Genomic DNA, 243,793 nt, shown 5'->3' on the forward strand with positions numbered 1-243,793 from the left:
GCATCCAGATTCATAAAGCAAGTCCTTAGAGACCTGCAAAGAGAGACTCCCACACAATAATAATGGGAGACTTTAACACCCCACTGTCAACATTAGACAGATCATTGAGACAAAAAGTTAACAAGGATATCCAGGAATTGAACTCAGCTCTGCACCAAGTGGACCTAATAGACAGCTACAAAACTCTCCACCCCAAATCAACAGAATATACATTCTTCTCAGCACCACATCACACTAATTCCAAAATTGACCACATAGTTGGAGGTAATGCACTCCTCAGCAAATGTACAAGAACAGAAATTATAACAAACTGTCTCTCAGACCACAGTGCAATCAAACTAGAACTCAGGATTAAGAAACTCAAAACTACACAACTACATGGAAACTGAACAACCTGCTCCTGAATGACTACTGGGTACATAATGAAATGAAGGCAGAAATAAAGATGTTCTTTGAAACCAATGAGAACAAAGACACAACATACCAGAATCTCTGGAACACATTTAAAGCAGTTAGTGTAGAGGGAAATTTATAGCTAACTTAAATTAGCTATAAATTAATGCCCACAAGAGAAAGCAGGAAAGATCTAAAATTGACACCCTAACATCAGAATTAAAAGAACTAGAGAAGCAAGAGCAAATACATTCAAAAGCTAGCAGAAGGCAAGAAATAACTAAGATCAGAGCAGAACTGAAGGAGATAGAGACACAAAAAATCCCTTCAAAAAATCAATGAATCCAGGAGCTGGTTTTTTTTTCAAAAGAGCAACAAAATTGATAGACCGCTAGCAAGACTAATAAAGAAGAAAAGAGAGAAGAATCAAATAGACGCAATAAAAAATGATAAAGGGGATATCACCACCGACCCCACAGAAATACAAACTACCATCAGAGAATACTATAAACACCTCTACTCAAATAAACTAGAAAATCTAGAAGAAATGGATAAATTCCTGGACACTTACACTCTTCCAAGACTACACCAGGAAGAAGTTGAATCCCTGAATACACCAATAACAGGTTCTGAAATTGAGGCAAGAATTAATAGCCTAACAACCAAAAAAAGTCCAGGACCAGACAGATTCACAGCTGAATTCTACCAGAGGTACAAGAGGAGGTGGTACTATTCCTTCTGAAACTATTCCAATCAACAGAAAAAGAGGGATTTCTCCCTAATTCATTTTATGAGGCCAACATCATCCTGATACCAAAGCCTGGCAGAGACACACACACAAAAAAGAGAATTTTAGACCAGTATTCCTGATGAACATCAATGCAAAAATCTTCAATAAAACACTGGCAAACCGAATCCAGCAGCACATCAAAAAGTTTATTCACCATGATCAAGTTGGCTTCATACCTGGGATGCAAGGTTGGTTCAACATTTGTAAATCAATCAAAGTAATCCATCATATAAACAGAACCAAAGACAAAAAACACATGATTATCTCAATAGATGAAGAAAAGGCCTTCAACAAAATTCAATAGCCCTTCATGCTAAAAAATCTCAATAAACTAAGTATTGATTGAACATATCTCAAAATAATAAGAGCTATTTATGACAAACCCACAGCCAATATCATACTGAATGGGCAAAAACTGGAAGCATTACCTTTGAAAACTGGCACAAGACAGGGATGCCCTCTCTCACCACTCCTACTCAACATAGTGTTGGAAGTTCTGGCCAGGGCAATCAGGCAAGAGAAAGAAATAGAGTATTCAATTAGGAAAAGAGGAAGTCAAATTGTCCCTGTTTGCAGATGACATGATTGTATATTTAGAAAACCCCATCATCTCAGCCCAAAATCTCCTTAAGCTGATAAACAACTTCAGCAAAATCTCAGGATACAAAATCAATGTGCAAAAATTACAAGCATTCCTATACACCAGTAACAGCCAAACAGCCAAATCATGGGTGAATTCCCATTCACAATTGCTTCAAAGAGAATAAAATACCTAGCAATCCAACTTACAAGGGATGTGAAGGACCTCTTCAAGGAGAACTACAAACCACTGCTCAATGAAATAAAAGAGGACACAAACAAATGGAAGAATATTCCATGCTCATGGACAGAAAGAATATCGTGAAAATGGCCATACTGCCCAAGGTAATTTATAGATTCAATGCCATCTGCATCAAACTACCAATGACTTTCTTCACAGAATTGGAAAAAACTACTTTAAAGGTCATATGGAACCAAAAAAGAGCCTGCATTGCCAAGACAATCCTAAGCCAAAAGAACAAAGCTGGAGACATCATACTACCTGACTTCAAACTATACTACAAGGCTACAGTAACCAAAAAAGCATGGTACTGGTACCAAAACAGAAATATAGACCAATGGAACAGAATAGAGCCCCCTGAAATAATATCGCATACTACAACCATCTGATCTTTGACAAACCTGACAAAAACAAGAAATGGGAAAAGGATTCCCTGTTTAATAAATGGTGCTGGGAAAACTGGCTAGCCATATCTAGAAAGCTGAAACTGGATCCCTTCCTTACATCTTATACAAAAATTAATTCAAGATGCATTAAATACTTACATGTTAGACCTAAAACCATTAAAACCCTAGAAGAAAACCTAGGCAATACCATTCAGAACATAGGCATGCACAAGGACTTCATGACTAAAATACCAACAGCAATGGCAACAAAAGCCAAAATTGACAAATGGGATCTAATTAAACTAAAGAGCTTCTGCACAGCAAAAGAAACTACCATCAGAGTGAACAGGCAACCTACAAAATGAGAGAAAATTTTTGCAATCTATCCATCTGACAAAGGGCTGATATCCAGAATCTACAAAGAACTTAAACAAATTTACAAGAAAAAATCAAACAACCCCATCAAAAAGTGGGCAAAGGGTATGAACAGACACTTCTCAAAAGAAGACATTTATGTGGCCAAGAAACTTGAAAAAAGCTCATCATCACTGGTAATTAGAGAAATGCAAATCAAAACCACAATGAGATACCATCTCACACCAGTTAGAATGGCGATCATTAAAAAGTCAGGAAACAACAGATGCTGGAGAGGATGTGGAGAAATAAGAATGCTTTTACACTGTTGGTGGGATTGTAAACTAGTTCAACCATTGTGGAAGAGAGTGTGGTGATTCCTCAAGGGTCTAGAACTAAAAATACCATTTGACCCAGCCATCCTGTTACTGGGCATATACCCAAAGGATTATAAATCATGCTGCTATAAAGACACAAAGACACATGCACATGTATGTTTATTGTGGCACTATTCACAATAGCAAAGACTGAATCAACCCAAATGTCCATCAATGATAGACTGGATTAAGAAAATGTGGCACATAGGGGGCGGAGCAAGATGGCCGAATAGGAACAGCTCCAGTCTCCAACTCCCAGTGTGAGCCACACAGAAGACCGGTGATTTCTGCATTTTCAACTGAGGTACTGGGTTCATCTCACTGGGGAGTGCCGGACGATCGGTGCTGGTCAGCTGCTGCAGCCCGACCAGCGAGAGCTGAAGCAGGGCGAGGCATTGCCTCCCCTGGGAAGCGCAAGGGGGAAGGGAATCCCTTTTCCTAGCCAGGGGAACTGAGACACACAACACCTGGAAAAGCGGGTAACTCCCACCCCAATACAGCGCTTTAAGCAAACAGGCACACCAGGAGATCATATCCCACACCTGGCCGGGAGGGTCCCACGCCCACGGAGCCTCCCTCATCGCTAGCACAGCAGTCTGTGATCTACCGGCAAGGCAGCAGCGAGGCTGGGGGAGGGGCGCCCGCCATTGCTGAGGCTTAAGTAGGTAAACAAAGCCGCTGGGAAGCTCGAACTGGGTGGAGCTCACAGCAGCTCAAGGAAGCCTGCCTGTCTCTGTAGACTCCACCTCTGGGGACAGGGCACAGTAAACAATAACAAACACAGCAGAAGCCTCTGAAGACGCAAACGACTCTGTCTGACAGCTTTGAAGAGAGCAGTGGATCTCCCAACACGGAGGTTGAGATCTGAGAAGGGACAGACTCCCTGTTCAAGTGGGTCCCTGACCCCTGAGTAGCCTAACTGGGAGACATCCCCCACTAGGGGCAGTCTGACACCCCACACCTCACAGGGTGGAGTACACCCCTGAGAGGAAGCTTCCAAAGCAAGAATCAGACAGGTACACTCGCTGTTCAGAAATATTCTATCTTCTGCATCCTCTGCTGCTGATACCCAGGCAAACAGGGTCTGGAGTGGACCTCAAGCAATCTCCAGCAGACCTACAGCTGAGGGTCCTGACTGTTGGAAGGAAAACTATCAAACAGGAAGGACACCTATACCAAAACCCCATCAGTACATCACCATCATCAAAGACCAGAGGCAGATAAAACCACAAAGATGGGGAAAAAGCAGGGCAGAAAAGCTGGAAATTCAAAAAATAAGAGCGCATCTCCCCCGGCAAAGGAGCGCAGCTCATCGCCAGCAACGGATCAAAGCTTGACGGAGAATGACTTTGACGAGATGAGAGAAGAAGGCTTCAGTCCATCAAATTTCTCAGAGCTAAAGGAGGAATTACGTACCCAGCGTAAAGAAACTAAAAATCTTGAAAAAAAAGTGGAAGAATTGATGGCTAGAGTAATTAATGCAGAGAAGGTCCTAAACGAAATGAAAGAGATGAAAACCATGACACGAGAAATACGTGACAAATGCACAAGCTTCAGTAACCGACTCGATCAACTGGAAGAAAGAGTATCAGCGATTGAGGATCAAATGAATGAAATGAAGCGAGAAGAGAAACCAAAAGAAAAAAGAAGAAAAAGAAATGAACAAAGCCTGCAAGAAGTATGGGATTATGTAAAAAGACCAAATCTACGTCTGATTGGGGTGCCTGAAAGTGAGGGGGAAAATGGAACCAAGTTGGAAAACACTCTTCAGGATATCATCCAGGAGAACTTCCCCAACCTAGTAGGGCAGGCCAACATTCAAATCCAGGAAATACAGAGAACGCCACAAAGATACTCCTCGAGAAGAGCAACTCCAAGACACATAATTGCCAGATTCACCAAAGTTGAAATGAAGGAAAAAATCTTAAGGGCAGCCAGAGAGAAAGGTCCGGTTACCCACAAAGGGAAGCCCATCAGACTAACAGCAGATCTCTCAGCAGAAACTCTCCAAGCCAGAAGAGAGTGGGGGCCAATATTCAACATTCTTAAAGAAAAGAATTTTAAACCCAGAATTTCATATCCAGCCAAACTAAGTTTCATAAGTGAAGGAGAAATAAAATCCTTTACAGATAAGCAAATGCTTAGAGATTTTGTCACCACTAGGCCTGCCTTACAAGAGACCCTGAAGGAAGCACTAAACATGGAAAGGAACAACCGGTACCAGCCATTGCAAAAGCATGCCAAAATGTAAAGACCATCGAGGCTAGGAAGAAACTGCATCAACTAACGAGCAAAATAACCAGTTAATATAATGGCAGGATCAAGTTCACACATAACAATCTTAACCTTAAATGTAAATGGACTAAATGCTCCAATTAAAAGACACAGACTGGCAAACTGGATAAAGAGTCAAGACCCATCAGTCTGCTGTATTCAGGAGACCCATCTCACACGCAGAGACATACATAGGCTCAAAATAAAGGGATGGAGGAAGATTTACCAAGCAAATGGAGAACAAAAAAAAGCGGGGGTTGCAATACTAGTCTCTGATAAAACAGACTTTAAACCATCAAAGATCAAAAGAGACAAAGAAGGCCATTACATAATGGTAAAGGGATCAATTCAACAGGAAGAGCTAACTATCCTAAATATATATGCACCCAATACAGGAGCACCCAGATTCATCAAGCAAGTCCTTAGAGACTTACAAAGAGACTTAGACTCCCATACAATAATAATGGGAGACTTCAACACTCCACTGTCAACATTAGACAGATCAACGAGACAGAAAGTTAACAAGGATATTCAGGAATTGAACTCATCTCTGCAGCAAGCAGACCTAATAGACATCTATAGAACTCTCCACCCCAAATCAACAGAATATACATTCTTCTCAGCACCACATCGTACTTACTCCAAAATTGACCACGTAATTGGAAGTAAAGCACTCCTCAGCAAATGTACAAGAACAGAAATTATAACAAACTGTCTCTCAGACCACAGTGCAATCAAACTAGAACTCAGGACTAAGAAACTCAATCAAAACCGCTCAACTACATGGAAACTGAACAACCTGCTCCTGAATGACTACTGGGTACATAATGAAATGAAGGCAGAAATAAAGATGTTCTTTGAAACCAATGAGAACAAAGATACAACATACCAGAATCTCTGGGACACATTTAAAGCAGTTAGTGTAGAGGGAAATTTATAGCACTAAATGCCCACAAGAGAAAGCAGGAAAGATCTAAAATTGACACTCTAACATCGCAATTAAAAGAACTAGAGAAGCAAGAGCAATCACATTCGAAAGCTAGCAGAAGGCAAGAAATAACTAAGATCAGAGCAGAACTGAAGGAGATAGAGACACAAAAAACTCTCCAAAAAATCAATGAATCCAGGAGTTGGTTTTTTGAAAAGATCAACAAAATTGACAGACCACTAGCAAGACTAATAAAGAAGAAAAGAGAGAAGAATCAAATAGACGCAATTAAAAATGATAAAAGGGATATCACCACCGACCCCACAGAAATACAAACTACCATCAGAGAATACTATAAACACCTCTACGCAAATAAACTGGAAAATCTAGAAGAAATGGATAATTTCCTGGACACTTACACTCTTCCAAGACTACACCAGGAAGAAGTTGAATCCCTGAATAGACCAATAGCAGGCTCTGAAATTGAGGCAATAATTAATAGCCTACCAACCAAAAAAAGTCCAGGACCAGATGGATTCACAGCTGAATTCTACCAGAGGTACAAGGAGGAGTTGGTACCATTCCTTCTGAAACTATTCCAATCAATAGAAAAAGAGGGAATCCTCCCTAACTCATTTTATGAGGCCAACATCATCCTGATACCAAAGCCTGGCAGAGACACAACAAAAAAAGAGAATTTTAGACCAATATCCCTGATGAACATCGATGCAAAAATCCTCAATAAAATACTGGCAAACCGGATTCAGCAACACATCAAAAAGCTTATCCACCATGATCAAGTGGGCTTCATCCCTGGGATGCAAGGCTGGTTCAACATTCGCAAATCAATAAACATAATCCAGCATATAAACAGAACCAAAGACAAGAACCACATGATTATCTCAATAGATGCAGAAAAGGCTTTTGACAAAATTCAACAGCCCTTCATGCTAAAAACACTCAATAAATTTGGTATTGATGGAACGTACCTCAAAATAATAAGAGCTATTTATGACAAACCCACAGCCAATATCATACTGAATGGGCAAAAACTGGAAACATTCCCTTTGAAAACTGGCACAAGACAGGGATGCCCTCTCTCACCACTCCTATTCAACATAGTGTTGGAAGTTCTGGCTAGGGCAATTAGGCAAGAGAAAGAAATCAAGGGTATTCAGTTAGGAAAAGAAGAAGTCAAATTGTCCCTGTTTGCAGATGACATGATTGTATATTTAGAAAACCCCATTGTCTCAGCCCAAAATCTCCTTAAGCTGATAAGCAACTTCAGCAAAGTCTCAGGATACAAAATTAATGTGCAAAAATCACAAGCATTCTTATACACCAGTAACAGACAAACAGAGAGCCAAATCAGGAATGAACTTCCATTCACAATTGCTTCAAAGAGAATAAAATACCTAGGAATCCAACTTACAAGGGATGTAAAGGACCTCTTCCAGGAGAACTACAAACCACTGCTCAGTGAAATCAAAGAGGACACAAACAAATGGAAGAACATACCATGCTCATGGATAGGAAGAATCAATATCGTGAAAATGGCCATACTGCCCAAGGTAATTTATAGATTCAATGCCATCCCCATCAAACTACCAATGAGTTTCTTCACAGAATTGGAAAAAACTGCTTTAAAGTTCATATGGAACCAAAAAAGAGCCCGCATCTCCAAGACAATCCTAAGTCAAAAGAACAAAGCTGGAGGCATCACGCTTCCTGACTTCAAACTATACTACAAGGCTACAGTAACCAAAACAGCATGGTACTGGTACCAAAACAGAGATATAGACCAATGGAACAGAACAGAGTCCTCAGAAATAATACCACACATCTACAGCCATCTGATCTTTGACAAACCTGAGAGAAACAAGAAATGGGGAAAGGATTCCCTATTTAATAAATGGTGCTGGGAAAATTGGCTAGCCATAAGTAGAAAGCTGAAACTGGATCCTTTCCTTACTCCTTATATAAAAATTAATTCAAGATGGATTAGAGACTTAAATGTTAGACCTAATACCATAAAAATCCTAGAGGAAAACCTAGGTAGTACCATTCAGGACATAGGCATGGGCAAAGACTTCATGTCTAAAACACCAAAAGCAACAGCAGCAAAAGCCAAAATTGACAAATGGGATCTCATTAAACTAAAGAGCTTCTGCACAGCAAAAGAAACTACCATCAGAGTGAACAGGCAACCTACAGAATGGGAGAAAATTTTTGCAATCTACACATCTGACAAAGGGCTAATATCCAGAACCTACAAAGAACTCAAACAAATTTACAAGAAAAAAACAAACAACCCCATCAAAAAGTGGGCAAAGGATATGAACAGACATTTCTCAAAAGAAGACATTCATACAGCCAACAGACACATGAAAAAATGCTCATCATCACTGGCCATCAGAGAAATGCAAATCAAAACCACAATGAGATACCATCTCACACCAGTTAGAATGGCGATCATTAAAAAGTCAGGAAACAACAGGTGCTGGAGAGGATGTGGAGAAATAGGAACGCTTTTACACTGTTGGTGGGATTGTAAACTAGTTCAACCATTATGGAAAACAGTATGGTGATTCCTCAAGGATCTAGAACTAGATGTACCATATGACCCAGCCATCCCATTACTGGGTATATACCCAAAGGATTATAAATTATGTTGCTATAAAGACACATGCACATGTATGTTTATTGCAGCACTATTCACAATAGCAAAGACTTGGAATCAACCCAAATGTCCATCAGTGACAGATTGGATTAAGAAAATGTGGCACATATACACCATGGAATACTATGCAGCCATCAAAAAGGATGAGTTTTTGTCCTTTGTAGGGACATGGATGCAGCTGGAAACCATCATTCTTAGCAAACTATCACAAGAACAGAAAACCAAACACCGCATGTTCTCACTCATAGGTGGGAACTGAACAATGAGATCGCTTGGACTCAGGAAGGGGAACATCACACACTGGGGTCTATCATGGGGAGGGGGGAGGGGGGAGGGATTGCATTGGGAGTTATACCTGATGTAAATGACGAGTTGATGGGTGCAGCACACCAACATGGCACAAGTATACATATGTAACAAACCTGCACGTTATGCACATGTACCCTACAACTTAAAGTATAATAATAATAAATAAATTTAAAAAAAAAAGAAAAATGGATGACTTGGCATATTTATTTTATAATTAATTACCTTAATGAACTCTTTTACTATATCTAATAATTTTTTGTTATTGCTTTCTTGGGTTATCAAGGTAAATAGCCATAGTCTTATAAAATGACAATCTTGCCTTCTTGGATTTCATAATTGTATTCCTTACTTATTTTTCTTGCCTTATTACACTGGCACACTTATTAAAATGCAAATAATGATGGCCATCATTGTTTTGTTATTTACTTTACTAGCAACGATCATTGTTTAGGCATTAAGCAACCTCCGTTAAGAATTAGTTTGGCTATTGCTTAAGCACAGCCAGATAAAGAGTTATACAGGCTTTATGTATGTAAAATTTTGATGCTGTCATCCAAGATGCAATCCCAAACAGAAACAGTATTACATTGTAAAATACTGTCAAGAAATTCAACAGTTCTGTTTTCCCAAGATGACTATTTCAGTGACTATTTTGCAAATACCAAGTATCAAATTATTTTGTTTTCTATATACATATTTAGTTGGCCTATTAGAAAATTCTGCACTGAACTTGAGATAATATTCTTTGTCATGTTAATAAAGAATCCTCCTATTTTAAAATAACTAAATGCTTTTGTTCAGAAATTGATGTTGAATCTTTTCAAATGCCTCTCCAGCATCTATCAAGTTTATCTTTTTTGTCTCTGATTATTGAGTTAATGAATTGTTAGTATATTTCACCAATGTTTCTATAAGCATTATTGTTTCCTCAATAAACAATATATAAGCATTTAAATGGAATAAATATTTAAATCAAGATATAAATTTAAAATATATCTTTATATATGTTCACTTAAAATATTCTGTAACTTATTTAAAAATTTTAAATCTATATTGCTAAAATAAATGACTTTGTTGGTTTATTGGGGGCCCCATTTCTGCAATCTTGTTTTAGTTTTGGTACAAATAGTGCAGGAGATATTTAAAATGATCTGAGAAGCTTTTCATTATGTTCTGTTTTCTTGAAACATTTATATAATAAGTGAATTATTGTTGATTTTCTAAAATAACTAATTATATAATTTATGACCTTTCATTAAAGGTGAATTTTTTTCTAATTCTATTGCAATAGTAATCTTCTTGACTTTTTAGATTCCTTTTAAATCAATTTAAGCATTTTATAGTTTACTCAAAAAACATGTTTCATTGATATTTCTGTTGTGCTATTATCAAATACTTTTATTATTTTTCTATATTAGGGCTTAATAAGTATAGCCTTATTTTAGTTTTAGCAGGCCATATTATAAATGTATTAATTTGAACAACTTGTGGTTTAAATTTATTAACTTTTATATTTATTTATTTTTCAGTGCTTCTTAAATTGAACACTCTTCTTAAATGTGTTCTTAAGTGTCTAACTTAAGAAGCATCTTTAGAAAGTTAAGATGCTTCGTAAGTTTCTAAACCATCTGGAAGAGCATTGCTCTGAGATGTTTATATATATACTATGAAAAAAATCATATTCCCTCTTACGGCTTCACAATGCTCATTATGTTACAAACCCTGAGGAGTTCTCAATATCTTAGCTTTTTTAACACAGCATTTTCAAATAATTTTTACCCCAGGAACACTTTCTATGGCATAACATTAACATTTCGTGGCATGAAGTCATACCGGGCGCCAGTTTAGGAAATTCTGGCCTCAAGTCATTTGTATTCTTTTTTGTTTGTTTACTAACGATTTCAATGAAAAGAGTCAAACTCTGTAAAATATTTGAAGAGATTAATTCTGAGACAAATATGAGTGACCCTGGCCAGTGACACAGCCCTCAGGAGGTTCTGAGAACAGCTGCCCAAGGTGGTTGGGGTGCAGCTTGGTTTTATACATTTTAGGGAGGCATGAGATGTCAATCAAATACATTTAAGAAATACATTGGTTTGGTCCAGAAAGGTGGGACTATTCCAAGTGGGGTGTGGTGGGGTGATTCCAGGCTATAGGTAAATTTAAACATTTTCTGGTTGACATTTGGTTGTGTTTGTCTAAAGACCTACGATCCACAGAAAGGAAATGTCTGGGTTAAGATAAGAGATTGTGGAGAACAAAGTTTTGTCATGCAGATGAAGCCTCCAGGTAGCAGGCTTTAGAGAGAATAGGCTGTAAAATGTTTCTTATCAGACTTAAAAGTCTGTGTTGATGTTAAGTTAATACCGGAAAGATATAATGAGGCATGTTCGACCCCCACTTCCCATTATGGCCTAAAACAGTCTCTCTGATTAAATTTTAAGAGCACTGGCTGAGGAGGAAGAGCATTCAGATGGTTGTGTTACAGGAAAGGGGTCCCCATCCAGACCTCAAGAGACAGTTCTTGGATCTCACACAAGAAAGAATTCAGGTGAGTCCACAGTGAAATCAAGTTTATTAAGAAAGTAAAGGAATAAAATGGCTACTCCATAGACCGAGCAGCCCCAAGGGCTGCTGGTTGCCCATTTTTATGGTTATTTCTTGATAATATGCCAAACATGGGGTAGATTATTCATGCCTCCCCTTTTCAGACCATATAGGGTAACTTCCTGACATTGCCATGGTATTTGTAAACTGTCATGGCACTGGTGGCAGTGTAGCAGTGAGGATGACCAGAGGTCGTTCTCGTCACTATTTTGGTTTTGGTGGGTTTTGGCTGGTTCCTTTACTTCAACCTGTTTTATTAGCAAGGTCTTTATGACCTGTATTTTGTGCTGACCTCCTCTCATCCTGTGACTTAGGATGCCGTAACCGTCCAGGAATGCAGCCCAGTAGGTTTCAGCCTCATTTTCAAGATGGAGTTGTTCTAGTTCACACGCCTCTGACAGTTGCAGGGGCCTCAGAATATTATTCTTGGTTTACAATCAAGGCATTTAATGATATGAATTTGTCTCTGTGTACTTCTATGACTGCAGCCTATATGTTTTAATATGTAATGCTTTCCATTGTCAGCTTATTGAATTCTTTCATTAAAGAATTATATAAGAGAATTTTTAATGTTCATACAGTTGTCTTATTTTATGCTTTTGTTATTAATAAATAATTTTACTGTGTATATATTCTATATAACTTCTGCTTTGGAGAACTTATTGTGATTTTTTGTGACCTAATAGGTGATCAGTTTTTCTAACATTCACAGATTCTGGGGGAAATGTATTTACGAAGAGAAAATACACAGCCTGATTTGGTGCAAGTTTCTGGTATAATGTACACAGATTGTATACTTTATACACGTGTGTATCAATAAGTCAACATTATTAATTGCACATTATTAAAATTCTCTATATTACTTTTTATATTCACTTGTTTGATTTGTCAAAGAATGAGTGAAATATATTTAAAAATATAATAGAACTGTATTTCTGATTATTTCTCCTTATTTTTCTATCAGTGGCTTTTAAAATATATTTAAATACCTTATAGTTTAGGCAAAGTAGTTATTTAATCTTATCAAGTTTGCTTTATGACCTGACAATAATTTGTGATTAAGCCTAAAGAGCCTAACCCAGACCTGGCATACAGAAGGCACTCTTCAAGATACTGTATTGCCTGACTTTCTAGAATCTTTGAAAAGCTGAAGAATTAAATTGTTAAAATTTTGTGTCAATTTTACATTTTGTGAAACTGAGTTTTCCCTGAAATTTGTGATCTAGCAAAACTCCAATCTTGCTTTACAGCAGGATGATTAACCATCAGGCTTTATTAGAAGCTTGTGCCAAATCAGGCTATCAAAGCCAAATGGAGCCATGATGAGGCATTTCCATACCCCATGCCACTCTTCTCTTGACATCGTGTCAATATAAACCTTCCTGTATTCTTTCCTTAACTCAGTGAGGCCCTGGGTTGACATTAGCATAATTGACCTGAAAATTATAGCTAATAGCAACAAGAAGAAGTTTTAACAGTCTGGACAGCATTATTTAGTCTTTTACCAGAATGTCCTTTTCATTACCATTTTGTCACTCTCCTTATTCTATTTACCACCCATTGTCAAAGCACTGAAGCATGTAAGATGCTATGAAGCTCCCTTTCCCCCAAAAGACAAGACTTCTTGTCTTGTCAATGTCATCACTGCTTACAATAATCTTCAAGGCCAGTTACTTAATGGCTGTATGTTCCAGGGGGAAATGGAGACTCTGCGTAAGTGCCCTTCCCAGGACAAATCAGATAAATGCTAGAGTCAGAACTCCTGAACTTTTGGCTCCCAGTTTATTCGACTGGAAAGTAGTGCATCATCCCGCTTTTAATTGCGGCCAGGACCATTCAGAAGGTAAAATGTAGTGTTGTGTTTGTGGGCCTGTTTTCAACTTTAATAAATGGGCATGCTTATCATATATAGGTGGCCCGTCACTGGGCTTTGGTCTTTCAACTTAGCTACACACTGAAGTTTACATCTGGAGAGGGTCCAGGGCACTCCATGAGATTACAATAATTAGAGGCTTTTTGTCTGGAAGCTTTAAAAATCAGCAATAATGTGAAAAATGCAAAAAGTACACTTCTTGTCATATGTGGAGCAGAATAACCTGGTTAGTGAACATGTAGCCTGTCCCACTGGCACGTAAGCACCTTTGGCCATAGTCCCAGCACATCTTAGTGACTATCCAAGGTCAAGTTTTGTCAACACTTGGGTGGAAATCATCCAGAGAAAACCCTAGGTGTGGCAAGAGATATGTTGATGATTCATTAGTTGGCATTCCCCTTTCTGAGTCAATGATTAACCCCAGCATGCTATTATTGGCATTCTGAAGGCTGTGTACTTTTTATGGCTTTAAAACTAGACTTAGTCTAAAGAACTGGTCATAAAGATAGTAAAGAGAAAACAACGAATCTGGTTGGAATACAGTCCAGAACTAATTGGCTACATAACTTCTCTGAAGTTCTTTAGGATTCTCTATAGAGAACTTGTTTTCCTTAATTTCTCTATAAAATTATAATTTCCTTGGAAAAATTAGTGTGGACATTACAGCTGTGAAGCAACATCTTGACAGTGTTGTGAGACTATTATTCTCATGCTGGAGAATTGCATGAGTTTACGCCAAGAAAGCAAGCCACAAGTGAGTTGTTTGCAATAGGGCAGTGAGGTGCACACACCTCAGACTCTTGAGTGGCTACAGAGACCCTTCTCCATAAGGAAAGGCATATTTCTGAAGAAATAGTAGCTGCAAATATGTATACCTTTTACAACAACCTTTTTAGTGCATGCTCAGTATATTGCTGCTTACGTTTCTTAATTGTACCTTCCTTTTATTGAACCATGAATTCCTGAAGCTTAGGACAATGTGTTCAGCGCTCTGCCTCTACAAAGGTTGAACGGGGCAGCCATATTGAGTAACAACAGGAAGAACAGCCTGGTTTTCTTTCTGGTTCAGTGTCCAGATGATACCTGTTTGGTTAACATGGTCATGATGGTAAAATTCCAAGCAATTGAAGAAAGTCACATTCAATAAAGTTTTGTGAGGAAAAGAGATAATTAGATAATCTGAAGGAAGCATGAGGTGGGTATAACTGATCCAGACATATTGGTCTGTTAAGTAATATATTTTGATGGAAGGCCACTGTGATTTGGCAGAGCTTGGAAACTGCTAAATTAAAAGACCACTCAAAAGCCAAAATGGCAAATACATAAATATTTAAACGACTCTTATAAGCTCAAAAATTTTTTTAAAAATACTAATTTCAGAGCTGAAAGAGGCTTTAGAAATTACCAAGTTCAGACAACTGGGAGGTAAGCTACGAGGATGTAAAAACATACAGAGTGATACAATAGCACTGGGGACTCCACGGGGCGAGGTTGGGAGAGGGATGAAGAATAAAAGACAACATACTAGGTACAGTGTACACTGCTTGGGTGACAGGTGCGCTAAAATCTCAGAATTCACCACTAAAGAACTCATCCATGTAACAAAAAAACACCTGTACCCCAAAAACTATTGAAATAAAAAAGAAAAAAACATAAATAGATGAAGCAAAATAAGTAAATAAAAGGAATTGTCAAGTTCACACTTGAAGTTTAAAGTAGGAAAATTGAAAGTTTACGTGATTGCTCTTTCCTCAGAGATATTCCCTGGGAAACTATGAAAAGGAAATGAGGAGGGTGTATATTCCTGAGGACTCTAAGAACAATGGGCAGTGAAAGAGATTTGCTCATAGATCATAGCCAGCCATGTGGTAGTCAGGCCCTTCCACTGTGATGTCCTTCCCAGATCAGGCTTACCTGGATATTTCATGACCTACCTCCCTTGAAATATGCCTTCTTCACCTCCCCTCTCCCTCAGTACTGAGTAGTAGACTGACTAATAGATTCTTTTTTGGGAAATTCTTTTAATCGTTAATAATAACGTAATATGTTATTTCCTTAATGTTCTATTTTAACAATTGTAGTCTGTGTTTAGACTCAATGCTTTTTAAATTAACTTCCTTAAATGAAAAAAAAGATAAAGAAAAAAAAGAATTAAAAAAAGATGTTTACCTGACTCATATTACCTTTCCCTCAACACTATGTAATAGACAAGAAAAAGTTTGAGCACAGAGCTACAATTTACATTTTAAAAAATTCCAGGTTGCTGATTTTCTATCTTAACTGGAGCCATTTTTTATAATTCTCTAAATAACAGTAATCTTTTCTTAAATTATGTATATGACACTCTCTTGCTTTTCTAATTCTTCTAGGTTATCTGTAGTTTCATTTGATTTCATATTTATAATGCTATTTCCTTGTGTTAACTGTCCCTTTTTTCTTGATTTGAATTACCAAGGGTTTATCCTTCTATTCACTTCATTCCATAAATATTTTGGAACCTATTTTACTCTAAGTGGTTGATCCTACACTTTTGTCTGTTTTCTAATTTAATGTCTGCCTTTACCTTTATTAGTTCTACTTGCTGTTTTCCTTGAACTTGGTGTTTTATTGATGAATTTTGGTTTATATATTGTTTTGTTTCATTGTCAATCTTTTTACCTCTCTAATGAAAATGTTTAGTTCATATATTTCCTCTTTTTAAAACAATAACAGCATTTAACTTTATAAATTGATTTCTGACTCCAGCTCCATGCTGTACATTCAGGTATGTAATGGACATATTGGTCACTTGTCTCATCCTGTACATTCCCCTTTTCTGCTAGTGTGCCTGCACAGCCTCTAATAAGCAGGGATTTGTGAAACTACACTCCCATGATTGATCACATGGGATCCAATTAGTCCTAACTGCTTAGACTGGGCTGGGCATCTGATTCAACTGGACCAATCAGATTTTCCTCTACTTGAAGGCCAGACTTAGAAAACAGTGACTCCAGTTGGTGTCCACTGAACTCCAAATGAGATATAAGAAAAAGTCAGAATTTGAGCAGCCATGTTCAAACCAAGATAAACGGAAATGAAAAAAAAAAAAACAAAAAAAAAACCAGCCTATAGATAAACTTATGTATGAAAAGAGGAAAAACCAAGAGACTGTGCAAAGAGAGACAGAAAGACAGAAAAGGTAGTCACCTTGATTTTTGCAAGATTTCCTGTTCTTTCTGCAGTTTGGCTTTCTCTAACCTCTGGTTTCCATTTTACTTAAACTAGCCAGAGTTACTTGTCTCACAACAAAATGATTTCTGACACAGTTATTTTATTTCATTTAAAAAATTTTAAATAGCATTTTTGACATTATTTTAAACTTAGTGGATTTTTAAAGTTTGTAAATAGTGAGTTTAGTACATATGCTAGCCTGTGGGAAAACTAGCCAGTTGGTTCATAAACCTGCATCACAGTTTATCTGTAACAGCAACTTGAATTTTTAGTATGGTTCCTGGATTTCTCTGCTGCTTTCAATAACTTCCGTGATTCTTTTCAAGAAAGGAAGTAAGTTGTGTAAATGGAAATAGCATGTATTAGTTTCCTATTGCTGCTATAACAAATTAACATGAACCTGGTGGCTAGAAACAGCACAAATGTATTATCTTGTATTTCTGGTAGTCAGAAATTTGAAATAAGATTTATGGACTAAAATCAAAATGTTGGCAGGGCTTTGTTCCTTCTGGAGGCTTTTGGGAAGAATCTGATTCTTGGCCTTTTCTAGCTTCTCAAGGCTACTTGTATTCCTTGGCCGTGGCCCCTTTCTCATCCTCAAAGCACATCACTGAGCTCTGTTTCCATCATCACATCTTCTCTCTGCTCTGACCCTTCTGCCTTTCTCTTATCAAGATCCTTTTAATTATAAACTATCTTGAACTGAATCACACTTGCAAAGTCCCTTTTACCATTAAAGGTAACATATTCACACATACTCAATTCACATTCTGGAATGACAATGTAGACATCTTTGAGTTGGCGTTGTTCAGCCGGCCATAGAGCATTAGATTAAGGGCTGTTTATTCACATGCTAGTTCTGTAATCAATAGATCTTAAATAAGTCACTTAAATTCTCCACACCTCAGTTTCCAAAACTGTGAAGTGAGGGGCTCGTATTAAATGAACTTTAAAAAAAATCTCTTCCTAGGCCAAAATTCTATGTTTCTAGGTTACCATAAATCACACATAAAATAACACCAAATTGTCAGCATAATTTTGGAAGTGGTTATTTTTTTCTGAAGAATATTTTACTAATTTTAACTACTAGATCTCATAGTTTCACACAAGTATTTAAATATTCCCTCTCATTTGACAAGACCAGCATTCTGCTTCCCACTACATATAATTATTTTGTCCTTTCTTAATGGCATTGTTACTCCTTCTTATCCAATACTTCCTTTCCTTTCTAATGCTTCTCCACACTCCTTCCCACTCATACTAACTGACTTCCTAATCTCTTGTTAAAAAAAAAAAAAAAAAAAAAAGAACTTTTAAGACTTACTAATATGCTGTGACTTTTAAGGAAGCTTATTTTAAATGAATACTCCTTTTTTTCCATTCATTTTTCAAAAAATATAAAAGTAAAATATGAAGCCTATTATCTATACCCTCTTCACCCACTCCCATCCCACAAAATAAAAAAGCTCTATTTAGTCAATAATTTAAGCCTTTTAGTAAAATGCTGTTTCATAAAATAACAACTGTGGGAAATGTTAGGATTCCATCTACATTTTTCCTTTCCTTGAAGTTACTGCTCATCTGAAATCAGATGTGGTTCTCTGGTATCTCCACAACAGTGAAGATTGGACTGGAGAGAACCCCTTGATCAAACGGAAGAAAGCTGAAGGAAGGCCTGGCACAGTGGCTCATGCCTGTAATCCCAGCACTTTGGGAGGTCAAGGCAGGCAGATCACTTGAGGTCAGGAGTTGGAGACCAGCCTGGCCAACATGGTGAAACCCTGTCTCTACCAAAAATACAAAAATTAGCTGGGCATGGTGGCATGCACCTGTAATCCCAGCTACTCAGGAGGCTGAGGCAGGAGAATTGCTTGAATCCAGGAGGTGGAGGTTGCAATGAGCCGAGACTGCTGTACTGCACTACGGCCTGGGCAACAGAGCTAGACTCCATCTCAAAAAGACAAAAAAAAAAAAAAAACTGAAGGAAATTCATCTGGTTACAAGACTAACCTTTGCAAAGCCAATTAGGAAGGCAAGCGCCCAGTGCCCAAAGGAACTGAGTGAGTCCCCTGGGTGGAGCCTGCTATCCAGCTGCTGGATAGCAGGCAGAAGGTGAGGTCAGGCACAAGGCACACGCTGTCCTCGCATGTCATGCATGGTGAAAAGTATACAGGCAGGGCATAGTATCCAGGTGGTAGATTGCAGGCAAGGCACAAGGTCGCTACTGCCCTGTGCTGTCCATTCCTAGCAATAATCACACCTGTGTGTGGAGTAAAGCAAATAAGATCTAGCTCTTTTGTTCTCTCCTCACATTGACCCTCACATTGAAACTACTTATGTATTTCCCACTTTTCAGGATTGATTTTGGAAGTGAAAGGAGACAACAGGAAAGCAAAGACTGACTTTCAGGACTAGCCCTTCTTTTCGGAAACTGAGCTCCTACCTTCTCAGATATTCCTTTTAATTCCAAACCCCAAACACCACAATATCTGGAGAAACCAAGAATACTTAGAGGAATTGTCAGAGATTAAATAAAGGATTTTAGTGACAATCTCATGCAGGAAAGAGAATACGCTTAAGTGAATATTTTATACAATTCGGTTCATTGTTGTAGCCCCGCTGTTGTTAATACCACTCCCATCAACAGAAATTAATACAACTATGTATTTCAAAATTAACAAGAGCCAAGATGAGCAACTTTCTCTTTCTTCAGTACCTATTTTCGATACTTTCATTATCCTAACTCTGAATTTGCCCTGAAAGTGCATTCCAATTAATGTCTAACACCAGGCAGCTTATGATGTGGTTATTGACTCCTTAGGGAACAGAATTAAACCATTAAATCCATTTTCTAAATCTAGGGTGAAAGGTTAATGGATTGACTAAAATGCTAAACAAATTCAAAGTAATATCCCTTGGAGGAAGAGATGAGGAAAAATGTAAAATGCTTGTCTTGCCAAATTTTTCCTCTATTCTTAAATGCTCTAAATAATGTCAAAAGAACTGCAGAAAAACTATGGAGGCTAAAAAATTAAATAATGATGCATCCTTTGTAACTGCGTTCCACCAAGCAATTTGTAGCAAATTTGAGTTTTTACCTTATTTCCTGGAAGACACAGAATAGTAGGTCAACAGAAAATGTTATTTACATTTAGCAGTTGGCAGAGATTAAACTGCAAGAAAAATTGATATGTGCAGCTTCTCACATCAACGACAAGAAAGAGAATAATATTCAGAACCTGTGAATCCAGCTACATTACTTATTACCTGGATTATCCTTCCTTTCTGAAAATTAAAAATATAATATTGCAGTTGAATATATAAAAATTATTTTCCTTCTGAAAATCTAAGCTCAACTATAAATGATACGGCAGACTATATGAATGCTTAAAATTATTTTCTTCCTCCCTACCTCCATAGAAAGAGCGATGTACTCTGTCTTTAGACTTTGGACTTGCCACCGCAACTTGCTTTGACCAATGGCCTGTTGAAAGACATGACATCAGCAGGAGCTTGAAATGTGCTCACATAGTTGTCTTCTTGTGCCTCTGGCATTGCCATGAAAAAAGATTCCTCTGCATACCTATTTGCCCCAGGATGAAGACCAGAGCCAAACCTGTAGCTCAAAGTTGAGTTACTTGGCTGAGTCTAGTCCAGGTGAGCTAATTCCTGCCAACCAGCAACTCACGAAAAATTAAAAAAAAAAAAAAAGAAAGAAAGAAAAGAAAAAGAAGCACTGATTATTGAATGGCACTGAGACATTATGGTTGTGCAGTAACAACTGACCAAACGGATGAGAGTTCTGTGGTCTACAGTCTATGGTCTGAAAGTAGTTGATTTCCCTTTAGGTCTGTTTCTGAGCTGCTTTTCCTATTTTGAACTCCTGAGCCCTAATTCTCCCAGGCTGAGGTGATTTGCTCCAGCTCCCAGCCATTATTATAATTTTGCAACTAAATTCTGTTTAGTTTTCTTTGCTACTGCTGCAATATTTACAACTTAAATTACCATAAACTTTGTGTACCATGTTGCTTGGCTTTTTATGTTGAAGGAGTTCAGGAAATGCCCCCCTGAAATATGCCATTTTGGACCTCAAACTGAGGGCGCTTGGGGAACAGCAAATGTAGGGAAAGGTTTTCTCTGAACTACCCTTATCTACCTAAAGAGAAATCCTCCATATGAAATGCAATTGTCATGAATCCCCTCCCCAGAAATCTCATCAACCAGAGAAGCTGAAACTTGAGTTGCAGATGAGAAAACTGGATAATCCCACGGCCAGAGAGACAGACTGTTGTTACCTTTTCTTCTGAGGACCTATTTATCTTGTCCCCAAAGCATTTACTGTCTCCTAAGTTGTCTACATCCCCCCTCCCCTTTTTCCAATGAAGAGAGTACATAAGCTTCTCTATAAGGTTTTTTTGGAGTATTTACTTTTCCTTCGTGTGACGCCCCCATGCATGTAATAAATTTGAATACCTCTTCTCCTGCTAATCTGGCTACTGTCAGTTTATTTTATAGACTCAATTATCAAACCCTCAGAGAGTAAAGGGAAAGTCTTTCCTCTTCTATGCTGCGATTGCCCAGGGCAATCTGTGGAATCTGGAGGAATGTAAATGGGCTTAAGGTATTTACAGATTTGGTTTCTGCATATTTTTGCTCTTTTACTGTATTTGGAGGAAGACAGCTCTGAGGTTGCTATTTCTTTGGTATAGATTTTATTACTGTAAAAATCTTATTTGCATGTAACATTCAGAGAATAACATTTCCTATCATTAGTTTGGAAATGCAGAGTGTATACCAATGTGAACATATGATTGTCACTCCTATTTCATGGAATTGTTTCCTAGGGTGGCTACAGAACCTTGGTCTATCAGTGCCAAATCAGATGAATGTCTACCAGACTCTGAAATTTGAATAGGGATAATGTACATGGAAATGTTAGAACTGCAGGGGTCAGATTGATTGATTGATTGATTGATTGATTGATTTTTATTATACTTTAAGTTCTAGAGTACACGTGCACAAAGTGCAGGTTTGTTACATATGTATACATTGCCATTTTGGTGTGCTATACACATTAACTCGCCATTTACATTAGGTATATCTCCTAATGCTATCTCTCCTCCCTCCCCCCACCCCACGACAGGCCCCAGTTTCTGATGTTCCCCACCATGTGTCCAAGTGTTCTCATTGTTCAATTCCCACCTATGAGTGAGAACATGCGGCATTTGTTTTTCTGTCCTTGTGACAGTTTGCTCAGAATGATGGCTTCCAGCTTCATCCATGTCCCTACAAAGGACATGAACTCATCCTTTTTTATGGCTGCATAGTATTCCATGGTGTATATGTGCCATATTTTCTTAATCCAGTCTATCATTGATGGACATTTGGGTTGGTTCCAAGTCTTTGCTATTGTGAATAGTGCCGCAATAAACATACGTGTGCATGCGTCTTTATAGCAGCATGATTTATACTCGTTTGGGTATATGCCCAGTAATGGGATGGCTGGGTCAAAAGGTATTTCTAGTTCTAGAACCTTGAGGAATCGCCACACTCTCTTCCACAGTGGTTGAACTAATTTACACTCCCACCAATGGTGTAAAAGTGTTCCTATTTTTCCACATCCTCTCCAGCACCTGTTGTTTCCTGACTTTTAGGGGTCAGAATTTTATCCAGTCTCATGTAGACAGTAAAGATGATCAAAGAGAATCTAAACATCATTAGCTATCTTCACTCAAGGAAGAGACAACTTCCCCAACCTGCAGTAGAATGACCCAAGTGAACTGATATAATGAACACCCTCTCCTGGAAAGGCAGTAAAAAATAACTTTAGGTACATTTTTAAGTTATTATAAAATAAGGGAAGTCTTCATTGTTCAAAAGAATAAAAGCCCAGTAATCCAAAGAGATAGGTGAAGTTGGTGAGTGTTTTGAAGATTTAATCAACCTTAAGTTTTATTTATTTATTTTCGTTAGCTGTTTCTTCTTTTAATTTTTAAAGAAATTTTTAATTTTTAATTGATACACTATATTTGTACATATTTATGTAGTACATGTGATAGTTTCTTAAATGTAGAGAATGTGCAATGATCAAGTCAGTGTATTTAGGATAATCATCACCATAAGCATTTATCATTTCTATATATTGACGACATTTAAAGTCTTCACTTCTGGCTATTTGAAATGTACAATACATTGTTGATAACTTTAGTCACCCTAATCTACCATTGAACATTAGAATTTATTTCTTCTAATTATACGCCATTAAGCAATCTCTCTTCATCTCCCCCTCCACACACACTCACATCCTTCCCAGCCTCTGGTAACTGTCATTCTACTGTGTCTCCATGAGATCAAGTTTTTTAGCTTCCACAGTGAGTGGGAATGCATCTTTCCAATGATAGAATTTGGGTAGAATTCTGTAAGAAATAAAGCTGATGGGATCGATATAAAATTGCTGTATTATATTATAAGTCCACTTTTATAGGTATCTATTGACAAAATGCACATAGTGGGATGTGGTTCAGGCTCTCAGGTTCCAGGGTTCTCAGTCTTGGCACTGTTGACATTTTGAACCAAACAATTTTTTTTTTTTAAGAGAGTCTTGCTCTGTCACCCAGGCTGGAGTGCAATGGCGTGATCTCCCTGTAACCTGTACCTCCCAGGTTCAAGCTATCCTCCTGCCTCAGCCTCTCAAGTAGCTGGGAACACAGGCACACACCACTACGCCCAGTTAATTTTTATATTTTTAGTAGATACAAGGTTTCACCATGTTGGCCAGGCTGGTCTCCAACTCTTGACCTCAGGTGATCCACCCACCTCAGCCTCCCAAAGTGCTGAGATTACAGGTGTACACCACTGTGCCCGGCCAAAACAATTCTTTTTGTGGGGACTGTCCTGTGCATTGTAGGATGTCTGGCAGCATCTCTGGCCTCTACTCGACAGAGGCCAGTAGCATCACAGTTGTGACAATGAAAAATATCTCTAGATATTTCCAAATGAGACAAAAGTCATCCAGTTGAGAGCCACTGAGTTAGAGGATATTGTATTCTAATTTATCAACTAAAGATACCACTTTCCCTTTTCTTCTCCTCCATGATTTTGCTAATCCACCTGATCCTCATCCTCTCTCTCCTCTCCCTACAAAGGTAGTCATTCTTCATGCAAACCTCTCACACTTTATAGAAATGTCCCGTTGCGTTAAAGTTCAGCTATAATGCAATGGTAAATGTCAAAGCAACATTTATGGACACAAACTCCTAAATAGACAGGGACTGGTGAACATAGCATCAATTATGCTTTTTGGTTCCAATAGTGTATATTGAAACTAGTCTGTACCTGCACTAGTTTATTACATAGATCTAGACATCATAATGGTATTCATTAAAGAGATATTTCACCTGTATCTCATTATTCTCAATTGTATAGTCAAGAGTAGAACATTTTTCTACTGATCTGAAGAAACTTTGTATGCCAACAGCTACAACTAGTCTGATTCTTATAATTAGACAGTATAAGATTTCTTGCATGCAAACACCATAATCATATTTTGTTTTCAACAAAGAACCATCTGTTTTCTAAAGGATGTGCTCCCAGGCATGCAATATTTCATTTAGATATTATGGAGCTGCTGCTATATTATCCTTGCTATGTGAGCCATATCATTGCAAGTGTGAAGTCCACAAGCCATGTGTTGCAATAAGGTTATCTCCTTTTCTACTCTTAGTTTTGAGGCAGCGTGTCAATAGTTTATGCACACAGTGACACAGAAAAATCTGGGGAGTAACTAAGATAGTTCATAGTAAAGCTAACTACACTGGCAGATGGTGAATGCCCTTCCACAGTGTTCAAGCACAGGCTACAAAGTAAGGGCTGCTTGCTTGGAGTGGGCAATTGGCCTATCTAGTGTGCATGTTCCCTCCAACTCTAATATTTTATTATTCTTATTTTTTAAACTTCAATTTCAATCAATCAATTAACCCTTGAACTGTTTTCAGAAAGTAAATGCTATGAGCAGTAATGCCTAAATCCTATAAAATGGAGATTGTTATCTCCATTTTACAGATGGGGAAAATAAGTCTTAAAAAGATAAAAGTACCCCCTTCTAACTCCATGTCAAAGCAGAGATTTAAGCCCAGGTCCAGCTGACTACAGTGACTATCCTGAAGTAGCGGACTAGGTAGGAGTCAGAGCATATGATGAGTTTTTAGCCGAGACATAATACACAAGCCAGAGATTTTTGCCACACACACACAAAAAAAATTCTTCATCTTTTAAAAAATTCTATGCCTTGTATCACTTATGATGAGATCCTACATTAAGCAAAAAACTAATTAGTCAGTGAAGAAAAACCCTGTTAATAAAAGTGTTCTGCTACAAGTGACACTTTGTTCTCTAGTTAAGTAACTGTATTGGTTCAAAATACAATTGAATTTTCTACACACAAATAAAAACTCAGTTGAAAATGAAGCATAAATCCATATCACTTTAATTCTGTTATCTCTTTTAAAACTGCATATACCAATTTAGTGAAATGGTTTATGTGTGTGTGTGTCTGCGTGTGTACAATTTGTAAGAAGTGGCTTTAAGTCCTGGGTTTCATATTTGCACCACTTTCCCCCAGACCTTAAAAAAGATTTGTAGAGAAACACAATTGAAAATAGATCAAGAATTTTATTTATGGTACAACTATTTTCCTGATGGAAGTCAGAAAATTATAAAACAAGATGGTTTTCAGTATATTTGAGAACAAGATGAAGAAACAAAATGCTAAAAACCTGTACTTGAAATCTATTTCTGTATAAAAATAATGAAATGTCAGGATCAAGAGGAATCCCATAAATCACGTTATTAGCTTCTGTTTTAGTTTATTACATGCAGCTATGGATCTGAGACCTTTTCTCTTATTAAATCTACAATTGGCTAAATTGACACAATTTCACTCTCTTATAAAAAAAGAGAATCCTATCTAAATTACATGATTTAGTTTTACCCATTATTTGACCTTTCCTTTGCTTATATTTCCTATTTACAGTTTCAAGCTTTTGAAAGCTGGCTTGACATACAAAGTATTTTTCTGTGGCAAACAAAATAAATCAGTCCCTTCAGAACGCTTTACTGTATTTATATCCCATCTTGTTCCAAAAGATAGAGAGGATTTACAAAATCGTGTATAATAAAATGACAATATTTAATAAGATAAAAAGTTAGAAATGAAGAAAATAATGCGGGAAAGCTTTATAATGTTATTTACTTTAAAAGTAAAGTTGATTAAGCACTTAGTTGCTACTGCTCAAGATTATAAACAAAATAACCAATACCAGACAAACATGCTCTATTAGTTTTACTGTACTAGGCCATTTCTCTGTGCTTATAGCCCACTCGTACTTGTTTCATGTAAAGTCTTTCCGGAAGAACACCAGGTTAGCATAGTATTAAAATGAGAGTGGATACCATTTGTTGAGCATCTCCTCTGAACCACCCAAATAATTATTCATTCAGTTTGGTCACATTCTAAGCTAAATTCAACTCAACCAGCAGACATTTGTGCCTTGTTATTTCATGTTTTCCCACACATGTATTTTTTAGGTGCCCTCTGAGTATAAGCTCCTCAAGGGCAAAAACAAGGTGTTTCACCCCTTTATACTGCTCACAATCCCAATTCCACCATACTCCTCCCACCATGAAAAAGTTTTATTGCAAAAGCAGTCTATGGGAAGAGTGATCTTTGCCCATCCTGCCTCTGTGTGTGTGTGTGTGTGTGTGTGTGTGTGTGTGTGTATCATAGTCTAAACTACTTACTACAGATTCTGAATCCCAATCCCAAATAAAATGTGGTTTTGCAGCTTTGCAGACACCGCCGCCGAGGAAAACCCTGTACTATTAGCCATGGTCAACCCAACCGTGTTCTTCAACATTGCCATCGACAGCCAGCCCTTGGGCCGTGTCTCCTTCGAGCTGTTTGCAGACAAGTTTCCAAAGACAGCAGAAAATTTTCGTGCTCTGAGCACTGGAGAGAAAGGATTTGGTTATAAGGCTTCCTGCTTTCACAGAATTATTCCAGGGTGGTGACTTCACATGCCATAATGGCATTGGTGGCAAGTCCATCTATGGGGAGAAATTTGAAGATGAGAACTTCATCCTAAAGCATACAGGTCCTGGCATCTTGTTCATGGCAAATGCCGGACCCAACACAAATGGTTCCCAGTTTTTCATCTGCACTGCCAAGACTGAGTGGTTGGATGGAAAGCATGTGGTCTTTGGCAAAGTGAAAGAAGGCATGAATATTGTGGAGGCCATGGAGCGCTTTGGGTCCAGGAATGGCAAGACCAGCAAGAAGATCACCATTGCTGACTGTGGACAACTCAAATAAGTTTGACTTGTGTTTCATCTTAACCACCAGACCATTCCTTCTGCAGCTCAGGAAGCACCCCTCCACCCCATTTGCTCGCAGTATCCTAGAATCTTTGTGCTCTCGCTGCAGTTCCCTTTGGGTTCCATGTTTTCCTTGTTCCCTCCCATGCCTAGCTGGATTGCAGAGTTGAGTTAAGTTTATGATTATGAAATAAAAACTAAATAACAAAAAAACAAAAAAAATGTGGCTTTGCAAAGAGACTCGAAAGAGGTTCTTATGAGTTCAAGCATGTCCCTTCCAAAATTCACATGTTGAAGTCCTAATCCCCATTACATCAGACCTTATTTAGAGGTAGGATATTAACAGAGGTGATCTAGGTAAAAATGAAGTCATTCAGGTGCATCCTAATCTAATATGACCAGTGTCCTTATAAGAAGAGGATATTAGGATTCAAACTGGTATAGAAGGAAGACAATGTGAAGATACAGGTAGAAGACAGCCATATGCAAGCCAAAGGGAGATCTAGAACAGGTGTCTCCCTCATGGCCTTCAGAAAGAACATATTCTGCTGACACCTTGATCTCAAACTTCTGGCCTCCAGAATTGGGAGAAAATTAAATTCTGTTGTTTACGCTACTCCGTTTATAAGTACTTTTTGACAGTAACACCAGGAAACTAACACAGAAGGTTTTTTTGGGTTTTTTTGTTTGTGTTTTTTAACTTGCAGCATCTAGATATTATTTGAGACTGTCTGAACTCATTGAGATAAGAATCATACACATTTTACTCTTTGTTTTTATATATAGCAAACTACTAAGACTATATACACAGTAGGGTCGTATATCAATATTTAGTTCTACTCATTAATTAACGATGGTAACCTTTCACCAGTTTTGCAAGAGAATAGTGTGCGTTCTGGTCCAGTCTGAATGATAACATTTATAGTATCCTCATAATCAACAACATCTTATTGAGGTTATACCCTGTGCCTATTACTGTTATGGGCACTTCATTCACGTTAAATCTCTTAATCCTGACAAGAGGAAGGAAATGCTATTATTATCTCTGTAGCTTGCTGTTTTGCATACTATCTCTTCTTTCTTCAGGCCTTTACTACTAACCACAGAAAGTTCAAGTCTTATCTATTTGCTTAAAGAATATCCTTTATGAACTAATGTTTGATAGCTCCTTTTCTCAGGAGTCGTTCATTCTATTAATTTGTTCTGCAAGATGTTAGATATTAACAGTATGTTAACGAACGTTTTGCATGATAATGCAGCTCTCTGTCATCTTGTAGCTCACCTGTTTCAGAATCATCTTGACTACTTGTTTGAAATTCTCATTCCAAGGTCCAATGTCAGACCTAATGAATTAGTTTCTAAGGGTGGGGCCCTGACAACTATATTTGTAAATAAACTTTTTGGACGATTCCTCTGCACATTCAAATTTGAGAACCATGGACTATTTTGAAAATGCCATCTGTGTTTTCACTAAATATTAGTTCAATTGATTTCTTAACTAATTAATGGAGACCTTACCTACTAATCATATGGGAAGAAACTTTACAAATTATAAAAGGTTAAATATAAAATTATAATAAAAAAATCAATGCAGTTTTAAAGCAGATTACATTCACACTGTTAGGAAGACAAGGAAAGCAAGAATTAATACTCAACAAATGAGCCTGAAAACATCACTAATCCATCTGCTTTACATTAAATGTCTCATTAAGAAGGACAATTTTAGTGTATGATTACTGACCTTGGTGGATTTCACCAATTATTTCATAATACTGTAATCCAAGTTACAAGTTCCAGCGCATGTATTGACAATGAAGTCTAATGGACTGGAAAGAAGAAAAGAATTCATTATAAAAAATATATTAGTCTCATTATTTCCAAAAGTCTTCCATCAATTTGATTTGCCAGAAGTCAATAGTTTTATAGAAAAGCCTAAATATTTCTAAGTTCCTGATTGGTAACAGGAAGAAGCATGTTGTGTAGCCAGCCTCCAAGATGGCACCCAGTGATCCTGACCTCCTGGTTTTCATACCCTTGTGTAGTCCTCTCCCATATTGAATAGACCTGACTAAACTCATTGAGATAAGAATCATATATATTTTACTCTTTGTTTTTATATATAGCAAACTACTAAGACTATATACACAGTGGGGTCAGATATCAACATCTAGTTCTACCCCTTAATTAATGATGGTAACCTTTGACCAGTTTTGCAAGAGAATAGTATGTGTTCTGGTCCAGTATGGATGATAAAATTTATAGTATCCTCAAAATGAACAACATTTCATTGAGGTTATACCCTGTGCTTATCCATCCAGTAGGATATTGCAAAAATGATGGGAGTGGGACTTCTGAGGCTAGGTCATAAAAGATACTATCGCTTTTCTCCTGGTTTCTCTCTCCTGTTACTCTGAAAGACTCCTGCTGTCATGCTGCACGGACACTTAAGTAGCCTATGGAAGGACACATATGAAGAGAAACTGCTTTCTGCCAACAGCTGACACGAACTTTCTACACATGTAGAGTGAGTCATCTTAGAAGCAAAACCTTCAGCCCTGGACAGTCCTTCAAATAACTGCAGCTTCAGCCGCCATCTTGATTGCAAACTCACCAGATACCCTAAACCAAAATCATGCAACTAAGCCACTCCTGAATTCCTAATCCACAGAAACTGCGTGATATGGCAAATGTGTATTTTTGCTTTTAAATATTTTGTTATGTATCAATAGATATAAATTAATACAGATATAAATGCAATAATTCCAAGGATGCTTACATGCTGGAATAGCACTTGATATTATTAACCTACCTCTCCGCAGCCCTTCAAATCCAGGTTTTATTTTCACTTTTCCACCATCTTTTCAGAGAGCTCTTTCTCAATCCCTTCTGCTTTCTTTCTCCTTTTATCTCTTATGATTGGTCCCTTCCAAGAGATCTACTTTTTATTCTCTTGGTTCATTCATCCCATATCAACTCATCTTCTCTATGAGGATGGTTTTCAAATCTTTTTTTTTCCAGCCCTGAATGTCTCTCCTAAGGTACAATATACAAATGGCACTTGAGCGTTTCCACATGGGTGCTCAAAGTCAACATAGCTGCAACTGGATTTGTCTTCTTGTCTTTAAAATTGATTGTCCTCTTCTGACTTCATATCTATTAGTGGGACTCTTCTTCTCCCCAGCAATAAACCATCAAACTAATTCTCCAACTCTTCACTTATTTTCCATTGGCTTCTTATTGTTAAATTCTGTGAATTTATGCTTCACAATGTCTTTAAAATCTTCTATTTCTGTTCATTTCTATTACCTGATTCACAACCACTTGCTTGTGAAGTGATCATTACAATAACCCCCTGAGGTGATAATAATAGTAACCACTACATTTATTCTTCTTGACCTCCAACACTAATAAAATAATATTAGTTCATGACCTTCCATCTGTCATTGCACACAACTGTCAAATTTATCCTTCTAGACATTACATTCTTCTTCCTTCACTGAGAAATTTTCAATGGCAATTCTTTATCCTTAATTTTACCTTTCCCAAACCCTTCTCCAACTACAGCATTATTTTAATCCTTGTGAACTAAGCTGAAATTTTACTGCCATCCTAGCATGTCAATCATAGTTCCACCTCCATACTTCTTGTCCAGTTCACTCTCCACTTGTTAATGACCTCCTTAGTCTCTCTACATATTCACAATATTTAAATCTTTGCCATGTTTCACAACCCAACTCAAGTCTCACCTCTCTAATAGATTTTCTTTGTTCTCTCTGGTTCACAAAATATTGCCAGTATATGTATTCAAAAGTATAATAAATGGACAAGAAATATTAATATGAAATTAAGATATTATCTATACAAGTTATCTAAACCACTATTATACTTGCTTCTTGTTGCATTCATTTAGCAGTAAATAGTGTATGTCTTTGTGCTTTCAACGAATGAAGACCTAGCTCAACATGAATCAGCTGAAATAGAATGACATTTCTGCAAGTCTCTAGAAATCTCATAATTCCATCTGGAATTATGAATGCCTGTTGGTCATTAATAAGCCAGCTCTACCCAAATAGTGCCTACATGATTAGGTCAGCATAAATCTGTTGTGATTTAGAATAGAAAGTGGCACCGCCTGCATTGTTTCCTTTGCCATTGTTCCATATTGTGATCATGCTTAACTGATTAAATGATACTTTCTATACAACATTTTATTAGTAAGAGTGGAAATTACTGTATTTCTCTTAAAACTGAACTTGTTTTATATGTCCCAGAAATTTCTTAAATGCTAGTCCTAAGGGCCTAGCCCACAATGGTACTTCTCTAACAGCAACAACATAGCATATCTGCCCAAAGAGCACTACATCTAGCCATTATGATTTATCCAACTCTAAAATACTGACAATAACATTATGGATTTTTTTTCATTTGTATGAGTGTCTCCTCCCTCCATAAATTGCACACTACTGGAAGTCAGAAACGAAGTTCAATAATTCATTCAAAAATGTTTTCTGAATATTAGTTCGGGAAGGATCCATTAAAAATTTTGAAGAAAGAATGTATGAGGCAGAGTTCTGAGTTGCAAGTAGCAGAAATACTCTGGTCAAATTAAGAAGAAAAGGAAAACAATATATTGAAAAGCTATTGGGTGGAACACAGATTCATCTACAAGTCAGAGAACCGGGCTCAGAAAATAGCCAGGAACAAAAGGCAGCTGGATCATGACGCAAAACTGGTTGGGCAAGAGACTGAAGCTCTACATCTGACCTCTGGACACTGGAACTACCACCAGTGCTGCCTCCAGCACTAGACTCTGGAGGCCACTCCTGACACTATTACCTTGAAGACTGGATATTGCTGCCACTTTTTGCTTTGGATTCTAAATCTATAGCAGGCATGTCTGATTGGGCTAGCACGTGTTATGCACCTCAGCTGCAAGAGACTGAAAAAACAGTGACAATTCTTTTTACCTTCAAAAACAAGAGGCAAAATAAGTCAACCAGGGAATGAGGTTCAGATGCTAGACAACAAAAATAATTTTCTAAAAAAAAAGGTATGTTTTCACTACAATGTATTATGATCATTTTGCCCTTTAGAACGATCACTGTAACACCAATATTGAGAATAATTACAGAGGCCAAATTGGAGTTTTAGTTTGAAGCTGCATGCAAGACATTATGAAGGTAAGGGGATGGAGAGGAAACAACAGATTCAAGAGAACATATAATGACAGAATTGACAGAATCTGGAGACCAATTTCACTTGGTAAGTAAAGGAGGGTTGTCAATAATTGCTGTTGGATTTCTGGCTGGGGAGACCATGTGAATTTAAACAGAAAATTTAGCAAATCAGTTAGGGGCATTTTGAGTATAAAGTGTCTGTGGCAATTTAAACGTGGCCATAAAATCTTTGCAGTTTTTCTTTGCAAAACTGCAAAAAAAAAAAAAAAAAAAAAAAAGATTCTTGGTATATTTTGGATATTTATCCCTGCCCAAATCCAGTGTTGGAGGTGGGACCTAGTGGGAAGCATTTAGGTCTTAAGGGAAGAACCCCTATGGCTTGGTGCTGTTCTCACAGTGTTGAGTGGATTTTCATGAGATTTGGTTGTTTAAAAGTGTCACCTCCCACTCCCTCTCGCTCCTGCTCTGGCCATATGACATGCCTGCTTCCACTTTACACTCCACCATGAATTAAAGCTCCCCAAGGCCTTCCCAGAAGCTGAGCAGATGCTGGCACCACGCTTGTACAGCCTGAAAAACCATGAACCAAAAAAACTTCTTTACTTTATAAATTACTCAGCCTCAGGCATTCCTTTATAGCAATGAAAGAATGGCCTAGAACAGAAAATTGGTACTGGGAGAGGCATCACTTTAAAGATACCTGAAAATGTGGAAGCAGCTTTGGAACTGGTAACAGGGAGAGGTTGAAAGAGTTTGGAAGACTCAGAAGAAAAGAAGGTGAGGGCAAGTTTGGAATTTCTTAGAGACTGGTTAAATGGTTATGACCAAAATGCTGATAGTGCCATAGACAGTGAAGGCCAGGCTGCCAAGGCCTCAGATGGAAAAGAGGAATTTACTGAGAACAGGAGCAAAGATCACCCATGCTATGCATTAGCAAAGAGATTGGCTGTATTCTGCCCATGTACAAGAGATCTGTGGAAGTTTAAACTTAAGAGTGATGACTTAGGGTACCTGATGGAAACAGTTTCTAAGCAGAAGTGTTCAAGATGTGGCCTGGGTGCTTCTAACAACCTATGCTCAAATGTGGGAGCAAAGAAATGACTTACAGTTGGAATTTATATTTAAACAGGAAACAGAGCACAAAAGTTTGGAAAATCTGTAGCCTGGCTATGTAACAGAGAAAGAAAATTCTTTTTCATGAGAGGAATTCAAGCAGGCTGTGGAGCAACCACTTGCTAGAGAGCTTTGCCTAACTAAGAAGGAGCTAAGTGCTGACAGCCAAGACAATGTGGAAAAGGCCTCGAAGGTGTTTCATAGATCTCTGAAGCAGCCCCTCCCATCACAGGCTTTGAGGCCTAGGAGGACTGAGTTGTTTTGTGGGCCAGGTCCATGCCCTGTTTCCTTGTTCAGCCTCAAGATACTACTCCCCACATCCTGGCTGCTCTGGCTCCAGTCTTGGCTCAAAGGGGCACAGATATAGCTGGGGCTGCTGCTTCAGAGGGTGCAAGCCATAAGCCTTGGTGGCTTCCACATGATGTTAAACCTGTAAGTGCACAAAGTGCAAGAGTAAAGGAAGCATTGTAGCCTCCATCTAGATTTAAGAGGATGTATGAAGAAGCCTGGGTGCCCAGGCAGAAGCCTGCTGTGGGACAGAGACCTCACAAAGAACATTTACTAGGGCAGTGTAGAGGGGAAATGTGGAGTTGGAGGCCCTGCACAGAGTCCCCATGGGGCACTACCTAGTGGAGCTGGTGGAAGGAGGCCACCGTCCTCCAGACCCCAGAATGGTAGATCCATGGCATCTGGCACCTTGCACCTGAAAAAGCCACAGGCACTCAACTCCAACATATGACAGCAGCCAAGGGGGCTGCACCCAACAAAGTCACTGAGGCAGACCGCCCAAGGCCTTGGCAGCCGACCCTTTGCACCAGTGTGTCCTGGATTTGGTACATGGAGTCAAAGGAGATTATTTGGAGCTGTAAGATTTTGACTGCCCTGCTGCGTTTTGAACTTGCATGGAGCCTATAGCCCCTTTCTTTTAGTTGATTTCTCTATTTTGGGGTGAGGAATGCTTATCTAATACCTATACTCCCATTGTATCTTAGAAGTAAATAATTTGATTTGTATTTTACAGGCTCATGGGTGGAAGGGGCTTGCTTTGTCTCAGGTGAGACTTTGGGCTTTTTGGCGTTTTGAGTTAATATTGGAATGAATTAAGACTTTGGGGGATTATTGGGAAGGCATGACTGCATTTTGCAATGTGAGAAGGACATGAGATTTGTGGGGGCCAGGAGAGGAACTATACGGTTTGGATATCCGTCCCTCCCCAAATCTCAAGTTGAGATGTAATCTCCAATGTTGGGGTGGGACTTGGTAGGAGGTGTTTAGGTCTTGGCAGAGGATTCTTCATGGCTTGGAGCTGTCTTTGCGATAGTGAATGAGTTCTCATGGGATCTGCTTGTTTAAAAGTGTGTCACCTCCCCACCCCCTTGCTCCTGCTCTGGCCATGTCATATGCCTACATGCCTGCTCCTGCTTCACCTTCTGCCGTGAGTAAAAGCTCCCTGAAGCCTCCCCAGAAGCTGAGCAGATGCCAGCTTCATGCTTGTACAGCCTGCAAAACCATGAGCCAATTAAACCTCTTTTCTTTATAAATTACCCAGTCTCAGGTATCCCTTTATAGCAAAGCAAGAATGGCCTAACACAAGTCTGCTTCCCCACTCTATGAAATATAGCAGGTCTCATGGTAGAAGTGATATGTGACTGGCAAGTCTCAGTCACAAGTGGTCTTGCAGTTTTCACTCTCATCCTCTTTGAACATTGTGACCACCAAATGAAGAATTCCAAGTTAGCCTGGACAAGACGCCACCTAGACAAAAAGAGGCTCAGCCATTCCAGCCTTCTGAGCTGAGGACTGAGATATGAAACACACTAATTTCCTATAGCCACCTGAGGAAATACAAGAAGAAGAACCACCCAACCAAATTGCAGAATCATGAGCAAGGAAATAATTGTTTAAGATACTGCATTTTGAAATTGCTTATTGTGCAGCAATATAGAAATCATATATTGCTGATAGAATGTCCTGGAGGAGATGTCTATTTAAGAGTTAGAAATGAGTCTGGAGCAAATGAGAGATAATATGACCATCACAATGTTATGCACTGCATATCCCATATAAGGTCATATTGTTGTAGTCATAGGCAAAGGTGATAATTTAAACCAACACCTAAGACATTAATAGAAAAAAAGAAATTAGTGAAGGACATTGTAAAGGAGCTTCCAGTGATGAATCAAGCAAATCTATTAAACAACTAGGAAGTCATGGATGACCTTGGTCAAAGCTTATTGTTCTTTGGAGAACTGGTGTAAATGCCAGATAATATGAATTGAGATGGGTTTAGAAAGTAAAGAAAATGAAACAGTAAGTCATGATATCTTTGAAAATATTTTTAGATGACTAAAAGTAAAAGATAGGGTAGAAGTTGGAGGGGTATTTTTCAAAAGATGAAAAACATATCAGCATGTTTACAAAGTGGCGTAGAACTTAAAAGAGATGATGTAAGGTCTCTGAAGAAACAGTAGGGGAAGAAATTAGCCATGAGGGTAAAGGGATCAGCATTTTTCAGGAAGAAGAGCTGCACCTTTACTGACCCTGGAATAAACAATAGAAGGACAAGTACCAGAATAGCTGATTTGGTGGGGATGGGTCAATATTTGGGAATGGGAAGGCTCCATCTACCATAAACTAGTTGCCAGATGGGAGTAGGAGAGGGAAGTAATTTTTGCCTAAGCTCATCCATTTTCTCTGTAAAGTTAGAGACCATTTATCTTCTAAATGTAGGAATATATGAAAAGCTAGGAGATCTGAGCAGAGTGGCAAATATTTGAACAGAGAATAGGATAGAGTGTCTGTAATAGTTAGAATATGGCCACAAATTCTGTATCAGGCTAGTTTCAATTTTTCTTGTGATTCAGTACAATGAGTTCTTATTTCTCCCCAGGTTGTGGAAATAGGCAGTCATTGGTTTTTTGTGTTTTGTTGCTGTTGTTGTTGTTTTAAAAATATAAAGCCTTTCTTTTCTTCCACTGCCAAAGAAATTGACCACTTCCTGCAAAGATGGCTAGTCTGTGTGATTCCCCATTTAATTCCACCTTCTCTTCTTTTGTATTGACTCTCCCTCTTCTGTTTTCCTTTTTCAAAAAGGGAATAGATCCTTCATCCTCATTTTCTAGGTCACACTTTCCAATAAAGTACTTGCACAAAAAACCTTTATTGCAGGTCTAGCAACCTCATGTTATTATTTGGTTACCCCATTTTCATTATGGCCGAGTTTAGGTTTGGTATCTCAATATTCCCCCATCTTTGAGTAATTTGTTTTGCTGTCCGAGATCTGCCACTATTGAGATCTTTCTGCACAGTATTACATACATGCCTCTTCCTCTAATCTCTGTGCTTTTGGTGGTTTTCTATAGAGTCTGGAGTTTTAGCTGTCTCCTAGTTTCACTAAAAATGGCACCAGAAATAGAGTTTGAGGTGTTTTGTGTTTTCTTTCCCTTCATACTGCTTGCTTGCTTTTTCAATAATTTCCAAAAAGAGAAGAGAAAAAAATGTTCATTTAATGTCACTGTCTTCCAAATGGAAATCTTAAGTTTTTCTGTAAGCAATGGTGAATCTCCTCATTAATGCCATCAATACATACATACATACATAACATATATACATGCATTATATATATATTCAACTTTTATCTATATCTATCATCTAACTATATATAGAGATATATAGATGTTTTCATTTTAGGTTCAGGAGGTACGTGTACAGGTTTGTTACAGTGGTATATTGCATGATGCTGAGGTTTGGGGTAGGATTGATCCCATCACCCAGGTACTGAGCACGGTATCCAATAGGTACCAGTAGGTAGCTATCCAACAGGTAGAATTGCCCCCTTCCAATTCTCCCGTCTCTAATAGTCCCCGGTGTCTATTGTTCCCATCTTTCTGTCCATGTGTACCAAATGCTTAGCTCCCACTTATCAGTGAGTACATATATTTGGTTTTCTGTTCCTGTGTTAATTCACTTAGGATAATGACCTCAAGCTGCATCCATGTTACTGCAAAGGACGTGATTTCATTCTTTTTTGCTGCTTTTTAGTATTCCATGTGGTATAAATGTGGTACATTTTCTTTATCCAATCCACCATTGATGGACATCCAGGTTGATTCCATGTCTTTGCTATTGTGAATAATGCTGCGATGAACGTATGAATGCATGTCTTTTTGGTAGATTGATTTATTTTCCTTTGGGTGTATACCCAGTAATGGGAATGCTGGGTAGAATGGTATTTCTATTTTAAGTTATTTGAGAAACCTCCAAACTGCTTTCCACAGTGGCTGAACTAATTTACATTCCCAGCAACAGTGTCTACGCATTCCCTTTTCTCTGCAGCCTTGCCAACATTGTTTTTTTTGACTTTTTCTTTCTTTTTTTTTTTTTTTTTTTGACTTTTTTTTTTCCTTTTTGAGGCAAGGTCTCATTCCAACGCCCAGGCTGGAGTACAGTAGCACAATCACAGCTCACTGCAGCTTGACTTCCTGGGCTGAGGTGATTCTCCCACCACAGCCTCCCAAGCAGCTGAAACTGCAGGCCCATGCCACCACACCCAGCTAATTTTTTGTTGTTGTTTGTTTGTTTTTGTAGAGATGGGGGTTTCATCATGTTGCCCCTGCTGGTCTCAAATTTCTGGGCTCAAGTGATCATCTTGCCTGGGCCTCCCAAAGTGCTAGGGTTACAGTTTTGAGCCTGGCTGACTTCTAAATAATAGCCACTATGACTGGTACGAGATGGTATTGATGGCAGCGGCCCCGTCTGGAGTGGCTGCTGTGTAGACACCAGCTGCAGCAGGGGAGGTGCGGCCAGAACTGTGGGTTCCATGCAGCCAGCAGCAGCTGGGCACAAGCAGGAGCTCTGCCCCCTTCTGAGTTGGCAGGTGGGAGCCCTGTGCTCCCAGGCACAGCTGCAGCCACCCAGCTGCGGCTCCGAACCCAGGCATCCGTGTGCTCTCGGGGGCCCAGGAAAACCCCGACCCCCACAGGCTCATGCCTGCTCCTGTCCCTGGTCTCTCTCCTCCCAGCACCCACTCTGATTTAGGAGCAGAGTTGAGGCTAGGCCGGGTGCTGTCGTGACCCAGCTCAGTGTGTGCATGCTTGGGGTGGTGCAACATGCCAGCCCCCTACTGCCTTGGCCCCCTCCAGACTTTGGGCACCTAGGAGCACGGGAGGGAGGCCAAGGGGGGCGCTGAGGGGGACTTCTCGCAGGCCTGCAGGCACCCCTTGGCACAAACAGCCTAGGTGCCATGGAGGGCATGATTGATGGCGGCAGGAGACAGACAAGCCCCTAGGTGGAAAGGAGTGGGTCCCTGGTAAAGCCCCACCTTCAAGTCAGGATGCCCTGAAACCTGGGGGTCTGGCTGTCAGTTCATGGTGGAATCCACAGCCACAGTGAAAACACATGGCGCTTTTTCTGGGCCCGCCCATGGCCGCCCATGGCCACCCATGAACCAATCAGCATGCAGTTTCTCTCTTATGAGCCCATAAAACCCCCCCACCCCCACTCAGCTAGACTCATCTACTGATTTGAGGTGACATCTTTCCTATATACTAAATTCCCTTTTTTATGTTAGACCTATTTCTGAATTTCCTTTTTAATTCCATTGATGTCTTTTTATTCAGGTGCTACATTATTCTTATTTATTATATTTATTCGTTTATTTATTTTTTTATTTATTATACTTTAAGTTCTGGGATACATGTGCAGAACGTGCAGGTTTGTTACATACGTATACATGTGCCATGGTGGTTTGCTGCACCCAACAACCTATCATCTACATTAGATATTTCTTCTAATGCTATCCCTCCCCTTGCCCCCCACTCCCTGACAGGCCCTAGTGTGTGATGTTCCCTTCCCTGTGTCCATGTGTTCCCATTGTTTAACTCCCACCTATGAGTGAGAACATGTGGTGTTTGGTTTTCTGTTCCTGTGTTAGTTTGCTGAGAATGATAGTTTCCAGCTCCATCCATCTCCCTACAAAGGACATGAACTCATTCTTTTTTACGGCTGCATAGTATTCCATGGTGAATATGTGCCACATTTTCTTTATCCAGTCTATCATTGATGGGCATTTGAGTTGGTTCCAAGTCTTTGCTATTGTAAATAATGCTGCAATAAACATACATGTGCGTGTGTCTTTATAGTAGAACAATTTATAATCCTTTGGGTATATACCCCGTAATGGGATTGCTGGGTAAAATGGTATTTCTGGTTCTAGATCCTTGAGGAATCTCCACACTGTCTTCCACAATCGTTGAAGTAATTTACACTCCCACCAATAGTGCAGAAGCATTCCTATTTCTCCACATCCTCTCCAGCACCTGTTGTTTCCTGACTTTTAAATGACCACCATTCTAACTGGCGTGAGATGGTATCCCATTGTGGTTTTGATTTGCATTTCTCTAATGACCAGTGATGATGAGCTTTTTTCATGTTTCTTGGCCACATATATGTTTTCTTTTGAGAAGTGTCTGTTCATATCCTTTGCCCACTTTTTGATGGGGTTGTTCGTTTTTTTCTTGTAAATTTGTTCAAGTTCCCTGTAGATTCTGGGTATTAGCCCTTTGTCAGATGGATAGATTGCAAAAATTTTCTCCCAATCTGTAGGTTGCCTGTTTGCTCTGATGATAGTTTCTTTGCTATGCAGAAACTCTTCAGTTTATTTAGATCCCATTTGTCAATTTTGACTTTTGTTGCAATTGCTTTTGGTGTTTTAGTCATGAAGTCTTTGCTCATGCCTATGTCCTGAATGGTATTGCCTAGGTTTTCTTCTAGGGTTTTTATGGTTTTAGGTCTTATGTCTAAGTCTTCAATCCATCTTGAGTTAATTTTTGTATAAGGTGTGAAGAAGGGGTCCAGTTTCAGTTTTCTGCATATGGCTAGCCAGTTTTCCCAACACCATTTATTAAATAGGGAATCTTTTCTCCATTGCTTGTTTTTGTCAGGTTTGTCAAAGATCACATGGTTGTAGATGTGTGGTGTTATTTCTGAGGCCTCTGTTCTGTTCCATTGGTCTGTATGTCTGTTTTGGTATCAGTACTATGCTGTTTTGGTTACTGTAGGCTTGTAGTATAGTTTGAAGTCAGGTAGCGTGATGCCTCCAGCTTTGTTGTTTTTGCTTAGGATTTTATTGGCTATACAGGCTGTTTTTTTGGTTCCATATAAAATTTAAAGTTGTTTTTTCTAATTCTATGAAGAAACTCAATGGTAGCTTGGTGGGAATAGCATTTAATGTATAAATTACTTTAGGCAGTATGACCATCTTCACAATATTGATTCTTCCTATCCATTAGCATGGAATGTATTTCCATTTGCTTGTGTTCTCTCTTATTTTCTTGAGCAGTGGTTTATAGTTCTCCTCGAAAAGGCCCTTCACATCCCTTGTAAGTTGGATTCCTAGGCATTTTATTGTCTTTGTAGCAATTGTGAATGGGAATTCACTCATGATTTAGCTCTTTGTTTTTCTGTTATTGGTATACAGGAATGCTTGTGATTTTTGCACATTGATTTTGTATCCTGAGACTTCACTGAAGTTGCTTACCAGCTTAAGAAGTTTTTGGACTGAGACAATGTGATTTTCTAAATATACAATCATGTCATCTGCAAACAGAGACAATCTGACTTCCTCTCTTCCTATCTGAACACTCTTTATTTCTTTCTCTTGGCTGATTGCCCTGGCCAGAACTTCCAGTACTATGTTGAATAGGAGAGGTGAGAGAGGGCATCCTTGTCTTGTGCCGGTTTTCAAAGGGAATGCTTCCAGCTTTTGCATATTCAGTATGATATTGGCTGTCGGTTTGTCATAAATAGCTCTTATTATTTTGAGATATATTCCATTAATAACTAGTTTATTGAGTGTTTTTAGCATAAAGAGGTGTTGAATTTTATTGAAGGATTTTCAGCATCTATTGAGATAATTATGTGGTTTTTTTCATTGGTTCTGTTTATGTGATGGATTACATTTTTTGATTTGCATATGTTGAACCAGCCTTGCATCCCAGGGATGAAGCCAGCTTGATTGTGGTTGATAAGCTTTTTGATGTGCTACTGGATTCAGTTTGCCAGTATTTTATTGAGAATTTTCACATTGATGTTCATGAGGCATATTAGCCTACATTTTTTGTTTTTTTTTTTACGGAGTCTTGCTCTGTCACCCAGACTAGAGTGCAGTGGTGCAATCTCAGCTCATTGCAACCTCTGCCTCCCGGGTTCAAGTGATTCTCCTGCCTCAGCCTCCTGAGTAGCTGGTACTACAGGTGTGTGCCACCACAGCTGGCCAATTTTTGGTATTTTTAGTAGAGACAGGGTTTCACCATGTTAGCCAGGATGGTCTTGATCTCCTGACCTCTTGATCTGCCCACCTTGGTCTAAAATTTCCTTTTTTTGTTGTGTCTCTGCCAGGCTTTGGTATCAGGATGATGCTGGCCGCATAAAATGAGTTGGGGAGGAGTCCCTCTTTTTCTATTGCTTGGAATCGTTTCAGAAGGAATGGTACCATCTCCTCTTTGTACCTCTGGTGGAATTTGACTGTGAATCTGTCTGGTCCTGAGCTTTTTTTTGGTTGGTAATCTATTAATTACTACCTCAATTTCAGAACTTATTATTGGTCTATTTAGGGATTAAACTTCTTCCTGGTTAATCTTGGGAGGGTGTACGCATCTAGGAATTTATCCATTTCTTCTAGATTTTCTAGTTTATTGGCGTGGAGGTGTTAATATAGTATTCGCTGATGGTAATTTGTATTTCTGTGGAATCAGTGGTGATATCCCCTTTATCATTTGTTATTGTGTCTATTTGATTCTTCTCTCTTTTCTTCTTTATTAGTCTGGCTAGCCATCTATCTATTTTGTTAATTTTTTCAAAAAACCAGCTCCTGGATTCATTAATTTTTTGAAGGGTTTTTTGTGTCTCTATCTCCTTCAGTTCTGCTCTGATCTTGTCTTAGTTATTATTTGTTGTCTTCTGCTAGCTTTTGAATTTGTTTGCTCTTGCTTCTCTAGTTCTTCTAATTGCGATGTTAGTGTGTTGATTTTAGATCTTTCCCACTTTCTCATGTGGGCATTTAGTGCTATAAATCTCCCTCTAAACACTGCTTTAGCTGTTTCCCAGAGATTCTGGTACATTGTGTCTTTGTTATCATTGGTTTCAAAGAACTTATTAATATTTTTTGTGTGTAAATTTGATCCTGTCATGATGCTAGCTGGTTATGGTTATTTTGCACATTAGTTTATGCAGTTTCTTCATGGTGTCAGTGGTCTTTGCATTTTGGTGTGTTTTTGCGGTGGCTGGTAACAGTTTTTCCTTTCCATATTTGGTACTTCCTTCAGGAGCTCTTGTAAGGCAAGCCTGGTGGTGACAAAATCTCTCAGCATTTGCTTGTCTATAAAGGATTTTATTTCTCCTTTGCTTATGAAGCTTAGTTTGGCTGGATATGAAATTCTGGGTTGAAAATTATTTACTTTAAGAATGTTAAATATTTGCCTGGCCCCCACTGTCTTCTGGCTTGTAGGGTTTCTGCATAGAGATCTGCCATTAGTCGATGGGCTTCCATTTGTGGTTTACCATACCTTTCTCTCTGGCTGCCCTTAACATTTTTTTCCTTCATTGAAAGGTTGAAACCTTGGTGAATCTGATGATTATGTGTCTTGGGGTTTCTCTTCTCGAGGAGTATCTTTGTGGTGTTCTCTGTATTTCCTGAATTTGAATGTTGGCCTGTCTTGCTAGGTTGAGGAAGTTCCCCTGCATAATATTCTGAAGTATGTTTTCCAACCTGGCTCTATTCTCTCCATCACTTTCAGGTACACCAATCAAACATAGGTTTGGTCTTTTCACATCGTCCCATATTTCTGGAGGCTTTGTTCATTCCATTTTATTCTTTTTTCTCTAATCTTGTCTTCATGCTTTATTTCATTAATTTGATCTTCAATCTCTAATATCCTTTCTTCTGCTTGATCAATTCAGATACTGATACTTGTGTATTCTTCATGAAGTTCTCATGCTGTGTTTTTCAGCTCCATCAGGTCATTTATGTTCTTCTCTAAACTGGCTATTCTACTTAGCTGTTCCTGTAACTCTTGATCAAGGTTCTTAGCTTCCTTGCATTGGGTTAGAACATGCTCCTTTAGCTCAGAGGAGTTTGTTATTACACACCTTCTGAAGCCTACTTCTGTCAATTCATCAAACTCATTCTTCATCCAGTTTTGTTCCCTTGCTGGCGAGGAGTTGTGATCCTTTGAAGAGGCATTCTGGTTTATGGAACTTTTTGCGTTGGTTTTTCTTCATCTTCGTGGATTTATCTACCTTTGATCTTTGATGCTGATGAACTTTGGATGGGGTTTTTGCATGGGCATCCTTTTTGTTGATGTTGATGCTATTGCTTTCTGTTTGTTAGTTTTCCTTCTAACAGTCAGGCCCTCTTCTGCAGGTCTGCTGGAGTTTGCTGGAGGTCCACTCCAAATGCTGTTTGCCTGGGTATCACCAGCAGAAGGTTTAGAACAGGAAAGATTGCTGCTTGTTCCTTCCTCTGGAAGCTTTGTCCCAGAGGGGCAACTGCCAGATGCCAGTCAGAGCTCTCCTGTATGAGGTGTCTGTCGACCCCTGCTGGGAGGTGTCTCCCAGTCAGGAGGCATGGGGTTCAGGGACCCACTTGAGGAGGCAGTCTGTCCCTTAGCAGAGCTCAAGCGCTGTGCTAGGAGATCGGCTGCTCTCTTCAGAGCCTGCAGGTAGGAACGTTTAAGTCTGCTGAAGCTCTGCCCACAGCCGCCACTTCCCCCAGGTACCCTCTCCCAGGGAGATGGGAGTTTTATCTATAAGCCCCTGACTGGGGCTGCCACCTTTCTTTCAGAGATGCCCTTCCCAGAGAGGAGGAATCTAGAGAAGTGGTCTGACTACAGTGGCTTTGCTGCACTGCGATGGGTTTCACCCGCTTTGAACTTCCCTGTGGCTTTTCTTACACCGTGAGGGGAAAATCGCCTATTCAAGTCCCAGTAATGGCAGATGCCCCTCCCCCAAGCAAGCTGGACCATCCCAGGTCAACTTCAGACTGCTGTGTTGGCAGCGAGAATTTCACGTCAGTGAATCTTAGCTTGCTGGGCTCCTTGGGTGTGGGATCTGTTAAGCAAGACCACTTGGCTCCCTGGCTTCAGCCCCCTTTCCAGGGGAGTGAATGGTTCTCTCCATTCTGGTTTTGGTTGGTGTTCCAGGCTCCTGCAGCTGGCTCAATGTCTGCCCAAATAGCCGCCCAGTTTTGTGCTTGAAACCCAGGACCCTGGTGGTGTAGGCAGCCAAGGGAATCTCCTGGTCTGTGGGTTGCGAAGACCGTGGGAAAAGCATAGTATCTGAGCTGATTGCACTGTCCCTCAAGGCACATTCCCTCACTGCTTCCCTTGGCTAGGGGAGGGAGTTCCCCGACCTCTTGTGCTTCCTGGGTGAGGTGACCACCCCCGCCCCGCACCACCCGACCCGCTTTGGCTCACCCTCCATGGGCCGCACCCACTGTCTAACAGTCCCAATGAGACGAGCCAGGTACCTCAGTTGTAAATGCAGAAATCACCCACTTTCTGTGTTCTTTCTGGGAGCTGCAGACCAGAGCTGTTCCTGTTCGGCCATCTTGCCAGATCTTCCACATTATTTTTATTATTGAAGATTTATAATGTGTTTAAATGTGTAAAAGAACTAGTTCTCTTTATGATCGCTTTTCCAGATTTTTCTTGACTATTTTTGTTTTTTTTTTATTTGAACTTTAGTATTAGCTTGTCTCTGATTACAAAATAAAAATGCTGTTGCTATTTTTATTGAATTCAATCTTTGTGATGTTGACTTTTCCTGTCTAAGAAATTATATACTTTCCCATTTATTCATTTTCTTTTGTGTTTTTTGGTAGCATCTTAAAATGTTCTTTATATAAATCATAAATCATGCCCATCTCTCATACTTATTCCTAAGCATTTTATCTTCCTTGTTGAATTGTAAATAGAGTCGTTTCTTCTCTTTTATCTTATATATATAATTGACTTCTGTAGATCGCATACCCACAAACTTACTAAGTTCTCTGGTTTTGGTTGATTTCTTTGATTTTTTGTCATGAAATCGGACCTACATCTATACTGAATCTTAGCTTTGCTAGATTTAATAAGCCTTGAAGTCAAGAGCTACAATAATCCTTTGCATTTGATAAATGATGCTATTTGAGCTCAGGTCACATCTTCTATGAAAGCATTATTTCATCCTGGTTTTGGCATATGAAGCAATGTTATGGTTGATATTGATTTGTTTGCTTTTCTTCAATATTTAAAACAATATCCAGCTGTTAGTTTTTTATTATTGTCAAGTAATCCATGAATATCTTGGAAGAATATTTACTGTAATTTTGCACTTTATCCAAAGAGGAAATATGTGGCTTTTATTGTTCAAACAAATAAGTTTCAACTGGGCACGGCGGCTCACACCTGTAATCCCAGCACTTTGGGAGGCTGAGGCAGGTGGATCACCTGAGGTTGGGAGATCGAGATCAGCCTGACCAACATGGAGAAACCCCGTCTCAACTAAAAATACAAAATTAGCTTGGCATGGTGGTGCATGCCTGTAATACTAGCTACTCAGGAGGCTGAGATAGGAGAATCACTTGAACCCAGGAGGCAAAAGTTGTGGTGAGCCAAGATCGTGCCATTGCACTCCAGCCTGGGCAACAAGAACGAAACTGTGTCAAAAAGAAAAGGAGAAGGAAAGAAAGAAAGGTAAGAAAGAAAGAAAGAAGGAAAGAAAGAAAGAAAGAAAGAAAGAAAGAAAGAAAGAAAGAAAGAAAGAAAGAAAGAAAGAAAGAAAGAGAAACAAAGAAAGAAGGGAAGGAGGGAGGGAGGAAGGAGAGAAAGAGAGAGAGAAAGAGAAAGAAAGAAAGAAGGAAAGAAGGACAGACGTTTCAATTATTCCGGGATATGTCTATTCTCTTACCATGAATCATCCAACTGATTACCTACATGGGCCTCACACTAGACCAAGTACTTCTTGAGCAGCATAGTATCAGAAGTACCAGCTATTGTGAGCCAAGAATGTGAATACTGAAGAAAAGCTGGAAAGATCAAGCACTATCAATGATCAAAGCTAAGGCAGGTAGGCAAATTGATGTTAGCATGCGTCTACAAATCACAATAGTCAGAAGCCAAGCAAGTAGACAATAATTGGTGAGTGAAGTTGGGAGTGGGGAGGTGATATTTAACAGAGCATGAGAAAAATCAGTGGCAAAAAGACCAGATAGAAATATTATATGTAACTCATGAAAGACCGAACACAAATTGTCCAACAATAAAGGAAAAAGCTACAGTAAATATGCTAGACTATATGCAGCTATTAAAATTATAACTCTGATCATTAGCTAGAAACATTGAAAAGTATTTACAAAATGATTCTAAGTGAATAAAAAGTCATAATAACTACATATTCAGTATTTATTATTTCTAATTTAAAAATAAAGGCAAAACAATGGAGACAGCAAAAATATCAGTTGTTGCCAGAGGTCAGAAGGGAGTGAAGCACAGAGAATTTTAAGAGCAGAGAAACTACTCTGTATGATGTAGCCATGCATCACTTAACAACAGGGAAACATTCTGAGCAATGTGCCATTAGGCAATTTCATTGCTGTGCGAACATCACAGAATGTACTTCTACCAATCTGGATGCTGTAGCCTACACATACAGCCTATTGCTCCTAGTCTACAAACCTAGGCAGCGTGTTACTACATTGAATATTGTAGGCAATTGTAACACAATGGTAAGTATATGTGTATCTGAACGTATCTAAACACTGAAAAGATACAGTAAAGTTACAGTATTATAATCTTATGGGACCATCCTTGTATATGCAGTCCATGGTTGACTGAGATGTTGTTATGCAACAAATGACTGTACCATAATGTTGGATATATGTCATTATACATTTATCCAAACCCATAAAATGTGCAACACCAAGGGCGAACCCTAACGTAAACTGTGGACTTCGGGTGATAATGATGTGTCAATGTAGGTTCATTAGTTGTAAAGGATGTAGCATTCTAGAGGGGAATGTTGATCATGGGGGAGGCTATACATGTCTCAGGGCAGGGGGCATATGGGAAATCTCTATACCTTCCACTCAATTTTTCTGTGATCTTAAATCTGCTCTAAAAAATAAAGATTTTATTTTTAAAAACTTAACTACATGTGGACAAAACTTGTGAAATAATATGAAGAAATAACTATTAGAGAGTTGGGATTATGTCATGATTTAGAAAATAGACTTTTTGTTGATTTAGCGAAAAGAAAACATTTAATTCTACTGTCAAGATAGGAGCTTAAGAGAATGGGCAAAGTGATGACAAAAAGAAAACCTGATAACTAAGTCTGGCATTCGCTTCAATCAAGAAATTTTATATGTCTCCCATTGTTATCATTAATAAGAGCTAATACTAATATATTATTTCCCGTATGCTGAGTCCTTAAAACAAAAATTAGACCTCACCTATGATTAAAATCCACTTTGCATGTATCTTTTCTTTCCTTCCTGTCAGAAATGGATAAAATGAGAGTATGCCAGTGCGTATGGAGAAAACAAGAGACATAGCAAAATAAAGGTATTTTTCTGCTTTCACTGTGTAAGGATACAAGAGAAATATATAAGATGACTCCCGCCCTCAAGGCCCTTAGAACTTAGCTGGGGAAACTGTACCTGAAATAATTGGCAGTAAAAGATATTATTTCCTGTTGCCTCAAAGTGCAATAAAATATTTTTAAAAGAGAACAAATACATGAAAACAACTTTACCAGTGTTCCTCAACAGAAGTGTTGTTAGAATTAGTGACAGAACATTTCTTTCATTGTGCGGAACTCTCTCATGCATTGTAAGATTGCTTACATCCCTGACCCCTGTCCTTTAAATGCCAGGTGTTCCCAGTCATTGTGTCAAACAAAAATAAATTTAATTTCAAATGCCTCTCACGTTTATTTACAAATTAAGACTCTTTAGACCAAATATTTGCAAACTCTAGTGTTCGAAAGAATCTTAGGTGCTTTGGTGCATCCTGTTCAACTTATCAATATTGAAAACCCTAGTAAAAATAATAATGATAACCTATGTATCCAAAACCCTTAGACGTCTTTGATTCCTCTCTTCTCTCATCTTCCACATTAGATCAAGCAACACTGCTCTGTCTGCTCTACCTTTAAAACCCCATTCACAGTCCAACCACTTCTGTCTACCATACCACGTTGTCCAAGCTCCCATCATCCCTCACCTGGATTATTGCAGTAGCTTCTTGTTGTGGACTGAATGTCTATTTCTCCCCAAAATTCATACATGAAGCCCTAACCTGCAATGTGCTGGTATTTGGAGATGGGGCCTTTGGGAGGTGATTAGAGTTAGATGAGGTCATGAGGGTAGAGCCCTGGTACAATGGATCAGTGTCCTTATTAGAAGACTCACAAGAGAGCGCTCTCTCTTTCTTCCTCTCTCCCTCTCCCTCTCCTCATTACTTCCCCAACCCATGCATACCCATCAGGGGAAGGCCATATGAGCACAAGGTAAGATGGTGGCTATGTTTAAGCTAACAGAAGAGGCCTCCCAATGAAACTTACCTTGCTGGTACTTTGATTTTGTACTTCACGGCCTCCAAAACCATGAGAAATAAATGTCTGTTGTTTAAGACACCCAGCCTGTGCTATTTTGTTTTGGCAGCCTGAGCCAACTAGTACCCTTCCCGACTAGTTGCTTGGTGTCCCCTTTGCCTTGTTCAGCCCATTCTCAGAATCGTGCTGAGAGTGATCCTGGTGAAAATGCAAGTCAGATTACATCATGTCCTCCTCAGAACACACCCATGACTTCTTCTTTTCTCATGAACAGTACAGAAAATTTTTTACATAACCCTTATGACTTGGGCCATGTGAACTTTTTGGCATGGTCTTTTAATACCCTTCCCGGCCTCCTCACCCAGAACACAGGCTTGCTGGTCCTCTGGTGTGCCAGGTCTGCTCTCTCTGCAGGATCTTTGTACAGTCTGTTCTGTCTCTGGAGAGCTCCTCGCCTGCTCCCTCGACCATGGAATTCTTTACTCAGATTTCCATGGTCACCTTAGCTAGTGCCAATGCCCTTTCTCTCACACATCCACTTCCTATCTCCTTCCTTTAATTTACTTTTCTCCTTGTCCTGTGCTGCTTTTTTTCTTTCCATAGCACATCATACATTTTACTTATTTATCTTGTTTATTGTTAGCTCATCCTCCCCATGAGAAAATCAGCTCCATCAGGACAGGGGTTTTCTTTTCCATGTTGTTCATTGCTGTTTTCCCATATCTGAAAAAGTGTTTCTCAATATTTTTTCCATTATTGCTCCCCTAGGACTTTTTCAGGCATCTTTTTTCCTAATCATCCCCAGATGAAATTTTAATACCACAGATAGGCTGTATACATGGTTATGTTTGGGGGGCCACAAACCATTTCAACATCTAACATTTTTCACCTACAATAACTAGTATTTTCTCCCTTGGCATATTATCACCAAATTGAGGGTAGAAGATTGAGAATAAGACCTTGGATGTAGCACATGGTAAATAACTATATGTTGAATAAATGAATGATTTAAATAATAGGTATACATCAAATTTATCACTGAATACCATAAACATGTTAACTTATGCAATATAAAATAACTTTATGCAAATTTCAGAAAGTTTTTCCTCTGGCTTCTGTTTAATAGAAAATTCTGAGATTGAGGCCCAGCGCGGTGGCTCATGCCTGTAATCCCAGCACTTCGGGAGGCCTAGGCGGGTAGATCACCTGAGGTCAGGAATTCAAGACCAGCCTAGCCAACATGGTAAAACCCCGTCTCTACAAAAATACAAAAATTAGCCAGGCGTGGCGGCAGTGGCGCGTGCCTGTAATCCCAGCTACTCAGGAGGCTGAGGTGAAAGAATTGCTTGAACCCAGGAGGCGGAGGTTGCAGTGAGCTGAAATCCAACCTGGGTGACAGAGCAAGACTCTGTTTCAAAAAAAAAAAAAAAAAAAAGAAAGAAAAAAAATTCTGAGATTGAAAGGTGAGCTGCTAAAAATTGTTAATATTTACAACTATTTGACTATATGAATCATAGTCTATTTTATTTATTTATTTTTTTGAGAAAGAATCTGGCTCTGTCGCCCAGACTGGAGTGCAGTGGCACGATCTCAGCTCACTGCAACCTCTGCCTTGTGGGTTCAAGCAATTCTCCTGCCTCAGCCTCCTCAGTAGCTGGGATTACAGGCATTGAAAAGATATAGCAAAGTTACAGTATTATACTTTTATGGGACCATCCTTGTATATGGAGTCCATGGTTGACTGAGATGTTAGGCAACAAATGATTGTACCATAATGTTGGATATATGGTGCCGCCACCATGTCTACCCAGCTAATTTTTATATTTTTAGTAGAGACGGGGTTTCGCCATGTTAGTCAGGCTGGTCTCGAACTGCTGACCTCGTGATCTGCCCACCTCAGCATCCCAAAGTGCTGGCATTACAGGCGTGAGCCACTGCGCCCGATGAATCATAGTCTTTTAAAATATTAAGTAACCATAATAAAATATGACATAAATTTCATTTTGAGGCTAAATATAAGACCACTATACTTACCTATATACCTTGATTTCAAACTTTTTATTAACTGCAACATTAAGTCTCACTAGCTTGGTAATTAAACTCTATAAATTCAAATTTGTATCTATAAGATTTTGCATGACCACATTACTTAAAACTTTAAAAAGCATTGCATTCAACTGCTTGCTCCCAGAGGCAAGAGGGACTGTGATTATCTGTCTTCATAGTTCCACTGCCTTGTTGAGTACCTGGCACATAATGTGCACCTAATGAAGACTGTTTAAATGGATGTAGGCTGACTCTATTCAGGAGAAGTTTATGAATAAAGGTAGAACTTGAATAGAGACTAAAAGCTATACTGAATTTACATAGAGGAAACATTTCTTACTTGAGAGAACATCAGGAGGAAGGACTGTCAATTGTACATTTGGGAACACAGAGAAATCATCTTAGGTGTATAAAAGAAATTCAATTATGAAAAGCCTTAAAAACATATCTGAGGAGTTTGGACTAAAAGCAAAAATAAACGATTATAGGAATTTTTGAAGTAGAATGACATCATGAAAGTTGTCTTTTAGGAAAAGTCACCTGGCAACAGTATGAAAGGTGAATTAGAAGGAGGAGAGAATGAGAGGATGTAGATTAGTTAAGAAAACATCAGTTATTGGATGTGAATTAAAGAGATGAGTGTTGTAATAGGGAAGGGTGGAACGACTGAGGCAACTTTCAGAAAACAAGGTAGAGCCATTTTCTCATTAAGAGCCTTTGGCTGCAAGTAACAGAAATGAGATTAAACAACAAGAAAAAATACTGGGTCCCACTGCTGGATATCCAAAGGTAGTGCCCTTTCAGAGACAGGCTTACTCCGGTTTTCTTCTAGCTCCATTTTTCCAAGATTCATTTGACTCAGTGCTTCTCTATTTGTCAGCCTCATGCTCTAGGTAGCATGAACCTAGTGACCTCAGTTCCATCACATCCACACATGAACATATCCTGAGAAAAAGCAAGAAAAAGCATAGAGAGAGAATTACTCCTGAAATCTCTTTCAGAAGAGCAATAAAGAATTTCCCTAGACTCACTAACAAATCTTTTCTTGCATCTCAAGGACATAAACTGGTTTGCATGCCAATTGCTAAAGCAATGTGGCACGAGGAAAGAGGATTCTCCTTGGACCGTTCTAGTGACTTCTTGGGCTTGGGAGAAAGTTTGACCTCTAAGTCACATGGGCTGCCTAGGGGAGGATTTGGATACTGTACCAAGATTGGAGTTTAAGAGATGAGGAACGTGGTAAGAGATGCTGGGTGTGCAGCCAACAATGCAATGAAGAAGAGAACAGAATTTAAGATGATTCCTCGTTTCTAATTATTCAGTGGTATGACACGTAAGAGAGACCAGTTTGAGGGTCAGAGATGAATTTAACTCCATTTTTAGAGAGATAGTATTAAACTGCAAAATGCTACTCAAAGATACTGTGGCTTCCTTATTAGTAGTTGGATAGGCAGTGAAGAATGACCCTGAGCCCTAAGGGATATCTCAGAGCTGGAAACAGAAATTTAGATGTCATCCATATGGAAGTGAATGAGCTCCCCAGAGAGTGGTTATAGAAAAAGGACCCATGATGAGTCCTAGCCTCAGATGGGAGGAAGGAGGAAAATCAGATGTTAGGAGATTAAAGAAAACAAAGAGCTGTCAGAGAGAGATCGAAGGACTAGTAAATGTGATATAATCACAGAAGTTGAAAGGAAAAAAAAAATTCATGATGAAGATATCAAATGTTACCTAAAGATTATGAAGAAAGAGAGCTGACAAAGCCAAGTTTGGGGCTTTAAGGGAACAAGATGTATATAAGGAAGTTATTAAAAGATTCATGAAAGATTTCCAAAGAGCAGCAAAGACTGAATTGAAATTCTCAGCATAAATCTGCAATAGGCCAGGTCAACTGAGTCCCTTTCACAATCCAGTATGGCTCCTGCATAAGAAAATAAAAAAAGAATGATTTGATCATTAAAGATGTATAATTGGGTTTGGAAAAAGATAAAGAGGTGAGAGAATTTAGAGTCCTGATAAAGCAATATGAAATCATTAAGTATGGAACTTACACTGTAGAGGGAATCCTCAGCCAAAGGATGAGAATGGACTGAAACTCATCTTTTGGTTCTGTTTCATTGGATTTGCAATATGATATAGCAGACTTACTAGCTTAAGGTCTTGGTTTGAGTTCCCTTGAAAGCACAGCTTAAAATAAAGACTTGGGTACAGGTAGTTTATTAGGGAGGCAAGGCTAGGAAAAAGAATATGAGGAGTAAGACAAGGAAGTGATAAAAACTGATAAAGTGTGTTATTGATTTCAGCCAGCTGTTGCAGACAGTTCAAAGTCTGCAGTGTAGTTACCAGAATCCCACCTCAAGCTCATGTGATGATGTCTCCGTTTCTCTGCCACAAAGCTTTCTTTAAAGCTCAGTAACAACACAGCCTGAAATTGCAGAGGTGTTAACAACTCTAGGCAACCCTCAAGCAGTGGGAGAAGGCAGGGTGAATAAGGGTCTGCTGTACCAGCCAGTTACCATTGTAGGCAACTGAGACTCAGTCTCTCTTGGGACACACAGAGGAATTGTGAAGAATGCCCTCGGAATGGTCCCATCCAATAACAGGGAGGTTGAACCCTGGTTGAAGGTTCCCCCCAGGTGATAACAATGGCACAATCCCAACTTACACCTGCACAGGTGTTTCAGAGAAAGCCCCAAGGCAAAAAGCAAAGAGCAACTACCACATGTATTGGGAGTGAGACACTAGTAATTGCATGCCACTGTCACCACAGCTGTCCATCACAGCTGCCCAAAACAGCTGCTCAGAAATCAGTAGCCCAAGAAGCTGTGACATGGGCATCACACACAGCTGCTACACCAAGGTTTCTCCACCACAACACTACTGGCATTTTGGACTAGATAATTATTTGTCATGGGGGCTAGCATGTGTCTTGTAGGATGTTAACCAGCACCCCTGGACTTTCCCGACTAAATGCCAGCTGCCCCCTGTCCAGTTGTGACAAGAAAAAATGTCTCTAGACATGGCCAAGTGTCCCTAGGGAGGCAAAAATCACACCAAGTTGAGAACCGCTGCGCAACGCTGTGTAACCATGAGCAAGTTGCTTTACTTCTCTAAATCTGTTTCTTTTTTTCTTTTCTTTTCTTTTTTTTTTTTTTTTTTGAGACGTAGTCTTGCTCTTTTGCCCAGGCTGGAGTGCAGTGGTGCCATCTCGGCTCACTGCAACCTCTGCTTCCCGGGTTCAAGCTATTCTCCTGCCTCAGCCTCCCAAGTAGCTGGGATGACAGATGTGCACCACCACACCTGGCTAATTTTTGTATTTTTAGTAGAAACAGGGTTTCACCAGTTGGTCTTGAACTCCTGACCTCAGGTGATCCGCCCACCTCGGCCTCTCAAAGTGCTGGGATTACAGGTGTGAGCCGCTGTGCCTGGCCCTCTAAATCTTTTTCTTATCTATAAAATGAGGATAATAATAATACTGACCTCATAGGCTTTGGAAGATGACTAAATGAATTGGTGAACATTAAGCAGTTATCAGAGTAAATGGACACTTAGCACATAGTATGTGTGTAATAATAAGGTAATAATAATAATGGCAGTACTGTAAAAAAAAACTCTGATTTTATAGTGATATATTTTTATGGCTAGAATTCAAGGTTTAATTTCCTCTTCCTTGATTAAAATAATAAAATAAGGTACTCATTAGTAATAAAAATAAGGTACATATTCCTAATATCTATTTCAGCAAATGAATCAAAGGCTGAATCTCAATGTGAATAAATCAAAGTGAAAGTTTGACATCAGTCACTTTTGATCTTCTTTCATTACCAAACACCAGTTAATGCACTTAAGTTAAACAGGACCACGTGTCATTTTGTTGTAGCTAAGTGAATTCTCAGTGTGAAGGAGATAAAAAGAACTCTGCTTAAAAAGTAAATAGAACATTTGAATGCTGTGTATTTCAGAATAATCTTGCAGAGTTTACACCTCAGTATTTTATAAAATGCAAATTTAAAATGTACATTTAGTAAAACAAATTTTTTAGCAGCATAGTCTGCAATCTCAGACTTAAAGACATGAATATTTTAGGTTTATTAGCATAAATTGAATACCAGCATGCAAACACTGAAATGAATTTAAGGAAATTGTTAATGATTCATTACATAGAGTAATTAGATTTTTGTATGATTGGAGTAAATGCATTAGCAAAAACAATTACGCACTGATACAGTGAAAAACCACTCTCAGGAAAGAAGTCAGTGGTGTAATAAAAAGGACATTTTTGCAGGGCTCCTCCTGCACTTTCTTGACTGAATCACAAACAGCTGTTGCCATCTGCCAGGGTGAGCCCTTGGCAGAAAGGCATGACAAACCTCTGCCAAACCCTGGTCTGTTGAAAGTGTCTACCCCAGAACTCTCAGAAACTGAGTATCCTTAAGAGATAGTGAATGAATCTCCAGTGAAACTGGCTTATGTCATTTTTAAGGGATTGTAGGGGAAAAGCTAACGAGATAAGCAGAAGAAGTACATTCGTGGAGAATTGCCGGTGTGGCTCTGCTTCTATTACTTTAAATCTTTTAGAGGGTATATGCTTTTGCCTACAATGGAATCATTGTTCAAACTTATTGTATGGTGTTGTAACTACTTCTTAATGTGTATTAAACTGCTAGTACAAGTGCCAAGACATTGTCATCTTTGTGTCTCCAAGACCTAGCACAGAAGAGGCACTCAGTGAGTAAATGAATGAATAAAAGTATTGGTCCAGGCCAGGTGCGGTGGCTAACACCTGTTAATCCCAACACTTTTGGGGGCCAAGGCAGGTGGATCACCTGGGGTCAGGAGTTCGAGACCAGCCTGGCCAACATGGTGAAACCCTGTCTCTACTAAAAATACAAAAACTAGCCTGGTGCGGTGGCTCACGCCTGTAATCCCAGCTACTTGTGAGGCTGAGGCAAGGGAATTGCTTGAACCCAGAGGCAGAGGTTGCAGTGGGCTGAGATTGTGCCACTGCACTCCAGCCTGGGCAACAGAAGGAGACTCTGTCTCAAAAAAAAAAAAAAAAAAACAAAAAACTATATATATATCCAGCTTACCACGACTGCTGCACCAGACTCCACGATCAGTTGTGAATTTCAAATACCAATCTCAGCCTTCACAGGGTTATCTTAAGTACTGTACCTCAGAACCACTGAATCTTCTCATCATGTGTCAGCCTTCCTAGAATAGACACAGTCTGAAGCAGCAGGAAATGAGGCAATGAGAGCCATGTGACATAGGCCACATCTACACCCCTGAAGAAAAGAAGTTAGGCAATCTTCTAGATCATTGAGACAGAAAGAGATGTTTGCCAGGAAATGCCAGATAACTCAGGCAAAGTGCTTTTTTTCCTGCTTGAATTAATAGTATAATTGCCTCAGTTCTCCATTTGTCTATTTTTGTTCAGACATAGCTTCAGATCAAATCATTTGCAGCAAAGAGTCCTAGGGGAATAAAAGAAAAGGAGCCCAGAGACAAAGGAGGAACCTTCCAAACTAGTTCAACTGTGTCACAGAACAGCCTGAATGCATCCAGGTGGCAGTATGGAAATTAGGAAGCGAAACTGGATCTATGCAAATGATGAGGAAATGCTTATTTGAATTTCACAAATAAGAGCATTAGCTATTTTCACAATGTGAAGCATTTGATTTTACCTTAATGTATCAATGTTTCAAAGGCAGGTCCTTGTAGATCAATTGCTTCTATTTCTTTTCTGTGGATGTTGACTGCAAAGAGGCTTTTCTGTAAGAATTCAATTTAAAAAAGCTTAAAAGCAATAGTGGTGGAGACGAAACGGTTTTAAAAACTAAACTTAAATAATAATACTGTCTCCTAGGAAGTGATTTTGAATAACAATTTAAAAAATCAAATTAAGTCCAGTAGCGTCTCACATTGATGTTATCTCTGAAGCCCCAGCTCTGAGATCATGCTAGAGATGGAATCATGTATGAACAAGCATCTTCTGGGGCTGTCTTTATCATTCTCTGTTATATTTTATTCAAGGCAATGTATCTGCTATTGCCCTAGCCATCTTTATAGCTTCAAGTTTCAGATTATGAGTGATCACAACAGAGTTCTAAAATCTGACAGAAAAGTAAGCAGACACCATATAAATTAAAATGCAATTAGATGTAAGAAAGTTTTGTAAACTGCAACACACCATGCAAATCTGTTATTATGGTACAGAAGGCTCATTGAAGCCTGCTTTTCTTTTTTTCCTTTTAATAAAATGATGTGACTAATTATGAAGATAAAACCTCATTAAATCTTTTAACCTGATTTTCCTTTCTGATTATTGGAAGCTTATATATTGTCTGCGAGTAAATTTCTTTTCTGAAACTAAAACTAGCCTCTCCCAGCTTTGATTGGATTTCACAGGGCCCACTGTGATACATCACCTCTGGAACTGTTTGACTCAAAGGAAGATAGGATTAGTCTACCTGTATTACAGGAATTCACCATGGAAACCACAGAACAGGCACAAAAAATTAGTAAAAGAAAAGCAAATCAAAATCACCATGACTATTGAACACAGGTAGTTAAAATTACAGTAAGAGTTCCCACTACGTAGTTGGGATTCTATTCCTGAGCCTTTAAAAGAACTCACAGACTTTCTTTGAGTAAGACTTGGGGCATACAATGAAATGACTTTTATCTTAAGCTAAATGACCTGCATGATAATTTTATTTTCCTTTAGAATTAATTTTTTTTTTTTTACAGGCTTAACAGTTTAAAGGCAATTTGAAAAATTGATATAAACCTAAACATAAAATGGTAAATGCTCACACATGAAAAAAATTAGCTCCAGAAGTCGTATCAATAAGACCATTGTGAATGACATTGTACACCAAATTGTCAATGATATTCTTTGTTTCAAGTTTCTTTTTCATTCTTTAGGACTTTTTTTGTTTTTCCTTCAACGTTTGCTGCATTGGGAGAGGCAAAGGTGTGCTTTTAGACACCGTTATTAAAGGTTAAATAACTTTAATTTTAAACTTTTTGAACGACTGATCTCCAAACTTTTCATTGTGTCTCCCTTTATTTTAAAAAGAGAGATCCCTGATAGATCTATATCCACACATTTTAAAACAGATATTTTAAAGATGTTTTACAAAAAGTATTAATCCTAAGATCATCAATCCCATGTCTCGGATATTTTTCATAATTACCTTTGATGGGCTTAACAACAACACGTGCTATGCAGCCATTGCTTTGTTATTTGTTTTCTTTTACTTCGCCATGCCCTGGGGCTTTAATCACCTCTTAAATTGCTTCTAGATGCCTGTGTTGCCATCCTGAGTCCCACCTGGGAGATTCTCATACTTCGAACACACAATGATTCCGTTGGCAGCAATTTGGTCTCAGTAGAAGTCAGTTTTCCTAAGTAAGATCTAGTCAAATTCCATTTGAACAAAACTTAGTGGATTAATCAAATCCTCTTGACTATAATTTTATAGAATTTAGTGTTTTATAAAATGAGTGGCCTATTATTACATACTTAAATTTCTTTATACAGAAATTCAATATTGCTCTAGTAATGTGTACTTGATAATATCTATATCATTCTTACCAGTTTCTTTTTTTTTTTATTAATAAACAAAAAAGATCAAAGAACCCACCATTGTATTGATACTGGTGCCACAGTTCTAGACAAAGAAAATATTCTTAAATGTTTCTAAAAGAAAACACTTTTAAGATGGGTATTAAGGAGGACCAGAATCGAAACATTATCTTCTTTGCAATGGTTGTTGCTATTAGTTGAAACACTTTAAACCACACTTAATAAAATAAATTCATTGTTCACCATTATACAATGTTACATGTCATTACCATAGGAAATAGTATGGGGAAATTATATTTCAAAATGATTCCAAGTGATCTCCCTCTCTCTTTTTCTCTCTCTCTCTCACACATACACACACACTCACATAGACACACTGTTCATGACTTTTTCCCAGAGCCAAGCTAAGAGGCTATAGTAGGCTGGTGGTCCTACAATTAAAAGTTATCTTAGTAAGTGAAAAGGACTGGAATGAGAACTTTCATTCACGTCTGACTCAACCTCTAATTCCTGCTGTGAAAATGTATATAATGTATTTTTTTATCCAATAAAAATTTTTAGAATCATGCAAATATTACAATATTAGCTATATCTTACCTCCCTTTCCTTTCTGTGGATAACCAAGAGTTGGAAAGTATATGCTATTTTTTACCATATTTCTGATTAAGTTTAGTTGGTCATATTAGCCAACAATTCAACTAATACTTTTCGATACTTAGTCCTTTAATTTAGTGAATTATTTTCCCTTTAAAGTTTTAGTAACAACTGAATGAGGTGGGTGTAGCAGGGGGGCTTAGATGTCACTCTTATAATGAAAGCAAGATCATTCTTTCAAATGTTCAAATGTGCCTATTCTTAGGTTTTATTCTAACTAATTTAATAACATTAAAAATTAATCTACTCTTTAGAAAAGTGAAAATTTTAGACAAGTGATTGGAGAAAAGATTTATGTGCATATTTAATTATTTAATTATTTATGTCGGTCACTGCCACTAAAGCTGCAAATCAGAGAAGATGAGGTTTGGTGCCTAGTGACAGTGATGAGGCATTTGCAAATCTGTAATGAGTGCTGTAAAACACAGGTATTACCCAACATCTTAATCATAAGCAATTTCCTAGGGCAAAGGGAAGCCATCTTGATAAGGGTACATGGTGTATTTCACAGGCCTTTTGCCACAGCCTGTTTCATAATTTATTACACCAGCTTTGTTAATAACATACCAAATATTTCCCTCCCTCCTTGCTAATCAACTTCTGCTGACTTATGAAGAAATAATCAAGGGAGATATCTCATTTCTTCAATTTCATCTGCTCCTCACCTTCCTCCTCCTCCAGTTTACCACCTCTTCCAAGATCCTGCTGATACCTAACTACTGGCCTCCTAGTCAAACTCAGAAAGCTGTCCTTGAGGTACAGTTAATTGTTCCATTGGGTGGCCTACCCAAGTCCAAAAACACCCTCGTCTACACAGCGGTCATACCTGAAATTCCAGAATGATCTTTCGTAGCACTTTCTCCCTCCAAAAACCTTTTGGAGACTTTAGCAAATTTCTTAGAGGGAAGAAATCTAGATTGGAGTAACCAACCAGGGATTAAAAGGCAGAAGTAGAAAATCTGGATTAGAAAGATTATAGTTGCTGACTGCCACATGACTGAATTCTCAGCTGTTCCTAAGTAAATGGTGATAAGAATGGTCATAAAGATGAATCATTTCTGACCATGAAGTGGGTGCTGTCTTTATTGGCAGCCAGACACTTGTATAATTCTTTCCCTCCTCCCTTCCTCCACATTCCTATTTAAGAAAGAAAACATCTGAGAGGATGGACTGGGGGAGGGGCAGAGATGGGACTAGGTATGAAAAAGCTGTAAACTTCACGTTCTCATTCCAGCTGTCAGTTTTCTGTGTTTCTGTCGTCTTGCCCCAAACACTTCTCTATTTAACTGTAAGGTCAAATGAACTGGAACATCCTCTGGAGGATCTTACCTGCATCACAGGACCTCTCTAATAATAGAAAACTACTTCATTATCATGCAAAATAAGAAGCAGTAAAAAAATAGTCAGCCTATACACCTTTAACTTAAACTTTGTCACTTTTAGGGGCTTTGCAACACCTCCTCCAGCTGCCTGCTAGATTTCGTCTGATTGTTGTAGTAGTAGTTGTTCATCAAAACAGAGGAAGATCATACTCCATATTCATTATTCATAGAAAACAATCATGGGGTGGTCTATTTAGAGCTCAAAATTGTCGCTCTGTGGAATAGGGAAGAGGGATCACCTCACACCAAGATCCTGAATCCAAGCAAGAGATGATGGTGTGCCCAGTAATTCCAAGGACGGCATGATGGGCTGCATGACTCTGTCTCTAATTATCCCAATTCATTTTGGCTGTTCATTCTGTCAGGAATTTTTGACAGAAAACCAACGCATCAGAGATAAGACTGAACGAATTAATTCTGGTCCTTTAAGCCTAAAATATTAACATAGCAACCAATCTGATGGAGAGGACGCAGTGGAGGGGGAGGGGATGATATCACAGCTGCACAATTGCATGTTGTAATCACTGCTGTTATCTTCTGTGCTTTATATTCAATAGTTCTCTGATAGTTCTCTGTGCTGAGCACTGCATATTGATTTGGAGAAAAGTAAATGAGGTTCTGAATACATAAAGCCTTTCTGATATGCTTAGAACAATTCATTCCCCTTTTTATTCTTCTCTGATTTATTTTCTAACTTCAAAGTTCATGTGAATCCCTTATTTTTAACTTTTTTTTTTTTACATAATTTGTTAGGCAGGATAATTGTTTGATGGAGTAAACATGCCAAAAAAATTAAAATTAAATTAGAAATGAATTTCTTCCTAACAAGAATCCAGTTCAAACAGATTTAAAGGTTCTAACATGGTGTGCGAAATATTTATGAAGATCTTCCTACTTAGACATCTAGAAGGTACAAGAGGGAAGTGATTATGTTAAAAAGGGAGCGTTCTGATACCAACACAAGTCCCTTCAGTTGCAATAAACCTCAATGTTCTCTGATAAGAGATTTCAGGTGTGTATATGCCTGGAGACAGTGAGGGTTCTTACCGGCTGCTTACTCACGCTCCCTGACAATTCTGCTCCGGTGCCAGACAAGAGGCTGGGTGGTAGGGATTATTTGTCTTACTGAGGTATTGGGTGCACTAGCTCTCCATAAAGAGGGCTACAGACCAGGAGCACCTGTCTTGGGGAGTTCCTCTTGTGCTCAGCCCTTCCAATCTGGGAGGATACGATGAGTGACTGAATGTGCCCGAGCTTAAAAAGAGCAACTAAAGGGCTAAGTGCTCTCCTCTGAGATGCCAGGCATGACATAAGAAGCTCATTCAATCCTTTAGCAAGTCGTTGAGGCCCATTGTATGATTATTCTCATTTTTAGAGATCAGGATACTGAGGCTTGGGAAGGTGAGGTCACTGGCCCAAGCTCCCATGGCTGGAAAGAAGTAATGTTCTAACTCATGCTCTTCCCTAGGCGTAACCACTGCTGCTCTTGACTGCTCACCAGGCTGCGTCCAAGCGTGCTGTCGTGTGCTGAGAAGGCAAACCGTATCTCGTGGGATGACCCCAGCATTTGTGGTCAAAGGCCTTCCTTGGCCACTTTCAGGTATGTGATCAGTATGTCAAACTGTTCCTTCACCCCCTGCTGGCAAAATGGGGAAAATTAGACTTATTGGGAAGGACCAATATAAGAGTTAAATCTGTTTTCCAAGCAGATTACTTGGTATAGAATCAGTGCTCAGTGTTTGTTGCATCTAATTCTTGTATAATAAATACATGTATATTTGATAACAAAAATATATGTATATTTTATATAGCTTCATATTAAATAGCAACTTGATAACATCTCATTTCATCTTTAACAGCAACTTGATAAAATTCAGGGTTGAATTTGAGAGTTTAATTCTTCATTTTATCTTATCTTATACATAGATACCCATGCATCTGCTTCCAAATTTAGAGCTCAGATTCTCAGCTTTAACATCCACGCATACGTTGAGGAAGATACGAGCACCTGGCTCGGAGCCCCCACAGCAGGAAACTGGTGGACAGGTGGTTGAACTGAATCTCGGGCTTGGCAGTGAACTATGCTACACCCATTTCCTGCTATGACATCTTGTCCACACATGGTTCCTGCTCTTAACTGTTGGGGGTTCCTCCCACTTACAGCCCACAGCACTTTACCATACTCACCTGAAGATGGAGAAAGTGCTACTGTCTGTGTAGCTGGATAGGAAGATAAATTGTATAGGGCAACAGGAAAAAAAAGAGGCAAGAGTTGAGGAGAGAGAAGAGGTGCAGCGTGGGCCAGAGACAACCTTGGCTTCCCAGATGTAGTGTGTGCCTTTGGATACATAGGGTGAGGTATGCTTGTGTGATGCGAGACAGGGGACCTTGAGAATATCGCCAGCCTTGGTGACACTAGAAAAAGCTGCACACAACAGCAGATCTCAAGACCTTTGCACATGCTCTGCCTGAGATGCTCTTGCTCGAGGCTACTCAACTGGTGTCTCCTCCTTGAGAGTCTTTTCTGACTTTTCTACTTAAAATAGTCACCGTCATTCCCATGATATTGTGTCATCTTCATAGCACCTATTATGATCTGAAATTAAATTATATATTGAGTTACTTGTTTTCTGGTTTATCTTCCCCTTCTAAAATGTAAGCTCCTGACTACCATCCCCGCAATGCCCAGAATAATGACTGACTGAATACATATTTATCAAAAGAATGAATATTACCAGTGACATTTCACCCCCTTTCAGGCTGTTAATTTCCTCCTTATTCTAGATCTCCACTCAGGTATCCCATTTTTATTCAAAGTCAAGCCTCAAAGATTGGGCTGAAAGTCTTCTATTCGGTTCCCCAAAAGCCAAAATATTTTCTGTCTTGTGCTTTTGCATGCTGTTCTCTCTGCCTGGAACATCAACTACTTCCACACTCTCCTCTCCTTGTCAAATTCTCTGCTCTTAGGATGTTCGGTTGCTTCTCATCCAAATTCAATGTCATTCCCCAGAAAGGATGTCCCTGATTAGCAGTCATCTCTGCAATTTAATTTAAATTTAATTTTATTTATTTATTTATTTTTTGAGACGGATTCTCACTCTGTCTCCAGGCTGGAGTGCAGCGGCAGGATCTTGGCTTACTGCAACCTCCACCTTCCACGTTCAAGAGATTCTCCTGCCTCAGCCTTTCGAGTAGCTGGGATTACAGGCGCCTGCCCCAACGCCTGGCTAATTTTTTGTATTTTTAGTAGAGATGGGGTTTCACTATGTTGGCCAGGTTGGTCTCAAACTCCTGACCTCAGGCGATCTGCCCATCACAGCCTCCCAAAGTATTGGAATTACAGGCATGAGCCACTGCACCCAGCTTCTGCAATATTTTCTATTAGAGCAACCTAGGTTTCCTTTTTGGTTGTGATTTTGGTTTTAAATTCAAATTCAGTTACTTACCTATTTATTTGTTTCTAGTCTGTCTTCCCTACTAGACTATAAGCTTCACGAGGGCAGAGACTGTGTATATTTTATTGTACAATCCATGCTCAGGGTGTGGCACAATGCCTAGAACAGACTGGGTACTAAATGAATTGTCGAATAAATAAATGAATCAATTGTTTAAAGTCATTCTGTCCACATTTGGGTTAGGAGGCAAATCTAACTTACAAACTTTTTAATAGTTGTAACTCTTCCCTCCTTTAGTTTTTATATAGACTATCTTTCTGTTGAACAAAAAGTTAAAATTACACTTTGCCCATGAGGCTTCTCTAACCATTGCAGCCACAGTAACCTTTCCCTTCACTAGGCCCTTAATCATTTCATTCACACGTGTTCCTAGCACTTTCTAGTGCTAAGATGCATTGATATGGTCCCTGACCTCAAGGAGGTTTGGATATCTATCACACATTTTCAGACTTGACTATAACTCAAATGTGTCAAATGAATAAATGAACGCATTTAATTATAGCTTTGTTGACATCTCAACTCCTTCTGCTTATTTTTCATGATATTAAACACAAATGCGTAGCGTCTTCCCATAATACTCCTGGGGCGGCTCAAGAAAGGTCATCCTTCCAGAAGAATCAAAAGAAAGTGATCTATTCCTGGTACAGACTGGATGATGAGAAATGAAGTCGCTTCCCAGCATCTTTAAGTCTGACTCTACTAATTCATTATAGTTAAATGGATTTCCCAAAACGCCACACCCTCTTGTATTTAATGTAAACATGAAAACATTTTCTAAACCAAAGGTCCAAGGATTTTAATTAGCCATCTTTCTTTCATTGGCTCAGATAACTCTACAGTGGGTATCTATGGGGGATTGATTGCAGGACCCTCCTCAGATACCACAATTCTGGGATGCTGCAGTCCTTTATGTAAAATGACATAGAATTTGCATATAACCTACACACATCCTCCTATATATTTTACATCACCTCTAGATTACTTATAATACCTAATGCGATGTAAATGTTATATAAATAGTTATTATCCTGCATTGTTTTTTACTTGTATTATTGCGTTGTTATTTTTGTTGCTTGGGTTTTTTTTCCAAATATTTTTTATATGAGGTTGGTTGAATCCAGGAATGTGGAACCCAAAGATATGGAGGGTCAACTGTCTTCATCTCTTTTTCTTTTTCTCTCTTTGGTTTTCCAGGATCATATCTGGCAGCACTGTAGTGCGGCCTCACTAATTTGAAAACAAATTTGAAATCAAATTCAGGTTTTTTTCCTTTGCCTCATCCTTTACAACCAATCCTTTAAAAAAAAAAAAAAAAGTATTGTGTATGTAGTATAAAAACAAGTAGCTAAAACGTGGGAAATTGTGGGAAAATGTTGGCTGTGATATTTGCACGATGCTCCACTTAGGTTCAATGATTTTTCTCTGCATTTGATAAATGGAGCTGGTTTTTTGGCAGTATCTTGGCACAATCAGTATGCTACCAATTTCCTGTAACATTTCTAAGCTTTATTCTTTCCAAAGCTATTTTTTTTTCACTCTCAACTGCAGGCTACTAGCACTGTCTTTTTCTCCTCCATTCTGCCCTGCCTGCCTCATCAATGATCAAATACCAGTGCCTTTTTTACTGGTAATCTCTAGATCAGTCCTCTTCACTATCTCATTGACTCAGACTTCTAAAGAACAGACTTTGGGAAGCTCATCACCCTTTCTCATGTCTTATAACATTCTAGTTATTTTTCTACGTAACTAATGCAAATCTGTTCATATTTTCTGCTCAACTAAAGCAAATCACCTTCTGCTACTGACTCACCAGCTGGATTGTTCAATTTCCTCATTATCTATCATTAAGACCTATAAGTTCTACCTGCCTAATATATCTGAACTCCAAGCACTTCTTGCCATCCTCATTGCTACAACCTTAGCCTCATCTAAGACTGTATTTTTTCTATGCCTCTATAATAGACTCCTCAAAGAGGCCTCTCTGACTCTTTTCCATAGACCACCTTCTGCACATTAACTGCAAGCAAGTGTGCAAAGCACCTTCTAAAACATAAATCAGATCATGTCACTTCTCTGCTTAAAATATTCTAGTGGCTTCCCTTTGGGACCACAATAAAATCCAAGGTCCCTACCTTGTCCTGCAAGGCCCTATGTGATATGACACCTCCCACCTTTTCACTTCTTGCTCCACCCATTCATTCGAGGCACACAGCCTTCTTTGGCAAAACACCAAGCTCTGAGGGCCTGAGTCTCAGTTCGTTTGTGCCACTATCATAAAATACCTGAGACTGGATTATTCATAATAATAAAGAACAAAAATTTATCTCTTACAGTTCTGGAAACCGGTCGGTCCAAGACTAAGGTGCTGGCAGGTCTGGTGTCTGGTGAGGGCTGCTCTCTGCTTCCAAGATGGTGCGTCGTTGCTGCATCCCCCAGAGGATGAGGAACACTGGGTCTTCACATGGTGAAAGGGGGAAGGACAAGAAAGCCAAATCCTTCATAATGCCTCTTTTATAAGGGCTTTGATCTCATTTACAAGGAGAGGAGCCCTCACAACCCAATCACTTCTGAAACGCTCCACCTCTTACTATTATCACATTGGCTCTTAAGTTTTAACACTTGAATTTTGAAGGAGATACATTTAAACCATAATAGCCCATGACTGGCTCCTTCTTTCTCTGTCTCTTCACATGGCTTCCTCCTTCTCACGACCTCAGTTTCAATTCAAATGTCACTTTCTCAGAGAGGCCTTTCCTGGCTCCCTTGTTAAGCAACATCGCTCTTCACTCTATATGACTTACGCACAGTGGTTATGTTCTTAGCACTCATCAGTGTGTGAAACCTTCACATTTACTTGTATATTGAATATTATCTATCTCTCCCCTTAGAACATAAGCTGCTTAAGGTCGGGGTTACTGTGGGTATTATTCACCATTGTATCTCCAGCATCTCATGCAGTCTAACATGTATTCCTTTCATTCATTCCACAGATACTTAATTAGCAACTACTCTATGTCAACCATTGTCTTGGGCACTAGGATATAAGCTGTGAATAGAATTGAAAAGACGTCTGTAATTCCAACACTTTGGGAGGCCAAGGCAGGAGGATTGTTTGAGCCCAGTAGTTCAAGGCCAGCCTGGGCAACATAGTGAGACCCTGTCTCTACAAAAAAATTTAAAAAAATAAAAATTAGCCGGATGTGGTGGCACATGCCTATAGTTCCAGCTACTCGGAAGGCTGAGGCAGAAGTATTGTTTGAGCCTGGGAGGTTGAGGCTGTAGTAAGCCCTGATTATGACACTGCACTTCAGCCTGGGGACGACAGAGCAAGACTTTTTCTGGAAGAAAAGAAGGAAGGAAGGAAGGAAGGAAGGAAGGAAGGAAGGAAGGAAGGAAGGAAGGAAGGAAGGAAGGAAGGAAGGAAGGAAGGAAGGAAGGAGAAAAGAAAAAAGAAAGAAGAAAAGTTCCTGTTTTTACAGGGTCTATAAGAAAGAAAGAAAGAAAGAAAGAAAGAGGCAAAGAAGAAAGAAAAGTTCCTGTTTTTACAGGTTCTGTATCATATTTGGGCAGGGCAGTGCATACTGCAAAAAAAACAAATTGTCAATAAACAACTAAATATATACCATATCAAGAGATAATGGTTGCTCTAAAAGATATAGCAGGAAAGAGGAATAGGGGATGCTAGCGGGCACATTCCCCCCACTCTCCAATAATAAACATGGTGAATTACTTGCCTTTGTTTCCATAGCACTTTAGATACACTTTTAAAATATCACATTTATCACATTTTATCATAGTGACTTGAAGAAAGTGAATTCATTTGGCTCTGAGTTCTATGCTAGTGATGATGTTATACGCATCAGTCTTTGCACCAGACATATAGGAAGACTCAATAAGTGCAAGGAAATGAAAGAACATGTGAATTAGCAAATGTTCCTATTTCTATTCTTACCCTCTTGAATTTCTTCCTTGTAAAACTTCATGAAAGAGCATTCATAAGAGACCTGCAGAAATATTTGGTCATTTAACCCTTCCTATATGCAGTCTGTGCTGCATTTGGTGTCTCTGAGCATCAGTAAACAGGACCATCCCATAACTGATGTGTATTTTTAATTTGTGAAGTGATTCTCTGAACCTGGTTAGACTAAGATCTGCCTTCCTTTTCTTCAGCCCACAACACTAGGGCTTGTGCTCAGTGGCCTTTCGTGTGTCATACACTATATTTATCCACATAAAGCAGATACATGATACACATTGTCACTAATTTGGTTCCTCTGTAACGTACATAGAAAACAGTTACAGAGAAGATATTGTGTATTTTGTACTTTTAATCTGGGTCCTTGGCACCAAGCCACTCATCAAGGAGAAATCCAGTTTTCCTGCAGAAATACTGTGATACATTTGAAGTTATTCTCTGCAATGACATAACACTACTCCCCTAGATAGGCAAACATCTTTTTTCAGTACTTCTAGTGTATTTCAATATCAGAAGCAGTAAAGTATATAGGCTCATTTTTATTTGTAAAGAATTGGTTCCCAGTTTGCATCTATGACATGGCTAAGGAAACTCTAGATAAATAATTTAATGAAATCTGATACTATATCCATATGAGGAATATTAAAAGGAGAAATAAGTTTTTCTCAGACTTTAATTGCTGGAAAAGTAAATGAAGAGTACAAATAACTTCAGTATCAGCTAACCAGTCCATTTCCTTATAAAGGATACCTCATGTGCCCCTACATGCAAAAGAAAAACAAAAAGCCTATTTCTCTACTAAAAGAATACACTAACTAATGTCAGAGGTGAAAGAAGAAGAAGAAGAGATAATTGTGTTGCATACTATTCAGGATTACAGGATTTCAAAATGCATGTGGTTTCCTGCCAGAAACTTAATTTCCAGTCTTGCTTTCCAAACTATGTAGGCCGGGCTGTCATTGACTTCCTGTGTCCTTCTCTGATAGTATAAGTATAAAAATAGAAAGCAGGAAGAAAACACTTATCAGCCAAACTATATCATTTGTGTTTCAGTATCAACTAACAGAAAAAAAAAAAACCCAAAAAACTACATCATTAATTAAATCTCTATAACGTGGAGGTTTCCGGGTTTTTTTTGTTTTGTTTTTTTTTTTGTTTGTTTGTTTGTTTTTGAGACAGAGTCTTGCTCAGTCGCCCAGGCTGGAGTGCAGTGGGGCGATCTCGGCTCAGTACAAGCTCCGCCTCCTGGGTTCCCACCATTCTCCTGCCTCAGCCTCCCGAGTAGCTGGGACTACAGGCGCCCGCCACCACGCCCAGCTAAGTTTTTGTATTTTTAGTAGAGACGGGGTTTCACCATGTTAGCCAGGATGGTCTCGATCTCCTGACCTCGTGATACACCTGCTTCGGCCTCCCAAAGTGCTGGGATTGCAGGTGTGAACCACCGCTCCCGGCCAATTTCAGTTTTTACGTCCCTCAGGATGTCGCTCTAATCGCTATTGGTGCAGGGTGCTGGAGGCCATTTGGATTGAGCACCAGTTTGGTGAGTATAATCCAAATACCTGAAGAAGCTCTACGTGTTGCAAAACAATCAGAGAAAAATCAATGCAAGCATGTCATCGACATAGGAAGTGGTATGGAATCATTTTTGTTTGGGGCACTAAAAGGGCTACCATTTCATAAGGCCTGGAAATGTGGGTCTTTCATGCCAGTCTGACACTGGTGTGGGAACCACTGATGGATCCAATGAATCATGTTTTAGCTGGCTCATAAATGGGATCCTTTGGAATGCACAGCAAATAAAGCTTCCATTATTTATCCATCTTTGACTAGTCATTGTACACAGTCCACATCTTGCTTGCTGTGCCTATGAAAGGAGGTTCTTAATGATGAACACTATCGTCAATAATTTTTCATGTATTTGCAGTTTTAATTAGTACAGGTGTTTGGAGAAAAAACTTCTCAGATGTAGGCAATTATTTCTGCTATTCTATAGGTTAGATACAGATGCACACATGCAGAATGAAATTGCATCCAATCAGATTGGAATGTTTTGACAGCAAGACACAGCAAATGATTAGGCTGGTATTATAAAGCAGGAGCGATTAACAAGTGATTTACGAATGGCAGCAGAGGCACAACCTTGAATTACAATGAACAGAGAGAGCTGAAATGTAGTAGTTAACAAAACTGCATTTGATTAGATGAAGATTTGGGGGATTATTTCTAATGGGTCATAGATAATAGTTCTAATACAAGTGATTTTTAAAATTTTGATTTATAACACTCACTCATTGACAAGCCCTCCAGGCATATGTATAGTAGCCCAACGGAATTCAAACCGGTAAAATTGTCAAGAGAGCCCATGTCCATTTACGTTAGGAAAATCTTGATTTAACAGATGTGCTTTATGTAATACCCTGAGGAACAACAGGTTTAGATTTTTCTGAATCAAAAGAAAAAAATTCCAGAGCTTTGCATTTCCTTATTAAACTCTCCTACTCTCAGTCCTTAACTAAAAAGACAATTCGGATAATACTGAGTCTTAACTTGAGAATAAGACATCCTTCCTTAACCCTTTAAGATGGTTGAATAGCAATCTGAGAAAATGGCAGACATGTGCTGTTTTCACTGTTTTTAAAATGAGGTGTTTTTAGAGGGATGAGAAAGAGTGCGGGTGGATTTGAAATGTGTTAGACCAGATCTGAGAGGATGTCATTGATAAAAGAAAATGAAAGTAATTATCATGATACAGAGTAATGATGTTTTCAAAGTATTTTCTCTTTTTTTTTTTTTCTTTTTAACATTCAAGGTATCTTTCAAAAGAAAAGGAAGTTTTATACCCACTTTACAAATTGAAAATCAGATATTTAGAAGTGAAAAGAAACTTTATAATAAGTGAGTATAACGATCAAGGATCAGAAGCAGTGCTTTCAAAAATGCTTTTGTTACCATTCAAGCATTGGCATTTCCTTCCAATAACCTCGATCATGAAATATTTCTGGGTCAGCTATAGAAACAGTCAAAGTGCTGTCCCAATGTCCCATTCACTCTGTCCCAACCCTCCCTTCAATCTCATTCATTCTTTCCCTGCCACTCTCTATCCCTACTTCTCATATTAGGAATTATGCACATATGTAAAATTACAGAAACACAGAAAACAGTATAATGGTTAAGAGAAAAATATATTTATATTAATATATTTAAGAAACATATTTATGTTAATGTCAATAAAAGATGAGAAAAAGCTTCACCTTCAGTAATAACTCAAAAAAAATGCAAAACAAATGAGATACCACTTCCCCACTATCAGAATAACCAAAAAATTTTAAATTAAAAACTAATTTCCACAATGATGTGAGTAAAAAGGAGCCCTCATATCATACCCTCACATAAGTATAAATTGGTGCAGCCCTTTATTGTCAAAATTTTGTCTCTCTATATACATACATATATATGTAAATATAGATTTTTTCAGCACTATTTTCTATGGAAGAAAAATGCAGAAATATGAAAAGATCATTTTCTTGAAAGACTGTTATATTTTTAATATAAAAAGTTGTAGAAAACAAACAGCTACATGTATATGTAGTTGTGTACACATACCATACACATTATATATGTATGTACATATATAAACATATATATACACACACATACTAAAGTGGTAACAGCAGTTACCTTTGGAGATGGAGGTTGCTGAAGGATTGCATGATATTTATTTTTCTGTGGTAGAATTAAGGTTAATTTCAACTTCCGTGTATGTTCATATTTTTCAAATTAAAAATACAAGCACACAAACCATATTATGTCTTTAAGAAGTATATATATCATAAATTTGGGGGTCAGACAGACATAACTTGGGTACTGGCTTCACCATTTAATCATCTTAGATTCCCTAAACTTTTGTTTTCTCCAACATTAAAATAAGATAAGAACCTAAAATAAGTTTTTATCTTATGAAGTTGTAAGGATTAAGGAGATAATGCAGGATAATTTGTGAAAATGATTACTATAGTAACTGGTGCATTAAAAGTTTAATAAATATTAGATATTATTGTTATTATTGCATTCAAACTCCAAATTCATCTGACCTATCAGATAAATGTTAATCCCGACCTGTTCCTAAACTAGGTAAGGTCCTTGTCTCCTTGTTCCTTTAGAAGTTTGCATTTGCTCTTACATTCCATCTAGTTCTCCCCCGAAAAAGCTGCACTTTGCTTTGCTTTGCCTCTCTGCTGGAAGGCTCTTGCCTGGGTCCCTATTTTCCTACATTTGTTCAGGTAGAGCCATGCCCTCTATCAGCCTCTACTCGCCCACTTCAGCTTATCTCACTGGAATTCCATCTAGGCCAGAACTCTACACCATTCCACCCCTACTGCCTCTGTCCTTTGCCTCCTAACTGAATTCCAAGTCTTGCTTGTTTTTTATTTTAATTTCTGGGATACATGTGCAGGATGTGCAGGTTTGCTACAAAGGCAAATGTGTGCCATGGTGGTTTGCTGCGCTTATCAACCCATCACATGCCTATTAAACCCTATTAATAGCATATATTAGCTATTTCTCCTGATGCTCTCCCTTGCCCCGGGGCCCCCGTCCCCACCAGCAGGCCACAGTGTGTGTTGTTCCCCTCCCTGTGTCCATGTGGTCTCATTATTCAGCTCCCACTAATAAGTGAGAACGTGTGGTGTTTGCTTTTCTGTTCCTATGTTAGTCTGCTCAGGATAATGGCTTCCAACTCCACCAATGTCCCTGCAAAGGACATGATCACTTTCCTTTTTGTGGCTGCTGAAGTATTGCTTTTTTAATGGAGATGGGCCCAGGCATCCCAGCATTTCCAAGAACAACTTTTTCCTATGATGGCTATAACATGGAAAAAATTATTACTTTTCAAAAATTGTGCAGGGAGCCTCAATGTCACCATAGAAATATTATGATCAGGCCCCATGATGGACACATCAGCTATATTTAAAGGACAAATGAAGAGATGGTTCTATTTTAGAAAATATTTTCATACTTTGGGTGTGTTTCTTAACATATTTAATGGGGCAGTTTCACTGGTAACTAGAACATAAAACTGAAGTCTCCCAATCCTTGCTGTCCATAGCAACTTAGGTGATCACAGGAACTGCCGCTCTTTCCCACACCGCATGTAGACATTCTGTTCTCACAGGGGAAGAGCCAAGGATGGATGTCAGGAAGAAGTGCTTTTTTAAAATCAGCAGAATTTTAATATTCTTGTTCTTCTGGACAAAGAATATTCTCTACAACTAATGATTTATCCAACATTTATCTCAGGAACACACGAGTTTTGTTAATTTTCTTAGAGCTAGTAACTGGGCGATGTATAGACAAACATGTTTGCCTCCCGACTGTAGCAGAGAATAATCTCTTGATAGGAAACAAAAAGCAACTTTTTACAGCAACAAAAAGCAAGACAAGCAGGGCAAAAAAATGATGCTGTTAGTAGTTTCTGTCCCTTAGGACCTTAAAAGGTAATAATCATTCTGCCTTCCATTTCCATAGCGCCTAACGGTTTGCAAAGTACTTTCACATACGTTATCTCGCTCAAGGAAAAGAAATGCATATTCTATAAGGGCCATTCCTGAGAGAAAATAAAATGTCAAGCAAGTGAAAACTATGCCTAGGTTGAATAATTCAGGGAGATGCTCTATCAAAATAGCGAACCACTTCATGAGAAACAGAGGAGACAAAAAATAAAATCAAATCACCATCACTGGCATAAATATGAAGTATATGCGGTCGACTAACTTTTTTTCATTATGTTCATGATTCAGTCAGGGACTATAATTTGTTTCATATTTGTCAAAATTGGAAATAAGATGATAAATAGATATCCTGGCTCTTAGACACCCTGTGGAATTTCAATGCCTTGCCACCTAGGGCAAAATACACACACACACACACACACACACACGCACACACAATTTGGCAGTGTAATGACTTTCTTTTGCCCTCTGATTCCATACAAATTTCACGCCCTATCATGACAACTGCCCCACCATTATTGTTGTGTACCTTTTGCTCCAGCCAGGCCAGGGTCCTCCTTTGACAAAAATGTGCACATTGGTGCCTCTAAGCCTCTGTTCTCCACACCATTCTTCATAGCTAAAATAATATTTCTTCCTCCAAGCACTTTGCCCAACTACTCTGAGCTACCATCTCCATTCTTTGTCTCTAATAATTCCTGTTTTTAATCCATTCATCCAATAACTATTTGATGAGAGCTGCCTATGCACAAGACATCATGCTAGGTACTAGGAATAGAGCAATGAAAAAGAGAAACGAGATCTCTCTTCTTAAGGAGCTAGGGACATTCTGGGATGCGGGGACGGACAATAAATGCATTTTACACATTTTCGATGCTGCTAAGTACTATGAAGCTCTATAACAAGGTGATACAAGAAAGTGGCTGGAGAGGGGACTGATAGCTTAGGTTGCGGGGGTAGTCAGGGAAAGCTTCACTGAGAAGGTAACATCTGAGCTGAGACCTGAATGACAAGAAGGAGCCAGCCCTGCAAAGATAGGGGGAACAGGAAGAAGGGTGGTGTGGCAGGAGGAGAGTAAGCATAGGGAAGCATGCTGAGAGGCATGAAGAGAGGAGCTGAGAGGCAGGCAAGAGTTAGATCCCACATGGGCTTTGCCTTTTACTCCAAGTGCACCCAGACGCATGAGAGGGTTTTCTGCAGGAGAGTGGCAAGACAGGATTTGTGTTTTTTGAAAGATCTCTCTGACTACTGGTCAGAGAATGGACCATGAAGGTACAAAGTTAGAATGAGGCAGACCAGTTAAGAGGTTGCTGCAGGTCTAGGGGAGACAAAAGAGGTGGAGAGGGGGAACATGGAGAAAAGTTGACAGATTTGGGGTCTGTTTTGTACATTAAGCCATTCAGACTCATGGGTAAGTTAAATGTAGCAGGGGAAAGAAACTCGATGTCATATTCTACTGTGTCATAATTAAACAATCTCATGTGTGTTTGTACACGTATTTCAACTAAACTATAATTACTTTGCAATCAGACATTAGTCATATTCTTCTACTTTTTTTTTTTAACTCAGCTACAGAAATGAGGATGGCTCATTGTACAAATGAGCACACAATAAAGACTGGCTAACTTGAATCCAATTAATATTTCTGCTTCTATTGTGGGTCAAAAGTAGTCTAGTCCAACTGATCATGGCACAGCCAAGGGTCTCCCTTCCATTTTCTTTGCCACATCCTGCCATCTGTGCTTTCACCTCCTGCTACTTTTCAGTCACTGTAATTCTCCCTGCGATTCCTTGGCAGTCACCCTCTGAGTATCAGATGTCTGCTTCCTCGCTCACTGCACATCGCAGTTAGTTCTGTGCAGCTTGCTCCACCATTTACTCTGCATCCCTGTCAGGCCCTCAGCTGGGTGATGGGGACCCAAAGGTAAACACCAGCAGACATGAGAAACTTCACAGTTTAATCTTCACACAAGAACTAGGAGGGAGAATCCTGGACCACCCAGATACACAAAAGAAAGAAAGGGAAGAATCACACAGGAAAACACAGATTTGATTCTCTCCTTTAGACCTGGGCTCTCGAAGAGTTCCATAAAAGGGAAGACATCTTTTCTTCCCTGCCCCTTATCTCTCAAGCCTTCTGGACAATCTGTTTCAAGTTCCAGGAAAGGGAATCTTCAGTCTCTCCTTGAGAAGCAAAGAGAATTCAGTGACCATGTGCACAGAAATGTCTCTGAGTTTCCTTAGGTGATTCCATCTGTCTTCTTGTAACTTGCCTCCTCACAAAAAAATGTCCTCTCCTGCATTTGGGTTAATTTATTTTCAGTAAACACTCATCAGATGACCACCACTAAGCACAAGACCTGGCCGGGTCCTACAAATATAGTTCCTGTCTTCTAGATCTTTGAAGGAAAGACATAAAATAAAGTAAAATGAAATTCACACCAAACAGACATCTGAACCACACAGTGTTTGAACACAAAGATGATGCATTCTGAATAGATGGCTCAAGAAAGACACCTGCCTGGATATGGAAAGCAAGGTAGTATTTTGAGAGGCTCAGAAGGAGTGTACGGAGGCATAGGAACAGAGTGAGCAAAAGCTCAGAGGCTTCACACTGCACTGAAACTCCAGATTATGGTGTGAAGTTGTCTGTGGCTGGAAAAATAGAGATTAGGGAGAAATATACTAAAAATCGAGGTGTAAATGAAGCCGAGGTCAAGCTTTCAGAAACCTTCAAGGCATGTTGGAGCATTTTTCTCTGGCCAAAAAGGAGTTACTGAAAGTTTTGGATGGAGAAATAACATGATCTGATCCAGAAAAAGGAAGATAATGCTGGTGTGGTAGCCTCCTTCAGGGGAATCTGCTTGGGGAGGAGAGCCGATGAACAGTCTCTTCAGTAGTTACTCCTTTGTGACCACAATGGTATTTACTCCAAAGTCATCCTTCCTGACCAGCATGGAGCTTCTTCAATGGTAAAGCAGAGTCTTAGGGACTTCCCGTTGGCTTGGCTGAGACTTTCAAAACTGCTGTGATCTGAGACTCTCTGTACATAATCCTTCCTACTCTTTCTCCTCTCGTAGATACCAGATCTGTAAATCAGTCTGGAGCCTCTCTCAGTTGACTCCTACTCCCTCCTTGCATTTTCTACAGACAATTCCCCAGGTAATCCTCTTGCACGCTCAGCGTTGGCTTCCCAGAGGGCCCAGACTGATACAGCTGGTAAAGCAGGAAGGATGACAGGCCTGATCTTATTTTGGAGTAATATGCAGGGCAGCCCTGAGTGCTCAGTACCAGCAAGACAGAAGGGGGAAGGACAAGAGAAGGGAAAGGGAAAGGGAAAGGAACAGTTTTAATTTAAAAAAAAAAGCAGGTTTTGTTTGATCATCTCCAATATTCTTGTGATAGAAGGGATTGTGCCAATTATTTTGAAAACACTCAATCATCAGTGGATTTTTCATATATGGTGGGGCAGGGTTATAGACAAATATTGGTGTTTTCCTCATTGCTGAGTCTTCATCTATGGTATTTTTTTCCTTTTGTGTCCCTCTAGGTGCAGTCACATTAATTTATGTGGGAGAGACCTAGTCACTCATGTCAAGTAATTTTTATAATGGCAAGTTTGAAACATTTATGCCCTTTTTCTTTGCTATCAATAACAACATTAAATAACATTTAATGTGGTCAAAATTTTCTTAATAAAAATATTAAAACCACTTTTTTCATATGCTATGGGGCGTAACCCTGAAGAGTAACTAAAGAATAAAGAATACAGTTGGATTCACAATCTTCCTACTAATATTTCCACACAATAAACTATACCTTTACAGCAGTGTTTAGTTTTTTAAAAGAGCAACAGTTTATTTACAAAAGTAATCCTCCTCTATTATATTGAAAGACTTTTAATGTTTAATAAGAGAATAGTAATGATAAAGCCAGTTCATAATATCCAAGCATTCCCTTGAGGTTTATGGTAGGTCACTTTTAGTGTTTCACTTATGTAAGATTTATGGTGAACTTCCTGTTCTGATTTTCTGTGTTCCAATGTATCTCCCTACTAAACATAAACATATCAACATATCGGAGTGAATAAATATGAATTTATAGATAAACTAACTATGGAGTATTTAGCAGTAGTTCTCAGCTACTCTGATTTGGTGTGGACAAAAATTATTTTATATTTAAGAAAAACTGAGCCAGGTATGGTGGCTTATGCCTGTAATCCCAGCACTTTAAGAGGCCGAGGCAGGCGAATCACTTGAGGTCAGGAGTTCAAGACTAGCCTGGCCAACATGGTGAAACCCCATCTCTACTAAAAATACAAAAATTAGCCAGGCATGGTGGCACACACCTGTAGTCCTAGCTACTCAGGAGGCTGAGGCACGAGAATTACTTGAGCCTGGGAGGTGGAAGTTGGAGTGAGCCGAGATTGCGCCACTGCACTCCAGCCTGGGTGACAAAGTGGACTCTGTCTCAAAAAAAAAAAAAAAACTGTGTGTAACCACCATAAACTTTATGGCCCATGGGAGCTGTATGACCACCTAATTAAAGCTGTTTCAAAATGCATAATATCTTGAGAGTAATTATACACATGTGTGTAAACATGGACCTTTTTTTAACTAAAAAGGGTTTGTTTGTTCATCCCTTCTGATTTGTTATGTAAACTACTTTTATAACTTGTTTTCATCTCCACATCCTGTGAAACGCTTTTGTTTATAAGATTCTTTTTGAAGTCAAGGAAAGCTTTACAGATGAAAGAGCACAATCTTGTCCTTTCACATTATAAGGCAAGTAAAGAGAGTTGTTCATTTGATCAGTAGCTGTCACTGAAATAATCTTCCACCAAGTCCAGAATTTTGAAACAATCTGGGAAAGAATGGCTACTACTAACAACCCTTATAAACCATGTAAGAACTTGAGTGGTTGCCTTTGGTATACTAGAAAGTTCCTGTTCCTCAGCATAGTTTACAAGGCCCTTCAAAATCTAACCCACAAAGAGATAGCTGCAGTAATCTCCTAATATCTATACTCCTCTTCTTCTTGGCTAGAAGCGCCTGGATTTTGTTTGGGAATCCGTGTGCCCACATCCCAGAAATGGTCATAGTCAGACTAAGCCAATTATGCCATTCTGTTCTTTACACTTTCACCTTCTCCTCCAGCTAGTGGTAGCCAGTAAACAGCAACCGAAATCTGTTGTTGGGGCTTCTGGGAAAGCTTTGCCTTCCTGATGCAGAGGCAGATGTCCTGCCACCGCCGTTTCTTCCTTCCTCTTGGCTCGAATGCAGATGTGACACCAGATATAGAGGCAGCTTTTTTGCCACCATGAGAGAAGGGCCAAGATAACTGCAGAGACACTGGCCCTGACACATTGAGCCACTGAACCAATCCTCAGCCTCCAATATTTAGACCTTTGTTTCAGAAAAAAATAATCCCCTGCTTGTTTAAGCCATCATTATCCACTTCCATCACTTGCAGTAGAAAACATTCTCAACTGGTTGAGAAACAGGCCGAGATCGCTTGCTTTCATTCCCTGTACCCCATTCCTTAAACTACAAAAATCTATTTATCATTCTGCTAATCCACTGGGCTACTTAATGACTGACACAAAAACATTTTCCTTCCAAAATCCTTTTCATCAAAATAATTCGGCTTAAATGAGAAACATCCTCCAACTAATCCTCTCACCCTCACCCATGCTCCTTTAACCGCTGCACTAGCCTGCTGTTTACCAACAAGGCTGAGGGAGCCTTGAGGTACTATCCCCAGTACCCAGCACAGTACCAGGAGCATCAGGACAAATATGTTACCTTTGTTAAATCTTACATTTTCTAAACTACTTGAAGAGATAGCGTTGGTCTCATCTGAGACTTTTCACTGACAGTGTTTCCTTTGGTTCTAGGTGAAGCTGAATCTCTCTGCACCTGGCACTCCCAAATAAGGTGAAACAAACATACTACAGAGGTCTTCTGAAGGACAATTTGATAATAACAATTAAAATGTTAAATGTGTATAGTGTTTGATCTAGCAGTTCTAATACTAGAAAGTGATACCAGAGACCTATCGCAGAAGTGGCCAAAGATATCTATACCTAGCTACTGCTTAGAACATTGTTTATAATAGCAAAAATTAAAAACAGGCCTTATGTCCACTAATAGGAGACAGGTTAAATAAATCATGGTACATACATTTAAAAATCAAATGCTATGCCACTGTTTAAAAGAACCAAAAAATCCATAAATGGTGACATAAAAGGTCAGGGTACATCACTAAGGAAAATAATCCTGTTATAAAAGAGTATATTTTATCCCTTTTCTGTAACAAAGAAAAAAAAAATTAAACCTACTGAACATACTCAGATAAAGTCTACCTTAAAAGCAGTAGTTAATTCTGAGGTTGGGATTTCTATTCTCTTAGATATCAGTTTTATAGTATATGGATTTATGTAATCAATACATGTGCAATATTTATAATCAGAAACAAATTACTGAAGAAACGGATTTTCTCTGATATTTATTTTCAGTAATGGGAGGAGGCCAGGAGCTCCTGCAGAGCTGCAGCCCCTATGCAGAAATAAAGAAATGCAGAGACAATTTGACATGCAGGATAAAAAGAGGCTAGAAGTGGGGCAGTAAGACTGGAGGTACAGGGGAGAAGAATACATGAGTGGGTGAGCACCTAACTCATCCAACTGTGCAAGCAAGAGATCTAGAAGCCTTCCTTTATAGCTTTCTCTCCGTCATTCGTCTAAGATTCCTCTAACACATACACTTTTCTCCATCTCTACCAACACCATCCATATCCAGCTAACCAACCTCTCTGGCTTGAACTACTAGAATAACTTGCTAATTGTATCTGCTTGTATCTGCTATTTTGGACCCCAGACCTTTGCCCTCTGATGTCACATCTGTAGATAGCTTAAGTTCCATGGAAAAGCGGACTTTGTAGATTAGGAAGAATACTAATCAATTTAACACACTCTCAGTTTAACGTTGGAACAGGGAAAGTAGCCTGGATTATCCAGGTGAGCCCATTGTAATCACATGAGCCCTTAGAAGCGAACTGTCTCCCAGCTGAAGGCAGAGGAGGAAGTAAGAGAGAGACGACAGAAGGGGAAGTTGGAAAGATTGAAAGTGTGAGAAAGTCTTGACTTGGGTTTGCTGCCTTGAAGATGGGAGGGGCTTCATGGAAAGCAGGAGAGGGAAATGAAGTAGGCCAACAACCAGTGAGCTTAAGATGAGAATCACAGCCCTGCCTGACACCTTGATTTCCATCTTACGTAGCTCTACACAGAGAAGAACTCTGTTAGCCATTCTGTTCCCAGATCCCTGACTTACAGAAACTGTGATGTTTTAAGCCGCTGAGTCTGTGGTAAATGCCACTGAGTCAGCAACAATAGAAAGCTAATACTGCAACCCTGGCCCGTCTCTAGTCTAATGTTGCAACCATAACACGAGCGATTTTTTTTTTTTTTTCCCAAAATACAGATCTGGCTATGATACCTCTGTTTACTTACAGCTTCCTAATGCTCTTTGGAAACACTGCAAACTCCTTAACATAGACTTCAAGTCTTGCATGGTCTTCAGCTGCCATGAACCTTCCAGCCTTATGTTCCCCTCCAAGTCCCTAACTCTGCAGTTCAGGCACTCTGGCCTTCTTACATTTGCTACACTGCCGTGCTTCCTCTTGCCTCAGGGCCTTTGCACAAGCTGTTCCCTCTGTCGAGGATGTCCTCCTTTTCCTTCTTCAGCTTCTGGACATTATCTTTAATCTTTCTATTTAAGTCCATGCACCTCCCTCTTGAAGAAGTCTTTCCTGACCTCCCTGACTAAATCAAGCATGGAAATTACAGGCCTCTGTGGAATCATGTATCTCGCCTTCCCATCAGTTGTCGAGGTTACAGTGGTTTGTGTGATTACTTGACAGTTATCTGTCTTAAGCACCATAAAGACAAGATGGTGTGTATGTCTTTCCTCACCATTATATCAACCATTCCTGGTAGAGCGTCTACAACATACTTAGTTCTCAAAAAAATCTAGGCCAGGCGTGGTGGCTCACGCCTGTAATCCCAGCACTTTGGAAGGCTGAGGTGGGCGGATCACGAGATCAGGAGATCGAGACCATCCAGACTAACATGGTGAAACCCGACTCTACTAAAAATACAAAAAAAAATTAGCCGGGCTTGGTGGTGGGCACCTGTAGTCTCAGCTACTCGGGAGGCTAAGGCAGGAGAATGGCGTGAACCCGGGAGGAGGAGTTTGCAGTGAGCCGAGATCACACCACTGTACTCGAGTCTGGGCGACAGAGCAAGACTCAGTCTCAAAAAAAAAAAAAAAAAAAAAAAAAAACTTTGCTGCCTGAATAACTGAATGAATGAGTCACACTGAATCACTGAAACAATGAATTGGCACTCTAGGAAAGAGTAGATGAGAAAATACCAGCCACCAGTAGAAGGCTGAGTCAAGTGATCACAAGTTACCACACCAGTTCTCAGATTGCACGATGCTAGGTACTATGTGCCCAGGCAAAGTTTGATAACTGTTCTTTAATTTCATATTACCCAGAGAACCCTGGTTTTTCTAGTTAAAATAGCTGCCAAAACACCACTTTATCACCAATATATGTCTTGTCCCATGAAATAAATGTAACAAATATTTAATGAGTAATGACCAAGTGGAAGACACTGTGTTGCATATTCCAAGGGATAGAAACACGTCCTTAAGTATTAATATATTTGATTTATATATTGAACTTCATGCTTTATAAAATATACTTCTGCATATGTTCTCTAACCCTCACAATAACTTTGTAAAGTACTTGTATATTATTATAACTGTTCTCAGTTCAGCACAGATTAATTCAGAGATTCGCTGCTCAGAGGTTAACTGACTTGCTCAAATTCAAAACACTTGAAAGTGACAGAACTTCATCTCAGGTTTTACTCACTCCATGTGCAGAGTGTTTTCATAGAAACCTGGACTTTCTCTGTACAACCAAGCCTCACAATTCCCTGTGTACATCCCATCTCTTCATCCCTACTCCCTGGGATGTAGGGATGACCGATCCCAGCACCTCAGAAGTGGTCTGGGCAAATGTCCACAGCACCCTTAGGGTAATTTCTATCTAACCTGCCACTACGCTTCCCAAAGATGAGAAGATGAAACAATTGGACAACCAATAAATGTTTCTCGAGTAGATAGTGGACTTTATCCTCACTCTCCACACACATACAAATCAGCAATTATTCAACTGTTAAGCTCCTCAAGTTTCAGAATGTAAATCTCTGTGTGAGAAGTATTCTATTAATTGTTTATTATTTTTTATTGGCTTGAGAGTAGGCCTCTTTTTAAATAGTTAATAGCTAGAGGGGAAAGTCTTGCGGAATTTCTGAGAGATGTGCTTTTTTCTGTGAATTTACGTCATGATGCCACAGATTAGTGTGAAGCGAGCCTTACCCAGAAGGACTGGAAATTGGTGATCACACCCACATCAGCTCAAAGATAAATGTCCGCTTAATTGGAGTGGGTATAATATTCCAATGATTTTGCTGAATACAGTTGAAAATCCAGAGGACTTTCCAAAAACTGTTAAATAATCTTTACTGAAATAAGGGTATAGTCTCACCTTATAATTACATTAAAAGAAAGTAGTCTCATTTGTATCCTTTTGATATGTTTTATTTTAAAAAAGAAACTGAACAGTGAAATTTTTAAGTCAAAGAGCACAAACAACTTCCTTACAAATTTAATTTTTTTCCTGATTGTTAAATTAATGCATGCTTGTTTAGAAAGTACATAAAAGTGTTCAGAGAGAGATACAAAATTTAACCATAATGATCATTGTGCTACCTTGAGGCAAATATTAACATCTTGACACGTTTATCTCCACCATTTATCTATTTATTTTTCTTAGTTGAGATGTAGTCTATTTTTTTCTACTTAGCCTTTTGCATTTTTTCCCACCAGTAAAGCATTTGTTTCAGTGCTTTTAGTTAAAAGTACTAATTCTCTGTGTTACAATTCAAAAGTTGGCCTGGTTGATGTAGCCACTATACAAATTTGGTATGAACCTTCGTTACTTGTTCTCTTCCTAAACAACCATATACAGTAGATACGTAAATACCATTGCTGCTATTGTTGTTTTTACAAAAATGGAGTCATACACACACTCATTTTTTAAAAATATATCATTGCATTTTCCCAAAACCCTTCTTTTACCTCTATCTCATTTTATTAAGTAACTGCATTAGCCTTCCATAGAGTGAACATACGATTATTTACTATACTATCTCCTAATTATGGACATTCAAATTTTTTCCCCTTATTTTTTCCTATTATAAGAAACATAGCAATAAAAACCATAATATGTATGTTTTCTAAATGGCACTTTTCATTTTAGAAAATTTGTTTTTGCTAGCTATTACTTATTTAACTGACAAATACAACTGGGTTCTTTCCAATATTCTCCATGAGGGTATGGGCCGTATCTGTCTAGTATATTGCCCTTTCACCCAAATGGCGCAGACTGTGGCATATGGAAGGTTCAAGTCAAATTAATATTTGCTAAAATGAACTGGACAGACAGCATTTTTGTGGGAGCTCTGAATTTACAAATAGTCAGTGTGTGAGCTATGCCACGTGATGAATGTTTAGGGAAGGTACCAGCATCAGGGCTTAACGACAACATTCACAAATCCACCATTTGCGTCCAGCTTGGCTACTAATGGGCAATGTAACTTTCATCTCCTCATTTTTTTCTTTATTTATAAATTGTTTAAGTGGCATGTTCCTCATGTTGCATATACATGTCCCATTTTAATATGTATTTTATTTTTGTCATGTGTCTGATAATAATGTAATATAGTAAGTTCCATTTAACATTAAAATGATATATTAAAATTTTATGTTTGTAATTATGAGAGTATTTCTTGACATCTTTTTATGGAATATTTCACAGGCAGAGGATGAAATGATTATTAAATTGAATTCTTCCCACTCATTGACTCAGCTTTAAAATATTCAGAGTCAATGTAGGAATTTGTTCCACTAGCCCACAGTCACCCTGAAAAATGCATGACACCATCAGGAGTGAGGAAAGAAGACAATACAGACGAATCGGTATAGACCCATCTATTTGGGTAGGGAAACCAGAGGCCCCCCAGGGTAGTCAACAGCTTCTTGAATGTTGGAAATCAAGGAAACTCAATAATTAACACCTTTTTTTCTCTCTCTCACTTGCGTTACAAATACATTAAGACACGAGATGGAGTGAGGTAGATGGAGGCCACAATATAGCATTTATCACCAATAAAGATGCTATGGTAGGACGTGACAACACATCTGTGGGCAAGCCAGCATGTCCGCTCAGCACTATAGAGTTAGGCAGGCTCCTCTTCGCTGCTGCAGGGAGCACCTGTTCGGAAGCAGACTCAGCTCTGTAATGCAAACAGGAGAGAAGGAGCAGTGTAAAAAAGAGAAGAGAAGGATGCAGGCTATACATGCCCTGTTTCTTCTTTCAACCCAGCCTATTGGCTTGAGTCACCCTCCCTGGGTAGGAATGAGTAAGCAGGAGAAGAGGCTCCATGCATTTTATGCTAGTCAATACCCTTTTACATGGAAGAAAATATCAAGTATGGTAAAGAAAGGCTTCTTCTCTTTTTGCTTGCCATTGAAAAATACATTTTATTTATTTATTTTACTCCTATACATGTTGCTGCCTCTTACAGAAATTTGGATTTTGAGATAGCAGTCAATTTGTACAATCCTTGGCCATCTTCACAAAAGACCTCACACAAACCATGCATGAGTACATCTTCCACCAATAGCATATGGTGATTTCTACAGATTGTGAGTTAAAAGAGGTCTTAATTAAAAATTTTGTTTGGTGTCTGGATTTTAAATCTTTTTTTTTTTTTTTTTTTTTTTTTTGAGACGGAGTCTCGCTCTGTCACCCAGGCTGGAGTGAAGTGGCGCTATCTCGGCTCACTGCAAGCTCCGCCTCCCGGGTTTACGCCATTCTCTCGCCTCAGCCCCCCGAGTAGCTGGGACTACAGGCGCCCGCCACCGCGCCCGGCTAATTTTTTGTATTTTTAGTAGAGACGGGGTTTCACCATGTTAGCCAGGATGGTCTCGATTTCCTGACCTCGTGATCCGCCCGTCTCGGCCTCCCAAAGTGCTGGGATTACAGGCTTGAGCCACCGCGCCCGGCCTGGATTTTAAATCTTTAACCAGTTTACAATGCATATTGCAGTCTGAAATCTTGCTTAGTTATGTTGAAAATGGAGGAAGGAAATTAATTTAGTCCATGATTCCATATACAGTTTTAAATTCTCAAAGTATTATATATTTTTCTTGCCGATATCCCTATATTCTTTCTTTTCAATAATGTATTTATTGAAAGCATTTGTTTAATACTTTTAAGAACATTTACAAGTACAATCAATGATCCAAATCTCATGAGGAAAGTATTATCAAGTCTATTTTACAAATGAGAAAATTAAGGTTAAAATAATAATTTGTCAAAGGTGTTACATAGTTAGAAAACCGAAAATGGTATTTGAACCCAGGTCTTCCCAATTCACATGGGTGTTCCATCATGGTTGCTTATACAGTTGCCTCCCATCCTAGATAAAAATTCCTTGTGGTTGTGATCGTGGCTTCTATTTATTCATTTCTTTTTCTATCCACAGCAAAGAACATAATGTTCTGCACTGAGCAGGTATTCAGTAAATGTTTGTTAAGTTTAAGTAAATACACTATCCATTGTGCAATTCTAGATATGGAAAATGCATAGACATGTTCCAGTTGGAGTCTGGCATTTTGTAAGTTAGGAAATTAAGGCCCAAAGAAAATCTCAAGTTTACGTAGCTAGGAGAGTACCAGAATCTAAGCAAAAATATAACTCCATCTACGCTGACTTTTGGCCCTTCCTGCTACCATTTCCCTTTCATCTTGGGAATCACGAGAGTGGCAAGTAGCTTGACATGGATCACAGTGGCTCACTAAGAGGAAGAGTCAGCTGCTGCTTTTCCTGGGACAAATGGCCTGAGGGAGCAGAGGTCATTGCTGTGTCACAGAGTTGAAAAAACTGACAGGAAGGAGAACAACAATAATAAAATATTATATTTATTTACTGGACAAGCAGAAGAAAATAGTGACTCAGTACATGACCTGGAGCCACATGGCCTGGTTAAAATGTATCAAAGTAATCTATTTATTAGCTGTGTGATCTCGGACAGGTTACTTGGCCTGTATGTGCCTCAGTTTCTTTATCTGTAAAATGAGGGTGGGTGCATCTCATCTTGTCTTTGTGAAAATTAAATGAGTTACAGATATAAAGTGCACAGACAGCACCTGGCATAGACAAAGTACTATATAGTGGTACCGATTTGAGCATTTCATAGGTTCCAGAGACTATGCCAGTGTTTAAAAACCATTAGGTTTATGATTAGCATATATATTTCACATATTATGAAATACTAAATAAGATAAGCCATTGCTACATTTTACAACAAGGACACTTGAGATACAGAAAGGGTAAGCAACTTAATGAAGATACTAGTGCCAATCAGAGGAGGCATGTAAACTTAGGGCAGCTTCCCCCAGAGCCCACATGTTGACAGCTTTGCAAAGGGCTGAATCTCATTATTAGCTCACCTTCTTATGAAAAAGAAAAATATGCTTTGAAGTTCTTATTGAAGCAGATACAGAACTCCCTAACCAAAGTCACTTTTTCCTAACCAAGCCTCCTTCAATTCTCTTGTGGCCCCAGGAGGGTGGTCCTAGAGTGGACCATATCATCCCTAATCTAGAAGAGTCCAGATTGGCTAACAAACTGTTCTGGAAATCAGGAAGTTTATAATTACCATAGGTGGATCTCAAAAAAGAACTGTTCTGGACTTCCCTGAAATTAAATGCCCTTCTAATAATCAAAGTCAGGCCAATCTCTGAGACCTTCTCTTGAAAAGTCAAGTCTGTCTCTCAATCAAGATCATACACGTACCAGAGCTTGTATGGAGCAGACGCACGTCAACATCTACCTGGTGTCTTTTGGAAAAAGGCCCCATCCAGAGATAGAACAGAAGGACCATGACTATTTCACTTAACAGCGAAATGGCCACAAAAATCATCTGCTTTGTCTAAGAGAATGCATCTCAAATATGTGTAAACTTAAGACTCCAGGAAATAATTATTTCTGTCAGTGTTTGCCATTTAGATAAAGCTTCTTGGGAAATGTGTTGAGAATCAGTCTATGAACACATGCTTATTATTGAACTTGTTATGTACTCAGTACTGAGTTAAACAAACTTTGAAGTTTCCTATCACATGTTTGAGGGGAATTTAAAGCTCTTAATGGATATGATTACATGTTGTCAAATAGAATGTTACAGTAATGACTGTTCCCTAATTGCAGTTGCTGCCATTTTCGAAGATTTGTTAGTAATAAAGTAAAAGTTTTGTATGTTAGAAAAGCAACTAATTTCTTCTGAACAGTAACATTAAATCAGATAAAATAAAACGAGATTTCACTATCTGTTTCATCGTCTGAAATAAATTGTTGGCTGTTATCCCCCATAGTCATTAAAAATGCCTCTGGTTGCAAAGTTACTGTTTCAATTCTGATTTATAGAAGATTCAAAGAGTGAAATCCAGCTACAACTCAATACAGCTAATTGCATTTTAATCTGCTAGAGAAGCAACACAATTATTTTTATACTCAAGATTTCTTCTTTAAAAATGTTTCTTCTTTCTCTTTTTGTCAATGCTTGAAGTCTATTTCTTTGTCTTTTTAAGAGAGCATATCCTACATTAAGTAAGATTTCTAACCTTTCCTATCAGCACAAGTGATTCACTGGCTTAATTTGGCAAGAAGATATTGGGTTTAGCTGCTAGCACAAACATAAGCTAAAACAACTCTAAGATGAATGAGAAAGTACTTCCATGCACTTTAGAACCTGATTCTGAACCTCAGTGGCCACTTCACTCTCTATCATCTTCCACATGATGGTCAGAACCCAGACATGACCAGTAGTTCCTGATACTTAAGGAGGGTGTGATAAGTTAAGTAATAGGCTTGGAAACTCAGGGGAAATGCATTTTTAAATGTAGGTCCAGTCCTGACTTTCTTTGAAATCCTAGGCAAGACACTTAACCTATGGCTTAGTTTTTCCTATTTGTGAAATAGGGAGAGAAAGAGAGAGAGAGAGATTACTAAAGTAATGTCCAGAGGGATAAGACTATTCAATAGGCATGCAATGCAAGTTGAGTATTACAATTAATAAGTATTTATTTGCATATCGACATATCAACCATAAAGCATTTCAGTAGTACTTAGGATTTTGAAGACAACTCATAACGCATAGATTGAAATAAAAAGATGTAGGATATATAAGCTTGACTCCCAGAAGCTTTCAGTCCAGCTGGAGAGAGGGGGTACATATATTAAAATTTGTTGATTACTACATTGACCGTCAGCCCACATGTGCAGATTGACTGGTATGGACATAATCACCTGATGTAATTGCTTTCTTCTTCATCTTAAGATGGTGATGTCATTTCTGCTCTGTGTTAATCAACATTGTAAATAGATGTCACAAAAACATGGTGTATTTTTAAATGCACAAAGAATGTAATCTTGTGTTCCAACATCAAGTCTCTCACACCAACTAGATGTCCTACAATTCAATTCAATTCTGACACTAACTACCCGGAGTGAGAGTCAGCTCCCGAAAGTTAAAGAGCAAGGTTCCTAATGAGATAATTCTTAGTTCAGACACCAGTTACAAGCAGGGTCGCCAAACCACGTGCACTTCTGTCTGACTTGGCTACAATTTGGGGGATTTTCCCATGACCCGTCTTCAGTTTCAATAATTCACTAGAAGAACTCACGGAATTTGGGAAAGCACTATCCTTATGATTACTGTTGTATTATAAAGGATACAAATGAGCCACCAGATGAAGTGATACAGATAGCAAGGTCTAGAAAGGCACTGAGTGCAGGAGCTTCTGTCTCTGTGGAGCCAGGAGGACACATCACCCTCCCAGTACAGCAATATCTTCACCAAACAGGAAGCTTCCTAAATCTCCATGTCCTGAGTTTTTTTTTTATCAGAATGTTATTATGCAGGTATAATTGATTAAATAATTGGCCCTGTGATTGAACTTAATCTCCAGTCTCACTCTCTCTCCAAAGGTTGGGGGCAGCATCTGAAAGTTCCAACCTTCTAATCATATGGTTGGTTTTCCCCCATTCATTATCATAAACTCAGGAATAGTCCAAGAGGGTTAATTATTAATAACAAAAGACATTCTTATCACTCTGGAAATACTAGGAGTTTTGAAACTCTGCTAGGAACCAGAGACAAAAGCCAAATATGTTCTTTCTTATATCACAAATGAATATGAATATTTCTTTATCAATCCTGAATAATATTAACATCTCATTTCTAGTCATTTGTTCTATAACAAATTCTTTGAGCAGTATGTTAGATTTTTTTGTCTTACAATGATGAGGCAATGAAAAGGAAAATTTACTTAAGGATATGAAGAGTCTGGAAAAGCATTTCGTTGGCTGGAATGCTCTGTCTCTCTTCCGTTGGATCTCTGCTTCTCTCTGTGTATCTGTCCCATTTTCCTCCCTAGACTGCTCAATCCATTCCATATTCTCTAGTCTGTATTTCAGAGGAAGCTAGTGGCACAGAGATGGGTAAACACAATGACTGACATGACACTTCTAATGTCGAGCAACCTGCTATGAAAGGCGCTGTAGGAAGAAAAATGTCCTGCCTGGCTTTCTGCTCTCCTATCATCTCTGCTTTCGTAGATGATCACCTTTCCTCCAACAACAGACTCAGTCTTTCTCCAGGCTCTAGGTTCAATCCCATCCCTTGTCAGTGGGAGGTAGATACTGAAGAATCCTTAGCCTACAATTCAATATAAATTAAATCTTAATACTTATCTGGTTCACACTTTATGCTTCTATTGTAGTAATTAGAATTCAATTTTTGTTCTTGGGATCAAGCCCTCACCCTATAACTCAGATGCAATAAGTATTTAATATATAACTAGATAAATTTTGATAATCTGCCCAATGCTGCAATCCAAATGGGATTAGGTGCTGAATCACTCTTTGGATGTTAGTTATCTGTCTTCCTCCATGAACCTACACCTCTCTCTCCAGTCAACATGCTCACAATCAACGTCATAAGCATGGACATGAATGGAAGCCTTGTGACCACGTACAAAATAACTAGAGAGTTAAGGAGGGGGAGAAGGAGAGAAGATACAAAGAAGTGTAAAACCTAGTGCCTGCCTTCGGGAGCTTGCTGTTTCATTGAACAGCAGTACATACACTGATGTCCATAATGCAAAGCAGTTTAGGAGAAGTGCCATGTGGATGATCCAGACAGTAGGTGTTACAGATGTTCCCAGGAGGAGACACTCTTCCAGCTAGGATGATCAAGATCAACTTTATGGATGTGGTGAGGTATGAATTAGGCACCAAATGGGCAGTATTTTGAAGGACAGAGATGGGAGAGGAGGACTTGAATTAAAAAACAGCAGTAAAACAAAAGCAAGAAAGGACAAAGGAAAATGAATCTTGGAATAGTAAAACAGTTTGACCAGAGAAGAAGATTCAGGATGGGGTGTAGTGAAAGATAAAGCTGAGGGTAATCATTCCTGTATACCTAAAGGCTCCTTTAATCAAGAGTCCAGTCATGTATTTTCAGAAAAAATTCTACTTATTAATATGAACAAAGCAAGCTACTATGAGATTGCCTATAATTGGGCTCAAAACGGAATAGTCTAGCATTTTCTGGAAAAAAAAAAAAAAACTTTAGAATGTCACTGTATCTGATTGGATACTGAACATTCCTTAAATAAATTATGTGGACTAAGTGTGTCAAAGGGAAAGATAAAATATTTTAAACTGCTGTTTCTGGCTCTACAGCTCAAAATAATGTCTGTCAGACTCAGCTGTCCCCTTGTATATACAAACAAAACAACGCTTACACTTCGTTTCTTTTCTAGCCAAGAGAAATCAGGTTCCCATGGCTTCAGACAGCTGTCATGCATTTCCCTGACTGCCGCCACATGTGCGTTAGGCTCTGCAGATCATTACCAACGCCAACATCTGGCTCTGTTTGCTTTTTTTCAAAGAAGAGTTTAATTTTCCTCCAAGTTTCCAGAAACAGGAAATACCACGTGCACTTCAGTGGAATTTGGGATTAAATATTTCTAAAAGCAACTGCTGTTTTTATAAGACCTTTTGGAGTGATTGCTTATTTTATGGCTTTTACCTCTGCAAATTCTTTTTTCTCTCTGAATTGCTGTGAAATCTCCAGGGTCCCTTGACTTTTTATCAGGCTGCAATTGTGCTTTTATTCATCCCCCAAAGAATTTGTTTCAGACTCTGCTGAGGGTCTGACCACCAGCCACACAAGTAACATCTGAGGCACCAGTTTTTGTTACCTGTTCAGAACCACAGGTTTGACCACTGCCAAGTGTATGGAAACTTTGGGGAGTCTGCATTCTCACTAGCCCTCACCAGTATTGACCATCAACCCTCTCTAGAAGGTGTTCTTTTCTTTGGGAGTAGAGAACAAAAGAAGAGAATTCAGCCGAAACTGAATGCTCTTCAGAGGGAAGTAGGAATAGGTAAATGGCTGATTCTTTCAGAAAATAATTACATTATTTTCTGGATACTGATACTATTTTCACCATTTTTCAGATAAGGAAACTTATGCCAGTTGAAGAAGAAAGCCATGTAAACAGTGAGTAATCTTCCACTTCTCAATGGGCTTGTGGCTCACAGAGAAAGCCACTTTCTACTGAATTTCCTCTTCCTGTCTGTTGTAGCTATATAACAAGAGACGGCTTCCATTTTAGGGAGAGTACAAGACTGAGAGCAGAAAAGTCTATTTGCTGAAAAGGTGTTGAGAGGCCGGGACTGGAGGAAGATATGTAATGGCAAGAAATGACAGAAATGCTTTAGCCACTATGAGTCTTTCACATATTTCTGGTGTTGGAGACAGCACAACTCACTTCTTTTGGAATTGAATTTCAAAATCTTCCTTTCTCAATGCTGAAGTTTTGCTTGCTGGCAGGCAACTGGTTGACTACTAAAGAAACACGCAGTTTTCTCTGATGCCTGCTTAAAATATGTTTATAAAAATTGTATTATATTGAAGTAATAAAGGCAGAAGAATGAAAAGTGAGCTTAAGGAATCTCTACTAACATTCTGAGTATCTACAGCAGTTTTACAGGCACAAATCTTGAGTGTTGATGTCAGGATAGAACTTTAAGGAATGTGTAAGGTCAGGATGACAAAGGAAAATGGGAGTGTCCCTTCTCTAATCTGTAATATAAAGACATTTCTTTAAAGCACTCTGTTTTCACTTTTGTAGCTACTGTCTCTTGCCACCATAATTTCTGTCTCCCGGTAGAAAGATATGAAAGTGTCAAATCCTTAAGCCTTGCCTTTTCCTCCACAGTATAGTGTAAGGCCACAGAGCTACATTAGTAGGTTTTGCCCTGATCTTCCTTGAAAGCCTTTTCTACATGATTCTCCTGTCCTCAGAGGAGCCCTAAAGTCACTCTTAAGTCTTCTGATAGAGAAGGAGAGTACTCTCTTAAAAACTACAGTCCATCATGGGTTTACATTAAAATGATAAAATAGACATTAAGAGATGTCTAGTTTCAGATTTTAACTCTAGGAGATACATATATATATATATATATATTTGTAAAACCCACCACTAATAGCTAGCATATTCGGAACCTAACATGTGCTTGAAGCTGTTGTCACTGTGTGTTAGGTAATCAAAGATGGCAGTCACGTGATCACAGCTGATGGATGGAGATACTGGGAGCAGAGGCCAGACAGCCTGTGAGGTTCGCACTGTGCAGCATGGCCTCTCCCCCAGCTGCTCTCTCCTTTCATTAGTGGGCAATTTGGTTGGGAGGGAGGAAAAAGTAACTCTTAGAGATTGAAATTGAATGTATATTTCGTAGCAGTTCTTTAAAGCATCTATCACGGGTTTTAAGGAATATATAATCTATTTCTTAACCTCTGATCTCTCTTTCCTATAGACAAAGTCGCACGTGGAATCCTCAGCACTTTAAGTTCAGGTAAGCTGTGAGTTGCCTGCAGAGTCTTGATTGCTTGCTCTCTAATCTTGCTCACAGGCCACTGCCCAGTCTTATCTCAGAAGCTGCTGATACTCAGTCTCCACCAGCCTTTGCTCCTCAGCAACCAAAGGCCACTTTCTGCCTTCCTTCTTCCATCCCTAAATTCCATCCTGTCCCAGCCCCCGACCCGACTACTACCTTAGCCCAGCATCCTTACCCATCACATGTTTCTTCTTAGGTTCAGGGTTATAATTAACACTCTATTAGCTTTTTGTTGTTGTTGTTAATGGCAGCTTAAAAAACATTATGGAGCTAGCATGAAAATCTAGATTACTTATTACATTGACTGCTCTAAATTGTAAATGAGCTAACTTAGACATGAACATTTAAAATGCAGGCACTTCGTAAGTCTCCTGCATTAGGGCAAGAATTGGGCTTTCTAATACTTTTATAAAGTTTCTTGGGAAAGAAGACAGGACACTAATCTCCCCCAATCCCATCTACACCAGGGATTCAGTGGTGGTTTCCAGTGAAGTTATCAGCTGCTGCATGTGTTCAAACAAGGCAAACTTTGTAATAAGCCATGTCCACAAATCAAGCACTACTTGTATTAATTTTTATGGCAAGCTTATTTTTCACCAAGTGGCATCTCATTCCTTCCTCCCAACTGTCTCAGTCTTGCTAGTCACCTTGAACTCCCCACAGTTCTCTTATCTGGACTGTGTCTATCAAGTAAGTGAAGATTTGCATGTCAGAGAATCCCTCTGAGTGAAATGGATGAAGAAATGTAATTAATAAAGGTGGAGAATTTTTGAGCCTAAGCTTTCCAGTTCAGTTTGTAAGCCTGTAACTTTTAGCAGAAAGACTTTAATAAAAATCTATCCTAGGTACAGTTTCTGCATGAGGGAAGAATAGGTTCAGTGGAGTCATTATTGTCGATATAATTGAACATCTCACTACTAGGACTTTTAGAGGCATTGAAGGAAGGAATTCTCAGCCAAAGAGTAGGCCTAGCTGACCCATAAGGAATACAGACCTCAGAGAAAAAGATATAGCTGCGATTTCTACCAGACAATCAATAGCAGCTGATGTGAAACAAATTCTAAATACAGACACAGTCAATATCAAGACACAGTCAATATTAAAGCACACTCAATATAGTATCAAGAGAATATTACATATTTCATGTATTTAATGCTAATAACAATGGTTCAAAATTCAATAGCAGTAGGACACACTAATTATTAATAACTTTTTATGTAATTAAATCTTGGATCTCTTGAAATCAATATACAAATGAATGATGTAAATATTTTGATTGAAATGTCAGGCACCTAAGAAAACAATGACAACTTTGGGTTCTTCTAAAAGTCCCAACGTGACTATTCTGCTACCTTCATGTATGAAAAATATATGTATTTGTTATTAAAAACTGAAGTAAGTTTTACAACCTGTGATGTACCAGCTCCTTCAAATAATTATCTTTTCTTAGGAATTAATTTCTTAATCACACCGAAGAATGGCTGTAATGGAAGAGTTAGATAAGAAGTAAAGATAAAGGCAGGTAGAACACAGTTGGCAATATAGCAATCCCAGTCAAACCTTTGGATTAGAAGACTGTATATAACTATCACATACTTGCTTCCAAAACGTTACTCAGACCGGGAGTGTAGTCCATAACATCTACCACAAGCACAAGAATTGATCCTGACACTTTTGGTTCTCTATCTAGGAGTTGCTTTGAAATACATTTGAGTTCCAATTTACTGATGACAAATCCTGATATGAAAAATCTGGAAATGAAAAACAATCCTCAGCATGTTACTTGGTGAAAAGAGAGCAGAGGAAAAGGACAGAGGCTTGAGATCGGCTCCTGCCTGCATTAGTGAATTTGTCTAAATCACTTAGCTTCTGAGCCTGGGTAAAATGAGGATGGTAATTACACTTGTCGCCAGATAATGTGAATGTTGCCCTTCAAACTCCTCAGTGAAGCCTGCACTGTGTAACTGCAATGTCCTAGGATGGGGTTGCTCTTAGAACATTTTGTTCTAAGTGTATCCCAGCAAGTGTAGCTGCAAAACTGGGATGAAGACACAAAATGTATTTCCTTCCCACAAGAATGAAAGCCTTCCTAACTCCAAATTTAGGCACAGCCTGTAAAATATGTGACTAATACACATGGAAACCATTTGCATTATAAGATCTAAATTGTCCTCTTCTCCAGAGTTGTAGAAGCCAAGTCCAACACTGAGATCCCTACTTTTATTCAAGTTCCACCATTAGTCAACTAATGTCCAGGGTGTCTTCTTTAATATGTGAAATAGGGATACTTCTTTTTTAATTCAACGTAAGAGACCACTGTGAAATTTCAGTGAGGTAATGTATGTGAAATGTTATACTCCGTAAGCTCTTAAACACCTGAGTCTCATACCGTGCTCTGAAGCAGGAAGCCAAGTCTGGTTCCTGGGTCCTGCTCCCTACCACGCTTTTCCAAACTCTAGGCTGAGTCTAAACTTTGTTTCCTCCTGCATACACTTCCCTCTGCGACACACTAATATCCCTTACTCCATCACTGTCTTCCTTACCCTCCCCTGATGAGAGCCTTCTTCCCAGTCAACTTTAAGCTCCCTTTAATGATAAGTGTAACGAGTGTTCAATAGAGTGTATATGTGTATATTTAATACCATTTATGTTTTTTTCTTGCTAAGTAATGCATCATAATTTTAGAAAATTGGGACTAGTCAGATTTAAAGCACCCGTTGGTTTAGAATCCCTGACTCAAAGTCAGATGTCCTGAGTTCTAGACTTGGCTTGTCTCCTTGTAAGTGCAAAAGTTTATTCCCAGTTCCAGGTTGCTAGTGTAAACTTGAAGTTTGGCCCAAACAAAACTCCCATCAGATTTATTTAGAGTGTTTATGCCAAATGGAATTCTAGAAACCCACCCTTGCCCAGCGGCTGAGCCAGAACCACTATCACTGGGGGTAGACCTGGGCATTTGTTCTGCATTTTTTATAGCCCTCGGGTGACTGTCAGACAAACCAACTGTTTCAGAAGCTCTGCTCCAGGCTCTAGACCACACGTTAAGTAGCAAGGGTGGGGGTCTGGACGCGCAGTATTGGCATCCTCTGAGAGCTTGTTAGAAAGGATCTCCCCCTCATTATCCCAGGCCTACTGAATCTGAATCTTGCATCTCAACACAATCCGTAGGACATTCTGTCACATTGAGGGTTTGAGAAGCACTGTTGTACCTTGGTATCATTAGATACCTACTGATACCTGGGCCCCACCCAGACATTGTCCTGTACTTGCTCTGGGATGCGTACGGGGCAAAGGGTTCTTACAAGCTCCCCAAGTTATTTTAATGCACAGCCACAATAGAAGATCATTGTCCCCCAAATCGCAACCCTTTACGGTTAAGCTGTAACCTGAGTTAAACTGGCTTTTGTGGGCTCCGGGACCTTAAGGACCGCTTAAATGGTGCTGTTTAAGGGACAATGGGCTCCGGGGACAAGTTCAACCACAGAGCTTTGGGTTCATAAAACCCGGGGAGGGAGACTTCCTGCATCTTCCCGCTAGCAAGCCGGGCGCCGCACCAGTCCTCACCGGCTTGCACCCCCAGCCCTGCCCCGCCCGGCTCGCCCCCTCCCGCCCCGCGGCCCGCCCCTCCTCCCCCGTGACGTGCCGCAGCAGCCGGGATCATGCGCACTCGCGCCCCGCTCCCGGCGCTGCTGCTCCGCCTCGGCGCCTGTCATTCTCCGCGGCGCGGCGGCGAGTGCGGGCTGCGGTACACTACTGCTCGCTGGTCGGTCTGCGCGCCAGTGACCAGCCGACTGGGGGCGGGCTGGCGGCTCTGCCTGCGGCACCGCATCGGTTTTTCTCCTGCCGGGTCTCTAGTTGAGCCGGGATTCCCTTGGAGCCAGAGAGACGCACCAGGGGCTCCGAGCGCCGCGCTCCGGGGCTGGAGGCAGCTGCGGCGCTCGGGTCCGCGCGGCCGGGTGCAGTAGCCTCAGTCCCCGCCGCCGCCTTGCTTAGTCGTGTGCCCTGGCGAATGCCCGGCGCCCGGCACAGCTGAGCCAACGCGACTGGTGCAGAGCGGCGGCGCCTCGTCCTGCACTTGCCGCTGCCGCCGGGCTGTGCCGGGGCGGCGGCGCTGCGCGCCCGAGTTTGCAGAGGCTGCCTCCGAGCGCTGTCCCCCAAGAAGACTCCCTGCCTCCTGAGTCCCAGTAAGTTGACTGTAGTTTCTGAAGTTGGAGGGAGCCGTGGGAAGGAGAGGTTCGTTTTTATCTTCTTGTGGGAAGCCGAGGGTGGCACCTCTTGTTAGCAGAGTTCCAGCTTGAGGAGGGAGTTCAGGGTGCCAAGAAGGGGACCAGGCAGCTGGAAGGTCTGGAGTCCAGGGCTGGCTGACCCCAGCATCTCATGAATGTGCCAGTTGGAAATATGCTGGGAGAGGACAGGTGCTCCTAGGGCATTTCGACTGCTGCGTGCTAATTATTCATTCCAAGCTCCTTGACTCTGTGTGTACGTTGGGGTGAAGGGGCTGGGCAGGGTCTTGTCACCTCCATCCTAAGTCCTCTGGGGAGTGTGGCCAGCACTACGATGGATCTTTGGGCGAGCCATTCCTTTCAGACCTGCAGGCTTCCCGCGCATCCCGCTTTACTCTTCCCCTGGGCAGAAGTTGCCAACCTTTTCATGATTGGAGCCTAGTCCTTTAGGGAAAAAACAACTTATATGTCGACCCGGTGTTTTATGCCCTAAGGCAAATTAAACAAGCATGTGATTTGATACACTTTAAGAATGTAGGCAAATCTCAAGAAATAGCATTCAAATAATGACACTTGGGTTTCACCCTGATTGTCCTGCACCTCTTATGTAAGCCTCCCGGCTGGATAACTTTGTCTCTGCAGTGGCTGCAGCTGTGGCTCTCCATTCCATTTGTTTAAAGTCCAGCTTGAACAGTATTTAATGAAAATGCTGACATGATATAGCGGCCTGAAGTCTGAAACAGAGTGCACTCTTCAAATTGGAGTGTCTTCTCCTAATAGGGAGCATGGGAGGAACAACCCAGTATATTTTTCAAGGCAGCTCCAGGAATTAGACCCATAAATCATGTTTTAAAATAGCATGCATTGTGCAGAGAGCATGCAGAGGACCGCTTTTTGAACACATCCCCTTTGTTTTAGAAAAAGTGGAAATTGTTCATGCCAGACAATTGTTGAGTCTAAAAGTTAAGTGTACTGATGGGCCTAATTATCTTAATAAACAAAGAGCATGATTTATAGGTAGCTGCAGTGCCCTACTTTGAAGGATAGAAATCTTTAACCGTTCTTTCTCAGCTGTCCCTGAGAGATTCCTTTTAAGCAGAGCTATGGATTATCATCATTGATGCTTAATACCTGATTTGATTAAACTTGTAAAAGGAATAGTACTTTGAAATACCATGCAGTATTGCTGTGTGACTGTTACACAGCGAATATTATAAATAAGAGGAATATTTGAAGTATTGGGTATAGATGTCATTAGTTTAACAAAATAGATCATATTAAGACTTCCCTGCTAAATATATACACACATACATATATGTTTAATTTGGACTTGAAATTATGGTTTAAACCAAAGCTCAGGGGTATGTTTTAATGTAAGATTTATTTACATAATCTTTGAAGAGAGAAGTGCATTTATTTATGGTATTTCAGCATACAGAACAAGACAAACTAGTTATAGGCACCTTATTTAAAATGTAGAGGGGTTTTTTTTAGGAATACTAAGAAAATACACAAAATGTTATTTCAGAAGTTGAAAAGTTAGTCACATCAACACATTGCAGTTTGTGGGAGCATCCAGTGCTTATCTCTAGAAGAGATTACATCCAAGCATGGCATCTCAAACAGATTGACCCAGTAAGCACTATTGCATCCTGGTTAGCAGGACAGGCTATGGAGCCGGGCTGCCAGCTGTGGTACCATCTGTTTGAATCTAGGCAAGTTACCCAAAGTCTGTGCCTCAGTGTCTTCATCTGTACAATGGGGATGACAGCAGTAGTACCTACCCCACTGAACAGTAGTGAGGATTAAATGAGTTCATAGACATAAAGCTGTTGGGCCAGTATCTGGCATATTAAGCTTGTTCTCGGAAAAATTTTCATTGTTATGAAAGGAAATGCATCTTGGGATACTATGGACATTGAATTGCTGCTATGGACGTTGCATTGCTGCTGATGAATGTTAACAGAAGCAGTTCATGTGTGTAATAGGAGAGAGAAGGTATAAACATTTATTGTGCACCGTCTAGCGATACAGACACCTACTGGTATTTAACAATGTCTTGCTCAGTTCTTCACCACAGTCCTTTGAGGTAAGTGTCTTCATCTCTACTTTAGAGATGAGAAAATGGAAGCTCAGTGAGATCAAATAGTAGAAATTGGAGCTGGCATTTTAACCCATGTCTGTCTGTGTTGAAACTATGTTCTTTTTGACCCTGCTGCTTCAACTTGCAAATGAAGTAGGTGCATTATTATCCTCAATTTATACATGAAGAAATCTAAGCTTAAGGATGTATGCAAAGTGCAGCACCCACAACAGAAATGATCATAATTATTGTTAAATAACTTGCCCATGCTTCCAAACCTCCTAGTGTGTGGTAGAAGTGCCAGGTCTTTCAATTTGAAGTAGATTCTGTTGCTTTATTATTTTTCTATTCATGCATTCAGAGAGTCAAAAAAGAAAAATTGGTGTGATGTTAGAGTTTACACTGGAGGGTGTTGTTCTCTGTTTGGTTTCCTGCCTGCACGTGTAGCTGCAGCAATCTACACAGTCAAGGAAACCAGCACGGCAGCAGTAATCAATCCACAAACGACATCATCCTTGGATACGAGTTCAGTCCCAGCTGGAGAACTCCCTTGGGCAGAGAGAGGCCTTGCGCTTTGCCTCATATTAAACTGCATGTTCAGAAATAGAAATAATTTATACTTACCATTAAATAAGCATGCTTCCTTCAAGTCTTAGTACCCCATGTCATGGGAAGCAGATTCCAGGGTGCTGTGTGAGCAGTACTTCCTTTAAGGTTTCCATAGCTTGTTAGACTCCTCACCTGGGTTCCAGAGGTTGGGAATGATTGAGAGGCGATGGTATTTTTGTGGCTGTCTTAGGTTATCACCCAAATACTAGATAGTGTTCTCGCCTTTTGTAAGTCTTGTTTCTAGAGATTAAAATCTAATTGCTGTACAGGGCACATAGACCACAGACTACTCACAGTCTGATTTAATTTAAATCGCAGACTGATTTAATGTTTAATGAAACCTCTTAGTTAATGTATGCTGACACTGAATGGTGCTTCAATACAAATGCTCAAAGTTGGCTTAAAAAAAAAAAAATCAAAACTCTCCGAGGGTTCTACTCTTCCTATAGGCTGCCTTCATGTGCCTGGGGACACAATACCATAGTTGCAAAGTGCCCAAAAGAGCCCCTGCGATCGACTGAGTCGTCTCACATCTCTCTAAATTATCTTCTGTTTCAACTTTAACCCTCCTTTTCAGAGAACAGATATTCCCTTTTGCTCAATTAATAGTAAATTTCAAGTGTTCCTCTGCTCTGGGTTATTCTATAGTAAAAGTCTCCCCTGATCACTTTTGGGACTTGAATGAGGTTCATGATTTATTATTAACTAACTCCTCAGAATATACATATAGTTGTTTCATTTCCCATCTGTGTTATCCGTTATCTGTTTAGTGGCTTATCTGTGTCACTTTTAAATCTCTGAATAATTTTCTTCTGACATCCATCAGAAGATACGTGTAAAAGAAATGCAAACTAATTTTAATATGGATATAAATGAATGAAGATCATTGACAGTCATATGTACTGTTTTGAATTTTCTTCGCTTTGGGCTTGAGGAGTTGGGAACTGATAGTTCCAGAGCTCCTGCCTCATGCATTGTGAGAGGCGTGTTGGGAGGTTATACAAGTTATACACGCAAGCAGTTCACATGCAGCCCTGCAGACAGCCCGTGAGGGCTCGCTCATTGCTGAATTCAAGGGCAAAGGGTAAGTATGAGGGGAAGATAGCTCTGTGCATGATTTACGTGACCACATTTCTAGTCCTTACTGGTTATCTTTCTGGATAAGAATTGGAATAAATAGCTTACAGGGAGCATTTACTGTGTGTTGGCTGCCATGTTAAGAACTTCCCTTCATCCTCACTATGACCTTGTGTGGTGGTACTTTATTATCCTCTTTTGTGGAAGTGACAACTGAGGACTAGAAAAGTCAGGGCACTTGTCCAAGGTCACTCTAGTGAGCTTCAGAGTAAAGAGTGGAGCCCAGAACTGTGCAAGGAGCCCAGTGGTACTTACAGAACATTCTGCTGCCTCTGATTTTTGAGTCTTTGTGATAGCTAAACTCCGTCGCATGGATTTATATATTACATAATATAGATGGACTATATTATGCTTTTCGAAAGAATCCTATACTATCTTGCTTGGTCCCCAGGTGAAGGAATGGTGGGAAGACACATGCCTACCTTCTTGTCCACTGCCAGCGGCAGGAATTGATGGCACAGGAAGTATCATCTCCATTATCTTTGTAGAAGAAGAGCTTAAGCTTAGTTCATGCAATGAGCTCCAAAAAGAAAACCACATGTCCGCTTTGTGAAATAGGAAGCATAAAACCTTCAACTGATAGTAGAGCACAGTGGGGAGGCATGTTAACTTTATCTGTGTTTAGTGTCACATACTTGCATCATTCTCATTAAAAAAAGGAGAAGTGTGGAGACCTGAGATTTTCTTGGGTGATTAAAAAAAAAAATAAGTTTATTTAAATCTAAAGAAGTGTCAGCAGTGAACTATCATGGGAGAACCACATTACTACAGCAGTGTCATCTGTCATCCCATGAGACTATGGTTTTTAAAGGAAATGAACACTTACGTCTAACCAGTAACGCTTAAACATGTTATCTTATAGTAAGAACATTGCATCAAATCTTCCATGTCTGTATCATAGCCTTTCTCACTGCAGTCAAAATGGAGAGTAAAAGGACAATTTTAAAACCGTCTTGTAATATTTTCAAAACCCTTCTCCTGAGCCCTACCCCCTCTATGTTTTCTCGATTTCATACTGGCGCCAATATTTGTTCCGTAAGTTAATTCATATCCTCCCCCGGAGTGTGAATTATAAAGGAACTATTATGATTATAATATTTTGGCGTATCCTGTTGATCTCTCATTCGTCCCCATCCTTGACGTTATAGGACTGTGTGATTTTTTTAACCTGAGAAGTGGTTAAAAACGTTTTAAAAATTTAGTCTCCTAAATGTAGACTGTTTATTGCAGAGGACAGGGAAATTGGCCTGACTGGGGGCATTTGCTAAAAATACAGAGCTCTTGAAACCCTGTGAACTTCATGGAGTAAGCAAGTAGAAAAAAAAAAAATACGGAAGAAGAAGAAGTAGTTTTAAAATTGGTCTCTAGGCTGGGCGCGGCGACTCATGCCTGTAATCTCAGCACTTTGGGAGGCTGAGGAGAGTGGATCACTTGAGGTCAGGAGTTTGAGACCAGCCTGGCCAACATGATGAAACCCAGTCTCTACTAAAAATACAAAAATTAGCTGGGCATGGTGGCGTGCACCTGCAATCCAAGCTACTCGGAAGGCTGAGGCAGGAGAATCACCTGAACCCGGGAGGCAGAGGTTGAAGTGAGCCGAGAAGATCATGCCACTGTACTCCAGCCTGGACAACAGAGCAAGACTTTGTCTCAGAATAAATAAATAAAAATAAAATCGGTCACTAGCAGCTTTGTACTTCCCTCTCCCATTTCATAGATGTCCAGCTGACCCAATCCGTAGGTACCATATCATGTATTCATTTGCAAGTAATCAGGTTCTCTTGATTTTCTAAAAGTCCCAAAAAGTGTGACTAAATCAGCATTAGTGTCATCTGCCATCTTCGTGTTGAGAGAGCCCCAGGGTTGCGTATGTAAGTTTTTATGTGAATTTATGCTCTGAGGAATGAAGGGTGATCAGGTAAGTCCTCAGGCATCTCGTCTCACTGTATTTGTGACTCCATCATTACTATTAAAGTTGCTTCCTCCCACACCATCCTTTCACCCCAAACCATACCCATTCCTTCATCATGCACATTGTGGTGGAACATGACGAAATTCTTGGGAAACTGAAGTGTTGAGGCAGCTCATGTTCTAAGTCAGAGGAAAAAATACGTAACACAATAATTTTTTCTTTTCATTAGAAAAAAAAAAAAAAGCCAGTCCCTAACATAGCTATACACAAGAACACCATACCTTCTGCATTCAGCAGTTGGGAATTGCAATCAGAGTGGCCTTATTAATTTTTCCCCGGCAGCTTCTAAGGAGGGCTGTAATGAGCCTCTAATTGACATGTAATCAATCACTAGCAGCTTGTCTGTGTTTTCAGTCAAATTTAGTGGGGGTGATATTTATTCATTTATACAATCACCAGATATATATTAATATGACACCAGGCATGTTGTTAGGTGATAAGACCTCAAATACTAGAAAATTCCTCTCTCTGCCCTCAAGCATCTCAGATTCCTGAGGGAAGGAGACACTGAGCAGCAGTTGGAACCAGCGCTTAAAGGACACTGGGCTCTGTCAGGGGTGCCTGACTCCAAGGGGATGACTTTCCTGACAGCTGGGCTTGATCGAGTCTGGAAGAGCCAGTAGGAGGGTACCAGGAGGCTGAGGGTGGGAGTGGGCAGAGAGAAATTATTCTGAGAGAGGGAACAGGGAATATGGTGCAACAAAGGTACCGGAGAGGCGGGTTGTGGAACAGCTGGTCATTCCATGTGGCTGGTGCACATTGAGGGTGGAGAATGAGACTGGAGATGGAGAGCGGAGGCTGGAGCCACTTTTGGAGGGTCTTGTGGGCCATATTTAGTCTTGTAGATGAATTTGAGTACTTTTATAGAATGATCACTCTGGGTGTATTACACAGAATGGATGGGGTAAGGGACAGATAAGGTAAGCTGTGCAAAAAAAAGCTTTTGAATACTGGTGTGGATTTAAGGTCTAAACTCCCACTGATAAGCGTGGGGACATTAAGGGGAGAAGCAAGGAGGGGATGGTGAATTTAAGGATGACTCCCAGGTGTCTGGCTTGGGTAATTGAATCAACAAGGGTGCCATTGGAGATGTTAGTGAATACAGAGGATGGAGCAGTTTGCAGGAGAAGATGACAAGTTGTGGATTTATGCACCACGAAGCACCAGAGGGACATCCAGGACCTGAGATGCAATTGGCAGTTGTACAGCCTGTGGTTCTGGAATTCGAAACGGAGGCTGAACTGGAAATGTACGTTTGCAAGTCTTCTGTGTATGTGAAATTGTTGTTAAGATTGTGATCTGCCTGTGAGAATGTGTGGACTGAAAAAAAAAAAAAGACGAAGGCCAAGGTGGCTGTCAGAAGAAAAAGAGATGGCATAGTAAGATTAAGCGAGAGAAGTTTTTGACAAGTGCTTCGACACAAAGTGGTAGAAGCCAGAGGCAAAGCAGAATGAGGTGCTTGATTGAATGGGAGCCGGGTGACAAAAGAAATGAAATTGAAATAAAAAGAGAGCAAAGGGACAGGTCTGACTGTTAACTTGCTTCCGTTTACACAGATAATGGTGGCTTTTTCTCCTAAGAGTTTCCAGTTCTGGTCAATAAACATTAAGACCTTCTATGTGGAAGGTGGGTGGGAAAGGGGATGGGGGAGGAAATAAAATAACAAAGCATGAATTTGGATCTCAAGAAGCGTATGGAATTTTCATTTCTTATTTTTTTCTGGATCTCAAGAAGCTTATAGAATTGTCATTTCTTATTTTTCTTTTCCGTTTGTTTTTCTCCTTCATTGACAGCAGAACACAGGCTTCTTGGGAGAATGGGAAGAATGAAAGAATTACTTTGTTGGTGCATGAAGTGCCTCAGTTCCCCATAGCAGGCATATCTCATTTTATCCACAAAATAAACACACTGAAAGAGAAGGTGATAAATGACCCATTATTTGACAGATTCGAAAAACTAAGCTTTTATCATGGCCATAATGTTATTAGAGGGTTTGGACCTTTGAACCAATGCTTATATAATTATTAATGAGACTTTCGGCTCACTGGATTATTTGATGTATGCTGAGTAAAATATCCTGTAATTTTCACTTGTCTTCTAAAAACAGGACACATTATATTATAGACTAACTGGAGTATTTGGGGATGATGGAAATAATTACCATATATTTTAGTTAAATATTATGCCTTTCAGTCCTCAAACATTTGTCCTTTAATTTTGACCTAAAGGCAGAATCACTCCCATTGTACAGATGAGGAAACTGAGATACAGGATTCAGTTGGGTTGTGGAGATAACACAGCTAGTAAGTGGTACAGCTTCTAGGATCCAAAATGAGGTGTCTTGGGTTCATACCACTCCATCATGTTGCTGTATCTTTGTGAGTAGCTACTAAAGAAGAATTAGGGGGTGTTATATTTAAGAGATTTTCTTTATTAGTCTGCTCAAAGCACCAACAGTAGAAACTGTTTCAGCTACAATTTCTATATTTGATGGGCCACAGGTTATTTATGCAAATATATGTGATTAAGTTAGATTGGGGAAAAAAATCTTTTTTTTTCCACAAAATGAAAATCTTTTACATTCATTATCTCAAGAGCACTAAAAAAGAATCTGAGTATAAATATAAGGATTCAGTATTTTAACTTATACAATTATTGTGGTTAAACTTATTTGTGATACAATGGAATTTATTTTTCAGCAATTGCAATGTCTGTTGTCTGTAAGAAGCGTTCTGTGTGTACACGTACCTGTGTGTGCATGTATAGAAAATAAAATTTAGCCTAATTAATTTTAAACTATTGGTTTTCCTTTTGTAATATTTTTGAATTCTCCAGATACACTAAATGATATTGCTTGCTTTGTCTTGCCAAAGCAGCTATTATGTTATTCATTTAATGCCAAAGTGTTAAATCATTTGTCTTCTGTAATGATGTAGAAGACATGATGCAGGATGAGTCAAAGGGATTTAGTTGAATGTTACAACTTGTGTTTTGGCTCCTGATAGTCTAAATTTTTTATTTACCTAATTTTGCTACTATTGAAGCAGATATTAGCTCTTAATATACAGTAATATTAGAATCATGAAAAGTATATAGAATGTTATGGCTGTTGGAAAAAGTTTATGGTGCTGCAATTTTTTCTTTCACAAAAAATATCTAGGAGGCTTACTAAATTGCAATTTCCAGATGAAAGCAATTTCTAGCAAGTAGCAAAATGCTGGTGCTAATGCTTATCCCTAAATCTCAATTTCAAGCTTCATGGTGCCTATTTTACATTTTAGCTTCGGTAGGAAAAGTTGAATCCAAAGGGGGCTTATGCCTTTGTGACATTTGGTGGATTGCTCTTTTGTTATTGGTGCTGATTTTTTAAATAACAATACATTTATAAATTTTAAAAAGTTTTAAGAAACGTTAGGCAGCTATCTTAGTTCTGAATTATGACTACACATGGTGTATTGTAGTAGCCTTAGTCCAATGTAGTTGAAAAATTACAATATAGGCATGTGAAAATTTAAATAACAATACAAAGTAATATGGTGTTTTATATTTGATTTTTATTGTTCTTTATAGTAATATGTGAGGAAACTCAAATGAGGTAAAATGAAGATTAATTTGGTCATTTCATGCCTCATGTGTCCCAGTTTCATCCAAATGCAAATATCATAATCCAGGGCATAGAGTTAGTGTTCTGTTCAGGTGATTTGACACTACTGTATTTATTACTCACTACCAAGATGAACAATTAAACTGCATTTCCTACTCATCTTTCTATGAGTATATATTTTAATATTATGTACTAAGAGTTTTCATTTTCTAAAAAGAGTAATTAAATTTTCTTTACCTCATTTTTCTTATTCTTATCAAATTGTATTCAGACATTTTTATGTTAGTATATACCTGACATGATAGAACATGTCTAAATTAGTAATCTAATTTGAATACCATAATTATGTGTACAGTTAGAGCTTGATTGAATGGAGTGCTTTTGCACATCGTGTATGTTCTTTCTCTTAGTGGATTTAGGAATTACGTGCTTAATATTAAAGAGTCCTAAACCTGTTTATGTTTACTAGTAGGCGCACAGAGCAAAATATAAATACTTTTACCAATAGAATTGGAAAAGATATGCTTCCTTTTTAAGTGTTAGGAATTAACACGTAACTGTCTGTGGTAGTTTTCTCTTATATGAACAGATTGATAGGAAATATAGAAATGGCTGAAAACTAGAATGGTGTCATTGTATTGCCTAAATTGTTGGTGTTGAGGTTAGAAGTCCATTCTTTTGTCTTGCTAAATAAGAAATAAAGGTGCTTTAAAATATTGATCATAAATCCTGATAAATATATGTACATATTTAGTGTTAGGAATATTTTTCTTTTGTTTTAATATGTAGGGGTCACTTTGCCCAAAATGTCCATCTTGAACTTTAGTATGAAATGCTCAGTATGTCCAAGGTAGAATTGAAACCAAAACATTTGGAGTCTTATTAAAAGGATACAATATGGATAACAGCTTTTTAGTCCTTGGGCTGAGATATTTGGAAGAGGATTGCTAAATACTGTGGTCATTGAGAAAAATAAAACAAAACACTGATGTACTAAACTTACACTTAATTTAATGGTTTCTGCTACCACCATTCTTACTTAACCTTTCCAACTGACTGAGTTATTTGCTAATAGTGGCATGTCACAATCTGAATTATAGATCTTTCCTTTTAATAAATATTCAATAGCATTTTCAAAATTGTTCTCCTAGATACAATTCATAATAAACAGCGCAGTGCTGGCAACCAGCATGCTTCTTTCAGACTGTTTTATAGCCACAGGCTGTTTGGCATTTGGACACTTCTCTTAGTGTTTCCACGGCTCCACATTTCCTGAAAACTGTCAGCCTTATATTAGAATTAGCCTTGTGCATCTCCACAGTTACATGGAGAATGAAAAGAATTTCTCTCCTTTTCTCTCCCTGTAATACGCCAAGACCTGTGGTCAGAGAATCATTATTTACTAGTCATATGCTTTTTCTTTCTTGATGTTCTCATTAGCTTCAGAAGCCATAGCACGAAAGGCATTGTTGAAATGTCCGCATCGGTTTGGTTTGATGCATCTTAAACTTTTTCTCTCTGGAGCTGTGGTTCTTAACCCCCGAAGAGGACATTTGGCAATGTCTGAAGACATTTTTGGTTGGCACAGTTGGGGACGGGGATGCTACTGGCATCTGGTGGGTAGAGGCCAGGGATGCTGCTATACATTCCACACTGCACAGAATAGGCCTCCCCAGGGAAGAATTTTCTACCCCGAAATGTGTATAGTGCTAAGCTTGAGAAACCTTGATTTAGAAGGTAGGGAATGTCTGTTTAATTTGTGTTATATTTTTTACGCAAACGAAAAGTGATAGATGGTTCTGGTTAAGAAATCATTGCATTTAATGTAATCATTTGTTGAACACCTAGTAAGCTCTGAGAAAGCAGTGAAGACTATGACATGGTTCTTGCCCTGGGGTATACCCTGTCTTTGTCAAAATGATTAGTAAATAAAATCAAACTGGTCGATGTGATGTATGCTGTGATTAGAGGTATGCATGGCATGTTAAGATAAAAATAATTTAGATTTCATTTGCTAAATATAAGAGAATATCTGGAAGGGATTGTCCTCTGACTAAATGTAATATCAGTCATTTGTGGGTAAAGAATTTCTAGTTTTTCCTTGATAATTAGGAATAAGTTTCATTTATTGTCTTTTTAAATTTCAACTTGTATTACTGTGAAATGTCAGGAAAGAAGGGAAGGCATTGACATAAAAAATGTTACTTCAGGAATTTGGGAAATTAGTTTTTCATCATCTTCATCGAGTTCTAGTTTACTTGCCATAAAAGTCTCCAATTTCAACGGAACAATTCACTGATTTTTAGTAAGCGTACAGAGCTAGGGAACTGTCACCACAATTCAGCTTTAGGACTTTTCTATCACCCCAAAAAGCTCCCTTGTACCTGCGTGCAGTTAATTCTCATTCCCCCCGCCAGCCCCAGGAAGCCACCAATCTTTCTATCGCTTGGTTTCTTTTCTGTCTCACTTTCTGTCTTTATATATTTGCCTTTTAGCAAATCTCTGGACATTTCATTTGAGATATCAATATTTACCAATAAAAATGTAGTTTCTATCTTCTTTTCCAAGATCAGCATCACCTTATATTTTTTATATTGCCTATACCATACACAGTGCAGGTTCGGAGACTCTTAGTTATCGGAACTCTCAGACTAATAAAGTGAAACATGCAGCAAAGAAGAAAAGCACGTGTGTAAGAGTGGAAGGTGTGCCTGTTTTTCAGCTTTGTCCCTGTGTCAATGGTGGTCACCCCCTCTACTACTTTTGTAACTCTATCTACAAAAATAATGTTATAGAAATCATTGAAAAGCTGAAGTCAGATAAATATCCGCAAGATGTGGGGAAACTACAAAAGGATTAAATCTGGAGAACACGCCTGTTTGGGAGCTGTGTTCTGGTCAACCATTTCTTAGCCAAACCCTTTGGGGCCAAATATCTTTCAGAATTCAGCTTTTAGAAAGGTAATACAGTACATACATTGTCTATTAATGTAATACCCCCATAGGATCCAGGCAACACACAGTAATTTTTGTAGCAAAGTGGATGAATATTCACATTTAGTTAGAGAAAAACTAACCACATGTCAGCTCAGGTCAGTTTGGGGAGCAAATTCATTTCATAGCAAAATACAAAGAAACTCTGTTTTTAGAAATTTTTGCATTTCAAAATTGTGGGTAAAGGTTTGTGAGACTGCCTCAGTGTATCCCAGGATATTGCATTTCAAACTATTGCATTTCATCTTCTTTCTAGCTTCCCACCCTCCAATCCCCTCTGCCATATACACACTTCATTTAACTTAGCCATGGATGTATTTGTCTTTCTTTTTCATGTTAACTTCCTATCAGACTTGACAAAATGCCAAATTAGCTGTTCACTTTTGGTGGATGAAGGCCAGGTACAGATGTGTTATGGTCAGCTAGGTTTGTGGTTTGTGGTTCACCTCTCTGCTGAAGGCCTGGATTGTAGCCATGTTCATCTGCACCAGCCCTGGGGCCCAAGAATAACAACATAGTTTTGTTGGGTCAAAAAGATACCCATGGAGAAAAATCCAGAGGTAGCAATGGCAGCTGCCATCCCAGGTAGCCCCAACTCAAGCTTGGTAGCCCTCATACCCATCATGAAATCCTGGGCAGTGAGACCAGACCGCTATAGAAAGAGAGTCAAACCAGAGAAGAGAATCCACTAGAGTAAATTTTCTTGTGGGAAAGATGTTTAGAGTTCAAGAAAGATAAAGACATGAAGAAAACTATGTGGGGTTCTGTAGTGGACCCACAGCTCAGAAGTAGGATGCCAGTCCAAACCAAGACATTGAAGACTTGTTGCAAATTATTGAATTTTGCATAATCATCTTATGTAATTTGCCTCATGGTCCTTAGCAAGCCCATTAGTCTTTTAACCATAAATTTCACATCTGTGTTAATTTCCAGATTTCCAGTGGTGGTACTTAGGAAACTATAACTGCAGGCCAGTGAATCTTAACCGGTTTCCTGTGGCACTCCCGAGTTGCTATAGACCCATCGTGAATGTAAATGAATATTTTGATGGATGCGTACAATTTGCTTTCTTACAAATAAAATGCACACTCTTATAGCAATATTACTTAAGCAGAATATACTGTAGATTATGGGACCCATTTACAAGCAAGAGGATCCAATTTCTGCAAATTATAGGAAAGAGCAGAGTGTAGTATTGCACCAGCATCAGATAAAACATTTATAGGAATATTCAAGAATGTTGCCTTCTAAGGACTCAAGAGCATCATCAAGGCAGTACTGAGTTTTCAAAGAGCAACGTGATGCGTAAGGTCTACCCGTGGGAGTGAGGTGGTAATTCTGGATCTTTTGTAGACACTCAGAAGCATGTACCGGACTACATTACTACTGTTTATTACATCTTTTTTTTTTTTTAAAGTTCTTAATTGATTCAACTGTGCCACCAAAATCTCTGTCTGAAGGTGAACCATCAGTATGTAATTGAATCATTGCCATTTGGTTGTGGAATTACAAACCTTGCCTTTCCTACCCGCAGACTTCTTTCATAGGTGTCTTGGTGTACTGCCACCTCCTACTCCAGCCTCTGCCAATAACTTTCTCACAAGTCTTACAGCCTCTTTGCAGATATCATTTTCTGTTTTACCTCTCAGCTTTCAAGAGCTAAACTTGTCCTGCCTTGCTACTGCACCTGCCTCCTCTTACCAAGCGTCTTCCTGAGTTTGCACACATTCCTTCTTGTTACCACATTTCCTGTTGTTAAGAAGCTGACAACCTCACCTTGTTGCTGCCTCACCCCCTTCCACATTTAACGACATGTGGTAAATGTAACCCCTGCCCCTCCCCAGTTCTGGTGATACTTTTTAGAGGGTGGTTCTCCATGTTGGCTGTGATTAACATCAACTGGGGAAGTTTCACATCTACCATAACTGATTTCCAGGGCCCACCCCCAGTAATTCTGGTTAAAGTGCCCTGGGGGTGGGCCCTCAACCTTGGTGGTTTTTAAATGCTTTCCCTGGGGATGCAGCCAGCACTGAGAACCACCGGTGCATAGGGTGTAATACCTGTCTGTTTTAGGTAATGAGAGCAATTGTGGGAGGGATAGCAGGGAGTTTTGAAAAAGGATGAGAGGAGATTAAAAAACAAACAACTTCCTCATCCCTCTGTTTGCTTTCAGCTTCAGCTCAAGAGAATGAGTTCTGCTAAGTGGCACCTATCCCCACCTGGCTGGTGTGACTTCTTCCCCTTGGGCCTGTGTTCTCATCAGTAAATTCCTGACAGCCATGTGCCCCCAGCAGGCCAGAAACCATTCCAGGCAAGGCCTATACTTATCCCATCATGAGGCAGCCCACCAGCGGCCTGATTTTCCTTTCTTAACTGGGCATCCTGCCTTGCAACCTAGTATTTCCATTTTTCCTTTTTGTAAGGCTCTGTAAACCAAAGCCATACGCCCTCCCCACTCATCTGCAGTCAGTTCGCTTGAAACTCAAGCGAGTTTGTAGCCCAAAGGACACACACAGCAGAACCAATTAAAGTTCTCAAGTTGAGATTGTTCACTTCACTTTTCACTTGCAAGAAAGATGGATGGCAGGGTCTTTGCTGGAAAACTATTGTGTAGAACATAATTTTGCTGAATTAGAGAGGGGAGGCCACTACCAAAATTGAGCTGTCATCTTTTCGTAGTTTTCTTTTATTCTTAGTACATCTATGGGCCTCTAAAACCTCTTTTTATATATTATCAAGTCCAGGAGTTGGGCAGAGATTCATGTGGATAGCCTTCTTTATAAAGTAATCTTTGTGAGGTCTCTTCTCTAGACTTCCTGGGGTCAGAATGCGTGTTCATTTTCCAGAGGGCCGTATGCAAGGACCATCGGCTGTGCCCCGTGGCTCCCCAGTTTCTAAAGGAGCTGAGAACACTTACAACACGAGTGCCTTACAATACTCTCTGGATCTCATTGCTTTATTATTAAGGAATTATTTCTTCCAAATATAGTAGTTTTATTTTTATTATTAAGTAGGAAAATTTAAGTGAGGTGATTTTGGTGTTAATAACAAGGATGCAGAGCTGTTTTAAGGATGTGAAATTTACGTGAATATCCAGTTGTACAAAAAATTAAGACAAAATGCTTCACTTAACAAACTTCTTCATAAGAATTCTTTAAATGCCAGCCTTCTTTAATGGAGTCCGTTTACAGAAATTCTGTTTATTCATTCATTTTCCCTGAGCACAGATATTGCACAAAGCAAATACCACCCGGCTGTTGTCCTGTTGCATGGCAAGAAATGCAGCTTTTATATTTGTCAGTCTTACACATATAGTGTGAGAACCTTGCCAAGGCTGGCAGTCGTGCAGGCCAATAATTAATTAAGAGGGCATGCAGCATACATTTATTGAGTACCTACTGTGTAGGAGGCACAGGGATAGGTAGTACATATAGAAGCAAACAGGCTATCTACCCTTACTTCCTAGTGGAAAGATTCAATCACATAACCAAGGGATTATCAGTAGTAGACGTTTGGTTTTATCTGAGAGTAAAATATATATACATCGTTAGGAGTGACTGGGAGGCTAGGGAGGGTCCCCCTGAGGAAGTGACATTTAAGCTGAAATGTGACCAAAACAACCAGGGCTGGCGTGAATTGAGACCACCCTGGACAGAGTATATGCAGGCAGTTGAAGAAGGCCAGAAGGGCAGAGAGTTGAGGTTGGGTGCCTGTACTCAGGATCGGGAAGCAGCATGGCCAGGTTTGTATTTAGGAAGATAACTCTGGTAGCAGCACAAAGGGTGAATTGGAATCCAAGACAGCGATGCTGGGAACTCAAAACCAGAATACTTAGTGAGAATAGAACAGGCAGCGTGCTGACTTGATGCTGAAATGCTGGGCTCCTCTTTTGTTCTGTGTCCCCTGTCCAAACCTGGATTGGACCTCACAGCCCTGTCAGTACACTAGACCTAATGAACTTGTTAAAATGCTTTTTTAAAATGCCAGTTTCTGGACCTGGTCCTCATCTAATGACATGGACTGGCATCGAAGACTTCATTAAACCTGCAAGTGACCTGATGCAGGGAGTTCATGGACCAATCTTTGAGAAATATTGTGTCTAAAGACTGTACTTTAACTTTAATATTCCATTTAATTCTCAAAACAACCCTGTAAGAAAAGCATATTTTTCCTAGCTTTCAGATTAAGAAACATGCTCAGTCTTTCAGATTAAGAAACATGCTCAGTGTGATTAAGCATCTGGCTCAAGGTCACACAGCTGGTGCATGTTATGGCTGGCAAAACAATCTGCTGCTTTTCGTGGAGAGTCCTGCCTGTGTGAAAACGGTAAGAACAGCCCTGCAAAATTCAGAAAACCTTTGAGGGTTGTTTCATGAGTGAACACAGTCCATCTCTCAGATACAGAATTCAGTGTATCCCATCTTGGGATAGAACCAGAGTGTTCATTTTTGCTAGCTCTTCTCTTTTCTAAAGACCTTTAATTTTTTTGTTTTTTCCTCAAAGCTAGAAGTTTAAGTTCTAGGGAAAAATATATACATATTACAAAGAAGAGCTTAGATCTTAATATCGGTGTTTCTGGGCCTCTTTTTCCCATAAAAGAAGTTGAGAGGGTTAAGGGGTAGCATATTTTTATCACCCGTAGACCTAGAAACCCAACCATTAGGCCTCCCAGAAAATTGTCATGCTTTCAGTTGCCATGAATCATTTATTTCTTAAGTGGCTCTTGAACCAAGAGTTGCAAAAATGATGTTGAAGAGGTGGAGGAGGATTGCCGAGTGAAAAGCACACTGATAATTAGAAATCTTGTTTAAAAGCTGGCTTGAAAACACATTTGCTTCAATAAATTACCTGCCTGCCCCCATCTGAATGTGTAAGGAAGGTTCTAGCTTAATTTGCTCATGTGGATAAAGTATTGAACATATTTATCTGGAAGACTTAATTTCATAATAAGTTTAGCCTGGCCTGACTTTTAGGAAGACGTACCTCCTGGTATAGGTAGAGAGGAAGAAGATGAAAAAAAAAAAAAAGACAAGAAAACATTTTCCTATCGTGGCCCCCTGCTCCGCCACACGCTCTCATCTGGGGAGAACCACAGTGAGCCCTACCGCAGCATCCTCTAGAATGTCAGCCCCCACCCCACAGCAGACTGCAGGGTGTGAACTGCCTGTCTCTGGCATGAACCCAGTTTGAATGCGATGCCAGGAAGTGATGGAGGGGCTGTATCTCCCCCTGAAGCCTGGCCATTATGTCCTGCAGAATTGGCTGGGGCGAGGGAGACCGTTTTGTTTACAGACCACACCATGATTGTCACAGTGTAGATTGCTACTTTGATTATTTCAGAACGTTGGATGTACACTCCTTCCTGAGGTTATTTTCATCAGCAGCGATCAAATTCTGTTGCTACTGTGTGTGGCTGATCGTCCAGAGAGGGTGATTTCTTGTGCACAGGTTTCCCTAGGGGGATATTGTGCTGCTTGGTCTTGGTGGTCAGTCTCACATCATTTATGGTGTAAGGTGGGCTCAGGGCCACGTCTGGGGGTATGGCATACAAGACATGATCATGTTGTAAAAGCAACGTGTCCCCCCCTTGTCTGTGGCTACATTTGTGTCTAAGTGAAAGAGGAACCTCAGAGACAATCTTGAAAGGAAGACAGTTAACTGCAATTTTAAGAATGATGGATTTGCATGGGGGAGAGATTTTAGCTTTGTGACTGTAGCGAAAGCATTTATGTGTTGATTACATAGATTGTTCATAAAGTCTGGAGATATCTATGTTCTAGAACACATTATGTAAAGTAAAATGAACATACCATTAATTGTACATGGGTCTTCATTGGTTTCTAGATTTTAAGACCACCCTCAGACTTTTTAAAATTAATCAAATGTTAGATTATCTCCCCAATTGTAGCTGCATCCTGGATTCATGGCTCACCCACTGAAGGTAATTGCCTTACCTGGGGCAGATTCAGGTAAGGCATACAGTCAGTTCTGTTTTCTGAGCAGCTGGTTGTGATGGTGCCAAGAAGGCTATATACTGTCAGCATATCATTTTTCTCTGTTTTGTTGTTGTTGCTTTTAGTATATGTCTTCACTTATTAAACATTTATTAAGGAACAAGTATTTTTTAAGCACAGTAATGTGTATCGTACATTAAGGCCTCACAATTTCTACTTTGTAAGAGAGAAAATCTAGTTGAGGTGGTAGTGTGACTTGCTTATCTCATGCAGCTAAGAAGGTTTTGAGTTGAGATTTAAAGAGAGATCTGATACAAGGCATGTTTTATGCTTTCTCTCTCAATTCTCATATAATTTCTCCTGTTAAAGCTCACCACCACAAGAAATCAGCATTAGTTTTGAGATCAGTTGGGATTAAAAGTGAATTATTAAATCAGATCACATGTCCTTCTGACGACGTAAAATGGTATATACCATGAACTTGAGAAACAGTTTTCATTATTCTTTCTATATGATGTTGAGAAAAGCATACTGCCCAATGAAGAACTTAATTTTAAAAGTTGTAATGCTGTTTCATTGTTGAATCGGTTCCATGATAAAGGATACAATTTTGGATCAAGGTAATATTGCTGAATCTGTAGAGGGACATCAACATTTGATGGTTGGTTGGTTGACATTTAGAAACCCCTTCATTCTGATGTGTAAAGATTCTATGGATTTGTCATATCTAACAGAGATCAAATTATATTCAGAATAAATGTATTTCTTCACTGCCTCATTATAGGAAATGGATTTTATTTTTTGCGACAGAGTCTTGCTTTGTCACCCACACTGGACTGCAGTGGAGTGAACACAGCTCACTGCAGCCTTGACCTCCCGCGCTCAAGCAATCCTCCCGCCTCAGCCCCTCAAGCCTGGAACTACAGGTGCACACCACCATGCCCAGCTGATTTTCCTCTCTCTCTTTTTTTTTTTTTTTTTTTTTGCAGAGATGAGGTTTTGCCATGTTGCACAGGCTGGTCTTGAACTCCTGAGATCAAGCCATCCACCCTCCTCAGCCTCCCAAAGTGTTGGGGTTACCGGTGTGAGCCATTGCACCCAGCCTGGATTTACTTTTATTCAGACAGATGCCTAAACTAGTATTGTCCAGATTTTGTTCTTTCTTTTTCTCTTTTAAATTTATTTATTTATTTATGTATTTATTTTTGAGACAAGGTCTTGCTGTGTTGCTGAGGCTGAAGTGCAGTGATGCAGTCATAGCTTACTACAGAGTTGAGCTCCTAGGCTCAAGCAATTCTCCCACCTCACCCTTCCGAAAGATTTTAGGCGTGAGCCACTGCACCTGGACAGGGTTTTTTTTCTTCTTCTTCTTCTTTCTTCATCCTGTGACTTAGGATGCATTTTTAAAATCCCATTGATAAAACTGGTTTCCCTCCTTGACTGCTTGTTGAAGCTTTCATGGACTTTAGCATTTACCAAGTCCTCCTGTGAATTCTTTATTTATATATGTATATAATCATGTACCACATACCAACATTTTTTTCAGTGATGGATCATATATAAAACAGTGGTCCCATAAGATTATAAAATCATATCTTTACTGTATCTTTTCTGTGTTGTGTTATAATGGCCTCACAGTATTCAATACGGTAACGTGGCTGAAACTGTAGCCTAGGAGCAACAGGCTACCCGTATAGCCTAGGTATGTAGTACACTATACCATCTAAGTTTGTGTAAGTACACTGTATGATGTTCGTATGATGAAATTGCCCAATGATGCATTTCTCAGGATGTATCCCTGTCATTAAGTGAAACATGACTATATTCTCTACTAGATCGTAGGGGAAAAGAATTGTGTTTAGTGCATCTTTTGGAGAATCCCTTAGGTGCCTGATACAAAATGAATTTTTGCTATATGATACTCTAACTCGGCATGTGCAAATAGCCAGCTTGTCAGTATGCCCCAGTATGCTTCCCTCTGCCACATCTTACATCTTCCTGTAGTCTTTGGCTTACTGTCTCCCATTCAATAGATGAGGCAAATAAAACAGGAAATCACTCTTGATGCCTCTTCATCCTTCAAGGTCTCTATGCTCTATCTGTTAAATATTGAATCTGCTTTTGATTTCAAGTCCTTCAGCCATTCTCTTAGTTTAGACCCTTATCATTTGGATGACATATGTTCCTGTATTAACTAGTCTCCATTCTGACACACTTGGACTATATTATCAATATTTTCCACCCTCCTGCCAGGGAGAATTTTCTAACATGCCGATTTGCTCAGGTCATTCTTTAAAATCCTTCATTGATTTTTCTGAACATTGTCTCCAGGTAAAGATCTAACTCCTTAATGTGGCATACAGAGTCTTTAGTGACCACCCTAGTGGTCAGTCAGCCTCATTTCTGGCATTCTGCTGTGTAATCTGTGTTCTAGTTATATAACTCAGGGTTCCTCACGTGTGGCCCGAGGCTTTCATAAACCATTCCCTAGAGTTCGTCAGCTGACTTCCCTCTTCAGGTGTCCTATTCTCTGAGAAGCTGATCCTGACTGGCCAAACACCTCAACCTGTTCTGGTTTCAGTGTCCCTCATTTGCATTCCCACGTGCTCTATTACAAATCCCTTTCAAAATGCCTTTCACACTCTGCTATAATTTCTGGTTAGTGGTCTCTCTTTCTCCCACTGGACTATGAGCTTCTTGAAGGCAGATGTCACATCTTAATATTTATTTCCTCAGTGTCTAGCATTGGATCTAGTCTGTAGGAACCAATCACTTACTTGTGACGTTGGGCAAGTTACATATCCTATCTTTTTAATTGTCCTCATCTAAATAACAGAATGTCTCGTAGGGTTTTGTGAGAAATAAAAGAGCTAATATATAGAAAGCATCAGAACAGAGTCTGGCACAGAATAAGAGCTCCATAGATGTGTTCCTGTTTTATAGTCCACCCCAGGGACATAGAATACTCATTGAATATTTATAGAATGCTATGGATTGATAAAGCCAAGAGGGAATTCCACAAATTACCTGGGAGAGAGTGTAGAAAAATTGTGGGACATGTCGTGATTGTATTCCTGTACACCAGGAAAATTAGGTACTTGTTTGAGATTGTTTTAATTATATAAAAATACCATTTACATTAGCAACAGAAACTACTCATGGCCCTTTGTGAAGAGAATTGTAGAACTATTGAAATGCATAAAAGAGCTAAGAGTAAGTGGAAAGATATATGCAGAGTTTCTGGATTGAGAGACTCAATATAGGATCATGTGTGATTTTTAAAATTAATCTGTAAGTTTAATGCAATTTCAATCAACATCTTCCCTCACAGATTTGTTTTTGTTTTTTAAATGAGCATGCTGGGAGACCATTCTTCATGGTCTCTCATGTTTCTGCATGTCGTGCAAGCAGAGGCACTGACAACCCTTTTGTTCTAAACTGTCTTTTCAAGGATGTTTGTAATGTAGCTGTAGAAGATAAAGCTGTGGAAGCTAAAGATAGTGTTTCCCTCCAGAGCAAAGGGTAGGTTTGTTTACCATGCAATCCAATAAAGATAATGTCTCCGAGCAGGGCAAGGCTCCATTATGAACAGTTCATGTTCCCTAAACTCAGGGTTCTTTAAGTATGATACAAACCCCACTGCATGCACAGCATCTGCCTGAGTCCCTCCACAGTGCCCCCTGTATTTGGGCACGAAGTAGAAGTGATTGAACATGAAACTTAATGCTGTTAACTATCCTGTAAATAATTAAGTCCTTTGTCTCAGACCCAGGAGTTTTGTATCTTCTCCCAGCATCTGTAAAAATGTGCAGGCCAACTTGTTAACTTGTAAGTTGGGTGAAATCTCAGATCTTTCACAGTTCTTGACAGAATTGTGATAAATCTCCACTTGTAAAAATCATTTAACATATTGAATTACAGTGGTGAACAGTAAGAATGTGGTACAATGCTTTCTCAAAAAGCTGAAAACAAATAGATCGGTTATTATTGACAAGAAAGAAACTGTCCTTTGCTGATGTACCTTTTTTCCTTAAGGATGATAAATGAACCTCTTCAGTTTATCTAAATCCTTTCACTTTGATATTTTCCATAACAACTTTCCTTTGCTCTTGTTAGAGTTTAGCATTTCTAGATCTTTCCACTGGCATGTTAAGGTAACTTTTCTGAAGGTGGGTGGTGGGGTTTGCTTGTCTGTTCAGATATGTGTTTGTTTGCATTAAATAGGCAAGGCAGATTTATTTGGGCTCTTTTTTTGTGACTTAGTACTTTCCCACTATTTTCTAGATCTCCTTACCCAGCTCTTTCTGATTACACCAAAAGATATTATAGTCATTTTGCTATTTGTCTAATTTTGTATTATAGTCATTTTGCTATTTGTATTATAGTCATTTTGCTATTTGTATTATAGTCATTTTGCAATTTGTCCTAACCCTAGCCCTAACCCTAACCCCCTAACTATAGCAAGGATAAACACATTATGGTGTTAAATGCAGTAGAGAAAAAAATAAGAGAGGTGAAAAAAATCCGCGGTTAATAATGATTATGGAATGCTTATTTTAGTGCCAGGAACTATTCTTTTGAAGGGTAATGGACTTTGAGGGATTAAAGATCATAAAAATAGCATTGATAACCAGTTGTAATTCTAATGAACTGCTGTTGAAACACAATGTTCCACTTGTGTCTAGTACATTTTTTTCATAAACATGTAAATTACTCAGGCTGCTTCAAATCCTTTTAGGAAGGAATTGGGAGGTAAATAATACATAATCAAAGAAGCACACCGAGACGTAAAGCTCTCTTGAGATAATAGATATTGAGGAGTCATTTTAGGAAAAAAAAGAATGAGGTAATTAGAGAGTACCAAAGTATTTTAAAATTAGAGTAAATGTTGGTTCTGAGAAATCTTAAGCTTTAAATCAGTATTTTTCTCCACTGATCTTTGATATGTATTTAGGAGGAGCCCAATGACACCTCAAATGTCTTCCCTTTCCTAAAACTGTCAAAATTCTTTAAGTCATAGTGGACAACATACAAAATGACTTACTTAGGTCTCCAGCCCCAGTGCGGGGTGTCTGGCCAGCCCAGGTGACTGACTGCAGTGTAGCCTTGCAGCCGAGGGTTTGTTCTCATATAGCCATAGAGCCACATGCATGCGCTTATCCCTGAAACATTAGCTGGGCTTGTTCTGTAACTTTGTGCAAGTCGAGTCCTACTCAGTGTGCCCTGTGACTTGCTTCTTTTACTCAGTTATTGTTGAGATTACAGTATGTTGCATCTAGCTGTGGTTCATTTTCATTGCTGAATAGAGTTCTGTTGTATGAATATTCCACAATTGACTTATCCACTCTCCTGTTGATAGACATTTGGATGTTATCATCCTGTTCTATTATTAACACAATGCAAAGAATATGCAAGAGTAAAATGGGTCAGCAAACTTTTTCTGTAAATGGTGAGGTATTAAATATTTTAAGCATTACAAGGGCACATATAGTCACTGTTGCTGCTGCTGCTTCTACAATTTTTTTTTTTTTTTTTTTTTTTTGAGACAGAGTCTTGTTCTGTTGCCCAGGCTAGAGTGCAATGGTGTGATCTCGGCTCACTGCAACCTCCATCTCCTGGGCTCAAGCAGTTCTCCTGCCTCAGCCTCCGGAATAGCTGGGATTACAGGCACGTGCCACCATGACCAGCTAATTTTTGTATTTTTAGTAGAGACGGGGTTTCACCATGTTGGTCAGGCTGGTCTCGATCTCCTGACCTCGTGGTCCGCCTGCCTTGGCCTCCCAAAGTGCTGGGATTACAGGCATGAGCCACTGTGCCCGGCCGCTCCTACAACTCTTTAAAAATATAAAAGTAATTCTTAGCTTGTGGGCCATGTACCTTAGAGTAGAAGTGCTTATCATCAGTCATAGACATGTACGTTTTAAAAGGCAATGAGAAACTTTTTTCAATGTGGTTATATCAGTTTACTTTCTCACAAGCAGTAAATGAGAGTATCCCAATGCACCTCCTCCACACCATAACCTAACATTATATTTTTAAATTTGCTTGTCTAGTAGATATGAAATAATATCTTAATATGGCCCTCAATTTGCATTTCCCTGACTGCCAATGAGGTGGAACATCTTTTCCTACAATTATGAACAATTTGTGCTTTCTCTCATGAGAGACATTTGTTTGTGTCTTTTGCCTATTTTTTGTTTGGGCTGTTTGTGTTTTTCTTATCAATATGTAGGTATTTTTATATATTCCAGAGACTATTCCACTTCTATATGCTTCAAATATTTTTTCTTTTATGTCCTGTTATTGCATCCTTTTATACACACACACACACACACACACATTTCTTGCCTTCTTCCCTAACAGTGAGAGTAAGAACTACTCATGTTTGCCCTGAACTACTTTAACGTATTCCTGTCTGAAGATGAAAAAATGAACTAGATGACTTCTTTTTACAGTACTCTCAGTAATAAATTCTGATTTAGAGTAAATATTCATTATTAAATAAGGCAAAATTTTATTATGAAATAAACTGAAAAAACAAGCCAGATTAAAAGTGTAACTACTTGCTAGAAGAATTAGAATTGTATATGAAAAAGACCCTAAACAAAAAAAAAATAATTGACCAAAATGCGTGCTATAATGTTAAGCATTCAAAGACTTCAAATATTGACTGTGTACTTAAGTTTACCTGACTCTATTACCAGTTCAGTTTTGCATATGAAAGACTTACTCTGACCAAACAAAACTCAAATTTATTCAACATTATTTCTAGGTCTCAGACACCTGGAGATGGCATAGCCTTTGCTATACCTCAGCCCTGTAAGGACGTGTCATGTGTCCTTTTTACATAAAGGGAAAATAAATCCTCACAAAGTCCTATATATTCTTCTATTCCTCTCTGTTGGTAAATTTACTTCTGTGGCGATAGGTAGGGTAATGTACTGTTTTCTTTCCAAAGCAGATTTCACGGTAGGCCAGCGGGCTGTTTTGGACTTGCATATTTAGTACAGCACGGACTCTTGTTATTCTAGTAATGGGCTTGGTTGATCACAGAACACAATGCACCTTTTCATGATTTTAATGCCTGAGTTATTTAATTTTTTGTGCTACTTGTCACTTCACTGTTTAGTTTTCTTTCTAGGGTGCTTTTTGCTGGATTGGCTGTGAGTCAAGCTGGTTGATGAAGCTTCATTTTGCTAAATCTCCAGAATGGCTTGTTAATCCTTATTTTACATTTCACTGAGTACTGTACCATGCAGTTTCCTTCTGTTCAACGAAGGAAGAGAAAATGGCTATATGAAGCAATAACGTGATGAATTTAGAGTCTAGCCCGAGGAATCACCATTTGCTTCTAATTGGCACATGGAGCTTAAAATCAGAGCCCTGATTTTTCTAAGAACTATTCCAAGTAAAGGCCCAACAACCATTTTAATTCAGAGCTACTCCTAGATTGTTTTAAAGTGCCGTCATCAATTTGAAGGGTATTTTTATTTATACGTTTCTTGCCACTTATTGTATCTTATTTGATTCTGACACTTTCTCTCAAATTTCTTAACAGTAACCTTTCATGTTGAACTGTGAAAAAAGAAAATGGACTTCATCTTAATGTATTTCACATAGATTTCCATTTACTTTTCACTGTGTTTTTGCCACTCTGTACATTTTACTTATAATAAAGGGTTGGTTAAAGGAAAATAGATGTAATTTTTAGAACTTATCTGCTATAATATAGTGACTGACACTCGTAATGTACATCCAGTTCTCTTAAATCCCATAAAAAGCCATCGGGGAGAACATTTTTGAGATAATATAAATATAATCTTACATAAGACCTGTGTAGCCACTTCTTATAGACAGCTTAGGAAAGAAAGAAGCCTTCAAATGATTACCAAAGTAGGAAGAAAACTAAAAACCTCTCGTATTAAGGGTAATAATTGCAAAATGGCACCCACATAGAAAAAGTCGCTTCCTTTCATTTTCTTGAAATATCTTAAAACAAAAAGTTAACATCATTTGAGTACTTTTTGAGAACTTTTAAATATATTATTTTAAAATTGATTTTCTGAAGGGTTAAATACATGGTTTTGAAGTTTTTCCTAACGCATTTTGAAAGTATTTTAAATTGATTTTATGTAAACTTTTGCTACTATTGGATGTAGCCTTTTCAGTATAGCAAATCCAATGTCCTTACTTAACGAGCTTTCTAATTTTAACCTCAAAATTAAAGGAAGAATTTGTTCTGTTTCCAGGAAGATGGAGTAGACATACTTTTCCCTGTTCTTCCCACTAAGTACAACTAAAATTCCTAGACATTGTACATAAAACAAACGTAAGAAGATTCTGGAAAGTAGAGGAAAGATGGCAGAATATCTATAGAACTCAAAACCCAGGCAGTACACAATAGTGAGTTACCCTGGCTTTTCTTCTTTTTGCATCATATTTCCCAGAGCTCATATATTCCTTTTTTTTTTTTTTTTTTTTTTTTTGAGATGGAGCCTTGCTTTGTTGCCCAGGCTGGAGTGCAGTTGTGCTATCTTGGCTCACTACAACCTCCTCCTCCTGGGTTCAAGTGATTCTCCTGCCTCAGCCTCCCAAGTAGCTGGGATTATAGGCATGCACCACCATGCCCAGCTAATTTTTGTATTTTGAGTAGAGATGAGGTTTCACCATGTTGGCCAGGCTGGTCTTGAACTCCTGACCTCAAGTGATCCACCCACCTCGGCCTCCCAAAGTGCTGGGATTATAAGTGTGAGCCACCACACCCGACTGAGATTCCATATATTCCTGATGAAGAAGGCAGCGAGCAGAAGACACCAACAGGCACATACAAAAGCAAATAAGTAAAAGATGAAAAATCTGTTTTCTGAAACCAGAGGACCAGGAAAGGTAAAGCCTAGCAAAATGGAAAACTTTTAGATAATAACTGTTGTACTCTAGCCAAACCCCACAGAAAAAAAAAAAGTGTCTCACCCTACCAGCAAAAGCTGATAGGGAAGCCTAGACTTTCACCCTTGCCAGCTCTAAATTGAGGGCTGAGGTGTCCTGAGGCACCCCAGCCCTCACCACTGGGTAGTGTCGCAGAAAACTGAGTCGGGAGCCAAGGCTTTCATTTCTGCTGCGTAGTAACAAAAGCCTCCACCCCAACCCCATGTAAGTAGAAACCACATGCAGAACCTGGGTTTCTACTCTCCCCAATTCTTGACGGTAATAAGGAGCCCTTTTCCTCTCTGACTGTGGAGGTGTCAGTGGACATCATGTGGGAACCAGAAACACTGCTTCTCCCAGCCAGGAAGTATTGTTGGAGACCCGATGGAGAGCCGGAACTCCCACCCCTACCTAGCAGTAAGAATGCATCAGCCTCAGGTATCAGGGGAGGTGTAGTAGGGAACCTGATTCAACCCTAGTCATCAGGATAACCAGCAATAATAACACAGTCTCCCCATTCCCTTGTTGGAGTGGTAACAGAGGAAAGCAACTAAAATAGAAAGTTTAAGTAAGATCCAGAGTCTCATAACATAATACCCAAAATGTTTCAATGAAAAAAATCACTTGTTATACCAAAAACCAGAAAGATCTCACAATGAATGAAGAAAAAAAAAAGGCAGTCAACAGAGGCCAGCACCAAAATGACAGGGATGTTAGACTTGTCTGCTAAGGATTTTAAAACAGCCATCATAAAAATGCATCATTGAGGAATTCTGAACATGCTGGATGCAAATGACAAAATAGAAACTTCAGGAAATAAATAGGAAATATAATGAAGAACCTAGTGAGCATCTTAGAACAGAAAAATACAGTAACCAAAATAAAAATCTCAGTGCATGGGCTGGACAACAGAATGCAGGGGTCAGGGGAAAGAATCAGTAAAGAGAGAACCATCAAAATTATTCTGTCTCAACACTAGAAAGAAAATAGAATATAGAGCCTCAAGGACCTGTGGAACTACACTTGACATCTATCTCTTGTGTCATTAGAGTCCCTTAAGCATAGGAAGAGGGAGGGGCTGGAAAAGTACTTGAGAAATCATAGCTGAAGACTTGCCACATTTAACAAAAGACTGAACCCTACAGATAAAAGGAGATGAGCACAGTAGGCCGAATAATGGCTCCCCCACCAATGATGTTCACGTCTTGATTCCCAGAACCAGTGAACCAGGTTCTTTTTTTATTTTTATTTTTTAATGTGGTAAAAGGGATTTTGCAGAGGTAAGTAATTTCAGGATTTTTTTTTTTTTTTCTTTTTGAGACAGAGTCTCGCTCTGTTGCCCAGGCTGGAGCACAATGGCACAGTCTCGGCTCACTGCAACTTCTGCCTGCTGGGTTCAAGTAATTCTTGTGCCTCAGCCTCCCGAGTAGCTGGGACTACAGGCATGTGCCATCATGCCCGGTTGATTTTTGTATTTTTAGTAGAGATGGGGTTCCGCTGTGTTGGCCAGGCTGGTCGTGAACTCCTGACCTCAGGTGATCTGCCTACCTCGGCCTCCCAAAGTGCTGGGATTACAGGCGTGAGCCACTGCACCTAGCCAAGGATTTTGAGATACAGCAGTTGCACTCCTCAGCATTTAATCCCAGAGAAATAAAGATACATTCTCACAAAAACCTGTGTATTAATGCTTATAGCAACCTTATTTGTAATAGTCAAAACTGAAAATAACTCAAATGTCCTTTAATGGATGAGTGGCTAAACAAACCAGTACATCCGTATCATGGAATACTACTCCACAATAAAACAGAGGAGCTATTGATATATGCAACAGCTAGTGTGAATCTCTGGAGAGCCATGCTGTGTGAGTAAGGCCAGTCCCAAATGGCTACATGTAACATGACTCCATTTATATAACATTCTTTAAGTGATAAAATCGTACAGATAGAGATGAGATTCATGATTGCTAGGAGTTAAGGATGTGCTGGGGCAGGAGGGAAGTGGGTGGGCCTACAGAAGGGCAACATGAGTAATACTTGGTGATGGAAGTGTTCTATATCTTTCCTCTATTAATGTGTATACCTTAGTTGTAATATTGTACTATAGTGTTTCAAGAAGTTACCAGCGAGGGAAACTGAGCAGTGGGTACGTGAGATCCCTCTTTATTATAAGTAACGGCTTGTGAATCTATAACTAAAATTTTAAAATTTAATTTAAAAACTAAAATAACTTTTTAAAATTTCTTGTAACTACATCAATTTGAAAACACAATGCTATACCATATATAAAGAACTTTGCATATCCAAGTTCAGAAAGATGTTAGTACAAAGTTGCCTCTTCTGAAGTCTGTTTTTTTTTTGTTTTGTTTTTTTGTTTTTTTTTTTGCTTGGGGATTGGGAAGGAAGGTGAGGGATTCTGTTTTATCAATCATATATGTTAAAAATAGATAATATTTGTTAACTCCTAAATACCCTGTGAGGTCAGCATTATTGTAAAGAAAAACACACTGAGACACAGGGAGGTGGAATGATTTGCCCTGATGAGTAGTGAGGCCACATTTGGACTCGACAGTCTGGTCCCAAAGTCTGCATCCTTTCCTAGTGACTATACTCTTTGGCCTGTCTACATAGACTATTAGTATCCAAGTATCTTTCTAAAGCAGGACACTCACCTCAGAAAGTTTAAGCACTTTTCCTAGGTCACAGAGTCATAGCTGTGGGACTGAAAGTCAAGACCTTTCCTATCAAAATCCCATCCTACTCACACCTGGGAGAAGCCATATTCCAAATGGCCCTCAGACCTGATCCTCAAGCATATTTTGTCTGCCCACTTAGTGCTGGGCAGTAGATTATTCACATTAGCAGTATATATTTAGACATTGTGAGATAATAAAAATCCAGGCTTCTAGCTTCTCAGGAAAAATAAGAAAATCTGCCAACACTGGGTTTACATTCTAAATTCTCCCAAAGGAGTTAGATATAGGATGTTTAGGGACTGCCTCTTTAATTGAGGTTGTTTGCCTCTGTCCTTACAACTCCTTACCCAGAAACCACAGCCAACCATCAGCTGGTTTTTATTGTGCAACACTGTTGTTTTTCTTAGAGGAAATGCCTCTGCCCACCTCACACCAAATCATGGCTTTTACGTTTTACCTTTTATCTTGGCAATTTGGGGGGTTGTATTCTTCCTGATTATAAACTACTTAAAGTTATATTTCTGAAAATCTCCATTATTAGTGGATTTGCAGTTATTAAACTCAAGACTCCCATAGAATTGAAGGTGCTGAAATCACTAGTCCGTTGATGAAGACTAGTCACTAAAACAAAATAGGCATACAGGAAATAGAATATGTCTCCTTCAATATTTCTTAAATTAGAAATTATGAGTATTGCACAGTCACTCTGTTTATTGCTACAATTGCTTTAACATTCCTTTCTAGAGACTTTCTAGTAGTTTATCTGGAGATTCAATGAGGTGCTTATAAATTGATTTTGTGCCAGGTGCAGTGGCTCATGCCTATAATCCCAGCACTTTGGGAGGCCTTGATGGGAGGATCACTTGAGCCCAGGAGTTTGAGACCAGCCTGGGCAAGATGGCAAAACTCAACCTCTACAGAAAATTTTAAAAATTATCCGGGCATGGTGGTATGTGCCTATAGTCCCAGCTACTTGGGAGGCTGAAGTGGGAGAATCACTTGAACCTGGGAGGTTGAGGCTACAGTGAGCCATGGTCGTGCCACTGTACTCTAGCCTGAGCAACAGAGCGAGACCCTGTCTCAAAGTAAATAAATAAATAAATAAATAAATAAATAAGTGAAATAAATTGATTTTGCTTCTTGGCATGTGATATGCATAATAATAATAAATATTTCTTCTCTGTCTGGCTTTCTACTGAAGTATTTTCAGTTCTACAGTTCAAGGCCCCTCCACCCTTGTTGGCCTTTCTCTTAAGGGGCCCAACTCTGAGTGTCTCTCCTGAGTCTCATATGCTCAGTGTGAAATAGTTGACCAAGTAGGAAATGGAAGTAAAGAATTTCGCAGAAGGGGAATTTGCCATGAGGGAAGGGTTAATAAGTTATTCCTGTTGATAGTCTTTGTAGTGCCTAGCACATTCTCATTACAGAGTAGACGCCCAGAAGTGAAATGATTATGTTTGACGTTGAACTCCTAAGTAATTCATATTGTCTGAGGATAATAATCCTGCAAATTATATTACAGTCAGAAGTGTTTTTGTTTTTTTCTTTCCAATCGAGGAGTAGATACTGGAGGCTGCCTTGTTTGCGTGAGTGGTGTTGGGATGACCTTCCAGGCTGGGCATGTGATTCCTGAAGAAGTGGCTACTTGTTGGCTCCCGTATGAATGCAGAAACTAGTGTTTGAGCTGATAGAAAGTAAGAGGGGGGAATCAGGGAATGGAGAGGCTGCTTGGGATGGAATCTGTAGACTCTTCCTGTCCGACCTCTGGTTGCTAATCTGTGTTATCGTTACTTGAAGGGGAGGCCTGCGAAGGTTGAGTCCTGGCTAGGATTTCACCAGACCAGGAGATCAGTGACTTCTTAGCTTATAATTCCACTGTAGGTGGAACTCTAGCATTTGCAGGCAAGATGGAAGATAAGGAAGTGGGTGAAGGGGTGAAAAATGAAATAAATATTGAATAAAGCATCTGTACTCTAGAACCAGACCGTGTGTTTTTAGTTTCTGCCTCACTCTGCCATACTACTGTGTAACCTTGAGCAAATAAGTGATTTTTGAATGCTTCAGTTTCCTCGTGTGTGAAATGGGAATAATAATAGTGTTTCCCTCCTAGTGTAAACAGCCAGTAAGTAGCAGCATCTCTGCACTGGACAATTTTTTTTTTTTTTTTTTTTTTTTTTTTGTCAATTGCTCTTTTTATTCTGTACCTACAATGTCATCTAAATAGCCTGTCCCTTAGTGTATGGAGTCAGGAGCCTAAGAAGAAATTTCGAGAAAATAAGGAAGGATAAAGGAATAATAAGCAAGGATAAAGGATTGCCTGCATTTGAGATCCTTGTCAATGTGTGTTTTCTCCAAAGAAAACGTGTCTGTTTTCCAAAGAAACTTAGATGTTCCTCTTTGGAGAACCTGTTTCCAACCTTAGATGATTTTTCAGGTTCAGTCTGTGTGCTAAACCCAAATCTTCTCATTTCCAAAGTATATCTGTTTATGACTTATAATATGTTAGGAAGGTATTTTGCCCTGGTGAAGAAGGCCTTAGTTCTTATCCCTACTTAACTAAGGGATAGAGAAGAAAAACCTTCAAATTTCAATGAAATTGATTGACCTCAATTCTTTCTAGATATTTGTCTACCAAATGTCTTTAGTAGTAGGTTTTAATACTTTTGCAGCTGATTTTATTAAACACATTAAAAGTTTAAGCCCACTTAACTCAATAAATAAGTATATGAAAAATCACATACAACTAAGTACTTCAAACCCAGAAACTCTGGCACTGAAGAAGATAAATTAGCGGACACATTCTATGTACTTTCCTACTTCTGTACCTCAAGACATTTGCTGAGTACATTTATAACAATGATCATGTCAGAAATAATACATGGATTTTTATTGATCCATTTCATTTACGTGGGTTTGATCCCAAATGATAGGATGATGTTCTCTTATGAAGGTCATGCCTTGAGGGAGAGGAGAGTGGCTTTTAAGTAAGCCTGTCCCGTTCTCACTCTCTTTGATAGGGTGGTCTCTCCCAGGGTTTATTTAGGAAGTGATGGAACACAGGTCAGTCTGTCCTTGTCTCTAACCAATCTGAACATTTCACTTTTAGCAAAATTTTCATATTATTTTCAATCCATTACTCCACATCTTGTGTTATTTATTTGGTTAATCTCTGCTGGTTTTAAGGCATATCTTCTTCAAGACAGCATTTTTCTTTTATATCCAACAAATTCCTTTCAGATTTCTAAATGTTAAAAAAAAAACTTAGTTGTGGACAAAAGTACAGCCAATCTCTTTACACCTGAAGAAATTAATGTTTTTTCCATAAAAGTTATATGTTAGGAGGGTGACAATTAGTATTCAAATGTGAGTGAGGAAAAGAATAAAGACTGAGGCAAACAAATATTACCATTATTGCAGTGTTCCCTGCAATCTGTGGGTTGTTATTTATTTACAGCTTTGTTCCCATAGGCCCACAGAAGAGAAATGCAAGGAGGAGTACTCCTGAAGGAGAAGAGGCTGTAGAAGGTTGGAATAGAGAGCAACAAATCCCAGGTCAAGGTATGGAAGGGCTTACAAATCACTTAGCCTGTCTGGGTCCCAAACTTTCTCAACTCTAAAATGAAGCAGTTGACCTTGATGGTTCTCTAGTTGGTGCCTCTTAGACTTTAATGTACATCCTGTTAAATGTGCAGATTCTGACTCAGTAGGTCTGGAGCGAGGTCCAGGGTTTGCCTTTCTAATGAGTTCCTGGGTGGTGCCAATGCTGCTGGTCTGCAGATCACACACTGTTTAGCAAGCTCTGCACGATTTCTAAGCTCAAGGTTCCATTAACTGTACGATTCTATGAACGTGCAGTCGGCTGACATTTTAGAAAAGACAGGAAGGTTTCATGAAACATGCCTACCATGGTATTAAGCATTCTTATTCTTCATAATCATCTTCATCAAAAACTCTTTAAGTGCCTAATTATGCATAACAGCTTCCCATGCTTTACAGAAGAACTAAGTAGATTTGGTCTTTGCCTTATCAGACTTGACAACCTAAGACAGAGAAATATGCCTAGAGACAATAATAAATATTGAGGCGGTAATAAATATTGAATAATAAATGTTCACCCAGATATAGAACACAATAAAATTTTTAAAAAGTATGTACTTAGCATGGGCCCTAGGATATTTATTTTCTTACAGCTTGTCTTCCTTTCAAAATCTGAGGAACCAAAGAAGTTGCCCTATAATTTTTACATAAAAGCAAGAGATTTCTCTTTCTCTTTTGCAGATGGGGGTTGGAAATGGGAAGATCAGTTTCTCAGGCTACTTTTAATGTTGTTGTTTGCTCTGTTTTGGCCTCACTGACTTAAAAAGAAATATTTTATTAGCCCTGAACGCCTAACCCTGATTACCATATGCAGATGCCTTGGCTAGACTTTGTGCTGCTCAGCCCTGTGTGTGTACACGGGCTTACTAAATTAACCTCAGCTCCTCCTACCCAAGAACCGCAGGCCCATCTAGTCACCCTCACACCATCCTTGGGAAGCAAAGGAGGCAGAGCTGGACATTGTTGTCTCTGAATCATGGGCTGTTAGGTGATGCTGAGAAGGAAACTGGTGTGTCCAAAGCCTTGTGATAATTCACATGGGAAGCTGTGGATTTGGTTCTGTTTCTTCTGTACACATCTGCATTTGCTGAACTGACCTGAGGACTTGATCTACCTTGGTGTGGGAAAGGATCAGATGAGAGGTCATTGCTGGCATTTTCTCCTGACAGCAAAACAGGTTCTGTTCCTGGAGGCCAGGTCACCAACCAACCGAGATTGTGTTCAGGTACCATGGTGATGAGCCAGTTTGTTATAACTGTACCGCAGGTTAGCAGAGTGATGCCAAGATGGCTCATTTCATTGATTGTTGTAGCTTAGCAAGAGCTACAAGAATTTTCACAGATCTAGAAAATGGTCACATCTAAGCAAGGGTCTCTGTATCAGATATTTACCAATAGTGAGATTAGAGACCCTTGTTTACACCTTCTCAACTTAAGTAGGCACATGTAATATTTAGTAATGACTATGTGTATGCTCAGAGATGTGGGAATGTGGAGGAAGCTGTGTGTGCCACACTCTTGGGCTTTAGCTGTGTGTTATCCTGTGTATGTGCATGAGGAGTCGCTGTGGAATCAGGTGCACTTGGGTTTGAAACTTGGCTCCACCACTCACTGGCTGTGTCATTTCACATTTCTAGGCCTCAGTTTCCCCATCTGTAGGACCAGCATAACAATAGTATGAATCCCATAGAATTCTTGTGAGCATTAAATAAGATGAGGATGTATGGAATATATAGCATGGTGTCTGCAAATAGTACTTGATGATTATTAGTAATTGTAGTTTAACTCATACGTGACAGCATCTGAAATCATTTGTCTTGAAAGAAGCTAAAGATTCTAAATTATTTCACATGCAAGTGTTTGTACAGGAGGTTGTGTCTGGGTTCATGAAAATATCACACTCTTTTCATTAGGAGTAAAGATTGTAAGGAGGCAAAGCCTCCATTAGCTAGACTCAACCTCTTCTTTCACTCTAATGTCATATACAACTGTTTTCTCTTTTTTATAAAATTATAAAGAGGCAAGTCAGTCTACTCATACTAGAAGATACAAAACCCTGAATAATTATTATAGCAGGAAGCTAAACTTCTAAAAAGCCACAAATGGCAATACTATACATTTTGCATTAGTGTCTTGGAATAGATCTGTATGGGCACATGGAATTACACAGGCTGAATTGGGGACACTAAGTATCTGGTTGCCTTCTCGCAGGCAAACTGGAGTGGAGATGGGTACCTGGCTGCAGGAAGTAAGGAGGTCTCTTTTGCCTACCGACAGGGAGGGAAAGCTAACCAACATTTGGAGGAGCAGCGTTCTTTGGGAAATTGAATTTCAAGCCCGCTAACCATATCATAAGACTGCAAGGCCTGGCAGAACAAGAGCATCAGGCAGCTGGATGGAAACCCAAGAAACCAAAATGAACAATTTAAAGTGGAGCTGTTTGAAGGGGAAACAGAGCCCCAGGGAATTTCCTAACCTCAGAATGCTATTCACTAGCCCTTTTTTATAGGGTGTCTGTGGCTTCTGGTTGCCTGCAAATTGAGCCAGCATGGTGCAGATGTGACAGTGGTTTAAGGCTGTTTTTCCCCGAATTTAGTGTGAATCACCTGGGGATCTTATTAGAATGCAGAGTCTGACTCAGTAGATCTGAGGTAGGATCTGAGATTCTGCCATTTTTAACAAGTCCCCAGATATTGCAGAAGCTGCTGGTCCTGGGGCCATACTTTAAGTAGCAAGCGCCTAATCCACTCTCTCCCCAACCATTCCATCCTCTGATCACCACCTTCTGTCTCCTATCCTCTGTACCTTAACTCCAACCATTCATGGCCCACCAGTACTCACCATCCAGTGATCCCACTAATTTTCATTGTCTGTCACCTCTCCAGTTCTCCTTTCCTAGTTATCTAGCTTAGATTCCATGATCTCGTGTTATAATTATTCTTTTGCATCCACCCTCAGGTTCTTTGCTGCTCCCTCTTTCGTCATGATCCTCACTGGCAAAACCCCGACCCTGCGTAACACAGCTCTCTCCCCATGCCACATCTTCACCTACACTGGTGAGTGCGGCTGAAGGAGCACACATCACTGTGCACACAGGTTCCACTTTCATCTCAGCGGGTCCCTGTGCTGCTATTCTGTTTACTCTTCCCCTTTTCTGGATCATCTTCTTGTGCCCTCTCCTCAAACCTCAAATACCTCCCTCTCCATCCTCATTCTCAGCTGGTAATCTTGCTACCTTCCCTGGATCACATGTCTGCACGTGTGCCCACACCTGGCCGGTGCTCTCCTGCAGTGGGCATGGAAGCACCAGGCGTGCTGTAGCTCTCTGAGGGGTGCCCAAGGTGGGCACATGGAGGGGCCAGTGGAACCAGCCCCTTCTGACCTGCCTCATCCCAACCTTCAGGTCTGTGCTCAACCAACATTTTCTCAGTGATGCCTTTCCTGACTCCCCAACTCAAAGCAGTGCCCACTCCCCAGGCAGTTGCTACCCCCATAGCGCCTCTGTGGTTTTCTTCAGTGATGATCACAGCTGTTCTGCTAGATGGTGGGTTTGTTTCCCACCTCCACTAGAAAGGGATGTGAAGGACCTCTTCAAGGAGAACTACAAACCACTGCTCAGTGAAATAAAAGAGGACACAAACAAATGGAAGAACATTCCATGCTCATGGATAGGAAGAATCAATATTGTGAAAATGGCCATACCGCCCAAGGTAATTTATAGATTCAGTGCCATCCCTATCAAGCTACAAATGACTTTCTTCACAGAATTGGAAAAAACTACTTTAAAGTTCATATGAAACCAAAAAAGAGCCCACATTGCCAAGACAATCCTAAGCCAAAAGAACAAAGCTGGAGGCATCATGCAGCCTGACTTCAAACTATGCTACAAGGCTACAGTAACCAAAACAGCATGGTACTGGTATCAAAACAGAGATATAGACTGATGGAACAGAACAGAGCCCTCAGAATTAATACCACACATCTGTAACCATCTGATCTTTGACAAACCTGACAAAAACAAGAAACGGGGAAAGGATTCCCTATTTAATAAATGGTGCTGGGAAAACTGGCTAGCCATATGAAGAAAGCTGAAACTGGATCCCTTCCTTACACCTTATACAAAAATTAATTCAAGATGGATTAGAGACTTAAATGTTAGACCTAAAATCATAAAAACCCTAGAAGAAAACCTAGGCAATACCATTCAGAACATAGGCATGCACAAGGACTTCATGTCTAAAACACCAAAAGCAATGGCAACAAAAGCCAAAATTGACAAATGGGATCTAATTAAAGATCTTCTGCACTGCAAAAAAACACTACCATCAGAGTGAACAGGCAACCTACAGAATGGGAGAAAATTTTTGCAATCTACCCATCTGACAAAGGGCTAATATCCAGAAACTACATAGAGCTTTAATAAATTTACAAGAAAAAAATCAAACAACCCCATCAAAATGTGGGCAAAGGATATGAACAGACACTTGTCAAAAGAAGACATTTATGCAGCCAACAGATGCATGAAAAAATGCTCATCATCACTGGCCATCAGAAAAATGCAAATGAAAACCACAATGAGATACCATCTCACACCAGTTAGAATGGCAATCATTAAAAAGTCAGGAAACAACAGGTCCTGGAGAGGATATGAAGAAATAGGAACTGTTTTTTACACTGTTGGTGGGACTGTAAACTAGTTCAGCCATTGTGGAAGAGAGCGTGGCGATTCCTCAAGGGTCTAGAACTAGAAATACTATTTGACCCAGCCATCCCATTACTGTGTATATACCCAAAGGATTATAAATCATGCTGCTATAAAGACACATGCACACATATGTTTATTGTGGTACTCTTCACAATAGCAAGGACTTGGAACCAACCCAGATGTCCATCAATGATAGACTGGATTAAGAAAATGTGGCACATATACACCATGGAATACTATGCAGTCATAAAAAAGGATGAGTTCAAGTCCTTTGTAGGGACATGGATGAAGCTGGAAACCATCATTCTGAGCAAACTCACAAGGACAGAAAACCAAACACCACATGTTTTCACTGATAGGTGGGAATTGAACAATGAGTACACTTGGACACAGGATGGGGAACATCACACACCAGGGCCTGTCGTGGGGTGGGAGAATGGGGGAGGGATAACATTAGGAGATAAACCTAATGTAAATGATGAGTTAATGGGTGCAGCACACCATATGTTGTACACACATGTTGTACACACATGTTGTACACATGTTGTACACACATGTTGTACACATATGTTGTACACATATGTTGTACACATATGTTGTACACATACCTGCACTTTGTGCACATGTACCCTAGAACTTAAAGTATAATAATAAGAAGAAAGAAAGAAAGAAAATGTGCTGATCATTCTCAAGGAGTCAGGTGTTCAGTCTACTGAAAGTGAAGGAAAGGCATATCTAGCAATACTTTTTATTTTGTTGTGAAGAGTTCTGCTTTTAATAACATTGTCAGCATGCACTAAATCATTGCTTCTCAAGGTTTAGAGCTGCTGTGACGCAGAGAAAAGCACAGGGTGTTTTGTGCTTATTGAATAAGATAGCTGACCTCATGCAGGGCCAAGAATACAACAGATGCTTTTTACATACACCCACTCCCTCATCTATGCCTTTTCCAGTGGTCCCCATCCACATTACTGTTTTTCTGCATGATATGAAAGTTAAGATATAAATATGAGAGTATGTGAGTGTGTGTTTCTGTTTAAGAGATGCCGTAGCTCTGTCGCCCAGACTGGAGTGTAGTGGTACAACATAGCTCACTGCAGCCTCCAAATCCTGGGGTCAAGCAATCCTGCCACTTCAGCCTCCTCAGGAGCTGGCATTATAGGTGTGAGCCACTATGCTCAGATTATTGTGTTTTAATAAGTCACCATTCATTTTAGACCAGTGATTTTCAACTTGGGAATGATTTTGCTCCTAAGGGGACATTTGTTGAAGTCTGGAGACATTTTTGTTTATTACAACTCAGGGCAGGAAATGCTAGCCCCTCAAAACAAAGAATTCTCTAGCCCCAAATGTCAGCAAGGGCAAGGTTGAAAGTCCTGTTTTAGAGCATGTACTTTACATTGGTGTTTATAGTTATTTCCTCATTGGATTATAAATAAAGGAAGGAGAGGACTGAGAAGGATGTGACCGGCTGAAGACACAGTGGAACAGGAGGTTGGAACAAGTTGGAGGACCTACCTTTCAGGTGCCAGGATTCACCCACTCTTTACAAGCACACTGCAGTTTCCAGCTTAAAAACAAGTGCTCTATTAGATATACTCACTAGCAAAACCCCAACCCTGTATAACCCAGCTCTCTCCCCATGCCACGTCTTCACCTACACTGGTGAGCGCGGCTGAAGGAGCACACATCTCAGTGGGTCCCTGTGCCCCTAGTCTATTCACTCTTCTATATTGGTTGGTTAGCCTCTAAAACAGACAGGGTGGCAGAGGCATGGAGGACTCAGGAGGGCAGTGAGGATGATGAGATGACACTGGAAAGGCTGGGCACTATGAAAGGGAGATTGCCACAATGCCAGGGGTTTGGGTTTTATCACAAGGGATGGTTGGAGAATAAGCACGAATGGTGCCCTCCAGAGCCAAACTATCCTACTCTTTTCTGTACTGTAATCACAACCTGTTCATACTCCTCTTATCCCTTGTGTCTCTCTGTATTGTGCTACTTACTTGTAACTTGGGCTCCTGAACTGGGCCTTATTATCTTTGCCTTTGTGTGCCCCTTGTGTATAGCACAAAGATTTATCAGTGAGTGTTTATTAAACAGATTTGGCAGTGTTTTAGATACCACTAGCAGCCTCTCAAAATAATTTTCTCCACTTTTGAACATTTGGGTACTATTTGGGGACTATTCCCAAATACTTGTTTCCAATGCAGTTGTTTAGAGCTTGAAATGCATCCTCCTGGTTTTATAAATGATAGGTTTTCAGACTGGTGAGGAAATGTCCCGGCACCCACAGTGTTGCTGAGCCATAGTGCTTAGTAGCTCAAGATGGGGGATTTCCCAGCAAAAGGCCAAGAGAAGAGAGTGTCCATTGCCTTTCTTTTTTTTTTTTTTTTAATTTATTATTATTATACTTTAAGTTGTAGGGTACATGTGCCTAATGTACAGGTTTGTTACATATGTATACTTGTGCCATATTGGTGTGCCGCACCCATCAACTCGTCATTTACATCAGGTATAACTCCCAGTGCAATCCCTCCCCCCTCCCCCCTCCCCATGATAGGCCCCTGTGTGTGATGTTCCCCTCCCTGAGTCCAAGTGATCTCATTGTTCAGTTCCCACCTATGAGTGAGAACATGCGGTGTTTGGTTTTCTGTTCTTGTGATAGTTTGCTAAGAATGATGGTTTCCAGCTGCATCCATGTCCCTACAAAGGACACAAACTCATCCGTTTTGATGGCTGCATAGTATTCCATGGTGTATATGTGCCACATTTTCTTAATCCAATCTGTCACTGATGGACATTTGGGTTGATTCCAAGTCTTTGCTATTGTGAATAGTGCTGCAATAAACATACGTGTGCATGTGTCTTTATAGCAGCATAATTTATAATCCTTTGGGTATATACCCAGTAATGGGATGGCTGGGTCATATGGTACATCTAGTTCTGGATCCTTGAGGAATCACCATACTGTTTTCCATAATGGTTGAACTAGTTTACAATCCCACCAACAGTGTAAAAGTGTTCCTATTTCTCCACATCCTCTCCAGCACCTGTTGTTTCCTGATTTTTTAATGATCGCCATTCTAACTGGTGTGAGATGGTATCTCATTGTGGTTTTGATTTGCATTACCATGCTCATGGATAGGAAGAATCAATATCGTGAAAATGGCCATACTGCCCAAGGTAATTTATAGATTCAATGCCATCCCCATCAAGCTACCAATGAGTTTCTTCACAGAATTGGAAAAAACTGCTTTAAAGTTCATATGGAACCAAAAAAGAGCCCACATCTCCAAGACAATCCTAAGTCAAAAGAACAAAGCTGGAGGCATCATGCTACCTGACTTCAAACTATACTACAAGGCTACAGTAACCAAAACAGCATGGTACTGGTACCAAAACAGAGATATAGACCAATGGAACAGAACAGAGTCCTCAGAAATAATACCACACATCTACAGCCATCTGATCTTTGACAAACCTGAGAGAAACAAGAAATGGGGAAAGGATTCCCTATTTAATAAATGGTGCTGGGAAAATTGGCTAGCCGTAAGTAGAAAGCTGAAACTGGATCCTTTCCTTACTCCTTATACGAAAATTAATTCAAGATGGATTAGAGACTTAAATGTTAGACCTAATACCATAAAAATCCTAGAGGAAAACCTAGGTAGTACCATTCAGGACATAGGCATGGGCAAAGACTTCATGTCTAAAACACCAAAAGCAACGGCAGCAAAAGCCAAAATTGACAAATGGGATCTCATTAAACTAAAGAGCTTCTGCACAGCAAAAGAAACTACCATCAGAGTGAACAGGCAACCTACAGAATGGGAGAAAATTTTTGCAATCTACTCATCTGACAAAGGGCTAATATCCAGAACCTACAAAGAACTCAAACAAATTTACAAGAAAAAAACAAACAACCCCATCAAAAAGTGGGCAAAGGATTTGAACAGACATTTCTCAAAAGAAGACATTCATACAGCCAACAGACACATGAAAAAATGCTCATCATCACTGGCCATCAGAGAAATCCATTGCCTTTCTTTGTTGCATGTGGACTCGGCAAATGTGTTCTTTACTATTCTACTGCCTCTCTGGCATGGAACCTCCTCTCGCCTTCTGCCGCGCTTTTCTCTTTTCTCATATTCAAGTGGCTTTTAGACTACATGGGTTAAGAGTCTGGGGGTTCCTGTGTTGCTGGACACTGTGGAGTCTGACACTGGAGCTCAGGGAGGAATTACCACCTTGCTTGTTGTCGGCTTGACTCTTTGGTCTTTCAAATGTTGTTTTGCTTTTCATTTCTTCTAAGAAATAGCTTTCTTTTCTCTTTTAAACTTTACCAAAAAAGAGAAGAGGGGAGAGGAGGCACCGATTTCCCTCAGTGGATATTTCTCTAGAGAAAATTCAGTCTTGTTATTAGGTTCATTCTTTAACTACCCATGCTTTTTACTTCCACTTAGCATATTTTCAGATGTCTACTTAGATACACAGTTCTACAAAAACAGAATTTTCGATTTGAGATTACATTCCTCAAACTCAAATCACACTTATTCTTGGAGAAGTGATCTTTATAAGTGATAGTTTTATTTTTAAGCATAAGAAGCCATGTTAACAAAAATACAGCATATTTCAAGATGAAGACATTAAATAATATAGCTAAATATAACAATTATCACATGTCTGCACACAATTTGGTTTCACCTTTTTTTTTTTTTTTTTTTTTTTTTTGCTGAAAAGACTGTCATCTTCTTGAGGCATGCAACCAGTTTTGTTTTTGCTTAATCCATGTACATTGCACATGGGCTCTAGAGGTCTGTGTTTGAGGTGTGCAGGTGCAGTGCTGTTGATAAACCCTAGTTACTGTTATCATTGGTGCAAATGAGTTAGAAGGCAGCAATGATTAAAACGAAGTATGGACATAATTTATTACTACATGCTATTAATGCCATCATTTTTACTTTTCTGCATGTAGAAAATTAGGAATAACATATAGGTCTGGGATTTTAAGAGCAAGTTTTAGCTTTTGCTTTTTAACATTCTTTTATTATAGTATTAAAGCAGTAAAGGCTAATTAAATCATCATTTTTCAGTTGCTTACTATTGGCCAAATCTTAAATAAGTAAATGACAAGATGATCATTTTACCCTTAACTGTTGCAGTTTTAATCCAGTTCCGAATTTTGAAATTGTTTTCTCTTGTGTTTCTTTTCCAGAAAACACGAGGTTGTTCTCCTATTTCAGCAGTTGGCCGCAACTTCATTGCTGGGAAACGGTGATTTCAAAGTATTTATTTATCTGGTTTATTCTACATTATTACTCATTCAAACTGGCTTTTAGTTTAACTTTGCATGCATCAGTTGTTGATTTGGAGACTCTGTTTGGGTTAACTCTACAGACACACAGCTTCTAAGCTGAAAAACGTCCAGGGTATGAGCTAGTCTGATTTGAATTTAGCACCTTAGGTCTTCTGCAATAGAAACGAAGACGCCAGTGGGTATACTTCCTACAACATGGTGTTTCCATTTGATTGGTGGTAAGCCCATCCGTGGCTGAGCTTTGTAAAGCCTCTGTGAAGTTGGGCTAAATGCCTACTCTGTCTCAATCTCTTTCCTCATCTTTGAGACAGGGATAATAATTGGATAGTCTCATAGGCTTGATAGAGAGATTAATAGGATACACTGTGCTCACTGCCACCACTACCAAAAAGATATGAGACTCTGTTTTTGGTTATCATTATTCATGGTATTAATAATCTCATTTTGTGCTGATGATAAAGTTATGTTAATAATTCCTTAATGACCTTGGGTCATCTTCTGTGAACAGACCAAATGCAGAAAAAACCATTCAGACTAAATGAACAGGTTAACACAAAGACATTCTGTATTTTATTTTAGGAATTAGTTTACTACAATGATTATTAGTTTTTATAATGAATCCTGGACTTCGAAGCACTATGTCCACCCATTTGAAAGATTTATTTTACAAACCTCTAGAGTTGTGGCCTGCCCGACTCATATTCATTTTAAATCATTATCCAGTTCCTATATGGCCTGGAAAGGAATTCATCTGGTCTAAGTTTTCCCCATCTTTTCACCAAAGGAATCTTGTAAAGTAGGCCACTGTCTTTTAATTAAATCTTTGCTTCAACTTACTGAGAAATTCCTTCTCTTGCCAGAGTAACCCTTTCCTCTTAGGAGAGCAGGGAGCTATTTCAGGGTTATCTTGGTTCCCCTCTGAGGCCACAGTCTTTCTTAACATAACTGCAGATCCTGGAAATCAGCCTGCCTTTTGTTAGTTAACTTAGGCTAAAGAATCAGTACATTAAGACCTTTGATTATCCACACTCTAAAAACGCCTTCCTCTGATCTCCTAATATTTGACAAGAATCTCGATTCAGGGATTAGACATTTTCTCTAATGCATTTCCATTTCCACTAGAGCTGCTCGCCTTACACACATTATTATGGCCTGAAATGTAGAGCATTTTCCAGTTGGGGGTAATTAAGATTTAACTCAAGAATCTTTATATTTTAGAATAGGCATCACATGCTTCTGTAGTAGAATCGCATTCCTCCCAATTTCTGGAAAGCATTGTGTGGTACTTTTTTGTACGTGGCTGACTTCTTGAGTTTTACTCCGTCTGACCCTCCTATAGAAGCTAAGCTTGAGGGCAACGTTTATATTTTATTTTAGTACCTACAACATCTAATAAATGCCTGGAGCATAGTAACACACCGTGGATGCTCTAATTTATTTAAATGAATATATCTCTGACACTGTAATAAAGAAGATAGAATTCATGAAAAGTAATTTATCTCCAGCTGTGCTTTTTTTCTGACTAAATATAAGCATTCTTCTCAACAATGACGCTTTGCTTGTTATTTTTGCTACATTAAAGAAGAGCCACCAAAACCAATTTATGTCCCCTTTCCCTCTTCTGCTGAGATCAGAACTAACATGATGGCTACATTCTTTTGAAACTTGTAATTGTGTATCATTGCCAGAGTGGAAGTAGATTCAGACAGTATCCGCACCAAATTTAGTGGTAATAGTAGCGACTTTATGATGTTTTAATTTGAAATTCAAAATTTAAAATTGCCCCAACCCATTTTCGGGCTTCCAGTGTGCCTGTGCCTTGGAAATATATTTGAAACTTCCAGAGTTGTTCTTTCCAGTTATTAGAAGCATAAGCAAAGCAGGCTGGGTGTGGTGGCTCACACCTGTAATCCCAGCACTCTAGGAGGCCGAGGCGAGCAGATCACTTGAGGCCAGGAGTTCGAGACCAGCCTGGCCAACATGGTGAAACCCTGTATTTACTAAAAATATAAAAATTAGCTGTGCATGGTGTTGCACACCCATAATCCCAGCTACTTGGGGGGCTGAGGCACGAGAATTGCTTGAGCCCAGGAAGCAGAGGTTTCAATGAGCTAGGATTGCCCCCCAAAAAAGAGAAACACAAACAAAGAGAACACAGAATCAGCAACCATCCAGGGAGATGTGCACTCCTAAGCTGAATTAACAAATAAGTGTGTTTCTTGAGAGGCCAGAGTTAACACAATTAGTGATGAACTGCATCTTTGAGGAGCTAGGGGAAAATAATGGGATTCATTTTTAATTCAAACCAATTCTAAGCAAGAGCCTTGGCTTTCTGGAGTGGCTTTGTAATCAAAGGTTACCGCAGGGCTTGTCAGAACTTTTAACAACTGTCTCCACTGTGAAAATGGTCCTAAGTTGTAAGGTGATTGCAGAGCTGAGGAAATGATGACTCTAGACTCTAGCCAGCTTTTGTCTCGCATTTGATCTTTGGCTCACAAAGACGAGGTTAATTTCAGCATAAGCTGTTAGCTTTATTTTTTAAATCAGTCAATTTTAATAGCAGCCTGCTTATGCCCTGAAAAACATCCAAGAGCAGAAAGAAAGAGTTGGCCTGGAATATAAATAAGTGTTACAGTATAAATCTTAGCTGTCTCTAGGCCAGTAGTCAATAAAAATACTTTGCAGTCAGTCTAATTAATCTTTCACTTTCTTTTTGCTATCCTTCCTTGTGTTTATTGTGTGTGTGTGTTTTCTGAACTATAAAAGCATATACATAGTCACAATAGTTGGAAAATTTAATACTCTCAAGGAAGAAAAAAGTTTCCTTGTGAATCCATTACCCAAAGAGAACCATTGTTAGCATCTTGGCTGATATTTTTCCCTGAGAATTTTTCCCAACCAAACATCATAATTTTTACATTCCTCTTGGTTTTGTTTGCTTTTAGAGACAGGGTCTCACTCTGTTGCCCAGACTGGACATAGCTCACTGTTGCCTCAAACCCCTGAGCTCAAGAGATCCTCCTACCTCAATCTTCCAGGTAGCTAGGAGTACAGGCACATGCCACCATGCCTGGCTAGTTTTTTTATTTTTTGTAGAGATGGGGTGTCACCATGTTGCCCAGGCTGATCTCAAACTCCTGGGTTCAAGCGATCCTCCCACCTTGGCTTCCCAAAATGCTAGGATTGCAGGCATGAACCACCATGACCAGCCTCATATGTTTAAACTGCTTATGATGAAAAATTTTATACACACAGGAGAGAATCACTGAGTCCTTACATACTTACAGTCTAGATTCACAGAGTATCGGAATATTGCCACCATGGCTTTACCTATCCCTTTTTTCTTTTTCTCTTTCTCTTTCCTCTTTTGAAATATCAACTAAGCTACTTTTAAGAGGAAAAGAGGACTCCTGATATTCTGAGGACTGTGGAAAGCAAGGATTTGCCTGCCAATTTCACATATTCTCACTCATCCTTTATTAGGAAGCAAAAAGTATGGTTTTACACTTCATATTGTATTGTACTTTGGGAATAAGCCGCCTTAAAGCTCAAGTCTATTGCATGCTAGATGGGTATTGATTTTTCCTCTTAAATCAATGTTTCCCTAGAGCATAGTTTTATTTATTCATAAAGCTAAGATGATGTCTGACAGGAGTTACAGCAGTGTAAATCTGTGGTGCAGGCACAATAAGAAGAGCTTTTGTAAGACTCAAAAATCCATGTTCTGATGCTAGAGGGTATCCTGATAAGCCTGAAAAAGTGCATTTGTGATGCTTCCAAGTGTAAAAGGCACATTTCAGCATATAGTTAAGTTTTACTCCTCTGTTTTCTATGCTATTTTGCAAATGGACCTAAATACATTGTGACTGAAGCCAGGCCATGATTGTGTCTGATGCACAACGGGTTGTTGGAACAGCAGGCTGGATAGAATCAAAGCTTCAGCTGCAATCTCTTGTTGACACCAAATGTCAGCTTGCTCCGGAAGGATGTAGTGGCCCTGTTGATCTGTCCCCTGTAATTCTGCTCCCTGGCCCAAAGGATGGGCACTTCTGCCCAAGGGGCGGTTAACGTGAGAGTGTTCACTTTGGGATACTTCATTCACTTTGGAATAACTCTGTGTACTTGTTGGTGTGTTATAGTACATGTAATAGCTCTCTGTATAGCTAGGCCATGTAAGTCAAGTGTAATCCTAAAAGGGTACTCCTTTTGTAGATAGATAGATAGATAGATATACACACACACATACACACACACATACATATATATACACACATATATATAATACATAGTTTATGCTGTTTTACAAGTGTTTATGGTATAAAAATTATTGTTAGATTTTTTTAACTTAAAGAAAATATGCCCTGACTTTTCCCTCAACATTAACTGCTTTTTTTTCCTATGGTTGAAAAATGCTTCTAATGGCTAGAATGGCACCATTTAGAATTTTAAATGTCCAGTTTTTTTATTAGCTGGATTATTAGGTCTGATCTTAGCACAGTAGAACTGGCTGGAGAGTCAGGTGATGTAAAAGCTAGTTTCATTGTCCACTCTTGGCTGCTTTGTGACCTATGGCGACTTTCTGAACTTCTTTGGGACATTTTGTTTATGTTATTGTGTTTTTTTCCTAATTTAAATAACAGTGAGTTTGTGTGAAATTGGCAGATATTCAGTTCTTGATTTCCATAGACTTCCATACATCAGGACTCTTCCATTTGAAAGTAACTAGTTGATATTAAAAAAAAAAGAAAAAGGAGAAAAGGAAGTGAAAAGAGAAAAGAAGAATGCAGAAGTGAGGATTATTTCTTCATGAAGAATAAGATTTGTTCCAGTTTTAAAAGCCCGTGACTTTCTGTGAAAAGATTTCAGATGATTAGCTCAGCTACCAGGAGCCACACAGATTTTTTAGAAATTGTGCCATTGAGGACACCAAGGGGGCCAGGGAGGACACAGCTCCAGTTAGAGGCTGGGGCCTTGAACCCCTCCCCGCTAGAGCAGCTGGTGCTCTACGAGGTCTGTGGCTGCCAGGGTGCCCAGATCCCCTTGCCAGAGGCTTGGGAGAAGCCTTGAAGGTGCTATCTCTTTGGATCTCTGCTGTTTCCTCTCCATTGGTAGCTACACTGGGAGCCTCTTCAGAGGAGGGTTCTAGGAATTAGAAGGTAAAGCGTATAAATGCCATTCACTACAGTACCTATTCTCTGCTGGTCACGGTTGTTCTCCTTTGCCTCGTCAGCCTCAGGCATGGAGATAACCTGGTGGCATGTCAGTGTCTTCGAGTTTTCCCCATTAAGCTCCAAGAGCATTGATTGCTATTCACTTCGCGAATGGATGTCTTGAGAAGATCGTAAGAACTGCTTTTGGAGGACCGAGGCTGCGGCCTCTGCTTCAGTAGAAACCCGAGGCGCCTGACATGCAGAGCACACTAGAGGACCTATTTGATGAAGAGAGAGTTGGCTGTTTGGAATCTAACCATTGATGTTAAGGTCTGTGTGTTAGGTTTTCTAACTAGCTTTAGTTAAGTCCTTCAAGGTCTTTTTTTTTTTTTTACATTCTTCCAATATAATCTGCTTTATATTCTTTAATACTATGTTTTTGCTCTTTTAGCATTAATTAATTTTGCACTCCTCTAGGGAGCTGATTAGGAAGTCATCGTCCTTGACCCTGTGTTTGGTTGCTTTAGAGCAGGGGTTTTCAGCCTTTCAGGGGCCAGGCCACACAGCAGGAGGCGAGTGGTGGGCCAGCCTCCTGTCAGATCAGTGGTGGCATTAGATTCTCACAGAAGTGCGGACTCTGTTGTGAACCGCACATGTGAGGGATCTAGGTTGTGCACTCCTTATGATGATCTGAGTGGAACAGTTTCATCCCGAAACCATCCCCACTCCCACTGTCTGTGGAAAAATTGTCTTCCATGAAACCGGTCCCTGGTGCCAAAAAGGTTGGGGACCACTGCTTTAGAGTTCCTCTTGGCTCCCCAAGTCGACCCCAGTGTGGAAGCTAAAGTACTTCCATCTGGTAAGCTAATCTACCATGTTGACTTCTTATGAACAGTTCCAGGAAGGCTCTGAGATTTCCAGTTTATCTTTTGTTCCTTGTGTAAGAGCACATAATACCTACCGTAAATCCTGCCCTTAGAGCAGATCAACCTTGATATACTGGTACTTACTGTAAATCCTGCCTTTAGATCAAATTCCTACTCATTTCCTCTGGAGCATGTGTAACCCTTCCCTGGGCATATAATCCTTGGGTCTGGGGGTCTCATGATGAGGAGATCTACTTGTCTTGTGGCTACCCAAGACCATGCTCCTGTCCGTAAGTTCCCCAATAAAATCACCCTGTAACCACAAGATGGACTTGTCTGCCTCCTTCTTTGGTTTCTTGACTCCTTCTGTGTTTGGGGGTCGCTTTGCATATGTGACCTTCTCATGAAACATCTGGTCATTAATGGAGTGATAGTTTCACAGCCAGACACCTGTCACACCCAAATTACTAACATAAGGTGATTCTGAATGCTGGACTTCTAGGATCAATCACAGGTTCTAGTACTTAAAAAAAAAACAAAAAAAATTTTTTTAGAGACTCCCACTCCGTCTTATGAAAGCTCCTTCCTTACCAGTGGAGAAAGAATTTCCCTGTTGGGTCTTTGTGTCTTGCAGGTGGCCAGGGATGCTTACTGAGGCCTGTCCTGTTCAGTCACAGAGAGCTCCAGACTCTTGAGCAAGGTTTAATGAAGCTGTGGCTGTGTTCTGTATTCCTTTTTCATGTCATGAAAAAAGATATTTCTTTTGTGGGCCTGCCACTTTAGGAATAAAAACCCTCCCCCGACTCCTTAGTACCAATATTGCTCTAAGAAGGAAGCACCTGGCTCTCATGGCCTTATCTGAGCCTCGAATAGAAGAGACCACACACGCTGGAACAGCCCTGCCCAGGCCCACCGGGAGAGATGACTCAGTTCCAAATAGGGCTTTCATTTTAGATATTTAAATTCTGAGTTTCTCATAGTTATTCATGACTAAGAAAAGGGGCAGCTCTGCACTATTCGTCCACTTACATATTTCCTTCCTTTCACTTTTTTCATCGTTTTCCCTTTCTCCTTTTATTTAGTAGATTTTTACAAATAAATAAAATGCTATGTGGCATAGCACCTTGCCAAGCAGGAAATTCTTATAATTTCATAATATTTTCTAAAATAGATTTTAGACCAGCCATAGTGAAGTTTAATTATGGTGCTAATGTGCTTCTGAAGATTCCTGATAAAAGACTTGTGCCCTTAATCCCATCCACTCAAGAGGCCGAGGTGGGAGGATCACCTGAGTCCTGGAGTTTGAGGCTGCAGTGAACTATGATCGCACTGCTGTACTCTAGCCTGGGCAAAGAAACCCCATCTCTTAAAAAAAAAAAACAGATTTCTGTTGAAAGGATAAAGTTAACCCTGTCTATGATGGCTTTAACTATGATAAATCAGCCAGCAGTAAATTAAATAAATAAAATTTTTTTCTAATGTTTCATATAAGGGAAGAACCAAAAGATTGAGATTTATGTGAAAAATGAAAAATATCTGATAATGGGATCGCTGGAAAACTTAGAAAATTAGAAATGAGTTTGCGATTTCATTCATGTAATCCTTTGCCATTGCCCATCTGATGCCCATAGCCCAAAGGCATGCTGCCAATATGATTGTTTACATGTATTTTTTATAGCTGAATGTATATAGTTTATAAAATGTATATATACCATTAAGATGTTGTTAGACAAGTATTAGGCCAAACAGGTTATGTTTGCAGAAAACAAGTGTGAATGCAAGGAGTTTAGTGTGTTCTTAAACTTCTGCTAACAAAAGAACTCCCATTTACTTTAACAGAGATAAGTTTGCCTCCTGAGTATATGAGAATGTGGCATAGACCACAGATAGCACCTCAGAATTGATGCGAAGTCATGACTATCGCGATGAGTGTGGGTGCTTTTATAGATAACTGAGATGTTATTAGCTGAAGTGTCGAGAGGGGCTGGATTGTAATTATTGTTGACTCATTTTAAATTGCTTTGTTTTATAATCCCTTAATATAATAAATATGGTAATATTTGAAAATATGCCTCAAAGACACCAAAAGTGATGAAAACCACCGAATTACAAGACTAAACTGCTCCCTCCCATTTGCCGTCTGTCATCCTTTTCCCATGAAAGATGGCTTTTATAGGTTGAAAGCATAGAGGATGGCTCCTTCTTGTCATTCAGATCTCTGCTTAAGGGTTACCTTCTCAGAGAGGACTTCCCCCCCAAGCATCCATGGCCTAGGAAACCCCCCAAGACACTCTCACCTTTCCTTTTTTACCTTTTAAATGTTCCGCATCTGATACTTTGGTGTTAGTCTTTTGTCAGTCATCACCTACAAGGTGCTAAGACCCCATCTGTTTTGTTCACCCTGTGTCCTGAGTGCCTAGAGCTGTGCCTGGCACTGAGTAGACATTCTTCAGATGTTCCATCTGCAGGTTTTCTCCTTTGGACCTACCCCTCTGCCTGACCCTGAGAGCATTTCGTCATCATTGCCTAGAATCAGGCCCTTGTTTTGGAATCTGTGGTACTGTATTCTCTGAATTTCCATCATTAACCAGCCTTTACTCCCTGGTGGCAGCATCTGATTAGTATGATGATAACACAACTACTGTATGTCAACATGATAAGCATTTGTGGCAAGTAAGTCCTATCAAATTTTCCAGCTGCAAGAGAACTTAAGAAAGGTTTTGAGAGGGAAACGTGTAGACATTTAAGTCTTTCCTATGCTAGTGTTAACCCTCCAGATCAGTTGGCCAGAATGTTCTGCTCTGATGGTAGACCTGAGTAATAGCATATTGTAGCTTCCTTTTTTGGTACTGTTATTTAATTTACCCCCATGAGTAATGCTGTAAGAAGGAAGGCTTTAAGAACACTTTACTTCTCATCCCCCCATTTCCAGCCCAGTAGCCTGAGTCTAATCTTGTTATGTCTGGGAATAGAGTTACTAGATTTTCTGCTAATGGCTGTATTTTACATGATAATGAATCCAGTCTTTTCTACAAAGTCTACTTCATTTATGCAAAACAGATATAATTTGGAATGTGTATGAATGAAGCTATTCTTTCAAGGGAGCAGAGAGGCTGCTGTAGAGCCTGTTAAATACAATTTTATGGGCCCTTATGTCAGGTTAACACAAGCAAATGTTGGTTCTGTGGTTATCAAAGCTAATGCTTATTGGATAGTCTCAGGTAAAACAAAAAACAGCTTTTGAATCTCAGGGCCTTTGCTACTTACTCCCTAATTTAAGCTCAACTTGTTTTCAACCATCTTTCACACTTTGAGTAGTGACCTCTTATACATTAGTGGCCTCAAAGTATTAGTGAGACTTCTGCTCATTGATTTTCAATAATATAGAGAAGGTATTCCAAACTGGTCATGGCTATTAACAGAGCAAAGGCAGAAAATTAAATTAGCAGGGGGATATATCAAAAGCCTTTTGTAAGTGCCATAAAGTCTCCAAAATCTAATCCCTGAGAGAAATGTATTTTGTTCTGGAAAGAATAGCTTTCTTCTATTCTGAAATACCTTTCATTTAATAGGAGAATGGATGATTGCCTGTGAATGGAATAGCAAGAATTCTCAATCCTTTAATTTTGCCACCAACTTGCTGTGGTTTATCTCAAAAAAATGATCAACCTATAAGAAAAACATCCGTGGGCTGCTCTGCTCTTTGACTCTTAGGTAGAGTTAATTGTATAGATTAATTTAAAAGTTAGGTATACTAATTAATAGTTGCACATTGCAGAAGTCCTTAGCTCAGGGTATTTATTGATTTTTGTCTTTTTTGAGTTTTATAAAAAAGCTAGATGCCTGAAAACACTGAATTGTTTTACAATGCTAAGTTAAGAATGAGTAACCCTGCCTTCTTACTAATGGACAAAATTTTGATTTTTGGATCTAACGCCAGTGGTCTAGTGCAGAAGCACAAATATTTACTTGCTTAATTTGGATGGATAATCAGTTTTTAAAATTTTTTTCAGAGGCAGGGGGTTAAAAAAATACTTAGGCGTTTTGTTTTGTTTTGTTTTAAGATGGAGTCTCACTCTTTTTGCCCAGGCTGGAGTGCAATAGTGCAGTCTCGGCTCACTGCAACCTCTGCCTCATGGGTTCAAGTGGTCTTCCTACCTCAGCCCCCTCAAGTAGATGGGATTACAGGTGTGCACTCCCACACCCAGCTAATTTTTGTATTTTTAGTAGAGATGGAGTTTCACCATGTTGGCCAGGCTTGTCTCGAACTACTGACCTTAAGTGATTGACCTCCCAAAGTGCTGGGATTACAGGCATGAGCCACAACACCCAGCCCCAAAATACTTAGGCTTTTAAAGCAAGATAAATGTGCTTCAGGGAGACCTTTTTGCAGAGGCTGATTTAGTTTTGGGAAGATAATAGACTCCTTTGAGAAGCTAATGAATATTCTAGACTGTCTGAAGAAAGACACATGCACAGAAAATTTGACATAATTGCAGGTAGTTTACAGACCCTCTGAAACTTGGCCAAGATCCTGTTGGCACTTATCTATAGGACTCCAGGTAAACAGACCCAGACTTATTTCTTCCAAGCAGGAGGTATGTTTAATTTTGTGCTGTAAATACTAGTCTTTCAATTTCTGGTGGTAACATAGCACCTCAGGCATATTTGAATTGTATAAAATGCTGTAATATTTTTATCTAGACAGAAACAACATTTACAGTTGGCCCTCTGCGTCTCTGGGTTCCACATCCATGGATTCAACCAACCTCTAATTCCAAGTATTCAAAGAAAAAAAAAAGAATACTTGCCTCTGTACCAAACGTGTACAAACTTCGTTTCTTGTTATTCTCTAAACAATGCAGTATATCAACTACTTACATAGCATTTACATTGTATTAAGTATTATAAGTAATCTGGACATGTTTTAAAGTACATGGGAGGATGTGTATAGTTTATATGCAAATACTATGCCATTTCATATATATATATATATATATATATATATATATATATATATATATATATATATATACTTCAGTATATATACTTAAGTGTCTGGGGATTTTGATATCTGAGGAGGGTTCTGGAACCAGTCCCCCAGATACCAAGGGACAACTGTATTTAATCATTTTGCAATGAAGTATATATTTAAGATGCCAACAATTATTAAAGAAATAGTTATATAGAACACTTATTGAATTAAGAAGATCCATTTTTTGTTTTTTTGTTTTTGTTTTTTTTTTTGAGACATGACCTTGTCTATTGCCCAGGTTGGAGTGCAATGGTATAATCATATCTCAGTGCAGCTTCCAACTCCTGGGCTCAAACAACCCTCCTGCCTTAGCCTCCCCAAGTAGCTGGGACTACAGGTGCACACCATGATGCCTGGCTGCTTTTTTATCTTTCGTAAAGACGGGGTCTTTCTATGTTGCTCAGGCTGGTCACAAACTCCTGGTCTCAAGTGATCCTTTCACTTTGGCCTCCCAAAGCATTGTGATTACAGGCATGAGCCACCAGGCCTGGTCTGAATTTCTAATACCAGCTTTAAACAGTCTTGCTGTGGTGCCCAGGTTGGAGTGTAATGGTGTAATCATACCTCAGTACAGCCTCCAACTCCTGGGCTCAAGTGATCCTCCTGCCTTAGCCTCCTACAGGCGCACACCACCAGCTTTAAAAGGACCCCCAACTCAATTCTATTGTTAATTTTCAGTCTGTCTTTCCCCTAAGTGGCGATGTTAGGAAAGAAAATAGTATCAGCTTTTATTACCACTTGCCTGGCATTTTAAAATTTGTTTTTCCCAAGTATTCCTAGTAAATTTTGCTTTATTCTCCTTTATGTACACACATTGAAACCTGCAGAAAGGATGGTTTCTTTTCTTTGTGTTGCTGTTGTTCAGAACTGCTATAAGAATCTACAGGTCCCTTTTTGGGTCCATGGTAGATTACAGTTTAACAAGCATTTCATCTTAGCAGAACTAGTATTAGGATTGGGGAAAAATGAACAAAGAAATCTCTCACCGAACAATTCCTATATATCCACTAAGGTCCGGCTCAAATCTCCTCTTCTCTGCAAAAAGTTCCCTAATCTGTTCCATTTCACTTCCTTTGGCAAGTTTTTGATACCTCCTTAAGGCAGTATTTACCGTTATCAGTTTATGTAGTCCCTTCTGCTAGACAAGGAGTTTAACTAATGGGACTGGAGTTATTTTTGCTTTTGTTATTGATATGTAAAACAATGGCTATCAAAGGATTTATATATATGGTAGGAAGAAGTACAAGAAAAGTCATTAATTAAAAAGAAAAAGGGATTTAAGTTATAAGTAAAAGACTGGACTTTGATATTCTAGTATATTTTACCAGTGATACCATTTTTCCAAACATTTCTGAAAAATTTAATAATCACATGAAACACACTCAGCTATTAAATGTATTTAACTATCAGTTATTGCTAAGATGGGATTAAAGTCAGTTCTTAATTTTTCAAAAAAATATGATCCCTGGGATGAATTCATTCATTTCATTAATTTACCAAACTGAATTCTTCGAATGTTTATTTTATACCTTGAAATCAGTTCCTCTTCCTGAATTTCCTATCCCAGTTAATGGCACCACCGTATGGGCAACATAGTGAGACCATGTCTCTACAAAAAAAAGTAAAAATTAGCCGGGCATGGTGGTACATTCCTGTAGTCCCACCTGTTTGGGAGGCTGAGGCAGAAGGATCGCTTGAGCCCAAGAGTTGTAGGCTGCAGTGAGCTATCATTGCACCGCCGCACTCCCGAGCAAGACCCTCTGTCAACAACAACAAAAAAGATACTAATTCAGAGATGAGATAGTGTCTTGGACAGGACTGACCTTGGCTTAGTCATTATATCCTTAAACTATTGATGTGCCTCAAGGTTATAATAATAATAATGACCACATTGGGTTCTTTCTACACACCAAGGACAGTGATAACACATTCTCCCTTCTCCCATCCAGTCTTCATCATGAGCTTTTGAAATGTAGGTATGATTGAGAGTGAGGGGTATAGGGCCGACTCTTTGGGCTGGAATCAGACCTCTATCACCACTTACCAGCTGTCTCACTTAGACGTGTTTTCCTGCCCCCCCCATGCCTTAGTATACTCATCTGTAAAACAGATAATACTATCTCATTCTGAGGATTGATAGAAATACTAATATACTCTTGAACCCTTTGCCTTATGTTAGCTGTTAGAGTCATTATCCTCATTTTGCAGTCAAGGCATCTGAGCCTCAGAGGTTAAATAACTTGCCCCATTTCTCACACAGTCAGTATGAATCAGAGCCAGGGTTTTGGAACCATCTGTCTGACTGCAAGGCCTTGTGTATGGGATATATCCTTATTGAACTGAATGGAAATTCACAATTACATGTTTTCAAATTTCATAGCATAGAAATTTGTCTTACATATGTTCTTCCTGGGTGATCTTATCCATTCCAAGGACTTCATTTGCCATCTAATTTAGAGTTGGCAAACTATGACCTGCAAACTGAATACATTCTGGCACCTAGTTTTGTAAATAAAGTTTTATTGGAACACAGGCACACTCATCCTTTAGCTACTGTTGATGGTGGCTTTTGTGCAACACTGTCAGAGTTGGGTAGTTGTGAGACAGCCTATGGCCTGCAAAGCCTAAAATGTTTACTTTCTGGCCCTTTACAGAAAGCATTCGCATACCCTGATCTTGCTCACTACTTTCAGCCTTTCTCATAAGATCTTGATTCCTAAATTTAGCCACCCACCAAATTTCTTCATGCCCCATATCTACCTTAAAATCAACATTTTCCAACCTGATTTCTTCAAATGTCCATTTCCCACCCTGAAATCAGTTCCTCTTCCTGAATTTCCTATCCCAGTTAATGACACCACGATATGCCCAAGGTATATCACCCCTTTTTATTGCTCATGCCTGATCTCTTCAAAAGGCCTGTTCATTGATTATCCTGAATACATACACTTTTTGAAGACAGCAACCTAGGCTTTTAAGTAACCAATGATGATCATTCTAGTATTCTCAGTCCCCATGTGTGATTAGACCAGAAATTCCTTTGACAGTCCGTCAGAAGTTTCTTTAAGGTGTATTCAATGAGAAATAACTATGGTCTGTCTCCATCCAGTAAGCCATGGAAATAGGAATCCATTTCTCAACTTTAGATAGTATTTCACAAGTAAGAATTAAAGAATGCTAGAAAGTCAGAATATTGTAAAATTTATAGTCATTACTGGAATATATGGAAAAGAACATGGGTATACGATTTATTGAGTTGTCACTTCAAAGTTATTCATCATTTATGTTTTAAAATTAAATCTCATTTATTTATTCAGGGCCTCCTTGGCTGGTAGAGTAAGAAGTTAAAGTTCTAACATCAGATTATCATTTTTTCTTGTTCATCCAAAGAATATATTCAGATAATACATTCATGTTCATTTTCATCAATATTACTTGAATATTATTCCAAAGCTCATGATCTTATTAACTCTGCATTCTCTTTTATGAATTTACAATTACAATTATGCTATAATAACTGATGAAGAGCACAGAAGAGCATAGTAAAAATAAATAAACTTTGAAATACGAAAGGATTAGTGGGGATAATAAATATCCACTCAGTGTCTTAGCGTCTTTGATCTTGGCATTTGTTCTATCCAGCAAATATTTTCATAGTACTTTAATTTCAGTTTCTTTATCTGAAAAATTATGCAGGAGCAGCCTTTGTTTTCCAAGAACAACAGAGATGTTTATAGCATTGAAGTCAAAAGCAGAGGTAATAAATTCATTCTAATCCTCTGAGCAAAGACATTAGCCTTTGTGTAGCACAGGGATTTGAGTTCGTTCTCACAAAATAATCCCAAGAATAATAGTTCCCTGTGCTTACAATTGATCTTAAAGATTAATATATTTCTGTGGTTAATGATTATGTAATACATTAATAAGCTTCTCCAAATACTTCCTGAAATTTTAATTATCTGTAGACTTTTAAAGCTATATTTTGATCAGCCATGTAAAGAAGCAGTGTAACTCAATCACTGTCAAATTAAGGATGATTTTACGTTCTGCTTTAGAGAAAAATGCCACCCACCGTCAGTCTGCAAAATAGCTGAAATACTTAGAAGGAAAAAAGTAAGTAATTAAGGATGGTAAGCTAAAATACTGTCTCAATGCCCTTTTTGTCAACTAGCCTCATGCAGCGGTGGGGGCTACTGAACTTAGGATTTCACTGTGCCTTCTCCTGGGAGTGCAGGTGCCCTTGGCTGGCCTCCCACCTAAGCTAGAGGGTGGCACTTAAAGTCTCGACACAGAGTCTCATATATAAATCACTTTCAAGTATTTAAATAGGTTTTAGCTATGAAAATGAAAATTTGGAAACTGCTTGCTTCAACAATGAGGACATGACTAAGGATATAAAAATATTTAATAGTTTATAGTCTTCAAAATGATTTATGCAGGCTATTTTGAAACATAGAAATGCATTTTGTATGTAACTGAAAATGGTACATAACACTATATTTGCTGACGGCAACTTGCTAAATATTTACATAAAATTAAAAATCAAAGGAAATATCAGAGTACAATAGAGTTTAATGTTCATTGGTTTCTCTGTTTTCTATAAAGTTGTTTAACTTTACAAAAATTGTTATGACCTGTTTGTCTTAAGAACGTAAAAACCCTCCTTTTCTCATCATTCTAATGAGAAAGGATGTTCAGTGTTCCTAATGACTTAAAGATGAATTTTTGGAATAAGATCCATTTATAAATTAGGTCTCTTCTGATGTTTTTCTTTTCCTGGGTTGCCAAAATCTTATGTATGTGCAATAAGCCAAAAAAAGGTGGGAAGATGAACAGAAGATTTAGATTTCTAATTAATCGAACACAAACAGAGAAATACCTAAGTAGATGTGCCAATCTATAGAAATTTATGTGACAGTTTGGGGCTGATGGTTTCAAAAATCTTAAGTCGTTTTTAAAGAGCACCTGGCTGTGATTCATGTAAATTAGGACTTTTCTGTTCTCATTTTTCTATTTCCTCTTATCACATCTAATAGGGACACTAATCCAGTAGTGCTCATTTTACATAAGAGCAGAGCCTTCAGGCTTAACTTGGGCATGTGATAGAGCTGGCATCACGTCATCCAGCCCAGCACTCAGTATCGGAGACAGCTTACAGATGGATGGAGAAAAACCCATCCATCTGTAAGAAAGACAGCATAAGAAATAATGCTGCATTCATTAAGAGGCATATATATGTATAAGCTTTATCTCAAGAAAAGTAAAATGTAAGACAAATGTAAAGTCACAATCCTATAGAGAAAGAGAGTGGTAGAAGAAGATGGGCAACTCAAATTCACTTTGGCCACCTTCTCTACTTGTTCAATTATATAAGGCTGATGTTTCTGGGAGGTGGAAGGCAGTGAGTTTGTGTTTCTTTTGGAATGAGCACATCTTCTACTGGCTTCTGCCAGCTCATGCAGCAGGAATGTGGGGATGTGACTGTGGAGTTGACTCACCAGCTGATGGACTCAAGCACCTACTTTTCTCCTTTCATTGCCTCAGTGGGTTTCTCTACATTGCCTTACTGTGTTTGCTTGTCTGTCTGTTTTCCTATCTGGAAGGAATCCAAATGCCTTAAATCCAAATGTATTTACCACACATGAATTAACTTATAGGCAAATATAGATGGAAAGGACTGTGAGTACCATTTATTTTTTCATTTCAGGACTAAGCTTTGGTCTCTCTCCCACATCTTGTCATGGCATTTTATGACAGCTACACTTATGAAGGGGTAACTTCATACTAAAATTGTGACTTGAGAACTGCAGCATGGTGCTGGAGCCTCAGATCCCTGTGATTTTAGAAGCATAAAACTCAAAACTGAATTTCAAAGAGGGTCTTCTCCAGCCACATTCTTACCACTCTTCTTGTGAATGTTTAAATCGAAGTTTGCTTTATTAGATAAATTCTGGCATTTGGGTATATGAATGAGGTAGACTAATTTATGTGATTAAATTCTCATTCATTTGATAAGAGGATTAAATGCCTCATTGCAAAATGCCAAAGGATATTTTTAATTTCCAGTCTCAATTTTAATTGAAACACTATCATTCTGTTTTGAGCATTGAGGAATAGCAATGAAACATGTTTAAGTTATAAAGTAATGATTATGTTGTATTAACTTTAAGGCAGTTTTCCCTAGTTTTGTTTTCATAGGAAAAATATTTACAAGTTAATTTTTGTTTTTATCCATATATAAAATGAAAATAGTACATTAAACTTGCCATCCTGTGTCAAATGGGGCAGACTGAGGGAGAGACTAGGAGAGCAGGGCGGGACCTTCTCCATCCCCAGTCCCACCGTGGGGTTTGTTGTATGGTAGGTACTCAGTAAATATTTATTGAATCTCCAAATGAATGATTAACTACTGGGAGTCAGCAGTCTAGACTAGAGTACCAGCCCTGTTAGTCCTCAGTAATATCACTGAACCTCTCAGTCTCATTTTACCCATTTGTAAAATAGGCATGGCGATGTTTCCTGTCGTTTTAATGGAAGACTGTGAGAATTAAAGGGAAAATGTGTGGCACATTTTAGAAAACTGGAAAATGGTGATATAAGGAATCCTTTCTGGCATTATTATTTTGCTATGTGCTGCTTGTTAGTGCCCAGTGTTTGTTAATATTAGCATCCAGTTAGCATTCAACAAATGCATATTTAAAATAAGCTAATGCACTCACAGTAAAATTGAGGACATATTAGCAATTTATCATAAATTATTTGACTTAGCATTTTTTAAACCCTATATTTATTTAGGCATAATTGTAATTCCTTTATGTACCTAGTTTACTTTTGCATTTTCATAGGTGGACATTGAAAAACATACATAGACAAATAAATCATTACTTCTCTGCAGCATTGTACATTAATAGCTTTTTGTGTACATGTGATTAGGAGTCGGCAAAAGATAATGTAGCACGTAGTATAAAGGTTTCAGATGTAAGTAAATGAGAAGCTGGCTTATTGCTGTCACTTCTTTGGAAATTAGATTAGGACATATATCACATAAAATTCACTTTTAGATATGTTGTGAAGCTAATGACAGGCTTTGTTGAAGCGAGGTTTTGTGGGTTTTGATGAAGAAAATCAATCGGTATATGCCTTATCTTTTATTCTTTCTTCTTGCTCAATGTGCAATTAGGTTTGCTTTGCAGGATCACAGTATAGAGCATATATTCATTTTATATTCACTCTGCCTGTAATGATTGTATGCTAGCACTTCTAAATGACACCAAAAATGCATTAATAAAGTCATAATCATTAGCTAGAATCACAAGCATTATAGTCCTAAATTTTGTTTTATTTTCTCTTTATGTCCTTAATTGATGATATATTAATGATTGAACCCATTTGAATTTGTTTGTACTGTATATTATATATTGCAATGAAACACTGGGCTGCAAAGACTTATGAAACATGACCCAAAACTGTCCAGGCAGGGAGATGAGACACAATTTCACGTCAGCTTTTAAGATCATCTAATAAATGTATGTACGTTTATATATATGAATGATGCTGGCGTCATTGATGTAAATCATCATAATGACAACCACCCTGAATTTCCCAAGTTCTGAGAAAAACTAAGAGATAAGATAAAATCATTGTCACATAAGGCTCAAACATCACCCTTATTATCTGTAAAGACCAGGCTGCAGGTCATGGTTTATTTGTTCTCCTAATATGGAACCCAGGAATTAAGCACAGGTCACAGTGGCTGGGGCAGGCCTCTCTGGGCCCAAAGAATCAACTCAAATTATTTGCTGGAGGATCAGAGGAGAATTCATATTCCTGGATGGTAGCCCTGTTCCCTACAGAGAGAAGGCAAGAGCTGAGTCCAGGAGATGCTTCCTCAAAATTGCCCATTAGGCATGTATGTCACTCAACCTCCCTTTGGGTGGAGTAAATGAAGAGATGGAAAGAGAGGTGTTATGTGCTTGAAATGTGTAGGGAAAAAAGAATTCTCCCACAGTATAAGACAGGTAATATAATATTTGATGTCAAGTGAACTGGGCAGAATCTAAGGGCAGAAAGAAAAGAACAAGCCTTGCTAAAAAGGACAGTCAGGACTTAGAACTAAGTGGTCAGGGGAGAAGGGGGAAGAGCATTCCAGGCATGAATGGTATCAGCAAAGGCGCAAGAGGGGACGGTGAGTTTGTATTGGAAAGAAGTCAAGGCTGGTGAATCAGGTTACAGTGGGCTGGAAAGTTCTAACCATAGGAACTAGGGAGTTCCTTACCCAGGGAGCTTTCCGAAGTGGTGCATTTGAGTACTTATTTGTGAACATGTGTAGGAATGGTTTACTTTTTTCTTTATTGTATCCTAGAACACTGAACTCTAACAATGGCTTTCATATATTTGCATGATTCTCTCTATAGTTTATCTTGGCTAATTACATTTAAGTATGGGTCTCCAATTATATGTTGAACTCCATGACTAATCATCAGATTTCGATAGCAAAGAGCCTATAATTTCCTGAGTATATGACCTATGTAAGGACATGTTGCAGAGAGAAGCTATTTCCTTTACCACAGGAAAAATTTGTTTGTGGTTACATTAGAAGCTACCTCTAAAAGACATTTAGCTCTGAGATAGTTTTTAAAGTTGAAGTTTGTAGTGTGTGTCCATCTGAGTGGACCCTGTGGAATCCTGCTTACCGTGTCATGCCCAGACGCATGAGACAAGAGCCTTTTGATTTTAAAGGCTTCTGTTTCTGTTTAAGTGATTATTATATACATTCCACCAAAATAAAGACTTTTCTCAAAAGAAGGCATTCATGCAGTCAACAAACATATGAAAAAAAACTCAAAATCACTGATCATTAGAGAAATGCAAATCAAAACCACAATGAGATACCATCTCACATCACAGAATTGCTGTTATTAAAAAGTCAAGAAACAGATGCTGGAAAAGTTATAGAGAAAAAGGAATGCTTTTCCACTGTTGGTGGGATGGTAAATTAGTTCAACCATTGTAGAACACAGTGTGGTGATTCCTCAAAGACCTAGAGGCAGAAATACCATTTGACCCAGCAACCCCATTACTGCGTATATACCCAAAGAAATGTAAGTTGTTCTATTATAAAAATACATGCACACGTATCTTCATTGTGGCACTATTCACAATAGCAAAGATATGGAATCAACCTAAATGCCCATCAGTGAGAGACTGGGTAAAGAAAATGTGGCACATATGCAACATAGAATACTGTGCAGCCACAGAAAGGAACGAGAACATGTCTTTTGCAGGGACAGGGATGGAGCAGGAAACCGTTACCCTCAGGAAACTAATACAGGAAGAAAAAACCAAATACCAAGTGTTCTCATTAATAAGTGGGAGCTGAATAATGAGAACACATGGACACATGGTGGGAACAGCATATACTGGGACCTGCCAGAGGGTTGGGGGGTGGGAGAAGGGAAAGCATCAGGAAGAATAACTAATGGATGCTGGGCTTAATACCTAGGTGATGGTATGATCTGTGTAGCAAACCACCATGGCACACGTTTACCTGTGTAATAAACCTGCATATCCCGCACATGTACCCCTGAACTTAAAATAAAAATTGGAAATTAAAAAAAAAAAAAAGACCTTAGAAACGGGGCTTCCAGGAGTGGTTGCAATCAATTATGGGATTACTACATAGATTTTGTTATTCCATGCATTAAATTATGTTTGCCCAAAAACAATGTTACTAAAAAGAAAAAACATTTTGATATGGAACTCTGCTATAGGTCTATCTTGTACCCATAAAGCGAATGTTAACTCTTTGCTGAATGCTTTGGGTATCGAACGGTGATAAGAGAAGGGGGAAAGGACACATCAGCTGCCTTTCCTATCATGGAGGAGTTTGAAATTTCACTGGGGAGATGGGACAAGCAGTCACAAGATAGGTGGTAAAAACTGAAACTGATCCGTAAAACAGTTTATGCATAAGCACCAGGATGTGTGCTTTTAGTCATCCAATACTTCATTTATTTGGAAGGCTTACGAAACAGTTTGCAAAGCATTAGAGATACGTTCTTTTGCCCGACACACTGACAAATATTACTGCCTTGCACAGAGGTCATTGGATTCACTCTGTAACCGATACCCTCTCCAAGACGAAAAGTTTGGTAGGTTTTTAGGATTCTCTTCTTGGCTGTCATTGTATCATCTGTAAAATGAGGGCTTTGGAACCAAATGAATGTCTTAATTCCTTCCCAGCTCTAATATTTACTGACATAAGAGTATCCCTAATGACACAGAGAAAAAGAGGAGAGAATCAGGATAATGTAAGACAGAAGGAAAGTTGTGAGGTCGAGTTATGCTGTTACATGGCCAGTGCTAAAGCAATGGGATGGTTCAGAGTAAATGGGTCTGATGTGAGATATCCTTATCTGTCAAGTTTTCTTTTGGATGCTATAAACATTACAGGCTGCAGTATTTTTCTTTTTTATTAATGCAGAAGGTCTATTTTATTTTGTCTGTGAAAGAATTGGCTTGTTTTAACAGAAATCCTTGTAGTTTGGGATGGGTTGAATGAACCACTCTTTTTTAAAGAAACAACTTATTGAGATATAGTATCTTTCACATACTGTACAATTCACCTATTTAAAGTGTACAGTTTAGTGACTTTCAGTATATTCAGCTGTGGAACCATCACTACAATCAATTTTAGAACATTCTCATAACCCCAGAAGGAAACCCCTCACCCCTAGGCTGTCACCCCACCTCCAGTTTCCCCATCTCACACTCCTTCTAGCTCTAGGCAACTACTGATGTACTTTCTGTCTCTAGTGAGCTGCTCTTAAATGAAGGAGATAGTCAGTGGACATCAGAGACTAAGCACCATAGTGCGGTTTTATCCAGACACATATATTTAATGATTGGAGCTGTTAGAGTTCACAGTATCTGATGTCAAAATCTAGTTTCTAAATGATATTGATCAGAAGAATGAATGTCATCAAAAATAATAATCTGAAAATAGCCACAAATTCAGTGCCCAGGAAACTACTCTTCAGCCATTATCAGCATCAGTCATTTGCAGTCAGCCTGACATACTCTACCTTGTTGCATGAGGCATGTTTAACAAAATAAAAAATTATGATACATTTCTTACAGTTGTTATATTTTTATGGCACTGGTGTATGGCTCACCTAGCGAAATCCCACTTTGGACATTCTGTGTGCGGTGACTTTGCTAGGAGACATTGAAGGGCTCTACTTTCAAGAAGCAGCGTAGAAGTGGGTGATAGGTATGTATAAACAAGCGAGTGCAAAATAACATCAAAATACTCCAGGTGCCGCATAGGGGTCACTCACAAGGACAGCCAGTTATGCCCAGGGAAACTGGTGGGGAGGGGTGCCAGAAACAGCTCATGGAGAAGGTGGAGCTGCAGATAAGCAATGGAACAGTAGTCATGCTTAGGGAATGGGAGAAGCACATTTAGGTAGAGACCAGTGTGTTCAAATGCACCGACATAGGAAGCATCCTAGAGCCTTTGGATGTGAGCAGATAAGGCAGTAGGGTGGTTGCAGGAGAGGTTGTGAGGAGGATTCTGAGGCTGTGCATCAGTGTGTGAAAGGGGCTATGTGAGATCCCTAAGGAGTTGGACTTGACCCACTGTTTTAGTTTCTTGTGACTGCTGTAACAAATACAGCAAATTGGGTAGCTTAGAACAGTAGAAGTGTATTTTCTCCCAGTTCTGGATGCCAAAAGTCCAAAATCAAGATGTCAGCAGGACCATGTTCCCTCCAAAGCCTGCAGGGGATGTATCTTTCCTTGCCTCTTCCTGCTTCTGGTAGGTCAGGCATTCCTTGGCTTGTGGCAGCAAAATTCCAGCCTTTGCCTCTGGCTTCAGATGGCATTTCCCCTGTGTCTCTTCACATCTGCTTCCCTCTAGGCACATCTGTTTCTGTATCCAAATTTCCACCTTTTATGTAAGGACATCAATCCTAATGGGTTAGGGCTTACCCTAATGACCTCATTTTAACTTGATTACCTTTGTAAGGACCCTGTTTCCAAATGAAGTCACATTCTGAGGTACTGGGGGTTAGGACTCTAACATTTTTTAGGGGACAAAATTCAACCCATTACTGCCCCCAGGCATTCAGATCTTATTGCAGGGAAGTCAAGTGTTAATATTTGCATTTCAGAAAGTCACTTGGAGAGTTGTGTGGAGGATGAATGCAAAAAGGGCACGAGTAGTTGGGAACCTCTTGGCCTTGACCGCGTAAGAAGCCTTGTGGGCTGTTTACTTTATCCTTCACACTCCAGATTCTTCAAGTTTAAAAAGAAGAAGAAAAAGAAATCTGCACATGCACAGCAGGACTAGAAAGTCAGGGGAAAAACCACCAGTGGAGAAGGATATTTAAGAATTCCCAGAAGGTACTAAAAGAAATGAATTGATTCACGGCGAAACCCAGAAGAACAAAGGATTATATTCCCTTTTACAGTTACATACCATATATTAATAAAACTGTGGTTTTAGGTCAGTAAGGAGCAGGAGAATAAAATGAAAGTGTGCATGCCCTTTGACTCAGCAACTCCATGTCTAGGAATCCTATCTCTACTCACTCATGTGCTGAAATATATATGCAGGACTAATCATTGTAATGTCATTTGTAATTGAGGAAAACCAAAAATAATCTAAGTATCCATTGGCACAAAATGCCCAATTATTGTATAACCACACCATTCATTGAATGTTCTATAGTTACTAAAAGGAATGAGATAACCCTATATGTACTGACATGGAACATTCTCTAACACACAGTAAATGAACACAATGAAACTGTTGAACAGTGACTAGTATAGGGTACTATATATGTAACAAAGAAAGAAAGAACCTTTTGATTTTTCTATCTTTCCAGACCTTTTTAAAGTATTGTACTGAACTCTAACAGTGCTTACCTGTGGGATTAGGGAATATAGTGAAAAGGAATATTCTTTTTTAAAACATAATACTCTATATCCTGTGTGTTCTGTGAAGTTTTTCAGTAAGCATGCAGTATACCAAAACTGGACATTTACTGTAACATTTATGGAGACAGAATCCATGAGACTCGAGACTTCACCAGTGGGTGAATGTGGTGAACAGCAGGTGGTAAAGATGGGAAAGTAGAGGAGGGGTGGAAGGGATGGGGTAGGGGGAGCATGAATTCAAAACACTCAGAAGCAAAAGCGCAATATTTTAAAGGGAGCTATTAATTAAAAAAAGACAAAGTAGGCCGGGCGCGGTGGCTCACGCCTGTAATCCCAGCACTTTGGGAGGCCGAGGCGGGCGGATCACAAGGTCAGGAGATCGAGACCACGGTGAAACCCCGTCTCTACTAAAAATACAAAAAATTAGCCGGGCGCGGTGGCGGGCGCCTGTAGTCCCAGCTACTCAGGAGGCTGAGTCAGGAGAATGGCGTAAACCCAGGAGGTGGAGCTTGCAGTGAGCCGAGATCGCGCCACTGCACTCCAGCCTGGGCGACAGAGCGAGACTCCGTCTCAAAAAAAAAAAAAAAAAAAAAAAGACAAAGTATGTATTTATGTATTTTATTGTAAAAGGGGTCTAGGAGTGTTAGTTTGAGAAATAGGAGGATTTATGCATCTTCAACTATGATTGGTGGAGCCCATCAGCATAAGAATGGAGAAACAGTGCCATGAGATGAGAGCCAGTTGCAGAAATTAATGTCATTTCCAGAATCTCTTCTGCTAAAGAGTGTATACAGCCACCAAAACAGCCACCTATGACCTATCCCTAGTGATCCATAAATTGCAAACAAAGTAACACCTCAGGGATAGGTACTTATCTCTGAAATGGGAGGGAAAAGTCTTTACCCCTTCTCTTCTTTAACACCTTTACTTGTTCCTCTCTGTGTTTTCCCATCTCTGCCTGACTCTCCTGTTCCTCCTTCTCTTCCTCACCGCTCTTTCTCTTTTACACACACATACACCTACCCACCCTGTGATACAAATCTACTAGCCTGAACAAAAAGTTAAAGAAAGAGAACTCATAGAAGAAAATGATGTCCAAATCTGATGAGCACCTCCAAATGATTAAGAGGAAAAAGATTTTCTGCCAAAATTATCTTGTGAAAATTGTCATGGCCTACTTATCATAAAAAAGTGTGTTAAAGGTGATGTTAACATAGCAGAAAGCTTGAAAAACAAGTGACAACCGTATTTCCAAATCAGCTTGTATATGCCTAGTGGTTTGCAGTTAGTGACCAAATGCTTTCACAGCATTATCTCGTTTGAGCCTCACACTGACCCTTTGAATGAGGTAATGCTTCCCTGTCTTTATGGAAGGGGACGTTGAGTCCCAGAAATGGGCGGGAGCCTTGGCTGTTGAGGCATAGGCTCTCTGTTTTCTATAACACCGATGCCTGCCCGGCCTCAGCAGCGTATAGTTGGTACCCCATGGATTTGTCTCTCGAGCTAAACCTTTCAGACTTTATCTTCCCAAATCTTGTTCTGTCAGCTGCCTTAATCCTGAAGAATCACAGACGTTAGCAAAGTATACTAATCTGTGTTATTTATTTATAAAGCAGATTGGTCATTTGAACAACAAGAAGTTTGGTAGACAAAGGGGTTAAGATTGTGCCCTTTGGGAGACCAGCAACAATAGCTTACAAAGTGAAAATGCAGAATTTAATTTCAGAAATAGTGTTATTTCCTCATTCATGATACTAACTATGGGTATTATCATGAGCCGTGAGCAATGGAGAAAGAGCCAAAGAAATGAGGTTTTGATCCCCGCCAGGCTCTGAGGTATTTCTTGGTACCTGGCTGACAAATATTGGCGATATTTGTTCATAAGAAGAATTAGCTATGAATTATTTCACTAATTCGTAGCACGCAATCCTGAGCTTCTCCATCTGAAGGGGAGAAAACAGAGAAATTATTACTAAATGTACTACCTAAAAGAGGTAGAAGTGTAATCAAGGAAGTCATTCAATGATATGTTTACTTTTTAGAAGTTCCCAGACATAACACAGCACAATTGCAGCTTTCCTCCGCAAAGTCATCAAACACCTAAAATGTACAAATGGGAATAGGGATATAAAGTGGAACTGAAGACAAATGGAGAGCCACAGCAGCCCCCACAATACTTCCCTGGTGTTGGTTCCTCCCGAGACCATAGTCTGGGCTGACATCTTCTCTCCTTCCAGCATCTCTTTCAAATAATGTGAAGATCTGGTAAATGGCCAGTCAAACCTCTGGCTGCTCATTCTGGTAGGTCTGAGGTTAGTTTTGCTATAACACATCTCTCTTATTTTGTCCCTCTATTGTGGTTTTGTATAGATTTTTTTTGCCTCTACTACTTCTTAACTACAGGATAGTTACCATGGCAACACCTGTTGATGGCAGACAAAAAAAAAAAGTGATTTTACAGGGAGGAGGCTGCTCCTGTCTTTCTTGCTCCTCACTCTCATGGTTAAAATTCAAGGGGTGTTTTTGTTTCTTTGTTTCTTCTTTCTAGTCTTGTGGGTGACACTAATTTTCCCCATTTTGGCAGATTAATGTGGAAACTGCTGTCTGCTGCTTCAGTTTTCCATGCAAGGATGCAGCCATGTTACCCTCGGGAGTGTTTGTTGTCATGATTTTTACCAGCTGTAATAGACATTGTGCCTTTGTACAAGGGAGTTTACAGTCTTTCACATCTGATTTTTCTTTCTCCTTTCCTCTCTTATTTCCTTCTTCTCTTTCCTCTTCCTCTCTTATTTGATCAATCAGAAGAGCCCATATTCCTTCTTTGACTAGATAGCCAAAGGTCTGCAGTAGTAAAGTCCAAATTTCACATGTCACTTAAAATGCCATTAGTCTGGATATCAAAACAATAAAGTAAAACATAGGGTATACATAATAACAATTAGTTCTATAAACAATCAATTTGAAGGAAATATATTCTAGATAGTAAATAAATGGAAGAGCCTTAAAAAATAATAATGTACTGAAGGACAGTCATACATGATAACTGGTTAATGTCTTCTTATACATATGTAGCTATATCGTAAATATTCCACATTTAAGCAAGCATTTTGATATGCCTCATCTAGACATGGCATTGCAGAAGAATCTTTGGATGAGTTTTGTTTGTTTGTTTGTTTGTTTGTTTTTGCACCAGCTCTAACACCAAATCAGCTGATTAGGGGAAGAAGCATAGGTAGCATAGGTGAAATGGCTAAGCCACCACAATGGAGGTGGAGGTGAAGGTAAGGAAAAGTGGCCTGGGTTATGTTTGTGGCTCAGACCTGGGGAAAGGGAAGTTTTTCTAGCCTGCCTCTCGCCACCGACATGCATACCCATTCACACAACTTCTGCTGGGGGAAGCAACCCTCCAACCCCATAACCCCTTGAGTGATCCCAAGATTAGATAACTCAGAAGTCAGAGAACTGTTTCTCATCAGGAAAGGCCTGAGGCAGACCTGAGGCTCTGTGCGAGGCAACGCAGTGTTCCAGGTGGCTAGCCAGTTAGCTGCCCGTGATGCACAGTGGCAGGATAGGGCATGTGCATTAGGCCAAGACAAGCCAAAGCTCTAGACAGCTAAAGTCCCAGTCCAAAAGAAAGTTCCTAAATGTGCAGAGTGGAAAGGACTGGAATAATATTTACTTTTTGGTCACTGTATTCATAAGCAAGGAAGTAACATGACAGGTGAATAAAGAAAATGAACAAAAGACTGAATGAATATCCTCTGTAGGTATGCTGGCTAGTATCTTGTGCTTATTTACATTGCCTAAAAGAAGATGTTTTAAAATCTGTATTTTGCTATCAATTTATAAACTAATAATTAGAGGAGTCAATTTATTATGTTTTCTGTTCACTCAAGCAACATTTAAGTACTGAATCTAATCTTGCTTTGTATTCAGATGCCCGAGAAGCATGCTATAGAACTTCTCTTAAATACATCATGCTGCACATTATAAACTATTCTATTCTGTGCCAACAAGAAATATTTATTTTCCTGTTGAACACTTTGGTCATTTTCATTATTTCTCTGCTGATATTGAAAGTGCAAGGAATTCATATCCAAGCCACACTTGGGATGGATGCATACAGATAAGGCTTATACTAAATCATGGCATTTTAAGCCTCTTTCCAGGTAGCATACTTAGAAATAGAAGATTTTTTGCTAATAAAATGTCATTTTAAAAAACCCAATGTAGGTATTATAACTGTATCTGTCTTACCTGAGTCCTGTATGTTGTAGATAGTGTAAGGATACATCGTTAAGGATTTTTATCATCAGCTTCCTAGAATTCAAGAAAATTATGTTCCTCTTGGAAAGGGGATTACAGAGTTTTCATTAAACCATACCACTGAAGAGGATTTGCAAAAGGAACTATTTTTCCAGTGTCATACTTATAATCTTTTTGATGCCTAAAGAAATCTGATGATTATTATATTTTGCCTTCATCTTATCTTCACAGTGGCCTCTTTTGGCAGCTCTGTGAACTACCCCTTCTCGCTGCTTCCATTTTTTTCTGTACTCAATGAAAAAAAATAAAAATAAAACCCAGAAAACCCTCTTTTAATGGACTTCTGCTTTGCATACATCAGGGATTTCAGCTGTTCAAGTGTGTGAAAAATGAAATAGGAGACATCAGATGGCATGAAGACTAGAACTGTTAACACAGTAAATACCAGGAAGGCTGAAAGTGTGAGCCAAAGCAGCTGGGGAGTGGAAAAAACGAGAGGCACAGCTGGGAGAAGCAGCAAGAAAAAGCAACCAGGAAAGATGAGGGAGCTTAGCAAGGGGAGAAGAGCAGCTGATGAAAACAAGAATCCTAGGATAAGGGAGGCAGAATCCTAGGATAAGTTATGTTTTTCCAATATTGCACAGGGCATCATCATAGCCCATATGCATTGTCTTTGGCTGCCTCTTTAATTGCTGTGTCATTGAACATATTTAATACAGTTTTCTTGCATGATTACTATGGACTGAATATTGAAATGTCAATGAAATATCTGTACTTTGAGGCTGATCTCTGTTATGTTAATAATGTATTAAACCTGTCAGGGAATTCAGACAGGTTAATGAGAAATATCATGCATTAGTTTATAGATACATTTTTTTTTTGTTTTTACCAAAAGTATGTCAAATTGCTAACATTTAGTATTTGGACAAATAAGGCATGTGTGTAATTAGCTGGATTAATAACTCATTTGGTAGCTATATCTAGAGGGCACTGATTAATAAATAAATTGCTCTCTTCCTGCAGAGAAGTTTTTGGTATTTTAACCATATCCAGTCTTAGTCCACATCAGGCCTCACGTGAGTAAAACTGTATAAATGCATGCCCCAAAGTTGGGAGAGGTAACAGATATAAAAACTGATGGAAACAGAATTAGGAACATCTTGACATTTAATACGGTGACCCAAATCTAAGAAGCAGAAATGTCACAGGGATCAATATAAGCACCCTGCTCCCCCAGTTAAACTGGACAGTAAGGAGAGATAAAGCTTAGCAGCATCATATTTCACAGAAATTTAGATTTTAATCAAATATAAAAATATATATATATGTGTGTTAATATGTGTTTATAACATTGTGTATATATGCATGCATATATATGTTAATACATATACACACATGTGTATATGTATGTGTGTGTGTGTATACGTGTGTGTGTGTATGTATGTCAGGGTAGTTGGTAGAAAGGCTTCTGTGATCTTTGGCCTTCTAAAGAATGTGGGTGGACAGAAATAAGAGTCCTGTTCCACTCTTCACTGATGAAGTGCTTCTTCATCTGGAGAACTGCCTTTGAGCTTGATGTTTTAGAAGAGAACATCCAGAAAACGACAGTGCCAGCCCCCAGTACCTCTCCTCCTGCCTTCTTTGTTCCCTCACTATTTGTTCCTCTTACATGCACCATCGTTGCCCTCTCCAAATCTGAATTTGTTCTGACTAAAGCAGAAAACACTTTAGCTGTTTAAACCTACCCCGCAGTCCACTGGACCACATCACTAATTATACTCTCTCTCTGCCTCGCCTGCAGTAGTATCTTGCCCAGTGCCGGCTGTGTTTGCTGAATCTCCCATGTTGAGATGGCATTGCCCCAGTGAACACTGGGATGACTACATCACATTCCAGCGATTTTATTGCCATGCAGATGTAGGCTGTGGTATCCCAAGAAGATTCTCAGGCTCCCATGATCCTTACTCCTTGGCCTTCCAAGTTTCAGCTCTTTCTGTGTCTGTGTAACCGTGTTTGGAACTGAAGATCTTCTTTTGGCTTCATAGTCTGTGTTGGTCTTGCCAGGTGATCTTCTTGAGAACTGTGGCTCTTACTCTGAGTCACTGCTCAGTGGCTAGGTTCTGTTGCTGTGGCTAGACCTCCAGGATGGTAATGGACGACCCTCCTGACTTCACCAACCTATTTACTCTTTACTGATAGCTTTGCCTCGCTGCAATAGCTGGGCCCCAAAAATTCCTACCCACCCCCACCACCAAAACCCAGATAAGGGTTATTTCCTAAATCAGGTCCATGTTGCCTTGTTCCTTGGATGTTGTGCTTGGTTGCTGGCCTGCCCTCCCAGGTTGGGCTTTGTTGCTGCAGCAGGCTGTTCGCCTCCTCTGCTCTTGTGAGCAGACCTGGCCAGGGATCCACTCCCTTCTCCTGGCAGCCTTTGTGTTCTTTTGAGTTATGGCAGGTGGTACGTGAAACCATATTCTTTGGAGTAGAGAAGGAGAGGCTCAAGAGCAGGGGAAGAGGGACTTCTTTAAATAGGTGTCTTCCAGTATTTGAAGGGTTGCCATGTTGGGGAACTATTGGACTTGTTCTGCATGGCCCTAGATGTTAAAACCAAGACTCAAACGAGGTTGAAGCCACTAAGCCTCTGGAGCACAGAAGAATCTTTCTTACTCCTAACTCAAATTTAGCAACACTTCCCAGAGACAGAAAGAGATTCCTTGAGATGGAGGAAGCCCTTTGTTGTGGAAGGGAATTCAGCATAGGTAGATTAGCAGGTCTAAGTTTTGTTTATCGGTTTATTTCCATTGCAACATAGATAAAGTATTGTATTTACTGGAATGATATTTGCATGTGGGAAATATTGCTGCAGTAGTATGCCAATCTTGAGCAACCTGTAATCCTACTCTCTTCTCTGTCTTCAGGGACTGTGAGTGAGAGAGGTTTTATTATAGCAACATCCTTGAGCCTACTCTGATTTTTTTTTAAATGAATTCACTCAATCAATGAATAAATATTGAGCAATTACTATATTCCAAGCACTGTGATTCATTCCGTGCTCAGGACATTGAACTGTTCTGTTTAACCAAGTCCTTTTGACATTGCAGTTATAGATGAGATGTCACGGACATTGTAGAAAGGCTTCAAGTATCAAGTGGGGTTGATTTATGGATGACCTTTAAGTTTCTTTTAAATTTGAGAATCTATAATTGAGCTTCATGATTCTAGTCTCATACTGAGTAGTTATCTTGCGTCCGTGTACAGTTTTTAAAAGTCAGACATGAATTTGGAGTAGATTGCTGAAGTCTGTTCTCCTCAATCCCTGTATTTGTCTACCCAGATAGCAGGGAGATACACTCTCAACATCATTGCTCCTTCCCCAGAAGAGACTGTTAGGATATAACCTTGAGAAAACACTCCTTTCCTTAGACCCTCTTCAGCACTGCCAGCAGGGGCTCAGCTCAGGCCATCTGTCAGGTGCCCATCTCATCCCTCAGGGTTTCAGTGTCCCAGAATGGAGCTCTGTTTCAGTTCTGCTGAGTGGCTTTAGCCAGAACAACAGTTCAGGTTAGTTTGGTAAAAACACATCCTGAACTCCTGGAGTTCACTTGCTTGGGCCTTCTTGTGAATGTCATCATCAGTATTAAGAAGTCGCCAACCGTCCTCATGAAAACTGTCAGAGACCCAGGTGTAACAGAAACTGCTGAGCGTGGCATTCCATGGACAGGTTATGTGGGTTTCAGGGAGAGGTCACATTTGACTAGATCATCAGTATCAGAAGTCCTAAAATTCCATTCAGTGGAAAAAGAAATCTATATTGAAAGTATGGGATTTCTGTTTGATTGGGTCAATAATCATTTGCAGTGATCAACCTTATTATCTCTGTACCCCGATAACCTAATTATCTCTATCACCCTTGGAAATAATCAGCAACATGAAAGGAGACCTAAAGGAGTGGTTGGTCTATCAGAATTATACTCAAGTTGCCCCAGTCAGGGCATGACAGTTTGCAGTGCAGCTAGGTTATCTGCTTAGTGTCACAACTCCCATGATTCCAGCTAAAATTATTTTGGGGTTTTCCCTTTTTTTTTTAAGATTGATCCGAAAAATGACTGATGCTTATAACATCCAAATCAGTGGAATATTATTTTTCATAAGAACTTACTTTAGATGCAATTCACATACCATACAAATCATCCATTTAAAGTACAACCATCAATTTTAGGACATTTTCATCACCCCTTCTCCCCCAGCCCTAAGGAACACAAATCTGCTTTCTATCTCTATATATTTGCCTATTTTGGACATTTCTTATAAACAGGATCATATAATATGTTTTTTGTGACTGGTTTATTTCACTTAGCATGTTTTCAAGGTTCATCCATGTTGTAACATGTACCAGTATTTTATTCTATTTTATGGCTGAATAATTTTTTTTTTGTATAGATATACCACATTTTGTGTATACCCATCCACCAGTTGAGGGACATTGTTTCTACTTCTTTTGGTATTACAAATAATGCTTCTGTGAATATCTATGTGCAAGTTTTTGTGTGGATGTGTAGTTTCATTTCTTTTGCTATATACTTGGGTGTGGAATTGCTGGGTCCCATGGTAACTCTCTGTTTAACATTCTGAGGAACTACCAGACTGTTTCAAAGCAGCTGTGTCATTTTACATTCCCGTCAGCAGGGCATGGGGGTTCTGATATCTCTACATCCTCTGAACACTTGTTATTAGCTTAGACATGTTTATTATGGCCAAGTGCAAATCACTAGGAAGGTATGAAGTGGTATCTCATTGTGGTTGATTTGCACTTTATTGATGGCTACTGATGTTGAGCATCTTTTCATGTGTTTATTGATTATTTGTGTATCTTTTTTGGAGAAAAGTCTCTTCAGGTCCTTTGCCTATATTTGGTTGGGTTGTCTTTTTGTTATTGACTTATAAGAGTTATTTATATATTCTCTATATATAAAATCCCTTATCACATACGATTTGCATATATTTTCTCCTATTCTTTGGGTTGTCTTTTCATTATCTTAATATTGTCCTTTAAATTACAAATATTTTTATTTTAAGGAAGTCCAGTTTATCTGTTTTTTCTCTAGTTGGCTTGTGCTTTTGGGGTCACGTGCCTCTGCCAAATCTGAGCGCATGAAGATTTAGCCCTTTGGTTCTTTTCTAACAGTAGTTTACACTCTTACATTTAGGTATTTGATCCATTTTGCATTAACTTTTTCTGTAGTCTGAGTTAAGGGTCCAACTTTATTCTTTTATATATGGCTGTCTAGTTGTTCCAGAACCATTCGTTGAAAAAGCCTGCCCTTTCCCCATTGAATAGACTTGGCACCCTTGCCAAAAACTCAATTGGCCATATAATTGAAGCAATATAAATCTATGGGTTTATTCCTGGATGCTAAAGTATTGATTTATGTGTCTTTCCTTATGACAGCACCACAGCGTCTTGATGACCTTGTTTTCTTGGAATGTTTTTAAGTCACAAAATGTATATTCTGAAAATTCAAAACTGTGCACCATTTTTATATTATTAAATTAACTGTCAAATCTTGTCTCCAGTTTTCAAATCAGGATTGTGCTCATATCTGGTAATAGAGAAAGCACATCCAAACATTATTTTTAATACACATTAATAGAATTTGACCTTTTCTAAAAAAAATTGTTAATTCTTTAAAGTTTACCTTTTAACTGCAGCAATTTGATTTAGATAATTAAATCTTGCTCATATTTCTGACCAGTTCAGGAGAATTCCCTGGATTGACCATGATGACAAAAAGTGGAGAGGCTTATGATTGGAATCCACATCTAAATATATCTGCATGGCAGGGGTTCAGAAGGAGACTTGACTTGAAGTCTAATAAAAGAGTGGAACGATGGCTTGGGAACTCAGTTGTCTATCAAGCCCTGCACGCAGCGAAGCCCTGTCTCCTAGTTGATGTGATTGACAGCAGAAAGACCTGGAGTCGGCTTAGAAGAAGACAGCCCATGATTGTGTGTCTTGTTCTGGTCTTTTTACACTTATTAAAAGAAAATAATAATGTAGCTAAATGCAGTGGCAAACAAAAGGCAGCAGTTTCTCACTTTCAAACTGTCAGGGAAACAATAGATATACCTCAAGATAATATAAATATTCTGCTGACTCTACTATCAGGGAAAGCAACACACAGTCTAAGATGATAATATGTGGTTCTAACAAAAGAACATCAGTAGATGCAAATCTAGAAGGCTCATGTTCCACTCCGTTCATTAGGTTGGAAATCGGGAATTATGCCTCAGTTGGTTAAAATGATTGAGAGGTTCTGAATCTTAGTCAACAGCCAGGATATTCTCCTTAGAGTATAAACACAGCCGTTCTTTCATCCGTTCATTCGTTCATTCATTCGTTCATTCCGTCCCTCTCCCCCTCTCCCTTTCACACTGCACTTGTCATGGTGTCTTATGTAAAGTAAGTGTTCAATATGGGAGAGACTTATTTGAGGATGGGAAGAGAACTAGAGAGGAAGGGGGGCTGGAGGAAGGGCTAGGCACCAAAAACAGCAGAACAACAGGTAGGACTGGGGAGCTGGTGAATCAGGAGGGAGAGCAAGAGAAGTCGCCCATGTATCCTCTCCTTCTCTGAACGTCTTCCCCATTTCCACAGCAGAATGTGTGAAGGGACGACTCGGGGCTAGATCTGCATGTTGTCCAGGTCACACTGTTCACGCTGTACCAAAGTCTCCTTCTAATAAGAAATTTTCAGAACTGAATCACAGCTTACCTTACCAAAAAGTATAAATGCTCTTTCCAAACAAATCACTTGTTTTATTTCAAATTCAGAAAACAGTTACTTGAATTAGTATCACTGTAGTAACACAGAGATTTACTTGGCATAACTAGGGAAAATCTGGAAAGAGCCAGTAAATTGATTTGTATTTGATTAGACACTTGGCTGTTTTTTTATTAAAATTTTTTGGGGTATGGGGAGATACGAACTTTTCTTTATTGAAATTTTTAATTTAATTGTTAATGTCTATAGTTGTGCCTCTACATTTCAGTTTGCTTTGTTCAGGAAGGAATATAAGAATATAAATCTCAGTGTTTGGCGTAAGTACACTAGCATTTTTGCAGTGAACTGAACACGTATCTTTCACAGTGTCTATCCATCTGCCTTTTTTTCTAACTTTCCTTCTCTTTGGCTATAGGCCAAGAAAGAAGAGAGAACTCTCACCACATTTCAAAGGGAATACATTGCCAGAATTTGGAATACTCTTCGGGACAAACATTTCCTCCAAGGTAAATATTACCATTGTACCAATGAAGGGACACACCATTCGGCTTTTCGAATGGCAGTGGCACAACACAAAGGTTTAATTGTTTAGTCTCATACAGACCTAGAGTGATATCTGAGAGAGAGAGAGAAAGAGAGACAGAGAAGAAAGCTGTGCTGTTGGGGTATCCTGCAGCCTCTTCTAAATGTGTTACCAGGAGAATGCCATCAGAATCTGGGAGCTCACTGAGCTGTATGGAAAATGTGTGGGAAATGAGGAGGAAAGAAGAGGCTGGCCTTTTTTCTTCGTGTTGCAGATACTCATGAACACAAAAGCCAGTGGGGTTTGATTATGAAAATAACATTTCATCCTTTATGAGCAAAAAAATGAGTAGTTTCCTTTAGAGGTTAAAATACAATATATGCTGCATTCATGTCACAAGAGGGGAAAGCCTAAATCAAAATATTTTACACCAGCTGAGACAAGTATGAAAGATTTTAAGGAACTCCATGTTCTTCTATGAAAATACCTGCTAAGTAAGCCTTTAGTAAGTCTTTCATTGGTTTGTGAGAAATGCTTCATGAAGTTCTTGTTTTGGAAATCATATCTTTACTGCCTCTTGTGGGGAGGGGTGTGGGTGTGTGTGTGGGTGTGTGGGTGTGTGTGTGTGTGAAAGAGAGAGAGAGAGAGAGAGAGAGAGAGAGAAACCAAAGAAGAATCTGTCAGCATGATACTGTATGTTTCAGAGGAGTAACTCTAGGCGGTTTCTTTGTGAATCATGAGCTTAGTGGGAATAAAGGCTTAACAGAAGCAGCCGAATTCATAGTCAGCTTTGGCATTCATGAATTAGCTGCCAATATTTTAGCACAAATTGCTGTGTCATTTCTATGAAGTTCCCCTGTCGCTGCTCAGTCTGTAGCTAAAAGCTGTCTGATTTTATCTGATGAAACGCCACCTAAAATTTTATCTGATGAAACACCTCCTTCCTTATAAAGATATTTGTGTACGTACACACACAGAAATGCAAAAACATATGATCCCCCTTAAAAGAAAATAAACTTGTCAACTTTCTCTGTTGAAAAGTTAATATGATATGGTTGACACTACCTAGCCCTTAGTGTTCTGGAAGGCAGTTTCCGACTGGCCAGGGGAGAGTCCTGTTTTCCTCCTCGGTCCTCACCCTGGTTATTCTCTTCTGAAGGGGCTGGGGTGAGGGAAATGTAGGCTGTACATTAGAGGAGAATTTTGTGATACTATTCATTCTCTGTTCTGACAGAGAGGACATTGTTTGTTCACTGTAATAAGCTTGGCAGGAATCTGTGCTGTGCGTACAGAATGGGAAAATAGCAGAGCAGTGGGAAATCTCAAAACTCCAAGCAGCAGATCAGCTTAGAAATTTTGCAAAAATCTATTTTAATAGCTTCTCATTACTGTCGATGTAAGTTGTAATTTGGGGAAACAGTTTTCCTCTCAGTGATAATTTTCTTCACATTGCATTATGCCTGCATTACATGAAAAAAGTCTTTAAGATGCAGTGTGCCTATCCAAGTACTGTAGTAACAGGAATTAAAATCAGGGAAGTTTAGAAATACTTGATGAACACACTAGACCTGCTTTGATATTGCCCTTTGTACGTCAGCATTCACATTGGTCCAAATGAAAATTAGCCTATGTACGTAGTCTGGTGGTTCACAGAAGCAAGTGTATGCTGCCACAGACAAGACAAAAAAGACACATTTAAAGATGTGCATTGAGGTGAGAGGTGCACTGCTCGTTAGAGGGAGCCATGCCCCAAATGTTCAGAACTTTAAAGGCAACAACTGTAAAAGCAAAGGCTCAAAGCAGTGTGCAAACCCTGAACCGGAAGCTGAGCTGGCCATGACTGAGGCCTGGCGTTTCTGCTTCTTGAGGCTATGTGTTCCCACCTCTCCCTGAGCACATAGACTGCACAATGTGATGGGCCCTGATAGCCCCAGGTGTCTGGGACCCTCATGTGTGTGCATGTGTGCCAGGCTGCTGTGTTCACAGACAGTGTGTGAGCTAGAGAGTGGGAGAGGCTGCCCCACACCCAGCATCCCCAAGAGCAGCAGCGGGGGCCCCTCGTCCTTAGGCTTAAAGAGAAATTTATCATGACTGCCCAATCTTGGCCTACATTCTTTTTTTTTTTTTTTTTTTTTTTAATGTTGAGATGGAGTCTCGTTCTGTTCCCCAGGCTGGAGTGCAGTGGCACAATCTCAGTTCACTGGAAGCTCCACCTCCTGGTTTCATGCCATTCTCCTGCCTCAGCCTCCCAAGTAGCTGGGACTACAGGCGCCCACCACCATGCCTGGCTAATTTTTTGTATTTTTAGTAGAGATGGGGTTTCACCATGTTAGCCAGGATGGTCTCGATCTCCTGACCTCATGATCCTCCCGCCTTGGCCTCCCAAGGTGCTAGGATTACAGGCGTGAGCCACCATGCCCAGCCTCTTGGCCTATATTCTTAAGAACAGCTCCCTGGATATTTTTATAAAAACTACATAATATAAATTATGAGACTTCTAAAATTCTATCTGTGGTAGTGTTAATATACAGTAGAGCATTGGATTATTGCAAATCCCTTTTTATGTAGCCAGCATAAGGGTTAATCTTATGTAACAAAAGCAGGTCCTTTACTCCTCCACTTGTGACGTGATTCACACATAATATCTTCTTTGTTGTTTTTAAGTTTCTCGGTCTTTTAAAATGTATTTGTTAGACAATCTTTTTGATGATGTATTTGTCTTTTTAAAAATGGATAGAAATTGGCCAGCTATGGTGGCTCATGCCTGAATTTCCAGCACTTTGGGAGGCCGAGGTGGGCAGATTGCTTGAGTCCAGGAGTTTGAGACCAGCCTGGGCAACATGGCAAAACCCTGTCTCCACAAAAATTAGCCAAGCATGATGGCACATGCCTGTAGTCCCAGCTACCTGGGAGGCTGAAGTGGGAGGATCTCTTGATCCTGGAAGGCAGAGGCTGCAGTGAGCTGAGGTCACACCACTGTGCTCCAGTCAGAGTGACAGAGCAAGACCCTGTCTCGAAAAAAAAAAAAAAAGTACAGAAATATATTTATATGATGATATTTTCAAGTATATCACAAAGATAGCAAGAACCAAGGCTTCAATAAACTCGCTTTATTGTTTCTATTTGGTACTTTTTTTGGGTCTATTTTTCAAGTAGTTTTTATTTTATTGTTTTTCACAGCTGAGTTAAGGATTACTGAGGGACGTGAGGTCGAGGCAGGGCCAGGTTCTCCTGCTCCCTCCAGGGGCTCCTCGGAGGCGCTGCCTGCAGCAGCAGGACTGGCAGGTCCCTGGAAGACACCTTCGTGTGCAGGGTAATTGCTGGCCCATCTGTGACTCTGCAGCCATGCCTCCTGTCCTGCCTGCTTCTTCCTTTCCTGCAGAATTTCCGATAACCACTGAGGCCAGATCTTTAGCACACACCGGTGACAGCTGGTTCTCCATACCCTGTGACCACAGTTCTCCAGAAAGCTGGGAGAGCCTGCAGGCAGCTAAGTCAGTGTGGGCACAGGCCTTTTGTGTGTTATCATCATGACGCAGGGGAGGATGCCCTAAAGCAAGGCATGCAAGGGCCTTGTTTCACCAATGCTATATGTCACCATCTAGTATGAAAGAAAACGTTTATCAGTTGACGGAAATTGGGGTAAACACTTAATGACACTATTTTATTTTTGGGTTTTTTTTGTGTTGTTTTTCTGAGACAGAGCCTTGCTCTGTTGCCCAGGCTAGAGTACAACAGTGCTATCTGGGCTCACTGCAACCTCTGCTTCCCAGGTTCAAGTGATTCTCGTGCCTCAGCCTCCTGAATAGCTGGGATTAGAGGTGAATGATACCATTTTATTTAACAGACACTTATATTGTACCTAGAGTGAGGCAAGCACTGGTCTAAGCACTTTGCAAGTATTAAACTTTAATCTTCCCAATCACCCTATTACTATTACTAATATTCCTGTTTTACCAAAGAGGAAACTAAAGCTCAGAGAGGGTAAGTGACTTGCCAAAGAAGGGTAGAGACAGTACTAGCATCTACTCCAGGGTCTAGCATTAGGGCTGCATGCGTCAGAACACAGGTGTCTCCTGGACCATAGCAGAGCTTGCTTAACTGTCAGGCCCTTTGGGGTCTGTAAACACACACACTGCCCTCACAGAGGTACACACACCCTGTTGTGTTGTCGTTTTTGGAACTCTATCCCCATTGAGTGATGGCATTTGCTGCAGTGGAGGAAGAATCTGTCCTTCCTGTCATTCTAGAATTCAAAGTGGGTGCGGGCTAATGTTGCATGGTAAACAGGATTCCAGGTACCTCCTCCCGTGGCTGTCAGGGTGAACTGCATTCTGTGGCATGCCTGCAGAGGAACGCCCGAGCAGCAGGTGGAGAAAGGACCAGAGTACAGCCATGCCCCTGCTTTACAGCTTCTTCACTGGTGGGTCCCGGGCCCTTTGACATACCGTGGCCCTGGGCCCGGTGGTGTAGCACGACCTGCCAGTGTGGACAGCAGCCGCTCTCCAGGGTGGACATTTGACCATTCCTCGCTCCCTGCTGCCATGGGGATTTAGACAGTTGCTCCTGGAGGCCTTGTCTTAACCCGGAACTTCCCAAAGTGGAACGTGAGGAGTTGGATGGGTGCAGCTCTCTCTCATTTGGGTGCCCCCAAAAGAGAAAAGAAAAAAAGGTTTAGTCATGGTTGGATATGTTTGGGAGACATGGGTTCAGCGAAATTAAATTGATTTACTTATTGCAGGATTTCTCAGAATTTTCTTGTGACTCTCCAAAGCAACATGTAGAATGCAGAATTTCCTAAATTTTATATTGTCTCAGGTGGGTGAAAATGTCTGTCAACATCACTTGGGCAGTGTTGTTGTTAGGAGAGGTAAAAAAAAAAAAAAAAAAAAAAAAATCCACTGTCACAGGAGGCAAACAGATATTGAGAGAAAAGCAATGAGCTACATTTGGGATCTCTAAATTCCAGTCCCTTTTTAAACTGATAGCTATGGGGACCTTAGAGCCTGAAATTTCTCATTTGTAAAATATGGAGGATATAACTGAATTATCCCTAAGCTTTTTTCATCCTTATAAGTTGGTGACTGTTTTGTTCCAGAAAAGTTTTAAGAATGAGATACAATACACAACATGTCAAATGAAAACTTGGTGAGGGTAAAATGAGGCACAGAGTATATAAGCTAGAAAAGATGGAAGAAGGAGGGAAGTTATTATGCAAAATACATTCTCTGAAATCCTGCATGGTTAATATGATAGAACCAAATTTTGTTCTATGCTTTCTAAGGAACAGTTTGAAAAGGGAACTCTGACCATGACTTTGTAATTAACAGAGTCCTAAGCTAAAAACATTTTCCTAAAAGAAACAACTGTTCCCAGTTGGAACAAATTTTTCCCATGGCTTTTAACTCTGTGGTATGGCTCTTTGGTCTTTTCGGTAGAAATTTCAGCCCTGTGGCAGGATGGCACCAAGATTTGGAACCTCAGTAGGTACACTTCATAGGTACCTGTGGATACATACATGTAATATACATCATCCTCATTTGCAGAACCATTACATGTTGTAGCCCAGCCCAACTTGCATATATGTGGAGGTGTTTGGGTCTTGACTCTGGACTCCGCAGTATTCTCTAGATCCTGGAGGGGCCATGTGCCAGAAGCCCCGGGGTGTCAGCTGCTCTCCAGATGGCCTCCTTTGTGCATCCTCACATCAGTCCTGTGTGTACCCTTCTCCTTCCCGCATCTCCAACTTAGCATTGGCTGAGCCTGAATCGGGGTTTCCCAACAGCCTTTTCACAAAATCACTGCGATGCAAAGCTGTCCCAGGGATGTTAGGCTGTTCAGGGTGGTAAAGGTTCAAACCTAGGTTCTATTTTGAAAGTAATTATTAATAAATAAAATGATTACTTAAATATGTTGAAGAAAATAATACTGCTTCAGGACCTCTTAACGAATGTGAAGCTATTAGTGCCAGTCAGATGAGTGAACATGATTATGACTCACATAAACACTGCAAGCCCCCATGGAGGCTTTCGTTCGTTTTTATAATTAGTCATTTACTGTTACTTTATACATAGAATGGATAACTGATTACAGACAGTAAGCAGAAGAAGCAACTGATGTTGTGACGATTATCATCTGCAGTCATCTGGTCAAAATTCTGACAGACTTTTCATAGTGTAGATGATGTTTTATTTCCTAAACTGGGTGTTTATTTCCTAAATATGTGTGTTTATTGCATTATTCTTTTAATCTTAAATATCTTAATGTATTTGCAGAATTTTATATTAGTCTATTAGGACATTTATATGGTATAAAATTGAATGTTGAAAAACGAAAAAGTAATGATAATCACATATAATTTGGCTTTTATTTATTAGAAATAGATATCACTCATACTCTCTTTCCCTCTCTCTCCCTTTTTCTCTCTCTCTCTTCTCTCTCTCTCCTTACATTGTTCCTGATAAGCTGACAACAGAGTCAATTGAAAAACTATATATATATATACACACACACACACACATACACACACTCACTGCAAAGAAATGCATACAAACAGCAGCCTAAAGCTTTTTTATCTTGTCTCATTATTTTATAATTAAACACAAAAATTACTGTAGGTTGATTATTTTTGTCCAAAATGCAAGATTACCAAATATTCATGAATGAAAACTTTTATCTGTTTATCTATCATGACATATTAATTGTAGCTTGAAATTTATATAATTGGTCACAAAACCAAGTATATGCCCATCTGTCATTGCAAAAATTTGTCTACAAGTCATGCATTTCATTACATGATGAATTTAAAGTAGACTAAATAGCATATCACTATTAAATAAGGAAAACGTCAAACTAGAATTAGTAAAATTTGTATTTAAATGAACTAGTTAATGTAACCTTTAATTAATAATTAACTTAAAATCAAGTAATTTTACTTAAGTCACTTCTTACGTGCCATAAATGTTTAAAATAATTAAAATATCTTCTATGGAGGTTTGCAAAAATTTATGCAAGTCAAAAAACATGAAGCCTTTAAAGAAGCCAGGAAAAGATATTAAAATAATTATTTGTATTCAATTTAAAGAGAACCTTGCTGTTCTTAAGTAGATTACTGGTAATTGGATAATATGAGGTCCGGTCAGTTGCAGAAGGGAGATTAAAGCCCAATGGGATAGTCAGCTGATTTGAAGAAAATGTTATAAAGCAGCTCTTACTGTGCCTTGCCTTGTCCACATCATAGAAAAGTCTCCTACAATTTCCTGTCCCAGCTCTCAGTGAAAATCAGGGATCACCTCTTCAAATGAATACTAATCTTAAATATGCCATACAAATCCCTATACTGTTGTTTATGTTCTTTTTTATTGAAGATATACATAGATATTGAAACTATTTTGAAATACCAGTTATAAATTAGTAAAATTTTCCCAGTAATATGTGGGCATTACTGTGAAATGAAATACCTTTAACCTTTAATTTATTGATTTATGGGCACTACTGTGCCCATAGATTATTTAGAAAAAATATAGTAAGTAAATTTTACATCTACTATTACATCCAAATGTGGCTAGCAATTCAGAATAATTTAGATAAGCATCATTGTTTTCCAGCAATATTGGCGTTGTTTGGCTGTTCCAATTGTTCATTTTAAAACCCAACTGTTATCAGACTAACTATGATTTAACAAAACTTTGGTAAATGTCTAAAGAAGTCTTTCAATAAATATGATCTAAGGAAAAAGAAATATACAGAAATGAAATGACTTTTACATTTAATTAATTGAAGTAATTTGCAACATTTTTCTGAATTGCAGTTAGCTTTCATTTTCAGACTTTGGAAGAACAAGTCATTTGTACCAGGAAGTACATGGTAAAGAACTATGTTTGGCAACTTAGAGAACATTTTTAGCATTTGAATCTCCCTATTTATAGTACAGCATCAGGCATAGTAAAATGTTTGGCATTTCTATAAGGGATGCAAATGCCTTAACATTCACTGTTGTGATCTAACAATTCATTTCAGAGTAAGATGAATCAGTCTTGTTTGGAAAATGTTTTACACAAATACTGGCAAGGAAACTATCACTGCATTTCTGTGGATTTTAAAAATGCAGACTCTTCTAAAGTAAATGGTGACAAATTGCACAATGTTTTTTTATTACCATGCTTCTATGTGAACTGACTTTTATTACTTTAAATTCTCACACTACTCTACTGCATTCCTTGCTTTTTAGATTTTGTTAATCCATGCTGGAATCAGAAACTGTTTCCAGGTCCTTCTAAATGTCAAATTCTTTTTAACCTAACCTTCCTTTAATCCACAATGTTTTCATCATAATTGAAACCACAGATTACTCCATTAACATATGGCCTTTTCTTTTACATTAGAGAATGTGAGAATTGTAATTTGTAGGATTTTGCCTTAATTTGCTACATAGAAGATAAATACTCATATTCTCTCTCTCTATCTCACACACACACACAAACACATAGACACACACACACAAACACATAGGCACACACACACACACATACACATACACATATACTTGAAGTAATGAAAAATGAGCAGACTAAATGTAATGCAGCATCCTAGATGGGATCCTGGAACCAAAAATAAAAGGACATTAGGTACAAACTAGAGAAATCCAAATAATAATAATATACCAATATTGGTCCATTAATTGAAACACATGTACCATGCTAATGTAAGATGTTAATAATAGACTAGAAAAAATACAGCAAATGCATTTATAACTAATGTATTAAATAACCATGGTTGACTTCAGCCTGTTTTGTGATAAGAATTGAAGTATAAAAAGCGATAATGATATCCCCTATTGTCAATGTCTTCTACTGAATATAGCCATCTATAGCAGAGGCTGGCAAAATCCAAGTATTTGGCAAAAGCTGGGGACCAAATCCAGCCCTGCCACCTGTTTCTGCAGGGTTTGAACACACTTCCGCTGTTATCTTCCAGATGCCCCTAGCGGGGCGAGAGGATGCAGGCTCAGATGTCCTGGGCTTCATTCCCAGCCATTTGGTGGTGTGGGTATTGTTTGACTTGTTTAACCTTTCTGGATGTTGTTTTTCGTATCTGTGAAGTCAGAGGGTCGAACCAGATTTTTCAGAACCAGTGGCTTAGAGAATTCTGACTCTGAATGTGTGTTGGAAGTCCATTTGTGATTACAGCATAGAGTTTATTGAGGATGAAATTTTGGCATTAAAGCAATTTGCATGCATTATATGTGCACTATATAGTTTATAACATAACATTGCCCATTATTTTTCAGCACTGTTGAACTCTACCAAAAAGGAATTAAATAATCACAAAAAGGAACACTATTGCCATGTGTATTAGTCTGTTCTCATGCTGCTAATAAAGACATACACAAGATTGGGTAACTTACAAAGGAAAGGGGTTTAATGTAATCACAGTTCCACATGGCTGGGGAGGCCTCACAATCATGGTAGAAGGCAAAGAAGAAGCAAAGGCACATCTTACATGGCAGCAGGCAAGAGAGAGCTTGTGCAGGAGAACTCCCGTTTATAAAACCATTAGATCTCATGAGACCCATTCACCGTTATAAGAACAACATAGGAAAGACTGCCCCCATGATTCAATCTCCTCCTAGCAGCTCCCTTCCACAACATGTAGGAATCATGGGAGCTACAGTTTAAGACAAGATTTGGGTGGAGACACAGCCAAACCATATCATTCCACCCCTTGCCCCTCCCAAATCTCATGTCCTCACATTTCAAAACCAGTCATGCCTTCCTAACAATTCCAAGTCTTAACTCATTTCAGCATCACTTCAGAAGTCCACAGTCCAAAGTCTCATCTGAGACAAGACAAATCCCTTCCATCTATGAGCCTATAGAATCAAAAGCAAGTTAGTTATTTCCCAGATATAATGGGTGTACAGGCATTGGGTAAATACATCCATTCCAGATGGGAGAAATTAGCCAAAGCAAAGGGGTTACAGAGCCCATGCAGGTCCAAACTTCAATAGGGCAGTCATTAAACCTTAAAATGACCTTTGACTCCATGTCTCACATCCAGAGCATGCTGATGTAAGAGGTGGTCTCCCATGGCCTTGGGCAGCTCCACCCCTGTGGCTTTTCAGGGTACAGCCCCACTCCTGGCTGCTTTCACAGGCTGGTGTTGAGTGTCTGTGACTTTTCCAGGTGCACAGGGCAAGCTGTCAGTGGATCTACCATTCTAGGGTCTGGAGGATAGTGGCCCTCTTCTCATAGCTGTACTAGGCAGTGCCACAGTGGGGACTCTGTGTGGGGGCTCCAACTCCATATTTCCTTTCCACACTGCTCTAGCAGAGGTTCTCCATCAGTGCCCCACCCCTGCAGCAAACTTCTGCCTAGACATCCAGGCATTTCCATACATCCTCTGAAATCTAGGTGTAGATTTCCAAACCTCAATTTTTGACTTTTGTGCCCTCATAGGCCCAACACCATGTGTAAGCCATCAATGCTTGGGGCTTGCACTCTCTGAAGCAAGGGCCTGAGCTGTATGTTAGCCCCTTTTAGCCATGGCTGGAGCTGAAGCAGATGGGATGCAGGGCACCATGTCCCAAGGCTGCACAGAACAGGGGAGCCCTGGGCCTGGCCCAGTAAACCATTTTATCCTTCTAGGCCTCCAGGCCTGTGATGGGAGGGGCTGCTGTGGAGGTCTCTGACATGCCCTGGAGACATTTTCCCCATTGTCTTGGTGATTAACATTTGGTTCCTCATTACTTAGGCAAATTTCTGCAGCCGGCTTGAATTTCATCCCAGAAAATGGGTTTTTCTTTTTAATTGCATCATCAGGCTGCAAATTTTCCAAACTTTTATTCTCTGCTTCCTCTTGAATGCTTTGCTGCTTAGAAATTTCTTCAACCAGATATCCTAAATCATCTGCCTCAAATTCAAAGTTCCACAGACCTCTAGGGCAAGGGCACAATGCTGCCAGTCTCTTTGCATAGCAAGAGTGATCTTTACTCCAATTCCCAACAAGTTTGCCATTTCCATCTGAGACCACCTCAGCAGAGACTTTATTGTCCATATCACTATCAGCATTTGGATCAAAGTTGTTCAACAAGTGTCTAGGAAGTTACAAACTTTCCCACATTTTCTTGTCTTCTTCTGAGCCCTCCAAACTATTCCAGCCTCTCTGCCTGTTACCCAATTCCAAAGTCACTTCCATATTTCCAGGTATCTTTATACCAGCACCCCACTCCTGGTCCCAATTTACTGTATTAGTCTGTTCTCACACTGCTAATAAAGACATACACAAGACTGAGTAATTTCTCAAGGAAAGAGGTTTAATGGAATCACAGTTACACGTGGCTTGGGAGGCCTCACAATCATGGTGGAAGGCAAAGAAGAAGCAAAGGCACATCTTACATGGCAGCAGGCAAGAGAGCATGTGCAGGGCAACTCCCATTTATAAAAACATCAGATCTCATGAGACCCATTCGCCATCATAAGAACAGCACAGGAAACACCTGCCCCCATGATTCAATCACCTCCCACTGGGTCCCTCCCACAACGCATGGGAATCATGGGAGCTACAATTCAAGATGAGATTTAGGTGGGGACACAGCCAAACCATATTGCCATGTGAGTCACTTACGTACTAGGAAGGCAAAACCAGATTTTTTGAAATACCCATGTTGAATCTGAGCTCAAAATCATATTAAAATATTAAATTGTACCTTAATTTGTGATAAAGTATTATTATCCAAATGATAATGTACACTTTGAGAAAGAAAGATTTTAGGCAAACATACTTTTGGATTGTACACTTAAATGCAATTTAGCTTGAATTTGTTATTCAGTATAGTCAATAATGTTATATGGTATTTAATTTAGGCCAATAAAGTGTTGAATACCTAATTATGTTAAGGCCTTTAAGACAGTTAAGACCTTGCCAAATGTTCATATGATGCTTGTTGAGTTAATTATCAGGCAGTTACTTATCCGATCATTGTTTCTTAATTTCTATTGAGCCAGTCATTGTCCATTATAAGAAATTATTTTCCAGCTGTAGTATTTCAGTGCTGGGTTTCGATTATAGACATTAAAAAAGGTTTATTTAGGACTACCTTTAAAGTTAAATCTGATAATAATTATTTGACTGGTAGAGGCACTCTAGGAAAAGGTTGAGTAGTGGTGGCTCTCCACTTTGGCTACTCAGTAAAATTACCCAAGGAGCTGTTTAAATTCCCATGTGCAAGTGCACCCTCAAACTAATTAAGTCAGTCTCTGGAGGCATTTTTTTTTAAGCTCCCAAGGTTCTTCAAATATGCAGCCAAAGTTGAGAAGTAGTAAGGAAAGCTTCCTGGGGAGGTCTTTCTGTAGCAGAGTGCTCCTGCTGTTTGTAATTGGGTAGCTTGAGTAGCTGTGAAGTTATTTAAAGAAGCTTATTTTCAAGGAGAAAGAAACTTGCCAATATCTGGAGAGGGGCAGAAAGTATGTGTTGCTTGCCCTAAGTCTCCATCCTACAAATACCAGGAGAGTTTGTCCTAAGTCTCCATCCTACAAATACCAGGAGAGTTTGTCCTGATTTTGAAAGGATTTAGGAAGTAACATCCTGCTTGTGTCAATGCATGGTGTTTGCTTTGACTTTTGTTTGGCATCTTATTTCAACTACAAGATCAATGGGAGCTAACATTTATTGAGCACACCTGCTAAGTATCAGGCACTGTACTATAAACATCACTGTCTCACAGCCAGGAAAGATAGAATTATTCACTTTGAAATAAAAAGAGTTCTGTTTTGTTAGAAGAATCTTATCTCTGTGTAATTGAATGAATATTTAGTCATTTATTTATTCATCTGGTGACATTTGTTGAATACATATGCTATTCCAAAAATAAGTTTAAACATGCCCAAAGAATACAAAGGATCTGTATTCATTATCTGTTGTTTCATAACAACCTTAGTGGCTTTAGATGAAAATGTATTTAGCTCTTGATTCTGTGATTGATAGTTTAGATTGGGCTCAGCTGGGCAATCCTCTCGTCTTGGCTAGGTTCGCTCATGCAACAGCGGTCAGCTGTAGTTTGGCTTTGCTGATCTTGGCAGGGCTCTCTCACATGTCTGGGAGCTTTAGCTGAGACAAGCTGGCTGACCAAGCTCTGGTCCTTTGGCCTCTCAGCCATCACCAGGGTCAACCCAGATTTGTTGGAATATGGAGTTAGGGTTTCCTAGAGAATGCCTAAAGTATCCAAGGCACCTTAGGCCTGGTGTGAGAACGGCACACCATCACTTCTGCCACATTTCCTGGCCAAAGCAAGTCACAAGCCCAGTCTAGACACAAGGCGTGGGGAAAGAGATTTCATTTCTTGATGGAAGGTACTAAAACGTCACATTTTAAAGGGCAAGGAGAAAGGAAAGAGTGAGCAATTATGGTCCATTTTTTGCAGTCAACCACAGGTAGAAAACTTTAATTCTATCTTGGGACATTAGAGGATGTTCCTAAGAAATGGTTACATTTGAGCGAGTTTCAAGGGTAGAAAATACATTTCAGGTGGAGGCAATAGTGTAAGGAGAACCGTCAGATTGTACTTTCATTAGTGAAAAACAAAATGGAGACAGTAAGTTCCCTAAACGTAGAAAATATGTCTAGCCAACAACTGAGCATGTGGAGGGCACTCAGTATGTACTTTCTCATTTACATCAAACGGCAGTGAAGTGACTAAGAGTGTAGGCCCTTAAAGCTGGTATAATAACCTGATAGCCTTACCATTTACCAGCTAGTAGACCTTGAACAAATTACTGTGCCTCTTTAATACAATGAGGAAAATAATACCTCCTATAGCATTTGCTGCATAACAAACCACCCCATGACTTAACAGCTTAAAAACAACAGCCATTTACTCAGCTCCTTATTCTACAGTTTTATGGTTTGGGCCATCTTAGGTTGGAGGTTCTTCTGGTCTCAGCTGGGCTCATGCCTGTGTCTTTGGTCAGCTTGCAGTCAGCTAGGTGTCTCTGCTTCTGGGGATTGGCTGGCTACTGGGGGAACAATAAGGACAACTGGACAACCACATTCTCTCGTCATCCAGCAGGCTAGTGTGAGCTTATTCACATAGACGATCAGCAGGGTTCTAGAGTGAGAGGAGTAGAATCATTCAAAGCATGTGGGCTGGGTTCAGCATTGACACACCATTGCTTCCACTGAGCTCCATGAGCTAAAGGGAGTGACAAATCAGCCCACCATTAAGAGTAGAGAAATAGACAGCATTTCTTGCTGGAAGGAGCTACAAAGTTACGTTGCAAGAAGTGAGGATACAGGGAGGGGAAGACTTGTGACCATCTAGGGAATCTTCTCTACCTACCTATAGCTCACAACAACCCTACGAAGAAAAAGTTAAATATAACTTGATTTTTCTAGGTGAGGCTCCAACCTAAAAAGTACTAGGCTAATCATAGATGTTCAATACATGGAAAGTATTAACTTTTTCCTGTAAAAATTAGAAATAAGATTTTAAGTCAAATTCTTCAATTGCTTACTTTTATAGAATATCAGATGAACCTCCAAGTGCTTCTTACAAAGGTGAAGTGTTATACATTCTTTCCCTGTTGCAGAAACATAATGTAAGTGAGGAAAGCTTACTGCCTCTAAGTGCATGTGTATCTTGGCCTGACAGAGGCTGGCAGCTGCACTGTGTAAAATATGCTTACTCAACATAAAGGGTCAACTCAGGAAAAGAACCAGAGACAGTCAAGTATAATATTTCAGCTCCCAAAATATTTAAGGCCTTTTATCATGGGTAAGAACTCATTTCAAAAGCTATACAAAGAACAAAAACCTTAATAAATTGTTATTGATTTCTTTTTACTGTTATGAGTATTTTCATAAAACCAGCTAAGCCTCATATAGCTCTAGATTGATCCATACCTTGCTTTTGGATCCCATAAATTGCATTCAATGGAGATTTATTTATCTGGCAGCTAAAATACCTCTAATCAGTGATGTGAACTGGATCAAAAAATACCTACCCTCTTTGAAATAAATAGAACATCAAAGGGTATTCAAGAATGTGTAGTGTAGAAATATGACAAATGTGCATTGAGGGTAGTGCCAGCTTTTTTATAATTATGGAACTTCTAAGCTCCTTATCAGATGGTTCTTGGGCTCCGCCTCCTGACTTCAGCCTGCTTTACCCAACCCATCACCTCCAGAAGCTCCAAAGCCCACAAAAGGGCCGTCTATCCACCCGATTGTACATCATTCCCAAACACTGAATGTCCATTGTACTGCTGTTCCTCTTATGATTTTAGAAAGTCTTAGTGGTAAGGTGATTAAGAACTGTGGCTCTGATCCTCATGTCTCTCACTTTCTTCCTCTTTGAGTGACAGGGGAAGCTTCTGAAGCTACAAGCCTCATTCCTTATTTCCTTAATAATGATTGTACAAGACATGTTTACGTGGCCATTCCATCACATTTAGAGTCATTTGCTGTTAACAACAACAGAAATATTGAATCCCCAACAATTTATGTCATCAGAAAAGAAAAATGAATATAAATTAATTAACATTTTCAAGACAGCCCAGCACAGGTTTGCTGATGGTCTTGCTTTGGTTTTCAAAGCCTGCTAGTCCCCGTCTTGCTCTACGGCACTGGAGTATGGGTCACTTTCTGGAAAGACTTCAGTGCCTATGCTACAAAGAGTAAATAGTTCGTTCTGAACTCTCATTTGTTTTTAAAGTAATGTTTTATGGGCCATGTAATGAAGTACCTAACATAGTGCCAAGCACATAGTCATAAGTATTCGTAGACCTGATATGTCTGTCTTTGCATGCCTGAGAATGATTTCCGGTTTATAAAATTTGTGTTGGCAAGGAAAGCAGTTTTTGTTGCTACTGATAAACCATCTGGGGCTTGATATTCTAAATTTGATGACTCTACTTACACATAATATCTTTTAGGGGGATTCCACATTTTTTATGTTTGTTTGCCAAACTAGAAGTTACGTACAAAGTTGTAAGCCCAAAATCTGAGAATTTTACCCTGGCAAACCCTACAAATATTTTGAATTACTGCAATGATTTTTTAGTAAATAAAATGTCAATGCAAATATGTAGGACTAGATTTCAGAGATCCCTGAACATTCTATGGTTTTTAATACTGGCACTGTAGAGAATTTATATTATATTGAACATTTTATATTGAGCATATGTCTTGAGGCCGGGTGCAGTGACTCATGCCTGTAATCCCAGAACTTTGAGAGGCCGAGGCGGGTGAATCACTTGAGGTCAGGAGTTCGAGACCAGCCTGGCTAACATGATGAAACCCTATCTCTACAAAAAATACAAAAATTAGCCAGGCGTGGTGGCGGGCACCTGTAATCCCAGCTACTCCAGAGGCTGAGGCAGGAGAATCTCTTGAGCCCGGGAGGCAGAGGCTGCAGTGAGCCGAGATCCTGCAACTGCACTCCAGCCTAGGTGACAAAGCAAGACTCTGTCTCAAAAAGAAAGGGCAGGGGGAGCTTGATGTTGAATTGGATGTGGGAGGAAACTGAGAGGGTGGCAAACAGGGAGGACCTAGGATTTGACCTTGGCCAACTAGCTGAAGGTGGCACCATTTCCAGAGAGAGGGGCCCTGGAGGATGACTCCATAGGCAGAGGACAATGGAGAGTCCAGCCTTGCGCACACTGAGGCAGAGGGCCTGGGGACACCCAGGTAGAGAAGCCCAGGTGCAGCTGGATGTGGGATGGCAGCTCAGAAAAGAGGCTTGGGCCAAAGATACAGATCTGGGATCATGGCAACCTGATGGGAAATGAAGGCATGGTTGTGGATGACGTGTCTAGGAAGATAATATGCTGCAAAATCAGGAAAAGAACCCAAGGCCACACCTTAAACCACTATGGTATTTCACAGCTAGGGAGAGGAGCCAATCTCCTTGGGTGTTTTCTCAAATGTGTGGTTACCATAATTTGTCATCATCCTTTGACCCATACCTCTGCCTTTTAAATTGGCATATGGATGATAATGATTCTGGATAGTTATACAGTGTCTGAAATTTGGTCTGATATTTTCTCACAGAAACTTACACACAAACTACTGTCTTGTGGATGTGAGTTGACTGACATGGGTAGGCAACATTCTTGCTCGCTATTTGATGATTTAAGTGATAGAAGTGAAAAAAAAATTTTTTAAGTTCTGGTAGGTAGACTTAGAGGCTTGATCAATGCAAGTTTGCATTATCGTTAGACTTTCTAGCTAGTGCCCAGGGTTTCCTGTTGCGTCACACAACACAATGTCTAGTTGTGCCTCTTTTCCTGACATTAAAATTCATCACTGGATTCAGAAGAACCTGCTTATTTTAAAAACTAAATGTATATATAATATATTCAAATGGACAGCTGGTATCTGATTATTTCTCTGTTTTAGTTACAGCTGTGTTAAATTCAATTATAAATTATAAATCATAATAGCAGAAGCAGCTTGCTTTGAATGCAGGAAGATGCAGATTCTTCTTTAAGTACGTTTTTGAGTAAAATAAGATTTTGTTAAACCAGCCAGGGAAGCAGCAAAAGGAATTAATATTTATTGGGTGCCTAGTCTGGGCAAGGGCACTGAACGATGATGCATGTTGCACAAGATACAAATGTAGCTGATTTTGGTAGGGGTGTCAAATATACTTTTCTATGCTGAATGGCAATCTGAAATACTGAAGATACTGAATGGAGCTGACATGCAAACATAGGCACATGTTTGGAAGGCTGGCAGAGTGTGTTATCAATATGGCTTAAAGCGCTAGTCTAGACCAAACAGAAGTGCCTCAAAATAGTGGTAGTGCCCAACTGTCATTCCATATGTCAGCAGGATTTGTCCTGAAGATATTGCAGCTGACTTCTTGGCCAGTACTGTCAGTATCATGTGGTAATAATGGAAGGATAAGATTACTAACAAAAGATCCCAGGCTGTAATGAGTCCACTAACTTAAATGGATTCTTTCTGCAATATACCACCCATCTCAAGCTGACATGTATGGAAATGAACAATTGCAAGAGACCCAAAAACTTTGCCATGGCAGACTGAGGACCCTATGCCAAATAAACATGGTGTTACTCCCAATAAAGTGATCTAAAGAAACCTCAACAGATGATTGGAAGTACAGTTTCAGACATTAATGTCTAGCTGCCTCCTGCTGGAAATTGAAAGGAACAACTAAGATTGCAAAATGTGCAAATGGAGAAGCCCTCTCTACCAGAAGCTTAGAGCCAGCCAGAGGTCAGCAAGGCACAGGCTGCAAAACGCCTTCTCTGCAAAAGTAGCTGGCACTGTGAATCTAATTAAAATCCCAACATGTGCATATTGCATGAGGGACTATAGCTTAAAATAAAATTGCAACTGTACACATTCATTATCTATTAACCATCAGTAGTTACAACCTGAAAGAATACAGGATTATTTTTGGTACTATTCTTAGTAAGACTGCAAAGATATGCATTTATTCACTCCATCAATATTTACCAAGCAGCTGCTCTGCTGTTAGTGCATGTGTTAGTCCGTTTTCATGCTGCTGATAAAGACATATCTGAGACTGGTCATTTATAAAGAAAAAGAAGTTTAATGGACCCACAGTTCCATGTGACTGGAGAGTCCTCAAACGATCATGGAGGAAGGTGAAAGGTATGTCTGACATGGTGGCAGGCAAGAGAAAATGAGAACCAAGCAAAAGGAGTTTCCCCTTATAAAACCATCAGATCTTGTGAGACTTACTCACTACCATGAGAACAGTATGGGGGAAACCACTCCCATTATTCAGTTATCTCCCCATCAGGTCTCTCCATAACATGTGGCAATAATGGGAGCTACAATTCAAGATGACATTTGGGAGGGGACACAGCCAAACCGTATCAGTGCCTTAGTTATAGCTGCAAAGACAAACATGGAGTTTGTGCTCATGAAGGTTCTATTCTAGAGGTTGTGCATACAACAATAAACACAAAGGCCAATAAATAATATGCTTTCAGATAAGGATAACAGGAAAAGACAGCAGGGTAATGAGATGAAGGCTGAGTATAGTGGAGTGGACGGGAGAGTTTTAGAATGGTTGGTCATCGAATGTTTTTCTAAGAACATGATCTTTAAGCAAGACTGAAAAAATAAGGAGGAACCAGCTGTATGGTGACCTGAAGGATGTTCATTCCAGAAAACAAACAGCTAGTATAAAAGCTCCAGGTGAGGGGAAGCTTGACATGGTCAAGGGCTAGAAAGAAAAAGCACATGAGAAGTCATGGTCAAGAAGACCAAGGAACCAGCTGAGGCTGGAGTGGTTGGGTCCACCTGCCCCATGAGGACCCTTCAATGAATGTTGGTCAAACTGAGCTGAACAAAGTGTACTGTGTCCATTTAAACAATGAAGGTCAATAGAAAAGCTAAAATGGCCTAAATCATAAAGAAAAGTTATTGTCATAATAATGTATTGATTTATTGTACATTCTTTCCCTCTAAGAATTATGGATCATTTTGTAAGTGGATAGAGAAATGTATTTTAGATCAGCTTTGACATACAGCTTAAAAATAGTGGCATATTACCCTCAAACAAGTAACAGGCCAAGAGATTTTATATATTTCTTGTTGAAACTTTTATATTTGAAAATACTTTAAAATAATGCTATTTTAATTTCTATAATGAATTACAATAGCTGTATAACTTTTGAGGGATGCAGAGAAAACTACATAGAAATAATATAGCAAACAAGCAAAAAAATGTGGCTCAAAATTCATATCTTCTAAATCTGAGTCTTTATGTTGTGTGAGCTCGGATACCACCTTCTGGAATAGATTCAAAACATGATCTGTTTTGGCCTGGGCTTTAAGGATATACATGTGAGAAACTTTGGTTTATGTGAATCGCAGTGTAGACTCATGTGGGAAGAGGAACAATGAGCTGTATCTGTTTTATCTTGCCACATCCTGATTATGACATGTTCCAATACTACAAGAGAAATAAGATGAAATAGCATCTGCTAGTTAAGAGTTTAGAAATATGAATGGTCTAGCTCAGTGATTCTCAGTCCCAACCATATATTCAGATGCCCTGGGGACACATTCACAAATATCAATATCCAGGCCCCATCCCTGATCTATTAAGCCAACTTTGAGAGTTCGGCCTGGGCATTAGTGTATTGTGAAAAGTTTGGGCTGGGCACAGTGGCTCACGCCTGTGATCCCAGCACTTTCAGAGGCCAAGGTAGGAGGATCACTTGAGGCCAGGAGTTCAAGTCCAGCCTGGACAGCATAGCTAAATTCCATCTCAACAATACATAAATAAAAATTAACCAGATGTGGTGGTACATGCCTGTAGTCCTAGTTACTTAAGAGGCCTAGGTGGGAGGATCTCTTGAGCCCAGGAGTTAAAGGTTACAGTGAGCTATGATCACACGACTGTACTCCAGCAAGGGTGACAGAGGCCTCGTCTTAAAAGAAAAAATTTTTAATGGATAGCCAGGGTTAAACACCACTGGTCTAATTTAATAGGTTGCTATAGTCTTTAGGATACTGTTGGTTTGATTTTCACCATCTTAGTCTTTGTATCTTATATCTTATCATCTGGGTAGTACTTAATTATTTTTTAGAGATCAGAACTTATGGTCCCTAAGGTTAGTTTGATGGGAAAGTCTTTTCCTTTCTTCCTTCCTTTTTTCTTTTATTCTTTGCTCTTTTGAAAATGTGTTTTCCTTCTAAAGTATAATCTGGAGATTGGGAACTCTTAAAATCTATAAAGGCATAGTCCATGGTAATTAAACTTCAAGTTTCACGTATCCATTATTCAGAAATTAATATCTGCTTCTAAAAATATTGAAGTTGTTACAATAAAGACACACAAGATTTTTTAAAACATATGAAATAAAAAACTTGTAATTGGCATTGGTGTAGGCAGAGTAAAGAAAGAGCTAGACGAAGGTAATTGCTATAATTAAAGATAATTACAGCTTTGAGCATCCAGCCAGCCATGTGAAGGGAAAAGAAGAAAGGAAATATGATTTTTGTATGTGTAGTTTATCTTTTATACAAAAAGGCAAACTAGTTCACCGGGACAGAACACCTTCTGCTAAGAACTAAAATCTCTAAGAGTTTATCACACAGGCACATAAAGCTTTATGTACCACACAGTAGAACAATGTCATTAATCGTTTTATGAGAAATTCAGATAGATTTCTTATATTAATATTTTATAAAAGCCACTTTTATGACATTACTTCATCAGTAGGTTCAGCTGCTACCTCATGGAGTCCCAAGCTCACGCAGTAGGGCCATGCCAGCTGCAGTCCTGGAGGCTGTTGGTATTCCAGTGAGCTGTGGCAGGGCATGTCCTTCAGTTCATCTGAAAACCACACCAAGTCATAGATGAGAGGAAGTGGGGCAGAACACCACTCTGTTAGGAAACGTGAGATTGGAATTTGATCTGTCAGGTTCACCCTACCCTTTTAAATTCTTGCAGTAGTAGTATTATGATACAGTCTTTGGGAGAGTATTAATAGTTTGAGAACTATACTGCAGTCATACATCTTGGTGTCTTAGTTGGATCCTGGCTGCAGAATCAAAGACGTATGATAGATAAGTGGCTACTGCAGAATACCTTATATTGTTCTTAATTATGTTCTTCGTAAAGGGAAGCAAAGTGTTACCAGTGACTACTAGTGGGCCAGTTGCCCCCAAAGTTTGTTTATTCCTGAAACATTATAATACGGCAATTCATTAAGAAGTACAATGAAGTAGAATTTTGAAGAGTTTGGAGAAAGGCCTAAAATATGTGATATGAAAAAGACTGAATTATTCTTGTTTATGGGATAATAGCATATTGTTTTACAATTTGTGTCTAGAAATCACGTAACTGTTAAAATAATTGCTTACAAAAAGAACTAGAATGAAGCCACATAGCTTATATTATTTAATCCAAAAGACAAAAATGATACATACTGCTTTTCCCAATAGCAATTACTAGATGTCAGTGGCTACCTTGATTTTCCTAGATGAGTTTTCTTTTTGTCCTAAAAACACATCTTCTTGTCCCATTTTGTAAGTCTATTTTTCTTGAAGTTTTCCTGTAATAGAGGCATGAGAAATAAGCACACACTGATTCTCCCTGGACCAGATTCCACTGTTATATTTCTCATAGTAAGCATTGGCAGGACCACTGCCACGGCTATTTAGTGCAAACCTCATGCTTCTAGGAGGTGCCACTCAAAGAAGTATGGTCTATGCTCCTAGCATAGCCAGACCTCCTCAAAGCCTCAGTGACAGAGAAGCGTGAACTCGAGTTCCTGACTCCATGTGCAGTTCTTCAAGCTCCCATGTTTTATTTTTTAAGTTCTGTTTTCCTTTTCTTTTTTTTTTTTTTTTTTTGTTGTTGTTGTTGTTGTTGAGACAGAGTCTTGCTCTGTCACCCAGGCTGGAGTGCAGTGGCACGATCTCAGCCAGCTCACTGCAACCTCCACCTCCCAGCTTCAGGCAATTCTCCTGCCTCAGCCTCCCAAGCAGCTGGGATTACAGGTGCCTGCCACCACACCCGGCTAATTTTTTTTTTTCTTTCTATTTTTAGTAGAGATGGAGTTTCACCATGTTGGCCAGGCTGGTCTCGAATCCCTGACCTCAGGTGATCCACGCACGTCAGCCTCCCAAAGTGCTGGGATTATAGGTGTGAACCACCATGCCTGTCCTATTTTTTAAGTTCTTAATAGAACCTTGTACTCCATAAAGATCCGTGTTTCTTTTATGATAAATTAACTTCAAGTAACTTCCACATTTCTAGAAGATGTCGTTGGCACCTTTTTCCTGCACTTCCCACAACACATCTCTAATATATGCCTGTCCCCACCTGCAGACTTGCCGCTTTATCATAGGCTACTCTCTCTCTCTGCCTCTCTATTGAATGCCTTTAAAATACCCCTTCCAGAAAAGGAGTGAAAACATAGCATAGAGAAGTGAAAGGGGCAGGGCCATCAGAGCCACACTGTGATATTCGCTCTCATTGTACAACCTGAAGACTTTCCTTGGCTCTACTTTCCAAAGAAAATGGAAAATATAAAACTCTTCACATTATACTCCAAGACTTTTCATAAACACAGCCTTAACCCATAACTTCCATTTTATTCATGATTTCCAAATAGAAAAAAAAAAAGAAAATCTTGAGGAAGACAATGTGATTTTCATTAGCTATAAAGATGTTCAGAATTGCATTCTTTTTGGTGCATGAGGTCTTGTAATCACATTAGCTCCGTGGCTTTCTAAAGAGGAGCGGTTTTCTGAGTTCTCCCTGTGGACTTCTGGAGTTTCACTGCCTCTGCCCATGGGGACCCACTGGGAGATTAGATTTTTACTTTCACACGATGAACCAGGAACACAGTGAGGCTTGTCTGCAGAACCAGTGAGATGCAAAGGGACCAGGAAGAGGTGGCACTTCAGTGCCCACACAGGGAGAGAAGGGGTAGAGAATAGACTCAGGATTGGGCAGTGCAGGACTCACGAGCTCCAGACCTGTGTCCTTCAAAGGGTTTCCAGTGGATGACCTACTTTGAAATCACTTAGGACGCAAGATAAAAATATAGATTCTTGGCCAGGCGCGGTGGCTCACAGCTGTAATCCCAGCACTTTGGAGGCTGAGGCAGGCAGATCACTTGAGGTCAGGAATTCGAGACCAGCCTGGCCAACATGATGAAACCCCATCTGTACTAAAGATACAAAAATTAGCCAGGCATGGTTTCACATGCCTGTAGTCCCGGGAGGCTGAGATGGGAGAATAGCTTGAAAATGGGTGGCGGAGGTTGCCGTGAGCTGAGATCGCGCCACTGTGCTCTAGCCTGGGGGACAGAGCAAGATCCCATCTCAAAAAATAATTACAATTTAAATTTAAAAATTAAAATATAGATTCTTGGGCCCCTCTCTAACTCGATTATATCTGGGCCTCAGCCCTTTAACAAATTGCCTCCTGTGTTACAAGGCGGGACTGGGAGAACGTCAGGGAGTGAGGGAGTCTGGAGGGCATCTTTGCCTGGGAAGGACGGCAAGTGAAGCCTATGAGGCTGACAGATGGAGGGGCAGGTGTGCTGAAGGGACCTGCAGGCCACGTGCTCTGATACAGATGGAGGCTGGATATTCCATAGGGCCACAATCACACTCATCACTTAAGTTGACAGAACATGCACTTGCTCAGAAATGTTCTGTCCCATTGTTGTGTCTCTACTAGAGACCCTCCAGTTTTCTCCATATTGCCTTTTGTATCAGGTCCAAAGTCTTTTTGGCTCCCCCAAGGTATTAGCAGCCTTTGAAATGAACAAGAACCTCTTCCAAAGAGCATGACTGATTCTGATCACTGAGTTCCACATACAGCCGTGTCTGACTGAAGAACAGGATCTGCACCAGTGTTACTGTTCTGTCGTACTGATTTCCCCCACCTCTGTTGACTTAGCTTTATCTTCCCTAAATTGGACAACGGAGGAGAGGGAGGGAGATCAATGTATTGGAGTATATAAATATATACATACATACATACATACATACATACATACATATGTCATTCTCACAGAATTGCCCCTGGATTAAGGCCAGCCACAGGCAAAGAGGTGAAGCAGAAAACATTTACCTGGAAAGCCCCCTAAGTCTATTCTCCCATGTCCTGTCTCTCTCAAATGCACAACGCCCCTGCATCCTGGCCTCAGCCCTCTCATCCTTTTCCTTCCCCTCTTTTCTTCACCAGGTGACATGGTTGCCAGTCATTTATGTCTTGGTGTGATTTCACATGCATGTGTCACCTCTTGCATGAATATTTGCTGTTTTAAGCTTTCGCTTTAACTGTAAAGTGAAAGCAGTTTTCTTCCATTCAGAAAGTGGGGGAGGTAGGCTCTATACAGCAGCTTCCTGGTCCCTGGGACCTAGCCCATCCTCAGAGGCCGGCTGGCCCTCGCTGTGGTCAAGTGCACACGTGGGAGGGAGTCCTTTTCACCCTGTGAACATGCAAAGGGTGTCTTTGGAATCCACCAGACACATTGGGGACAGTTCTCAGCTTGAAACAACATCAGTCCAAGGGCATTGCAGCTGCATCAGTGCCATGGAGCCTCTGCCACCAGGCTAAACAGAATCCAGCAGCAATTATTGTGATTAAATGTTGTTTCTAGTGCAACATGGTAGAAGTGAAAGAGCTTGTGGCTTTTTTATTCTGATTGCACAAGCTTGGAGTTCAACAATAAATGGCTTTTCATTTGTGGTCAAAATATAGCTCTGTATTAGGAACCTAATCCTAAACAGTGAACTCTTGCAAAGTTCATAGTGGTCCAATATCATTTCATATTCATGGTGTGATTAGAAGATGAAATTGTGCCTGGCACATAGTAGGTATTTATCAATTATGTGCTTAATGAATGACAGAGTGTCAGCGAGTAGGAAATATCATCCAAGGTATTAGTCAAGAAACCAGTGAAACCAACCCGAGGTGCAGACTGTCTGTAGTAATAGAAACAGAGGTCTCCAGAATCTCTTATCACATTTGGAACCTCCTCAAGCTTATCAAGTCCTGAGATTAGAAATTAAATGGATCCATTTCCAACTTGCTTTCTCTGTAAGATTTTTCAAAATTTTGGGCATATGCCTTTAAACAGCCTCAGAAGCTTTCAGGAGAAGTGTTTTCTTTCTACGTTACCTGTCCGTGCACCATCTGCGTGTTTTGGTTCTGTCTTCGCATTTTGTTGAAAGGCTACTCTAAATTTGAATTGTAAATATGTAAATATGCCAAGTACATGTTAATGAAAAAACAAAGAGACTCATAAGTCAGCCCTGCAGCCGGTGTACCGTGGTGATGTTGCCAGAGCGCAAATGGTGTTTTGGAAGGGCTGTTGGGAGTGATTCCCGGCGCTGCACGCTGACTAAAAAGGCCATCCACAGCTTCTCTTCCTGACATCCACCCCACTGGTGTGGCCTCATCAGCTTCGCCTCTGAATTACTAAGGCCCTGCTTTCTGGGAGCTGAAACTATTGATCACCTTGAGAATTTAAGGTTCTTGCTGGAGCAACATTCGCCTTTGTGTGGAAAGTCCTGAATTTTTATCTTAGACTTTAGGAATCACTGGCAACTTCTATAAAATGATAGAAGCTAAGAGTTCGAAAGAACCCTCAGAAATGACCGCATTTTTCAGAAGGGGACTCTGAGGCATGGGGAGGCTTGGACTCGCTTCAGGCCACACAGCAATTCAGTGGAAAAGAACAGAGCAAAACCTGGTCTTTACTTCTGCATAGCAGCCATGTACCCATTCACTGCCATTTTACCAGACTCGAGTGGGAAGGACATCAAGAAGGCTCCTAGGAAACAGAAGCTCTGACTTTATCGTCCCATAATCTTTGAGTAAGCTGAAAGCCAGGTTTCAGCTCCAGGGATCCGGCTGCATAACCTTCAGCATCTGTACTAGAGCTACTTCAAATGTAGTTCACAGACCGGCAGCCTGGACGTCACCTGGGAGCCAGTCAGAAATGCAGACTCTTGAGCTCCGCTCCAGATTTGCCAAATCAGAATCTATAACAAGATCCCAGATCACCATATATACATCTAGTAGCTCTTCTAGAACAGTGCTTCTCAAACTTTAGGGTGCATCACGATCACCTGCAGGGCTTGTTAACACAGAGGTTGCCGGGCCCCACTCCCAGAGTGTCTGAGTCATAAGTCTGGGAGAAGGTTCAGAATTCTGCATTTCAATAAGTTCCCAGGTGCTGCTAACTGGGACCACCCTTGGGGAAGTTCGATTCTACAAGAACCATGACCCTGTCCCTTCCTCTACAGGGGCTTAGGAGTCACACCCCTTGAGTCATCTGCCTTCCCTGCCCTCTCCTGGCAGAAAGCTGTGAGGATAAACTCTGGACATATATTTTCAAATACAAGCTCTGACTTTCTCTCATCAAGCTAGTCTCTCTTGAGACATTTCCCCAGCCCTAAGTAATTCACAATAACACCAGTAAGTAACTTGGAGGGATGTGTTTTGAGGATTTTTGTTCTATTTTTATGAATCAAGAAATATTTTGCCTGGCTTTATGATGTTTTAAAACATCATAAAGATAGCCATGATTTAAGCACTGGGTAATGATTTACCAGTGCTATATTTTTCCCAGTGCTGGGAAAGATATTAACACTGTTAAGCCAGCAGTCCTTACGATGGCAGTACATCTAATGGTGTGGGAGAGACCACAGGACACGTTCTGTGACTTGGCACTAGCTCACAGTGAACCGGTGTTACAAACTCCTCTGTTGACATTCCTTTGACAAAGTGATCATCTGCTCTTAAATTCTACTTCTCCAATCTTGAGGGTTTACTTTTCCCAGATCAAGCATCTTTTGCTGTGCAGTCCCAGTGAGGTAGTAGCTGTCTGCAGAAACAGGGCATTTGTAGTTAGCCCAGGCTAAACAAATGCTAAAAGGAAGTGGATCTTTTCAATATCATGAGCCATGAGTAGGAAATTTGATTGAGAGGCATTTGTGTCAAGCAGTACATTTTTGAACCTTGTGGCAAAGAAACTGAAGTTTATTTTTTGTTAAGTCTTTTATTATGAAAAAAAAAGGTGGCTGAATTACTGTCCCTCAGAAGCCAAATAGAAACAGTGCAAAGCAATGCTTAACAGAGTGTGACTGCAAATAGTGCTGGTCTCAGTCACCCAGCCGGCCTGTAAATACCACATCCATCACAGCAAAGCTTGTGGGATGTTTGTAAAGCCCTCCAGATCCCTTGGAAGGAGGTTTATGATTAATGCATGGCTGGGAGTGAGCAGTGGGTGTACCAGACGGGAGTGAACATTCTTTTCTCTGGTACTAAGACAAGTCCTGATAGAGTGAAGTTAAGATTGCCGGGGAGATGGGTGTGGCTCCCACGTCCTCACCTGTCTGCTGCTGTCCCAGACAGGCCAGACGCCTGGAGGTTGTGAATACATGGGGCTAAGAGCGTGCTGGGCGGTGTGTTAGAAGAGGAAGTGCCGGGGACAGAGTCTGGGAACCTGTAGCTACATGACCCTAAATAAGGCACTTAACTTTGAGCCTCAGTTTCCTCATCCATAAAATGGATTCAGTAACATCTACCATAAAGGGTCATGAGGACGAAATAAAATAACCCGCAGCAAAGTGGCTGGCAGACACATGGTCTGTGCTCACTTCCATTTTTCAGTGCTTTTTATGTCAAGCCTATGAGTCAAAACTGGTATGTAGCGAGCCTCTTGGGGACCCTGGAGGGAACTTGGGTAAAACCACAGTGATGGATTAGGTGCAGGCAGGAACACCGTGAAGACCCTCCTACCCTGGCCAGGTGGTCGGGCAAGCAGGCTTTTGTGGTTTCTTGTGCCCCCATCAAGTTTCAGCATCACTTGAGAGGACGGAGCAAAAGGGTTTCTTCCGACCTTACCACCTTTGAAGACCTGATCAATATGCACTCCTCTTGCCTCCTTTTCTTCCTCTTAACTATTAATTCATCCAATAAATATTAAGTGCCTACTGTGTGCCACACACTAGCGCTACAGTTATGAACCAGATAAGTCCGTTCAAAGTTCCTCCCTCCTGGGGCTTAGCCCAGCAGAGGAGACACTTGAATCGCTTCATAATTTCAATTTTGAGCCAGGAAGGAAAAAACTTGTAAAAGACGGGCCTCAGCTACACCTGAGAGGTGGGAGGGTTTCGGCGTCAGGAAAGCTGCCCCCAAAGAAGTGAGACTCATAGGATGCTTAGATTTGTCAGATGAAAAACATTGGAAAGAGAGCCAACACTGTTTAAGGCTCCTTTTTCCTTTGAGAAAGGGAAGGTCCAGCCCCCTTGAGGCTTGTGTCAGGAACCTAGGAGCTGGAGAAGGTGTGAAATTGTCATTGCAGAGAGGGGTCAGTAGAACACTAAGCTTGGGGACATGGTGAGATCATTGGCGTTGAGAGGCCTGCTGCAGGGGATGAAGACACCGATATTACGGTGCTGTGACTTTTCTCAGGAGATGTTCAGCTGCTTCAGTGACAATACAGAGAACCCAGATGGCTGTGTTCATTCCAGAGTGAAGGATTTGCCTTAAGGCAGGTGCAGTGGCTCACGCCTGTAATCCCAGCATTTCGGGAGGCCTAGGCTGGCAGATCACTTGAGGTGGGAGTTCAAGACCAGCCTGGCCAACGTGGTGAAACTCCATCTCTACTAAAATTACCAAAAAATTACCCAGGTGTGGTGGCACGCACCTGTAGTCCCAGTTACTCGGGAGTCTGAGGCAGAGAATCGCTTAAACCCAGGAGTCCTTAAAATTGATTTCAGTAACATCTACCTTAAAGGGTCATGAGCCGAGATCATGCCACTGCACTCCAGCCTGGGCAACAGAGGAAGACTCTGTCTCAGGAAAAAGGATTTGCCTTAAGACACACTTAGCTTATTTTTTAATTGTTTGCTTAGTGTGCTCATCTCTATTACTCTCCTTCTCTTCCTTGTGGTATAAATTATGAATTAAACTTGCATTTTGAGAATCCACTTGAGAATCTATTCATCATTCTTCCTACAGAAACATGTATTCAGTAAAAATTCCTTACTGGCTCCTATTTCCCAGGTCATAGAGGTGCTGGGAATATGGTGGGAAATGAGGTGGAGACATCCCTGCCCTCAAGGAAATTAGACTGGATGAGCTAACATGCAAGGCAGGAAGAAATAGAACCTAAAGCCCAAAATACACACTGTCTGAAACGTTCCATGAAGCCTTCTTGTGCAAAGTGAATCCCCATTACCCGTGCTCCTTATGCGGTCAGTGTAGAATGTATCGCATTAGCCCAAATAGAAGCACATCTCAGGGTTCTGTCGGAGTGCATGTGATATGGGCTTCTAGAAAGACCATGCCCTTGCACTCTGCCTCCCTCCCTCTCTCCTCTCTCTCTCTCTCTCTCTCTCTGTCTCTCTCTCTCTCTCTCTCACTCCCCCCATCTCCCTCTCTCTCTCCCTGTCTCTCTCTCTCTCCACCATTAAAAATGAACCTTGAGAATTGGCTTCCAAGTCAGAATTTGGGGGAAACCAACCTTAGAAGTCATTCCTTACCCATCAAATTCACTTGGCCTCTTGGCTTGTCGGAAGGCAAAAGTGTTTATAAATAATAAACTATATTATTTCTGTGATGTAAGTTTAATGTATTCTTGAAGACAAGTGACAGCCCCACACACCCCTCCACCAAAAGGGTCAGCTTTCCTGTTCTCTATGTGGATCGATAGGTCTGGTGTGTATGAAAAGTGATTGGGTTATGCTGACAGACGGCCGTGAGGATTTGTAACTTGCTCTTAGGATGAGTGCCGGGCTCTTTCTCCCGTGAGCAGCGAGTTCTGATAGCAGGGTCAGTGTGGTCTGGTGATGTTAAGGCATTCCAGGTTTCTTTCAGCTACACTCATTCTTAAACTGCTGCAGAAAGAGATATCAAGATATCGCTGTGTGGGGACATTCAAAAAGGATTCAGGAATCTATAAACAAGAATAACTTACCTTCCACCACCCTCTGCGCTCTGGGTGTGTTCGGCCCGTGACTCAGTGAAGGGTCAGAATAGGGAGATCTTGATAACAGTTGTGTGTAGGCAAAAGCCTTTGTACCTTAGCAGGATGGAACAGTAAACATCTGGGTAGGTGATTCCCCGTGTGTCTCCAACAGATACTCATCCATGCAAAGTTCAGTGTGGCAGGCTTGTCTGTAGCACAGTCCCTGTAACCTGAATGGAAGACTACCTGAATTTACACACTTTAGCTTAAAACTCTTTCTGGGGCTTGAGGATTCTGTTCAGAGTTGATTTCGCCTCAGCCTGTGCGGCTGTCAGCGTGCTCACAGGACCAGGGGACCCACCAAAGAATCTGCTTCCTCTGCCATCATTAAATCTGGTTACTTTAGAGCCCATAACGTGTCATTTTGCCACATGGTTCCCACGCCTGGTAATGACCAGGAAGGAAGAATTGCCACTGGGATTGGGCCCTTGCTCTTATTTCATCCAACAGTGAGGGGTCATGAGTGGAGGTGGCTTCTATCATGTTTAATTATATGTCAACTGCAACAGCTGTAAAAAGGTAATGACTGTCATTACTGACCTAGATCTGCTTCAAAGAAACTCTAAAGTGTCTGTTTCCATATCTAATCTCACTGGCCATCCCAACTCGACCTAATTATTATTTATAGAATTTGCTATGATCAGAGAACCTACCTGTTAAGGATGTTTGGCCAAAGAAATAAGTAGCTGCCATTTGGTCTGCACCTTTCATTAATTTATGTGTGTGTTTTTCCCTGTTGGAATTGATCTTGGTGGCTGATAGTGCAGGCTGATGAAGACAATTCAAATGCCAAGCATAAGGCACCAACAGTAATTGAGCAGCTTTCCTTCAAGAAAGTTCTGCATAGGGCCGAGAACAGAATTATGCTGCCACCTTGTGGTTAAAAGTGACACCTGCTGGCCGGGCATGGTGGCTCACGCCTGTAATCCCAGCACTTCGGGAGGCCGAGGCAGGTAGATCACGAGGTCAAGAGGTGGAGACCATCCTGGCCAACATGGTGAAACCCCGTCTCTACTGAAAATACAAAAATTAGCTGGGTGTGGTGGCGCGCCTGTGTGGTCCCAGCTACTCAGGAGGCTGAGGCAGGAGAATCACTTGAACCCAGGAGGTGGAGTTGCAGTGAGCTGAGATAGCGCCACTGCACTCCAGCGTGGTGACAGAGTGAGACTTTGTCTCAAAAAAAAAAAAAAAAAGACGTGCTGTTAAATTAAAAGGCCAGTGGTTTTTCTAGTGATTAAATCACTTATTCATTAAAACAAATGAGTGGATATGAAAGGGTAAAAGAGTATGGAGATTTTAGTCCAAAATAATTAATCAGACAAATCTGTGAAAGAAGCCCCAATGAAAGTCCTTTAACCATAAGCACTGACCTTTCTCAAGGCTAATGACAAGTTCTCACGGTAGTTCGAAATGATACAAAATTGGAGTGGAGACTGAGGTCATACCACTGCCTCTTTTACAGCAATACTATATACTTGTATTATATTACAGTCTCCAGCCATGACTTTACATCAGTACAGCCAATAATGAAGCCTATTCTATAGCAAACAGAATTAATGTACAACTATTAATCTAAATCTGTGATCACATTAATATTACCATCTTCTGTGGCTCATCTTAATACAACATTCAGGTGCCAAAATTAAGTGTTAGTAGAGGTACAATTAAAATAAATGGTCCTTCTTTGCCCTGTGTGGAATAACTCAGAATATTTATGCATGTGATCTGATAAGAGAATTTTTTAAACTTTGAAGAAATAGGCCCAGTGTGGTGGCTCATGCCTGTAACTCCAGCACTTTGGGAGGCCAAGGTGGGAGGAGTTCAAGAACAGCCAGGCAACATAACAAGAACTCATCTCTACTAAAAATAAAAAAAGTTAGCCTGGTATGGTGGCACATGCCTGTGTTCCCAGCTACTCAAGAGGCAGCGGTGGGAGGATTGCTTGACCCAGGAGGTCGAGGCTGCAGTAATCACAGCACTGCACTCCAGCCTAGGTGACAGAGCAAGACCTTGTCTTATATAATATTCTGTAGTTGAATGCAAGTTTATTGAGTCAAGTAAGAACAGGATTCAGAGAAACAGATTTAAATATCTTCATGAAAAAAATCATAAGGGATGCTCTTCCAAATGGTTCAGATATTTCCACTGGAAGAGATCATTCCTGATAGTCAAGACATAACTTACTTGATACTGAATCAGCCCAAAATAAGATGGTCCTTGTGGACCATAACCATGTCACAGGACAGCACTGCCTTGGGTGGCTTTTTCACAGAGAGCCTGGTTGGCACAGTGTAGAGTTTGGAAATGCCTTGATTGCCACAGGGATCTTCCTGTTCAGGGTAACTTTTACTGTCCATACACTATGGCTCCTATCCGCTTACTCTCTCCCCCATCACTCATCCTTTAAAAAGCCTCCCTGGCCACCTGAAAGAACACTGATTTCCCTCCACCTTCCCCTCATTCAAAAGAACAGAATAAGGACCCCCAAGCACTGCATTTAAGGGCAGTAAAACCAATACATGAGGGTCCAGCCTAGGGGCAGAGCACTGGGCTTTCTGCATGAGGCCTCTACCCTCAGCTGCTCCAAGAAAGTGAAACACAAAGTGATCCATGTGCATCTGCACACAGCGGGAGGGGCGGGTTACCTCCATGCACAGGGGAGGAGCCGGTCCACCGACACACATTTACCAGGATGTCCATCTAGACATGTGAGCAGGAGGGTGAGCAGGCGACAGTCTTGGCTTAGTGTAGATGAGCTGCCAAAATTTAAGGAGATAGCCAGATAAGGCATGGGCAGCAGAATTTTGGAAACAAACATCCAGAAAAAAGAGAGAGAGACCAGGAGAGAAGGGTAGCAGTGCACAGATCTTCTCCAAAATGGGAACCATCCACCCAGGAGGTCTGCTGTAAGGATCAAAGATTATGTTAGTCTAGATCCCCTCAGCCACCACCCCCACCCTGCCGCCACACACACACACACACACACACACACACACACACATACTCTGCCAGGCCTCTAAAGAAGAGTAGGTGGCAGTTGCTGGTGCAGCCACTCTTGACCCGCCAGGGCTGCCCACGACCACCGGGACTGGTGTCCCACAGTCCTCCTGCAGAACAGCACTTAGAGGGTCCAAGAGGAGAAAACCACCCCAGCAACTGGGGCATTTGTCCCTGAGGACTACAGTGCATCTGACTCAGAAACGCGCACCCCATGGTGATCACTCTGTTCACTGTGAGGATTTTGTCCACAGTAAGAACTTGGGGAAAAGTCTTTCAGTGGCTTTACAGACAATTCTAATTGAAGGGGAGTAAGCCAGGAGTTTCGACACATTTTCTCTTGGTTCCATCCTTTATTCTGCAGCTTGTAATCATCCCCTGTCATCTTCTTTCTCCCTGTACTGTTCTAATAGGCTGGGCACCCCACATCTCTCATCGTATTATACCGACCTCCTTCTGTTAAGAGAGAGGAGAGAGAAAAGAGAAACATGTACAGAAAAGAGACAGGTATTGGCGATTCCACACTAGGTTTCATGGATGGATCTCTGGCTTTTGAATAACTCACACAGCAAACTCTTTTCTAAGAACATGCCATTTTATAAATAGGCATTAATTAATCTGTTGTATGAATGAATGAAGAACAAACAGATGCCTGCACAGGAGATAGATACCTTTTGTCTGTGATTCCTAAAATGTTTTATGCTTTGGATCTGTATATAAAAATGTATTTTATATATTTTCGTTGGTCACTATGATTTAGGTGCTTGCTTGAATGCATTTTAAAACCTATTGTGGTGCCAATTTGTAGTCTCAGTTTAAAATGAATTATTCTTTGCATCAACAAATCACAGAAGTGGTGGTTATTTTCATTTGGCTATAGCTGTCTGGGGGCAAACATGCAAAAGTAATTTGACTCGTTATTACTGTACGCCTGTCGTGTTAGGCATAATATACATACAATCAAACATAGGAAGAAAGAAGTTCTGTGTTACGCAGGAAGTCCTGCATTTATGTAATTATAGAGCCTCAGAAGATGTTCATGTTGATTCAAAGACTGAGGCAAACAACTTCATCTCTCAGAGCACTCTCTGTATACATTGTAGGTAAAAGTCTCTTTTTCTTCAGCTTTTTAATATTCCTTAACTTTGAATATCCACATAAATGTGACAGTGTTTCACCTGGAGATAATTTGGTCCAGTTGAACCACCTTTGCCAAAATGGCTTTTATTCTCCCCATCTTAGGAGGCACGCTGGTTTGCTGCGAAGCCACCCCTGCCGTCTTGATACCTGTGCTCAGGGATGGCTGAAAACAGTCACAGCTTTATCACTGAAGCAAATGAAAATGTAAATACTGACAGTCTTTTTCAAGGAAGATATTGCACTGTTATCAAAAACCAAAAGTATTTGCTTTATTCATGACACGAGACCAACTTAGAGGCTATTTCTTTTCATTTAGAATGTTCTAGAATTGAGCAAATATTCTTTAAACAAGGCCTCTGTGATGACAGATCATTTGATGTACAACTCCATTTTAAAAATATCTATAGCTCTTAAAATATTTCGCACAAGGAATCTGATCACTTCTGTTTGGAAGTATTGGGACAGGGCGCAGTGACCCCTGTGAGTCCCAGCATCCCCACAGTGCCAAGGAGCTTCCTTGATGGACGCAGAGCACAGGCTTTGGAGTCTGAGACAGATGGACTCATCCCTCCCTGCCGCTTAGCTCCTGTGACACTCGGGGGAAGTCACCGCTCTGCTGGGATTTAGCTTCCATCTCTGTAAAAGGGGGATTAACCGTGCCTCCTACACAGGGTGGTGACAGCAATTAAATGAGGAAAGCATTTAGCAGAATCCCTGGTACATACCAGGTACGGAAATGTACTAGGTACAGCTCTTATGCTTCTCTTGCATAAATAGGTCTTATTTATTGTCGGGGATGTATTCTTAGCACATACTTCATCCATTCACTTGAAAATGCATTTATTGGGTGTTGACGGCAGGGTAGTGAAAACATAGAATACATAACATACTCAGAGTAAATAAATGCAGGCGAATATAAAGACATTCTATTTCATTAGTTACACTGACCTTAAACCTTCTCAGAGAACAGTGGGTGAGGGAGATGAGAGAAGGCAGTAAGGGGCGGGGGCAAATGATGAGTTGCATTTTTGCAAAAGCTATATAAGAATTGTTATATACTGTTCTGATTTTTTTAAAAATGAACCCAAATGAGCGTGTATTTATTTGCTATGGAGTACTTGAAATCTTTATTTGAAGACATTAAGAATCCATCCAGGCCAGGCGCAGTGGCACACTGTAATCCCAGCACTTTGGGAGGCTGAGGCAGGAGGATTGCTTGAGCCCAGAAGTCCGAGACCAGTTTAGGCAACATGGTGAGACTTTGTCTCTATAAAAAATAAAAATATTAGCCAGGAATGATGGTGCATGCCTGTAGACCCTGCAGTAGGGGACAGCGGGGTGGTTCAGGAGATGATTGCTTGAGCCCAGGGAGGTCAAGGCTGCGGTGATCCATGATTGTGCCACTGCACTCTGGGCAACAGAGCAAGACCCTATTTGAAGGGGGTGGGGGGAAACAAGAAGAATAGAAGAATCCACCCCAAACATACCAAGACAAGACATCCGTTGCTTCAAACACTGGGCCAGGCAGCTGTATATTCCCGCTTTCATTTTCAGGTAAGAAAAATAAAGGCCTAGACCATGGAGGGGACTTGCCCAGAGTCCAATTTCAAGTCCAGTCCGGGGCTCTCCTCAGCATCCAGCACACGCTTCCGACTTAGCGCAAAGGTCTCGCTCCTGACAGGGACCAAGTTACAGATTCTCCCAGTTTACCCAAGAATTACTCTCCAAATGCCCTGGTCTCTTTGCAGCATGCAGCTCTCTGCCCCCATGTCGCCACCTCTGAAGGACTGACTGATTCCCTCGGCTGGTACCAGTGCCTGCTCCTGCCATGGGGCCCATGGGGAGCCTGCTGGGCAGTGGACAGATGCAGATCACCCTGTGGGGAAGTCTGGCCACTGTCGCCATTTTCTTCGTCATCACCTTCCTCATTTTCCTGTGCTCCAGTTGTGACAGGTGAGAACCAGAGTGTATATACCGGTACCTTAAACTAATACATCCCCTGTACCCAGAAGAGTTTCTGTGAAAAACCTGTTAGGAATGGAATCCCGCCACAGAGCTGTCCCAGAAACTTGTGCATTAGCTTTAACTCGCTTCTGTCCACTGCAGAGCATCTCGGGACATTCTTTATTCACTGAAGGAAAACCCATATTTGGTTTTGCTGGGGAGCAACTAGAAGAGCCCTTATGTTTTAAACTTCCCAGAACGGAAGTCCTGCTGTTCTTTGTATTTTAAACTTCCCAGAATGAAAGTCTTGCAGTGCTTTCGAGCACACCCTTGATCAAAATGGATTTTGTCTTTTTTCATCTGTGGGCGTTTTGAAATTTTGTGTGATGCGCATCTTTTTGCCACCACCCCGCGGAAGTCACAGAATATTTGCTGCTACGTGGTTTCAGAGGGATTGTTTACGATTAAAAATGTGTAGTGTAGACCTTCAGTTTCTCAAGAAACAGATTATTTTCCCAGGAGAGGAACATGCTGTATGTGAAATAATCATCAGTGTCCTTCTTTTAGAGTTACACTTTTCTCTCTCTCCTGTCTCATGTAAAATGTCAGTGCACTCCCCCCCCCCAAGAGAAATCTTTGCTCAGAGAGAAGTTCTTTCTCACCAGAAGTAATTTTCAGGACATTCTGGAACTGTTACAAAGCACATAACCTTCTGATGGGCTGGATGCCACCAGAGGCCCATGTAGACCAGCTGACCGTCAGCCAGCCCTGTCCAAACTCTCCCTCCATCACGGAAGCAACTCCAGGAGCGTCACTTAAAATTCTGAAATGGCTTCCTACCCTATAATCTGTCAGGAGGAGAAAAGCCAAGACTCTCTGAACCCAGCTAGCCTCCTAATCCCTGCCCAGCCTGGACCCAGACCTCTGTGGCTGGGACAGAGTCTGAATGATTGGGAAGACAAAGAAAGGCCACGGGGCCCGGACTTCCCTGGGCCTGGAGGGGCCTGCTTCTGTAGTTACTCATGCTCCCACTAGGTGTCACCCTTGTCTTATAGAGAACGTGGATGGCCGGCCGCGTATTCTCTACAACCGATGGCTTTCTTTAGACTGTCCCGAGTAAAAACAAATTCTATTTTTACTTGACAGACTTTCCCATAGACTGGAAGTACATATGACTCATCCTGAGAGCATGTACCCTTCCTGGCACGCCAAAATTTGTATTTTCTTTATTTTCTCCATCCCACTGCAGTGTGTGACTTTGCAGAGACTCTAAGTGAGATAATTGTCTGCATTTTCTCAAAAAAAATAAAGGTATAACTTACTCTGCTACTTTAGGTATAAACAATTTCTACGCAGGCCTGGGCCTCGGTCCTCTCCTCGTGAACTTGTCTGCTTTTTTCCCAGAAGAAGGGGTGCCAAGGGAGGGGACAGTTCCTAGTTGAGGCTTGACCTCCACTTACCCAGCACCTGCTAACGGGCCATGAAGTCAGTGTCTGGTTTTGTCTTTGTTGACAAAATAAACATGGTTCTTAAAACAAGAGAGATTTAAAAGCTGATAAGAATCGGGATAGGAAAGGATAGTGTGCGCTTGATTTTAGGGGGATACATTTGACATTACAACATTTCACTTTTCATTTCAGGGAAAAGAAGCCGCGACAGCACAGTGGGGACCATGAGAACCTGATGAACGTGGTGAGCCCGCGTGCGTCGTCCGCCTGTCTGCCTGTCTGCCTGTCCGCCTGTCTGCGCATGCTCCAGAACATCAGCTACTTATCTCAGTGTGCTCCCACGTGCCCCCAGCCTGAGTAGAACCCACGGGGAGAGCTAAGCCTAAGTTAAACCGGGGCCTCCTCCACCACACACCCTCTTTCTGTAGGTTTGTGGCCGCCATGGCTGGAGGCCTGTGAGTTCCCCCGCGTTCACTGGGAGAGCTTCTGAAATGGATACAGTAGTGCTGCTGCCAGAACGATCCTTAGATGGCTCCCACCTACTGCAGGGATGGGAGATTTTTGCCTCTGTTAATTTGCTAGAGCTGTCATAGCAAAGGACCACAAACTGGGTGGCTTAAATAACAAGTTTGTTTCTCAGTTCTGGAGGCCAGAAGTCCAAAAATTAAGGTGTTGGCAGGATTGGTTGCTTCTGAGGGAAAGTCTGTTCTAGGCCTCTCCTGGCTGCTGGTGGTTTGCAGCCAAACCCTGGGTGTGACTTGGTTTGTAGAGGCATCCCCCCAATCTCTGCCTTCATCTTCCTATGGCGACCTCCCTCTGTGTTTCACATCACCTCCCATCTGTGCATGGCTGGCTGTGTCCAAGTTTCCCCATTTTACAAAGACACCAGGCATATTGAACTAGGGCCCACCCGACTCTAGCACGACCTCATGTTAACTGGCTTCATCTGCAATGACCCTGTTTCCAAATGTTTGTTCCAAATGCACCTGTTTCCAAATTCTCAGGTGCTGAGGGTTAGGACTTGGACATGAATTTTGGAGAGACACAGTTCAACCCATAACAACAGGTCATGAAGCTGGAGGGAGCCTGGGACCCACAGCACCCTAGGTATAGCCTGGCCTTGCTGGTGTTTTCCCAGCCCTCAGTATCTTACAGGTCCTGATGATCCTGAGGCCCCCAGGGATCCACCCTGGCGAGGAACAGCCTGAGAGTGTCCAGGTCCTTCCTTGTCCTCTCTGACCCAGGCCCGTGCTTTTGAACAGCCGCTGTGGAGGGGCCCATCCTCACATTAGCAAGGCAGAGTTCAGAGTCTGCCCTGAGTCCCGTGGCAGTGCCACAACAAAAGGTGCTTCTTGTTCAGGACATCATTTCTCAAGGTCAAGCAAAAACTCGTTGCGGGGAGAGGGGTGCAAACAAGGAAGCATGGATGAGCCAAGGTCTGGTGTAAAACCCGCAGCCAGCAGACGTTTGCAGAGATGACCAGAGGCCATCTCCAGTCTAGGCTTCCTGACCTGCCAATTCTTGGGACTCCTCTGGCCCAAGCAGGCAGGAAGTTGTCAGGACTCCCGGTTCCTCCTGGGACCCCCAGGATTTTCCTTCCCTCCCTTCTGCATCCACACACCCACCTCACCCTTTGCCGCTTTCCTGGGCCCTCATCACCACTCCTCCCTTTACTCTTTTTCTCGCCCTGTTCCCATCTCTGGTTGTCCACATTGTCCCCACTTCTCATCTGTTCCCAGCGCCTCTGCTCTGCCTGGTGATCGCTGCTGCGGTGGCCTCAGCAGGGAGGGTGGGAGGGATGGAGGGAACGCCCCACTGTCACTTCTTCCCATGCAGACTCCAGGACCCTGCCTTTCCTCACTCCACCATTCTCCTGGTGCCAGTTGGGAGGTGAGGAGGGGCTGGGGAAGGGCTCGCACCGCTATTCCTCACTTCCTTCTAGAGCAGGGCTTCTTCTGCAGTGTGGCCTGGACCGCTGCCAGCAGCAGCAGCACCTGGGAGCTCCTTAGAAATGCGAATTCTCCTGGGGATGGGGCCCAGTGAAAGGCTAACAAGCACCCAGGCAATCCTGTTGGATGCTCAAGTGTGAGAGCCCCTGGCCTAGAGCTTGGGTTCCTGCTGTCCTACTCAAGGTCGGCAGCAGCCCGCGTGAGATACGAAGAGAGTGGCAGGTGAATAAAAGGAATAAGCTGACTTCCATCCCCATGCCTTCTTCCTCATCCACCGTATAATTCATTATTGCCCCAACCCATAGCCTCATTTCTATGGATGTGAATGTCTGTGAGAAAGCGCGAGCACACACAGGAACACATGCTTACCCGGGCACTGGCACCCATGTACACACGCTCGCCCACCCAGCTCTCTTTAAGAGCTTTGCAGCTCCTAGATCTTACACAACTTGCAGATGCTTCATCTCATAGAAGCAAAGATTAGGAATAGTAGTTAGAGTCTAGATTATGGTAACTTCAGCTGTGATCAATTATGCTGTTATGGGCCCACCTGGGAACCTTCCTCCCCCACACCAATGCCTGCCCATTTATAACAACATTTCTGGGATATTAGCACCTGCATTGCAAACTCCTGGCAACGTAACACAGTGACCCATCTCACTGGGGGCTCATCAGACGTGAATGAACTGCATTGGATTGAAACAGCTGACTCCAAATACACTTTTGGATCATGGCACGGCATGAACTATCTGCTGTCTATTATTAGCTTCCAATCAAGAGTCAGAGAATTTGTGAGGCCAACTAGCAAAGGTTCGTGTGCTGTTTACATCACAACTTTCCTTGTAGAATCTTGGAGCACGAGGTAGCCTCTTGGAACATGCAGGCTATGAAAAGGACAGGGAGCAAATCACATTTGCAGTGATTCAGGCTGCAACCTGAGACAAGTTGGGTATTTAAAGAAATACATGAACACCAACTTGCTTTCTGACTACTCTTAGCTATAGCCGAGCCTGGCATATTGTTCTGGGTAACATCTACACATTCTATCCCTGCAGAAAACCAACTGTTGATGCCATTCTTCCCTCCAAATGTCCTAAGTTTATTTGTGAGAATAAGAAAGATTTGCAGAGCTGGGCACAGTGGCTCACGCCTGTAATCCCAGCACTTTGGGAGGCTGGGGTGGGCACATCACTTGAGTCCAGGAGTTCGAGACCAGCCTGAGCAACATAGCAAGATCCCATCTCTTAAAATTTGTTTCAAATTAACCAGATGTAGTGGCGCATACCTGTAGTCCCACCTGTTCCAGAGGCTGAGGCAGGAGGATCTCTTGGGCCCAGGAGTTTGAGGCTTCAGTGAGCTATAATCATGCTACTGCACTCCAGCCTGGGCAACAAGCTGAGACCTCATCAGAAAAAAAAAAAAAAAAAAAAGTTTGCAGAGCTAATTTTCAGCGTATTATTGTTTCTGTGAACCTAGCAGCCAGAGGCTTGGCTGGTTCTAAAATGGTTTCAGAAATCAATAGCATTATCTACCTCTAACCAGATTTATGTCTGTTCCCTTCACATGACAAAGGGTGATGCCTTTCCCCGTTTCTCATGGCATGGCACACCTTTACCAATAATAATGATTTACAGCACCTGTGTTGGAAGCATGTCTTTTTTGACCAGTCCCCTTCCTGCCTTGAGCTAAGGGAACTGATATCTCACAACCTGCCTGTAGCCCTGTATAGGTCACCCGGCAGGAAGCTCTGCACATGGCTTTGGAAGATTCCCAGTGCCCCTGAGATGCTGGGACAACACTGTCTAATAGAACTTTCCGCAGTGCTGGAAGTGTTCCGTATCTCCTATTTGATATGGTATCTACTGGCCACATGTGGCTATTGAGCGCTTGAAATGTGACTAGTCAACAAGGAACTCAGTTTACTTTATTTTATTTTACTTAATTTAAATCTAAAAACAGTAGCTCCCCTCAATCTGTAGTTTTGATTTCTGCAGTTTCGGTTACCCACAGTCAACTACAATCCAAAAATAGGTGAGAACTATACAAGATATTCTGAGACAGAGAAAGAGCACATTCACATAACTTTCATTGTAATACATTCTAGTTATTCTGTTTTATCGGTGGTTATTGTTTAATCTCATAGTTATTGTTTTATTATCAGTGGTTATTGTTAAATTACTGTACTTATAAATTAAACATCATCATAGGTATAACGTATATGGATAGGAAAAGACGTAGTCTGTGTAGGGTTCAGTACTACCCATGGTTTTAGGGTTTTGAAATGTATTCTCTGTGGATAAGGGGGGACTAATGTAGGAGATTCTGTTTTCTGTTTCTGCTGTTTTAATTTTTTGAAAAAGCCATGGATCTTCTCCTCTGCTCTACCGTCCAGATTTTTAGCAATGTGATGCATTTGTGTTTTTGTTTTTGTTTTTGTTTTTTCAGCCTTCAGACAAGGAGATGTTCAGCCGTTCAGTTACTAGCTTGGCAACAGATGCTCCTGCCAGCAGTGAGCAGAATGGGGCACTCACCAATGGGGACAGTAAGTTCTTCAAAAATGCCAGCTTTCCACAGAGGCCTCACCACCTTTAGAAGTCCTAGGTCTCAAAATATGTAGCTCAAAAAGTAGGAAATGTGTTATTGCTCACTTTTAGTATTACTAGCAGTTTTAGCAAAACACCTCATTTGGATGAATACTACTACTTATTAATCCACTTCTGTGTGCCAGGCATTGTTCTAAGACTGGTGCACGTACTAAGTCATTTATTCTTTTAGAATATTCTAGTAAATTTACATGTACTAATTCATTTACCCCACGAGATTACTGTTAATAATATCACGACTCTGTAAGATCGTTATTATTACTATTCACAATTTAAAGGTGACAAATCTGGGCACATTGCTGCTGTAACAATATAACCACAAACCTCATAAATAACAATTTAAACCTTAAAATAACGAATAACAAACCTTAAAATAACGAAATTTATTGACTTGCAATTCTGAGGTCAGAAGTCTGAAATGGGTCTCACTGGACTAAAATCAGGGCATCCATAGGCCTGTGGTCTTTCCTGAAGCCTCAAGGAGAATCCATTGGCCTCTCCCTCATTCTTCACATTGCTCTCTGACCCTTCTACCTCCCTATTCACTTACAGGGATACTTGTGATTACATTGGGCCCACCTGGATAATCCAGGCTTCCCTCTCATCCCAGTCATCTAATTAACAGCCTTAATTCCACCTGTAACCCTAATCCCTCCATACCCTCCACAAAACATAACACATTCACAGGTTCCAGGAATTAGGAGGCAGACATTTTTCAGGGTCGTTCTGCCTCCCACAGAGATGTTGCTAATTTGCCTGATATCGCAGAGCCAGCGGGCTAAGGATCTGTAATTGGAAGCAGGCAGTCTGAGCCCTGGGCACACACAGCCACGCTGCATGACCTGCACATCATGCATTGTATGCTCTTGCCGATGGAAGGAGCAGCGAGGTTTCCTTCCTGCTTTCGAGTTTACACCATGCTTTCACCTGAGGTAGGAGGGCGTCCTGTTACCCCTGTTTACCGATAAGGAAACGGGGGTAATCGGGACACCGGTGCCTGTTCTCTGTCCACATGATATAGACAACTAGAACCAGAGAGCAAAAGTTCACCCCTCCGTGATGATCAGGGATTTAGAACACACAGGGGTGTTGGGTGTTGGTAAGTTCAGAAGGACTGGGGGATCCATTGTCATTTTTTCACACACTCCTTGGAGACACTATTTCTAATTCCCCCAGAGTGAGACACTAATGGAATAACTTGCTTTGTGTCCACATCTTAACGACAAGGCTTTCTGTTTCGTTGAACGATGTGTCTGTAGCACCCTGCACCACCCCTGGCGCATGGCAGGCACTCACAACACGGTTGACAAAGGGACGGCTGAACAGCTTCACACAATAGCATCTCTGTGGCTGGCCAAGAATTTCATATTTGTTTTTTTCTAATTTGAGGTAGGAATGTTGGTGGCAGTGAGATGGAAGCAAGGTATGAGGTGCCAGTCCCTTTGTGCTAATGCCTGAAGGGTGCATGTTTGCCCTGTGGTTTCCATTATATCTGCCAAACAAAAGTGACCTGTGTGAAAGGAGGTGGCTACCAATAATTCCCTCCACACAGGCAGGCGCCAGTGGGGCTGGGGAGTGTGGTCACTGCACATGCTGCCTTTCTGGTGTCCAGCCTCCCAGAGTTGGGCTGCATCAAACTGGTCATCTTCTGGTCACATTGGACAATCTGCCTATAAGAGTCTCATTGGAGTGACATTAAGGGAAGTAATTGTGAACTATACTTATAGCCAAGATAACTTATTAAATCTTGTATTGGGAAAGATATAATGAACAGCTTTATTTTAAACTGTTTTTGAAGTAGGGTACCAACTGACAGTCAGAGCAACTATAATTTGCGCCTGAGACTTAAATAAAAAGCACGTATCTTGATTTAACCTAACTTTGTATTACCTGATTCTTGGTAACGATTATTGAAAGAGTTGCCTTTCTCCACTTTTAATGTGTGTGCTGCTTTAGTTCTTTCAGAGGACAGTACTCTGACCTGCATGCAGCATTACGAGGAAGTCCAGACATCGGCTTCGGATCTGCTAGATTCCCAGGACAGCACGGGGAAGCCAAAATGTCATCAGAGTCGGGAGCTGCCCAGAATCCCTCCCGAGAGTGCAGTGGACACCATGCTCACAGTGAGAAGTGCGGACGGGGACCAGGGCCCGGGGATGGAAGGGCCCTATGAAGTGCTCAAGGACAGCTCCTCCCAAGAAAACATGGTGGAGGACTGCTTGTACGAAACTGTGAAAGAGATCAAGGAGGTGGCTGCAGCTGCACACCTGGAGAAAGGCCACACTGGCAAGGCAAAGCCTACTTCCGCCTCGAAAGAGCTCCCAGGGCCCCAGACTGAAGGCAAAGCTGAGTTTGCCGAATATGCCTCGGTGGACAGAAACAAAAAGTGTCGCCAAAGTGTTAATGTAGAGAGTATCCTTGGAAATTCATGTGATCTAGAAGAGGAGGCCCCACCACCTGTCCCTGTTAAGCTTCTGGACGAGAATGAAAACCTTCAGGAGAAGGAAGCGGGAGAGGCGGAAGAGAGTGCCACAGACAGGACCAGTGAAACTAACAAGGTGGGCGCTGGCGTTTTGTTTTGCCTTTGTGGGCTCCTGTCCTGGTTAGGAATCTAGCTGGCCCTGGAGCTGTTCTGGGAAATATCTGCAAACACTTCCCAGTTTGTGGAATGATGAGAGCTGTGTTCATGTAAGCTGTGTTTGGCTTTTTCCCCCTCCAAGTAATAAAATACCAAAAACTTACATTTATCAAATATTTCTCTCAGCACCTTACTTGGATATTTTCACATTGTTTCCATCATGTCTAATTAGGGCCAAATCTTGTTTGCTTCATTTTGAAGTCCAGGAATTAAATAGAGAAACTGGACTCTTTGCCCACACATTTTACCTATTCTGCTTGTTGGCTGCCTCAGCAGCATGGTGACCTTTACCCTTCCAGGATCCCCAAAAATCAGCATGCATAGCAACAGGCACCATGGGAACCAACTCACAGGTGCCCCTGGTTATATTTGATTGTACAAACCTTCATATAAACCAACAGATCTTATTTTGTGACCATTTCTAAACTATAACCTATACTTCCTCAATTTAGATATTCAACAAAGCTCTAAAATGCATTAGCAATCCACAGCCTTCTGTATATGTCTGATAACTTGATATCTGAGCCACGGTGAAGTTCACATCCCTAGTTGTCAAAATCTCTTTGGGATTTAACTAGGCCCATCTGCTTCAGGCAACTAATAACTAATTTCTGTTTTCTACATAGAAAAAGAGCAAGGTTCTCTCTTCTATTCAGATTTTAGTAGGAAGGACAAGTAGCAGGTTAGCCAGTCACTAGTAGCCTTGAAAACCTTCTGTAGTTCATGGCCAGAGGCGACCCCTCACTCTGTCCAAATTAGACCAAGAAAGTCATTCTTTGTGCTGTTCTCTGAATGCATTTCAACCTTTCGTATTATCCATGAAATCAGCTGTTGACAGCACCAATAGAAGGGTTTATGAACATGTTCATAAAATGCAAAAATGCAGTCCAATTTTTTGCCCTTCATAGAACCAAAGACCGTAAACCTGATGTAAAGTTCATAGCGCCTAAACCAGATAAAGCTTTTTGCTTACGAGCATTAGAAAGATAAGAGGATGAGTTGTCTAACCATCGCTAGTAAACGGTTCTCCAGATTTCACATTAAAAACTGGAAATACTCATCTGGAAATGAAATTATCCTTCCACAATATAGTAAAAATGAGTAATCCATCATCTTTATATAAACAACCCTGATTTTAAGTGAACTGAGAATTTGAAGTATTTAATATTCATTTATTTAACAAAAGATCTTAATGAGCACTGCTGTGTGCCACAGTCTTCTATGTGCTAGAAACAAAACGTGTACGTGAACAAAATCCCTGCCCTGTGGAACTCACATCTTAGTGGGAAGAGACAGACATAAAGTTTAAAGTTTGTAAGAGAAAAAAAGAGAACTGAACAAGGGGGACTGAGAAAACAGGTGGGGAGTACAGTTTTGGATAGAGTGGTCAGGGTCTGCCCAGCTATGAAGGTGACATTTGAGGTAAAGGAGCTAAGGGAGTGAGGTTTGTGCTTTTGTGGAAAGAGCACATGAAGCAGAGGGGATGCCCAGTGTGAGGCCCCTGAGGTTAGAGCTTGCAGCTGGCTTTTTAAGGGAGAGGAGGGGACTGCTGTGGCTGGAGAGGGAAGAACAAGGACAGCAGTGAGGAGAAAGAGAACCAGAGCTCGATCCTGGATGGCCTTGGCTTATAGTCTGAACACTAATAATGTCACTAGAGTCACGAGCAGCAGAATGGCACAACCCATCCTTTCAAAAAAGGATCCCTCTGATTCCAGTTTTGAAATAGACTATAAAGGGTAGAAGTGAGGAGACCAATTGGGTGGCGACTCTAATAAACCAGATTAGAAATGGCAGTGGCCTGAATCAGGGCAGAGGCAGCAGAGGTGATGAGAAAAGCTAAGCCAGAACCAAGAGATTTGCTGATGGATCCTAAGCGTAGTAAGATAAAGAAGAGAGAGTGATGAGTACGAGGCTGGGCCCAACACGCAGGGAAGAGGATACAGGCAGAGCAGGTTGAGTCGGAGATCCAGCATTCAGGACTGGATATGTTTAGCTTGAGAGACTGATTGGACTTCCAAGTAGAGCTTATCAGATGGTAGCTGTATTGATGAGCCGGGTAAAGAGGAAAGGCCGGGGCTGGATTTGCTGATGTGGGAGTCATCCACAGAATGTGGTTTTAAAAGTCATGAGATTGGATGAGGTCACAGGATAGGTGAGTGTAAATAGAGGCTGGCAGAGCTCCAAGAATAGAGATCTGGAAAAGGAACCAGTAGAAGAGACCAAAATAGGAAACAAAAACAGGAAAGTTGTGGAGTCCTGGAAGCCAGTGAAGAACATGTCCAGGGAGGAAGGAGTGGCAGGCCTCTCTGCCGAGTGCAGCGAGTAGGTCAGGGAAGATGAGTCTCATTGGTGCCCTTGACAAGAGCAGTCTCTGTGGAATGGTAGAGGCAGAAACGTGACTGAAGTGGATTAGAAAGAGAATAGGAAGAGAAGAATGGTTTGGTTGACTTTTTAGACAACTCTTTAAAAGATTTTGCTATAAAAAAGTGAGACAGGCTGGGCGCCGTGACTCATGCCTGTAATCTTAACACTTTGGGAGGCCAAGGTGGGTGGATCACTTGAAACCAGGTGTTTGAGACCAGCCTGGGCAATGTAGCAGAACCCCATCTCTACAAAAAATACAAAAATTAACTGGGCATGGTGGTGTGCACCTGTAGTCCCAGCTACTTGGGAGGCTGCAGTAGGAGAATGGCTTGAGCCTGGGAGGTCAAGGCTGCAGTGAGCCAAGATCACGCCACTGCATCCCAACCTGGATGACAGAGTGAGACACTGTCAAAAAAAAAAAAAAAGGAAGTGAGATAATGAGTAGGTAGAATTTCAGAGGACTGGGTTTGTTTTGTTTTTAGAATGAGAGAAACAACAGCATGTTTGCATGTGGCTGGGAATGATCCTACACTGGGAGAATTCCTGGCTCTGTACTCACACATAGGTATGTGGGGACAGGGTCTAGTGTGTAGGAAAGAGGGGATTGCCTGAAGGCAGAACATGGAAAATCCATTTGACAGGGAGGAAAGAAAATAGATTAATGCAGAGGCTGAGGGTGGAGGTAAGAGTTCATACAGATTTCTTCTGATTCCTTCAGTTTTCTTAGCCAACTAGGAAGCAAGATCATCTGCTCAGAGTGAAGACAGGTGAGGAGGTGTTGGAAGTCTAGGGAGAAGAGGAGAAGCTGCAAAGTAGACTGTGAGTTGAGCAGAGACTGGGTGTATTGGGGAAGCATCAGATGATACGGAGCTGCTTTAAGGACTCACTAGAGGGTTGAGTTCACATATGATTGGCAGTTGACTACGGAGCTTAAGCTTAGTAAAGCAGTACAGGACACCAAGGAGAAGGGCAGACGTTGAAAGCATGAATGGGTCCCAATGGTGTTGAAGGAGCATTGGAACTGGGTTACAGAAGGAGTGAGCTTTGACCACGAGCACTGGTCTGAAAGGGGTTGCAAGGAGCTGGGCTGGTGGAGAGGCTGTGGTTTAGAAAGGCCCGGGTGCAACCATGAGGGTGCTGAGGTCAGGGGTGGACATGGAGAGGGGACACAGAGCACAAGATCAGTGGGAGCAGGGGAAGTCAAGGAACTGAAAGGCAGGATTTAGGATACATGTTTGTTGAGGTCACCAAAAATTAAGACAAGGGATGTGTTAGAGAATCAGTAAACCAAGAGCCAAAATCATTGAGAAATCAGGCAGGAGGCAAAACACAAAATGTGAGTCATTTTCTCCATTAGCTTTGAAGTTTCCAAATGACTTAAGGATCTTTCTGATAACACCAGCAAACTGTAGAATATAAAATTCAGGCATTTGATAAAGAAACAGCATGTTTTTAAGTATTAATCCTCCATGGATGACCAATGCTTCAGTGACAATTAGGAATTCGAACAGTAGTCTAAATAATTCTTTTGGCTTCTTTGTACCTACAGATTCAAATACAAAATTAGAGGAAATTTCTCTAAGAATAATACTACTAGATATCCCTGAACATCGTACATGTAATAGATTGCATAAGTGTTTGTTTCTCTTCCTATAATTTCTTCCTGGTTCCATAAAAATCATTTGAAAACATTTCTAGACAGATATGAGGAAACATGTGCAAAAGAAAGGTTAGATTGTTAACATCAAACTACTTTCCTTGGCTTGTGTTTGTTCTGACAGAGATTTAGCTCATTGTCATACAAGTCTCGGGAAGAAGACCCCACTCTCACGGAAGAAGAGGTAAGTTTTGTTTCTTTTTAAAAAGAGAAAACTCCTGTATTAAAGAATAGAGCTTCTCCCCTTGAATACATGCACTGTAATGTTACCTTTGAAAGAGCTGAAATATTCTCCTATGCCTATGTTGGAGATCAAGTCTTGGGATGTTGGTTTTATAATGGCTCAGAGAGACTGACGGGCAGACCAGACAAGAAGGATGACAGGACAAGCAGTCAGCTTAGGAAAAGAAACTGAGCAGGAAAGCAGGGTCAGGAAAAATAGAGAGGGCAGGGGAGAAGAGTGGGAGAAAAACATTCCAGCATGGGAGCAGTCAGCAGTCAGGAAGACCACATCAGAAGGAAATGAATCATGGGTTGGAAAATTCAGGAAATTAGAACAGGTGGATGTAGGGAATTTGCTCCCTCCTGGGAGACAGAAGGAGGAGGTCTCCGTGTGGAAATGTGGATGCTGAGAGCAGATTAACTTCAGTAAGTACAGTTCCAGGCTGGAGCAAGGGTCAGACATAGCAGCCAACAAGAGCAGATCACATATTCCCAAGCACCAGGGTGCAAAATTCACAGGTTAGATTTTCAATGAAAGATTAAAATTGTTAAAGCCAGTATTATATATACATATATACATATGAAATATATATATGTGTATACACACACACATATATATAAAATGTCGAGCTATGCTCAGAGAGCTAAACACCTTTTGATCTAACTGCATATAGCTTCTATCTGGAATTCCTAGCAGAGCAAATTGTGTACACGTACAAGAGCAAAGTACATATGCAGGTACATCACTTCCTATAGGACTCTGAGTAAAACATTAGAATATGGAGATAGACTCCCACATTGAATGTTTAAGGAGCAGAAGTGCTTTCCCTAGGTGATATTGCCCACCCTCTTCCATGTTTCTACCTCCAGAATGGACCAGCCATCTGTCTATCTGGTTGCACAGACCAAAACCTAGGGGTCATCTTGATACTTCCTTTTCCTCACTGTCCTCCAACACAGTCAATTGCCAAGACCCATCAGTTGCACCTCCAAACTGTTTTCCTTGTGTACCCACCTTCCTCAAGCCCACTGCGGCTGCCCCTCCCTAGGCCAGAGCAGTCCCCTCCTGCTGGTCCCTGGCAGCTCCTTGGCCTCCCTCCACTCTGTTTTCTACTCTGCAGCCAAAGTGATCCCATTTGGGACAAGAAGATAAAATATATAGGAATTCTGGAAATTACAGGCTATGTAAAATGGTAAATTGCTTCTTATCTTACAATTGAAACAGGACCTAGTTAAACTGATGAATTTTTAACATGACATAACTATGACTCACAGACATTCATTTTAAGACAGAGGAAAAATAAATATAAAAGGGTTTTTTTGTATTTATGTAATTTAATGTTAAGCAGTCCAGACTGAAGCTGAGATCTGAGCTTTAAGTTCTGTTATCCCAATTTAACAGAGTGTTGTGGAAAGGATTGATTAGAAAAAGAAGAGAAATGGGGAAAAGGAAGAGAGTAACTTATGAGAATATAGCAACAATGTACAGACTGAGGAATAATGATGAAAGTTTTAAAGAGAAAAATTGAGAAGCTAAATAGCAAGGGGGCTAGAAGAGAAACCTGTATACAAAATAAAAATAATAGTCATAATAGTCATAGAAAACAGTCAAAAGGAATATTAGAAGACTCAAGAAGCTTTTATAAAAGTTGAAATGCACAGTGAGACCCTCCTCACACTAGGTTCATTCCCAGAGTCAATATTAAATTGCAAGTTAACGAATGAGGACAAAGGCCAAGAAGACCAAGTACTCTTACAAAGAGTGAGGGGCATTAATGGCAGGGACCATGGGGAAGAAAGCTGAGGAGAGAAGCAAATGGTGGTGAGGGGCTGACTCTCACTGTTCCAGTCTAAGTCAGGGTACGTTTGTCCTCCTCGATGTTACCAGGTGATGAATAAACTGGTATGCCTCTCCCCTCACCACTGTCATCCATTATTTACCCTTTTATCATCTGCCCATATGTAATTTTTGGCTTAGACCACCATTTAGATAATAAATTCTGTGTTTGCACTTCAGTATAAACAGCAGTGAATTTTTTTTTGTTCTCCCTAAATTCAAAGAAATTATAATTATTCTATCTTGAGAGCAGTTTTTTCATGAAAACCTCTAAGGTGAGAATGTTAATAATTTCATATTCATTAGGATAGTCAGATCAACATGGCAAGAGTTTTCCAAAGACTGTTTTTCTGAACTGTAAACCCTTGGGATTGTCAAGGCCTCACCAAACTGAACCAGCCACCAGCCTGTAATGAAAAGTTCTCATGCAAATGACCAGTTAGCATGTGGCAGGCCTGTCTTAAGAAGCTTTTGAGGCCAGCTGGAAACTTCACCCACAGTATGTGAGAAAAGGGAAAGCAGGAAAATGTCCCTCAGCCCTTGGGAAGCCAGGCATCTGTGAGGAAGCGTGTTCATGTACTTCCTGGGTATTTGAATGAATCAAATCACTGTGATAAAAATAAACACAGGTAATGAAGGGTATTTTTACTTATTTCCAACCATGATTTTTCACAATAAAGTAATACTCCCCAAAAGTCTCCTAATCAGTACATTTAATCTTCACAATGAATGAAATCCCTGTTGATATCGGAGGTGATAAAGGATTTATTAGTGAGACTGTGAGGACTGTGAGGGTGTGCTTGGAGAGCCACTGGCTCTTACCATAGGAAATAGTATCCCGTAAGTTGTTATTTCTGACTTGGCTGGATGCAAGCCAGAATGAGTTTTCCCACTGAATAAAACTAGACCTGGTCTGTCAATGTCTGTTTAACCAGTAATACACAACTAAGTCAAAAAATAATGGACAGGAATACCTTTTCAGATATATGTGTACCACCAATGAGAATCCAGCAATGGGTATTGGAGACCACTGTGATGCAGGAAGCATGGAGTAGTCTAATTCAGTGGTTCTCACACTTTACTGGCCATCAGAATCAGCACCAATTGCTGGGCCCCAGCCCTGAGGTTCTGATGTGGTGGTTCTGGGGTGAGGCCTGAGAACTTGCCTTTCTGACAAATTCCCAGATCCTGCTGCTGCTGGTTACAGCCCACACTTTGAGAATCACTAGTCTACTATGTGTTTTCTGTCCTTTTTTGTAAAGCAGTGGAGCCCTTTTTCAGGCAAAATATCATTCTGATATAGAAATGAAATAAAACACAATGCTGTGGTCAGGTTTCCGGGAGCTTCGGGAGCTTTCCACCCCACCTCTCCTCAAATTCCTCCGCAGACCCAAGAGAACTGGGTTTTCATGGAATTGAGGGAATATGACTGATCTCGTTAACACTGTTGAAGATAATGTGTGTAATTATTCTCTAGTAATGTGCTCCATAATTAGTACAGATAAGAAAGAACAAATCTTTAAGGAGCACACACACACAGAAGCCCAGGAGTGCTCAGTATGTGGCTTGTCACTAAAAAGAGGGAGGGGGAAGTCACAGCTGGAAGTTTATTCAGCTCTTCCTTTGTTTCCTAGATCTCTGCTATGTACTCATCGGTGAATAAACCTGGACAGTTAGGGAATAAATCAGGACAGTCACTTACAGTGCCAGAGTCCACCTACACCTCCATTCAAGAGGACCCACAGAGGTCACCCTCCTCCTGTAATGATCTCTATGCTACTGTTAAAGACTTCGAAAAAACTCCAAACAGCACACTTCCACCAGCAGGGAGGCCCGGTGAGGAGCCAGAGCCTGATTATGAAGCGATACAGACTCTCCACAGAGAGGAAGAAAAGGCCACCCTGGGGACCAATGGCCACCGCGGTCTCGTCCCGAAGGAGAACGACTACGAGAGCATTAGTGACTTGCAGCAAGGCAGAGATATTACCAGGCTCTAGCAACCCAGAGGACAACCCTGGGTAGCCTGTGATCAGTCTCTGGGGGCGTTTCTTCCATGGAAGAGAAGAAGTGACACAAATATATACTTCATATGCTGCTTTAGTCCCCTGAAGATGGTTGGAGAGGCCCTGACTGTTCTCCCAGTTGTTCAGTTTCTGAGACAGAGAGGTACGGACTAGGCTGCACCTGAGTGTGCCCCTGCCTGCCAGATGGACAGGCACACCCAAGCACATCTCCCTCCCGCACCCTCACCGCCCGCAAAAGACCCCATCTGTCAGTGGTCTCATCTCATTAGTGAGGAAGGCCAAGCTGTATGGAAAAACTGCACTCACCAAGGACCGCAAGGCCCCCAGCCTGAACTACTGCCATTCGGAAGGACCAGGTTTTTCTTCCCCTCTTTCCTTTTCTCTGTCTGCTATTGACTTTAAGGCTTTTTCCCCCTTGAAATGTCCAGATTCCTGTGGTTCATTCCAAGGAAATTTTCACACGAAGCTTGGCCTTTGCCTTCAATGTAGGTGTTTTAGGATGGCGACAAACCATGGCTGCTGCTTTCTGCCCAGGTCGCCAGTCCTCCCCAAAGAGCTGCGCGTCGGCACCTGGGGATCTGGACCCTGCAGCTGAAGGGACTGGGGAGGGACGTCCCTGGAGTCTCTTCCATCTTTGTTCCCTCTTATTTTGGCACTCTATATCAGCAGCCTCTCCCCAGAGTACTTGAAGTCAGTTTTAGATGCTTTATTTTATTTTTCTAGTCAAAAACGTGTTTCCCCCAGTGTTTGAAAACTCGTCCGAGCCTTTTCAGTATTTTCCATGAGCATTGTGGTACTTCTGTACTTGTTTAAGCCCAGAACTCATTCCTTCAAAACAGAGAGCCTTAATCTTTATGTTGGGACACAGACCACATATTTGGATGGCAGCCATGCGTCCATCTCCGAAGGGCTGTGCACGTGAATGTGTATTTCCCATGGTCTCCACTGCCCACACCAACAGTGTGGCATCTCATAAGTTAACTGCTACCCTAAGGTAATCTAAGATTAAAATGTAAACATTTATTTTTGTTATGTAAGTTTATAAGATGTTTTATGTTCAATGCCTAATTTCTCAAAAGTGCCAGAAAAAAATGTATATTAACTGTTTTGATTTTATGTACAATGATTTATACTCTCCTTTGGAAAAGATATCATAAAGCACATAAGCTAGATCATTACAAGGAGCTCTTATCTTTTTCCTAATCAAGTGTTTAAAACACTGATGGGTTTTAAAGACTCACCTTTTTAAATGGTACTTGGAGCTCCTGATCCAAATTACCTAGACCCCTAGAGAAATAAATGGAAAGTACATAAATAATTATTCATTTTCATTGGTTTACGGTGGGCAATATTGAAATATTTGAAAGGGTAAAAATGGAAAGAAGAACAAAATATGATGAGAGGTGGCTGTGAATTATAAACCTCATAAAATATCATAATTCAATTAAAGTTTAATTACATTTTTTCAGAAAACAGTGATGAATTCTGTAGTCCAGTGCTTGCCAATGCAAATTGCCTATTGGAATCTTCTTCCTATATTTTACAAACATCAGTGGCTGAAATAGCTCAGATTAAGAGCTCAGCCTGGTTTGAATTTAATCATCTCTTTAGATCTTATAAGGCTGGCATTAGGAAACTTGTTCACTTTTCATTTTCAAAGGAGCCTAGTTGAAGTGCTATTATGAGTTTGAGCTATGGAAAGACAGCTTTTCCTATATTGATAAAGAAAAAAAAATGAGGAAATTATTTCATCCCATTGTGACATCTGTGACTTTTTGGATTTAATAATCTTGCTGTTTTTCTTCTTTATGGGCAAAGAATATAATTGGGAGGATGAAATGTGTTAAAAATTGTAGAGACCAGCTCACTGGAATGTTTTTCCATCCCTGTATTCATGGTTTGACTTTGTGACTGCTCTACATTGCATTTCTGACATTGCGAAGTGAGCTATGTTGGTTGTTGTGATTATTTTGCAATCAGCCTGGTCTCTCCCATGAAGATGTCATGAGCATAAACACAATCATCATTGATTAGAAGATCATAGCAGAATACCCTTGGATTAGAGAGAAGTTTGCACCTTGCATTTCTCTGAATTCCAGTCTCTCATAAGCACTGCTTTGCCTGGTGATTTTCACTGCTTTGTGTTAATGACTTTGACTCAGCAGCCTCTCACATGATGGGGTTCTTTAGTACATGGTAACAGCCATGTCATCTTACACACCTAACATTGTGCATGCTGTAGTGATATCCTTTATAGGCACCTTACAGCTCAAAACTTGTGTTTCATTTCATGCCTTACTTATCAAAAAGGCAGGGAAGTAGGTATGATCTCTAAAGTAAAAAAATAAAAAAAATAAATAAAAAACCTTTCTATAGAAAGCTCATAAATAATCATGTAATTTTGCAATTTTGTTACCAAAATATCCCCCAGAAGTTTTCAAATACTAGTTCTGCAATGTGGCCATGAAATATGCACTGAAATATACCTTTTAATTTGAGAACCAGTGGTTAAAATAAGCTGTGATATGAAGTATTTTCAGTGTACTTTTAAAGGAACTGTAAGGCCCTCCAGCATAAACGCTAAAAGAATAGACGGTAGCACAGGCCATGAGGGCTGGAGGAGAGAAGCAGAGTGAACCTTAGAAAGACAGCTCAGCTCTTTGGAGCACTGGATATTTTACTGAAGTATATTTACTGAGGCACTATCACTGTTTTGAATGTATAGTATAGTTTTTCATAAATTTCAAAAATTACTTTGTTCAGAATCTGGGCTTGAATCTTTGAGTTCAACAAAAGCCTATGGCTTCTTTTTAAAAGTTTCATCTTGAGCTAATGCTACAGTTTAAATAAAATATACGAAAGGTAGTTATCAAAAACAATTTGTATATTTAAAATTCTATTTTGACATCCATTTTCTACAGCCAATTATAGCAGGTTATGTGAAATTTAAAAATAAATTTTAGGACTTTTTTTATCTTGTAAGTAAGAATTATAAATCTATCTCAGTTAAAAGTAGGATCTTTGTTTTTATTCAGATATTTTGAAAGTTTAGAAGCATTTTGTATTCTACTTTTGGTATTTCTTAAGTATAGTCAGCAGGACTATAAACACATATTTTGTTTTATGCAAAATTTTTTTAATTTATCAAATGTTTTTAGTGTGTCTGCTTTCTGAAATAGTCTCAATATCCTGTCTGTATCCTAGGCAGATAACTACACAAGAGCAAAATGCTATATAGAAAAGAAAATATTTGAAGAAATCTTAAATTCTATAAGAAAGTAATTCTTGCCAGAATGTTAGCTACATATTTTTTTTCTGTCCTGAATAAATTACATCATTAGGTCTGTTGAAGCTTTTGAAGCTACCACTATTCTTTGTGGGAAAAAGGCTAATTACTGATTTATCTGCCCTCAAAATCCCAGAGTTAATTCTAATTGAGTACTAAATTAACAGTAAGTAGTTAACACAGAGAACTAAAATTTAACCACATTATGTCACTATATATATTTCTCATGATTTTTGCTAATTAGAGCATTTACTTAACCAGTAATAAACTACAGACACACACACACACACACACATATACACATACATATACGTGTGTGTGTATATACTTGGCTCTGACACAACTCTGGTGCTTAATTAGGGTATGTTCTATTATGTATTTTGAATGTTTATCCTGCTAGTGTGATGAACTTTTGTTGGAAAAGCAGAATTAGAAGGAACAAGTTTTTCAATCCGTTTCATTTGATAATTACAGGAAAACTTTGAGTTGTCTAATTTAATTTTTCCAATTAATATATTTAGACTTTAAATTGCATCCATAATTCTCTTGGCTGAAAAACAGTGATATTTTAAGACAGTTCTGTTATACATGTGACTTACTTCTGACTCAGCCTCAGAGGAGGAAATGTAAAGAGATAAAAGATTTGGCCTAAAGCAGCAAGCGACTAGTAACCTTGAGCCAGGATGAAGCCAAGGCAACGTGACTCCCAAGTAGCAGGAGCAGAGGTCGGTCACCCGTGGCATTCTGTTTCATTCCCTTTTAAAATTATGAGGCTTTATAGGCAGTGTAAAACATCAGCAGGCAGCGATGTGATAGGATGTGCAAAAAAGCTGGTCTGATACCGTGGCTATAATTACAGAGCTTTAGTTCAATTAGGATTTTGTAAATGAGCAAATGACGTTTTCTTCCAGTGCTCCTTGTAATAGTTAATATAAGTCCATGCAATCTTGTGATGCCATTCTCCTGAAGGTATTGATTTCTGGTACCCAGCCAGCTTAGCTTTGGCTGCTGGAAGCACAGTAGGTACTGATGGTTACTTCCTGAAAATCTTGACAGGCTTATTGTACTGTGTAATGGGGAAAAGTTGAAGTATAATGTTTGGTGTTAATAAGTGACTGAGGTGAAAATAGAAACATGTGTCTATAATATCAAATATGGCTTTATTTGCAGTAAAATCTAAATTCCTTATTGTACAGTAGTATTTTCTTGCCCTGTGTTGTATCTTTTCTTAAATACATTTTTCCTGACAGTAGCTTTCGGCAAGTTGAACACACTTAGACTGAAAGTGTTTAACTTAAAGAGGTCAGTCCAGAAACCATGATAAATTAGAATCTTGATCTGAATTACCAAATTAAAATTTAAAATCATGGTCCAGAAGAGAACAAACATTCATGGCTTTTTTATCCTACTGCTCATTTTTAGGTCTGTGTTTACATCCAGTCTCTTCTATTTGTGAAGTATGTCATTACTTTTTTCAAGTTCTTCTTTGACTTCACTGAAAAATAATATTCCAAATTCTTAATGTAACATGAAAAGTGAAATAGAATTTTTGTTTAAAAGACATTTTTTAAAAAGCATTCAATTCAGTAATCATTTCTCTTAATACAGGAAGTTTTTTTGGCTTGCCAGTTAGATACTGTGGGTATTTTTTAAAATGTGCTGTCCTTGGGTTGCCTCATATCACCTTGCATAATCTTGTATTACAAAGGTTGATAATTGTCATTTCTCAGATGTCTGTATGTTACACTGGCAGCAGTAAAATGTTTTAATGTTGTTCCCTTTTAAATAATTGTGTTGTATTAACATGCCTCATATTTTCTGGGGAAACTTGAAATATAGCTAAACAAAAAAGGTCTGTCATAAATAGGAATTGGCATTTCATTGTTAATATGTTTTTTCCTCATAAAAGTAGTTACACCAAAGGTGACATATTGTCTATTACATGGGCCCAATCAGTATTAAAGTACTCCCGTTACTCAAAAATATTAAAAGATAATTCATGATACTTAGTAGCATTTTCATTCATTGCTTCAAAAGGTCTTTGTAATGGTCAAATTGTCCACTTCACAAAAGAGTGAGAAAGTTGTTTTCCGTGCTGGGAATTTTTAAACTTTAGTTTTAAGTCCAAAAGTATCTCTTATTAGCTTGAACATTTTGTGATTACTTTTCCCTCCCCGGATCTAGTCCTTTTAAGGAGTAAGTCTAAAGAATGAGGCCATGAAGTCACTATTTCCTCCCACCTCAGTTTGTCTCCTGGTACTTAGCTGGCCTACCGCTTTGCGTAGCAATATCCCTGGGTCTCTTCCCCACTCAGCCTTCTGTGTCTACTATTGACAGGATGTGTCATTATGTCTTTCCGGTACCAATCACAGTGCTGCCGTATCACAGACCCTGCCAGCCAGCATGGAACCGTGCCTCACCACAGCTCTGCCCAACTCACAGGCTGCCAAAGTGAGGCCACAGGTCCACCTAGGGCGGCAGATGCTGGTGCTATTTGTCATGACTTTTGCCAAAACATGTACACTGTTGCTCACTTCTTTCAGAAGAATGGTTGACACTAAGGGGCCATGGAAAAGAACTTTTAAAAAATTGTGGTGGAATCAAAGTCACAGAGGCAGAAATGTTAGCGTCATGCTCTAACCAAGGAAGCTTATGTTCCCCGCAGTGCTCTGTATCTGGCCTGGGTCTCCTCAAGCGGCAGCCCCCACTGTCCAGCATGTGGAAGGTAGATTCTTATGACAACACCAGACCCATAGTTGCCAGGAAACAAAAAGGAAGCTGAGTGTTGTGAAGGGGAAGAAATCCTTTTTATAAGAAGGAATCATTTTTAGGCCGGGTGCAGTGGCTCATGCCTGTAATCCCAGCACTTTGGGAGGCTGAGACAGGCAGATCATTTGAGGTCAGGAGTTTGAGACCTGCCTGGCCAACATGATGAAACCCTGTCTCTACTAAAAATGCAAAAAAATTAGCCAGGCATGGTGGCATGTGCCTGTAGTCCCAGCTACTCGGGAGGCTGAGGCAGGAGAATCACTTGAACCTGGGAGGCGGAGGTTGCAGTGAGCTGAGATCGCAACACTGCACTCCAGCCTGGGTGACAGAGCGAGACTCCATCTCAAAAAAAAAAAAGAAAAAAAAGAAAAAGAAAACATTTTTAAAGCAAATTGAGTGTAAAATGTTTTCGCCATGAAGCCATTGCACCCTCTCCCCCAGGAAACAGTGCCTAAGGATGATGTCAAGTTACAGCCAGTTTGCGCTGATCCCCCAGGTCCTAAGAAAACTGTGAGTGCTTCACATGCAAAGGTAGAGCTACCAGATATGGAGAATAACTTGGCCATTTATAGCAAACTGCCTGACTTTGGGGTGAGAAACCAAGCACCCTCTAGGTCCTAGGATAGGTGAATTGGAGGTGCAGCTGCTAAAAGTTCTCATTTTCTACATACTTCAGGAGCCAGCGTGTTTCATTTTGGTTTTGTAAAACTTTGCTGTAAGTATTCACAGTTAACTCTTTGAATGGATATTCTAGAATGTATCTTTTTTTTCAAAATTAGCAGAACAGTTCTCTCTGTTCATTCTCTTTATACATTTAGTTTTTTTAAAGTTCCCCTAGTATACCTGTTAGGCACTCTAAATAGGACACAGTTAAGGCTAAAAGAAGGACCAGTCGCTCTCTAGAGCCTACATACAGTTCAGAACTCTCTTATTGTCATGTCCTGGTTTGGTTTGGTTTGGTTTGGTTTGGTTTTTAACTCAACAAGTTGCAAACCGTGAGTTTAAAGCAAACGGTTTCCTTTTCCTTTCTTAAGCTTAAAGAGAATTTTCCTTTTAATCTTCAGCTCCTCATGTAGGTAGTGAAGGTTTCCCTGAAAGACAGCAGTGCCCTTCTCTAGGAGAAGAGGCTGGGACTAAAAGCCTGAGTCTATGGGTTGAGGATTTTCAGCATTCCTTTCACAAGCCTCTATGTATTTTTAATGGAAGACTCATAAATGAACCTGATATGGTGTTCATGACCCACCCCTTAAGCATGCTTGCTTTTTTTAACTTTACTTTTGGAATATAGGACTTGGTCTTGTTTTTCCTGGAGCCATGCTAGGATTTAATTCCTATGTGCTGCCCCACCACTGCCCCGCCCACGTCCTGGAAGATGGCCGTGCCTGCAGCAATGCTCCCGTCTTGAGGACAAGCAATGTGGAAAGCGTCAGGAAAGCTGAACTTTGCGTTCAAGTCAGCAAACATTTGTGAGCATTCTAGTAAGCTTGTGACCTTGATACTTTTTAAACATTATCTTTTTATTTGCTTGGAGTATCAACCATACAGCTGACTCTAGAGCGGTGAAGGGAGTAGGGATTAGAGCAAAATTCGGACTTCCTGCCCCTATGGTTCTCAGTTCTCATGTCTCTCTGGGAAATGTGTTGGCCCAATTCCCTATCTGCCACTCTGAGTCTCTTGAGTAAATGTGTATAAATGAGAAAAATTATCTCAAAGATTTAACTTATAATTTAGATATTTTCTTCTTTTTAAACTCAGGAATAAACCTGGTTTATAGATAACATAATATGGCTACTAGAGCTATAATTGGGTAGGTGACTAGAAGCATTCTTTCAAATATATTTCTTGTAAAGACATCTACTTTGTTTTAACTAGGAAAAGAAACTCCATTAAAATAAGATAAACATTTCCATAAGCACTTTCTAGAAGAGTGTAGCATCTGTCTACCATGCATCCCAGAGTGTTTGTATCTTGCTCACAGTATTTCAAAAATTTTTATGGGTGAAAAAAATGTACATTTTTTAATTTATTGGAAAAGTGTATTGAGTTGTTGAATTAAATTCTCAAATGGGACAATTTAGTGTAAAGAGAAGCACTGGTTTTGGAGACAAGAGCACAGGGCTGTGGTCCCTGTTCCAGCATTGACTTTACTGTGTGACCTCGAGCAAATGATTTAACTTCTCTGTGCCTCAGTTTCTCCATATACAAAATGGGGATAATGATACCAACCATTGCCTACCTCATAGAGATGTTATGGGGACAAACGAAATAATAGAGATAAGCACGAATGCTTTCAGCTCTTCAGAAGAAAGGTGCTATATAAATTGAAGTTGTGTTTTTAATGATCCAATTATTAATTATGTTTAGGGTTTAAATAACAATACTGTTAGTCACGTTAAGAATAAGTTTTGTTTTGATGCATATTTCCAATTCTCTTCTGTGACCAGATCTTGATCATTCAACCAGTAATGGTACCTGAGGAACTGAAATGGGTATTTGTTTTCTGTGTGTTTCTGCCGGTAGTATTTCAATTCTGAATATCCAGAAAAGACTGGAGTTTAATTTGTAATACCTTATAGTTTACATGTAATAAAACTTATTCAAGCTGTATATAAAAGTATGGTTACATGTAAATAGCAGGTATGTTGTAATTAAAGGCACTTATCAAATTGTCTTTGCTCTTTTTTCAATTGTAATAAAAGTCAGTTTTATATAAAGGCTTGTTAAAATTTATTTGGTATTTGAAAAGGTCAAGAATGGCTAATTTATTTATCTTTCATGCATTACCTGGGTTTTGGGATTCCAGCAGTCAACCCACCACCATAACAGGAAAGATAATATAATGTTCCTGGTAATCAGACCAAAGTGTGTAGAGGTTAGCATCAAAAACTTTGCAGAAAAGGACCCAAGTTTGAATCCCAGCTCCATCATGACTTTGAGGAAGCTGCTGGACTTCTTTGTGCCCTCCTTTCCACATTTGGAAATGGGGGATTATAGTATAGAACCTGCTAATGGGGTTGTCTTGGGGATTAAATGAGATATTAAGCACGGTACCTGGCAAGGTGCTAAGTGCTCTGTCAATGGTAAGAGACCATCTTCACAAGGCTGGGAGATTTTTGATGGCATTTGCCCACACTTGCCAAGCACTCCTATGAAGATATGCCACCTGAGAGCAAACAATTCCCCAGGCCAAGAGGAAAACCCATCTGCTTGTGTGTGAGGGGGATGCAGCCCCAGCAGGATGTCTCAGAGCAAATGACTTTAATCACCATCTGACCTGGCTGCCCCCTTCCTAGTCACTTAAGACTGGCCTTGGGGCCAAAAGGCGAAGCAGTGAGAGTTCTCTTTGGCATGCTTCTAACTTCTTTTTGTCTGTGCCCTGTAACTACAGGACACCCCAAACCCCCCAGATTGCCTCTTTAAGACCTACCACAACCCAGGCTCCCTTTCTGAGATTTTTCTGTGCTTTCTCCTTCTGTTCCACCCCATCTGCACCATTATAAATACTCACCCTGTTCCATATTTCTCCAGGGACTGGCCTGCTTATTTCTACCCAACTAACTGTTCCTGTACAGTGAGTGAATATCCCTCCTACTCCTAAGACTGTTTACAGTTTAAGGAGCTTGCTGCCTATCACAGGCTTGAGCAAAACCACCCTTCACTCTCATGGGCATGGCAAACTCCTGAGAGACTGCTGGGAGCATTTGGGCATAGAGGAGAGGGCAGAGGCTCCCGCAGATCACACGCCACATCAGCAAATGCCTGCTGAGCTCTCACAGAGGCCATGCCTGCCACTCCCTATGTCAAAGGGTCTCATCTTGCCTAGTTACTTCCTTGCACGTGATGTAATGATAGCAACCTAGAGGCAGATGTGGGGAAGGGCCTGGCCATCTTGGTTTCAAACCCTGGCTTCCTTTCTCACCACATGGGCAGAACTTTCTTTCCTTTCCCAGAGTATGAATCACAACTCCATTCTGCGTGTGGAGGCTCAGCACTAAGAAATGTTTATTCTCGGCTGGGCGCAGTGGCTCACGCCTCTAATCCCAGCACTTTGGGAGGCTGAGGCGGGCGGATCACAAGGTCAGGAGATCCAGACCATCCTGGCTAACACAGTGAAACCCTGTCTCTACTAAAAATACAAAAAAACTAGCCGGGCGTGGTGGCGGGTGCCTGTAGTCACAGCTACTCTGGAGGCTGAGGCAGGAGAATGGCGTGAACCCGGGAGGCGGAGCTTGCAGTGAGCCGACATCGCGCCACTGCACTCCAGCCTGGGCGACAGAGCGAGACTCCGTCTCACAAAAAAAAAAAAAGAAAGAAAAAGAAATGTTTATTCTGAGTCTTTGGATCACAGATCCTGGTTTCCTACATGGGCTACCTGGGGAAATGGAAGCTCCAGAAGCTCAGCAGTTTGGAAAGTTCTCTGTTATCTGTAGAATGGAGCACTCTCCACTTCTGTCAGAAGTGAGTGTACTGCTGATTCTAGGACGTAGACGTTTACCAAGTGCTCATTAAGAGGAGTGGAGAATTCTGATGCCCTAGTTAAGGTAAGCCAAACAGTCCAGCCTTTATCGTTACTGTTTTTTTAAAAATGTTCTCCTTGGGTCCATCTTTCTGCCTCTGTGAATGCAATCTGCACTACGATTCTTTTCACTTTTGAAGAATTATTCAGGACCTTTCTGTACTTTTGAGGTCGCCATTTTGAATGTTTGCTCTCATCCTAGATGATTCTTAAAAATCTCAAGGCTAGACCTCGGCACTCCAAAGCCAACTGTCTCCCAGGCATCACATCTGTTTCCAAAATGTCTCCCTCGGTATGTCCCAATGTAAATGTGGTGGTTCTGGAGTGGAATCATCTTTCCCAGCTGCCTTGTTTGCTCTTCAGGGCACATTTAACTTTGAAATATTCCCCGTAGCATATACTACAATTTCCTGCACACAGCAAGCACTACATAAATGTTTGATTTGGTTTGAATTCTCCTACCTTTCTATCATCCATAGTTCTACAAGCCTGTCTTGAACTAGTGCCTATCAAATCTTAGTATTTCATACTCGAACTCTTCCCCCACCAAAAGCTTCTCTGTAACTGTGAACTTCTGAAGAGATGCCAGGGTAACAAGATAGGGATGTCCTCCAAGTCAAACCAGCCCAAAAAGTGGTGGCACGGGGAAGAAGGCAGACATCTGACATGCAGATAAACAGCACCACAATCTGGCAGAGTGTTTTCTAAAACAGACACGTCATTCAAAGCAACAGCTTTAAATGTTTAGGCCCAAAGGAAAAAAAATTAATCATCTCAACATCAAAGTAGAAAAGCAAAGTTAACAGGAAAACAAAACAAGCCACAGAAAAACCAAATATTGATTCATTCCATAAATATTTGCTGAGTATTTACTATGTGCCAGGAGCTGAAACATGGTGAGAGAGAAGAGACAGAACTCCTGCCTCACTGGAGCTCACATTCTAATGGCCTTAGTGCCTATGCCTACCTTTAAACGTTTGGCATGCACGTTTAAATTCTTGGGGTATTCAGTATCTCGATGTCTTCAAGTCTCTGAAGATCCACTTTACAGAAAGGGCTCCAGAAAGGCCTCTATGAGCAGGTTACATTTAATGTGAGTCTGAAATAATAAGCCAGTGAAAGAAATTCCAGGCATGGTGCACAGCCAATGCCAGGGCTCCAAGTCAGGAAAACCTGGATCTTCTCACACAAGCACACATAAATCAATACCCGGCCAGCCTGCCAGGCCTCCGGCCTATCTCCTTCTCCACCATTCCTGCCCTTGTCTGGCCAGTCCCCATCCTAAGTCACTCTGTAGCACCTCAAATCAACCTTCCGTACTGTCACCAGTATTAGCCATCCAGAAAGCAAGCCTGTTTGGATCAGGAGAAAAGTACAAACTACTCACTAAAGTAATTATTATCTATTTCCCAGGCACTGTTCTAGATTTTGAGGATACAGCAATAAATAAAACAGCTAATGGTTTCTGTTCCAGTGAAGCTTACATTCTAGCAGGGGAAGGAAAATGATTAATCAAAACAAATTTCAGATCCTAAATGTGATGAGTAAAACAAGATGGAATAAAGTAAATGATGACAAAATAGAGAGTGCCCTGGTTTGTTAGTGCAGGAAGAATGATACCTTTTCTACTGGGTGGTCAGGGAGGGCCTGAATGACTTGGGGCATCAGTATAAAACTTGGGGAGAAAAACTTCCAAGAAGAGAAAATAGCAAGTGCAGAGGCCCCAGGGAGGAAAAGACACTGGTATATTCCTGGACCACAAAAGAAAGCAGGGTGTCTGAACCACAGAAACAGAGTCACAAAAAAGGGAAATACGAGAGACAGGCAGGGTCCAGATTCTACAGAGCAGAGTAGATCAAATCAAGAATTATACTGTGATAGCCCAGGCACAGTGGCTCACACCTGTAATCCCAGCACTTTGGGAGGCTGAGATGGCTGGATCACTTGATGTCAGGAGTTCGAGACCAGCCTGGCCAACATGGCAAAACCCCATCTCTACCAAAAATACAAAAATTAGCCAGCGTGGTGGTGCATGTGTGTAGTTCTAGCTACTGTGGAGTGGAGACTGAGACCGGAGAATGGCTTGAACCCAGGAGGCACAGGTTGCAGCGAGCCAAGATCACGCCACTGTATTCCAGTCTAGGTGACACAGCAAGACTCCATCTCAAAAAAAAAAGAAAAAATAATAATTTTACTGTGATATTAGGAGCACACAGAAGCCACTGAAAGATTTTAAAAAGAAGTTTGGGCTGGGTGCGGTGGCTCACGCCTGTAATCCCAGCACTTTGGGAGGCCGAGGCGGGCGGATCACAAGGTCAGGAGATCGAGACCATCCTGGTGAACATGGTGAAACCCCGTCTCTACTAAAAATACAAAAAAAATTAGCTGGGTGTGGTGGCGGGCGCCTGTAGCCCCAGCTACCCGGGAGGCTGAGGCAGGATAATGGCGTGAACCCGGGAGGCGGAGCTTGCAGTGAGCCGA

The 243,793-nt window shown here is 40.1% G+C and overlaps 1 protein-coding gene and 1 pseudogene across 7 annotated transcripts; both read left to right on the plus strand.

Moving 5' to 3' along the window:
* Positions 1 to 20,641: 20,641 nt before the first annotated feature.
* LOC139355667 (peptidyl-prolyl cis-trans isomerase A pseudogene) lies at positions 20,642 to 27,564 on the plus strand (annotated as a pseudogene).
* Positions 27,565 to 93,972: 66,408 nt separating this feature from the next.
* LOC105483525 (phosphoprotein membrane anchor with glycosphingolipid microdomains 1) lies at positions 93,973 to 239,526 on the plus strand. 7 transcript variants are annotated; one of them, XM_071068061.1, is made up of 9 exons: positions 93,973 to 93,991; positions 141,742 to 141,800; positions 177,299 to 177,389; positions 213,804 to 214,008; positions 215,640 to 215,691; positions 219,842 to 219,938; positions 221,956 to 222,557; positions 226,783 to 226,842; positions 230,352 to 231,597. In XM_071068061.1, exons 4-9 carry the CDS (start codon positions 213,884 to 213,886, stop codon positions 230,712 to 230,714), a joined length of 1,299 nt encoding a protein of 432 aa, XP_070924162.1. In that variant the 5' UTR covers positions 93,973 to 93,991; positions 141,742 to 141,800; positions 177,299 to 177,389; positions 213,804 to 213,883; the 3' UTR covers positions 230,715 to 231,597. The 7 variants fall into 7 exon arrangements, with proteins under 7 accessions (XP_070924162.1, XP_011742707.2, XP_070924161.1 ...); XM_011744405.2 differs by lacking the exon at positions 93,973 to 93,991 and adding an exon at positions 97,741 to 98,214 and having other exon boundaries at positions 230,352 to 239,526; XM_071068060.1 differs by lacking the exon at positions 93,973 to 93,991 and adding an exon at positions 98,026 to 98,214 and having other exon boundaries at positions 141,742 to 141,811.
* Positions 239,527 to 243,793: the final 4,267 nt, after the last annotated feature.

The sequence above is a fragment of the Macaca nemestrina genome, chromosome 8, assembly GCF_043159975.1.
Source record: "Macaca nemestrina isolate mMacNem1 chromosome 8, mMacNem.hap1, whole genome shotgun sequence".
NCBI lineage: Eukaryota > Metazoa > Chordata > Mammalia > Primates > Cercopithecidae > Macaca > Macaca nemestrina.

Bases quoted from the DNA above. Each gene is read 5' to 3' on its own strand.
- LOC105483525 (XM_071068061.1), top strand. From the start codon at position 213,884: ATGGGGCCCATGGGGAGCCTGCTGGGCAGTGGACAGATGCAGATCACC. The intron at 214,009-215,639 runs GTGAGAACCAGA...TTTTCATTTCAG, and splicing joins CTGTGCTCCAGTTGTGACAG to GGAAAAGAAGCCGCGACAGC. The intron at 219,939-221,955 runs GTAAGTTCTTCA...GTGCTGCTTTAG, and splicing joins GGCACTCACCAATGGGGACA to TTCTTTCAGAGGACAGTACT.